At 42.5% G+C, this 207,984-nt stretch overlaps 4 protein-coding genes and 2 long non-coding RNA genes across 17 annotated transcripts; 3 read left to right on the top strand and 3 right to left on the bottom strand.

The window, feature by feature from the left end:
* Positions 1-7,925: 7,925 nt before the first annotated feature.
* On the top strand, positions 7,926-29,241 carry znrf2b (zinc and ring finger 2b). Its single transcript, XM_023964184.2, has 5 exons — positions 7,926-8,823; positions 19,676-19,771; positions 21,773-21,878; positions 25,876-25,949; positions 26,074-29,241. Exons 1-4 carry the CDS (start codon positions 8,421-8,423, stop codon positions 25,931-25,933), a joined length of 663 nt encoding a protein of 220 aa, XP_023819952.1. The 5' UTR covers positions 7,926-8,420; the 3' UTR covers positions 25,934-25,949; positions 26,074-29,241.
* A 4,274-nt stretch (positions 29,242-33,515) lies between these two features.
* nod1 (nucleotide-binding oligomerization domain containing 1) lies at positions 33,516-49,184 on the bottom strand. 4 transcript variants are annotated; one of them, XM_078932529.1, is made up of 12 exons: positions 48,879-49,118; positions 44,200-44,248; positions 43,708-43,904; positions 43,456-43,538; positions 39,683-41,495; positions 39,038-39,121; positions 36,362-36,445; positions 35,935-36,018; positions 35,685-35,852; positions 35,484-35,567; positions 35,323-35,406; positions 33,516-34,706 (listed from the first exon to the last, which is right to left on the bottom strand). In XM_078932529.1, the coding sequence occupies exons 3-12, from the start codon at positions 43,767-43,769 to the stop codon at positions 34,634-34,636; spliced, it is 2,619 nt and encodes an 872-aa protein (XP_078788655.1). In that variant the 5' UTR covers positions 43,770-43,904; positions 44,200-44,248; positions 48,879-49,118; the 3' UTR covers positions 33,516-34,633. The 4 variants fall into 4 exon arrangements, with proteins under 4 accessions (XP_078788655.1, XP_020565631.1, XP_011483244.1 ...); XM_020709972.3 differs by having other exon boundaries at positions 43,456-43,630; positions 48,879-49,006; XM_011484942.4 differs by lacking the exon at positions 44,200-44,248 and having other exon boundaries at positions 43,456-43,630; positions 48,879-49,184.
* Positions 49,185-51,442: 2,258 nt separating this feature from the next.
* enpp2 (ectonucleotide pyrophosphatase/phosphodiesterase 2) lies at positions 51,443-95,186 on the bottom strand. 7 transcript variants are annotated; one of them, XR_013648357.1, is made up of 25 exons: positions 94,728-95,186; positions 90,803-90,893; positions 85,367-85,522; positions 81,328-81,453; positions 72,635-72,695; positions 72,451-72,548; positions 72,217-72,296; positions 71,793-71,912; positions 69,547-69,602; positions 67,837-67,902; positions 65,304-65,376; positions 65,067-65,175; positions 64,238-64,360; positions 63,860-63,891; positions 63,600-63,727; positions 61,809-61,884; positions 61,524-61,611; positions 61,231-61,400; positions 59,218-59,249; positions 58,621-58,760; positions 56,099-56,234; positions 54,470-54,547; positions 54,254-54,386; positions 53,883-54,036; positions 51,443-52,032 (listed from the first exon to the last, which is right to left on the bottom strand). XR_013648357.1 is itself a non-coding variant. In XM_078933420.1 (25 exons), exons 1-25 carry the CDS (start codon positions 95,040-95,042, stop codon positions 51,862-51,864), a joined length of 2,826 nt encoding a protein of 941 aa, XP_078789546.1. In that variant the 5' UTR covers positions 95,043-95,184; the 3' UTR covers positions 51,443-51,861. The 7 variants fall into 7 exon arrangements, 4 of the variants coding, with proteins under 4 accessions (XP_078789546.1, XP_078789545.1, XP_004077697.1 ...); XR_013648356.1 differs by having other exon boundaries at positions 58,621-58,688; positions 59,218-59,339; XR_013648355.1 differs by having other exon boundaries at positions 59,218-59,339.
* On the top strand, positions 63,411-64,954 carry LOC144984563 (uncharacterized). Its single transcript, XR_013648358.1, has 3 exons — positions 63,411-63,550; positions 63,629-63,694; positions 64,818-64,954. It is a non-coding gene; the product is annotated as an uncharacterized LOC144984563 (long non-coding RNA).
* Positions 95,187-95,521: 335 nt separating the features above from the next.
* taf2 (TAF2 RNA polymerase II, TATA box binding protein (TBP)-associated factor) lies at positions 95,522-125,576 on the bottom strand. Of its 3 annotated transcripts, XR_002874877.2 has the most exons (28): positions 125,296-125,576; positions 125,026-125,080; positions 122,086-122,246; positions 118,543-118,661; positions 118,065-118,206; positions 117,704-117,935; positions 116,315-116,499; positions 116,133-116,246; positions 113,775-113,874; positions 112,079-112,164; positions 111,864-111,999; positions 111,646-111,800; positions 111,318-111,432; positions 110,514-110,623; positions 108,829-108,894; positions 108,582-108,708; positions 107,700-107,825; positions 102,797-102,937; positions 102,587-102,697; positions 102,154-102,347; positions 101,591-101,730; positions 101,326-101,395; positions 100,110-100,219; positions 98,339-98,568; positions 97,698-97,862; positions 97,006-97,108; positions 95,793-96,308; positions 95,522-95,704 (listed from the first exon to the last, which is right to left on the bottom strand). XR_002874877.2 is itself a non-coding variant. In XM_023963890.2 (27 exons), exons 1-27 carry the CDS (start codon positions 125,343-125,345, stop codon positions 96,010-96,012), a joined length of 3,642 nt encoding a protein of 1,213 aa, XP_023819658.1. In that variant the 5' UTR covers positions 125,346-125,576; the 3' UTR covers positions 95,522-96,009. The 3 variants fall into 3 exon arrangements, 1 of the variants encoding a protein (XP_023819658.1); XR_002874878.2 differs by having other exon boundaries at positions 95,522-96,308; positions 97,006-97,133; XM_023963890.2 differs by having other exon boundaries at positions 95,522-96,308.
* A 2,534-nt stretch (positions 125,577-128,110) lies between these two features.
* LOC110016760 (uncharacterized) lies at positions 128,111-130,883 on the top strand. The gene is made up of 3 exons (XR_002292103.2): positions 128,111-128,226; positions 128,984-129,048; positions 130,794-130,883. It is a non-coding gene; the product is annotated as an uncharacterized LOC110016760 (long non-coding RNA).
* Positions 130,884-207,984: the final 77,101 nt, after the last annotated feature.

A 207,984-nucleotide genomic window follows, 5' to 3' on the forward strand; every position in this document is an offset into this window, starting at 1 on the left:
TGAAAAACTAGCATTTACAGACGTGCAATAAGTTAAAGAGCTGTCCTGTAGATTGGATCAAAAGCAAAAGCCTCATAGCTTTGATAAAGGTGTTGTTCATTTGTGCTTTTTCTTTCTTAATGTAGAGCTTTACTGTGCATCTGCAGTCACAGACACACACACATGCTGATTGGTCTGCACTTCTAGAAAGCTTTTTGGTTTGCTCATTCTCCTTTTAAAGTCCTTTTACACTTTCTCATATCCACCTACTGACTCACCTACCAATGAAGAGGTTGCTTTATCCAACCCCCCAGAGGCAACTAAGGGTTCAGAGTCCTGCACTTTTATCTGGAAGACGACAACTGCTCTAGTTCTGAGCCACACACACACAAAAAACACCAAACTAACACCCAGACACAGCCATACACAACCCACAACCACAACCATCGACACAAAGACATGCATCCCTGTTTAATGTGCTGTCCTATGACCCCACCCTTACCTTAACGTGTTCTCCCTACCATGAAAAAGGTGGATAAAGATGGAAAGATTTCATGTAATCCATGGACACCAGTGAAGATCACAAATCATTGAAGAAAAAAGGTTCAGCACACTGTCTAGTGGGTCTAGACGACCCAACTCCCAATGTTAAAGTGCCTAGGACAGCACAAGGATAAAGATGCATTGACTTCCTTGAGACAGCACTGCCACCAGGTGGTTGTATGTGGTAGTGTACTCCTTCTCCCTTGTCTTCTGAGGCCTCAGCATCAGGATCTCCACAACAAACAGATGAATATTTTACTGACAATTTCTTCATCATTAGAAAGATCTAAATTACATACAGACTACAGTGAACACCGACATTTTTCTTTTGAACGTTGATTTTAGATGATAAAGTTGAGCTAACATGATCACTAGCATGATCACTTTGAGTTGTTGCTGCTGAAGATGGATCTGCTGGAAGCTGCAGTGTTAGCGTCTTTTCTGTTTCATGTCAGAAATTAACAATATCAATAATCCCACAATCCAAACTTTTTATGGTTCTGGACCATCATGCGAACAAGACTTTTATCCGACTTTAGGGAGAGGTTTACATAAAAAAATGCAGCAGGGCTGTGTGGTGTGAGATTGTGATGCAGAATGAGATCTTTTTCTAGTTCATTAATGAGAGGCTCAGACAAGACATTTTTTTCAGCAGCCCAGATGGGAAACAAATGTCTTTAAAGCTGAAATGACTTTTCTCCACTTCTTCTGCATTTGTTGCTGTCCTCAATTTTTCATCTGCTTTAATTCTAAATTTGAGTTGATTAGATTAAATTATTTCATTTGCTGTTTGTGCGAGTAAAGATGCCTAAATCCTCTGCAGTCATCAGTTGATAAAAAAGAACAGCCCAAAATTAATCCTAAAATGACCAGAATTTTGAAAACCATAATAGTTGAAAAAAAAGTGTCAAATAAAAATACAAGAATGAAAAATAGATTTAAGTGGAGTGCAATAAAGTGCAGCATAATAAATATTTTTGTGGAGGTAGATGAAAGTCAGTTATTGCACACAAAAGTTGTCAGTTAGGAGCAGAGTGGGGCGTTCTGCTGCATGATGTAGAATGTAGAGTAAGTAGTTAACAGTAGTGGAGTATGTGTGAAACAGTCAGAGTGGGGTGTAGTTAGTGGAGGTATGTGTGTTTGGTATGGTAATTGCCTGTGGAAAGAAGCTATTCCTGAGTCTGTTTGTCCTGGTTCTGATGGGCCTGTACCTCCTGCCAGAGGGCAGCAGGTCGAACAGAGGGAAAGCAGGATGGGTGGAGTCAGCGATGATACTAGTCACTCTGCTTAGGCAGCTTGACTGGTAAATGTCCTTCAGTGAGGCGAGACGGCAGCCAATGATCCTCTGCGCTGTCTTTACCACTCTCTGGAGGCTCTGCCGTTCTGCTTCAGTGCAGTGGAAAAACCATGCTGAGACAGGATGCTCTCAATGGTTGAGCGGTGAGGTTACCAGCAGCTCCTGGCCTACATTGTTCTTCCTGAGCCTTCTCAAGAAGTACAGGGGCTAAGGAGCCTTCCTGATGACAGCCTTGGTGTTGATGGACCATGTGAGGTCAACTGAGATGGTGGTGCCCAGGAGAGTAAAGCTGTGGGCCCTCTCCACACAGTTGCCATTGGTGTGGTCTGCTCTCTGCTTTCCGAAGTCCAGGATGATCTTCTTGGTCTTGGTGGTGTTCAGGATGAGGTTTTTAGCCTGACACCACCCAGAGAGATCCAGGACTTCATCTCTGTAGGCCGTCACATCATCCCCAGAGATCAGCCACACCACAATAGTGTTGTCTGCAAACTTCACTATGGTGTTACTGGTGGGCGCTGGTCTAAAATCTGCTGTATAGAGTGTGTAGTAGAGCAAAGGACTCAGCACACATCCCTGTGGGGAGCCTGTGCTCAGCATCCGGGTGGAGGAGTAGTAGGGTCCAAGTTTAACTGTCTGTGGTCTGTTTGTGAAAAAGTCCTTGATCCAGGAACTGATGAGTGGGTGGAGTGCTAGGTCAGACAATTTTCTGACCAGAATGTCGGGAATGATTGTATTGAAGGCTGAGGTGTACTCCACAAAGAGCACCCTGGCGTAGGTGTCTCTGTGTTCCAAGTGGCTCAGCACAGTGTGGAGGGTGATGAATATGGCATCCTCCATCAATCTGGTCACTTTGTAAGCAAACTAGTGGGGGTCAAAAGTTGGAGGAAAGCAGTCTTTTGGTCATTTGGTAATGACAGGGGTGAGTGCAACTGGACGGTAGTCCGTGAGGCAGACTATTGATAACTTTTTGGGTATGGGAGCAATGATGGATGACTTCAGGCAAGCAGGGATGGAAACCTGTGCTAAAGACAGGTTAAAGATTTTTGTGAAGACCAGTACCTTCCCAGGAACCCTATCAGGTCTAGCTGCTTTCCTGGGGTTTACTCGGCTGAGAAACCTTGCCACCTCCGTGCCTGCACAGTCAGTGGTTTGGAGCTGGGAACAGAGTGAGGATTAGGTGATGTTTTTTCAGACTGCAGTGGAGGAGTCTTGAAGAGTGAGAAGAACGCGTTCAGGTCTTCCGCTAGTGCAGCGCCAGAGTGTGCCTTGCTGCTGGTCTTTCCCCTGAAGTTGGTCAGCTGTTGTAGTCCCTGTCACACCTGCCAAGGGTTGTTGTTGAAGAGGTGGTCCTCTATTTTCCTTGTGTAGTCCAACTTGGCCTTCCTGATTCCTCTTCTTAGGTCGGCTCTAGCGGTCCTGTACAGTTCGTTGTTCCCTGTGTCACAGCCTTTTAGGAGTAACTTGACCTCTCTGGTCATCCAGGGTTTTTGGTTGGGAAAGACGCGGATGCGTTTCACTTCCGTGACAGTCCGCACAAAGAATGTGATGTATTCCATCACAGCCTCTGTTCAAAAATACTCCAGTCGTTGTGTGCAAAGCAGTACTGGAGCTGGTAGAGCGCATCCTCGGGCGAAATTGTGATGGTCTTAACAAGTGTGGTCGTGCTCCTCCTTAGAGGTGTGTAAGCAGGGGTTAGGAGCAGAGAGAAGTGATCTGACTCTCCTAGATGTGGAAGTTGAGTGGCTCTGTATGCATGTTACAGAGCCCCACCATCCCTGCCCACCTGCGCTCTCACTTTACTCCACTGTATATACTCCGCATCCACTTCTCTCCACTGTGTATAGTCTGCTGTTGTTAACTTAATTTTTAACTCATCCTTAATTGCACTATCTGTATGTTATACTGTTTGCACTTTCTTTTTCTCATCTGAGATGCACCACCTGCCAACAACAAGTCAAATTCCTCGTTCTGTAAAGTGCACTCTACTGAACCTGGCAATAAAGCTTTTTCTGATTCTGATACTGATTCTGATTCTGATGTTTTTGTAAACATGATCTAAACCTCTAAACAACAGCGTTGTAAACATTGCGATGTGGGGATTTTAAGATGAATGCAGTGGCAGACACTGAGATTTATCCCCTTCCAAGAATTGAAGAACTCTTGGCCACTTTAAGATGAGGAAAAGTGTTTTCTAAGATTGACCTTGTATCAGCCTATCTACAAATGCAATTGGATGATGTTCCAAAAAAAATACACAACAAACAACGCACACCATGGACTTTTTTGTGTTCAATCATCTTACTTTTGGAAAAAAGTTCAGCCCCTTTCTTTTTTCAGTGGTTAAGGAGATCATGACGAAAGACTTGGATGTGTTTGTATACTTGGACAACTTACTGGTGATCTGAAAAACAGAGCAGGAACATCTGTGCTACCTTGACAATGTGCTTCATTGGGTGAGCGTAAATGGACAAAAAGAGACAAATGTGATTACAACAAACCACAGTTTCAATACTTGTATTCAATCAAAGTGGAGTACAACAAGCATTGGACAAAGTCAAAGCCATCCAATGGGAAGGAGTTACAAGCTTCCATTGGGCTAGTGAACTACTACGAATGTTTCTATCAGGTCAGAGCACTCTTTTGGCACCTTTGTACAAATTGCTAAGGGATGATGTTAAATGGTTTTGGGGAAAAGAGCAACAAGATGATTTTAACAAGGGCAAAAGGTTGTTAGCAGGTGAAAAAAATTCTTGTATACTGTGACTTAACGTCACTGCATTGTCTTGTCAGCGTACAATTACAAAATAAAATGTTGTTGTTCTGAAGCTCATGGAAATGCTGATGGACTGTCATGCCTGCCCTTACGAAATACAAAAGACTCAGGAACTGTAGAAGCTTTCATGCCTGTCAATGCTCACATGTCAGAACATCTTGAGGAAGCTCCTCTCAACGTTAAACAGATAGCCAGAGCTAAAAGAACTGACTGAACTTTCAAATGTGCACCATTTTGTCATGGAGGGATGGCTGATCCAAGTGGAGGAAAACCTGAAAACATTCTACTTTCAACAGAGCAGAGCTGTGTTTTGTTGGTGACTAGTGTCATTGTGCTAACCAAACGGAGAAACCCGGTGTTAAGAGTTACACCAAGGACATCCAGGGATGGTCAGAATGTAGGCACTGGCATGCAAGCATGTTTGGTGGCCTAAGTTGGACAATGATGTTGAGAAGGTCTGCAGAAAGAGTGAGATCTGTCAGGTGAAACAAAGGATGTTGTCACAGTCACCACTATTTCAATGGCAGTTTCCAGGAGAGTGCTGGAAGCATCTTCACATGGACTTTGCTGGACCATTCATGAACAATTGTTTTCTAATTTTAGTTGATGTACATTCCAAATGGATGGAAATCTTCAGAATGACAGAAAAAAACTCTCAAGCCACCATCACAAGAAAGAGGAGACTGTTTGCAGCAAATGCTCTCCCTGAATACATTGTGTCTGATAATGCCACAACCGTCATGTCAAGAGTTCCAAACCTTCATCACAAAAAATGGAATACAACATTCCACCAGTGCTCCAAATCATCCATCCACAATTAGGTTGGCACAGAGAGAATTGCACACTGAAAGAAGGGTTGAAGAAGTTCTGGAACTTAGGCCTTGATTTGGAGGACGAGCTATCCATGTTTTCCCCTGCAATATTGCGTTCCACCAGCTGACCTCTTTCTGATCGACATGGTCAAACTCGATTGCATTTTATCAAGCCTAATATCACAGAGGCCGTGAGGGAAATACAATACCAGCAAAGGCTCTATCATGATCAACCTGTGTACTTTAGTGACTCCTCTGTACTAGCTCTCAAGTGGATTTTTAGGGTGATCACACAACAAAAAGATCATGTATCGTTTGGGTCAGAGAATGTGAGATGGACAAGGTTTTCAGATGACACAGTGATCAACTGCGACCCAAAAGTTCAGAAAGAGACTGTGACTTCTGAGTAACACACAGAGCTTCAAGGACTGGACATTTAAGTTGCTGATGAACAACAGGACTTTGGCATGTCAGCGGGTAAGTGTGTTGGGGAAGTCCCCCCAAGTGTGTCAGTTTGAATGGACATTAGCATGGCTTTTATCAGTCATTACAGCATTAGTCGTCTGTTTTTTGTGCAAAAGTCCTAACAAATAGATCCAAATCCAGGCTTCTTGTTATGGCCTTCTGATGAGCTAAAATACCTTAATCTGTTTTCTTTCATGTTGCATGGTGTAGCGGAAGGGGGTAAGAACTCGAGACAGAGTAGAGTAAGAGCTTTCACATGACATAATCCAGATGACACACCAATCATATTGGAGGTCACAAACATACAATGGACCTGAAGAAGGCATTCTTATACCCATGTAAATATCTGCCAATAGTGGCAAGGTCTACAAACTGTCATGGTGCCTCTGTCAGACACCTCCCCCTCCCAGCTCTGCTCCAGACTCACCAGCTGTGACTACTCATCTCATCAGCCACCTGCTCTACATAAGGAGACCCAGGTCCAGCATTCTTCGCCAGTTCGTTAACCCTGATGGTGCCTAGTCTCGCTAAGCTCTACATCTGGCTCCCCTTGCCTCGTACCTCGCTAACCTTGCCTTTTCTTCTGTGCCTCAGGTTTATCTCATGCCACGAGAGTCACCTGAGTCTGACACCACCTCGAGCAGCAGCTTCATTCCACTCACGCTGATGCCTCCCACCTTCAAGAGCCTCGGCTTCCATGCTCCTCAAGAGCTCCAGCAACGCCACTCACCAAGAGCTCCAGCCACGCCTACCCACAACACTGCTTGGACCAGCAAAGAAAATAAACTTTCTACTTACCAACCACTTACCTTCAGGGTTTCAGCATCTGGGTCCGTCTCGTGTTCTGATCATGACACAAACTCTACATTGCCGTCAGCATGAGTCCATTTGAAATCTTTTTCCAACATTATTTTTGTGACAAGAATCTTGTTCGAAATGTTGTCACTGTCACTTCCTACCTTTTTCTGCAGATGAATTAAAATGGAAACATCCAGAAAAGAGGGAGATTGAAGTTGAAAACAAATAACTGCTTTCATGAGGTCGAGATTCCTTTGGAAACTCTTGTCTTCATCTCTACAATGGCTATGTCCAAAATGGTTGAGAAGAACTCTCATTTTTTAAATTTGGACCGTTTGCATGGCGTCACATTTGGGAGGACAGTCCCGGCTTTTGGGGAAACATTGCCCCTCCTCCCCATGCCAAAGTAGTAGTAGTGCAGTTTGGTATGGACTGACAGCTGTGAGCAAATCCATAGAGTTGCAAAAATGTTAACTTCTTCATCTCTGCTAATATGACAAAGGATATTGTTCACTTTGGTGGCGCTGGAGCTTTTCTCTACATAAATCTTAGGTGGGTTAAGGTGCCAAAAGTTGCAGTTTAGTAAAACAATTTTAGAATAATGTTACTCAAGTAAAAAAGAATATTCTTGATGACTCAAGCAAGAATAAAGGGGTGGGCTAACTGGTAAAACAAAAAGAAGAAAAAACAACTTGAATATTAAGAAACAGTATTGAATGAAACATTTGAAACAGAAAAAAATATTTTCAATAATGAATTAAAATGATAGAAACGTCCAAATGTCTCTATACACTCAGTGTTATCATAGTAAACAAGGAAACTTGAGTACATGTTAAAAGCAGAAAGCTGTGGATCTATTGTGAGCCATAGCAGGACGTATGCTTTACAAAGTAAATAAGCAAAAGCTCGGTAAGCTATTTTAATAAATCATCTATATTCAATAAAGTTACTGGTGTGAATGTGAGTGTGTATGGGTGTGTGATTTGTGACCCTGCGACAGACTGACGACCTGATGTCCCCTGCCTTCGCCCACGAGTGACCGGGATAGGCTCCAGCAGCCCCGTGGCCATGATCCCGAAAGGGATAAAACTGGTTCAGAAGATGAATGAATGAATGAAATAGATGAAAATTAAATAAAAGTTATTTAGTAAGTTTAACTAAGGTGCTACAACCCACTGAGGTTAATGAAATCGAGTTTTCAGGCCACAAAGCTGTTAAGCGGTTTTTGTTCACAGGCGCGATTTTATTTTGAAGGCTCAAAGCGGAAGTCCCTATCAGTAGCACGCGCTCCTGGGTGTTCAGCCTCACGCGGTAAACAGTTTGGATCTAGACTCGCTGCCTTACTTCCCTCTTTTAAACCGACAGGGACAGAGACTGCGCCGGGCCTGGCCAGGCGGAGCCATGGCGGACCGGGGACAGAGACGCCAGCGGCCGAAGGGCAGCGGGTCCGCCGCGGCGGCTCATCCGAGGAGGACACGCAGGATACCCGCATCACGACCACGACAGCCGAGCTCAGAGCCCCACGCTGTCCGCGTCTGAACTTCCCACGTCTGCGGCTCTTGTCACGGCTGACCTTTTTAACTTTTCACCGAAAGGCTACGTGCTAATCTGGATGGGATCATAGCGAAGAGTTTGTTTAGCCTCACGGACGGACGCCTGCCCCGGCGAACATACCAGCTGCCTCGGGCGGAAGTCTGGCGCTCCGTGACCGTCCCGCAGTCATTTCATAAGCGAGTCAGCAGGGAGGCAAAGCATGGGGGCAAAGCAGAGCAGTCCCACTGCCAACCCAGCTGCTAACGGACGGACCAGAGCCTACTCTGGCTCGGACCTGCCCTCCTCCACGTCCGGGACCAGCAGCAGCAGCACCGCTGGGCGCAACCCCGCCGTGGGTGTGCGGTACCACGCGCCCAGGGCTTCCGGTGCTGGGTCCAGCACTAGCCAGCCTCACGGAGCCACTGTCCGGACTTTGGGGGGGTTTGTCGATTTGAGACCCCAGTCCGGCATCAATATCCCAAACAGCGGCGGAGCCCCCAGCTCACCGGAGTCCGGCGGCAGCAGCCCGGAGGAGGCGGCGGGCGGGGAGCGCTCGGATGGGGCCGGTCCTCCGCTGCTGATTGGATCCCTACCAGCACACCTCTCGCCCCGTCTGTTCGGAGGTAAGAGAGCCGAACCGATCCGGTGACCCCACAGTGACAGCACGAGGCGAACATCCGGCCATCCGAGCGAGGTCTTCTTAGGAGTCATTGGTTTATAAAATCAATAGATTTTTTTTTTAAAGACAAACAACTTTCTTCTCTCTTTTTTTGTGTCACATTGCCAAGTTTACCAATGCATCTTCCCTCTTGGAGATGAGGTCAGGACTCCAATCAACATTATTTGTCCAAACACAGTGAGTGGTGTGGATGTGAGCAGAGATTATTTAATCAAAGCTAAAGAGAAACAGGAAAATATAAACCCTAAACCAAACTGACAGTCCTGCACAGATGAAAACAAAGTTGGATCTGATTCCATCACTTTATTTCATATCCTATAACCTTTTTTGTAAAAAAAAATCTTGATGCATAAAAGTAGATTTCCATTTATGTTTTCATGAAGTGGGCGGCCGTGGTGCAGAGCTAGGGCGGTCGACCTCTGATTGGAATATTGCAGGTTCGATTCCCCGCCTTGCCAGCCCATGTGTCAAAGTGTCCTTGGGCAAGAACCCCACCTTGCCCCCGGTGGAAGGTTGGCGCCAGCGTTGGGTCTGTGACTGTAAAACGCTTTTTGGGTCTTCGAGGAAGCTTAAAAGCGCTATACAAGTGTACGCCATTTACCATTTCAACATGTCCAACTCCCATGATTACAAAAATCCAAAGGAATTCACTTCCAGTATATGCTGGGCTGTTCTGCAGTGTCCCACATCTGCTGATGTACCTGTGACAAAGCAAACAAGCACTTTCTCAAATAAAATATTTGAGAAAGTAGTTTTAAAACTGCCTCACATAAAAGGTCAACAGTAAAGGCTCGATGTTACGTTCACACCGGCCTCGGAAACGATTACTTAAACGATGTCACACCCAAAAGGTTTTTCTGTCGATGTCTGGTTAACTAAACAAAACAGAGACGTCACTGTTTCTTGTATCATTAAACAACAAATCCTGCAAATGCTCTCCACTGTTTTTCCACTTTTCCTCAAAGTTGAGCTGACTACAGTTCCAGTAGATCGAAAAAAAGATAGGAAATGAAGACATGGAAATACTAGAAAACACTCAGTCCTTTCATCCAAACTGACAACAGTTTTAGAAACTGACTTTTTTTCATCTTTAGTGGAATAGATGACAAATTTGGATACTCGTTACAGCTCTATTTAACATCATGTCCAAACACATATACAAATGAAATAAACTACATTTTGGTGATGTGGACAAATGTTGACATGACTTTTACTGATCGACGGCTTAAATGTCCCACAATTGCCCGTCTTAGTGATGTGGAATAGTTTAAAAGGTTTTTGAGTGGAGCCGGTGACGGCAATCAATAAACCCTCCATCGAATTATCGGCACAGTGCGAAAGGAATCGTGTGATGTGACTGTGAGTAGGCCGTCAAGAACAAAACTGTGGCATCGCTGCCGTACCAAACTCAAATGAAACCTGAGGGATGATGTAGAACAGGGGTGTCCAACTACGGTACACTTTTTATTCTCCAAGGTAAAATCTGAAAATAGAATAGAATTTTGCCCAAACATATAGCTTGAGCTCAACTGTCTACTCTTCCCAGTTTTAAGCCGAATTGGAGCCAATGGTGATTTCCCTGTAAACACAATTCACCTTAAAAAATTACAGTGATTCACCAGAAATGACAAAACCAAGTATGCGCAAGTAGGAGCAAATGATTCAAGACCTGTTGGGAAAATGAGTGATCAGCAGATAAAGTATGTGCGTGTCGGAGCATGTTCTGCTAGGACACTCTGATTTTTCCAGGTATTCAAAACAAACATGAGCTCCACTGCACGGCTCTGCTCAGGGAGCTGCTTTGCTCATTCTGTTTATTTTCAGTCCCGGCTGTATTTAGTAAGACTAACACATGGTCAATGACACGTTCCAGCTTGTTAATGATAATCTGAGGTGATAAATAGTCTAATTATTGACTTTTGCTGACTTTACTTTCAGTTTGCATTTGGCCCCTGAATGCCAAACCTCTGCTCACACGATCAACCAAAGGTCAAAGTAGGGCTGAACAATTTAGTCAAATCTAATGACATTTTTCCATTCATTTAAAAATATATGTTTCAAGTATAGAAAACCTTTCTGTTTGTTTTTGACATTCTGTCATGTGTGGTGCTCTCCTGCTCCATGAGTTTTTGCCTAAATTTCAAGTTCCCTTTGGTCTGTTTGAACCAATTTATCAGCCAATTTTTACCGGTACAAATGTAAAATGGAAGCATAATCGGATGTTTTCACAGGTCTTTTCCATCCTTTGAGGTTGTTGCTACAAACACTCTGAACTAGGCCTGCACAATAAATCACATATTTATCATTGTGATATAAAGCTGTGCAATGCACATATCGCAAAAGTCAGTGAAAACTGCGATAAATTGTTACCTTAAATGGGATAAAACAATCTTATTGCAGCTTGAAGTATTTAGGCGGCCAAGTGGGCAGCCTTAACGGTGCAGCGGAAGGGCAGGTTCAATCCCCCCTTGCCCAAGTGTCCTTGGGCAATACACTAAACCCCACCTTGCCTCTGATGAAGCCATTAGTGTGTGAATGTGTGTGTGAATGGGTGAATGGGACTGTGACTGTAAAGTGCTTTGGGCCTTCGAGGAAGGTAGAAAAGCGCTATACAAGTGTACGGCATACAAGTATACAGTAATGTATCAGTAATCAGATGGAGCCCTTCTAGACAGTGGAATGGAAATTATGTTTTTTGTTGTTTTGCTATTATGTTCATGTATTGTAAGTTATATTGTCATCGCAAAATTGATCACTAATATCGCAAATCGCGAGTTTTCCCTTATATCGTGCAGCCCTACTCTGAACCCAGGATGAATACAAACAAAAAAACTTCTTTGTTACAAAGACATTTGATGGAAAAATAGAACATTCAAAAACCCTAACTGCATAATCGTATCACGGTGAAAATAAAAATATCAAACCTCTGAGCGATGGCTTATGCAGTGCAGATTTATTTAAAAGCAAAAAACTTGAAACCAGAGATCCCTTCAATTGCAAAGTATGCTCATGCAGCAGAACGTGCTGGTCCTACTGGAGAAACGTCCCGGTGTCAAAGTGAGCCTCCCAGGTAAACGGTGAAGAGCTGCCGTGGCCTTGGTACCTGGGTCAGCTCAGCTTAGCTAAAATCTGCCTTGATGAGATAAACCAGTTAGCATTTAACCTGCTCTCTCCGGATCTGCTGCTCAGTGTCGGTTCAATCTGATAAATTCATCGCAACATGATTTTTATTAAAGCTCGCTTCACAACGGGCTTGTTTAACAATGTGCTGTGTAAAGTTTAATGTCAGGCTTTCATATGTAACACCTTGAACTAAATGTGTGTACAGCTGTCCTGTCACATGACTGTGACTGTTTGCTGCTGACTGGCTAAGCCCATTATTTCTCCCTCTGTGTGCATCATCAACATTAGATTATTGATTTACTTTGGCAGGCAAATTGGAAATGACATTTTAAATGACAAATTGTTCAAATTAAAAATTTAAAAGCAGCGAAAGATTAAACACATCTTCACATTTCCACAACGCTGCAGTGTGGAACACACTGCTCACAACAATCCAGCCAGGGAAACGCTGCATGCTCTTCCAAAAAACAATCCACAATTTATGTCCCCATTAGATCAAAGTTCAAAGATAAAACATTAAGAGAAAAATGCAAGACAATAATGAAACATTTATTTATTTTGTTAGCTGGTTAGAAAAGAGTCATAAAAGGATAAAAAAAAATTGACTTCCATAGTTTTTGAATAGTTTTAAGCTGAGAAGAAGGTTTTATTCTAAAGACAATTATTACACAGATGCATGTAAATAAAGTATTATAAATAAACAATTGTGATTGTCAGCGTGATGTCACACATAGAAAATGGCTGAAGTGACGTAAATTCCGCTGCCATTTTTGTTTTTGCATTACTTGCAAAAACTCGATGCTGGAGCCCGACAAAGTCAGTAAGCATTGATTGAGTCTAAGTCAATGTTTCTATGGCAACCACTCTCACCAAACAGGAGTAAGCTTTTTTGAAGTCCTCCTTAGTCAAAGGCAGCTTCAGCATGAACAGATAAGCTCAGCGTCCAATCTTGTCTTCTCTTTAACAGACTCCTGTTACTCTATCAAACACCAAACTGAGCTGGAGTGTCACCCCATTATCTGGTTTGGTTTCCGGTAAAAACACTGCTAGTCCTCTCATTTATGAAGAAACGTCTGCAGCTCCTTATCACACCGCGTTTCTTCAGCAGACATTTCCAGACCACTTCATGATTTCTCCTCTCTCAGATTCTGTGGCTGATTTTTCTCCTCCAAAACATACAGAGCTTACAGCATTTTCTCCGTTCGTTTCTCCACTTCTCTTTGATCTGTGGAAAGGCCGTTTGCATTCACACTTAGGTGAACTCCAACAGAGTTCACCTGCAAGTGAACCGGGACCCTTCTTCGAAAGAGGACCAATATTCTCTGGTTTAGTCTAACTAAACCAGAGTTCATGTATGTTTTCACACCTGCTATGGTGGTAAGAGAATCATCAGAGATCAGATTTGCAGATCCTTAGAGTTGAACTAGACCTGCAAATACACTGACATGAGGTTAATATGTCAGGATCAGTCCCGGATTGGATGACAGGATTGTACTGCCCAGGCTCAACAGAAAATCACTCATATACTTACTAAGCACATTGGCCAGCAGTGATGAGCAACAGCTACTTTATATCAGGCATTCGGAGGCTTTTGGCAGGACACATAAAGGTTCCCAGAATACCAGCAACTTAAATCAATAATGATTAAAAACTAGGGCTTGGTTGATAAAATTGATCGATCCAAGCTTAATAAATCAATAATCAATCCATTCAAGTAGAGCTTGATCTTTTATGCATTTCTTTTTCCAGTGCCTAATACATAACATAGCTTGATGCTAACGTATAATGGAATTTCCCATTGGAAGACTAATGCTAACGCTTGGTCGACAGCTTTATAAACTCACAGGTATGAATTTTCAAAACTCTTTTAAGGAAACATTTTTTTTAAAGTAACCAATTGTGGTCTAAAGCAGTGTTTTTCAACCAGTGTGCTGAAGATGGTCAAGTGTGCCGTGGAACATTGCCCTCATCAACTGATCTAAAAACATTTACCAGCTCCAGGATATCAGCTCTGTGTTCATCCAAACACTGAGTAGTTTGGAATATGAAAGATCACAAAATACTTTTTTCTTTCTGCTTATTTGATTCTATTAAAGACTTTTTGATAAGAATGATGGTGATTTAGCCGTAGGGTCAGCTGTTTTTGGAAAAGTCCCGCCCCTTTAACTGTCTCCACCAATCATTCCTAGGCATAAATCACATGTCATCAGTCTGACCAATCAGAAGTGGTTAAAGTCTTCACTTCCTTGTTCTGATTCTGCTCATAAAGTCTCTCAGTTCTAACAAAAATAACAGCTAAAGCTCGTCTTTAGCGGTGTAGCTTTCCGCGGGATCCGATATCAGACCGTGGAACAAGTGAACAAAACAAAGAAGCTCAGAGACGCAAGACTGTCTGGCGGCTGTTTGCGCTACATCTCCCATGAGGCATTGGGTTAAAGTGACAGCGTCTCAGCGTACAATGAGTCGTCCCTGGTATCCCTTGTGCTATCCTAGGCACTTTAACGTTGGGAGTTGGGTCATCTAGACCCACTAGCCAGAGCGCTGAACCTTTTTTCTTCAATGATTTGTGATCTTCACTGATGTCCACGGATTACATGAAATCTTTCCACCTTTATCCACCTTTGTCATGGTAGGGAGAACATGTCAATGTAAGGGTGGGGTCATCTAAGATAGCACCAGGGTTAAACGTCTTGAAACCACAACGAACACGCATCAAAGAGTTTTTAAATCTTCTAACTTAACTTTCATTACATCTCTTAGAAAAAAACAGCTGCAACTTCCGGCTTTTTCTGCCACAATTAACACAAAAATGTATGTCAGATTGCAGAGGGGCTGTAGATCAATACAGACTGAGTTTCTCTTTTTTTTTAATGTTTTGATGCTGGTGTGCTGCGGGATTTTTATCAAGGTTGAAGTGTGCCGTGGCTCAAAAAAGGTTGAAAAGCACAGGTCTAAAGCACCGTTTTTGTCACTCCAATCTTCTGAAACAAAGTGTAACGCAGTAGCGCGAGCTCCACCTAGTGGCCAAACTGAAACGGCCTCCAGGAGAGGCAGAACATAATGATCTTTACATTTTTGTTGGAGCTTCTCTGTTTGAGAAACCACGTAACACTGTACGGTGTAAACAGTCTCATTGTGTTACAAACACGCATGTTTATAACATTTGAGTGTCTGTGAACAGGCCCCGCCCCTTTTTGACTAACATTTACACCTCACAGTAAGGATGATAAACCTCCAGCAACTTGTTGCTTTGTGTCCCCACGCCCACTTGTTAACCCCCTTTTTTCCTCCCATCTTTTTCGTACCCTTGCCCTCCATCCCTAACATCACCTTCTCTCCCTTTGTCTTTTTTTTCTGTCCAGTCCGAAAAGAAATGTATCCAAACATAATTAATATAAAAAAGTTTAGCCTAAAATCCAAATGGGGTTTATACAAATATATCCCTGGTATGTCAGAAGATTCATATCCCCCTGTTATAAAAGTAAAGTCTGTCCAAAACAAGAGGCCTTCAGCTCTGATCTGCTCTGCTGTTGGACAGGACAAGTTAGAAAAAGTTCCCAGTACTGTTTCAAACCAGGACAAGCAGGCCGACTCACAGTTTTGCTGCAGATTCGTGTTCTTCACCTTTTTATGCCAAGTCAGCTTCAGCTCAATAAGACCCTTCCAGCTGTCAGCAGAGAGAAGCACTGCAGAGGCCACAGAGTTTTTGCTCTTCGTCCCAAAGACTTTTCTACTTGAGAATATGCCTACCTTTGAAGAAATGAAAGAGTGCAGCAGTGGCTGCGGCTGCTGCCGTTCACGGTTCAACAGCTCTCTGCTGAGCGGATTATCGGTGAACGGATCGATAAAATGATGTTTCATAAATCCCGTTTAATGACCAGGAATGCAGAATTTGCTGATTCAGGAGCTGCAGCAGAGCTGAGCTTAGCGATAGGAAAAATGAACTTGGAGCAGTGGGATGCTCTCCAGACACTGTTAAAGCTGTGATGTGGAAGTGGCTGGCACAAATGTGGTCAAAGGTGACGTTAAGTTGCGTCTTTGGGCATCGCCAGAAGATCACTCGTTCCTTGTTTTTCCCTCGGGCTGGAAGTAAATGCCCCCCCATGATCAGAATACCATGGGTTTTCTTGTTCACTCAGTCTGCCCATGTTTGAAGTTGTGCTTGTGCTGCTGCTCTGCATGATGCTTTGCTGTCATTGATATAAGAATGTGTGTGAACGGGTAAGAGTTTCATAAATTAAATAAATAAAATTTCATTCAGAATTTCGTATTGTTGAGGCTGTAAATTCAGTTCTTATTTGATCAGAGTCTGGGCCATTCAGACATGTGAAGACACGAAAATCAAAGCCTTTAAAAGCAAAGCGTTTGATAAATGATCAAAAATAAGGTCACAGTTCAGGCGCTTTGAGTTAGAATCGAGAATGAGTCCAAAACAGCAGGTATCTGGGGAAGTAAAGAAGTGAACACAGGTCCCTACTACAGACTCGTGCTCTCCTAAAGTCTGTGGGTTTAGATCCTAGCTTCCTTCCTGTCACTTTGTTTTTTTTATTCGTTCTTGGACAGTTAGCTCCAGCACTCCTTCTTTTTACATTCCATCATCCATTTTAGAAGAACATAAACACTCAATTGAGCACAAGTGTTAGCTCACCTTTGCACTAATAGTTTGTGTGATTGAATGAAATATCTCACACTAGTTGTTTTGAAGGCATAAGTATGCGTGTGAACACTATCTGTTTTGGGTACATGTTGACATGTGGACATTTTTTCAGCTAGCAGGTATGTTTGTAACATTTGAGTGTGTGTGAGGACAGGCCCCGCCCTTTGAGATTTGTATTACATCTGAACCTTACCGTAATGATAAACATCCAACAACTTGTTGCTTTATGCTGCTTCATGGTTTTATCCCCCCCCCCCCTTCTATAATGACTCTCCTATCCCCCTCTCTCTAACGTCCCTCTCTCTTCTTCCCTTCTTTCCTTCTTTTCTTTTCCGTCCGGTCCAACACAAAATATTTTCAAATATGATAGAAATGAATAAAGTTGGGCCTCAATTACAAAAGGGGTTTATTCAGACAAACCTCTGGTTTGTGTGAAGATTAATAACCCCTCTTGTTAAAGTAAAATATGTCCAACAAAGGAGGCCTTCAGCTCTCATCTGTCTGCCCAGCTGTTGGACAGGACAAGTAAAAAAAAAAAAAAAAAAAAAGTAGATGCTAAACAAAATTGAGATTGTAATTTTGACTATAGCTCATAAAATAGATATAACTTTGGTTTGTCGTAAATTAGGGACAGCAGGCATCAAAGGACAGAGAACACCTGTTTCCATCTCTAGAATGAAGAGGTTATTTTCAGTATTTTCACTCTGGATGAACTACTATGAACTAAAAAAAACACACATTAGAAACACAAAACTCATTTGGAATTGTCCTGTCAAGGCAGAAAGCGTGCACTTCTTCAGTCTAATTGTGAAATGCAGTTGCTGTTGTTGTGTTGCATTCTCCTAATTTGAGTCTGGCTCTTTATTGTGAAAATCTTCCCTTCTTTGATGCTTATTTATCGGCACCGATGTCCCTCAGTGTCCCTCAGCATCTGTGTGGACTCCCTGGGCAGGAATGACTTTGACTGGACCGCAAACTGCTGTTCAGCAGAAAGGGAGGAGCTGCTGGTGGGCTGTGATGTACGTGATGCGCCTCATCCCAGTCTTCATCAATGCAGCTCCTATCGCCTGGCCACTCACTGCTGTAGAAAAAGGAAATGAATTTAAAAAAGAGCAGCGTTTTGTCCCCGTGGCTGGTGATGCGGATGAACTGCTGCACCCCTACTATACAGTATCTGTTTGGGAACAAATGTCAAGGTTTTTCTAGATTTTACTCACAAACTAAGTTCAAAGTAGCTGATGGGAAAACTCTGATGACCCAGCATTCTAAAAACATTTAAATCCATCATGTACGCACAAATCTAGAGACATGAGGAGTCTCAAATCCCCTTGTGCACTTGGACAGAAACAGGCAGACACAAGTAACCAACCAATAGTTACACACACAAAAATGTTTTGAGACAAGTTTTCTCCCTTCCCCTTTAAATTCTTAATAGATTTTGAATGCATCCCTTTTCTAGAGAAACAACCGGCTATACTATTACAAAAGAACCAAGAAAAATACGCAGTGACATTTTAGTTTTGTTTTCTTTACAACAATTTGGTGATGAGACTCTTCCTGTTTTTTACTCTCACGTCTGCAGGCGGAAAGATGACTTCTGTTTTTTTTTCTGTTTTTTTTTTACACGACTTTTCCTTCTTCATCTCACAGAAGGAAAACCAAAGATGTTTACGTTTTGAGAAATACTGACAGATGGATGATTTATAAGTGGATATCCTTTCTCAGTTGCTTTTTCTGCAAGGAAAGAGGAACAATGTCTACATTAGCGTGCTAACGGCCTGTGAGAGTCACATGCAGGTGTGACCTGATGGGAAGCATGAAGACGCATGCTGTAGTTCCATTTTCTGAAGAAGAGAGCATATGAGTCACCATAGCCTCATAAAGTTGGCTGCTGTAATGGTCCAGAGCTGGAATTCACCCTCACATCTGTTTTACTGAAAGTAAAACAGTACTACCTGGAATAGTACTAACAGAATAGTACTAAATGGAGCTGTTTGTTTAACCAGCAGAAACCTGGTCACTGGTCAACAGTTAAATCCTAACTGCTGCTTGAGGCTGTGTCGTTTGCAACTCTGATGATCATCTTCAGTAGATAGTTGTTGCTGGTTGGAGTGGGGGGCCCATCTGGAGTTCAGACTGTCATGTCATGTCTGTCATGTCTGTGCGGAGTTGGCATGTTTTCCTCGTGCATGCGTGGGTTTTCTTTGGGCACCGTCCAAAAACATGTTGTAGATGACTTTAAGATGTCGTGTGGCCATGTGATGCACTCATGACCTGTCTAGGGTGTACCCTGACTTAGTAACAGTAGCTAGGATAGGCTCCAGCAACTCTGAAATGGATTAAGCGGGTTTAGAGAATGGAGTTCCCCATAGGTTTAATGATGGTGGTGGGGGGCGTCTCCTGTCAGCTTCATTGACTGTAAGTGTCTCTTATAAACAATCTTTTGATGCTGGTCCCCCTCATCCTGTTAGAGCCCCCACCACCACACCCTACGTGCTGCTGAAGGTTTCCTCCTAAATCTTCCATTTTGAGAGTTTTTCTATTCTTCGTCAATCAGAGATTACACCCAAAAACTCTTCCATGTAATCTGCTGGTCATTCATTTAGATGACTATTAGAATTCATTCTGGGCTTAATGGAAGTATCTGGAGAAAATGAGATTCTAAAATTCTGGAATTTTTCAAGCTTGGTCTGTTGACCAAAGCCGATGAAGGAAGAGACATGTATCAGATCAGCACTCCCATCTATACCTGCTAAGGTGTGGAAGCAGTCTTGGTCACCCCTCAATGATTCAGTCTTTTAGAGGATCCAGATGTTCTTGTCATATTTTAAAGTGGTCATGATGAACAGTAGTCTTTTCTTTTCTGGACTCAAGCGATTAGGTTTTTGCCTGAGTTATTTACAAGTTGGTGTTTAGAGCTAAAACGAAAACGAAAAACCAAAATAAATCTTACAAGAGTTTGGTCACATTAAACGAGTAACTTAACGAGTAACTTTTTCTTTTTTCATTTCTTCAGGGGTCAAGTGCCCGGTGTGCTCCAAGTATGTGTCGTCAGAAGAGATGGAGCTCCACCTGGTTCTGTGTTTGACCAAACCCAGAGTCACGTACAATGGTTGGTTGTCCTCTTCCTTTCTACACGTTTCCACTGCTTTTTTGGGGTTTGTACACATTTGCATCCAAATTTGCATAAACCTGCTTCATGAATCCACTGATGACTACTCCTCCTCCCAGCAACAGTGTCATTATGCTGTCAGTGTGGGTAAATAACCAATTTTCTCATGAGATGAGACTCTCAGCTCCTTCTTATGTGTTAGTTTACACTGTTAGTTTACAATCTGTGTACCGTAATCTTTCAGTGATATTTTAAAATTGTCGATTAATGCTCAAAGCCTGACGCACAATTATAATCTCAAATTTATTTTCACACGACTACTTGTCTGTCTGCAAACCTTATTACAAGCTTGTAAAGGTCACGGGAATCCCAACATTAAGGTCCTAAGTAACCGTGTTTATCACTAAAGTTTCTCAGTGGATTCATGCAGAACCTGTTCCTGAACCTGTTCAATTTCCATTTTAGCCTCAGCCTCTTCTCCTTCCTGGAACATCTGCAACATTCCCACGATAACAGAAAAGCATTTCATACACAGAAGCTTTGAATGTTGTTGCTCTGTCGAGCAGGATGGGGACGGGAGGAGCTTTTCAGGGCTCTTTACACAAAGTGCTGGATACCTGTCCTACCATTGGCTTGAAGATCTACGATCACCCTGTCCAGCTCTTCTTGAGTAACTGCTTATCCACAGGATTGGAGGAGAATCCCAGTTTAAGTCGTCCAGACAAAAGTCAAAGCTAGTGAAGAACAGTCATAAAAGACTAGGCCTGCACAATAAATAGCTTATTTATTGTTGAGGTTTCACAGTCAATTTACAGACTGTTAAATTCCATTACTTTGGAATCATGCAGATATTTTTTGTAATAGGGAATCCTGTGAGGATGTGTGGTGGGAACATGAGTCTGCTCGTGACTGAGCTGAAGCTCACATCATCCTTGACACAGAAACAATAAGGGTGCTTCCTTATTCAACATACCCATAGATAAAGCCAGCATGTCCCACTGACTGCTGCTACGTCATAGACGTTTGGCCTTCAGCACAGCTGAGTTCTCACTCGGCCCGGAGGAACACGCTTCTACAGACTGATGCGGGTTAATCCCCGCTTACGTAAGCCTCGTCCCAATGACTCTCTTTACAGCTGCAGGTACTGCTGTGGATAGAAAGTCAGAACTAGCACACAGACAGACATGTACACCCATGTGCTTGCAGACATACATGTACACTCATGTGCTTGCAGACAGACATGCATACTCATGTGCATGGAGGCAGACATGTGCACTCATGTGCAGGCAGACAGACATTTACACTCATGTGCATGCAGACAGACATGTACACAGGCAGAATTTCAAACAGATAGACCTGCATGCGGGCTGCACAGTGGTTAATGTCTCACCTCACAGCGAGAAGGTCCTGGTTCAAATCCCAACTGGATCTGTGTGGAGTTTGCATGTTCTCCTCGTGTATGAGTGGGTTTCTCATGGGCACTCTGGTTTCCTCCCACAGTCTAGAGACTGTCCTAGTCCTTGAGACATGCAGTATATGTCAAATCTCAAATGGTTTTGAATGTATGTAGGCTCACTGGCCACTTTATTAGGTACATTTTGCTCGTACCAGCAGGGTCCGAAATTAATACTCACTGTTAAGAGCACTTCATCCTCTTTGTTGAGTAAAAGTTAGAGGGTTTTCCGCCACACAAGTAAATATTTGCATCAAAAAGTACAGGCAACTCCTGAACGAGCTGCCCGTTTGAAACCAAAATCGGTGAAATGGATGAAGCTGAAGAACATTTAGAAAGTCTTAAAGAGAACGTCAGTTGTGTGGATTCCTTAAAGCTTTCAAACAATTATCAGGGTGTTTGATGGACTGCTTTACATTTTGAAAGCTTGTGCTCTGGAATAGTCCACATTTAGAGAGCAGCTGCTCCACATGTAAAGTGGCTTTTCCTCTGAAAGTATTTGTTTGAGCTGTTTTTCATTTGTGGTTTTGATTTGTCCTGATCTGCAGAAGATGTCCTGACGAAGGATGCAGGAGAGTGTGCCATCTGCCTGGAGGAGCTCCTGCAGGGAGACACTATTGCCCGCCTGCCCTGCCTTTGCATTTACCATAAGAGGTGGGAGCTTCTCTAGACTTTCTTCAGAATTTAGTTAGAACCCTCATGCTGTGATGATGTTATATGGGACAAAATCATAATCCAGTTTTTTTCACGACCAAACTTATCAGAACACTGGATTTTTATTAAACCTGGTGGCTAAACGTGTTTTATATATAAATCCATAACAATCCACTGTTGGGACGTTTTTGGGTTTTTTTTGCCAACCAGGAGGCTTTATCAGACCTGAGGCTGCAAGTCTGGTAGGATACATCAGAGAACACCTCTCTGTTGGCCCTGTCCAATGTGTGAGAGATAATCCAGTTCAAGTCAAGTCACTAAAATGCTGCACAAGAACTGAGAGGGCCCCGACTTTAAACTTCTCTCTTCAAATCAGTGGCGATTTCTTTAAGACTGCAAGGGAAGCTCGGCTTCCCCTATAATGTCACAAAATGAATGGTCAAACATGTACTATTGTATTAACATTTTATTGAGTAAAAATGCGTTCGAAAACGTTCATCTCAAAGACGAGTTCGTTCAGAATCAGTTACATATAGCAGGTCGGCTGACTCGATTTCCTTCTCATACATCCCCGCAGCGTCACGGTGCATTGAAGCCCAGCGTCCATTGACTTCAATGGGGCTGCTTTGAACGTTTTTTTTTTTCTTCGAAACTAGACGGTCATTGGATAATTGCTGCAATCATGTCCTGCCAACGGACGCTCAGCGTCTCTGGGGGTCAATGGGGAGTGGGCTGGCCCAGACTCCGAGCTTCTGCGTGATGATTGGAGGCTCCGTGTCAAAAGACTGCATCTCCTTTTGACTGACAGCGATTCTGTACTATAAGGAATCACTGAAGCTATTGGCGCTCAGTCCCATCGCGGACCAGAGCGTCGGCCTCACGCTGCTGGTCATCGTGGCCACGCTGGTCTGCGCGCTGCTCTTCATGCTGTTCGGTGAGTCTCCCGGGTACAAACGGTAACATGACTCAGACAGAGCAGCTCATCTGCGGCTCTGGCTGATACCGATTCAGAAGCTAACGGCAGCTACTAGCTACTTATTCCTTTTTTGTTATTGTATTTCACTTTTTTGTATTGGATCGTTATGATCAATAAAGTTCTAGAAAAAAAAACATAAATAAATAAAATACGGGGTAGTGTGCACAAGCCACCAGGGGGCGCTCCTCCTATGCAGTTTGGAGTTGCCGCCTGTCTTTCTGTTCTGTTACGTTGGATGGATTTACGCATATCAATAAGCAAAAAATAGTCCTTCAGTTTTTAAGTTTATAATTTGTGTTTTGCCTGGTTCTTATATCTATTGATCTTAGCATTGTTCTATGCTCTCTGTTAATGAATGTTGGTTCTGTTTGTTTGTATGGTCTTGTCATTTGGGCATTGAGTCCGTCATAAATTATTCATTCATTCATTCATTCTAAAAATATGTTTATATACTTATATACTTGTTTTTTGTGTAGCAATAAACATAATTGAACAAATATGAATAAATAAAACCAAGATTTAAAAGATTAAATAAAAATTGATTTTTATAAAGAAAGCCCACATAAAATCCGTCATGATCCTTTTTTAAATTGCTTAGTGCAAAATTTTTTAAATTATATCGCTGTGATTATATTGTGTTATATTGCTTTAAATTATATTATACGACAGGGTCACAGACCATTTTCTCGAAAAGGAACATAGGGCAGAATTTACTTTTAAATAAATAGACAATTTTATGATGTAGGCCGAAAATGAGCTTCCCCTCTCTGACAGACCAGTAGCCGCCACTCCTTCAAAGGGATGTAAAGGATTGTTGGTTTGGGGGTTGGATAAGGCAAGAAAGGCTAAGCAAGGACATTTATTATATGTTTTATGATCCAACAATGAAATCTTATCAGTTCTAGAGTGGACAGGATTCAAGTGTAAAGCTGCTCAATTGGAGGTGATGGGGTCGTGTCTGTGTGTTGAACAGCTAAACTTTGGACTCAAACACTAGCGCACAGTTTATTCCAGTACTCCAAACATGGAAAGGTCTAAATGCTTACAATCATTCAATTATTAAACTGTTTTCATATCAGTTGTTCATATCAGTTGGAAATTATTAAAGTCAGACATGAATGCAACGTCTCTTTGTTTATCAAACTAAAAATCCTCCTTTGTTATAGGCGCTGCTTACCTGACATGTCTTAATAACCAGCTGACAGCCACAGAGCTGTGAGTGGCAGCACTAGAAGTAAAATAAAAAAACGTTAGTTTTCAATCAAAATCGAAATTGCTGTATTTTTCCGGTAGGAACTTCCTTTACCGGTGGACCACAGAGCAGAGACGCACAATCATCAGTCAAATCAATATACATGGTAAAATACAGACAATGTAAACGCAGACCTCCTGAAGTAACCAAAGAAAAAAGTAGCAAACAAAATAACTAAAAAGCTTAAGATGCCACTGATTTAGCTGTTTAGCAGTCAAGCTAAGGTTGGTACAAAACTTGATGTACACAATTTATTGGAAAGCTTTAAATGATTTCAGCTAACAAAAAGTTAGCAGCCAACAAATCTTTAACAGTGATCTATACTGAAGAACAATACAAACACAGCACTTTGGTTTAAACTCCCATTTGTTATGAGACCAAATCAAAGAACAACTAATGATGAGATGAACTCATTTTCTTGATACACCAAAGAACTGTTTTGCTTTAATATTGTTGACAAATGTGTCTGAACCTGTGACAGTGAGCACCACACCTTTGCTGAGACAAACCATCCCACCTCACAGGTGTGCTATATCAATTTGATTAGACGGCATGATTATTGCACAGGTGTGCCTTGGACTGGCCACTCTGAAACGTGCCTTTTTGTTTTTTAGGGACTCAGAAAACCAGTCAGTGTGTGGGATGACCACCATCTTCCTCATGCAGTGTTACACATCTCTGCATAGAGTTGATCACGTTGTGGATTGGCCCATGGTGGCAGTGTGAGACGTGAAAACAGTCTCACGGTAGATGGTAAAAGTCTTTACATCTGCCTAAAGTCTTTTAAACTGTGAGATTTCTGGTTCATTAGATAAGTATAGCTGAGTATCTTCATAACAATGGAGTTGCTGTATGCTGTGCTGCCTAACAGTGTCGCCTAATTGGCTGTGGTCCTCACTTCTGGTCGTCTGTGTCCCTGTACCTGACCGCGTACCTCGTCTCTACTACTGCTCCTACACTAGGCTGTGGATCCTGCCTCTGACTGCAGCCCCCAACTCTATCTGGATGAAGCCCATCTGCTGGACTATTCAAACATGTAGTTGTAGAGTTGGATAAGCTAATTCTTCTCTAAGAGTTCTGGTACATCGCCTGTCCATCCTGGGGACTGGGGAGGATCCTCCTTCATGTGGAAACCCCTGAGGTTTCTTCTTTTTTTTCTGGAAATCTGTTTGTTTGTTTTTTAGGAGTTTTTCCTTACCCCAAAGGGGGTCTAAGGGCAGGGATGCCCAGTTTAGTTTAGTCGGTTTTGTTACCAGTAGTTCAGTTTAGAATTTACCAATTGAATTGTATGACTCCATAATCCTTGTGATTATATGTTTACTATATATATAATTGCCAGTATGAAGCCCATTGAGACGACTGTTGTTTTAATATTGGGCTAAATAAATGAAACTGAAATTGAATTAATGGAAGCTTGGACTAAATAAGATTGGACCAAACACACAGCCCTGTGGTTTACCATGGCTATATTTGCTGTGCGTGGAAGCCTCGTCATCTACTGCAGCAGTTCCCGTGAAACCAATGACACCTTCCAGTCTCTGCTTAAGAAGATTCTCATCAGTTGTGTCAAATGCAGCATAAAAGAACAAACGCAAGTCCCCTGTCTGCAGCCATGAGGTCATTTTTACCATTTTCACTTTTAGAATGTGCTCTGAATCCTGGATCAAAACTTTAAAAAAGAGGTTTGTTAGGTTTGAACATGAGAGCCCACAGGGAAACCAAAGCCTTTGTGATGTCTGTGCTGATGCTGCTGTCCTTCTGTCCTGCAGCTGCATCGACGAGTGGTTTGAAGTGAACAGATCTTGCCCGGAGCACCCGTCAGACTGAAGCTTTGTTTGCACAGGTAACCTTACCCCAAACATGTCAAGTGTCTCATTTGTGTCCAAACCATAAACCGGCAGGTCACACTCATGTTTGTTTCTTCTAATTTGGGTTTCTTTTTTGTTGTGTTTGTCATGTGGGGCCAGCAACTCGACCTGGAGACCAACCTCCAACGTAAAATGTGAATCCTGGGAGACGGATGGACACTGAGACCACTGTGACACCCCCTCCCCTCAGCAATGTAGACTACAGAGTGCCAAATCTCATTGAAGCACTCTTCAGGGATTCAAACTTTGCTTTTACATCTGAGTTGCACATCCTTTAAATGAACTCCACCCTGTATCCATCCCAACCCTGAAAGTTGCAGCTTCATGGGGGGGGGGTTCCTCCTCAGCCAGGTTGGAGGAGATGGTTGTGATCTCTTCCCCCCCCCCCCCCCCCCCCCATCTTCTGGTTTCTCCCAGTGCCTTGTTATAGTGATGGCCAAGAGTCAACAGTGGTGGCTGCCGTAGCACTCCACCGGAACTACTATCTAACCCAAAAGACCAGCCAGATTCTTTGCGTGTCTGTTGGTCAGTGCTGTGTAAATGTGGTGGTGCTGGTGGGTCAGTATGTCTATTGTGTCTGTGTTAGCTTGTATACTTGTATGTCAGTTTGCATTTGAATCAGTTAGTTCAAAAGGGGCCCAAGTCCAAGAGGTTTTTTTTCAGGAAATGGTTTAGCTTATAGGGAGGCTACACCAAATGATTAATACTTTACCCAGATTTAGCACCAGTTCATAGCTTACAAATGCTATAATATGAAGCACCTCACTTTTATAATTTCAGAGGACTAGCAAACTAAAGTCTTTGGACTTGGGCCCTTCTTGAATTAAACAGGGGCGCTGCCATATTGGATAACTAGTGCTGCCATCTATGGGATAAAGCTAAACCCATGCCAGAGACGCCCAAGTCCAGGAATTTTGCATGAATTCCTTTTAAATGTCAAGCATAGTCAATACATTACAACAGACTTGAGACTTTTTTTGCACATAATCAGACAGCTTTTCCCTTGAAGACCATAGAACATATAATATCTCTATTCTGAAAATGTGGACTTGGGCCCCTTTTGAACTAACTGATTCATTTGTATATGTGTGTGTCAGTGTGAATGCTCAAACTTGTATCCATCTGTGCTTCCCGGTCATAAATAAGGAGGGCGGGGCCTACGGTACATAAACCATGAAACATGAAGCAGAGGGTGCAGGGTTCTGGCTGGAGCCACGCAGGAACCAGGCCGGACCAGGTCAGGTGAACTCTGGAAACACTGAGGTGCGAAGGCCAGAACGCGCCACGCTTGACGCTCCAGATGGGCTGCAGGACCTCTCAACACGTTTGTGCGCTGTCTTCGCATTGAAACAGGACGCCCCAATCCACATATGTGTGTGAACGCAGCTTTAGAGGACCTGGCTTCTCTCCCGCTCATCAGCTGTGCACCTGGCCGGGTTTCAGAGTCAGAACAGGAGTTGGTGGCGGTCCACATCAGTTCCTCTGTCTGCCTTAACACAGAGAACATATGCTTACGGACGAGCTCCTCCCCCCGAGAGCGCTGGCTTCTGCACCCAAAGACTAAACTGTGATTGAACTTGGGGGCAGACCCATGAGTCCTCCTGGGTGGGGGGTGGGGGTGGATGCAGGCTTCAGCAAAGGCCTGAACTTACTGGAGTCAAACAGATCATTGTGACCCAAAATTCAGTTTTTATAGACTATCAGTAAATCTGTGTTTTCCCCCAATCGTTAGTTGAGTTTTTATACTGGAAAAAAAAATGCTTTTGATAAAACGGCCGCCAACAGACTCTTCTTCCACCTCTCTTCCTCTTCTTCAAAGCAGCCTCCAGACAAAAGCCTGATCCACACATAAGCGCACGCTCAGCTGTTCTTTTTGGAGGTGCCCAGATTTCTGTGGGGGCAGATCCTCCTCCTCTTCCTCCCCGATGAAACGGCTGAAGACATCCATGAAGCGATGCTTGTGAGACACGCATCGCCTCTGTCTGCCGGTTCTGGGACACATCACACCCCCACCCCCACACCCAGGCTCGACAGGTCTGAACCCGTTTCAGCTGTTGAGACAAAGTGGATTTGCAAAAGAACGCTTCTGTTTATGTTCCCTCCTCCTGTTCGGAGAGCCGGATGGTGTGGAGCATGCTCAGTCTGGGCCCAAATGTATGTAGACCTGTGGTTCGGCACCTGGATTACATGATCCAACCTCATTAGCTTCCATTTTTAGTTGAGCTAAACTGCATCTTTCTGATGACATGATTGTACTGAGGATGCAGTTTGTGCACCTTTAAGCCCTTTACTGCTGCAGAGCTGCTGCTGGTGAACCTGAAACATATCAAACCACTGTAATTCACTATTTAATTCAGAATGTATCAGTCTTTGGACTTCTTTTGTACAGTTTTTGTGAAAAATGTGGAAATGTTTGATGTACAGTGATGACATGCAGACTTTAGTCCAGAGTTGGAATGTATCACAGGATGATCAGCTGCTCTGTGGAGGGAGTTGGATCATGTTTGTGGAAGAGCCTCCTGCAGCAGGAGCTGCCGCTCCTCTCCTCTCCTTCTGACTGCATGAAGGAGGCCGTTTGTACGTGTGAGACTTGCTGCAGTGCAGGGTGTCGCTGCATTCTTAGAAAGACTGGAACCACGGTGCAGGCTGCCGAATCACAACCAAAAGCTCCTACACTTGCTCTCTGATGCTACTCTGGCCAGAAATGAGGCGGAGCCACAGACGGAACGTGATGTGCTGGTATGAAATCAATGATTGGACGGCCATTCAGCATGAAGTCTCACTCCTCCACCTCAACAGCAGCAGCAGAATGTTCATCAGAGACGGTCTCACTGCAAACCCTCCTGAAACAAGGTCCATATAATGTCCTTCACCTGATATGAGACACAAGGATTCAACAGATGCCCTTTACTGAGACAAAAGTCGTTAATTTCTAAATCTGTCGCATCTCCTACTACGCACATATTCAGTTTGATCAGTCTTTTATTGCACCTTTTTTCCCTCATCACAAGGAAAATTTGCTATAATTAAGATGGATTTCTGTTTTGACTAAAATATTTGTTGAGAAACTGTCTTATGTCAAGTGTTTTTTACAAACATGAATGGAAAGTCGACTTATGGACTTAAGACTTTATGTAGTGCAGCAGCTCTACATTCTTTTTTTTTTAAAGAATCATAACTTTATTGATCCCGCAACAGGGAAACTGATTTGTTACCATCAATCAATAAAAAACATAACAGAACAATAAATAACACAATGAAAAAGAAGTTGTCGGTGTCTGAGGTTTTATAGATTCAGACAGGAGGAAAGATCTATGAAAGAGACTCCAGATTCTAGGGGACATCCCAGAACCAAGCCAGATCTCTGCACCACTTTGTCGATCCTCTTCCTGTTCCTGTCAGTGCAGCCCTGCCTCCCCCCAGCAGCTCACTCCGTGGAGGACAACAGATGCAACAACAGCATCATAGAAAGATATTTAACCTCTCGTTGAGCAGAATGAACTACTGTGTTAATAGAACCCAAACGGTGATATCAACATGTCTTAAGAGGTTAACTGAGTCCTCCAACCTCTAAAAAACCTCAGCCTCTACCAGGAGGGGTCGAATCTTGCCCTTCTTGTTCAGGACGTCTGCGTTAACTGTCCCGTCTAGTTTGTCATAGAGGTGAACACCCAGATATTTAGAAGAGTCTACTGTCTCCAGGTCTTTTCTGTTCACTGGTCAAACAGGAAGTGACTTTCTTCTAAAGTTGATGATCATCTTCGTTGTTCTGCTGGCGTTAATCCAGACTGCGTTGTCTCACACCAGTAGACAAAATCCTCCATGACCCTCCTGTACTCCTCATCATCTTCATCTGTCACACTCCAACAGTGTCACCCAACAAACTCTGCAGGTGGCAGCGGTCTAGGTCATAGATGAAGTCAGGTGTTTACAGGCTAAAGAGAAAAAGGGGAAAGGACTGTGCCCTGAGGAGCTCCTGTGCTGCTCATGACCTCATCAGACACACAGGCCTCACACACTGGTCTGTCAGTGGGGCCAGTCGCTGGTCCACTCCGGATGCCTCCAGTTTTCCTCTCAGCAGTGCAGGCTGAATGGCATTGAATGGACCAGAGAACTCAAAGAACATGATCCCTCCTGTAGTATTTGGACTCTCTGGGGTGTGGTCCTGGAACCACACAGGAGGTCTTCCACGGTACAGGAACCCTGTCCAGGTTCAGGCTCAGCTTGTAGATGTGCAGAACCACCAACGCAGCTGGTCTGGAGCAGATTCCACCTGTTGCCTTCCTGGTCTTGGTCTGTTTGAGCTGACAAATCAGCTGTAAGGCAGAGGCCGAGTCCAGCGGGGCTGGAGGAAGAAGCTGGGGAAAACGCTGGCAGTGATGGGTTAGCAGTAGAGGAGGAGGGCTGACGATGGCGATCAGATGTTACTGACTCAGAGTCACATCTGTTAAAAACCCAGATTCAAGCCGTTAGTCCACATCTGGTCAGAAGACACCGTTACTCCTCGAAGTGGCCAGAGATCGTCTTAGTGAGTTTTCCGTAATAAATATGTTCCTAAATGTTTTTTTATGGAGATGGAGCTGCTTCACAAAGCACACTTTAAACTGTTAATAAAATGTTTTTCTTTTTTAAACTCTTACCGAAATCATTGGATATTTTTGCCGAAGTTCCACACCGTAATTTTGAAGGAACATCTTACGTCTGCTACACCAAGAAAATTAAAGATAAGATCAAAAGCTCAGGGGTGCCCTTTATTTTCTAAATTCCAAACATTTTTAATCCATTTCATGTGAGGCTCAAACATGACCTGAGCACGTCTGCCTCGCCACAGCTGTTCTTACTAAAAACGGCTGCAGTGTTAGCAGCTGTGTTCCTGCTGATGCAAGAGGAAACGCAGACGTTCTGCTGAAAACTGAAGCTTCTTCAATGCTTCTGCATCTCTGGAGAAGCGGAGCAGACACAGGAGTTTGAACTTAAGCGACCTGAATACGGGAAACATGAGAGCAAATGAGGAAACTGATTTATTCTAAAATTTTAAAAGATGGTGAGTTTCATGTTTGTCTTCCCCCGATCAGCCTCCAAAAATGTCCACTTTTTTACTGAATGAACTTTCTGTACATATGATAGTTAAGAAAACAAGTTACCTAACAGAAAGAAAGAAAGCAGGGCGTCATTTTGTGATGCTTCATGAAACCATCGATGTGGAGGGAGAAGCTCGTGGAGGTTTTGTAACAGCCCTCATGTTTTTGGCTCTCTGCTTGCATTATTGTGCAACCTTAACATCACTACCCGTTTTTCCACACGAAAACACCCACACAGGGTCATTCTGACAGGAAGAAAGAGCCAAAACATTCAGACTCTATGGTAGACCAGTAGACCCCTGGAAAAGTTTTGTGTTTGAGCCAGAACCCAAAGGCATCGGGATCGAGTTGGAAAGTCAGAAAGGTCACCCAAGACAGACAGAAAAAGGAAAATCCTCCCAGAGAAAGTTTGATGAAAGATTGTTGTCACAAATCTAATATTCATCAGGATGCATCGGGTCGAATAACAGCAGAATCTTAACCACACACACTACACAAAGACAGTGGTTCTATTCCAATCGGCTCAGAATATCCAGACTTGGGGTTCGTTTGTCCAACAGAACAGACCTAGCATTAAGGTCAACAAATCAAAAAAACATGTCGTTCTAGTCAGGAAGGAATGAAAGAGAGAAATGACCAAAGTGTCATTCTGCATGTAAACAGCACTCAGATCTGCTTCAGAACTTATCGAAAAGTCGAAGATTAAGTTTTCCTCCCACAACAGATCCTCCTCCAGGTCCAGAACTTCTGCAACTCATGGAGGAAATGATGCCCCCCCCCCTTCACAAACCTTTGTGCACCACTTTATGTTGGGCTAAGACAAAGCTGTGGTTGTGGGGAAAAAATATTGACATTTTCCCTGCTTTTTCTGCCGCTGTCAGCATTCCTTTTAGTGAGCTTGTCCTTCATAAAAATGTTAGTTCCCTTCAAATTTCTTCCTTGCTTTCTGTTTCCATTGAACAAACTCTGGTTTGTCGGACTCTATTCTCCTGGAAACAGCAGATCTCAGTCTTGTTAGAACCTCTTTCCCACCTCTTTCGAGCTCCTGCTTGTGGGATTCTTCACCGTTCTTGGCGGTCGCATGAGATTGGTGTTTGATTTTCAATCCGGTGCTAATCACATCGTTAATCCTGGAGTTGTGTTCCTCGTCATCCATTCATTTTTCAGTGATCTCCATCCTGTTGACAGTCTGATCGTTCAGAGCTCATTCACATAGATATTTCTATATGTTTTCCTTCTGTTGTCTGTCTGTGTTCTTATGAACTGTGCTGCTGACCTCTTAGCCACATTCCTTTTGAAAAGGAGACTGATTGTAATGGGTCTTTCTCTGGGTAAACAAAGGGGGAAAAAAAACCGCTGGTTCAAATCCCAGTTGAGTCCTACCCGGGTGGAGTTTGCATTCATCTCAACCGAATTTGAATTGTTGCTCAGGATCCATCATGCTTTCTGTGTTCAGACGCAGCTTCACTTCATGGGAGTTTGTTACAGATTTACATGGAGGGGCTGGATTGTTCAGCAGCAGCTGTTGAAGGTAAATGTTCAGATATAAATGCAGCAAAGCAGGAGAGAAACAGGGTTGTTGTGTTGATGTTTGTGAAGGAGAACAGAGCAGCACGCACGCACACAGCCTTTGAGAAAGGTTTGGGTCGGTTACAGACTGGCAATGGAGGTTAGACTTGGGAGGCCATCCCATAATTGTTTGCACAAACTCAAGGCCAGATGTGGTTTTGTGGTCCAAGTCTGAAACTATTTAACTGCCTTTTCATAATAAAAAATCCTGATAGTAAAAACATCCCAGAGTTGTTACCCTTGTGCTATCCTAGGCACTTTAACGTTGGGAGTTGGGTCATCTAGACCCACTAGACAGTGCTCTGAACCTTTTTTCTTCAATGATTTGTGATCTTCACTGGTGTCCATGGATTACATGAAATCTTTGCACCTTTATCCACCTTTGTCATGGTAGGGAGAACACGTCAATGTAAGGGTGGGGTCATCTAAGATAGCACAAGGGATAAACTAGCACAGGCTTACATAGCAGATATGCATCATAGCCAACATTAACCCCTAAAAACAATGACAGGATTTTAGGAAAATTAGAATCTCAGCAGATGAGGAATTGGATGTTCCTAATCACCTTTTTTTTGCCTGGGGATACCTCCAAAGTTATTTCTGAATCAGTCTCACAGCTCCATGAAGCTTCTTCTGAGGAAACATCATTCTGTAAACATGCTCCTCTGTTGGATTCTTCCTCATCAACGCTCTGAAGCCTCTATGATGACCACTTTCTTTCTACTAGTTATTTAGGGTTCAAAATGAAGCTCTAACTAGATTTTAGCTTCGGAGAGCTTAAAAAACAAAAGACAATGGAGCAAGAGAAAAAGATCAGGACAGTATGACAAATATTGAAGCATGAACTCCATGGAGTCAGTTTACTGCTATGGTCACAGAACTACTCTGGTCTCTTTTGTGTTTTGAAATTTAATGATAAAATAATATCAAAAATAAAAAAAACACATGGCTCAGGTGATTGAACAGGTTATGATGATACAAGGCTCAGTGGTTCAATCCCCGCTCCCACCAGTCAACTGTCGCTGAACCCTTAGACAAGACCTTCCCTGCCTCCAGTGTGTACACCTGTATAGGGGACACAGATGGCCCGGCCCGCACAAAATAGCAAGACTGCAGACGCCCCCTCCCCAGAATCCTGCAGACTGTGCAAAGGGCTTGTAAGTGCTGTTCTCATGATACGTGTGTGGGGATCGTGATCCTTGTGTTCGGCCTGATTATTGGAAACTACACAATCGGAGTGTACCGTAGTTTGTGTGGACGTCCTAAGGGCACTTGTGTATCCTGAGCACACCCCGTGTGCAGCTTTCAGTCATGAAGGAGTAAATACTCACACCTTCCTAATGACTAGTGTGGCGTAAGGACACCATGACATCATCATCCGTACGTCACAAGTGTGTGTAACGTTCATAATCATTACAAATACTTTACATTACATTTACCACATGCACAACAATGGTACATTCCATTTTCAGCAGCTCTCAGGGGAACTGTAAGATACGCCTGCACTCCCAATTGGATGAAGCCACTCCTTTCTATGACCCTCCGCAGAATTGGAAAACCCAAAAACCTGCAGCGCCCACACGGGTCAACACCCTTACCAAGCATGTAACTCAGGCCTTCAGCGTCTGCATGGCTTCTGATGAAAATGTAATTATGGTTGACAAATTCATTAGTACATTCAGCCTTTTTGTGTTCAGTAAAAAAGAAAAAAGAAACAAAAAAAACATTGACATTGAGGTGTTTGTGTGCTTTTTTTAGGCTTTTACAATAAATATAATACAGTTCAGTGAAAACACACAAATGCATGCAACAGTTCGCTGAGGAGAAGCAGCAAAGTTTGCTTCTTCTTTTTCTTTTCCAGCTAATGCTCAGGACTGACACTTGAGCAGAGCGTGTCTGTGGGCGCTGAGCTGCTACAGTCCAACCCCTTCCATGTTGTCACATCACTAACATCAGAAGCAGACCACTTCTGTTTGGGTGAAACCAGAGCTGCAGACGTCCCAGTGCAGTCAGTGAAAACGCAGCCGCCGCTCTAGAAGAAACTCTTTCTCCTCCTCCTTAGAGATCTGGTTTCCCTTTACGCTGTGGGAAAAGATCACACACTGTAAGAGCGTCAACAGAACCAAGGGACCCAAAAGCATGAGGCGATAGCTCTTTATGATGAAAATAAGGGCTAAAATCTCCAAAGCAAATGACTAGAATGGATATTAAGGGTCTAGACATTTTTTGTGAGACACTCCGTCTGCTGTCCTTTATTGTTCCTTATTCTTCTTTGGATTCAAATAACAAAGCTCTCATGCATAAAGTCAGCAAGATGAAGAACTCTCTTTCGAGGCTTGATGGTGAACAAAGCAAACCTTTTATTTCCTTGTTCCTCCTGACCTTGTTCTCCTATGAGTAACTGGACTGGCTGTACGGTGCAGCTTAAAATGCCTTAAAGCTCCTGTTGGTTTAGCCAAAGTTTTCTCTTCAGTCATCTTCCCACGCTGACTAAGCATGAGCGACAAAGCAGAATTTGTCTTGATTCTTTTTTTTTTTCTGCACAGAAAACCTGTAGGTTTGCGTTTGTGTTGATGATTGAAACCTTTGAAACTGTTTCTATCTGTTCCCTGCAGTGACTTCTTTGCTGTAATGTGCCGTGCCATTCATCGGAATTCCTTCCTGTTTTACTGGCAGGTAAAGTGGGAGTGGTGCTCACCAAATCTCCTTAAACTTGGTGTTAACAGCCAGAGCCTCGGCGAGCCGCCGGATCCCCACCACCGTCAGCATGTTGTTGATCAACCTGCAGAGAACTGTCACAGCTGAGTTTCTTTCTAATGGTCCGTACCCGTGAGATTTCTGGATGACTGTGCTCCTCACCAGAGGTGGCTCAGACCCGTGTTTGCTCGAACCAGCTCAGCCAAGGTTGGAGCGGCGTCATCCCCCAGCTTGTTCTCCACCAACCTGCAGCAGGACAGATGGTGAAGGGGAAACCCGGTGCTGGTCCTCATGGGGTATTAACCCCTGCTGTTTCATGCACAGAAAGAGTTACATTACGTTCTCATTGCATTAAGCGATTACCAGAATATTCTGAGGACGCTGTTCTCCCTCAGCCCCTCAGCCAGGATCCTCCCTCCTCTGGATGTGATGCCATTGGCTGCCAGACTGAGGTTGGTGAGTGTCGGGTGGTTCCTTAAGGCTTTAGCGAAAGCCTCTGCGCCCTCATCCCCGATGCTGTTCCCCCACATCCTAAAACAGGAAAAGCAATGTTGTTGCATGTTGAAAAGTGGACCAAGATCCCGGAGAGGTCATGCCACCCAGGTCCACCTACCCCACATCAAATATGGAGGTGCTCTTCTGAATTGCAAGGGCCAGATATCTTCCACCTACGCCTGTGATCTTGTTTTTACCAAGCCTGAGGAACAGTGACAGTCTTCAACATGAACTCCAAATAAAACATTTATATGATTCTCTCTGTTTTACCGAGGAAACCATCAATCTGGAGAATATTTACAACTTTTCTAATCAAAATAATTTTAAACACTTGATAAAAAATGCAACACTTCACTAACCATTTAGGGAAAATAGATGTTTACGCAACTTGTGCTGCTGTCAAAGGATTCAGATTGTTTTTTTTAAGTAACCAGTCAATGTGCCTTATATCAGGTGTAAAAAGTTATTCAAGCAGCTTTCAGGACAAAAACATTTGGTAACATTTGGTTTGTGAAGTGTTCTTCATTTCCAGGACTGGAACTTACTTGAGCACCGCCAGCTTGGGGCATTCCTCGATTATGTGGGCGACCAGCTTGGCTCCCACATCTGTGATGTTATTGTTGTAAAGCCTGAACACAGAAACACAGTCACTTCCTGTCCAGCAGGCAGGCAGGACGCCAAAATGAGCCAAAAGCTCGCATTCGTGCATCAACCGAGGGGTGGCGGTGGTGGCAGGTTACGCTCCCCCACAGACACACAGATCAGGTAAAGTCCCACTAGTTTTCACACAGCAGAGTCGGAAACTTTTTCTGTGTGTTTAACCCCTCCCTTTGGGGGATCAGTGAGATGCAGTCACAGCCGTTCCAGGGTTTTACCCCCCCCCCCCCCCCCCCACTCCAACCCGGGTTGTTAAAACAGGGAGGCACTTGCCTAAACAGGGGGTCCATGCAAACATCACCCACTGCATTTTAAATACACATTTTGTTACATTCAAACACTTTTCCCTCACACAATACACACAATAAGAAAGGGGTCAACAGTGGCCCTCTGTCAGATGGTGCAGACTAGTGGTTTTGCCCCAGGGGTGTTGGCTCCAGGGGTCCAGTGTCCCCAGTCCATGCAGTGAGGGGGACTCAGGATTTACAAAACTGGAATTAAATCAATCTGAGTTTTTTGCTCCCCAGGATCCGGTTTAAGGTTCCCAGTGTCCTGCGACAGATTTCTCTGAATGTTTACTGTCGCCTCTGTGGGGACAGTGGCCTGGCCAGTTTTAGTTTGCCACTCTTTCTGCCTGTCAAGGGCCTCCTGCCGGCACTTTCATCTTTGGGGTGAGGATGGCTTTGGGTAGGGGGGCCTGGCTTAGGCCCCCCCATGTGGTTTTGGGAGTTTTGCTTAAAGTTGCTGTGATCATTTTGTGATCATACGTTGAGCCCCACATGGAGGGAAATCATCAGTGGCTTTTGTCATAATTGCCCCAACAATTGATTTCTTATCTATTGCAGATTGAGTTTTTCAGTCTGGTGCAGGTCAAAAATCTTGGTTTTGGGGTACTTTGACAGCTCTTTGGTCAAGAATGTGAACACGTGTCTTTTATACACATTACAGTTCAAAAAGCTGTCATCAATACAGGTAATGAGTGCAGGACAGAGAAGCATGTTAAAAAAGCTAAAAGGAATGGAAATCTTGCTTGTTTGTTGATGACCAAATACTAAATTTGACCCATTATTTAATAAATAAAAAAATCCAACAATGTGATTTCCTGGATTCATAGGACAGGCCTTTCTCATCTTTTTAAACGACTTCTTCAGTCGTCATGTCAGGCTGATGTTGTAGTGTTGACATGGCTGACAGCAGCTCACTGATGTCCCCGCCCCATCGTGCTTACATCACCATGGTTCGATCAAACGGTTATACTACAAGTGGGACCAAGTCATTGTTTTGCACGTCCCAAGTAAGTCTCAAATCTTTGTCCTCAAGTCTGAGTCAAGTCCCGAGTCAAGACCAACAAGTCTCAAGTCGAGTCCAAGTCCTGCTGTTGAATGTTTCAAGCCCTTTCAACAAAAGAGTAATATTATTTACACAGATTATGGATGCTTCTAATAAGTGTATTTATTTATCACAATATTACAAGCATTTTAGGTCAATGACCTCTGAGCTCAGGCAACCCTGTCAAAAATACATCACTGGAAGATTTTTATTTTTGACAATAACAGAGAAGATTTCAGTGGGATTTAAAACAGAAATGTTAAACGTTAAACTAAATGTTGCATCAAAAAAGATACATTTTTTACTTTGAACAGGCGATACAGAAATTTTGAGCATATGATTAAATTGATTAGATTCATAAATTGCATTTATAGTGGACAGATATTTTTGTATCAAGTATACGTCTCATGACGGCAGGTGAGAATGATAATAAGTGAAACACTAAAATACAGACACCCACACATGCATTCGGAAAAAAAAATGTAAATGTAAAAAAAAAAGGAAGGACAGCAGCAAAAATCAAAGAAGGACTGAGACCCCCAAAGAGAGAAAGGAAGCTTTTGACAAAAACACAACACCACAGAGCACAAAGCTAAGCAAAAAACCCCAAAAAGCTCATATAGCAGCTCTGTGAATTCTGCATAACGTTTGCTGGATTTTTATCAGGGAAACAACCGAGAACACCCTAGCCCGAGGCACCAGCCGCCCCTCTGCGCCCACTCAGATCGCTCGCATCCCGCTGCAGGTAAAGATCTGAGCAGTAGAAATACTGTCTCCTTCATTTAACTGCTGTTAGCTGTGCTTTCATTCAGAACCCACCGAGCTATGAAGTTAGTCGTTGTTGACATTTATGCCATGACATAATGACACTGGCAAACAGAAACTCGTGCTGCAATTGACAGAGCAATGTTTTCCTGCAATTTGATTGGATGGCTTGTCGGATCAAACCGCTGTGGTCCTAATTTGATTGGCTGTCATGCCGACATCAAACAAAAATGTGAACAAACATAGAGACAGAGTGACCGCGGTGTGGGCTTTGTCAAAATGTTTCTAATCTTTGGATTTGGGGCAAATAGCAAGTCTTTCCGAGTCAAGTCACAAGTTACTGATGTGAAAGTTCAAGTCGGGTCTAAAGTCATCAAATTCATGACTTGAGTCTGACTCGAGTCCACACCTCAGGGTGATACTGACATTAGGAGCAAAGGAACAGCTCCAGAGGAACAATGTCTACTCACCCCAAAATCTGCACAATTTTGTGCTTGCACAGTTCTTCAGCCAAAATCTCTATGCTGCTGTCTGACAGGCTGTTAACAGACAACCTAAAGAGAAACCAACAGGTGAGCAAAGAAGCAGCTCTGCAGAAAAGAACATCCACCATTGCAGATCAGGTTGTGCAGCTTTCAAATGGGTTTCGTTTTTTTTTTTAATGTGACAGAGCCCCCACCCATTTCTGACCATCTGTGAATCTGGTTTGGTTTGTTACAAAGACTTTTGGGAAGAACAGAATTTCAAACTTTAATTCTAACCATATATGTCTATGAAGTCAAACTGGTTTGTTATACTTGACAATGATTTGCCAACATTAGTGAGAAAGAACGGCATTATACAGTACAGACCAAAAGTATGGACACACTTTTTCATTCAAATGAATGGGAAGGTGTGTCCAAACTTTTGGTCTGTACTGTATTTTAAAACAATTTATTTACTGGTAAAAATCCCTTTGATTTGCTAAAAGAACTGATAAAAATGGATCTATTTTCAAAATGCATTTACTTCATTCATCTCATCTCAATGAGGTGGAACCTGAGATGAGTGTAAAGAGTTTTACATTGGACTGAATATTTGCTAAGGTTTAGGGTTTAGCTGCAGCCTTTCCTTACCTCACCACAGTCATCCTGCTGAAGGACGGCCTGAGCTGCTTCACTCCATAGTCACTGATGTTGTTGTTGTCCATGTCAAGCCGCAGGAGCGTCCGATGGTGCTGCAGGACAAAGTTTAGGGCGGTGCAGTCGCCAGAGTACACGTTACAGTAGCCCAGCTTGATGAAGTACGGCGTGATGCCCTTGGCTGTCATCTGAGCAATCTGTTTGCTCCCCGTCTCAAAGATGCACCGCACCATCCAGAGGAAGTTGGGCAGAACGTGAACCTTAGTGCCGTCATCCCCTTTGTAAGTGGGTAAGCCCTTCATGTGGCTCCGGACCACTGTGGACAGGTAAGACTTCAGCGTAGCCCGTTTTTTCCTCAGTAAATTCGAGCATACCAGATGTCCCATCAAGCCGAGTTGAGACTTTGCCAGGAGCCCGCACAGGAACAGGTTGGTGAACAGAAAGTGCTCATTGGTGGAAAATGGTTTGCTGAGGCTCAAATTCACAGGGCGGCCGATGCAGAAGGTGAAGGGCAGACAAGATGGCTCCTGTCTCCAGCTGCACTCGCTGAAGAACTTGAGGATGGTGCCTGTAGGAGCCTGTTCCTCCAGCACTAGAGCAAACGCAGCCAGAAACGACTGCAGGGTGGTGTGAATGAATTCAAAGCTCCCAGGGCCTCTGCCGGGGTCGTAGTCACTGACCGGTTTCAGGAACCCCAAAGCCAAGTCCTCCTCTGTCAGACCACACTCACTGATCTCCTCCTGACTGCAGATTAAACTTCTGCGCTCCAAGCCCTGAAGAGCCAGCCTGGAAAACGCCGTGAGGGGCCTGAGTCCGGCCCTGAAGGTTTCTGAGGTGCAGCGAGTGCCTTTTCTCAGGGAGGAGGCCGCCGGTGAGGCCAAGCGGCTAAGGAAGACCTCACACAGCAGCAGGAAGATGTTTGTCAGGGTGATGCAGGTGTCAGGCAGGTGAAAGTCGTCATGCATGGTCTGCAGGTGCCTGAAGCTCTTGAAGACGATCCAGCAGAAGAGGGGGGTGGAGCACAGGCCGCAGAGGTGGGGGCTGGCATCCAGCTGAACTGACACAAGTTCCCGATGCTCCTGCTCCTTAAAGTGAAGATCGATGTAAGCCTTCAGGTGGTCTGGAGAGAATCCTCGGAGAGCTACCTTCTTCCGCAACACCCGACTTTGGATCTCGATCCCTGTTCGTGCTGTCATCACCTTTTTGGAGCCTTTCAGCAGCTTCCCACTTAGGAGGCTCATGAGCAGCTGGAGGGCATTGGCCTTGTCTTCTGGAGACACCACTTCAGGAAATTTCACAATGTCCACATCCTCCTGAATTTCATCATAGCCATCAAAGGTGAAAACAACCTTCTCAGGAAAGCGCAGGATGTAATCGAAGACTTCATTGTCCGGGTCATGGTCCGGGTAACAGTTATATTTGAACAACAGGTTCCTGAGGGAAATCTGCTCTGCATCCTTGAAGATGTTGAACATCCTGCAGCGAAACTTGAAGAAGAAGAGGGCATCCGTCTTCAGCTCCTTCTTGGACCAGAGGTTTGCCAGCTTTTGCAGGAGGATGGACTTTCCCACTCCAGCATCTCCCATCACATAAATGACTTCACCCTGGGGATTGAAGACTGCATCATCTCCGAGGAGCTGGTCCAAATTGTCCAAGAAGCCCAGGTTCTCATTGGTGTCGTTTAGTAACTCCATCACAGTGTCGGTGTAGAGGTCTTCCAGCTGGGTCTCCTCCTGCTGCCCGTACGACATGATGAAGCTGGTGTCCCGGCTGATCTCGTACCGCAGCTTCTGGCTGTACCTGCTGACTGAAGGTTTGAACAAACAGTCAGTCAGCATTCTCTGTCGGATTTGCTGACAGTCTACAAATGAAAGCTTTTCTCACATTTATCTGCTGACATCAGGCTAAAATTATTCAAAATAAATATGAATAAGTGATGGTAAAAATATTTGACTTCAAGTCTCTGCGCATTTATTAATTAGAGATTGGCTGCCTTCATGTCATGTGTAAACTTGTTCACACTGAAGGTGATTCACGCATCAGGGGTCTTCACTTTTAATGTTAAGTCAATGTTAAGGCACAGTCAGAGGTTCTGTTCAGCGTCGCAGCCTATTTTAGGAGTCACAGCGTGTCCAGAGTTCAAATATCCTTAACTTTGGTGAAGAACACACATAGCATTAACCTATCAGGTACTCAGCTTTGGCTTGTGATGTGTTAATTATGTGATGAGTGGGTTGAGTCTAAACAAACATGGAGAAGAATCGGATTATTCTCCTCTAGAACATTCCATCCATCCATCCATCCATCCATCCATCCATCTTCTTCTGCTCATCCGGGACCGGGTCTCGGGGGCAGACTTCCTTCTCCCCTGCCGCTTCCTCCAGCTCCTCTGGGGGGAAGCCGAAGGGTTCCCAGACCAGCCAGGAGACATAGTCTCTCCATAGTCTCTCCATCCGCCCAGTGGGACATGCCCAAAACACCTCCCCAAGGAGGCGTCCTGGAGGCATACGGACTAGATGCCAAGCCACTTCAACTGGCTCCTCTAAATGTGGAGGAGAAGCAGTTCAACCCCAAGCTCCCAACGGGTGACTGAGCTTCTCACCCTTTCTCTAAGGGAGTACCAAGACACCCTACGGACGAAGCCCATTTCAGCCGCTTGCATCTGGGACCTGGTTCTTTCGGTCATGACCCAGAACTCATGGCCATAGGTTAGTATTGGAACGAAGATCGACCAGTAAATTGAGAGCTTTGCTTTCTGGCTCAGCTCTCTCTTCAGAATCAGAATCAGAATCCGGCTTATTGTCAAGCTTACACTGACATACGAAATGTCATTCCAGTACAACCCAAACAAGATTAAACATACAACAGAAATACACAGATACAGGTCAAAGTTAATTTAGGCGCAGCCAACGTCCTCATCACAACAGACTAGTACAGCGACCGCATACCGGCGGATGCCGCACCAATCTGCCTGTCGATATCACGCTCTGATCTTCCCTCACTCATGAACAAGACCCTAAGATATTTAAACTCTTCCACCTGGAGCAGGGACACTTCACCCAACAAGAGAGGACAAACTACCATTCTCTGGTCATGAACAATGACCTCTGAACTTTATGATTTTGAATTAATTAAAATAATAATAAAAAATAATACAAAGATTCTCTAATTTTATTCTTATTTTTCATCCTCAGACTTGGGGGACAGTCAGTCAACAAACTGGGTCACAGAGAGACGGAAGCACTGCTGAAAACGTCTATCATTCAGACGCAGCTTCTGCAGTAGATGGTCAACCTCACCGTCCTGGGAGAGTCTCTGAATGATGTCATGAACCCACACATGGAGACACAGATGATTCTATAGAGCTCTTCAGAATTTAATAAACCTGATCTCTCAACATCATCCGTGTCTTCATGCATCGTATGTGAGATATAGTCAATGCTTCCATGTCAAAACTTTTAATGGTAGCTCCTCCCACATGCGTCCAGAATGTCAAGTTTATGACCACATTTTTGGACAGGTGTTGAGTAAATTTGACGCTTGTCCAAACAGAGGTGAATTTGATGCGTGAATTGTATTCTGTGTGAATGCAGCATTACAACTTCTGGTAAAACTTGTTTTTAAATATGTAGATATAACGGTCATTTTTTAACTGAAACTCCCATCAAAACAAAAGACAGAGCTAACTTCATCCTTTCATCTTCATGGAGTATTTTTGTAGACATGGCAGAGGCTGAATGAGGCTCTGCTGCCAGAAGAACACTCACTGGGGTCGCTGTTGACCACTTCCATCCCAATGACACTGCCTCTCGGGTGGAAGTTGATTTCCTCCAGCCATGGCTGCAGGTCTCTGTACGCATCACACACTTTGGAAATGATGTAGATGAAAAACTCGCAGGCCTCTTCCCCCTTACACTGCACCAGCTCCAAGACTTTACGCACCTGGAGGAGACTGAGAAGGTCTTTATCTGGGCAGACAAGTCACTTCCGCGACATTGACGGAGGTTGCAGGCTCCTACCTTATCTGGTTTGGTGGGGATTCGCTGAACAATCTCCACATCCTCCTGGCAGAAAAAGCCATTCAGCAGCAGGTTGTCCAGTAGGCACTGGATGCTGGTGAGCGTGGACACCAGCAGCTCTCTGTGGTAGGTCAGCAGGGGTAGGCACGGCCCGCTGGCTTCTTCCATCTGAGCCCCAGTCGCAGTGCAGCAATCACCTTAGCACAACCAAAAAACTATGACAATGTGAAATTATTTTACAAACTCTCCATGCCATTTTACGTGACACAAAAGAGTGTGTGCTGGAGAGTAGATTTTCAGGAAATCAGTGACAGAAGGTGAAACTCTGAATATTAAGTTTAGGACATCAAAGTTTCAATGAGAAGAGTTGGGAGAACATCGCAGGACTGCAAAGGATAAAGGGATGGACGGAGGACCTACATGGAGGCCCAGAGCAGAGCTATGGTTGAGATGGAAACAGAAGAAAGAGTGCTATCCCTGCTCTAGACCCACCTTCTCCTCAAAGCAGCGGAAGAGTAGCAGCCTCTTGACGGTAAAAATCCTGTGGTTTTCAAGGAAAACATGAACATACAAAACGTTTTGTTCACGAAGATGTTTTCTTTTAGATGCACTTTAAGTTCATGTATTTTATCCCTGGTCATTTATATTGAAAGCAGTTTATGTCTTAAATAACTTAAAGCAAAGTTCCTAGCTACTTGATTTTTTTTTTCTGGGAGAATTTTATTTACGTTTACAACACATTTGCACTAAATGGTGTAATTTCTGTTTAACAAAGATCCTATAATTTGTTCACAGAATTAATGTCTGATTTACAGCTATTTTTTTAAATAATGCGATGGCTATAGCTTTGTTTTTTAAATGTTAATACCAATAAGCCTGGCAGCTACTTGACTTATTCATTTTTATCCTGTTTACAGCCATTTTGTACTAAATAATGGCTGCTGTTCATGTTCACTATTGTTTAAACTGAATTTTACAGATATTTCCAAACGAAAATTGTCATTGTTTGTCAAAAACACAGTATTACAGATTTCAGCAATGATACACAAAAGTCTGTTATTCATTACACCAAATAAAACACAAGTTGCTCATTATCATTGTGTTTCTTCTTTCACTTTTGGCTTCTCCCATCAGGGGTCGCTACAGTGAGACAACCCTCCCTCGAGGATGAGTTGCATGGTTAACGTGGCAATGTTTTACCCTTCCTGATGCAACCCTCTCAATCCAACCGGGCTTGGGACTGGCACAGCAGCAGAGAAAGGAATAGGGAGCAGCCCGGAATTGAACCCTGGTTTCATGGACAGAAGGCGCTGCAAACCAACACAAGCTAAACCGGACCCGTTCATTATCATTGTGTTTAAAAACTAAAAAATAAATAAATGGGGAAATATTTTCCAAAAAACAGTTTCTCAAGTTCTTTGATATATTGTGAGTTGTTAGAGACGATATATATTGATTATCGCATTATCGACATCTCGTGATAGTATCGTTATCGTGAGCGATGTATTGCAAATCAAATCGTATCGTAAGGTACCCAGTGATTCCCAGCCCTACTATGTAGTGCCGTGAATTCTAAAAGAATTCAGACACCATGCTCATTACTTTTTTTATTTTTTTTAACGGCGGATATGATGTCATCGTTTTCACGAAGTTAAAATATAATTAAAATGAGCATTTTGCGACGATTATTTATGAGTCCACTGTCTTCTTCTTTTTTTTTTTTAACTTGTCCTGTCCAACAGCTGGGCAGGCAGATGAGAACTGAAGGCCTCTTGTGTTGGACATATTTTACTTTAACAACAGACAAACCAAAGGTATGTCTGAATAAACCCCTTTTGTAATTGAGGCCAAACTTTATTAATTTCAACCATGTTTGAAAATCTTTGGTGTTGGACCAGACGGAAAAGGAAAGGAGGGAAGAAGAGAGAGGGATGTTAGAGAAAGGGGGGGGGGGGGTAGGAGGGGGATAATGGGGGGGGGGGGTAAGACCATGAAGTAGCATAAAGCAACAAGTTTAATGGTTGTTTATCATTACGGTAAGGTTCAAATGTAGTACAAATCTCAAAGGGCGGGGCCTGTCCACACACACACTCAAATGTTATAAACACACCTGCTAGCTGCAAAAATGTCCACGTCAACATGTACACAAAACAGATAGTGTTCACACACGCATACTTATGCCTTCAAACCAACTAGTGAAATATTTCATTCATCCAATCATGCAAACTATTAGTGCAAAGGTGAGCTAACACCTGTGCTCAGGTGAGTGTTTATGTTCTTCTAAAATGGATGGTGGAATGTAAAAAGAAGGAGGGAGAGTGCCCAGCCATCCCCACACCAAGACCCCCGCCGAAGCAGCAGCGGCAGCAAGAACCCCCAAGCGCCACACAGCAGCAGGCAGGGAACAACCGCCCCCCGGGCGACAACATCTTCCACCCATGCCAGGGCCAGCAGGACCGCCGGGAGGCCCCCAGAGCCAGAGAGCAGGGAGGCAGCCCCCCCGCCGCGCCGGGAGAGCCCAACGCAGGGCGCCACCCGAGAAGGGTGCCCACAGCCCCACACGAGCACCCTATCATCACCCAGGAGTTCCGGGTATCCTCAAGCCCCAACCCCAGGTACGAGTCAGGACCCCCCAAGGGAGACCGCTCCGCACTCCAGGCAGCCACCCACCCGGCCCACGGTTGGTCCAGGGAGGAGCAAGGCAGGGGCCAGCCGCCCCCGCCCAGGAGGGGAGAATCCCAGGGAAAAGGGGGGCCCACGAGGGGTGTCGTAAACATGGCCCGACCAGGCTCAGCCACAGTTGGAAATTTGCTCAGGGGCAAGGACCAGAACCCACCCCACAGGGACACGGACACCCCGGCTCAGGTGTAATTTGATTTGTTGGCAGCGTGTCTTAAGAGTTCCTTAAGAAGTCTCCAGCTTGTTCAGAATGCAGCAGCTAGATTGTTAGCAGGAACTAGCAGAAGAGATCACATCACCCCTGTGTTAGTTTCGCTCCATTGGATCCCATTTGATTCTAGAATCAAGTTCAAGATCCTCCTGTTAACCTATAAGGCCTTACATGGAATGGCCCCGTCCTATATCAAAGACCTCATAGTCCCTTACCATCCAATAAGAACACTTCGCTCACAAAATGCAGGACTGCTTGTGGTTTCTAGAATTAGTAAAAGTACAGTTGGAGGTAGAGCGTTTAGCCACCAAGCCCCTGTCTTATGGAATAAGCTCCCAGCTCATGTAAGAGAGGCCGACTCAGTTTCTACATTCAAAGTTAGACTGAAAACATTCCTCTTTGGACAGGCTTATTGTCAGACTAGTTAGTATTTAGAGATTATTTAACTTAATGTTAATTTGTTTAAATTAAAATTAATAACAATAACAATTTGTTTTTAGTAGGCTGCTAGAAGTTGAAGCTGGGGTAGCTATGGAGCACTGGGGTTCTGTCCTCTTTTCTTTTCTACTTCTACCCTTCCTCTCTTCTCTATTCTTGATCATTATTCATCATTTAGTTCTCCATGCCTCTGTTTGGTGCAGTGCCATTCATGTACTGTCCCTCTTTCCCACCCCTCCTGGGGAGTGGTTGTGCTTCCAGATTCCAGTTGACTCATCTGTGCTCCTGTTCCTGACCGTGTACCTCGTCGTTGCTCCCGCTCCTACACCTGGCTGTGGATCCTGCCTCTGGCTCGTCTCTGCTCTGAACCTGGCCGTGTACTTTGTCTCTGCTCCTGCTTCTACACCTGGCTGTGGATCCTGTCTCCAGCTCGACTCACGTCCCGACTGTCCCCCCAACTCCGGCTGGATGAAGCTCGTCTGCTGGACTTTGTATATGTAGTTGTAGGGTTAGATAAGTTAATTCTTAATGAATTGAATTGAAGTGCAAAGAGGTCGCTGACTTACTGAACAGTGAATTGCTACAGACCTCTAAACGTCATGTGACCGTCAGATTAGCCTAAGTAATGGGTTTCATGGCCGAGCAGCAGCAGCCAAGCCACACATCACCAAGTGCAATGCAACGCATCGTGGACAGCCTTCCCAGAAGAGCTGAAGCAGTTATAGCTGCAAAAGGTTGACGGACATCATATTGAACTTTACGGGTTAATAATGGAGTGGTACTTTAGTTCATATGTCAGTCAAGCCAGGTGAGCCAATACTTAGGGTAATATAGTATACTAAAGCTGTAAATTTGAACCCAGACACTTCTGATGAAGAAATTTTACCAGTACTGTCAAAACTTGCCACGGGAGCCTTAAGGATACAAGAAGTGTTAACTAGTTAAGAAACACAACCACACTCAGTGTAGCAGATTTGTACATCCATGAATTCTTACACAATTTTTACGTAGGACCTAAGTGTTTCTGTTGTAACAACATGCTGGTTTGGTAATTTGATGAATACAAAAATAGATTTTTTGTATTGTCAGCAACAAAGAAAGCTTGCTTTGATATTTTAATAGTTTATCAAAAAACACATATTTGTAATAAACAAAAGAAGAAGAAGGGGGTCTAATGGTCACTTTAGTTTAGTCTTTTTAGTTTTGTTTAGCAATCAGCTATAGTATTTTATAACTGATTTTATGTTTGTAACAATTAGTGAAGTCCACTGAGACAACTGTGTTGTAATGTTGAGCTATTTAAATAAAACTCAATTGAATTGAAGACACAAAGAAACATTAACTCCTTGTATTCTAAAGGCTCCCATTAAAGAATTCTGTCAATGAGCGCAGTGAGGAGCGCCCATAGCCTCAGGTCTTTAGTACAAAATAATGAACCGCACTAAGTACGAATAAAGCCTGTATTTACAATAATTAATTCAATAACATTTAACTGCAGAAGCACCTGGATAATGTTCATCTAGATCTAGAAGACACACATCTCTAGATATTTGTCTGTGATTATAGGTTCTATTGTGCTTTTTTGTGTTCATAAGCTCCATCATTTGAAGTCACCAAATGTTGTCTGGCCCTAAGAAAAGTTTTGATCCTTGGATTGATTACTTTGGTTGATTGATTGATGTCTCTCACATCTCATTGGTACACAGAACGGAGCTGAAGACTTGATGGCTGCAGTTCAAAGCAGCCTCATGTAGTAATTCTGTAGTATTAGTCACGTTTACGATGATCGCCGCTCTTCCAGCTGACAGCGACGTCTCTCAGAACTCACAGCACCCCTTCTCACCTTCTTCCGGTCTTCACGGCTGCCCTCCTCGTCTCCCGATTCCGCGCCGCGACATCTCCGCGGCTGCTGTTCTTCTTCCAGGGCAAACACGCAGCTGGACGGAACAAACACCTGAAGTGAAAGCACCGCCCCGTCCACCTGCATTCACGTTCCCACCACCCAGCAGCCGCGCCAAGGAAAGCGAAAGTCAACCCACGGAGAGTCACGAGAAAAGTCCCGGGACCACACCGTCTATGCCCAGGACGGAGAGCAGGAGAGGAAGTGAAAGTTTACGTCAACCTCCTGCGAACGCCCCGCGGTGCGTTCAAGACATGCTCGTTCATGAATCAAATGATTCATTTGGAGACAAAAAAACAACTGTTAAGACTTGAGAGAAACTGAAAGTAGAGTTCCAAAAAATAAAATAAAAACTAGGAGCAGCGGAACTTGGCAAATGAAGGACTCATGACCCAAAAAGGTAGAAACCCAGAAGAACTGAAAGGACGCAGCCAAAACCTGGAGCAGCTGAAGAGAAGTGGTGTGGTTTGAAGACAAAGGGCCCAAAATGGACTCAGTAGTGAAGAAAAACAAAGACGGAACAGAACTAAAGGCTGTTCCAAGGACAAATCTGCACAATTACCTACAGAGATGATCATGTTTGCTGTATTTCCTCAGAGGATTGTCATTTTCTAAATGTCTGTAACCTCATGGTGGGCAGGTGTGTGAACCCCATACAGGTGAAGCCCCACCAAACACAGAGGCTTTCCTAACAATTCAAAAGATTCTTCAATGATGGTGAGGTCTGGTGGGCGTCTGAACCACAGCATCCTCTACAGAGCACTAGCACCGTCACAATCCCATGACTGCAATGAAAGTCCAGAAAAGTCTTTATCAGTGATGTGCGGTGTGGATGTGAACACAAAAGAGCTGCTGACTGTGTTTCTGATGACTTATGGTATCTTTTTAATAAAAACTAAATGCAGACAATCTCTAACGCATGAGGTAATAAACCATATATGAAACTGTTGAAGGAAAATATGCGGAAACGTTAGGTTTTATAAATTAAACTTCTAATGTATTTTTTTGCTTGTTTTATCCTAACTTCACTTGTTTTTATTCCCCCATCACATCCAAAATCTGGCTGGTTGGGGGGGGGTTACACCACACATTTACTGTTTGACATAAGGACCCTCCATCCTGTAAAACTTAGGTTTGAGATTTTTTCCTTATAAAATGAAAAAAATAACCATGTCATACGAATTAAGCGTTTATTTAAAACTTTCAACTTGATTTAAAACTGTTCTAAAAGTCCCTAACATGATTAGAGATCCTTCCTACTTTGTAAATGATTGTGGTGTTTGAATGAAGAAACATTGCTTTTTGTTTTTTTAAAGAAACCTCTTAAAGGTAATGATTTGTGATTTGGAGAATTGTATGTCTGACTTGATTATTCAGAAAAGCTAAAAAGTGATGATTTTGTTCTGAAAACATGCACACAAGCAGATCCAAAAGGGTTTGAGTGGCAGCTAAAGGTAACCATCCTTACCAGTGACTCATTTGTCTGTAATCAATGTGTGTGGACAAAAGGTCTTGAAGTTTCTGGACTCCCAACAGATTTTATCCTTTATCCTTTATCCAGTGCTGCACTGACATTTCTGGATCCTGAGTCATCGGAAAAGCCAAATAGCTGTCAAAAGATCTACAGGAAAAGGTAACTGAGCTGTACAACACAGGAAAGGGATAGAAGAAGATATCCAAGGAACCGAGAATGGCAGTCAGCAGCGTTCAGACTTTGATCAAAAAGTGGAAAGTGGTGCGTTCTATTAAAACCAAACCACGGTCACAAACATTTCTGCCACAACTGCCAGAAAATTGTTAGTGATGCAAAGAAAAACCAACAAATAACTTCAGCTGTGATCCAGGACTCTGAGAAGCTGAGGTGTGGGTGTTTCCAGATGAACAATAAGGAGGCACCTGAAGAAAAATGGGCCGCATGGTTGAGTGTCCAGGAGAAAACCTTTTTTTGGCAAATGCCGCAAAATAGCTCACTTTAAAACATGGCAAACAGAACAGAGACACACCTCCAAATATCTGGACAAAAATCATTAAGAGTGATGAGGCCAAGATTTAAAAACATGGGTGGAACAGGGAACCACCCTGGATCAATGTGCCCATCTGCAAGGTCCTTCCATCTGGGCTCAAAGTTCAGCCTCTGTGAGGACTTTTCTGCAGCAAAAGCTTGTTTGTCTGATAATGGATGCTTGATCATCATCAGTGTTCACATTTCTCTGAGTCTGATCCTCTTGTTCCAAGATGCTGGGATCTTTCTTTCTTATTTTTTCTTGTGACAAAAACGTTTCAGACACCTGGGTTTAGTAGGTCTCCAAAAGTAGATGACAGATCACCCGTTCCCCAACTTTTTTGTTTTTTTCTTTAGGTTTCTGTCTCAGCTCTCCTCCATAAACCAAATCCATCAAAGCAGTAGCGTCTACGAATCTTACGGAGGCTTTCATTGTTTATTGCTCCTCACAAAAGCACAAACACATCATGCGCATAAAAAGACATGAACTGCTCATCGACATCACTTTAATTAAGAACATTTTTATTGGGAAGGAATGTATGTGTTCCTTAAATAGGACAGTGGTATTTTTTAATGGAAAAATAGGATCAACATCATTAATGTGCACAAAATAAAATCCACCCAAGCATGACAGCAGAGAGAAAGCGTCTTAGACCAGAAGAAGGAAAGTGGTTTGCTTTGAATTGAGGGGATGGTTGGGGCCTCACTGCTGCAGGCCTGCTTCAGTGCTTCAGAGGGGAATGTGATGCTTTCAAATCCCTTCCACTTCATGGTGAACAACGTACTGAGGCCAGTTTCAACAGCAGCTGGTAGGACCAATGCCAAACACCAAAGTGAAAGAGTAACAGGTCGGTTCCACCTGCGCTGCAGCCTCATGGAGGCGACCGACGTGACAATCCCAGGATGCAGCAGTTTGTGTAAAAGTCAGATCTCGCTCTCGTATGTGTGCATGTAAGTCTTGAGGGACAGAATCTCAGCATAGCTCCGGGGGGTTCTGCGGTACAGGTCCAGGCCTGTCAGGAGCTCCACATCTTTGACCCGTGCCGTGTGCATCTTCATCAGGTCCTCCACCCAGCGAGACTCGTCCTCTGAGCTCTGCAGAGAAAACAGGCCGTCGTTCAACAACCTGGCTCCAGGAGACTGCAGCATACAGCAGGAGTCCCTTTGAAAGGGGAGGGTGATGCTGCTCAGTGCTTCACTTTCTCTCTGACGTCACAGCCTCTTCATCCGGTTACTGTCACCGTTGTGTTTCTAGTTCAGTGTTTTTCAACCTTTTTTAGCCAAGGTCAACTTTTTCCCTGACAAAAATAACGAGGCACACCAGCAACCAGAAATATAAAAACCCAGAAACTCAGTAGTCTGTAGTAATAATGTTCCTGCAGGATTTTGTGGGCCTTTTTGTTATATTTGTCATAGTATTAGTGAGTATTAGTACTTTGACTAAATTAAAAAATGTGAATTTAATGAAAATGTTTTATTCGTTTTGGGGAAGAAAACAACTTTTTTCAATTTAGTTTCAACCTTAATTCTCTTTCTTTTATTTTGTTATCACTTCTATTTATACTTTATGTCCTTTTTTCAAAAGTGCTTGAATTCTGGAATTTGTGCTCCAACACAAACCTTAAAGGACAACTAACTGTTTACTTCTGATTTAATCAGGATTTACAAACTGTTAGAACACACTGTTGGAAGTTTGTTGAGGTTCATGGCAAGTAAACAGCAGTGCTGAGATGCTGTTACATTAACCCAATGCATCATGGGAGATGTAGTGAATAAACTGTGGCGCTGATGTCGGACAGATTCATGTCGTCAAGCTTTATCTTTTTATTCACTACTTACATGATGTGAGCCCGGATCTTGCAGGATGCTCCACCGCTAACCACCACCTGTAGCTGTTATATTTATTGGAACTGAAAGACTTCAGGAGTCATGTCGGCACCAGGAAGAGAGGAGGTTTTCCAAACGTTTTCAAAAAATGAAAGCGATTGGCCAAAGGTGCAGCTAAATGGCGGAGCAATTGTTCTTATTTAGGTGTCTTGAATGGGAATCAAATAAACACAAAGAAAAAAGTATTTTGTGGTCTTTAACATTCCTGAATACTCAGCGTGAAACCTGGTCCTGTTTGAATGAACATAGAGCTGATATTCTGGGAATGGTAAATGGTTTTTAACATTTAACATAACAAAGTAATTGTTTTTTTTTTCTTTTCTAACTTGTCCTGTCCAACAGCTGAGCATACAGACGAGAGCTGAATGGACATATTTTACTTTTACAATAGCGGTTATTAATCTTTTGACTCACTAGGTGTACATTTGAATAAACCCCTTTTGTAATTTAAGCAAACCTTATTCATCTTACTTATATTTGTAACAAGTTTTTGTTGGACTGGATGGAAAAGAAAAGGAGGGAAGACATTTCTTTTCCGTTTGTCCCTTTTGGGGTCACGGGGATGCTGGAGCCTATCCCAGCCACTTATGGGCGAAGGCAGGGGACACCCTGGACAGGTCGCCAGTCTGTCGCAAGACCACACATATCACACACCCATACACACTCACATTCACACCTATGGACAATTTAGAGTAACCAAATAACCTATGAAGCATGTTTTTGGACGGTGGGAGGAAGCCGGAGATCCCAGAGAAAACCCACGCATGCACGGGGAGAACATGCAAACTCCACACAAAAGGACCCCCATTGATGTTCTGTTTCAGGACCCCCAGCCGGGACATGAACCAGGGGGTCTTCTTGCTGTGAGGCAAGAGCGCTAACCACTGCGCCACTGTGCAGGGAAGAAGAGAGATACTAAATCTGTCAGTAGGTGCAGTCAGGATGTCCTGTTGTGCAGTAGGATCCTCTTGCTCTGGATGGAACTGTCATCAGGTTTCCATGTTTTCCATTTGAATGAGGAGGTGTGATGGTTTTTGTGATGGGGTGTTGGGTCTTACGTTGCAGGTCTCGTCATTGTTGGGTCTGTGTGGTAGGATGAAGGCGGCGCTGCTGAGCGGGCCGGTGCAGGCGTCTGCAGTCTGGGTGTAGTCCAAGCAGCTGGTCAGAACCACAAAGAAGTGCGTGGGAATGGCAAAGGGTCCACTCACATACCTGCAACAAACAAAGCAAAGACTGCATCCAAACCTTCATCTGCCGGACGTGTTAGTGTGGAAGATGATCTTCATCATTCAGTGGCTTAAAGATCCTAAAAGGACTTTGAAGGGTCCTGCTGACTCCAGAGATCTGCCTTCTTAAATGAAGGGAATGTGAACACACAGACTGCAGCAGTGCTGCAAATGAACAGCCAATCACAAACACGTCTTCCTACTCCTTCATCGTCTCAGTCGAGTCTCTGACTCCATCATAGTTGTAGTCAAATATGGGTCCAACGAGAAGGTTCACTCCATTCCTTTCAGTTGCATATTTCTTCACCAGGACTTTCTGAAAGTAGACCCATATCCCTGTAGAGAAGAAGGGAAGAAGAGAGAAGGTGTATGAGGAAGAATAAGAGCAGAACAGCTTCGAAGTCCGGTCATGAACTTACTCTTGAATGCAGGGAACATGGGTACAGTGTTTGTGATGAGGACAGCTTCTGACTTTCTGTCCCAGGTTGATGACAGTTCTGTCAACAAACGAGAAAATTGAGGTTTTTTGTTAGGAGGAACGTAGACTTTGACACAGCAGATTTACCTCTTCTGAATCAACGTCCTGTGAGTCAGAAGCAGCTCAGTTTTGGTAAACATATATGACCATCGTAGAACTGGGAGAACAGCACTTTTTTCTAACCGCAAACCTCTTCTTACGTGCAACCTGCCTATCTCAGGGCTTTATACTCTTCTTTAATTCAGAGTAAAATTAAAAACTCCACTGAATGAAGAGAAGCAGCTGATCATACGGCCAGGGCAGTTACTGCTGCACCACGGCTTGGCAGGCATGTTCAGCCAGAACAATGACAGCTTCACAGCAATGTGGCTTATTCACAGAAAATCAAATCAAGAGTTCATCTGAAGTCCTTCACAAACAGAAAAAGGCGTCAGTCCGATTCAGAGTTCTTATCTTTCCTCCTCTTTACCACCAGCCACATGCCGGGGTCTGCCTGCCTGGTTTCCACTTTCAGCTGTTATAGTTAGGATGAACTCCCAGAATTCCCCTCCTTCACTATAACCTCACTCTACACGTCTGTCGTGTGAAGCCTCTGTTCCCCCCCCCCATGTCCTGCACACGGATGTTGTGTTTGTTGCTCTAGCTGTGTGCTTCGTCATCATTGCAGCAGCTGCGAGTGTAGCAGTGTTTGATTTATTAGATCTTTCATTTGCAATCTAAAATTACATTTAAAATCTGTTTTTTGATTGACTAAATCATCAATTCAAAGTTCTTCTTCTACATTCTCAGATCAAAGTCTAGAGCTTATAGAAATGACCCTCAGAGTCAAACGTGGGTTTTGTGGTTAGAGTTTTTACTCTTAATGTCTCAGTAGTTGATAATTAACAGCCCCGTGTGTTGAATATTATGCTGTCGATGAGGCTTTATGGAGTTTAGAAGAAAAATGGTTTCTTCCAGATGACAACAGATGGTTCAAACAGACGTTATTGTTCATAAATAACCAGGTTTGAAAGAAGGGTTCATAAGCAAATCCTTCTGAAATCATCAGCTCCCACACAGAAGAGTGTCGGGTGACAGCTGTGCAACACAAACCATGAAAGTGAACTGCAGGACGCTCCACACTCAACAGCAGATCAAACTTTAAGTGGATGAAAGCACTAATGCTGCAGGCAGTGAGAGCCCCGAGTGCTGCACCTTACAAAGAGCAGCTCAGCCAATCAGGAAGAGAGAGACAGAGGCCGGCTTATTAACCAATCAGACGAGACCAACAGCGACGCTACAGCAGATGAGGAAAGCCCACAGGATTTAGAGACACTTATAGGGTTTGCTTATTTTTTTTACCAGAAATCGAATGTTAATACAAAATCTTTGTGTTTTGTTAAGCTGTAACGACTTTACTTGAATTTAAACACTGTTGCAGCAGCTTCTTTCAGTAGATGTGCAGCTTCCCATCCTGCCGTTCTGTCCTGTAAATGTAGCCATATTGTTTCTGCTCTCAGCCACAAGAGAGGAGACACAGGCAGCGCACCTGTGCGGTGATGATCAGAGGAGATGCGATGCGTTCACTTACGCGGTGGGTACAGGAAAGCAGATGTGACGTGTCTGACTGCTCTGTAGTTGGTACAGGACTGACTGGAGGCTGGAGGCATTCTGGCGTCCGGCCTCACACAGGTGGACAGAGCTTCAGGCACAGGAGACATCTCCACCTGCAGGTCACACAGGGGTCATGAAAAGGGACCTAAAGATTACAGTAACCTCAACCACAAACACGCAGCTTCAAAAAACTTTTTCAAAATCCATTTCAAGTCATTCAACATCAAAAGAATGCAGTGAAATGAGTTCATGTGGTTCATTTCAGCCTTTTGCACATCTGACCCCAGCGCCGACCCAACATTACACACAGTACCAGTATAATGTTACTTTATTCTAGATGAAGGTGGTAAAGCTTGAAATGGTACAAAATTCCCATGTGAACTGTGAACTGCCAAATTTTTTTTTTTTTTGTTTTATGTTACCGTCTCTCCGCACCGTAGTGCAAGCTTTACGCAGGAGTTCTATGTCCAGCCCGCGTCAATGTCGACACAACAACCGGAGAAACAGGAAACAGGTCAGAGTTCAAAATGAAAACTTCCTTTGTACTATCGAAATAAAACTTTGTAAATTCTTTTATTTTGTAAGGTTGTGCCCACGTGATAATGCACGTCAACACCGCAGATAACACCGGGATCTATTTTTTACCATGGGCGACAAAAGTTTGACAAAATACAAAAGGACTCAGTGAGAAAGGAGAGGGCACAGGGGCCTGACTGCTTAAGTTTGGGATGAGCGAAGAGAGAGGGGCGATGGACAAACCACTCCACCGAAAGCCAGGGGGGTGGAGGGACGGACCAGAGACGCAATGGAGACAATGACTAAAACTAACTGATGCTTATGAGACGGACACCACACATCACAGGAAATAAACCCCAGACAGACCGATGTCAACTCGGCTGTAAATCATGGAGTGCTCAGCTCAGTCTCCAGAGCTGAACCCATTTGTTTTGGATGAACTGAACGTTTGATCTTTCATGGGAATGTCTGCAGGACACTTGGAAAGAACTTTCTGAGAACTTTTCATTAGTGTAGAAAGAATGCAACATCTGTGTTCAGCTGTTGTAGCTGTAAAAATGGTCTCTTTGATGACTTAATCTGGTCTTTTAACAGATTTCAGGTTTTTTTATTAATGTTTGACAGTTACTAAAATAGATGTTAGTCAAGATACAAATCTAAAGCTCTTCAGCCTCCATGATATGAGCTATGAGGCATTCTCTTAGTGTTTCTCTTCATCTCGGTAATGTTCTGATGTGTAGATATCTCTTTTTCCCTGGATAACCACCATTAAAAGTTAACTTGGTGCACTTTTTTTTACCTGAAATTTTTTGTAGAGGCAGCGTCCTACCTTTTTTAAGATTCAATGGGGGTTGATGCAAAAGAAACATTTTAAATGCTCTCCTTCAGGCTGCTCTGTCTTTACAGCTCTGTGGCATTAATTTTTCTTTTTTCTTTAGCTAAGAGTTCTTGCTTTTGGTCTTGATATTTTGTATCCTGACTAATGTTTATGATTTTTGTTAGTCATGGTCAATGATTTTTCTCTCCTTTTTATTTTTTTTAAATTTTGGATTTTACGTTTTGCACTTGTATAATACAAAAATAAAAAATTAAAAACCACAATCAAGTAAAGAAATGCACAAAAGAAATAGCAACCGAACAAACAAAGTACAACAAGTGGGGTACAACAAAAATTGAGTTTTGAGCTTTAGGTTCTTAGCAGGATGTGTATTGCTTCCATTTCCTCCATTGGAGTTGAAATTTTGCAGCTTTCAACAGCAAGTGAAATGTCCTTTTTTCCAAAGAACAGATTTCCTCCATAATGTCTGTCCATTGTTCCAGTCTCAGTGGTTCACTTCTAAGCATTTCCCTCCTTTTTATAAGGGTTCCTCATTCCAGGGTTGATTTTATGCTTGAATTCAGATTTTGTGTTTCCCTTTAATTTTTAAGTCCCACTCTGATCATCTTTTAACCTATTGTGATCTTTTGAGCTGTTTTTAGCCAAAAATCCAAAAACCTTTGACCTTTTCTATGACATAGTTTCTGCAGAGCGGCAGGAGTTCATTAGAAATTTCCCTCTGAGTTGTGGGTTGTTGTAAGCCGTCTTTCATTTCCCATCATCCCTTTATCTACACTCTCTGGTCAGCTTACAGCTCCTCATAAAACCCAACCTGACATTAGCGGTGCAACAAAAATGGTGAAAACAAAGATGTGCATGAATCTATCTGTATTATGGATCTATTCTATATTGAATGGAGTGGAGCAGGGAGGGACTTTGGTCTGCCGATTGAAGAATTTTATGTAACAACTACGATCTTTTTCATAAACCATTTTTTCGTCTGGCCCTGATTCACAACAGTTTGAATAAAGAAATACCCAGAAATGCTATTTTGAGCCTCATTTTCTTCATATATGTATTCCATCATCAGAAAAATGCTACAAAAACATGTAAAACACACCAAAATGTCATGAAAGGTCATTGATAAGGAGCAGACTGACGCGTACCTGTCTGCTAACGGTGAATGAAGTCCACAGAGGCATGGCGAGAGCCTCACTGTAACCGCTGATGTAGTCTACATGGTGGAGGACGAAGTATTTAGTGCGAAAGATGACAGCTGGTCGCCCAAAAGGCAGGTTCCTGCTGTCTAAGAAACACAAGAAATACAGCAGAGTCACACTTTCCCACACACATCCACCAGGATTATGGTCTGATCTCTGAATGTTGTGTTGATGAATGATTGAAGAACAACAGCAAACAGTTTAATTGTAAAAGAGACGTTTCTCTGCGCATTTTTTAACCCTTGTGCTATCCTATGACCCCACCCTTACATTGACGTGTTCTCCCTACCATGACAAAGGTGGATAAAGGTGGAAAGATCTATGTAATCCATGGACACCAGTGAAGATCACAAATCATTGAAGAAAAAAGGTTCAAAACACTGTCTAGTGGGTCTAGATGACCCAACTCCTAACGTTTCAGTGCCTAGGATAGCACAAGGGTTAACTAAACGACGCACATGTATCTCCTCTAAAGATAACATATGGATCTTTAAAACTGGAATTTAAATTCACAGCAGGCAAGACTGACCATCAATAGCTTGCCTCAATCGCTGGTTTAGCTCCTCCACTTGGTTCTGTAAGAGACAGAGCCAGAGTGACTCCAGGTTATAGCCTCGTACAAGGGTCACTTTCAAACCTCTCTGGCCCCTACTTTTTACACGCAACTGCAAAAAGATCAGAGATTGACACAGTCTCGCGCCAAAGATGCATACAGAAATCCAAATAGTACAGATTGCTCTCAGCCCAGCAGCTCCACCCACATACACCCTCTGTGTGTAGCCCACGACCGGCTTTGGCAGCTTTGCAGTGATGGTTGTGGGCTTCCAAGCAGCTGACTGTTTTGAGAAGACATGCATGACTGACTTTCCTGTTGAACTAACTGCTCCTCTCTGTCATTTCAATTTAAACATTTTGCAGAAGCTATAAGACAGAAAATTTGAAATGAGAGCGTGATCCAAAGTCCCAAAGTCGGCATCACAGGTAGATGCGGGCTGTCTGAGGGCGAAAAATGGGCAAACAAATTTTAAGATCGCAGACTGCTCCATGAGCCCATATAGCCAAAACATTCATGGCCATTTTATCTATGGGCACAGCGCAGGCGACAGATTGCAGTGAACACTTAAACAACACATTAGGGTGAGTAAGGGTGAAGTAAGTGAAACGCAGGCACATCAGATGGATTTTTCATTTTTTCAACCTCCCCAAATCCTGCAGATTGCACAGGGAGCCAGTTCGTTGTGTTCGTGTGATACGTGCACGCTCCTTCCTGCAGCCTGACTGTTAGAAATGAGGAAATTAGCCAATCAGAGTATTTAGGATCCTTTTGATTTTATGTTGAACTTTTTCAATTACCGTTAAGAAGCCCATCGAGACAACTGTTGTTGTGAATTTGGGGTATACAAATAAAATTGAATTGATTTGAATTGAATTGAGTGTAGTTTATGTGGACGTCCTATATGGGAACATACAGATCATGTGCACACCCCTATGTGCAGAATTTGCGCGATCCATTAAGAAGCCAGTACACGCCCCGTAATAATGACTAAAGTGCGGCAAAAGGGCCCCGTACCACAGCATCACCTGTGCGTCATAAGTGCATGTAACTTACAATATCCTTACAAATACCACAAGCACCACCATTTCCATAACATCCCTTGAAGTGACCGTGTGAGTCTCAAGGGAACTGCAAGACACACCTTCACTCCACTTGGGACTCGGCCTCTCCTCTCTACAACCCTCTAAGGCCCGAACAATCCACAGTACCTGCACCCCGTACATCAATCCCCGCACCAGTGCATGTGACTCGAGGTACAAACCGGGCTGGGATTGATCCGGAATGAAGTTCTGTTTGTCATTTACATGATTGAATTGACTTTGGTACACGCTCGCTGCTTCTCCTGACGCAACCCTCCGCGTTTACTCGAACTTGGGACCGGTACAAAAAGAGCACTTGTTTGCGTCATAAAAATGATAAATAAATACCAGATAATTTCAAACTTCAGAGTGGAAACATATCCCACTGACAAGAAATGACTCTGCCCATCACAAATCTCCACAGTCATGAAACTTGTTTCCAGATCCAGAGAAAATCGGTCCTCTGGGTAGAGATGGGAATTTGTGTCTTCTTGACTTCATGACTAACAGGACTCCGCTTAGCTTGGATCAATGACAGCGCAAATGGATGGAGGTCATTTACTAAACCACACTGCTGAGACAAGAAGTTAGACGCATGACGCATAAATATGTCCAGCACTAACATGCAAACAGTTTACCTCATTGTAACCCCCTGCTCTCCTTCTTTAAAGAGCGACCACCACTTGTTTACCATTACAATCATAGAACTTACTAGGTTCGGACCTAAATAAGGGTCCATGTTGTGGTGTTAAACCTCACTACATTTATTAGTACTGTACTACTCTATGATGATATATTAGTTCTGTGATGTTTCAAATGAACTTAGTTCCAATCAGCTGATCTGTTGACAGGAAGTACTGTTGGGTGTACATGAGCAGAGCTGCTGAAAACCAGCCTTCAGTGCAGCAGTCTATGGCTGACCTTTTCATCGCAGCTGCAGCCCAAATCATCTGTTACCATGGGAACAGTGCTGGTAGGCAACGGCCTGGACACCTCCTCTGGCATCACAGGTTTGAATGGGGGGCTTTTGAGCATGTGATTGAGACTGCCATGGGTTCCATTGTTTGGAGACGGTTTCAAACCCAGAAGATCTGAAAGGGAACACCCGACACAAGCCACTGCACAGTTAGGTTCGTGAAAGCTGGGATCCTCCAGTTCACATGCACACGTGATCTTTGCACTCAAACCAGAGCAGACAGGAAGAAGTGCCTTACCGCACATGACGTTGTAAAGCTCGATGTTTTCAAAGACTGGGACTTTCATCTTAAATTTAAACGCAGGTCCATAACCCAAGAATATTGTCTGAAATGAACAACTGATGTCACAAGTCAGGACAGTAATGAAGAGAAAGCAATAATGAAAAGTCTGGAATATAGTGTTGTGAAATCCCACGTGAAGACATTTGCAGGTTTACAAAGATGTTACACATCATGTCAACAGCCTGTGATATGCTCAAGATCATACAGACAGTATAGGAAAGATCCATGTCATCAGCATACTTGCATACTGTTGATCTTGTTGTCATATCCATGGTCCCCAGAGAAGCCACAGTGCCTCCTCCCCTCAGGAACTTTCCTTTAGAAAAGACCAGATCCGTATTTCAGAGGCTTCTTTGAAGGTTTGTATCTTTGGTATTAATCTTCTTCAGGTGTTTCTCTTAAATTTCTGAGTGAGCTGTGTTGATAGACTAGTAGGGGTAGGGGTGTTAGAAAAAAGAGTTTTGACGGTATTTTGCAATAATTCATTTGGCGATATTGGTATCGATTCAAAATGCTGTCAGGACGATATTTATTTATTTATGAGCGTCCTTCAGTGTCTCTTGTTTTCCACAGATTTGAGAAAAACGAAAGAAAGTATTCAAAATCTGCAGAAAGCGCTGACTCATGGAATTACAAATAAAGTTGGAGGACAAGTTGATAGATCTAGGAAGTCGCTCCAGTACACAGGGATTTAAGGAGGGCCAGAAGCAGTGGACCAAGACGGGCCCCGCTGATCGCTTTTGTGGAGGAAGTGCTGCATGGGAACTTGGAACTAGGAGACATAGGACGTCAAATTGATGTTCTCTGGCCCCCCTTCACCAGTATAAGCACTGTCACGTTCAAATGTGTAAGGCAAAAGACAGGATTCGTGTGGAATGGCACAAAAATTACCCTGGACACCCCCCCCCCCCCTTTCTGAAGAAGAGAAGAGAATACGCTGAAGAACACAGAGCCCTCCAAGAAAACCTGATACAGTTCTAGGCTTCCTTCCCTTACAGACCAAACTCTCCAACACAGTGGAGGAAGCCACTGAAAATGTCCAGAAGACGATTCTCAGGGACTGGAGTCAGAACACCAGAGTCCAGCCGGGAGTGACAGCGGACTTGGTTCTCTGATAGACCTGTCCAGGGTCTATCCCGTCTTCGTCTGACAGAGCCACAATAGGCTCCAGCAACCCTCTGACCCAGAATTGGATTCAGTGGTTCCAGAAGACGGATGGTGTTCCCGGTTTCTCCTACGCCAAAGTCCCAAACAAAACGATTAAATCTTCCCCACTGGAGGAATTCACTCAGCACATCTGTTCTACTGATGTACTTAGAAGATGCTTGTGTTGAAATAAAAAAAAACACTGCAAGATTATTCATTATTTTCACAAGGTAAAAGACTTTGGGAGAACAAACTATCTTTCAGTCAGACAACTCTTGCAGTAAGAAATATTTATTTCACATACTTAATTTTAACATTCTTTAAGTTGGCATTCACATCTTTCACATTTGGCATAAGGCTCCGTTCAATTCCATGATATAATTTTCCATAAAACTTTCGGGTAACAAAAACCCCCTTAATAGAGCCCACAGGTGGAAGCTGGGGAGGAGGGAGGGGCGACGAATGAGCGCTGAAGGTAAGAAAGAGAATGAATAACTGCGCACCTGGGCTTAAATAGGACGCTGAGCAAGTGAGTTAATTGACTGAACCGCCCTAGGGTATTTACCTGTAAAACACTGCCGAGTGTGCCTGCCTGAAATAGCGAAGGACGCTTATAAAGAGAAAAAAAAAAGGGCTCATCAAAGAAATGTAAAGGATTTTCTTTTCAGACCAGATTCAGAGCCGCTTGAAGGAGAAATCCTGCAAAGCCCAACAAGACAGAAGCTGTGTGTGAGCTGTAGTGACTGAGACAATGAAAGGAACTAAATATGCTCACAATAGGTGGACAGCAACTTTTGTATTGCATCAGTTGAGGAAGATGTGTTTTGGGTTTTTTGGTACGTATACACCTGCATATTTGGAATTTCAACGAGCTTGGGTTCGTACCTTGCAACATGCCACCTCCTGTCCACCAGCAGGTGAACGTCTTCGATGCGGCGGTTGTTGGCGTAGTGCAGCCTCTTCGGCAGGTGCTGTTTCAGGTAAGGCTTGAAGTGCTGCTCTGCTTTCTTACACTGGAAACAATGCGAGGCTGTTCACTCTAAGCCAATGCAGTTCCATCAATCGACCCGGACATTTGATCTCAGTCTGTGCTGCATCGTGACTTGTCTTTAACACTAATGTTGGGTAGAAAATCTTTTACTTACTGTTAGATTGGCAACTACAGTTTTTGGGTCATCTGAAAAAGAACAGAAGCATGAAATACCAACATTATCAAATCCATGTGGAAAAATTCAAATTCAAATGTCCTCCACTCACTGAAAACTGAGCAGCATAATGTTAAAAGGTTTTTAAAGCAACAATTTTTTGGATCACACTGTTTCTTCAAGCTGTGGTTTGAACTCAAGCTAAAGTAAGGAGAGATCAGGCAGCTAAAGAGTTAAGTCTGTCTGCAGTGAAGGTGGCAGCTGTGACGGGTTCTTCTCAACGTTGGAAAAAAGAGACAAAAATGCCTCCATATAAATCTGGCAGGTAAAACGTGAAAATGCTGAAAACAAAAACACACTTTTTTTCTGTTCCCTCACATTTTTGGTTGCTGTGGAATCTGGCTCGGATCCTGCCGAGGGTTCCAGGTATGAGGGCAATGTCATCCACACTCATGTAGTTACTGAGGAACTCAGTGTGGTCGCAGTGGGCCTCTTCCATACCTGAGAACATGGGGGGACAATGTCAAATCAGCAAAGTTAGGAGTTCTTTCAGAGGATTTTAAATGCTCTCCTCCAGATGTGCATTGACATTTGGGGGGGGGGTTTAAAGGCAGCTCTGTATCTTCTGTGTGTTTATTTGTCTATTTTCGTGTCGTAATGATCAGTGAGTCAAAGTTTCAGATCCTTAGCTGCTGGGGCGACAGCATTAGCTTTAGGTTTGTTTGACTCTGAGGCGGTCCGTGAAGCTCTGTTGGAAAGTGGAGGAATGCTAACAAATGTTGGTTTGGTTTTACACATGAGGCTCCCTGTCAAACCCTGAAGCGGACCAAACTGACTAACAGATGCTCATTGGTTGAAGGAGGAAGAAAACCAGTCAGTGCCGCCAGTCTTCAGACTATCAAACACCTGCAGCCCCTTTGCAGATATTTGTAATGTTTTAAGAGTTCTGTGTCTTCAGGTTCCCGCTGTGGGCTGCCTTTCTTCTCCTCCCAGCACATGGAGCTGACGTCCCATCCTTTCTTGGTTCCTTTCATCTCTTCGATCTGTGGAAAGTCCTTCTGCATTCACATTGAAGTGAACCGGACCAGAGTTCACTACCAAAAAAAGGCAACTATCCAGGAGACCACAACTGTGGCACCGACCAGACGAAGACCGAATGCACCTTTTCCATGAGTCAGTGGTGTCTGTGCTGCTCAGAATTTTGTACCGTGATCCCCCGCCAGGATGACGTTGACACATCGATGCAGTTTCATCTGCTTCAGCCCGTCCATCAGCTGACCAACTATTCTGTCGATCATCCTCAGAGGGTTGTTCAGCTGAGACACAAAACAATTCATGAATTAAAGAACAAAGCGCACAGGAATCTGAACGCCTCCGCTTTTCTGAGGTCACAGATGTCCAACCAACACAAACACATGCAGAAGCAGAGAAACAGAGAACTCACGTCTGCACTCATGGGCCCCATTTTGTGTCCGTATATGTCTGGCTGCTCAAAGTGCATTGCATAAACATACGGCCTGAAACAGTCAGTTTAGAGACATTGGTGTGTGCTACAGCAGGAAGACAGAGCAGTTTTTTTTAAACAGCATTTTTTTCTGCTACTCTTTACCTCTATCCCCCAGTTGGTAAAAGTTTTAGGATGTTTTTAAGTTCAACTTTTCTCAAAAACTGACAACACATCATTTGCAAACACTGTTTCAGCAAAAATACAGTTAAGCAACAAACTAGGAATTTCAAAGGTAATAAGAAGTCACATCAGGAGAATTTTAGCCCCATTTTTTTCCATTAATATTAGCATTTAAAAAATTGGCTGTAATCCTTGTGCTATCCCAGGCACTTTAACGTTGGGAGTTGGGTCATGTAGACCCACTACACAGTGCGCTGAACCTTTTTTCTTCAATGTTCAAAGGCGCAGGACTAAATTCAGCCAAACTGTGGTGTCAATCAGAGGCACACAGTTATGGAATACGCTGCCACAGCACATTAGGAACCGTGAAAACTACCCTACCTTCCAAACAGCTCTTAAAAAATGACTGAAAACAAACCAGTCCTCCAGTCATTAGTTATTGTTGTTTTTCTGTGACTTTCTTGGACTTTTTTAGACTTCCTTTCTATTGTAAAAACCTTATAAATATTTTTACCTCTAATATTGTGCTATTTTATTGTGTTGTAAATGTAATTGTTGAACTTTTTATCCTGCCCTAGGACAGCGGATGAAATTTAGCTCCTGTGCTAACTCTGGCATATTTATGTTAAAGCAGCTGCTGAAACATTGTTTAATATGCACTGTCCTAATTCAAATAAATAAATAAATTAAATTAATGATTTGTGATCTTTACTGCTGTCCATGGATTACAGGAAATCTTTCCACCTTTATCCACCTTTGTCATGGTAGGGAGAACACGTCAATGTAAGGGTGGGGTCATCTAAGATAGCATAAGGGTTAAACTAAGCATGTCTACGTTTAATTCTTTAATGCATTGATGCCTGATTTTATTTTCAGCTGTGAAAAAAAATATGTTTTTGTTTTCAAAAGTGTTTCCTTGTTTCCCTCGGGAGATATGTTCCATAATTATCCCACAATAGGTAAAATCTGCAAAGTCGGATTCCAGATGTAGGCAGATGAAGGTAGTAAAACCCCTCACTACACATCTCTCTTGTTTAAACTCTCAAAGTTCAAACCTTCGAAGATATGATATGAGTTCAGGATTATAGAATGAAAACAAAAGTCTGATCACGATGAAGATTTATGAAACTCTGGCAAACATACTGTATGGGAGACACAGCATGGAGATTGACTGACAAGATAAACAGCCAATCAGGATGCAGAACACAGTGCACTGTAGAAAGAGAGAAGAAAAGGCAAAACTGTTCTGAAAAAAATCCTCAAAACAGAGAGGCCGCAAAAGGTGAAGCATGATAAAGTGGGGAAACAGTGCAGATGCTAAATTAAGGTAAGTTTGGAGCAGAAGTAGTTTGATGCGTATGTTTAAGGGGTTAAACATAAGTGCTGAAGCCAGCAAAGAACAACTTAGTGAAAACAGACACAGGATCTATAAGATGGAAGAGAAACTGGGTTTAGACCATTGACTGCATAAGAGAACTGGACTGAGCGAGTGTGACATCACCCAAAGAGAAGGACTTGCTTCCGGTTCCAACTAAATGAAACCAATTCATTTGCTATTTTTCAGCAAAACGGACGTCACCATGTTGGAACCAGACAACCTCAGTAAGCCGTGAATGCTCCAAGCCGGTCTGAGTCCATATTTTTATGGCAAACACTGTCTCCAATCTGGAGTTGGAAGACCACTCCCCATCCACTGAATCTGTCAATCAAACATTCAACATGATACCACCTGCTTTTGTTGAGGCATCTGATCGGTCAGTTTATAACTTAAATAACTTAAGCTACAGCCAAAATGTCATAAAAATAAGGATTGTCAAGAAAATGTTAATAAAAGGTATCAGAGCCAGAATGGTTATTCTGACCAATAGAATGACTGAGTAACAGCTTTTTATTTCTCTATAATAGTCTATGGGGTTTGGCTTCTTGGAGCCACCAGGTACTTCCTGTTTGGAATTCCAGGGGGGAGGGGCCACTCAGTCCAGTTTTCTTTTACAGTCAATACAGCTGCTGTCGAGGCATCAGGAATGAGTCTGGTGAATAAAGGGGTTAAAGAAGCTTGTAAATAATGACAGCTCTGCTGTAGGATGTCCCTCCGAGCCTGTGGAAGTGCTGAGTAATCACAAGAGGTCAGCATATCATTCCTGATGAAAAACCTTTTCCTGTTCTTCTGACAGACAATCTGAATGGTCAATCAATCTGCCCAACACAACTCCTTTTCACGTCCTTTCTTCTAAATGACCTTGTGTCCTGCAGTCCAAGCTCGTGACCCTTCCAGAGTTAATTAGTATTTTTAAACAGAGTTGTCTGGAATTCCAACTTAGGAATTCTACACTGAAAAAACTGTATTCACCTTTCTCCATCAGGAAGGTGGAGCCACTGCAGCATGGTCAGTATCCTTCTCTCTATAGGAACGGAACTGAAACACATGGAGAAAAAAGGCTACTCCTGAAAGCCCTACAGGAAAGCACAAAACTGGGATGCAAAAGCAAAACATGTGAACAGTGCTGGTCTGAACATTTTCGAATGTCTGAAACATTTGACTTCTTTTAGTTTCTTGAGTCCTGTGTCTCTGGTTTTTGTTTTCTACTTTGATCAACAAAGCAATGAGAATTTGAGATTCTGGGAACACAAGTGTCTGACAATCTGTTTGGGTTTGAGGTAAACAGACACTTACTTGTGGGTTTTCTGGTCATTGTGTTACCCCAGGTTGTTGTGTCTCGACAACCGTGCTCAGACAGGTAATACTGCTCCGTTTGTTTCTTGGACAGCGACACACCAGCTAGAGAGTTGTTCGCTTCCTTCTAGAAGACTACTTCAAAACTTACTGCTCAAGAGCAACCACTAAATCGAAGTCTGAGTGTGTGTGCTCCCAAAGTAGAAGAGAAAGATGAATGGGTGGATGATAAATGTGATAACTTTAACGAGCATCTGTGCTGAATGTCATCATTTTATAGGTAGACCCAGACGAGCCAGAATTAGCATGCAGAGGGCTCAAGACTATTCCATCTACAATCAAAAGCAGCTCTTTTCTGGTCTTTTAGCTTATCAAGAACGTTACCACTGCAGCAGGTACCTGTCTTGACAAAATCAGACTTTAACTGAACCCTCTTTTAAACGAGTTCCTTTTCGGTCTGTGAATTTTACAATGCATTAGGTTGCCTTTATTTATGGAATAAGACTTTTTTCTGTAGCTAGCGGTTTTAAAGCCTTTACAATAAAAATACACATGTTGACAGTATAAAGGAATAGAAATCCTCAAGTCTGTAAGTAGTTATGTTTTCATTTTTATTTATGTATAGGTAAACTCCGACCAAAAACCACAAAGAGCTTCACAGTTATGGTTTGTATGAAGAATAAACTTCTAATCAGGTGTAATGCCTGTTGTTTGGTGCACAGCTGCCAAACCAACAGAGGCAGAGCTGAGTCCCTGAATGCATCGTGAAGTGGACTACTCCAGGAAGCTGACAGGATTCCTTTCTCTGCCAGTCTACTTTGATTCTCCTCTGTCTGTTCTTCTAATTCAGCCCCCACTCTGCCATTAAATGCTTGATGCCCCCTCCAATCATTTCTGCTGTTGGGTTGGATGGGGACCTCCCACAAAGCTTAATGCTGACCAGACCTTCAACCCGCCCTCCACTACTGTGTCATTACTCCACATAGAATCTGATGGGATGTTGGATTTAGAAACTATTCTGTGCCATGCTAATTATTGTGCCATGTATGCACAGATGTCCATGGATGCGGTCCTTTGTCCTCCAGGTGTCTCTGTCAGAGCAGAGTCCCTGCAAAGCATTGGAATGCAGAGGACGGTGTGTCACCTGTCTCCCTGATATAAAGAGTGGTTTTACCAACCCCATAGCAAAGACTATGGTAAAAACAACCCATTCTCATGCAGCAGCCGGGCTGCCCGGCCCATGGAAACATAAACACCATGCTCTGCGTGGGCAGGCTTTGTCTGAAATCAATCTGTAAGTGTGTGTGTGTGTGTGTGTGTGTGTGTGTGTGTGTGTGTGTGTGTGTGTGTGTGTGTGTGTGTGTGTGTGTGTGTGTGAGAACTCACACAGGCCAGAAGAAGGTGGCAGCTTTCACTCCCTGCTTAACTGCTGTGATCCAGATCTAAATAAGCACGATAGCGTTTTGTTAATTTGGGGTTTTTCTTCTGAAGGATTATGTCAGACACAAACAGACGTATTAATGTGATGATCCTTTAGTCGTAATCCCAAACATTTCTGAGGCTTCAGAGGACTCCAGATCCTCTGTTGCTCTGCAGTTTTTGACTGCTTCAGTGCTGGACTAAGATCACAGAAGGCATAAATAAAGACTTTAGAAGAAGAAGCAATGAGGGAAGAAGCTTCATTATTGAGTCACAACACACAACAGTATAAGGGCAGTAAAGTGAAAGACAGCTGCAGAAAGGTAAAGTTGACATAAATAGTAGTAGATGTAAAGACACAGAACAGACAAAAGCAAACAAAAACTATAATTTCAAACTTGTATAGGAAAAATGCAAGGTTACAAAACCATATCTGAATTTAAAGAGTTTTAACAACAGAGCCCCCACTTTGGGTTCCCGGTCTAGCTGCATGTCTTCACTTGATGTTGCACTCAATGACATTCAGTGCAAATCCTTTGATCATAGCAGCAGAAAACGATAGGGTAACATTTGCAAAAGACTTATTTTTGCTGCACAGACTTCAGAAGACCATGTCACACAGTCGCCACATACATTCTGCGCATTTTCCATGTATGAAATTTCAGTCATGGAGAAGGACTGTCAGATGACCTCGAAGAGATTCTGGCAAACAATCCAACCCCTCAGAGGGGAAAGCAGTTCTCTCCAGGCACCGTTTTCAGTGCAGGCGGGGAGCTGTTGACTTCAACTGGGGACATTTTCGGGTGGTGGAAGGAATACTTCGAAGATCTCCTCAATCTCATGCCTTCTTTTGAAAAAGCAGAGAATGAGGACTTTGGGGTGAGGCTGTCTATCACCCAAGCTGAAGTCACTGAGGTAGTCAACGAGCTCCTCAGTGGTAAGGCTCCGGAAGTGGATGAAGTCCGCCCTGAATACCTCAAGTCTCTGGATGCTGCGGGAGTGTCTTGGATGACACGTCTCTGCAGTATCGCGTGGCAGTCAGGAACTGTACCACTGGACTGGCAGACAGGGGTTGTGGTTCCCCTCTTTAAGAAGGGGCACTGGATGGTGTGTTCCAACTACAGTGGAATTACACTCCTCAGCCTCCCTGGAAAAGTCTATGCCAGGGTACTGGAGAGGAGAGTCCACCCCAAGTGTGGCCAAGTGTGAAGCGACTGGGATGAGGGTCAGCACCGCTAAATTTGAGGCCATGGTTCTCGACCGGAGAAAGGTAGTTTGCCATCTCTCGGTGGGTGGAGTGTCCCTGCCCCAGGTGGAGGAGTTTAAATATCTTGGGGTCTTGTTCACGAGTGAGGGAAGACCGGAGCGTGAGATTGACAGGCGGATCGGAGCGGTGACCGTAGTTATGCAGTCGCTGTATCGACTGCATAACGGACCACAACGGACCGATAGGAGATCCCTGCTTGATGAAGCCAACAGGACAACATCATCCGCAAAAAGCAGAGAGGAAATCCTGTGGTCCCCAAACAAGACCCCCTCCGGCCCCTGGGTGCGCCTAGAAAAAACTGTCCATAAAAACTATGAACAGAACCGGTGATAAAGGTCAGCCCTGCCTGAGTCCAACGTTGACAGGGAACAGGTCTGACTTACTGCCGGCAATGCGAACCAAGCTCCTACTCCGGTCATACAAAGACCGGGCAGCCCTCAGTAAGGCTCCCCGGACCCCATACTCCCAGAGCACTCTCCACAGGATACCAATTAGCAATTATTACGTAAATCTGGTAATAATTAGCGTGGTTTTTTGCAAGATGAATACACAAATCTGTGTCTTTCCACAAATTTTTCACGTGCGCCTAAAGAACTTTTAACGCATTTACCACCGATGTATAACTTTTATATTGCATACTAGGCTCACATATCACGTTAAGATTACGTAATTGACACGTCACTAATGCATTGAATACAAACAGCAGAATCATCACAGTTCATGTTCTACATTGATGTATGTACTCTTTGCGTGGTTTAATCATGATTCATTTGTCATTCATCTGCGAAAATTTCATGTAAAGTGAAACTTTTCTCACTTTTCCACATAAATTACCGCATGACCAATTTTCATCTGTGCAATATGCACAAAATTTAGGTAGTGGCTATGCCTTTCTTCTAGGCGTGTGACACGGCCTAGACTAAAGGTATTTGCTGATAGGACTCACTGGTTGTCCTCCCCACCAGCGGTGATTCAGTTTTTCTTGGCTCCTCAAGTTGAAGAAAGCATCAAACTGTGGGTCATACATGGAGTTTCCTATGATGCCGTGAGACTCCGGATAGAGACCCTTAAACACAAATTAACATCAATTTTTGAACAAAATGCATATTTCTACTATACATTAATATTTGGACAGAAGTGTAATTCAGTAATATTCACATAAACCTGGGCAGGGAAGATTCACACAACAATCAAACTCATCTGTGTGAACCCCGACCAGCAGTTTCAGCTCCTTTAAAAGTAGAAAACGCTTCAACCTGAGGAGGTGGGGTTGTCTGTGTTGCTCCCATTGACCCCGAAACATCTTTGCCCCTCCAGATGTGTTTTTTTCAGTCAAATGGTTCCTGTGTCCTTCTGAATGAGATACTTACTGTAGCTATCGAGTAGAGATTGGGGAAGGTTTTGGAGGGGTAAACTGGCCTCATGTAGGGGGCATGGGTTCCACATGTTCCTGAAGCAAACAAAGAGAAATTCATAAAAAAAGTTTGTAAATTGAAAAAATCTTACATTTCCTATCCCTCATGGCTCCTTTATGTTTCTAATAGTTCCATGTTCACTGCAATAACATCACTTCAGTCACACAAACAAAAAGCAGCTGGCCTTACTGAGCTTCTCAATGTTGGGTATGACAGTGCTCCCTCTTTTTACGTAGGACGCCCTGAATCCATCCACTGACAGGATGATGAGGGGGGGTCGCACAAACCTGCATCACAGAGAGAAAATCCGCTTTAGCAATCGAGCTGTAGCCACTCTGTGAGCCCATCTGCCACAGAACCGACTGAAACGTACCCCGCCGGACAGTCTGCGCTCTTCATCTCCTCACAATCCCCCTGCAGCCATGAAGGCTCCCCTGAACAGGTCACATGAGACAGTTAACAGCAGAACATCAGGGCTGATGTGTAATGACATGGCATTTAAAGCGCGCACTTTTCCCTTTGTGTTAGCCCGTGCAGACACACATCAAACATGCACACACACACAAATTAAATGGTGACACAAAAATCCTCTTCTGATCATATAAGAAGAAACAGGAGCGCCTGGAAGTAAATCAGAAGAAAAAGTGAGTAAGACCTCTGAACATTGCTGACCGCTCACCCTCTGACACGTCGAAACCAAAAATCCTCTTCTGGATCATCCAAATGTTCTCTAGCAAACTTTAGACAGGCCTGCACATGTACTGGCTTTAGCAGGGGGACACGTCTGACACTGCAGGGTTTGAGTCCCTGGTGGCATAGTGTGTTACTGATGATAGCCTTTGTTACTTTGGTCCAGCTCTCTGCAGGTCATTCAATAGGTTCTTCATGTGGTTCTGGGATTTTTGTGCACCATTGTGATCATTTTGACCCTATGATGTGAGATTTCAGGGAACCCATGATGGAGGGAGATTCTCAGTGGTCTTGTATGTCTTTCATTTCCTAATCATTGATTCTTTCTGGTGGCCCAGAAAGGTCACAACACAACACATTAACTGTACACACAACACATTAACTGAACACACAACACATTAACTTTAAACACAACACATTAACTTTACACACAACACATTAATTTTACACACAACACATTAACTTTACACACAACACATTAACTTTACACACAACACATTAACTTTACACACAGCACATTAACTTTACACACAAAACATTAATTTTACACACAACACATTAACTTTACACACAACACATTAACTCACAACACAATAACTCACAACACAACACAATAACTCACAACACAACACAATAACTCACAACACAACACAATAACTCACAACACAATAACTCACAACACAATAACTCACAACACAATAACTCACAACACAACACATTAAATCATGGCCCAGAAGGGTCACAACACAACACATTAACTTACCTCACAACACTTTAACTCGCAACGGAAGTAAAGCAGCAATTGAAGTGCCATGAGTTAATGTGTTGTGTTGTGAGTTAATGTGTTGTGTTGTGAGTTATTGTGTTGTGTTGTGAGTTAATGTGTTGTGTTGTGAGTTATTGTGTTGTGTTTTGAGTTATTGTGTTGTGTTGTGAGTTATTGTGTTGTATTGTGAGTTATTGTGTTGTATTGTGAGTTATTGTGTTGTGTTGTGAGTTAATGTGTTGTGTGTTAATGTGTTTTGTGTTAAGTTAATGTGTTGTGTGTTAAGTTAATGTGTTTTGTGTAAAGTTAATGTGTTGTGTGTTAAGTTAATGTGTTGTGTGTAAAGTTAATGTGTTGTGTGTTAAGTTAATGTGTTTTGTGTAAAGTTAATGTGTTGTGTGTTAAGTTAATGTGTTGTGTGTAAAGTTAATGTGTTGTGTGTTAAGTTAATGTGTTTTGTGTAAAGTTAATGTGTTGTGTGTTAAGTTAATGTGTTGTGTGTAAAGTTAATGTGTTGTGTGTAAAGTTAATGTGTTGTGACCCTTCTGGGCCACCGTAAGCTATCACTGAATCAACCCATATCAAAGGTCATACACTAGACATTATTTTAACATGTGGGATTTTATCATGTCTGACCATAAGTGCATTTTATTTTCTCCAGAACTAAATGGTATTCTTCCTGAGTCTAAGCCTAATTTCATTTACTCAGGTGTCTTCAACTCATCTACTGCAGCAAAATTTGGAAATGTTTTCTCGGCCCCTTAGGTTTTAAATTCTGATGCAAACAGTATTTTATCAAATTTTAACTCAGCAACTGCACGCATCCTGGACCAAATTGCCCCTTTTAGGTTGACAAAGGTCCAAAATAGAACTTTGCCTTGGATAACTGATAGTATTCGTAACTCGAAAAGAATCTATCGTAGAGCTGAGCGCAAGTGGAAAGCTTCTAAATCAACTGTGGACTTGGAAACCCTGAAAAATCACATGAATAATTTTAACCGTCAAATGAAAAAGGCAAGATCAGACTACTTCTCGCAATTAATTGATTCCAATAGAAATAATCCCAGGGTCCTTTCCAAGGTCATAAATCAGCTAAGTGAAGCCCCACATACTAGCAATCTACCGACTTCCCCAGTAATCTGTGAGCAATTTGCAAATAATTTTATTAACAAAATTTCTAACATTAAGTCCCAGATATCCATTACCAGATCTTCGTCACCTCCTATTCTGCCAAATCCACCTGTGAGGCCCAAAGTGGTCTTTGAAGCCTTTCAGTCAATCTCCCTCAACAGCCTTTCTGAGATTGTTCATAAAATGAAACCATCCCATTGCTCTCTGGACATTATGCCAGTTAGAGTTTTTAAAGAAATATATGGATCGGTTAGCTCACACATACTGTTCCTATTGAACACATCTCTTTCAACTGGCACAGTCCCAGATGATTTGAAGGCTGCTATGATTCAGCCAATATTGAATAAACCCTCCCTGGACCCAAGTTGCTTGGAGCATTACAGACCAATTTCAAAACTGGCTGAGCAGGTAATTTCCTTTTTAAATACAAATAAATTATTTGAGACCCTTCAATCTGGTTTTAAGGCCAACCACAGCACATAGACTGCCTTGCTGAGAGTAATGAATGACCTTTTAATGGCTGCAGATTCAGGAAAAATATCGATTTTAGTTCTTTTAGATCTCAGTGCAGCATTTGATACAGTTGACCACTCAATTTTATTACAACGTCTAAAATCTTGGGTTGGTTTTTCTGGCACAGTTCTTAACTGGTTTTATTCTTATTTATCTGACAGGTTTTTCAATGTTTTCATCTGCAATTCTTGCTCATCTAAGGTGAAAATGACATGTGGCGTTCCCCAGGGATCGGTACTGAGACCTCTGTTATTTTCAATTAAATGTTACCACTGGGGGAGATAATACGCTGACATAACCTTATTTTTCATTTTTATGCCGATGATACTCAACTTTACTTATCCTTTAAACCTGGTGACCATGGTCTTTTAAAGAATCTCAATAGCTGCATTGCTGACATTAAAACCTGGATGGCCCAAAATTTTCTGCAGTTGAATATGGACAAAACTGATGTAATTATTTTTGGTTCAGTTGAGGCCCGAAATGGTGTGCTTCAGAAATTGGAGTCTCTGTCTAACAATGTTTCTTCAAGCTGCAGAAATTTAGGGGTGATATTTGATACCGATTTGAATTTGGAGACACATGTTAAATCGGTGGTCAAATCTTGTTTCTGGCAACTACATAGGTTATACAGGATAACCCCTCTCCTATCACAAAAATGTCTTGATATGGTTATTTACGCTTTTATTTTTTCCCAGTTTGGACTATTGTAACGCACTCTACACACGCCTTTCACAGCAGAGTATGTATGAACTCCAGTTAGTCCAAAATGCTGCCGCCAGACTCATAAACGGAACCAGAATGAGGGACCACATCACTCCAGTTTTAGCGTCTTTGCACTGGCTCCCAGTCCGATTTAGAATAGATTTTAAGATTTTAATGATTGCTTTTGAAGCACTTTGTGGACTGGCCCTGAAATATATAGCCGATCTCCTCATTCCTTATGTACCTGGTCGCAATCTTAGATCTTCGGCAAAAGGCCTTTTAACAATCCCACAATCTACATTGAAGACGAGGGGCCTCATTTATAAACGTTGCGTACGCACAAAAGAAGGCGTACGCCACTCTCTACGCAATAGTTGAGATTTATAAAAAGCAAACTTGACGGGAAAATGTGCGGTCCTTCACGCAAGCTCTGACCCAGGCGTACGCACAAAAACAGGTGAAATGAGAAACGGCGACACCGTCGGCAGATGGAAGAAACACGTGAAAGTGAAAATGACAATACTGCCTCTCAGAAATAACATGAAGACTTCACAAAGCAAGTCTTACAATTAACAGCCTACATGAACACCCGTTTGATCAATCAGCAATGAAACAAACAAAAAAATCAAACGAAAATTACAACAGAAATTCAAATGAACACTTATTTGCAAAAGAAAAGTGAAATATGTTCTGCAATATTGGCATGTTGTGCAATTCATCCTCATAAATAATATAGTTAACAGAACGAAATAATGTACAAAACTGATATTCTTGTTAATGTGTCCGTCTGGCGGAGCAGATATAGGTGCAATTAGACAGACAGATGGATAGATAAAGAGAGATGCATTAATTGTCCACTAGGGAAAGTTATTTTCATAGTAAAACATTTCTTCATAAGCTACAGAATTATGGTATTCATGCATATGCCTTTATTTGGTTTTATTTTTGATAAAACAATGTATGGCGTATGTCTCAACCATTCAGAAAGCAACAAGGAATTACATTTGCGCTGATCAATTTCCCATTTCCACGTCGATTATTCCCGACATCTGTAGCTTGTCAGATGTAATTAAATGGAGGGAAATAAAATGCCCCATCACAATGCGTAATGACGCACAATGGCTGATCTTGCGCTCTTACAAGGTGTGGCAAATGGAAGAATTGGGGGTGAACGCATCTTTAGACAGCAAGAAGACTTGTTGGCAAACGAGGACGACTGGCTTGTGAGCCGGTTCTGACTTCCTCGAGCCGTTCTGTTGGACCTCTGCGGGCTTTTGGGGGTGTGTCACCCGGTGCATCTGGCGCGTCGGCGTCCCCCTGCGCCTCAGTCACCACTCCACTAAGGGATTCCCTAATTCTTGCCGCTTGTCTCTCATCAAGAGGGGTCAGCTTCGGTGTCCCCCCCCCCCGTGGCAGACACACTGCTGGCGATGCAGCGCCATACGTTTTTTTGCCTCGACTTTGATGTCCGACCATTTCTTTTTTATTTAACCACGGTCCGAGGTTGTGAGGCTACAGCATTAACGGCGTCTGCCACTCACGTGGCTTTTAGGCATTAGTAATGCCCACACTGTGCCCTCCAAACAACACTTTTCTCCTTTTTTCCACCTCGCCAACGATAAATTCTACTTCACATTGAGTGAAGATACGTTTTTTTTTGATTTCCTCTCGGTGTGTGCCATGGTTTTGCAATCAATGAATATTCATTTGTGGGCGTTTCACGGACTATTTATGGGCAAATATGGGCGTGTCATACAGCCGCAAAAGCTGCGCTGCATTTAGAATTGGTTGTGATTTATTAAGGGAAAGATGCGTAGGATGTGCGTGCGCACGGTTTTATAAATCCGAATATTTCTGTGCGTACGCACGTCCTATGTTTCATCCGTACGCCACTTCTGACGCAAATCCTACGCAAAGTTTTATAAATGAGGCCCCAGGCACGCTGAGTCCCTACCAGTATGTAAATCTCTTTCAAAAACCTACCTCTATAGGCGTGCTTTTAATGATTTTACTGGTTCTTAAATTTAAACATTTAATTTCATTGATTTTATTAATTTCGATGATTTTAATGATTTTACTGATTTATCGATTTTATTGATTCTAACTACTATTACCGTTTCGCGTGTGTGCTGGGTATTACTTCTACATACTGGAAACTGTTTTTAATACTGATTTTGTCTCATTGTAATTGTACAGCCCTTTTTAATCTGGATTTCGAAAAGTGCTATATAAATAATTTTTTTCATTATTATTATTATTATTAATAACAGAGTTGATTTCTTCACACCAAGCTGCTTACGTACTGCTTTGGTCTTGGACATAGTGGAATTTGGAGAGTGAGTGTTTGAGGTTGTGGACAGGTGTCTTTTATGAAGATAATGAGATCAAACAGGAGACATTAATCAGTGGAGGACAGAAGATCCACTTACAGAAGAAGTTTCAGGTCTGTGAGAACCAGAAATCTTGCTTGTTTGTTGATATCCAAATACTTTTTCCCCCGCGATAATTTACAAAAAAATTCTGTAGAAATCTGACAATTTTCTGGATTTTGTTTCTCGTAATTGATGATGAAAATGACAGGCCTCTCTCAACCTTTAAATTTGGAGAACTTGTACAATTGAATATTTGTTTGCCCCACTGTGTGTTTGTGCCGTTGTAGGTACCATAACCTTTCAGCCTGCATAACCGTTCGGGGTCCTTCGACTAGTGCTGACATCACATTATGTGATTGGCTGTCCGTTGGTCTGATGACGTGTCACATAGTGATTGGTCTGGACAAATTGCTATACTACCATAGAAGAAGATATTTTGCGGTCCATTACAAACAAGCAGAGCTCCGACACAGAGCGAGATTATCTTCTAAACGTACTTTTATTATTGTTATGTTATTATTAAGTGCATTTGCAGCCGAGCGGACTGCGGTTCGAACCTTATAACAAAGCCCCTTCCCTGCCTGCAAACACGAAGCAATTAGACTCCAGGGGCCTCATTTATAAAACTTTGCGTAGGATTTGCGTCAGAAGTGGCGTACGGATAAAACATAGGACGTGCGTACGCACAGAAATATTCGGAGTTATAAAACCGTGCGCACGCACATCCCACGCATCTTTCCCTTAATAAATCACAACCAATTCTAAATGCAGCGCAGCTTTTGCGGCCTCATGACACACCCATAGTTGCCCATAAATAGTCCGTGAAACGCCCACAAATGAACATTCATTGATTGCGAAACCATGGCGAACACAGAAAGGAAATCAAAAAAACGTAACTTCACTCAATGTGAAGTAGAAGTTATCGTTGGCGAGGTGGAAAAGAGGAGAAAAGTGTTGTTTGGAGGGCACAGTGTGGGCATTACTAATGCCAAAAAGGCACGTGAGCGGCAAACGGTGGCAGACGCCGTAAATGCTGTAGCCTCACAACCTCGGACCGTGGCCGAAGTAAAAAAGAAATGGTCGGACATCAAAGTCGAGGCAAAAAAAACTTCTGGCGCTGCATCGCCAGAGTGTGTCTGCCACGGGGGTGGGGGGACACCGGTACTGACCCCTCTTGATGACAGACTGGCGGCAATAATTGGGGAATCCCTTAGTGGAGTGGTGACTGAGGCGCAGGGGGACGCCGACGCGCCAGATGCACCGGGTGACACACCCCCAAAAGCGGCAACAGTACGGCTCGAGGAAGTCGGAACCGGCTCATAAGCCAGCAAGTCTTCTTGCTGTCTAAAGATGCGTTCACTCCGAATTCTTCCATTTGCCACATTTTTAAGAGCGCAAGATCAGCCATTGTGCGTCATTACGCATTGTGATGGGGCATTTTATTTCCATCCATTTAATTACATCTGACAAGCTACAGATGTCGGTAATAATCGACGTGGAAATGGGAAATTGTTCAGCGCAAATGTAATTTCTTGTTGCTTTCTGAATGGTTGAGACATACGCCATACATGGTTTTATCAGAAATAAAACCAAATAAAGGCATATGCATGAATACCATACTTCCGTAGCTTATGAAGAAATGTTTTACTATGAAAACAACTTTCCCCAGTGGACAATTAATGCATCTCTCTCTGTCTATCCATCTGTCTGTCTGATTGCACCTATATCTGCTCCGCCAGATGGACACACTGATGAGAATATCAGTTTTGTACATTATTTCGTTCTGTTAACTATATTATTTATGAGGATGAATTGCACAACATGCCAATATTGCAGAACATATTTCACTTTTCGTTTGCAAATAAGTGTTCATTTGAATTTCTGTTGTAATTTTTGTTCGATTTCTTTTGTTTGTTTCACTGCAGATCGATCAAACGGGTGTTCATGTAGGCTGTTAATTGTAAGACTTGCTTTGTGAAGTCTTCATGTTATTTCTGAGAGGCAGTATTGTCATTTTCACTTTCACGTGTTTCTTCCATCTGCCGACGGTGTCGCCGTTTCTCATTTCACCCGTTTTTGTGCGTACGCCTGGGTCAGAGCTTGCGTGAAGGACCGCACATTTTCCCGTCAAGTTTGCTTTTTATAAATCTCAACTATTGCGTAGAGAGTGGCGTACGCCTTCTTTTGTGCGTACGCAACGTTTATAAATGAGGCCCCAGCTGCTCTGCTCAGAGACACGGTCTCTCTTGTGTGAAGCAACCGGTTCACTCTAAAAGCCACAGATCTTTTTACAATGTGGGTTGTGGCAAAATCTCTCCATAAACACTACAAAGAATAATGTCAGACGAAACTTGTGAGGTAAAAGAACTTTAGGTTACAAAGGAAACGTGAAATGAAAATATGTATCGTTTGTTCAAGTGGGGTTACTGTAGTGTGACGTTATCCTGAGTCAAAAGGACCCCGAACAGTTATTGCAGGCCGAATGGTTATGGTACCTACACCGCACAAATGATCCGATCACTCTGAGGGATAAAAACAGTGACAACAGCTCATTTGTTGTGACTTCAGTCACACAAAGTGTAGCTTCACATGTGGGAACGCATCTCCAGCTCTGGTACTTTACATTTTGAATCTACAGAAACATTTAAGGACACAGCACTACACTTTATTTTAATTTTACTTAATTATCTGTGGATACAGTAGGAGAGTGACCACGTACAAAAGCAGAAAAATGAACAAATCCCAGATTTGATACGTTTTCTCCCAGAGAAACTGAACCGATATATGTAGCCATGTGTAAGCAGATAATGATACAGAAAAACTCTTTACAGATTAAGGTTTAGCCTGACCGGTAAAAATGCAATGAGAAGATACAGCAAAGCTGCAAACCTTTACAGAGTTTCCTGTAGTTTGTGCAGCAGTCTCCTCTGGACAGGCAGTCATCAGAGCAGTGGCATGCGTGCTGATCGTTGCGAGTCTCTCCACATCGATCCTTGCTGCACTCATAACCTCCATCTGTCCCAGAAGGAGGACAGGAGAACATGTCTTTCTTAAAAACGTTGTTGCTTATTTTTTATTTCAAGCAAATAAAAAACAGAAAAAAAGACAGAAAAGAAAGTATGAAGCCATTAGAATTAGTCTTGAGCATAAATAGACATATTTCTGACGCACTGAATTCCATCTATTTTCTATACATGCTATATCCCTTTCGGGGTCACAGGGTTGCTGGGGCCTGTCCTCACTGCTGTCACAGGGCAACACACTGACAGGTCATTAAATGAAATGATTGTTAAATGAAATTTAGGTAATTACTTAAAAGGGAGCAGGAACCTAAATAATCCTACGTCTATTATGTTTTACGGAACTTTTTTACACAGTTACCAAAACACAAATCTAATAAAGATGGAGTACTTATTGATCTATCATCAACGAATGTTGTTTTATTATTTCTGAAACACATGTATACATTACATGTCGGGGGGAAATATGCCATTAATTAGATAATCAAAAAACATTATTACACCCATATATCTGTAATTCAAACACTCAGGTCATCCAGTGACCTTTGCATCCCCTTATCTCTATATCGTGAACAAGTTTCTTTGTAAATAATGATGAACTCATGGATGCTTGTGCATGGTTTGAGCTCAGTGCTTAATCCGTTCCAGAGTCTGGAGCTGCACACTGACTCACAGAAACTGCAGCAGAATGCAAAAACCATCTTACAGCCACAGCAGATGACTGCTGAAGCTGCAGCATTGCTGCCACAGTGGTTTGGCTGCGTGATGGGCAGGCCGCAGCAACTAACCAACAACCTGGGAGTTTTTCAGCTTTCCCCTGCATGCATAGAAGTTCCGGGCATGAACTGGCCTCGTCCCTGCAAACAAGCCCACGGTGACTTAGTCAGAGGGAGTAATATTGTGGTGAGAAGTTGGAGAAAATCTGACCACCAGCCAGTAAACACACACAGCATATGCCTTAAAAGCCTGAAGCCTTTCAGTCCATGAGCCCCTTCCATCTCTGATCTCATCAGGCAGAACTTTAAGTCAACATCAAGTAAAAATAAGCTTTAGCTCATTTACATTTAAGTACTTTTCTAAAAAAAATAGAACTTCTTAGCCGATCCCTTTAGGGGTCGCTGCAGCTACTTGTCTTCATCTGGCTCAGAAGTGCAGACCTCCCGGTGTGTCTGCATATTTTCCAGATATCTTTTCTGTACTCACAGCTAACTACCTGGATCAGGTGTGTCCAGTTAATTGGAACATGCCATTGCAGGGTATACTGGAGAACAAGCAGGAATGTGGCCCTCAGCCCCCATTTCTGATCTAATCCCATCTTTAGTATCAGAGGCGGTCGTGGCTAGTCTGGTGCCCTGGGCGAAACAATGTACCGCCCGTTTCATGCCGTCAACCTAGAGCCGGCACCATGTCTGCGTTTTGCCGATCACCGCTAACTCCACTGAGAAAGTGTGTGTGTGTTAGCATTGGGGGCGGGGCTGGCAGCACAGGCTCTTCCTGGAAGGGACTGTACCTCCCTTTGTGACATCACAATGTGAGGACCCACCCATTTTTGTGGGTTGGGAAGGGCTGGTGCTTAGAGAGCAGGTTTTTAGAGGAATACTCAGAAATGCAGGAATGGATCAAAATACTGCTTTGGGATTGTTTTTGTGAGAAATGAAAATTGTAATACACTTAAAAGACTATAAGCAGAGCTGGAGGTAGCAGAGAGGAAGATGCTTTGGGAGAGACCAGGACGGATAGGATCAGAAATGAGGACATCAGAGGGACAGAACATTTTAGAGGTTTTGGGGATAAAGGCAGAGAGGCCAGACTGAGATGTTGGGACACGTCCAGAGGAGAGACAGAGAATCTATTGGTAGAAGGATGCTGAGTCCAGAGCTGTCAACAAGAGGTTTAGAGGAAGACCAAAGAGGAGGTTTTTATGGATGCAGTGAAGGAAGACATGAGGGTAGCTGGTGTTAGAGGAGAGGATACAGAAGACAGGGTTAGATAGAGGAAGCTGATTGGCTGAGGCGACCCCTGAAGAGAAAAGTCGAAAGGAAAAGAAGACATATTTAAGTTCCATTTAATAGATAATGTATTTCATGTTTGTTTGTTGTTTATTTAGTGTTTGAATCTGAAATAAGACTGCACTGAGAAGACAGAAGGTATGGCAGGCAGTAGCTCAACGTCAATAAAGATTGTACTAAAGAGCTCGCATTTGTTCTTTGGTGATTGTTAATAAAGTTCAGCAGGAGTCTGTTTTTGTAGGTTTTAACTGCTAAAGAAAGGTGACATTTTAAAATGTCTTAAAGTTGGACTTTTAAATGAAAACGCTATTCTCCACCTGTCTAAATTTTGTTCCCCCTGCCCCTGGCTCTCACTGCAGGAAACAACGGCTTAGCAAAGCAGTAACTTGAGTGTCTAAAGTTGGCTCACACTGCATGAGGGGCTTTCAAGGAATTGAACGCTGAGTTAAAGCTGTACCTATCCAGGGCTTTCAGGCTAATTTAAAACCAACAACACTGTCTATGGAGTGAAATAAAGAAGGGTGGTGGCTGAATTTAGTTCAGCCCTGCCCTGAAAAGTTCAAGGACTCACTTGCCGCCTCTACCAAAGTGGACAAACAGGAAGGTGAGTCTGATAACTCAAAATCCACTCCTTCTGACCTTTTCAGGTCTTATTCTGAAACACTTTTCAGATATTGATAATCTCAACCCAGCTTTATCTACTATCTCTGATCAGCTTTATTTTTCCTCTGGAGCTGCTACCACACTTCGCCTTTCCTTTCGCAACTTTGGCATGAAAGTTCACCTCTGAACTTTCATGCGCCATCCCATCACCATATAGGACTATTCATCTGCTTTCCTTTTTCCGGACAAATCAAGTGTCCTCCTGCATGATGCCATTAGCTGCAGCATCCAGTCTTCCTAACAGAGACTGTCTCATCCACAGAAAACATAGACTCAGCTGTCTGAACTGAAGGAAAATCAGGGCGAACTGACTGAAAAGAAAGAGGAGCATGTCGGAGGGATTGTCCAGCCCAGGATGCAGAATGTTAAAGGCATAGACATACACTGACATCACTTACTGGGTTCTTCCCAACCAAAAATGAAGCTTGAGGTGAAGTTTACTCAACTCATATCTGTTAGAAACTGGGCAAGACAAAAGCTATAGGTTTGTGGCGTCAACACCAGGGTTGACACCAACCCTTCTGTGCTCATTTGAAGAACTGCAACATTTGGTTTTTCTGGTTTAGCTTCAAATTCTGTTTTGTGTTCAGAATACCAAACCTATCCATCTATCCATCACCTGTTTGTAGCACCAACGTGTCAACCCACCACTATTTCTTCAGGAAGAATTCTCGACATCAACTCATCTTTTGAAAATCTATTTCTCACGTTTTCCTCATTTTCTTTGACCAACAGAGGGCCATTTTTCACCCTGTATGACAGCAGAACCGATGGCTCCTCCCCCCATTCTTTGACCAAACTCCTGAGCTGTTGTTCATGTAAAATTGAGTTCACCTCATTTGACGATGTGGTTCTAGAATCAGGTGGGTTTCAATCATGGAAATCAAGGACTTTTACATTTGGCTTTTCTTTTAAGCAGACCTTTTTCCTCCACTTGCAGGAACGGTTTTCATTTCTTACAAAATATAACAGAAGAAAAGTTTTCAAAGTGAAAAGAAAAAACAGATGACAATTCCATTGCATGTCGGAAAGAAAAATTCCAACATTAAATGGCAGATTTTCAGGATTTCCTTCCCTTATTTCTTTTGGCCTCAGCTATCCCCCCCCCCCCCCCCCCCCAACCTCAACCAATGACAGATGACACCCCTGCCAAAAATCTGTGAGTGATTTTCTTCCTTTATATCATAGCCTGTGTGAGAGACTGAGGGGGAAGGCGGGGAGGGTGCGGTTTGGTACCTGTCCGCAGGCAGAGCTGGTCAAAGTCCGAGCAGCAGCCGTGGTACGTCTTACACAAGTTGTCACAGCGACAGCTGGGGGGCTCCACTTCCACCAGCTCGAAACACCTGCTCCTACAGGAGCCGGACATTGGTGCGTAGGGGGGGCTGGAACGAGCTGAGGAGAAAACAGACCAAAGCACTCAGACAAAAACTGATGCTGAACGTGAGGCACTGAAGTCCTGCGGAGCTTCACATAAACAGGACAGCGGCTGTAATAGCAAACCATCGTTCTGTGAAGCACAGGTGCAGAAAAAACCAGGGGGGGCCCAGGAGAGCATGGGCTGCTCGTCTGGGGCTTCGGGGGGATCTCGGGTGGGATCCCCTGGCGCTGCAGGAGGTCTGCTGTCTGGCTGGGCTGGGGTTAGTACTCTCCATGGTCCTGTGCCCCTATGCTCCCCGGCCTAGGAGCCCCTGTTGTGCTCCTCACGGCCCTGTTCTGAGTGGCTGAGGTGGGTCGAACGGCAGGCGGATTCCCTCAATCTGCTATCCCATGCAAATGTCTGACTACTCCCTCCCACTTCTTTAATCATCCTCCAACTTCCTTAACCCCCTTTTTTTTCTCTTTTTTTGTGCCCTAATACCCCATCTCCAACATCCTCCTGTCTCCTTCTCTCTTCTCTTTTTCCATCCCTTCAAACAAATAAAAATTTAAACAAACATATATCCTCAAATCCCAAAAGGGTTTATACAAATATACACCTTGTGTGTCAAAATATTCATAACCCCCTGTTGTAACAGTTAAATTTGTCCAACACAAGATGAGAGCTGAGGGATGAAACATCCAAGATTCATGAGTACATCAAGCTCAAGGCCCCAACTGACAGTTTGCTCAGAGAATGTCTCAGGCAATGGAGAGCAGAGGATACAGTGCTGGAGGACAGATCCTCATGGAAGGAGAAGCCCCTGTATGGGATTTAAAACCAGACCATACCTGAAGTGGTTGATATCAAGAAGTCCTACCAATGGCTGGAGAGGGCTGGCCTTAGGACAGCACTGAAGCGCTCATCCTGGTGGAACAAGCCCTGAGCACCAGAGCAATAGAGGCTCAGATCTACCACACCAGACAAGACCCAAGGTGTAGGCTGTGCAAAGAGGCGCCTGAAACAATCCAGCACATAACTGCAGGGTTATGTGCTGGATTGCCCTGGAACTGCAGGGATGCTGGCAGGGAAAGCATACATGGAGCGCCACAATCAAGTGGCTAGAATAATATACAGGAACATGTGTGCAGAATATGAACTGGAAACCCCAAGGTCAAAATGGGAAACACCTCTGAAGGTGGTAGAGAATGAGAGGGCAAAGATCCTGTGGGACTTCAAGATCCAGACTGATAGGATGGTGAACCAACCAGACATTGTAGTGGTGGATAAAGTACAGGAAAGCCGTGTGGTGGATGTGGCAGTGCCAAGCGATGGGAACATCAGGAAGAAGGAACATGAAAAACTAGAGAAATACCAGGGACTCAGAGAAGAACTGGAAAAGGCATGTGGAAGGCAAGTGAAGGTGACAGTGGTGCCTGTGGTAATTGGAGCACTCGGGACAGTAACCCCCAAGCTGGAGGAGTGGCTACAACAGATACCTGGAAAGACCTCAGACCTCTCAGTCCAGAAAAGCGCAGTGCTAGGAACAGCTAAGATACTGTGCAGGACCCTCAATTTTAATAGAAAGGTCATGATTTACTGTACCTCTCATCTGATCTGTCTTGTTTTTCTTCTTCCACCTGCGTCTTCCTTCTCTCCCTTGCTTTCCCTCTGTCACTCCAATGTTTTCTAAATTATGCAATATAATAAATGATCCTCAAAGTTGAAACTTTATTAACTTCCTCCTTTATTTGAACTTAATGCCTACATACAAACACTTGTGTTAAAGATAAATATGAAATTCTAATTTATACCATGGTCTGGGCGGATACTCGATTCTGATTGGCTGCTGTGCATTTAAAAGTGATAGTGCACAGGATAATCCACACCTAAGATGGAAGTTATGGTCACGTAGCTAAAATGTTTTATATCACTGCCTTGCCTTATTTGAAACAAACTTTAGCTTCATCATCTGGACAAAAGCGGGAAGAGGTGAACTTTCTCTCTGAACTGATGCTTTATTCACAGATGGTTCAGGCTTCCATGACATGCTTCAATTTCTGATAATGCACACTTCGTCGGCCTTTAACCCTTACATAACTACGTTTTATTTTCCTGAGTAAATCTAAGGAAAAGAAAAGAGACATAAGTCCTGCAATTATCTGGTAATGAGCATTCAAGTAAGTCAAATGATCAAATCAAATATTGCAATATTCATATCAAGTAGCCTGATCCTAAACAATTATCATATGGACGGATTTCTATATGAAAAACTTCCAAACTGCAGTCTAGCATGAAAAATGAGGACATCTACAAAAGAAGCCACTGCGGAACATTCTAGGAAACGCTGATCAAATAAAAACATTTACTTTAAATGTTTTGTCTATCTGAATATCAAATGTTATAAAAACACACCAACCATTTCTTCACAGGTCAACAGAAATTCAGGCTCTTTTCCAGTGGAGCAACTACACTGAATTACCTGGTAAATGTCAAGGCTAACACTTTAGCTGACAGTACTGTCATCAGATCGGCTAGATGTTCACAGAACTTTTGAATTTCTAGCTCGTTTACCTGTTTCATGTGTTCAGACAAAGTCTTGCAGTCTGCTGCAGCACAAGGCAAGAATTGTCTCGCTTATTCTTCTCAACAAAAAAACAAACAAACAAAAAAAAATCGTCGGCTGTCGTTTTTTAAGGGAGTCAGGACCATTAGAAAGTTCAGACATTGGAGTAAACATAGAAGGAGGGGTTGGGGAGGGATAAAACATGGAGGATTTATCCTCTCCAATTGGTTAGACCGTTCTTGATGTACACTAAAGCCAGGAAAATACAAAACTGCCTTCATCTGTCATGTTACTGAGTAGTTCTCTCCACAGCCAATCAGCTTCCTCCATCTAACCCTGTCTTCTGCATCATCTCCTCTAGCACCAACTACCTTCATGTCTTCCTTCACTGCATCCATAAAAACTCTAGGCCCTCTAGGCCCAACAACATGGCTGCTCTCACCATGGTTTTCTCCACCGTTCCTTTCATTTCAGCTGGAAGTGTTCTGTCACACATCACTCCTGACACTTTTCTCCACCCATTCTAACCTCCCTGCACTCGCTTCTTCACTTCTTCTCCAAACTTTCCTTTCCATTCTCCATTCTTCATCCCTCCTTCCTGTAATTTAACTGTTCTACTTGGGTCCCTCTCATTCACATTAATGCACACTGTTTTGCTGTGGCTAACCTTGATTGCTATCCTTTTCACGTCAAACCTCCACCTCTCTAGCTTCTCCTCCACCCATTCCCTGCTCTCACTACAAATCACAATATCATCTGCAAACATCATAGTCCATGGTGATTCCTGTTTAACCTCATGTCAGCCTGTCTAGCACCATTGCAAACAGGAACGGGTTTAAAGGCGATCCCTGATGTAGTTCCACCTCCACCTTGAACTCCTCTGTCACCCCTACAGCACACCTCACCACTGTCTTACAGCCCTCAAAAATGTCCTGCATTCTCCGTCAGACTTCCTCCTCCAATACCACCGTTCCTCTCTGGACATCCTGTCACAAGCAGTTCTAGGGTTTAAAAAAGTTTTCTGGGCTCAATAAAAAAATTGTCAGGGCTAGAGCTGGGAATGCTTAGGCCAGGCAACGCCCCTGCTCACTAACAAAGCTTCATATCACACTTATGCAGATGACACTCAGCTTAACGGAGCTCTGACACCAAACCACCATCAGACTCTCTGCTGATGCTGCTGCTTAGAGCAGCTAAACTCCTGGAAACAGACAAACTTTCTTTAGCACAACAACAAAAAGACTAAAGTCTGAGAATTTAGAGACAAGAAGGAAAGAGTGAAGGTAACTGCAGAGCTGGTTTCTGGAGGAGGTACAGCCAAAAGTTAGAAATCCTGGAGATGCAATACAGAGAGGTAAGCTTCGGCCAGAAAACAAATCCTGCTGCAGCAAAGCATCCCCAAATCAAGACACTATGCTTCAACGTTGGTGGTTCTTTTCTGAAAATTCCAAACAATTCTGTTTTCCCCCATGAAGTAAACTTGTGTATTCTATCTGATGGTAGAGTCGTGCATGTTCACATCAACAGCTATGAGGGTCCACTGTAAGACATTTTAGGGTGTTTGGTGACTTCTTTTCTCATCTTGTGATCTGCTCTAAGGGTGAACTTGTTTGCACGTCCAGACCTGCATGTGATGGCAAATGCTTTCTCCTCCAGTTGTGAACAATGTTCCAGATGGTGGAATGGCTGATGTTAAATACGTTTGGAGATCTTCTTAAATCCTTTTCCAGACTCTTAAGTGACAACAACCTTGGTTCTGAGAGCCTCGGACAGCTCTTTGGAACTCATCATTCTCCTCACCCTCACTTCAACAGTCAGGGGCACTCCGATCTAAACATCTGAGGTTTAAACGGGGCAAAATGCCTGGCATTAATGTTCTGATCATGTGCACAGAATGTGATTCACCTGTGTGAGGCTTTAACCACTTTATGTAGGAGAATATGTGATTCATTCTAACAAGAAGTTGCATTCTTTTTAAATCAAACTTTGGACAACATTTTAAAAATACTTTTTTTAATTTTCAAATGTTAAGTGTTAAATCTCCTAATGTCCAAAAGTGTTTAAAAAATTCCAGGCTTTCATAAACTGTTCTAATTTTTTCACATGACTGTATTTTCCAGTTCTTGTATTTTTTTTTTTTTGTTTTCCTGCACAAACCGCGTTGATCATTTTTGAGTGAGAAAACCTTTTCTGTTGGGGAACAGGTTCCTCCCATCGTCATGGCGATGGTCAGCCCACACCAAAGACATGTCTTTTGTCTCCATGTGGGTTTGCAGACCATCTTGGCTCCAAATGTTTTTGCTTCAAGTTCACTAGTCGTGATCCCTCATCATACGGTGGACTTCGATAAAGGTGTGAGTGATGACCAGCACCCAGATTACTTGATGGTGTGGATGTGATGAAGACAGCTGACATCATCTTCTGCCTCTCTTGCCTCTCCTTTGTTGTTGTTTTTTGACAATAACACATTTTACATTTGCATAAACCGATCTTCTGCAGACCAGCTTTTCCTAACCTTCCTCATGTTTTCCAAACAGGGAAGGAGCTCGTGATTGGGAAAAAAAAAGAAAAGTGAATTATGGTGAGAAAGGTTTTTAATCTTTTCACCCCCAAACTGTTTCAAAGCAGCTGGTTTACATTGGTACCACCTGTGGAGAAGAGATGATACCACCCAGGGAGACGCCTGCGTCCACAAACACCAGACAGAGTGTGGGGATTCTCATCCCGCTGGGTCTGAGTCTGAACCCACCGTCTGTCGTTCCTGAAGGCCCGTCTTCTCCTGAGCGCGGAGGCCGGCCAAAGACAAAGCTCCCACACAGAGCGGACAGACTCCACAGCAGCTGAGGGGTAAGAACAGATCATCAACCAGCGCCTGACTGGATTCTGATGAAAAAACATGGCAAGATTGTGTTGTTTGTGGATCCAAAGTGTTGCCAGATCTCCTCTTCATCAGAGCACTGCTGTGTTCAGACCTAACCTTCATGTCAGAGCTGTTGGCATGATCAGGACATGTTTTGAATGTGATCATCAGAGAGGCTGCAGCTTCTCTACAACAGGAGCTCCAGAACCTTCCTTTCAGTTTCAGTCAGAAAGACTTTTACAGGTATGATGGGATTTATACGGAAATGCCTTAAAGTGGCGTTTTTTTTCATGCACGTGCGTGCACGCTACTTTTCCTGTATCATTGTGACTGCTGGAGACTCAATGAAACTTCAAATCTATAAAGTGATATTTATGCCACCATATTGCAAAAAAAACTTTGTCAGTAGCAAATGAAAATGTTAAATATTTGCTTTCAAAAACTTTTTTTTTCTTTCAAAAAGAATTTTTTCGTTTGCAACACAAATGTTTTTACATGCGTTGTGTCTAATCTCGCTTTCTTCCTATCTTTGAGCATCAGTTTAGCTGACATAGCTGCCATCAAACAGCCTGCTGATTGGTTTAGATCAGTGTTTTTCAACCAGTGTGTCAAGTGTGCCATGGGAAATTGCCCTCATTAACTGATCTAAAAACATTTACCATCTCCAGGATATCAGTGGGTAAAAATCTAAAAGACACATTTTTACTTTCATAATATGAAGATGCAATCGTTTTCACATTCTATATTACAAGTTCTCACATCAAATCTACAAGTGCGTTCTTTTAGACACATTTTTACTTTCATAAAACAGTTTTTGAATCTTTTAACTTAACTTTTACTACATCTTTTAGAAAAAAAAACAACTGCAGCTTCCAGCTTTTTCTGCAACAATTATCACAACAATTGATGTGAGATTGCAGAGGGACTGTAAATCAATACAGATTAATATGAGCTTTTCCTTTTTTTTTTTTTTTTGGATGCTGGTGTGCCGTGGCTCAAAAAAGGTTGAAAAACACTGCTCTAGATCAGGGGTGGGCGGTTATTTTAACTCGCGGGCCACATTGGGTTCTAAAATTCGATAGAAGGGCCAGACCAGGAGCAGAAGCGTGGAGTGAGAAAGAAATAACATGGAATGCAGATGAAAACATTTGGATTGAAAATTATATTCCAAAACAGAATATTCTAGAGTTTTTAGTTTAAAACTTTTGTTCCCATTTTAGATCTTTTTTATTGTGAAGCCCTTTGGTACCTTCAAGGAGTTGTAAAGGATCATGTATGAATAAAGTTTCATTCATACATGATCCTTTTAATAAAATAAATAACATTATTTATAAAATAAAGCAATGACCAAATAACACACTATGATTTTCATAAATATACTGATACATTAAAAAAACACAAAAAACAATAAATCATCGATCCTCTCCCGTCATAATCCTAATATAGACTTTGAGGGCTGCAGCTCATCACTCGTCTCACAGTTTGCGCAGCTGCGCTTTGTCCTGCGCGTCTGTTTCTCATCCAGCAATAATGAAAAAAGCAAATTTCTATGTTGCTGCAGTTACGTTGCTGCAGCTAAGCATATTTCTGCGTTACCTTTTCACCAGAACATAGTTCCTTGTTTATTGCAGGAATTACGTTCTAAAAATAACTGTGATTGGTGAAATTCACGGAGAATGATTACAGATGTTTTATGGCAGTAAAACTCCTCACTGATTTTGAGAGGGTTTCAGGTTGGAGCACAGACTGCAGAAGGAGGGAATAAAATGTCACGTCTTGATCGTGTGGCCAGATAAAAAAAACAAAAACAAAACATGGGTCTCTGATATTGTTCAGTGGGCCGGACCAAACAGGGAGATGGGCCGGATCCAGCCCGCGGGGCACAGTTTGCCCACCCCTGGTCTAGATTGTAACCAATCGAATCGCCATATTCATCTAACGTTGGCTATGTCCGAGTTCTTTCACTATACTACTCACTACATAGTACACTAGAGATGTCACCTACAATTCTAAAACTAAGGACAATTTCTTTCAAGAAATTTCCCAGAAGTCTCTGCAAAAAACCAGTGTGCATTGATGCTCATTGGATTGGCAAATACTGACCCTTTTTTGGCAAAAAAAATGTATTTAAATGTATTTTTTAAATAAACCAGTGTTTTATTCTTCAGAACTCAGTGGATTCATACTAACGAGATTTTCACTTTGGGAAATCAATTACTTTATATTTTCCATTAAAAAAAAAATTGTAGTGAGCATGGTGACCAAATTGCTTTTAAAATCTTTAGTCCCACACTATACAGCTTTTCAGTAGTCAGGAGTTAGGGTGGGAATTCGGACAGAGACATGGCGTCTGCTACCGAGGCTCAAAAAGCCAAACCGGCTCTTTTTACCCTCGATTCAACTCTTTGGCGGAGTAAAATTTCATTTTTAATCATTTTAAAAATAAATGTGTTTTTTAGCATTGATTAATTTTTGTTTAGTCCGAGTTGTGAATTTATAGCCAAGGATCTCATGAAACTGTCAAATAAACTGTAAAGTGTATCTGCTGACATTAAATCAACAGGCCTGTGTGTGATCTGTGAATCCTCCAGAGCAAAATATTGGTAAAAAGTTTGATTTTCCTTAAAATCTGTTTGCCATTAAAAAAAAATAATTAAGGCACAAATTATTTCGCTGCTCAACAGTGTTTTGAAATAGATGATCCTGTGTTAGGGTGTCTTATTTTTAAGAACTAATTTGCTTTTGTCCAAAGTAAAAAAGAAAAAAAAAATAAATTAAAAAGTGCAAGTTTTTCTTCATATTTTCACATTTATTCATGAAAATAAAACAATTGTTCAGATACAAATCTTTATCGTAATAAAATGTCACTTCTGGTTGGATGGAGTCACCAGGGGGTGGCCAGGAATCAAGGTTACAGTGTACATGTATGTGTACAATACTAAAGGCACGTTTGTTTACAACAGACTACATAATATTTTCTTCTATGGTTGTATATTAATTTGTCCAGAACAATCATGACACGGACCAATGTACAGCCAATCACATAATGTGACGTCAGCATTAATCCCAGGACCCCGAACGGAAGTTGCAGGTCGAACGGTTATGGTACCTACACCGGCCACCCCCATGCAAAATTTCTGGAGGCGCCACTGGACGGAGTCTGAGCTTTTTTTCTGCATTTTAAACACACTGGTCGGTAAAAGAAACGAATACAAAACTCTGTTTTATCTTTTGTGGCTTTGCTTCTCCTTCTGGAGTTTACTCTGAGAGAAAAAGGCCAGAATAACTGATACAAAGTCCAAAGGCTGTGTCCGTCTCCAAGAACCATCAATAAGAGACAGAGACACCTGATTGGTTAGAATCTAGACCAATCAGGAGGCTGTTTGGTGGCAGCTGTCACGATATAATTAAACTTAAAACGCAAAATCAAATATAGGAAAAAAAGCGAGATGACATACAACGCATGTGAAAACATTTATGTTGCAAACGCAGAAAAAAAGTTAAAAGCAAAAAAAAAAACAAAAGAAAAAAAACCTAAAGTTTTTAAGCAAATTTTTTATTTATTTTCATCTGCTACTTAGAAAGTTTGGTTTGCTATGTGGTGGCGTACATTTAACCTCATACAAATTTGGGCGACAGCAAGGGCAGGGGGGGGGATTCACGCGCATTCATCTGAGCTGCACGGACGCGTGCGAGGCGAGGACTCAAGCGCGCACACCCTGAAATGAAGCCGTGCACGAGCGAACACGGATCACGCACGCGTTGAAACGGCGGAAAGAAAGCAAAACTGCGTTCGTGTGGACGCGGCGCTTACCGTACCAGCTCGTGCAGCAGCATGGTCCCGCGCGGGTCCGGTCAGAAGCGGACTCAGAACCGGTACAGAGGCGCTGGACTGGGACCCAGACTCTGCTGGTCCACAGGAAGGCTTCTGTCTGAGACTGGACTCGGATCGGAGGAGGGGGGGGGGGGGTCTAGACGACACCCACTGACGCAGGGGGCAGGCCAAGACCCCCACAGACCCAAAGAACTCCGCCTCACTCCAGAACCAGCAGCTTCCAGGATGACCCTCAGGTCTCCAGCCCGGCAGGACTTTCATCAAGGTGGGTGCTAAACCATCACATATCATCATGCCTCCACCACCATGTTCATAGCAGGGGGGGCGTCATTACGGTTCTGTCTGACCCGGTTCCGTTTTTAGGAGTCAGAAATTAGCCTGTAGTCTTACGTTAATAACCGGTCACCTCAAAAACCAGTTTTATATCAAAGAGGTGAGTTTGTGGGACCTTCATGAAAAAGAGGAGAAACTAAGGAGGAAGACGAAAAAGTTCAGAGATGAAACACGACCCTGGAGACCTTCAGATGGGGGTGTGTGTGTGTGTGTGTGTGTGTTCTAAAACGGCTACAGAGCAGCTCTTTTTTATTCACGTTCTGTTGATGATGACGTCAGAGTTTAGCTCGGTTGTCCGGTTCCACCGGGGTCAGACACATACACAGGAGCATGTCACACGTCTTGGAGCGGTTCTGCTCCTCCAACTGTGGAGCTCACTGAACCTCTGCAATCACATTCACTCAGCTACAGTTCACACAACACAACACAACACAGGCAGCTCCACTCCAAGGAGTTTTATTTGAAAAGACGTGTTCCTGTGGTCCCTGCCGCTCCTCCGGTCAGTTGGGAAGAGCAGTCCGTCCCGGTAGAACCTGGTCTCAGGCAGAAAACAGCAGAATCAACGCCGAACTGGAAGAAACCTGCAGATGTTTCCACTCAACCAATCAAACTTTCCTCAGATCCTGCAGTTTCAACGACAAACACCAGATGGCAGTGAACCTCACAGTGGTCTGCATGCTCACATGCATACTTTGGTTTCTGGAGTCTGACCAGTTTAAATGGTGCCGGCCCAAAGTGCTCCCCCCAGCTCAAACCTGGTTAGGGGACAAATGGCCAGAGTGACCCGGATGGTGATCGGTCCAAACATCCATTTTTGGGGGTTGGTCTTGGACTTGGACGCTGGAGCGGGGTGGGTTATGGGGGTGCAGTTCTTTCTTTCATGCATGTTAGGAGCAGCAGAAATCTGCCGCTGATCCAGAACTGCAGTTCAGTCGGACAGAGACGGCGAGCGCAGCGACAGGCCGCTGGCTGGGCTGTTGCTGTAGGCGTGGGGGGTGTCGCGGTCCCGCTCTCGGTCCTTGTCCTTGCTCTCATGCTTGTGCTTGTGTTTGTGTTTGTGCTTGTGCTTCTTCTTCTTCTTCTTGTGCTCGTGGTGGTGATGGTGGTGGTGATGGCCGTGGTCGCCACCGTGCTTAGAAGACGAGGACGCCGTCTCCTTGGAGAAGGACGGCACCGGGGTGGCCGGCATGGAGAGCAGCGTCTGCTCCATGAGCGGGGGCTCTTTGCCTGAGGACAAAGACAAGACGGAGTTTAGAAAACACAAAAGCATCCTCACGCCGCCCTGAGGACGTCAGCGTCAGGCCGCCCTGAGGACGTCAGCGTCACGCCGCCGCCCTGAGGACGTCAGCGTCCTGCCCAACCCTTCACGTTTTTCCATGAGGTGAATTTATTATTGCAAATCCAATTTGTCACAAAGGGTTTCTTATTCTTAAGAATGGCGGAACTTATCAGAAGGCATCCATCTTCGAATCCGTTTTACCCTTTCGGGGTCACGGGGCTGCCTGAACCTATCCTGGCCACTTGTGGATGAAGGCAGGGGACACCCTGGACAGATCGCCAGTCTGTCGCAGGGAAGAGTGTCCACTATCACACACCCATGCACACTCACACTCACACTACGGACAATTTAGGTTGACCAATCAACCTATGAAGCATGTTTTTGGACGGTGGGAGTGGGAGTATCCCGGGAAAAGGGGACAAATGGAGAGAGTGACCCGGGTTGCGATTGGTCGAAAAGTGCAAACTCCACACAAAAAGGTCCCCCATTGATGTTTTTTTTGGGTCCAGGACCCCCAGCCGGGACTTGAACCGGGGCCTTCTTGCTGTGAGGCAAGAGCGCTAACCACTGCACCACCGTGCAGCCCTCTCATCAGGAAGCAGTGGTGAGGAAATTGGCGTGATTTTGCGAGAGCAGTGGGTTTACCTGGCGTAGAAGGCCTCTCTAGCAGGTTAAGATGATGGTGAATGAAGGCCTGGCTGTCATGAACGGTCTCCATGTCGATGTCTTCTTCCTCCATCGTGTTGAACTGCAGGAAGGTCACTGCAGGTCAACTTCACACACAGCAGAAGCATGTCTGACACACACTCAAACTTGAGAAGCTAAAACACACAATATTGCCAAAAGCACCGGCTGATCTGACTTTACACACGTCTGAGCACATCCCATAATAATCCAGCTCTACATCTTTCTCCTCTATGCAAACCCATGAGCTGCTCTGAATGTCTGCAGAAAGTTGGTGACCTGGGACTTGTTTTTGCTGAAAAGCACAAATTCTATTGTTTGTTTTGTTCTGCAGCATGTTTATATTTGTACAATGACAGGATTTTTTTTATGGAGAGCAAAGTATGTTATTTCAGTTTCCTGTCTATCTTTATTCATATTTATGTTCAAAAAAGTACTTTTCAGCGTGGTGAATAAATACTGATCTTGTTCAGCTGCGACTTCAGGTGTGTTGTGGATTTTGCCCCCCCTGTGCGATCGAGTTCGACACCCCTGTGATTGGAGAAGCGGTCTGATGATGTCATCCACCTGACATCATCTGAATATGCTTTCGGCGCTGAGGCCGGTGCTTCCATCTCACAGTTGCATTTAAAGCAACATTCCCGCAAACACACCCTGATCTTGTAGCGTCCTCTTCCATCCTCGTCCTGCTGCTGCTGCAGAACCTGCCCTGGCTCTGGGGGGGAGCCCAGGGGGGTTTCCGCCTTCCTCTTCAGGCCTTGTGGGGGCTGGCCCACCCCACACACTCCTAGAGAAATGGGATCTGGTTCCTCATCCTCCTGACAAACACAGAGGAAGACTCCTCTTTAGACAACACACCGTTTCCATGAAAAAAGAAACAACAGATGATTCCAACTGGATTATTTGAAGCATTGTTGATAATCTTTTCAAAATAAGCCTGTCATTTTCAGCGGCTTGTTTGTTAATATCAGCAGATCACAGCATTTCTGTCCTTTTAGAAAAATGTTAGTTAATCTGTGATGGAAGCTTTTATTAGCTTTTTTTAATTTCTCAAACAGCCCATCAGCTCAAAATCCAGCTTCTTCTTACTTCTATGTTGGACTGTAGGTCTCTAAAAACAAATTAGTCAAAGAATAAGAACTAAGAACTCTACAGCTGCTGACTTTAACTCTCTTTAGTGCCTGGAGGAGAAGTAATCTTCAGAGGTAAAAATAGGAATAGGAACCCAGCAGTCTGCTTCGGTGGTGTTGGTTTCTGCTGTCTGAGGTGGAACAGAGTGTGAAACAGAACTTACAGCTGTGTAGCTCATGCCCACGCCATGGATCCCTATGCTGGCTGGAGAGTCCATGACGGCAGCCACGCCAAGCTCAGGCTTAATAGTGGGATTGAGGACCGCCTTCTTCTCCTTCAGGTTAAGGACCAGGCCCAGCTCCGGCAGAGGCAGACATGACGGCCGGGTCAGACCAAACAGAGTGTAGTAGAAATTCACGGCACCACAGCGCAGCCGCCAGTCGTGACAGGCACCTGAGAAACAAACAGGTAAGAAGGCAACTGTGTAAACTACAAAACTTCCAAACTGTCTAAAAACTATGCAGCTCTGTCGCAGACTCTGCAGCTGCCTGAACAGACTGCAGCTCTGTCGCAGACTCTGCAGCTGCCTGAAAAAAACGCAGCTCTGTCGCAGACTCTGCAGCTGCCTGAACAAACTGCAGCTCTGTCGCAGACTCTGCAGCTGCCTGAACAAACTGCAGCTGTCACAAACTCTGCAGCTGCCTGAAGAAACTGCAGCTCTGTCGCAGACTCTAAAGCTGCCTGAACAGACTGCAGCTCTGTCGCAGACTCTGCAGCTGCAGCTCTGTCGCAGACTCTGCAGCTGCAGCTCTGTCGCAGACTCTGCAGCTGCAGCTCTGTCGCAGACTCTGCAGCTCTGTCGCAGACTCTGCAGCTGCAGCTCTGTCGCAGACTCTGCAGCTGCAGCTCTGTCGCAGACTCTGCAGCTACCTGAACAAACTGAAGCTCTATCGCAGACTCTGCTGTTGTGTGAACTTTCTGCAGCTCTGTCGCAGACTCTGCAGCTGCCTGACCAAACTGCAGCTCTGTCGCAGACTCTGCAGCTGCAGCTCTGTCGCAGACTCTGCAGTTAACTTAATATTCTGCAGTTTTCTTGTTCAGCAGTGACATTCAGTTTTTATGGAGACTTCTCAGCTTTTAAAGCTTAGAAACCACATTCTTTTCTTTAACAACCTCTGTAAGACAATACAACACAAATCTGCCAGCTCAGCAACTGAACGCATCAGCATGGCGTGCGTGAGGGCTTGGATGAAATAAAGCTGAAAACCTGGAGGGCAGGCGCCGAACAACAGGGCTCCACTGTGGCTATAGGAATGAGTGTTAGCTAAAGACAGAGCTCTGCAGTCCTGACCTTCATCTTTTGGTTAGCGCATATATTCAGTTTATGGGGGGCCTGGAGGATGAGGAGCAGAATAACAGCACATTTCCATAAAGCAGAGCAATTAACTGCGACCACACTGGTCTGCTTGTGTTTAAGCTGGCAACGCTGTCCCGAAGCTGCATACGCTAACCGGACCGGCTAACACCAGATCAGTGGAAAAACACACATCCATTCAGCTCAGCTGTAAATCAGTGAGAGGACAGACAAACTGCAGCTGGAGCGTAGGTCAGGAATCTAACACTGAAGCAGTGTTTGTCTTGGGCTGCCGGGTGTTTGCTTTGGCAGAACAACGGTGTTCTGAGAGCTCCACAGTACCCCCCCTGGAAGAAAAATAAATAATAAAAGAAACAATGAAACACAAGGAGACGATGAAGCACAACAGCGTGGATGTGCAGGGCGCTGTGTGGACTCAGCCTGTCAGCCAAGCCCCAAAAACCAAAGGAGACAAGAAGTTTCCTGGGTTTGAGGCACCCGAGGAGCAGAAGACAATGACTCGCATTTCCCCGCGTCCAATAAATGTGTTCTTAGGGAAGAGGAGAGACACAGACAGGAGGGATGAACCCTGCAGCCATCATGAGCCTAAAGGGACACTACTAAAACAAGTGCGTCTCACCTGAGTTCATGAGCTTCCACAGCTGATCCACCAGAGCTTCATTACACAGAGCCGAGTCCGTCATCTTGGTGAAAGGAGGGTTCTTACAGAGCATGCTCAGGATCTTATGCCTGGAGGGAGAAGAGGAGGACACCTGTTGAGTGGTAGTCTGTGAGTTATGCAGAACTGGAACCGAACTGAATGAACAGAAGAAGACTCGACAGACAGACCTGCAGCTTCAGAACACTGAAATGACTAAAAACAGCTTCTTTCATCATGAAGGAACAGGAAGAGTCCTGATTCTGTTGAGGATTCTGGACAAATCATAAACAGCCCACACAAGCAAGACCTAAGATGTTTTATGTTTGCAAGGCCCGGGGATCCTCTGCTCCCACTAAAAACCTCTAAACGTCCATCAGACGCAACATCTTTTTATCTGCAGCGCTCCATCACCGCAGCATCAGAGGTTTAGTACTCCAGGGACCCGATGGGCGTCAACAACCCCGGGTACAAGCTAAAAAATAAATAACTGAAGAGGTCTGTCCAATTTTAATAACTCTAGAGCCCTATGTATAATGTGTAACCCTTCTTCTGCTCTTGTTAGTAGTCTTTGAAGTGGGTCTGTCACAGATTTACTTGGCACAGCCTCAGGAGCATAGTTGTGGATCTACTCAGACGCGTGGCTGGATACATACAAGATCATGGCTGTGATGGGGCACCACGGTAAAAGCAGCCAGAAGATTTATCAGACTGTCAATCCTCCCGCAATGTTGTCCCGCAATGTTGCAACCAACAGTGGTCAGGGTGGACAAACATTAAATCTCTGTGCCTCAAACAGCACTATCGCTGTCATCCTACAAAGATTCCTTCCTCCTCTCCTTGTTCGACCAACAGCAGTCCACCAGGACCCTGTTGGTGAACAGCACCAATGGCGGTCGTTGTTAACCCGGGCTTCAACCAATTTGGTATGGATATCATAGGTCCGATTCGCAAATTTGGCTCGGCAAAGATTTTGCGTTGGATGCCTTTCCTGACACAACCCTCAGTATTTACCCGGGTTTGGGACAGGCACAATCAGCCCCCGGCTTGGGCCCCCTTGTGGCTACAGTGTACCTGAATCAGTTGAGTGTGCGTCCCCCCCCCCATAGCACTGAGAGGAATGAGCGGAGCGATCAGAGGAAGGGAATTTTGAAATGAGGAGTTAAAGATGAAGAAGTAAAGGTCAGAAGCAGAGTACCTGACATAGTGAACTGGATCATTGTGGACCAGAGTAAGCAGCCACTGCAGCTCTGCTGAGCTTCTTTCCACTGCAGTAAGTAAAACACAAAGACATGAAAACATGAGAAAACAAACACTGGCGCCTTATGACACACCACAAATCACACTGACGATGTGCAGCAGAGCAGGCTCAGCCAGGAATTGGAGCAGCAACCACCTGACTGAAACCTCAGCAGAGAGCCATCAGGAGCGGAGGCAGCGAGCTGCAGCCAGGAACAACATACCTCGAGTGTAGTCCACCAGAGCCTCCAGCGCAGCGATGCGAACGTCCACAAAGTGTCCGTACTCTGCATAGGATGTGAAGAGAGACGGGTCGCTGGGGATGTGTCCGTTCCTCTGCAGCTGCCGGATGGCTCTGAGGCAGCTGCAGACATGTAAGGGGTGTTACTGTGGCTCCCAGACATAAAGTCAAAGCTTTCTACAAACTCTCTCAAAACAACCACTTTCTCTGGCCTACAAAAGCTTTTTTCTGCTTAAAGGCTGTGGCGCTGGAACCATGCTCAATTGGTACCAGGGGGTTCAAAGTGGGTTGAGAAAATATCCCCCACACCATGACACCACCACCAGCCTGAACCATTGATACAATGCAGAATGGATCTATGCTTTCGTGTTGTTTACGCCAACTTTTGACACTACCATCTGAATGTGGCAGCAGAAATGGTGACTCATCAGACCAGACAATGTTTTTCCAATCTTCTATTATCCAGTTTTGGACAAGTGGGCGGGGACATGGACGAATCTAAAGACGCTCAAAAGGTTGTTGGCAAGGTCCCCCATTACCCTGTACCTGACAGTGATGGTGTTCCTGAAGCTCGGCAGCAGTTTCTCCATGTTCAGGAAGCGTGTGATCTCCTCTAGGATGAGGCGCACGTCAGGGTTCAGGTTGTCCACCGTTCGCACTTCATTGTTGATGCTGATGGCGGGGGTCAGGGAGTTGGTGAGGGCTTCAATCAGCTCGGCTCGGTAGTAGTTATCTGAGAACTGGAACCAAAACCAGAGGCAAAGAAAAAATAAAGAAAAAGAAAATTTAAACTAAAAAAATAGTGATCAGCTGAAACATTTGAGAGGCTCTGCAGACGTTGTATGGCTTTACGTTGCAATAGAAAAGTATAATCCGCTTAAGAAACTTTAAACTTATGTAAAAAACAACATAGAAACTCAGTTAAAACTTATTGATGAGTAATGGACCATAACTCATCAAAGAGGCACTACATCCTTACTTTGTTCTTCCTGTTGTCGTTGTACTTGATGAGATCAAGTATAAAGTTGAGGACATCTTTGGGACACAGGTTCTGTACATCTCTCAGCAGAGCCATGGCAACTGGCATTGTCTGACGGGACAAACCGAAGAGAAGAGGGTTCAAATCCACAGTCATGTGATATGTAACAGCATGAATGGAGGTAGGGGAGTCTACCCTGTATGCCGGTACCTTCTGCAGGAAGTAGCTCTGGAAGCTGATGAAATTGTTGGTCTTGACAATGTTGGGGCAGCTCTTACAGCAGAACATTCTGGTGAAGAGAGACTTCATGGCTGGCGGGCCCTGCCAAGTGCTCACCATGGAGTTGGCTATCTACAAGGTCAAAGGACATAATGATGGAGATGACCCAATCTTTCTATACCAGTAGAATATTCAAGCTGCACTGCCATTTCAAACCACAGTAGCATCAGCTGTGACACACTGGGCGTGCAATTTGTTCTCAACGTTTGACCCCGCCCACTGCAGTCACAGCCACACCCGGAATGCAGCTGAAGGATTAAACCCCAAAACCAGTCCTCAACACGGGTGTCAAGCAGGGGGCGTTTTTAATATTTGGTGTGACCCAACCACAGATTTACACCAACAGTTTCACACCCAAGACTTCCTCAAAAACACTGAGCTGTCTGTTTAAGCTGCTGTTCCCTTTATCTCCTCCATCCATCCATCCATCCATCCTCTGCTCAACCAGGAACTAGTTGCAGGGGCAGCAGTCAACGGTTTCCTTTCAATGTGGCGGAGCAGTGGCTCTACAACAAATTCTCTCCGAGTGGCCCATCTTCTCCCCCCATCTGTAAGGGAGCGCCCAGCCACCTTGCAGAGGAAGCTCATTTCAGCCGCTTGTATTTGGGACCTGGTTTTTTCGGTCATGACCCAGACATCATGACCATAAGAGTATACTGGGATTTTCAAAATGCCTGCCTGAATTGTCAATTGGGAATTGCATATTATTATGGGTGAAAAAGATTGCATAGGCTGTGGCTTAAGCTACGTTCGCACCGAACGTGATTTCAATATTAAGTCAACGGTACAGACGTGATCAGAGGTCATGCGGTGTGTCTGGCGCGGTGCGTGGGCCTGGCAGGAGCGCGGCACGTCCACAGTTTCTTTACCAATGTTGCCTCATTGCGCACACCAATCAGAGACTCTGCTTTGGGCATGTGATGTGCTCAGTGACTTAATCAGCAGGTGAAGTACAATCCAACATGGATGATGGATCCTGCCGTTCTCATCCTGAACTTCCATCCATCTATTTTCTTAACCCGCTGTATCCAGTACCCAAAATCCCTTACTTCCAGTGTCCACCACCGTGTTCGGGGATTACTACTGCGATAGGCACCAGAGACCTTACGACCAGAGCTCCGTACAGTAGCAGACAATGGAGATAGAAAACATAGTCCAGTTGGACTTGTCACCAGCCGAGTACTCTGAACCGTAAGCCGAAACCAGTCAGAGACCTTTACCCCACCGGAAGGCAAAGGGACATGAGCCTCTTGTCCATCCGAGTGAACTCCAACACTTGGCTGTTGAGCTGGGGACTCAAGAATAGGCCCACACTGGGCCGCCGTCTGACACCATGATCAACTCCAGGTTGGTCGAGTGTCTACCCTATCTAGAGGGATTGAGTTTCGGGGAACAGACTGTGCGTGGAGATGAGCCCAACTATATCTAACCAGTCCCACACAACCTCCCACACAAGCTCATTAGCCGAGCTGCTCAGCCACCTGCAACCGCTGCCTGCCTTTTGAGCTCTCCTGCTGGTGGTGGGCCCAGGGGAGAGTGATCCTACATCATTTCTTTGAGCTGGTGATGCCAATCTCTGAGACGTAACGAAATCTTTCAGTGTATTTTTTCATAAAGGGGGTTCTGAACCGCTCTTTGTCCTCACCCAGGACCTGTCTGCCATGAAAGACCCTACCAGGGGCAAAAGCCCCAGACAGCTTAGCTCCTGGGATCACTCAAAGTCCTCCATCCTCTCATTTTTTTGTGCATTTAAAGAGGCTGCAGCCACAGGCTTCTCTTCATCAGACTATAACACGGGGGAGGGAGAGAGGCAGCTCGTGTTACCGGATACGAGGGTAAAGCGTGAAGGAGGATCACGGAGCGTTCCTGGGGCAGGAATGCTGTCGACACACGTAAGGAGTCTGAAGAAGGAATGTGGCTAACAAAGACTTTTCTGTTTGTTGACTTTCTGTGGTGAAAGCAAAACACTTGGGTTTCTGTAGAACAGACTGGCAGTTGTAGACATTTTAAAGTTGACAGATCATAGTTGAGAATGATGAGGGTTTAAAGGTCGCCCATGGGATGCTGTCCCTTGCTTGGATAAGTAACCATCCCATCCCATCCGGCCAGCCATGTGTGCGCTGCAGCTCACTGGCGGGCGGCTGTGAAGACGTATATTTGGATTCTGTAGCAGTACGCTGGTTCTTCAGCTACAATTCTTGTGAAAATATTGATTCAGGTGCAAACCCTGAGGTGCAGGGCAGCCCAAAGCCAGAGAATTTCCTGCAGCCACAGAAGGAGATGCTTTAGCGAGCGGCACGGCAAGGGTTAACCCTCTCCAGGCTAATGCATACGTGCATTAGCCTGGCTCATTAACCTACAGGGCAGCCCATTTGAAACTCTGCCCTGAGAGGCTGGGTGGCCCTGCTGCTAGTGTGTATGTCTTGTGCTAGAGTCTCTTCCACAAGAATGCCCCTGCTAAACATTTGGAGGAGTGTTTACCAAGAGGATGGGGTAAATGTTCCGTACACCACACATACATCAGGAAAAATGCATTTCTTTTTCAGTGTTCTTCACAGATAACTCCTCATGACCTCAATGTTCCTTCACTTTAACTCTGAAGTTGCTTAATTACCATTAAAGTCAAGGTTGCAGGTCTGAGGTTTGTAAGGAACTGAATCTGCCTGGAGACAAAAACCAAGTAACCCGGTCACTAGTTTTTTGTCCCAGAACTGAATCTGGGCCAAACTTTGCCCCATGAGAACCTGATCTTTCAGTTGGAAATCTGCCACCAATGCTGGTGAGAAGCAGAGTGTGAGGAGCTAACCCGTCTAAAACTGTCACACAGCCACTTCGTGCCTTTCATGATTCATGCGTGATATACACAGTTCATGAGCGTATCTTGTGTTTTTCATTTGTCTGTGTGCGCAGATGCTCGTCTAGGGTTTTTAGCCGATGGGTCTTTCCGAGAATTCGGTTTTGAGCTGTTCAGAATTTTTGCTATGTTGAGAATTAGGCAGTTTATGCACATTCAGCATAGTTTATACGCTATGTTCGTTTATATAAATCTTATGCAATTGTATGAGATTTTAGCGGGATGCATACGCAAATTTGTGGCTTTCCATGACTGTTCGACGTAGGTTTAACATAGAGCAGGGCAATTATTGATTAATCTGTTGTTTTAGACCATTTGTTTACTCTTGTGCTTCCGTTTTTCAGAGTAAAGTCAGTCTGCCGGTCTCTCACAAAGCAAAGATGTGAAAACAGTAGCAAACAATCAGGAGCTACTTCCATGAGACTGAAAAAACAAACAAAAAAACCACTAGCACTATGAGAAGCGCCCTCCAGCCCCCTAATTTCTGCTATTTGCTTCCATGTAGCTTCAGTTTAAGCTGCTGAAGCAGTGAAACGTGAGGATTTTGACCAGGATCCAGAAGGAACTGGAGGATAAACCTGCTGGACTTACAGCGGAAACAGAAAGTTTATTAAAAAGTGTGGATTTGGAGACGGCGGGGTTGCTGGACACTGCTGCTATGATGCTAACGGGCTGTTCATGTGTCGCCCATAGAAACACTTTAAAGTTAGACTATATTTCCACGGAGCTGACTTCAAAGACGTGGCAGATAAATGCAACAAAATTAATTCATTAAACATTTATAAAAACTGTATTTTATAAACGTAATAAGAGGCACGTTGTATGGAAGTGTGTTAGTAGTGCCTTTGTAACATTACAGAGCACAGAGCTGAAAAAAGCCCCCCCCCCCCCCCTCTTTCGAGCAATTCATCTTTACCGTCAATGGCACGAATCCAGAACAGGATCATGTTTTTATTTTGATTTCATGTAAAAAATGAATCAACTGGAGGCAGAATAAAGAAAACGGTGCCTTTCTGTCAATCTGCTCCCTTTTCCAGTTGGTTCAGGCTGCAGGTGACTGACTGAAACCCCTCTTCTCATGGGGGCGTATTTTGGTAAAAATAAACAGAAAAAGACTCATTTGGGGATTGAAAATTAAACAATTCAGACAGCGTGAAAATGGCAAAGGCAGAGAGCAAAGATTGATTAGAAATCAATATAGGAGTTCTTTAGAAAAAAAACAGTTGTTTTTATCTGATGTTTTCATGATGTTGTGACTTCCTTTCTCATTGCATTTAACCTAATATCATATTTTAAAATAACATCTATAGTTTTTCTTTGTAAAACGATGGAATAATTTGGTCTTTAGACTTTTTTATCCAACAGTCAACTTGGCTGGTGCGTCAAAAATGAGATTTTGGTCTCTGGGGTTTTGACTTTAAACTTGGAGTATCAAACCAAACACAGCAAAACCCATTTCCAGGATGTTGCTACCAAAAATGCTCTGCTGAGTGCGTTGTAGTGTTTCTCTTTTGGAGATGTTAGGGGTAGCTCCCAAAACATCTGCTGGATTGTTCTGGAAACATTTTTACAGCTTGTTATTAGTGGAACTTTGTGTTAGAGCCAATTTCCAAAGGAGATGTAAATAAAATAGTTTGTGTTACATATTTTCCATCATTTGTAATTTTGGTTAAATAAAATAAAAGCTGGGAGATACAAATTGAAATTAAAATTGAAAATCAAATTTGGAATGAAAAAAATTGAGCTTTTTTTTTGGCCGTATCACCCAACTCTAGTCTACAGTCTTTTCATGAATGTACCACTGATGTTAAACTTTTATTTCCCGTATGCGGTGCACATTTCAAATTCTATGAACATTTAACACAAAGGCCACAACTTTTCTCACTTTCTCCACCTATATTCACGTTTGACCTGTTTTCATCCGTGCAATATGCACAAAATGTACGCAGTGGCTGTGTGACACAAACTTAGAGAACAGACCTTGGCCAAACAGAAGCAGGCCAGCATGCGAACTTTGTAGAAGCACTGTTCCTGCTCCAGGATGTCCGTCAGAGCCAGCCTGGAGGCGGGGGTCGGAAACTTCTCCAGAGCACTGATGGCCTCCTCCTGAAAGGAAAAGGAGCTGCTGTCAGCAGGTTACGGCTTTCAAAAACAACTCTGATCAAAATGGTGTTTTTAACACCTTCTTGTAGTAATTATCTTCTCATGGTGGACATGCATTAAGAAAATTCAAATCTTGATGTAGTATTTAGTTATTCAATCGTTGTGAACATGAAAAAATGCGGTTTGAAAAAGCTTGTAGGTGTGACGTAGAAGTTACTACGGCAAGCCACAAGCTTTCTGCTCCGCTCCATTCTGATTCATCCACCTGCAGACAGATTCATGAACGTTTTCCTCATCTGAGCTGGAATCTGGATCCAAACTGTACGACTGGACATCTCTGATTTTGCTCGACATTTTTGTTGCACCGCTAATGTTAGCTTGGGGGTGTGAAGGGCTGTAAGCTAGTGGGAGAAAGTGTAAACAGATGGATAATGGAAAAAGGGGCGGGATTAGAAATTCACCTCTGAATTTCTAATGAACTCCTGCTGCTCTGCAGAAAATGTCCCAGAAAATCAGGTTTTTGGATCTTGGCTAAAAACGGCATCATCTGAATTAAAAGACCACTGCAAACATTATTACAACTGATCAAAAGATGATTGGAGTGGGACTTTAATCATTCAGTGTCATCCAAGTCATTATCTGCCTCTCTAAAAAACAAATTTTACTACTTTCCTTGCAGACACTTTCCCGCCTGCATACATGTGAAACCCAACAGAATGTGACGGTAAAACCAGCAGACCGCCGCTGTCATCAGCCCACCTGTGCAACCACGTCCCTCTCATAGCGGAGCTGATACTGCCACATGAAGTCTGCCTGCTCAAACTCCACCTTCCTCAGGATGGACATGTCGGGGTCGATCCGGATCCAAAGGAGAGGGGAGTCAGCACTGCAGCGTAAGCAGAGTCCATTCAGACATGGATCACAGTCCTGCTTTCAAAGAGCTCTGTCCTTCACTAACAAGTCAAAATAGACAGATTTCACTCCTAAAAAAAGGCAGAGGCCTTACTCCATGGCTGATAAATCCATGTCCACTTCTTCCCCATTCATCAGAGGAATCTTCTTTTTCTTGTTCCTAAAAAAGAACAGAGTAGAACAAAGAAATTAGTCCAAAAGGTTCAACAAAGGCTGACCATCTCTTTCATGATTTTATGCCCAACAGAGAGAAAAACACTGCAGCAGCTCAAAAATTCATAGGATGACACTGAATGAAGGGGCTAATCTGGAGGAGCCCCGTGGCTCTGGAGGAGCCCCGTGGCTCTGGAGGAGCCCCGTGGCTCTGGAGGAGCCCCGTCGCTCTGGAGGAGCCCCGTGGCTCTGGAGGAGCCCCGTGGCTCTGGAGGAGCCCCGTCGCTCTGGAGGAGCCCCGTCGCTCTGGAGGAGCCCCGTGGCTCTGGAGGAGCCCCGTGGCTCTGGTGGAGCCCCGTCGCTCTGGGGGAGCCCCGTGGCTCTGGAGGAGCCCCGTGGCTCTGGTGGAGCCCCGTCGCTCTGGAGGAGCCCCGTGGCTCTGGTGGAGCCCCGTCGCTCTGGAGGAGCCCTGTGGCTCTGGAGGAGCCCCGTGGCTCTGGAGGAGCCCCGTGGCTCTGGTGGAGCCCCGTCGCTCTGGAGGAGCCCTGTGGCTCTGGAGGAGCCCCGTCACGGAGCAGGAAGCTTGTGGCTTGCTGTTGTAAATTTTACGTCACACCTACAATCTTTTTAAAACCGTATGCTTTTCATCTGCTCCTGAGTCACAACAATTTAAATAAACAATCAATCAGAAACGCAATTATGAGCTTAATTATGTTACAAGAACATGTTAACAACACCAAAAACACCATTTTCATTGTAGTGGATCTTTTAATGTTGCTTTTGTCTGCAGAGCTGGACTGAAAACCTCAAAGCCGCCCATCAAGAAGCAAAAACAGAGTTCACAGAAAACCCCTAGCATCAGTTTACCTGAACAAAACTTTGTCGTCCAGACAAACATCAGGAGCTCAGAACAGAGAGCCTCAGCTACAGCTAACGCTGACTAATGTTTCAACCCTCGGCTTGAATTTAGATTCATTCTGACTTGAGAGCAGGAACAAGATTAAAGTCACCACGTCTGCATGACAGTGATGGAGCCGTTTCCTGTGGCAGCAAACAGCTGATCGAAGAAAGGAGGCGGACTTTAGAGATGACAGGAACTTATCAGCGTCCACCTAACCCTCTCCCACACCACCCTCATGTCCTCCCCCCACTGCATCCATGAACCTCCTCCTTGTTGGTCCTTCAGGCCTTTCGCCTTGCAGCTCCGACCCCAGCCACCTAATCCTCAGATGGTAAAACCGACGTTTCTGGTTGATCCAGAAGGAGCTGAGTGACATCACCACAAACATCAGATGTGACCGTTTAATGTGACCCTCAGAGATCCGAGGAGTCCATAAACACATTTCTGTAAGAATTCATGCACAAACTAAAGAACCAAAAAAGTTTGGAAATGCATGCGGCCATCTCTTTGGAGCAACATTTCCTGCAGTTTGCACTAAAATACACGCAGTGGGAACGCTTGTTGGAGCATGATTTTAAATCAGATCATTCTCCGACTAGAGTTTAGATAGAGTTTACTTGAATGACTTTAATGACTTTAACTTGACTTTAATGGTAATGAAGCAACTTCAAAGTTAAAGTGAAGGAACTAGTCAGCCAAAGGTCAGGTCTGTGGAGTGCATGTACCTTCTACTCTTTGAATGACAAGGAATGTCATGTTTGAGGCTGTTTTCTTCTATCTGCAGCGTGTGGTTGAAAGAACCGTCCAGTTCTTGTACCGTCACCTTGATTGGACCCTGCAAGGAAAAGATTGTAATTGAGAAGAGAAGGTAGTGGTGGAGGGAAAGGCTGGGGCTGGATTTATGGCAGCCTGGTACAGCAGTGAGAAGAGCCTGAAGAAGCGAATGTGGCCTCACTGTAGGCCACAGTGGAAGCTCACACAGACACGAACGAGCAGCCGATGTGGCCGCGAATATGCCGTTATTTCACAACGTTATTCTGTAATAAGATGTTCTGTAGGATGCAAAATAGATCCATTGATCAGTCTTTGTTGTCTCCCCATGAAGCTTTTTGCAGGAGTTTTTGCTGTTCTTCTCATTAGCAAACACACAACAGCTCACTAGCATAACATCAGCCTCATGCTGCAGCTGATGGTTTACCTCGTGGTTTCTCTGTGAAGGCTGGCTGCTCCTGGGAAAGGTTTAGCCTGTTCTAAATGCTGTATGGACATGAACCAACAGAAGTGACGTAGGGAGGCCTTCGTGTGCGTTTGTGGCCCTCGCTTAAATTCAAAGAGCAGAGGACTCGACGCTCAGAGCAGATTTCCACATTAAATATCCTATACAAATTCTAAAGCTCATTCCATAAAACAAGGGTTGTTATGGGTGGACTTCCTCTGAAATCTAGGGAAAGCAACAAAAGCCCCTGACAAACGGGCTCACCGGCTGTGCAGGATGAAGAGACGCAAACCACACACTGTGCTGTTCTTACCACATATTTCTGAGTCCCGGACGATGTGTAGTCTTGCCGGATCTCCAGTTCCAGAACATTTCTCTTCCTGTTGAAGGCAAAGCTCCCAAAGAACTTCACCACACCGCTCTGGTCTCTGGGTGTGAAGGGTCAAGATTCAAACCTGTTGGCATCTCCCAAAACCAAACCAAACCAACCACCTCAGCTGTTACACGCACATTCCACTGGCGGTATGAGGCACCAGGTTTCACATCACAGTACTAGGCCTTTTCCAGTCTCACAGAAGATCCCAAAACAGTGGCGTTTTCACTTCTGCAGCTGGAGCTGCTCAGATTTTCAAAGAGGATACACCCATTGCTTGATGAGGGGGCCGATGTCTTTGCCTGAAACGTTGGAGATGGACTTGAGGAAGCCGTAAGTGGACAGCAGCATCTGGCTCCACATGTGGCTCTGGTACTTCTGTGAGGACGCCGTGCTGGCCAGGCTCAGCAGCTTGTTGAAAACCTTACATGTAGAAAGTGGACATGAGACCCCAGCTTATAGTGTGACAGACATGCAGCAGCTTACCTGCAGCATGAACTCCATGCTGATTCGGTTTTCTATGAGCCTCATCACCAGGTGAGCTTTGCACTGGAACATCTTGTAGTACTCCCAGGACATGGTGTGGGGGTGCTTGATGGAAAAGTGGAGGTGGGGCGTTGGACTGAAGGTAGAAAAGTGCAATCAGAGGATTATTCCAAAGAGCCACTAGAAAAGCAGAGAGTGGGTCTTTTGGTCACCACCTGTCCTTGTCTTTGCATCCAGTGAAGGTGGGGTGCAGCAGCACGCCTCCCATTTTCAGCTCGTACTCAACAATCTTGTCCAGCTCCTAGATGGTAAAAACACCAACAGAAACAGTCGGGAACTTCTTCTTAGCTTTTGTTTTTAAAGATGAACACAAACGCAAAAGCCAACACGTCAGCACAAAAACTCCTGAGAGGTTTAGCTTCATTCGCATCTGACAGTTTATATCAGAGTGAGTTTATCGTGGCTGCAGATAAAGCCGGAGATGAAGGGCTATTCAAATAGAGATCCGTCATTCCAGAGGAGCTCTGACATGAGGCTCCACAGCAGAACCAAATCACAGCAGGGAGGTCTCTGCTGGGTTTCTCCTGCTGCAGGAGCTGAGGAGGACCACGCCTGACAATGTGGTCCGGCACCATTGGCAGATGTTCACAGGATTTAAACTTTGTGAATTTGTGCTCTGACGAGCCTCCACGGCACAGTGACGGACGTGACAGCTATTTATTCAAGAGACAAAAGCCAATATCACACCAGAGGCCAACACAGCTTTCAGCTGCTACTGGAAAAATGTGACTAGAGGACATCTCCGGCCTCAACTCGCTTCTGTTTATGGCATCAACAACAGACAATTCATGTTTTTACTAAAGTACCGTATTTTCACGACTATAAGGCGCACTTAATAGACTTAATTTTTTTTCAAACACAAGGGGGCGCCCTATGAGGCGGTGCGCCTAATGTGGAGCGTAGATGAAGGTCGTGTGAGAAAAGAGGACAACAGTATGGGGTGAATTGCAGCATCATTTTTAATGCAGCGATGGGACTGAAACTGCTATTTAACTGTCTGCTATGGTAAGTTGCCAGTGCTCCATATTTGTCCCTAATCTCAACAAGTTCATTAAGTGGGTGAGCAGAGTCATAGCTTATCCATACTGAACAGACAAACAACCTATCTGCTTTGACAGTCCTCTATAACATAACAACATGTGCGTCACTTCTCTTCACAGCTCCCTAACTCATGGTGTAGGAATCAACACTTGCTATGAGTCTTAGTTGCCATGGGCGGGGCTAAGTCCCAGGTCCCCGAAATATTGTTTACAAAATGGCTGAAGCACAGTTTAAACTGCAGCTATCAGCTACGTGGATTGATGGATTTTTAGATGATGTTTTATGACTGAAAAAAAAAAAATCAAAACTAACTCAGATTTGCTCCTGGTGCATTTTTTAAACACACCGAGTCTCTGTGTGTGTGCTTATGCCGTCTCTTCGCCAGTGCGTGTGTAGAAAAGAGGAAAGCAGACACACCCGCGTGAACAACAAGGAGGGGGGTCAGGCGCTGAGCGCAAGTGAGTCTGTGAGCGTGCATTCAGTTTGTGTTACCCAGTTAGGGAGAACATTTAAAAAAAAAAAGGTTTCCTCTAAAAGAACAGTGACTGGTTCTTTTATTAACCCACTCTGGAGGCTCTGACGGTCTGAAAGGGCGTTAACGTGCCCGCGCCTCAACAGCCGGTGCGCCTTTTGTATGTGTCAAAGACACACGTAACTGAGACCGGGTTCTTTAACCCGCCCTATAACCCGCCCTTGAAAATACGGTAGATGTGTTTAGCCAGAGTGGGTCAGCAGCTGGTCAGAAAAGAAACAACTGTTTCAAACTTTTGATCAATCGGACATTTTTAAAGCAGCAGCAGCAGCATCTACCTCTTTGAACCAGTGTCGATACTCGTTCACTCCAAACGTCTTCTTCAGGTACAGGCCGTAGATGTAACCAGAGATGCCCTTCAGCACCCACTCATCCGCCCTGCAGAAAACAGTACGTCAGCCAAATGCCACCTCACCTCAGCCCCCCTCAACCGAGTAAAGCACTCTTTATACTCAACAAGTGCAAGTGTTTTTAAAAGGTTTTAGTTTTTGAAAAAATTGACGTTTGACAGAGAAAACAAAAAAACTGATCTTGATTTTGAAGCGATATCTAATTTAACATGTTTAAACACATTTGCTGATTCCAAGGACCGATATTCAAACTATTTTCCTTTATTGATCATAAAAAGTCTGTAATTTTGGAAACAACAGTGAAATAAATACTGCCCCCCAGAACAGTGAATATTAGTCCTCATGTGAACAGTTATCCAGGTGAGCTGATGTCTTCACCTTCATCAGGGCCACATGTTCAAAGCAGAACTGGACCGGATAAACTCCCTGGCAGGATATTCAAGGCCACCTGTTGCCACCAGCCAACTCTCTACCGGGATGAGCTGATTTAATTTCTTTTTGCCTTTGCCGGTAAACAAATACTTTCCACCATAATTTACATATAAATTCTTTAAAAATCAGACAATGTGATTTTCTGGATTTTTTCTCTCTCATATTTTCTCTCTATGAAGGAAATGACAGGCCTCTCTTATGTTTTCAAGAGGGGAAAATTGTACAATTGGTGGCTGACTGAATACTTTTTGCCCCAATGTATATCAATATATATGACAACTTTTTTATGAAATATAAGTTCTTTTTCCAACCCGGGAGTGAGACGACTCAATCTCTGAGGCCAAGCCTTTCGCTTCTTGTGGGAACCGCCCATTTCATGACGTCAACCTGGAGCCGGCCTCTGCAGCATGTCTGCGTTTTACCCACGAAAACAAACTACATCCAAACTTTTGCAAAGATGGATGTGCATATAAAAAGAAAGTTTAGCCGATCACCGCAAGCTCCACAGAGAAAGTGGGTGTGTGAGTTAGTCTGGAGGCGGAGCTAGCAGCGCAGACTCTTCCTGGAAGGGGCGGGTCCTAGCTTTGTGAGGTCACAATGTGAGAACCCATTTGTTTTCATGGCTTGGGAGGAGCAGGTTTTTAGAGGAATACTCAGAAATGCGTGAACTTATCAAAACGCCGCTTTGGGGTTGTTTTTTATGGAAGCATTTGTGTAGCATTATTAAAAATAAAAGTCAATAGCAGAAATGCTTTTTCATTTTCAAAATAAAGCTGCATTTGTTGAGTTAAAATTAAAATGGAAAACAAGGGATTGCATTTTCATTTTCACATCCACTATAGTGTCGCATATATCAATTCGATTTAGCATTTCCAGAGGGGAGGCGGGTCGATGACATCAGTTCTTTCTCCGTATATCCGGCTGCTAAAACACACAGACATGCTAGGAGCAGTGTAGCCAGGTCTGTAACCTTGTGTTAACGGCAGACCAGAGGGCTTTGTGACTTTTTTGCTCTCCTGTACACAGCTTCTCAGGGCTACGTAGCAGCATTTCCACCTTCCACCCTCTGGTCAGAAGTTTCGAACCACAGCCTCCTTCGGAAGCCCCGCGGTCCACAGCCGGATGCACCTGCTAGGCCTTGGATGGAGCCTGGGCCCACGGTTCGAAGTTTCTCCCTCGGAATAGCTTTGTCTTTGGACGGAGCTAACGGAGCTAAACCCAGCTCGCTAGCCTGGAGACAAAGCTAGTCCAGGGAAGCTTCGAAGTAGGAAGTGCTTCTCCCCAGACCTGGGAAACTCTAAACCATCATATGAATTTGGGTTTCCAGTGGTGTCCAGACCAAAATAAAGGCTGTTGTTATTGCCACATATTTACATCCAAGATGCTCATTGCCCGCACAGAGTTTTAAGTACCTCTACGGCTAATGTTTTTAGCACATATTAGCCTAATGCTAAACCATCTTTCGGGTCCTTGCAGCGAAGAAAAAAGCACTGACCGCACAGATTTAAAAAAATATGAGCAAGAAGGCCCTTAATAAAAATCATAGCAATAATAAAACCACATTTAGGAGATGCGTATTGGTCCAACCAGCAAACGTTTAGCATGACGAAATCTGCTAGAGCTGTTGATGGGACTCCAGCTGTCATCGAACAGCAATATCAGTGCGAAGCTGCAGGAGACGATCTTCTAAATGTGCTTTATTACTGATTTTCTGGACAGCAGGACACGTGGCCTCTGAGCTAACATAAGAATGGAGCCGACAGACAGAGGTCTTCACCACCTCCCCTAAGAGGACACGGAGAGCACACGGAGAGCACACGGCTTTCCCTGAGCCACACGTCAGCGGTGTCTCACCATGACATTCTGGAGATGAAGCAGCCAAAGAACTGCTGAGCCAGGGCCTGGGCCAGACAGCGGCGAGTCAGCGGGGTCTGGTCAATGATCATGGGGCTGTGCAGCAGGTTGGTGCTGAAACGGTAGTGTCACAGTAAATACCCTTAAGAACAGGGTCCTTCTAGTCATCTGCTCATCCATACCTGAAGATGCTCATGGAGGCATAGGAGGACACCTGGACGTAGGCTTCATCCACAAACACGGTTTTGAAACAGGAGTACGGATAGCGGCACGTCAAGATCTCCTCATAGAACTCAAAGATTTCGTGCAGGAAGGACATGGAGTGTTTGAGCAGAGGAAGCAGCTGCGGCAGGCAGAAATGGGTCACCTGAGGGGAAGGAGGACAGCCGGGTCACGGTGGGTGTGAAACACCAAAGAGTGTCCCCCACAAATGATCATTAAACAGACACATAAGCTGACAAACAGAACGCTAGCTACAGCCTGCCAGATATGGCTCCAGGGACATCTGCTGGTCAACAGGCGTAACAGGCTTAATCTTCCCGTCTTAAACCACAACAAACACACAAACAGTTTTTAAATCTTCTTGATGAAATCACAGGCCAACAGTTTAGTTCTCCTTAAAGGTTTGTGTTTCTTAACAGCCAAACATCCCAGAGTTTGGTCCAAGTCCTCTTTCTAGCTGAAACACTTTTCTAATAACGTCTGGATTATTTTATATGTTAAACTTACGAAGAAATAATAGCAACATTTAAGAAACAGGATTAAGGTGAAGTGGCCAACAAACACAATTAAACTAAATTGAAACAATTTAATCATCTAAAAAGAAATAAAACATTTTTTGTTTAAGTTTTCAAAGACTTCATTTTTGATTAAGACAAGAGAAAAACTAATAAAACTTTATCATGTTCACTTTTTGTTTAGCTACAGAAAACATAAATGTAATGTTTGTCTTTTGCTTAAATGTTATCAAACATATTGTGATCATATTGTTCAAAAAATACAGCAGCCTTTGCACTAACGTTGAAATAAATATAAAAAAATAAATGAATCACCGTTTAGAAAGAATATATTTGGTTTTTGTGAGGTTACATAAAATTACATGTTAATAAACCTGAGAGGAAAAAAACAACTACCAGGGTAAAATTTCAAATAATTTAGTTTAAAAATTATTAATCAAGAATAAATTAACTTCTATTGCAATTTTCTTAGAAAAAACAGCTGCAACTTCCAGCTTTTTCTGCCACAATTATCACAGAAATGCATGTGAGACTGTGGAGGGACTGTACATCAAGCCAGACTATAGTTTCTCCTACTTTCTTTTTGGATGCTGGTGTGCCGCGGGATTTCTGTCAAGGATAAAGTGTGCCTTGGCTCAAAAAAGGTTGAAAAACACTTATGGGATGTTGGCTTTTTGGAGCCAGCAGGTACTTCCTGTTTGAAACGCCAGGGGGGGATGGGCCACTCCAGTTCTCATATACTGTTGATGGTCTAATCTTTGTTTCCTCAGTTGAAACAGAACTTGGCCTTTTTGAACTCCCTTACAGCTGAGTGAGTGTGTCCTCTAAACCCACCTCGTGCATGTAGGGGTCCACCAGGATTTCAAAGGGGCCCACAGCCAGAGAGATGTTGGGAGCCGCCGTGGGAATGGGAAGGACATAGTGGAAGGTTTTCTTCCTCATGTCATTTGTGTAGATGGTTTCAACCAGGTCTCCACAGGATACAGCCACCATGGATGCATCCACCGTGAACTCCAGCTTCCACGTGCACAGCTCAGAGTAGGAGTCCACACAGGGGAACCAGAACCTGGAGAAGGGGAAAAATTGGTAATTCTGTGGTTCTTAAGACCAAAAACACACAAAAGGCAAGACAGGAGGTGTAGCTCTGCTGCCCCGTTGTTTACTCAGTTTCTGCACACGCAGATAAAGAAGTCACCTGGTGGAGTTCTGATAACCAAAGGAGAAAACGTGAGCAGCCCTCTCTGCCATACTGCCCTCCACATCTGGAACAACAAAGTGCAGACCTCCTTTTGGCTGGTCCAGGGAGAAGTCTATGTACACCTTCAACACATTCAGCTCTGCAGACAGAAAGAAGACAATTCACAAACTTTTGCTTTTGTCAGCAAACCGGAAAAAAAGAAAGAAACTCTGCTCCTCGGAGCTCCAGAGGAGCCGGTTCGTCTGAGGGAAGGGTTCCTTCCAACAGAGCATTTAAGGAGGACCAATGAAACAGAATGAATCCAAGTCACCAATCTTTTACATTTCAGGTAGGGTTAGATAGTATGACATCATGACCTGCTGCTATTTTTAAGTTTCTGCCAGTTACTGTAAACATGGAAACGGCTGTCAAGTTCTCCTGGCTCCTTACAGACCAAGAGCTTCAACAGCCCACTGTACTTTGACCCCCATCTCACCATCTCCCTGTTTCCAGAGTTCAGAGGGAACTTTGATGACCAGCTCTCCATTTCCAGCATCGGGGTCCACGGCACTCACTGCAGCCGTGTAGGCACTGGAGAAATAGTTGAGGTTCCTCCTGATCAGACAGACAGACAAACACAAAGACAGTCAAACACAAAGACAGTTTAGCCATCAGAAGGACAAAAGTGGAACAAAGATGTTCAGAAATGTGCAGGATCACTGTGTATGCAGGGTTTACCATCCATGCCTCTAGTTTCCTGTTACAAAACAGTCCACATTGTTGCAGAAGAACCTGCAGCAGGATTCATTAAAGTGAGCCTCCATGTGTGAGAATTTAAAAGGGGCGACAAAAGTGATGTTGACCTTTCGGCCCAAACCCTCAACATCTGAGCACATTGACGAATGACGAATGCACACTTATGAATTACATAGATCACACAAGCATCACGAAAGACATACATGGAAAATGTATGTAGTGGCCGTGTGACACGGCCTTAAGAAAAGATGCCCAGACTTCCCTCTCCACGGCAACCATCTCCTCTGGGGGGAACCCAGATGCTTTTCCAGACCAGCCGAGAGACGTAGGCTATGTCCGAATTCCTTCACAACTTACTACATAGCGTGTTCACCATTTTGTAGTGCTGTCCGCATCTACGATGCCAACATTAGGTGCCCTAGAAATTTCCCAGAAATCCCTCTTTGCATCGATATTCACTTGATTGGCGAATCCAGAACCCAATACATCAACGTTTTCATCTTAAGAACACAGTCGTCGCGAAACGCTCATATCAATGAGATTTTCACTTTGTCATATAGATGACGTCATATTCCAGTGGGACATACCCAGAACACCTCCCCAGGGAGGCATCCGGGGGGTATCTGGACCATACGGCCGAGCCACCTCTTAAGGGTGGAAGGTGTTTTTAGAGCATTCCATCACCGACATGCTCTGATGAACGGGGAGGACTTAAATATATGGATGCATTGAAGCCTGCTTTATCAGGGCTCCAGACTAACTTCTTTCACTAGGAGCACAGTGGCCCCTAACTGAAAATTTTAGGGGCGCAACCAGAAAATTTAGGGGCGCATACCGTAAATCAACATTCTAATCAAATCTACTCATTTCCACTGTATTACTAATAAATACTTTAATAATAGATGCAGAAATTACAATGTGCTGTTTCTAATTCAGTGTCACATTTTATTCTGCACTTTTGAAGATGCAACAACAGGTAAACTGACAGCACCATCGCTGTCATGACAGTACAGATAAGTAAAGAAAACGGATGGAAATTTATCTTTGTGACACTAAATAGGTGCAGCCAAGATGCACAATAAGCGTGTTTGAGATCACCCAGGTGAACTCAACGCTGCGCAGATCACCTGGTGTGTGACATGTATTTTTGTTTTTGCTCCAACATCAACTGTCAAACATCACAAAAATATCGCGAGAAAGGGGCGGGAGCAAGGGGCAAACCTACCCGGACACAGCTGGAAACTGAACTGACTGAAAGCTGCCCTACAGACTACAAAACAATGCAATATGGGACATGTTACCTGATGGTTTTTATAGTGGAGTGATTAATTAAAATAATTTAAAATACCAATTCATTAAAAAAGGCTACATACATTACAAAACATTAAAATAATCATAAAATATGTAATAACACAGATCATACTAAGGGGGAGAAGAATATTGAAACTAAATTGAATGTTAAGGACAACTCCAACATCCTGTTCTCCTTCAGTCTTGCTGCAGATTCGTCTTCATCTCACAGCCCCCCCCCCGGTCTCCCCAACGATCCAGGCGAGGTGCCGGTTCATCTCAAACATGTCTATCGTTGCATTTTCCCCACGTATTTTCAGTGTGTCTAAAACTAATGTTGTTTTTGCTCGAGCGTGTTTAAAGTTCAAGCCCCGTTAGCTGTCACGCATGTAGGTGTGGGACATTTATTCTCCTCAGCTGACCCGACACCCGCGGGACGGGAGCGGTGTGCTGCCGTAACGGCATAAACGCTTTGATGCGCCGCCGTAACCGTAACCAAACCCTAAACCAGAGGTGGGCACTGAGGGCCGCAGTCCTGCATGTTTTCCAGCATACCCTGCTCTGGCATGTTCTGATTGGCTGGACACACCTGAACCAGGTAATCAGCCATGAGTAGGGCAAGAGTATCTGGAAATCATGCAGACACACCGGCCCTCGAGGCCTGGAATTGCCCACCCCTGCCCTAAACCTTCCTCCGGTTCTGTGTGACCCAGAGAAAAGTTCAGCACGGACTGCATGTATTTAGAAAATTACGAGCGAATAGATACGTTCTAAAGGAAAGTAAGGAACTCCTTAATGAGGGAGGGGCTGTCAGGTGTCCTGCTTTCAAGCCCTGTCATTGTCACGCCCCCAATAGTCATTTACTCCACTGTGATTGGTTGGTCAGCTCCGCGCACGACAATGAAAAAGTGTCATTCATACAAACTGGCGGTCTGCAGTAACATTAAACCTTCATATTAAACATTAAACCTTCAAAATATCATCTTGGGGGCCGCAAATAGCCTGCGGGCCGCGAGTTTGAGACCCCTGCTGTACACTCTGGCACTGGTACACTAGCCGCAGGTCGGAAGAACGAATCAATAGTTCGCTTACCCATAGTTCAGACGCACATATCAGGTTGTGATATTTGTCTCAGTTTCCTTCCCACAGATGTTTACGCGCACTCGATTATCTCTAGGCCCCTCCCCCTACACGCATTTTAGCCACTCACAGTGGCTTTCCCTATTCTTCTCACGCAGTGGCCGCTTCAAAGACAGGTATCACGCGAGAGTGTACGTGCTCGCGTTTCATGAGTATGTACGCGAGTGTGTGTGTCTGCCTGCGTCCGTGTGGGCTTGCGTCTCATTGATTATTTCATTGATCATTGACGTGCCCCTTCCACGTTTAATGTATAAAAAATACGAAGGGTGGGGGAGGCAAATTTACTGGTCGCGCATGTGCGACTGGATGTAAAATTCAGTCGCACACTCTCAAATTTTGGTCGCAAAATGCGACCAATTGCTCGCAGTCTGGAGCCCTGTTTATGGTTTCAAATCCTTTCAAAAAGCTAAAGAACTGATTTCACGCTATTAGAAAATGGTTTCAAATTCCCACGGCTTGCAGCAAAATCATTTCCCCTGTGGAGAAGTCAAGTAAGCTGGGTGACGGCGGGAATGAGAGGCCCAGGCCTTCTTATCTTTGCGCCATAAAACTCGCTTTACTTAAAGTCACATGGAAGTTCAGAGAAGTCCTGCTGCCTTTTTTTCTTTAATCGCTGAAATAAATCATGTTTGATGTTTGACTGGAACCCTTTACTGAGAATATTCATCTCATTCCCCAGACGTGTTTGCAGCTGAAATCTCTGACATTGAAGTGTTTTACTGTCTATGTGTTGATTAAAATCCAAAGTTTTCAAATTTTGCTTTTAACACACAATGACTCCAATAATGACAAGAGTGAAAGGCAACAGTTGAGTCCCTGCAGTAAATGTGTGGTTTGCAGCAGAGCCACTCACTGCTTGGACTCGCTGTGGCACACCTCCAGCGTGGGGTCGTTGTAGATGAACGGAGCTTCCAGGTCATTGACTCGGACTCTGTAGATGCGACACTGCTTGCTGTTAAGCTTGATCCTGTTGAGGTTGACCACCGTGGGGAAAATGGTCAGCTCCACAAAGCCCTAGACAAGGCAGAACAAAGGATGTTGGAGGAGGAGCATGCTGCAGGGAGAAGAACAGGTTGTCCTTCTCACATTCACTCTTCTCTTGATGCCTGCAGTAACTGAACAATGCAGGTCACGTGGGAAATATGTCTTTGATGCTTTTCTGTAAGAAAACGTGTCAGCCTGCTGTAAGGCAGCTCCTTCCACTGGAGAGAAGTACGGTAAGCTGTGCATTTTCAACGCCAAGAAGTTCTTTGATTTAAAGACCCACTCTAATTAAAAATGGTGTTTAACATTTTCTCTTTTGCATTTGTCTAATGATGGAGGACATACAGGATCAAAATAGGGTTAACACTGCATTTCTGACTATTTTTTATTCAAATTGTTGTGAATCAGAGGCAGATGAAAACATGTTTTAAAAAGCTTGTAGTTGTTTAGTTCAATTTAAAATGGTTGGGCCAAAGTCTCCCAGCTCCGCTCCATTCTGATGCATCCACTTGCAGACCAATAGATCCATGAACGTCTTTGTTTTCCTCGTCTGAGCTGGAATCTGGATCCAAACTGTACGACTGGACAGTGATGAAAGTCAGGCAAGGAAAAAATCCCTGAACTTTTCTTTGAGCGATATGGCGGGCGCGGAGCGAAACTTTAGAAAAATACACGGTCTTAAATGAATTCTAGTACATTCTGGCAGCTAGTTATTCACTTCTTAATCAAGAAACTAAGACTAATTGGAGCATCATGATTTGTCATTCAAACCCCTCGTTTGACTTGCCATTAAGGACTTGCTGCTGGTCCTAAAATATTTTTTTGATAATTTCTAAAAGTAACACAATCCTACAATCTAAGCTTTTCCTAAAAGCTGCAGAACGTACAATTGCTAAAATATAGTAACATCAAAGCAAAAAGAACACCAGTAGCTATGATATTCTATGAAAGTACCACATTTATTTGAACGATTTCTGCTTTAGAAATACTGTTTTCTCAAACTATAATTACATCAAAATATGGGATCTGCTTTAAACTATCTTTCTATAACATAATACATCAATTCTTTAACACCAATACTTAGTAATCTGGGAAATTTTAAAAAACAACAACATACAAACAAAATTAAACATTGTAGACATTCCTTTTTAAGGGAGTGTGGGTCCAAACCACCAAATACTTATAATTATAATTAATGTCAATAATGTTTTTGAACAAAACTGAACAAAATCATGGTAATTAGGGAAAAAAATAAATTGGATAAAGAAATGTATTCAAATGTTTCAGTTTTGATCAATGTTGTCGGTTATTCTGCAGTCAGATCAAGAAAATCTAGAAAGGGGGGGGGGGGGGGGATTCTCCTGGTAAATGGGGCACTGATCAAAGAAATGAAGAAGATCCCAGACCAGATTTAACAAACTACTACAAACGGTACAACCATTCACAGACATGACATAAATGGCAATTTCAAACTATGTATAAGCATGTTTTATACCATGGTCAGTTACCAAGGCAATACACATTAACCAGGCGCATCGCGTCGCATGATCATCACGTAATATAGTCCGCGTCGCGCAGCACCACCGCTGCAGTCAAGATTCGGCGATATATATATGCTGATCGTCCCGATGGGTTGAATAAAGCATCAGTTCAGAGAGAAAGTTCATTTCTCATCCGAAAGCAACTAAAACGTCCCGTCATTGGTCAATTAGGGCGGGAAGATGAAGACAAGAAGCCGCGCCCATAGAGAAAGCGATCCCCGGAGAAATATAGAAAATAAAGGGAAAATTCGCAGATTTCAGACATTTTTTTCATCCGGAAAGCAGAGATCAGCCCCCCCCCCCCCTATAACTGACCGTTTATTTAAATGGCACAACAGGAGTGAAAGTGTAGCAGGCATCTTTCACATCCTCACATATATTCATGACAAGATATAGGTTGGACTTTGAAGGAAATCAGTAGGTTGGAGGTAGAGGATGTACTTGGAAGTCATCAATGCTCCATCTTCTTTGTGCTGGCTGGTTTTCTTTCAGTTCATACTCTTGTTATACGACAAGCTTAATTCAGTCGTCGTCGTCATCATCTTCAGGTACAAAGATGTCGTGCTCTTCCAAGAGAGCGACAAAGTTCTTGCTGATCAGAGTTCCCACATAAAGAAAAGGCACCTCCACGGCCGTCATGCGGATTAAACCAAAGGGTGTTTTGTCTGGTTTGGGGAGAATTCCTCCAGACTATGTAGACACAACAGTTCTACTTTGACCCGCCCTGGATATGGCTGACGCTTTCGAGACGGGTTGACGAGCTGTTATTCCCCTAATGCTCGTAGAAGCGAGTCGGAGCGGCAGTCGGAGAAGGTTCACCATTTTTCCAGCTGCAGGGAGACGTTTTGTGCGGAAGGACGCTGTCAAGAGATCAGGTCTTTATTTCCCGGAAGATACGATCGGTTTGCTCAAAAACCCGGATTTCCGGGAATTCCCAGCAATAACGTTGGGTTGGGTGTGTTAGGGGCTGTGACCTTGCGGAAGTGCGCATTAAACAGATGGATGATGGGAAGTACGTGTGGGCTTACTCTGCATCAAACGACAGATTTTTCTGCAGGTCGTTCCTTCCTCTGTTAGCATGTCCCACTGTACTAATTCACCGGCCTTCGGCTCCCACTCAGTGCCCTTCTGACAGTGATGCGCCTGAAGGATCGGGTTCAGTGTCACCAGCACGTTCAGCTGCTTACGGGACAGCAGGCAGAAGCTGCAGGGTCACCAAGAGCAACGCAGTCCCCCCCCCCCCCCCCCCCCCCCCTAGGTGTACTCACAATGACGGACTTCCTCTGGAAGTTGATGTTGTTGATGCACACCACCTGGTGAGTCGTAAAGGTTAACAAAAAAAAGAGTCAGTCAGCAATTCTCCATAAATCTACAGAAATGACAGAATCATTGGACCCCCTTCCCCCCACACACGGTGTCAAGACAGACGGGGTCCCACATACAACCAGGGCTTCCGGTGAGACCGTCACCCCCCTCGGCTGTTTGAAGCCGCCCTCAGCTGTTCCGGTTAAAAGCTAAAACCAGAGAGAAATACTTATAATTTAAAAGGCCGAGGGCTCTCGAAGCCTTTGTCCTTCTTCCTGTTCATCGCCGCTGCAGTTGTGGCCGAAGCTGCAGGTTCTGCTGGGATCTGACTGTGGGGCTCTTGAGTGGGGAAAAACCGGTTCCGAAAGCACAGAGGAACGGCCGTCAGCCGCGGCGGGGTCCGGACGGAGCAGGAGAACACGCGGCGGCCTCCACAGACCGAACCGAGACGGCCTTTCGAGACTTTACCAACGATTGTTTTGCTGCCTTGGCGCCATCATCGTCTTCCTCTTCTTCCGGTGCATTTTGCGCTCTCAGCGTGAGCCTCGCAGTGCTGCCCCCTAGAGTCCAGGCGGATGAAGCACGCGGAGCTTTATTTTTCTCTAAAACTTTCTTACAAAGACGCACGAACCACAGATTAACAGTCACAGAGCAAACGCGATGAAGGAAATAGAAAACTGGGGATACATAAGGATTTTAGGCTTATGTTTTGAAGGTGGTTTACTGTTAAAATTGATGCTTTGGAAAATGTTTAGAATGTTGGGAACTTGTCCCAAAGTTTAGAGAGAAATTGTGGCGTTGGGAGCTAGTTGACTAATTACTGTTTCATCATCAAATATTCCTAATTTTAGTATGTTTGAGTTTTTTTATTATAGTGAATAAACAGGGGGGATGTTGCATCCTTGTTTAATGGTGAAAAGTGGAAAAGTCCTTTAAGGGAGTGTGACTGAGCGTAATGTGTCGTAAAAACATTCAATCATTTTACAGAAGTTTGGCCCAAATTCAAAAAAAGCGTCAAACTTAGATACACACATCTAAGGAGACTTTTATTTAAAGAAGCTTAAAATTTTTGATGGTTGTAGAGAAAAGATCTTTGTTTTTGGATGCATTACAGCAGAGGTTTGGACTCGAGTCATTATTTTTGATAAATTTAGACCAGGGGTCGGCAACCTGCGGCTCTTTAACCTCTGTGCTGCGGCTCTCTGTGTTTTTTTTAAATAAGTCTTGTGTTCTAAGATTGTTGTGGTGTCAGCCCAGTAAGAAAGCTGTGGGGAACCTGAACTTGTCATAAGCATCATATTATTCATCATATTATTATTATCATATATTATTATCATGTGCATATATTATTCCTATAATAAATAGACCAGCTTTTCTAACCAAAAAATCTAAGCATACCTTAAAAGTAATGGAAGACATGTCCAAGGTGTAGCCACCGTCGTCATTCAATAGCTGGGTAGTCCATGGTCAAGCCTATGACCCCATCAGGAGAGGAGCAGCTTTAAAAAATGGATAGAAATTGGATAAGTTCTGGTAAAGCTCAGTACAGATTTACACCAGCAGGTGGCGTAATTGCACCATTTAGATGCCAACACAGTTAACACCCGTAAAAGTTTTTTTTCCGGGTTTTAATTAAGCAGAAAAGCAGAGGCGGCCTGGACCTCCATCATCAGGGTTTAACGGCTGCTCTCAATAACACTTTCTCCGCTTTGATTAGAGGTTTAATGAAACGACAGAGCTCCTTTCACCAAGTGCAATCAATTCACAAGCTCATATTTGTGGGTTAGTGACTGTTACAACGCCACAATTACAAAAACACTTAAAGGCCCATCAGGATTCAGTTTACATTTTGCTTCAGAGGATGTCATTAAGCAAAACTGCAATCAACAGCAAAAGTTAAAAGCCTTTGAGGTCTCTAAGGGTTTAAAAACTGGAGATTGGTGCTATTGTTTAATTATCCAGACTTGTTTTTCTAATACAACACAAAGTTCCCCAACAAAAACCTGAAGTTAGAGAAACAGAAGCAAACAAAAGACAAAATGTATTAAGACAAGAAACTCAAATATGGAGATGCTTGATGATAACTCTGCGGAAGGGAGAGGGCCGACCAGCAGCTGCATAGTGATCAGTTCACAAGAACATCATCCCAGAATGAAGAGTCTAGGATTCCTCTGTCCTTGGAAGCAGGGAAGTTTGACGTCTTAATTTTTTTTAGGCTGATTGTTTCACTAAACAAACCATAACTTATTTCAGCTTGTAAAGAGGGACCGGGGACCTCTAGTGGTGGGGATTACAGTATGTGCGTGTTCCTGACCACACATTTGTTTTATTTATTTCTGTTCTAGAAGTAAATTCTAGGATTAGCATCATCTACCATGTATTCTATTAATGGTTCTACATTTCCCAATGTAATCATACCATGGTTGTTCAGTGCAAAAAGTGTGGCAGTGATTGTGAACCCCAGATGGGTTAAGGTTCCCAACTAAAAAGACATCTTGGAACTTTTTTGGTCTCTATGTCTTACTTTTGTTTCATTCCTATCCAGATAGTTGCCCCAATATTTATCGTTTCATCAAATCAATAGGGATTTCTATGGATGAAATTTGCAGTTGTGATAGTGGATAGCTTTTCCAGCCTCCATAATTACTAACAAAGCTCCTGTGAAATGCCTTTGTTCTTTCTGAAGGGAAGCAGTGTGCAACATTTTCACCCATAATTCAAACTGAAATTCAATTCTCAAATGACGGTTTACTTTACAATTTGGTCATGGATTTTGAAAGAGCATTTTACAGTAAACAACTTAATGTCAAAACTGACATTTTAGTTCTTGTGTGTTTTAACTGCAATTAGAAGCAACATTAAGAGGTTAGAGATTAGAACAGAACCAGTGATAAAGGGCAGCCCTGCCGGAGTCCAACATGCACCTGGAACAGATCTGACTTGCTGCCAGCTGTGCAAACCAATGTTCTGCTCCAATCATACAGGCTCCCCGGACCCCATAGAGCGCCCACAGGACACCACGGGGGACAGGGTCCAATGCCTTCTCCAAATCCACTAAACCCACATGGACTGGATGAGCGAACTTCCACATGCCCTCCAGCACCTTAAAGAGGGAGTAGAGCTGCTCCACTGTTCCACGACCAGGACAAAAACCGGAATCTGAGGTTTGACTATTGGATGAAATTAAAAAAGTTATGTGAAAACGAGACACTGAATTGAAATCTGTTCACACTGAATTATTAATTATTAAATGCACATTTGAATTTGCGTCACCTCGACAGCAAATGTATCGCCCTGATGTGTCAAATCAAAGGAGAACACGAGTAATGCTAACAGTTCCTACATTATTATGACCCATGGTGCAATTCCTTTTTATTTTTCTCTTACTTTAAGCTTTTGTAAATATGTGATGCATTTACTCTTTTTTATTTGTACATACGTATCCTGCTCTGCACTGGAATTTCCCCATTGAGGGACAAATAAAGCATCTCATCTCATCTTATCTCATTTTATACTACACATCTTACTTAACTGTCTGTCACTTCTCATGAATATTTGGTTTTGAACTCACTTCTAGCCTCGTTCACCTCCTCCATTGTCACTGGTAATCTGTCAGTTTGTATGGTTTCTATCAGAGGTCAGTGCAGGACAGCTCCTATCTCTTCTTCATCTGTAGACTGTTGATGAAGGTGTGAAGGTGCACAGCTCTTGATAATACTTCTGGAACCTTTTTCCTGTTCACTTTAGGAGCCGATACACAACATTTTATTTTGCTTAATGTTTGGTGGTCTATTTGCTTGCTTTGTGGTAATGGTACTTCCAAAATGTTGGTTATTTTTGGGGTTATTTGTTGTTTTGTGTTCCTTAATTTTGATTTGTGTATTCTATCTGCTTAGGATTTCTTTTTCTTTACATGTGCAGTCACTGCTATCTGCTTATCTCTGATGGAAGCTGTCAAAGTATCCCATTATGCTGTCTACTTATGGGTCAGTGACATTATGTGTCATTATGGGTCTACTTCTCATGTGTGTTTCCTTTTGGTCTTGTACTTGTATTTTCTCTGCTGTGTTGTCCTCAAATTTGCTGCTTTCACTTCAGAAATAATGTTTAGTGTTTTTTGCACACACATGTGCACACACAAACACACAAAGTGACATTGAGTTGCATGCTCTAACTGACAGAGTTCCTATGACCTGGCCAGGCTTCAGGGAAGTCCTCATCAGTGGGCTTTATCTCTCTTTAGCCATCTAAATGGGGGTCAAGGCCCGGCCGTCCTCTGCATCACAAACACGCAGCCTGTTATTGCCAGCAGCTGTCTGCCGCACAATCTGCGACTATTTCCAGACCTTTTGTGAATCTCCAGGCAAAACCAGTGGGTAAATGTTAAACAGAAAGAACAGTCAGTACCTGACTTCTCCTGACTGACTGAAGCTTAGGCATGGAGAAAGTAAAAGGTGCTATTTATTAAAACAAACTTTATTCTCTTCAGAACAACCCAGAGAAATCGTTTAAGAATGAAAAAAACCTTTTCAATAAAACATGTAGGGTTTTGGTGCTGCTGTCAGCTACAGAGTTTTTCAAAATAAACAACAGAAAATGGAGCTCCAGTGTTGACGTTCTTTGAAATACTGTGCCTCTTTAAGCGTTTATGCAATTAATGTAACTCCAATGAATTGTGAAGTGTAGAAAAGCAGCTTTGTGCTGATTTTACACAAAACAGCTGATACTGATGCAGAAAAAACAGATTTGCAGAAACCGTGCATGGACAAACAGTAGTTGTGTAACACAATAATAATGGAAAATGTTATATTTGGTTGCATGCTGCGGTGCAAAAACGTTTTTCCCTGCATCAGAATCTGTTGAAAGTATGTTAGTTTCATAAAAAGTTGAAGACCTATGGTAGTTCAAAGAGCGTGTTATTTTGCTGTCATTGGCAACCCTTGTCAGTACTAGGCAACATCAAGAACCCCAGAAGTTGAGTACTGCTGTCATGCCCCTGAACTGGAGAAAAGAGAGAAATGGGTAACAAAGAAAGTTTTGAAAACCAAGTACAGTGGAGCAAAAAAGTTTTTAGTCAGCTACCAATTGTGCAAGTTCTTCCACTTCGAATGATTAGAGGACCCTGCAATTTTCATCATAGGTATACCTCAGCTGTGAGAGACAAATTGAGAAATAAAATCCAGAAAATCACATGGTTGGATTTTTAAAGAATATACTTCAAATGATGGTGGAAAATAAGTATTTAGTCACCTACAAACGAGCAAGATTTCTGCCTCTCACAGACTTGTAACTTCTTCTGTAACAGGATCCTCTGCCCTCCAGTTGTTTCCTGTATTAATGACACCTGTTTTGACTTGTAATCTATATAAAAGACACCTGTCCACAACCTCAAATAGTCACACTCCAAACTCCACTTTGGTCAAGACCAAAGAGCTGTCTAAGGACACCAGAAACATAATTGTTGACCTGCACCTGTCATGATTCTGTTCTGCACCTTTTTTACTGTCAACCTCCTTTTTCCCCTCCATACCGTTTTTTCACTCACCTGTTCTGGGTGATTATCTAATTGCTCCAGCTCTGTCCCACAACTCAGGGTCACTTCTTCCCTGCCAGTTCATTGACTCTGTTCATGTTCTGCACTTGCTAGTTGAAGTCTTCAACCCTTTCACGATTATTACCCTGTTTCTGGTTCGAGTTAAGTGTCTTGTCTTGTCTTTCACCTCTGCTCCAGACTGGGAGATTGATGTGTGTTTGGGTTCCTCGACTTGCTATTCTGCTGAGAAGTACTGTCCTTCACCGGTCAGGAGTATTCCAGCCCCTCCTCTTCAGCCTGGAGGAATCCCCTGCTGACTCTGTGACGTCTTCAGTCCTGTGCTGCACCGGGCCAGAATATTCTCCAGCCTCTATGTCAAGAAACACCCGACGAGATCATCTTGCGTCTTGGATCTGAAATCCAGATTAATATTGATTCTTTGCTTCTCTGTACACCTGGCGGCAACCAACTTCCTCCCAAACTCACAATAAACACTAACCTCAACCTGCACGAGCCTCTACTTGGATTGTACTCTTTAAACTCCTAACAACGCCAGGCTTGGAAGACTAAAAAGAAAAAGACCACCATTCCTACTGTAAAGCAGGGGGGGCAGCAGCCCAATCCTTCTTCAGGTGTTCTTGTTATAATATTTATTAAAATGTGGGAACGTCAGGACAGCAGTGGGACGCTACTTTTCCTTTAAATTTGAAAGATTGCACCTCTTTAATTCTGATTCAGTAAACAGTTTCTAAACTCTGCTCTGCCTGAAATCATTTCCTCCAAATGGATGGTCTTTAGACATATAAAACCCTGGTTACTAATAGCAACCAAGGTTTTCTGCATGAAGAAACCATTTCTCCACTTTTCAGGTCTCTCAGTGATTGGTTCATATCCAAACAGGCTGTTACATTTATATCTTTTTCACGGCTGAACAGCTGTTTAATGGTCTGTCAGTACAGTAAGTTGACAAATCCTATAGGAAATGTCCTCCTACATCCTAAACCTGTGACAGACAGCACCATCAATACTGTCACTGACCAGCAGCACAGTTTTCTCATGCAGATCCGAGTCTGGAGTCCCTTACTTCACCATCACATGCGCACTCTGCTGAGGGTTTTTTCGTTTTGATACTCAGTTCAGTCTTTGACAAAACTTCTTTTTGCTTCTGCAATGATTTGGTTCATTTAGACAAAATGACAACATTACCTCCTCCACCTGCTCCACCCTCACTTATAATTATGGAATTGCTATGAAAGTGGGATTTCACAGAAGCCATTAAAACATTGAAATATGTTGCCGCAGTGGTAGTTGTTTTTAATTCGAGTATAATGATCTGGAACACTGAGCCATGATCTGGTCCCTAAAAATAATCAGTTAAAGATCTTATTAATAAAGTAACACTAATCAACTGATTGTGTTTAGTTTAAACACAAAGATTAAAGACTACGTTTTCGCTGTTTGTAACAAAAGAAAGGTCTGAGTTTGTGTTCCTCAGAAGCCTGGACCGTTCAACCAGATGAACACCAAAATGTCTCTTGGCTATAACGTGACCTGGAGGACTGAATCTGCACAGACACACCAGCATCCTGATCCAACCAAATGGAAACTAAACAAGTTGGAAGAGCTTTTTTTCTTGTGCTGCTGCTTTTTGGCTGAATGCTACGCAATGCTTTTTTGTCATTCATAGTTGCATTTAAACAACAGCAGCACAAGGAAAAGCAGTCCTGGCATGTCATCTGAGGACACAGGGATGGAACAATTGGAGCTAACTTGCAGCCCGTTAGACATGGTTACATTTAGATCCACACTGCTGCCAAGCAACATGCCAACTGGGGATGCTGGGTAATTGAAATGCTGGACTGTGGCTCTGCTTTGAGGTGTCAGAGCATGTTACAGTCGTGCCTCCAGCCTCTAATCTAAGGTGAGGTAGTGCTGATGTCTTTGGGGCCATGGCTGTATTTGAGATGGCAGCATCCTAAGCTCCTGTTCAGGTCCTATTAAGCAGTGCCGCTTGCTGAGCTCAGTCTAGAGACAGCTAGCTGCCAGCTTCGATCACATCTATCAATACTGTGACTTTCTAAAGAACGCTGGTTAGCAGCAAGGCTGAGGCCAATCAGATCACCAAAGATGTTAACTGGTTTCACATTTTGCTCCCTTCAACCCCACTATTTCTATTCCTAATGTAAAATCATATATGTGTAGTCATGCTAGTAGGCAGGGCTGCATGGTGGAGCAGTGGTTAGCACTCTCACTCACAGCATGAAGGTCCTGGTTCAAATCACAGTGTGGAATTTGCTTGTTTTCCCTGTGCATGTATGTGCACTTCCACAGTGCAGAAATATGCTTCAGAGACTAATTGGTGACTCCTACATTTCTTTAGGTGTGAATGTGAGTGTGTGGTTGTTTGTCTCTGTGTGGCCACATGATGTGCTGGCAAATCATCCACAGTCCACTCTGCCTTTGCCAAACAGAGGCTCCAGAAACCCCCTGAGCCTGAAATGGATAAAGCGGGTCTGGAAAACGGAATGTTGGATGTATAAGTTATGTAAAAATATTTTTCAGTCCTTGAAGAGGATTTGATTTTTTTTTAAATGATATGAGCGCTGTTTTGAAGTTTTAAAGCTGTGGCACGAGCTTAAAGATGTTTAGGCCATTGCTGCTGGTCGTCTGTTTCTGTGCTAAAGTTGGGTTTGAATACTTGTTAACAAAATATTGTGGAACTGCAGACATGTTCATAAGGTGGAACAGATATGGAACTGCAGCCCAATGTTCTCAACCCTGAAGGTAAAGTCCTGTTGGTCGCAACACAGCTGAGTGTGTGAACTGAGTGTGTGCTGTCCACATCTGACTGTTGGACTCCTGAGGATGCGGTGAGCTGCCGTCATGGCCACACTTGTCAACAATTTGATGGTTTAGCCTCCCAATCCCACCCTTCACAATTACTGTCAAACAAGGCGAGCACCAGGTCCCATTGGTGTGACCCAGCTGGATTTGAACCTCCAAGGCTGTTAAAGTCCCTCTTTCAATCTCAAACTGTTCCCAGCTGTCTTTTAATTATGATTATGCTGTTTTTAGCCAAAATGTAAAAAGAAAAGTTTTGTTTTCTTGGACATAGTTCTGTAAAGCGGCAAGAATTAATTGGAAATTCACCTCTGAGTTGCGGGCAGGACAGTTGGTTCAGAGCAACCCGTCTCCTTCCCATCATCCATCTGTTTGCATGCTCTCCCACTAGTTTACAGCCCCTCATACCCCCAACCTAGCACTAGTGGAGCAACAAAAATGAGGAGCAATATTGGAGCTATCTATCCCTACAGTTTAGATCCAGTTTCCAGCTCAGACGAGGAAAACCAAGACGTTCATGGATTGATTTGTCTACAGGTGGGTGCATCAGAATGGAGCAGATAAGCTTGAGTCCCGCTGTTATGTAACACCTACAAGCTTTTTCTAACAGCATTCAATTTTCTTTATGTATGTCCTCAATCATGAGCAAAATGCCGCAAGAATGAGTTAAAACCACCAAAAAAAACAATTTTCATTGTTTTCAAGTGGGTCTTTTTTGAGAAATTTACATTTTGTTCTTTGGAATTCACCTTATGTGAAGAAACTTATCAGGATACATAACAGACAAAATAGTGCAAGGAGAATAGTTGGAGACTTTTCCATTACAACCCCATCATGGCGTTCAGTGCAGGTCTGCATCATGACTCTCTAAGTTACTTTCTCATTTGTGAGACTAAACTATAAAAAACAAAAGGCTCATTGACATTTATGAACATATTTTTACAGACATGAAACTGAATTTTTAGAGCTTTGGCAGACATTTTTGATCCCTTGCATGATGACATTTATTCATCACATGAAGCTATGATGCAAGAAAACTTCAGGGCGTATAGGCAGTACAGACATTTTAGTGTCTGCTGGTGGATCCACATCGGCACTGATGTCCACGTAGAAATGGCATAAAGTAACTAAATCAATCAATTCTACATTGAGTTTAACATAAACTCTACTTTATATTTAGTTTGTTTGAAAATAAACAACAAATTTTAAAATTTCTGTCATGTTAGAAATAACTGAAAGCCTCCCAGACATGTAAATGGCACTAACAAGATGCTGTGAAACCAAGATGAAAGTTTCCTCATACTGCATGAGAGTTGCATTAGTAATTATTTTACAAGAGTTTACACGCAAAATGGTAACACAGAGGAGGATTCTGGAAGAGCTCTGATTGGTCAGAAGAGTTCAGGGTTCTACAGATGTTCTTGGATCAGTTTTCCAAGTGGATCTCTAGTTCAGGCAGCAGTCCTGCGGCTGTCAATCATGTTCCCACAGTCTTTGAGGCGTGGCTTCCTGCAGCTGATTACCGCGCTTTGGTCAGATGACAGGCTGTCATGGATCTGAAGTGAGGAGTGGACAGGCGCTGGACAAAATGTGTAAAAATAGCAGCAAATGAAGAAAGGAAAGGCTTTAATGAGCGTTGATGGGGCTGCTGTGGACTCCCTGGAGGCTTCACATTCAGATGCATCAGAGAGCGCAGTGGTACGAGTCATCAGACACGCTGTCTTAAAAGCTGCTCATTGACAGGCTGGGCCCATTTCACAGACAGCCCTTTGCTCAGAAAAGAAGCACATGTCTCCCAAAATACTTTATTAGTGGAACAGAGCAGTCTGCTGTATATCATTAGCTGTGGTTACACGGACAAAAGTATTTGGAATAAACGCTTTATCAGAATAAAAATGCGTCATGTAAACACATTGTTCGGAATACTCTGCCTTAATCAGATTCATCCAGATCAAAATTTCTTTCCGATCGAAATAGGCGGGTCATGCTGATTGTTGAACCGATCGTGGTGCATATAAACAATTTATTCTAATTGTGGGTGACTACTGCTCTGGCTTTTACGTCAGACATAGATGGTGTGGCGCTCCAAAGCAAACAGGACTCGTGCTCAGCACGAGCGAAGTCTCTGAGCAGTGCAGCCGACTCGTAGCTTTGTGTTTGTGGGCAGGGGAGGGTGCTTTGTTACGGTGTGGCACTCTGGAGGAGGCTGCGAACTGCAGTCCATCCGGATACTCTGCATAAATGAGCTGCTGAACTCAGGAGAACCGTGTCTCCTGGAAGAACCATGTGAGCTGGTGGAAGCGGCTTTTGAATGCACAAATGCCGCCTGCACACATTCCTGAGAAACCATGAAAACAATCATGTGAATTTGTGTTACCAATCTTGTCCAGACAAAATAAAGACTGATGTTATTCCCATATACATACGTTCAGCCAAGATGCACATTTCGGCGTTGCCTGCACGGATTTTAAATGCATCCAAAGCTAAATGTTGTTAACACGTATTAGCCTAAACCTAACCCTTCTTCTGGCTCAGTTTGGCCAAGAATAAAGCACTGGCCGCACATATTTAGAAAATTATGAGCGAACAGGCACTTACTAATAATCATAACAATAATAAAAGCATGTTTAGATGATCCTCTCGCTCTATGCCGCAGCTTTTTTTGTTTACAATGGAACTCGCCTCTACTTCTACGGCCATTTTAGATAGTTCTGCGCATGTCAAAAGGATTTATTCTGATCGAAAGTGTGGCGTTTATAAACATTTGTTATAATCGGATGAAGTTTTTCTGGGACCATGTACACAGTTCAATTCTAATCCGATCTTTGATCCGATCAAAGACATTTTGCACATGTAACCGCAGATTGTGTTTGTGCAGCTGCTGTTAAAACACTGGGAGATTTCACACAGAGGTGCTGCTGCACAGCCCTCTGTGTGAAATTGTTACAGTGCAACCACAAGGTGTCTCTTTTCCTCCATGATAGTTCTCTTCTGTTCTATTCTCCACAGAATAAATGTTGCCTTGAATACAGAGAAAAGCAGGCAGCTGAGGGGATGGGGCTGAGACAAGGCAGAGGTGAGGAGGAGGAGGAGGAGGCTTGATCATCAGAGCAGGACCAAATGAAAGTCAAGTAGGCTGATAAACACTCAGGCGAGAGCGCCATGCACAGCTTTACTGAACACCATTCACAGTCAGACTCTTATTTTGAAAGAAATCTCAAATATCCTTCTCTCCAATAAAGGCTGGTCACGTGAAACAAAAACCCTTATGCAGCTTTGTTCGCAATAAAGAATCTCTTTGTCTGCATCTTGTCTCCAGCGGACGTGTTCTTGAGTGACCATCGGCAGCATGCAGACGTCTCTGAAAGCAGAGCTTCAGTCGGTTTGCTGCCCTGAAACATTCTTATGTGCGAAAACAGAGTGAGAGAGAGGCAGCCTTAGCTGCACATCAATCTGGAGCAGCTGTAGCAGCCCTTCCAAACCATTCTGGTGATCAATCAAATTTATTCACACAACCCTTTTTATGTTAACATTGATAGCACAAAGTAATTCACAAGTGCAACAAAAAAAGTAACACAAGTGAACAGAGAACAGAAAAACAATAACAATGAAAGACAAAGAACAGTCATCTATTTGTCATTCAAACATTTTACTACAAGAAGGAATTAATTGTTGAGCTTTATCCTTTATGGTTTAAAGACCAACTCCAATGAAAATCATGTTTTTGGTGTTTTCAATATATTCCTGCTTTTTGATGATGGAGGACAAATGTAAAGAAAATGAAGCTGAAAATGGAGTTTGTGAGTATTTCTTGTTTCAGATGGTTGCGGATCAGGAACAGACGAAAAAATCCAGTTTGAAAAAGATTTCAGTTGTTACGTAAAATCTACAATTGACGGTCCCTGCTCTGCTCCAAACCCACAAAACACATATGGGCTGAATGAGCAAACCCCAACAAATCCTCCAGCCCCCTAAAGAGGGTGTAGAGCTGGCCACTGTTCTGAGACCAGGAAACAGCACCGTTGTTCCTGGATCTGAGGTTCAACAATCGGACAGACTCTTCTTTCCAGTACCTTATAGGCTTTCCCATGGAGGTTGAACGTGATTCCCCAGTAATCCCCTCCGGTCCCCCTTCTCAAAAAGGGGAACCACATCCCTGTCTGCCAGTACAGTGGTGCAGTTCCCAACTGCCACGCAATACTGCTGAGATGTGTCAGCTGCTAAGACACTCCCACAGCATCCAGAGACTTTTGTCAGAGCGGACTTTATCCACTCCCTGAGCCTTATCACGGAGCTCAAACATTTTTCTCACTGACCTCTGCGGCTCCAGACTTCTGGAGATATTTGCAACAAACGGTTGGGTTGCAGGCATGAAAATACAACCATTAATGACTTCAAATAGTTAACTCTACAACCTGTTTGCTGTGAAAAGAAAATTAATTATGGGCCCCTCCATTTGGCTGTTATTGTTCCTATCCACATATGTGTCCCGTTCAGGAATCACGTTCTATAATCATTAGACATGTCAGAAAATGTCCTTTTGTCTGTTACAACAGCGCGTGGATGAGAAACGTGACACGATTAATCCGTTGCTTGATGGAGTTTGGAGGGAAACTTATGAGGTACTACCGGGTAAATTATTACATTGTGATTTTTTTGATAATTGTTTGTTCGGTAATGATCATAAGTTTTTATATCTAAAAAGGATAGAGTGAACATTTCCTCTATTAATTAATTTTGACATTTATTATGTCCCTTAAATCTGATTAAAACTTTTTTTACTGGAGCTTATGATATCAGTCAAGTGAATAGAAATTTCCTTTATGTCTGTTTAATTACTAGTCAATATCAGAATGGCTTTAGTCTGTTTCTCTTTTAAATACTTTATTTAAACATTAACAGTGTCTGACTGAAATGTAAAAAGATCTCCTGGATATGTAGTCTCACCAGCCATTGGCCAACAGATCAGGCCTCCACTCGGGTCAAAAGGTTATGGATACTTTGATTTCAGTCTTTGCAGTGAAGCTGGTTCTTAAAATTATTGTACATTTTGTGGTACAAGCAACAAATTTGGCCTGGATGTACCATAGGATCCCCTCTTTTAGAAAAGCACGTTAGCAACAAGAAAATCCAAGATTTTAAAATATATTTAAGCAGTGAAAAAGTTTTTGCCCCCTTACCGATTTCTGTTTTTCTTTTTTGCATATGAATCACTAACGTCTCAAATTATCAAACCAATTTTAATATCACGAAGAGAACCCAAGGAAATACAATATGCAGTTTCAAAATAATAGTTTCATTTACCAAGAGGGGAAAAATTAAAATCCTATCCGGCTCTGTGTGAAGAAGTAATTAGCCCCCCCCCTCCCCCATAAATCACAAAGTTACTGCTAACTACAAAGTTGAGACAGACAAGGTCAACTTCACAAGCCAAACCCAAACCTTTTACCACCAGACTTGTTCAATTAAGAAATCCCTCCAAAAGTACCTTTTAGAGAAATTAAAGTAGGCTACTAAATCTCAAGAACCAGCACATCATGCCAGGTTCCAAAGAAATTTCAGAAGAAATTAGAAAAGCGATCAGTCTGGAAAAGATTACAAACACATCTCCAAGGGTTTGGGGCTCCAGCGAACCACTGCCAGAACAAATATCCACAAATGGAGAAAACTGGGAACTGTGGCAAATCTTGAGTAGTGTCTGGGTGATATTAAAATTGGTTTGATTATTTGAGACCTTTGTGTGTGGTTCAGATGCATAAAAAACAGAAATCAAAAAGGGGCGAATACCTTTTCACAGCATATTGATGAATAAGCTGATTCACTTTGATCTTTTTGAAGGATGAAAAGTTACGGTTGTCATTGGAATGTAAACACTGGATCTAAACCTCCAATGTAAGAGGGTTAACAAACCTGAACACCTTTGTTATCAATTTTGAAAGGAATAAAGCGATTACCTTTTTTTTGCCCCATTTTTAGCTCATCTTGAACAGTAAAACATCATTTTGCATTGACACCGGCTAAAGTTGTAGAATTTCCGCTACCCGCCAACTATGTCTGGGTGCCATCTTGTCTGCAGCCACGTCCCCCTTCAATTGAGAGCCCATAGAGAGGGAGGCTCAGAAAACACTAATACCCACTGTGTGTTTGGCTGATATGCTGGACTTAGTGAGAGGTTTGGTTGTCAGCTGTTATCTCTGTGTAGAGATGCTCATGCACTGATCTGTTATCACCTTGTGTCTGTATAACTGAGAGGAATGACAGAACCCCCAGCTTGGCTTCTGCATGTTCTCCCTGCATGCGTAAGTTTTCTCTGACCAAAAACATGTAGCTTTGGTTTGTTGGCTACTCTAAATTTTCCCATGAGTGGGGATGTTTGTGGTCATGTGGGCTGTTGACAGACTGGTGACAGGATATACCTGTCTGCATCTTTGGCCAATAGCAACTGGGATATACACTCAAAAAAAGGAAATTACCAGCCAATAAACTTTACGAAAATTTAACTTGTCATTTCAACCAGAACATTTTATGTTTGTAAATCATGATGAATCATGTCGCTTGTACATAAAAATAATCTATTTAATAGTTATTTAATGGAATCATGTTGATCCAACAAGATTCCATTAAATTGGATAATGGCTGTAGATAACCTCACGATATCACGAGATTATCCGAGATCTCTCAACTACACCTGGCTGCGGCCTGGGGAACGCTCAACATCGCGGAATGCCTGAACGCTGCAAAATGTTAACCCCGCCCACGTTGAGCCTGTCTTCTTCGCATTTTACAAGTTTCCATGTGCAAAATTGCCACCTAGGGAAGTTAAGGAGGGCATAGTCTCATTTTGTTGAACCAACATCTTTCAAATTAGTTACAGCCCTCTAAAAAGTGTATTTGGGCTGTAGTTGGAAAGATACACTTTTTTACATTAATCGAACTTAATTATTTAGTTTGGTGAAAATAAATCATTTTTTTGAGTTCATTCAACTTAAGAATAATACTTAGTTGTCTGACAGTTATTTTACTTTGAATCAACTTAATTCAATTAAGTTGGTGTAACTTTGATGTGAAGCTGTCAATGCGTCATGACGTCATAACGTAAGGCAGCGCAAGGAATTGTGAGATACCATTTTCTTTGCCCATCTGGGCAGATTGGGGTTTAAGTGTGTTTTTGTCCATGGGTTATGTTCATTTCTTTCTGCACCATGAGTTAGAGTGTGGAGGATGATGAACAACCACCAGCCCCCTTGTGCAGAAAACCCCTGTATATCAAAATAAAGACAGAGTTGAATGAGCTCCCGCCTTGTAATGTGAGACATTGCTAGGTCATTCATGTCTTTGATGTGGAGATTACAAAGCCCATAGGTTGAATCTTTAGAAAAATTAACAAAATGAAGGAAAATAGGGGGGGAAAATTTGAAGTTATATCAAAATATTAAATTGAGTGTGATACACATAAAAAATTAAGTTGAACAAACTTAATTCAATAACGTGCTACAAATTGAGGTGTTTTAGGTTGAACCTAAATACATTAAGTTGACCCAACCCAGGTACATTAAGTGGGACCAATGTGATCCATTTTTGTTGAAGTAAAGCTAATGTAATCAGGTGGAAATCCTTTCCATAATTTTTGTTCATTCAGTGTGATAGTTTTTTGAGTGTAGCCTCAAGCAGCCCCCCAACCCAGGCAAAAACCAGGTTTGGAAGAAGGATGGATGAATATCCTGTTTGTGTTTATAGTCATTTGTGGTCTGCTGCTGTATATTTTTAGGGTTTCTGTTTAATTTGTACTGATTTTATCTGTGATCCCCATTAATCCCCTCGTTCTCTTCTGCCTTCAGCACCAAAAACTGCTGCTCTGTTCTCAATCGGTTCATTCTTGCTTGGAATGTTCAGGCCGCTAACATGATCACGTGTTTGCTGTAATTAATAGTAAAGATGTGATGAATGTCTGCAACAGTACAAAGGTATTCCTAACACTGCAACTCTTTATTACATTTAACAAGTAACAGCAAGGAAAAAAGCAAATGTAAACAGAGCAGAAAACTAAACAGATGAACAACAGCCTGAGAACAACTTTTTGTGTCAGAAATGACACAAAGTCTAAACATGAAGCTTCATTTGCCAAACAGCACATTTTCCTGCACCACACTCGCCTGAACCACAACAAAAAGTTTGAGGGTCAAGCAAAGTCTCAGGCTTCCTCCACAGTTTTAAAAAAAGGTCAAAAAGGCCAAAAAACAAAGAACTGTTGCCGTCAAGCCCAATATACACATAAACTCGTCAGAGAGCAGGGAGAAGACATCACTTTCCATACACTGCAGAGAAGCAGCCGAGAAACAACAGCAAACATGCCTTGAAAGATCAATCAGGGTGACCTGACAGCACAGTTTCTCTTATAACATTCAAATGAGCCCAGATGATTATGGATTCAGAGAGCTGTGTTTCTACAGTACTTGAGGAGAAGGGTTCTTCAAAACAAAGTTAACAGAAGAACACTGAGCTGCTGAAAGATCAATGAGCTGCTTCTGAAAAAGCTTCAGCTCAATAGAACGAATAACTGAGTGGAAACGAAGCACGGAGGGGGCCGGAGCGAGCCACAGCAGCACAACACGAGAGCGCTGACAGAAGGCACGTTTTCCTATCGTAGTGGTGCAGGTGGACTTCATGCAGGTTGTTACTGCAGTGGAGTAAATAACAGCAGAGACGCTGACAACGATCTGCCAGAGTCCAGAGTCTGAGGCTGACACACGGCAGCAGCTTCTGTGCGGCATCGCACTGATCTTTACTGAAGTCTGGCGGGCTTTTCATAAAATGAACCTCAGTGAGACATTTTAGGACAAACAACACTGTTTTTTGTGAATTTAACTACAGCTGACAGAGACAAAACTGCTAAAATGTGGTCTCAGCTTTTTTTTTTTTTTACACCCACTCATGCTTTTTCATAGAGCATAATTTATATTCTCCGTGTACAAATGTGATAAAAGCTCAGTGCTACCCATTTGGGATCTGTTTCAAAATTGTTTCATTTTGCTTTCAACTCAAGTGTACTTCCCAGCTATCAGCTCCAAAAAAAGTGTATTTAAAAATAAACTCCAACAGCTGAATTCACGTGTCTAAGCTTGATTGACAGTTTCTCCAAATCCTGAGATAAAGCCAATTAAAGAACACGGACAAGAGTGTGAAAAATAAATATGGCAAAGCTGGATAAATAAATGAATTACCTCAAAGGGGCATTATTTCAATGCACATGCATATTGAAGATTAAAAACACCTATAAATATTAATGTGGGGCAATTTCCAGAGTTCAAAAAGGCAGTGAATTATCTGTGTGGGCTTGGAGTGGGCCTGATGCCCTCCCTCTGGCAGAGCTGAGCTTGCTGACAAACACTCAGAGATGCAGTGGATGATGAGATGAGACCCGTGTGTGGAAGCATTCGTATGAGGCTTTGGTGAACACCACTGTACATGTCCAAAACTGTCACAATTAAAGCAGCCTTTAAAAGTCTAACCAGGTCACCAGCACCATTTTTAGGTGCTCACGTGTCTTGTCTCATTCTCCAGTTTTGCAAAGCATGAAAAATGAAATGATTTGTATACACATCCCATTTAATTAGAAAGCAGATTACGGGCACATCAATCCTGGCTCAGCTCCAGGGAGTGGAGGAAAAGGTTGCTAAATTTATCATTCTGCCTTCCGTTACGGGACATTTAAATATGAGTCTGACCGTCCTCTGAGAAGAAGGAAAGCTTCACCTCAGGGTTCTCCCGTTTCACAAACACCTCAAGGGGTTCTCCTCACAATACAAGTGTGCTCCATACCAGCCCAAAACAGAACATTCTGGCTCACACACAGACTCATGCAGGGATTATGAGCAGTGATGAAGAAACGGCGTTCAGAGAGGATCAGCTTCATCACCGTTGAATAAAAGCAGCAAAGAAAAATTAAAAATAGGACAGGATTGAAACTTAAAGACCAGGATTTTATTTCATGATCAGATTCTTCTGTCAAAAAATGTGACTCTCCTTCCAACCAAACTGTTTTTTTTTTGTGCATTTCTATTTTATTTTAATGAACAACTTTACTGTCAACTTTTGGTGAATATTTGTATTTTTGCTTTAAAATGTTATTAAAAAAAAAAAAAAAAAAAAGAAAATTTCCATCCTTCCTAAATGGTTTCTCACTGAACCTTGGGTCCTCTACCAGAGGCCTGGGAGCTTGAGGGTCCTGCAAAATCTTAGCTGTTCCTAGCACTGCACTTTTATGGACTGAGAGGTCTGAGGTCTTTCCAGGTATCTGTTGTAGCCACTCCTCCAGCTTGGGGGTTACTGCCCCGAGTGCTCCAATTACCACGGGCACCACTGTCACCTTCACTTTCATGCTTTCTCCAGTTCTTCTCTGAGTCCCTGGTATTTCTCCAGTTTCTCATGTTCCTTCTTCTTGATGTTTGTATAGCGCAGTGCCACATCCACCACAACGGCTTTCTTCTGTTTTCTCCACCACTACATTGTCTGGTTGGTTCGCCATTATTGTCCTATCAATCTGTATCTGGAAGTCCCACAGGATGTTACTTTTGATTTATTCTCTTTCAGTGTATTGACAAACTTGAATCTCAAGTTGTTTAAAAAAGGTCTTTAAATTATTACCATGAATCATGTCTATACCATGTGATCTTAATGCTCAAGAGCAGCAGGCACCAAAATCTACACTTGATAATGTGCTGAATAAATGGATGTGATTAACATCATCTAGTTGTAGCTTAAAAGTATTGACATAAAAAAGTCTCAGAATTGGACTTTTCACTTTTTTTGTTGTTGCATTTTTCTGTTTCTTGAATTCCATATCTGACCTGGAAAAGATCAAAGTACTTTGGCATGCATCTTGTTAAAAATCTTTGGCACCAATTAACCTTTTTCCCAAGTAACTTAACATTCAGAACAAAGCTGACTGACAAGTTCTCAATGTCTTCAGAAAGACATCAGATTCTCACCCAATGAGGTCAAAATTATCACATGAATGGTCAACGAAAATTCCAGAACCACAGGGGGTGAAAACATGGTTTGGAGCATTTTTTTCAAAGGAACAGTGACAACTGATCTGTGTAAATGAAAAAATTAATGGGGCTATGCATTGTGAGGTTATACGTATAATCGTCCCTCAATTAGCAAAGGCGTGGAAGATGGAATGTGACTGTGCCTTTGAGCATGACAATAAGCCCAAACACACAAACTAGACCACTCCAGAACCTTGAAATGTTTTTTTAATGAAGCCACTTCTTTAAAAAACATTTCAAGGGTCTGGAGTGGTCTAGTTAGTCTCCAGATGTCAACCCCACAGAAAATCATTGGCGGGAGTTTAAAGTTCATGTTTCCAACCGACATCCCCAAAACAGCACTGCTGTAAAGAAGATCTGCATGGAGGAATGGACCAAAATACCAGCAACAATGTGTGAAAGCATTTTGAAGACTTAAGATGTTTGGCCTCTGTCGTTGCCAAAAGGGGAATATAATAAAGTCTTGAGATGAACTTGTCATGTGCGGGGGTGGCTTGAGAGCCGGTAGGACCCAGAATGCAGAGGCGGAGGCACACGGTTCAAGGGCAAGGGGTTTAATAGAAACAAAAAGCGCTGCAGAGCAGGATGACAGAACAAAACTAAAACTTACTGTGGCATGGCGAGGGACAAGGAACAAGGCATGAACACCATAACAGGGTTAATGGACCAACACAGGAGGAAGGCAGAGACGAGACTTAAATACAGACAGGGCAGACAAGACACAGGTGGACACGATCAGGGCTGATGGGGACCAAAGGAAGTAAAACTCAAGAAAACAGACAAGACAGGAGACTTTCAAAATAAAACAGGAAACAGAAACAAGACAGAACAAGGACCAAAAACAAGACAACAAATTCAAATCATGACAGAACTGTTGTTATTGACCGAATATTAAAACCAACCTAGAGTCACAAATCAAGATCAGAGACAGAAAAGTGGTCAGTATCAGTGGAGCTTTAGCTTGACACAAACTGAAGGCTGGAATGTGCAGAGAGCCACCAAAAACTAGAACCTCAAAAGACCAAAAGGATAATACAGATCAGGAAGCAGGACAGGATTCTGAAATTATAAGCCACTCTTAAGACACATAGTCTCTGTCTGAATTCTTATCTTAACTACATGTGCGACTTTTAAAGTTACTAAGCAGTCTCTCTTTGTCTTGCAAAAAAGTGAAATTTTCCAGTCTCTTTTCTTTTATTACCTTTCCCCAAGCCCGTCACAGCAGATGGTCACCCTTACAGAGAATGGTCTAGCTGGATGTTTCTTCCCAATTTTCAATTGACCCAGCTCTTTATTTCAGTTAGGGAGGCAGATACAATCATCTTCATAGCTATACTTCAAACCTTCTTTTATGGTTAAGATTATGGTTAGAGATGGTACCAACTGATTCTGACACAGAGAAAAGCATTTTAAAGTGATCCCAAACACTCAGCTTCAGAATCCATTGGAATTACGTTAACTGCGTTCAAGTTTCCTTGAAGCCAAATCAACAAACTTCCTCATGGTGTGTGTTCCTGGTCTATGAGGGGGATGGCCAATCAGCCAGTCTGCTGCTGGATGTGTCGGGAAAGATTGGTCAGGTCTTTAACGTGATGCAGTGCCTGTCCAAGCATCCTATCAAGATAAGAGATGAGCTGTCCCTGCAGGTGAACTGCAGCTCACAGGGCGCCATTCATGCTGCAGTCTGAACGTGTACACACAGAGCTCTGAGAGATAGTAAAATAAAAATAACATCCAGCTACATTTGTGAATTATCAGCTTTAAACATGAAAACAAAGGACTAGAGCTAAAGTTGGAGTTCTCAGTGGATAATGGAATCAAGAAAACAAATTTTCACTTATGCACACAGAAAAGAAACAGCAAACTTCTTTTGTATCTTTTTTGTGGATGTATCACCTCTTTTATTGATGCTAATTAAACCTCTTGTATCGCTGTTTTGGAACATTGCGGTTTGTGGAGGCATCAATCTTCACAGATTTAACACATTTGTCCAATACCGATGTAAAAAGCATTATGCTTCCTGCGTGATGGTTACCAAACATTAGCTTCCAGACATAAGGGGGTCATTGTCAACCAGTATATTGAATTACAGGCCTACAAATATCAGATTACTGGGAGTAACCTGATATTTTCAAGTAGACTTCAAAAGTATGATCATTACAAAATTCCAGTCTAACTGAAGTAAATGGCATCTCTTCTCATTCCAAAAAAACAGAATGGTCTTCAGTGTTTTGTGTTGGTTGTAACAGGCTGCTGTGCTTCTGACTGGGTGCAGTTTCTTTTATTTTAGTTAATTATGTCGTAGGTATTTACGAAGCTCTCTCAATGTCACTGGTGTTGGAATGTTCTTGTGGTTTCCTGTGTGTCATGCCTCAAGTTTTGGTGATTGAAGTATTTGGTAGAAACCGACTCTCACAAAATGTCCTTTGAAAAACTGTAAGTCTTATCATTTTGGTCAAGAATCTGCAAACTTTAATATTAAAAACAACTAGTAGGGCCATTTTCTGTTTACAAAACATTCATTTGTATTATATTTAGTAACAAATGTCATGTGGCTGAATTTATGAATGACTTATGATATGAATAATTATTTCGTTCGCACATCTTAATTATTGCGAACGAAAAAAGATATTATTTCATGGGAACGAGACATTAATTTTCGGGAACAAGATATTAATTAGTGGGAATGAGATATTTATTATTTGACCCATGTCAGGTCATGGGCTCCACAGACAATAAATACATCGCCTTAATATGAGTGTGAAAATAATTGTCAATAAACGGTAAAATAGAATGCAATCTTTGCAATGCCATAACACTCTAACCGCAACTGAAATGGTTTAACATTACTGTGGTATTGCTAGTGAATAACACAAACTCATGTTTTGCAGCTTTGATTTGCATTTTTCTAATAATTTTTCTTTCATTTACTCAGCCAGATGGAACAGTCTTCTGCAGGCAGCTGCAGAAGACTTTGGAGCATCTGAACACAAGGAGGAAGTGGAGGAATCTGAGAAATGATTCAGGACTGATAACACACAGAGGAGACCCTCGTCATGATTGATTTTTAAGTATGGATTATTCGATTTTTCTCATATGTCTTTTCAGTTCAGTCCTTGTTTTTATTAATTCAGTTTATTGTTAAGTTATACTAACACAAGAAAGGCCAACTGTGTAATCTCATCTATTTACAGTATTTTTGTATTTCTGCTGTTAACACATTTAAGACATTTCAATTAAAGTGGGGATTGAATCAGGATGAATTGGAAAACATCTAGGTTTTCTTCCCACTGCGCCAAAATGTAGTAGCAATTTCTTCTCTAAGTCATTTTGGGATGTCCAGCTTTGGTCTTCCCAAGGAGCAGACTGTGACCCCACATAACATCATTAGGAGTAATATCAGTAGAACACTTAATGTTGTTGCCACTTTGAAATCTAAGCTTGTTAGACAAAACTGAGTAGCATCGTGGTTTAATGCTGAAATACAGCTCTGGTTCAGAGCAGTCTCGGAATACCTGGAATTCAAAATCAATTCAAATTCTAAAAAGCTCTACATAGAGTAAGAAGCCAGTATTTTTCAACCTTAACAGCAGAGAATGGAAATAATCCAAGATTTTTTTAACCCTTATGCTATTTTGTGGGGTCAAAATGACCTCAACCTTACAGTGACGTGTTCTCCCTACCTTGACAAAGGTGGATAAAGGTGAAGAGGATTTCATGTAATTCATGGACACCAGTGAAGATCACAAATCATTGAAGTAAAAAGGTTCAGCGCACTGTCTTGTGGGGTCCAGGTGACCCCACTCCCACTATTAAAGTGCCTTCAATAGCACAAGGGTTAAGTACAACAGCCAGACTAACCAGCAGTCAGAGCTCAGTAGAACCACATACTCCTGCTAATCTCAGCTTTGAAGATTTCCTTTAATTTTTTGATGGTAAAATCTAAAATATTAGACATTAGTTGAATCAAGTTATTCCTACTATCAGCCCAGAGCAGACTGAAGCAGTAAAGGTGGAGGCATCCATAGAAACCCCTGTAACATTAGACTGCTTCACTGCTGAGGATCAAGCGGAAATAGGAATAATTATTGCGTCATCCAGAACCTTAACTTGTCTCTTAGACCCAATCCCCGCTAAGCTTTTTAAAGAATCCTTCCCCTTAATTAATGAATCCATATTAACTATAGCAAATCCCTCTCTAAAAAAGGTTATATGCCACAGTCTTTTAAATATGCAGTTTGTAAACCTCTTCTAAAAAAGCCCAGTTTGGATCCTGGCAATCTGGCCAACTATAGACCAATATCAAAGCTCCCCTTTATTTTAAAAATCCTAGAAAGAGTTGTAGTTAAGCAGCTTTAGATTTTCAGTCTGGGTTCAGACCACACCACAGCACTGGTTGGAGTCATTAGTTAATGACTTATTATTGGCCTCAGAAAAGGGACAGTGCAGCCTTTGACACTTTCGACCACAGTATTTTACTCTAAAAGTTAGAGCAAATAATAGGAATCAGAGGATCTGCCCTCTGGTGGATTAAATCATATTTATCCTATAGGTACCAGTTTGTTTATGTAAATGGACAGTCCTCTCATTGCACTCGAGTTAGCTCTGGAGTCTCACAGGGCTTTGTTCTAGGACCCATCCTAAAGAGGCCGACACAGTTCCACCTTCAAAGTTAGGCTTAAAACATTCCTCTTTGGACTGCTTGTTGTCAGTTTTTCCTTACTGAGTAGGAGGGTCTAAGGGCAGGGATGGCCAGTTTAGTCTGTTTAATTTAGCTTAGCAATACCACAGTAGTTTCTTGTAAAAAAGGCAGAGCTGTACACAAACACACCACTTCAAAAGCAACTTCCCCGAATAAGACAAATCACAGCATTATAGAGGGGGCAATACTGCACATAGAACCACACACTTAAGAACAGCTCAAGATTTTACTCAGTGAACTACTGTTCACAACAGTTGGATCTAAAAGGGACTATGATTTAAATGAATTAAAAGCCTATTAGTTAAATTAGAGGCATCACTAAAATACAATAACAGGTACAGATAAATGTAGTGGAATAAACTAGCAGGAGATTAAAGAGCACAACCAACTCAACCTGTAACCTGAAAAAACGACGTCCAAACATGGGAAAAGAGGGTAAAAGTGTAGAGACTCATGATCTTTAACATGACCTCCCATAAACGGTCCAGACAGTTGGGGCTTGTCATCACACATGAGGCTTCTAAAAACACAATTCCCATTAAAACACAGCTGATAGCTAAAAACACCATAAATGTTTTGAATATTGTTCAAATAATAACTTCATTTAAACAGCTTTTGTTTGGTTGGGGTTAGGCAGGTGTTGTACTTCTCAGGCCTCCTCTGGGATTTCCAGACCAGAAGAGACTGAGGATATGCTTGGAAAATTCAAGATTCAAAGGGTTTATTGTCATCTGCACAGTAAGGAAGCCAGTTCCCTGTACAATGAACTTCTTACTTTGCTGTTTAATCATAATGCCATGAAATGTCTAAGATTAAATAAGAAAGAGAAAGAAAAATAAAAGACAGAGAAGGCTACTTACAGAATATCTGAAACGGACAGTAATAGCTAAACACGAAATACAAATTATGCATCAGGTAGCAAGTAAAGCTATGTACCAATCAGCTGCTATGTAAATTCAGCTGAGAGTGAATAACTGCCAAATGAGACTATCGTTATGTAAACAGTATTGTATATGTCCAGTTATTTATTATTAAGATGCAAGAACAATCTGCGCTTGATGCGACATTGCGCCAGCACTTCAATTATTGGGCCTGGACGGTACTTTATTTCAAAGTTAAACAATGCCAGATTGGGTTCCAAAAACTGCTCTGTTTTCGAGGATTAGAACTTTCTACTGCACATAAGTAGCAATCCAGGACTTAATAACATACAACTTGGACTAAACATGATTGACATTGACTTCCTTGTTGGAGACCGGATTCAGTTAAGGCAGTGTTTTGCACCCAGTGTGCCTGTGCTGTGGCACACTAGGGAAATAACTCATTTTTCACTGATCTAAAAACATTTAAAATCAACAGAATATTAGCTCCATGTTAATCAAAAAGGTGCAGGTTTCACACTGAGTAGCTTACCGACAGCTTTGTGGAGCTCTTCAAAATAAATACACCTGATCTCTCAGCAGCTTCAGTGTCTTTCATAAGGAGGACGAGAAAAACATTTGACGGTAGTTCCTCCCAAATGTTGCGGGAGCTCCAGGTTTCTAAAACCACTTTTGGACAGTGACTTTGATGCATGTTAAAACAAAAGTGGTGGACATGAATTTGATGCGCAAATTGTGTTCCATGCAACCAAACAATTTATTTAAATTTGTTTAAGTGCGCAGAGGGAGGGGGAGGGGGGGGGGCAATCTGCGTTACATGTCTGTGCAGAACCGAGGCTAGTGATCTGTACGGATCACCCGTGCACCCCAGCAGTTTATCTGGTCTGAAGGTATCTGAGACCAGATCTGGGACAGCGTTAAAAGTATGTAAAATATTGAAGCTCAGAGATGCAATTCTCTCTCCAGCATCAGCATTTTCACTATATCTCTTATGATGCCTTGGGTTGATGTGACGGTGTCTCTCACTGCACTGCTGTTAACTTTAATTAAGCCCGATAAATGCAAACATCTGTTCTAACAGTCTGCAAATATTCTTGATGAAATCAGGAAAACAATTTCGTTTTCCTTCAAGGTTTGTGTTGGATAAAAAGGAATCACAGTCAGAGATTCCAGTGTTTGTTCCAAATTATTAATTATAAAAGAAAAAACGTCTTTTTAATAATGTCTGGATTGAAGGAAAAATTCTATTTCAGATTTCATTCATGATTATTTATGAAAAACTTAAAGTTAAGTAACAAAATCAAATAAACAGGATCCAGGTTAAGAGGTAAACCGACACATTTAACTCAAATGAAACAAACTCCCAAAAATAAATGAAAACTTGTCAAAGTTTCTTTTTTGATTTAAACAAAGGAAAAACTAAAAAAAACTTTAGCGTGTTCACGTTTTGTGTGGTTACAATTGAACTTATAAATATGAAGATAATGTTGGTCTTTTCTGTCTGAAATTGATCAAACACAATGTGACTATATATTTGTTCAAAAATTGCTATTGCACAAACATTGAAAAAGTATTCTAAAATAAATTACCGTTTAGAAAGAAGATTATTTTTTGTAGAATTGTGAGGTGTAATGAAAATGCATTTTAATCAACTGGAGGGACAAACAACTTCCTGGGCAAATTTGCAACAAATTTAGTTGGAAATGATTATGTAAAACAATTGCAACGTTTTGGGAAAACAACTGCAACGTCAAAATTTTGTGCCATTTTTTATTACATGTAATGTACATATGATTGTGGAGAACATCAATACAGACTGTAGATTTTCTCTTTTTTTTGTTTGTCTGTGCCGCGGGATTTTTGTCAATGAAAAAGTGTACCTTGACTCAAAAAAGGTTGAAAATCACAGAGTTAAGGACCTTTGTTCCCGAGGATTGGGGCTTGTTGCAGCCCATAAAAGCCGTTTTAGATCCGGCGCGTCACCTGCCGCTGTTTTCTGAGGCTTATCACGGCGCCTAAACCCTGTTTTGGGTCCAGAGCTCCACACGCCGCACAGCGCTGCCATTTGTTTAGAAGTGTATCAGCGCATTCTGTCATTAAATACAGTCCTCCATCATTCGCCAAAACCTCACCTCCTGGTAACAAAAAGAAGTTGTTTGTCAATTTTAATTTAAAAAAAAGGAAAAAAAAACATAGTATATAGAATCACATTTAAATATATTGAACTAAACTGTAATAGGCTATTTAACCATGCACTATGCATGCACTATATGTAGGTCGCCAGAATGTTTGATAAGGTTAAACTGACCATTACTCTTAAAAAAAAGGAAACCCCCCATCACACGATGACTGGCACGAGTTCAGACTATGGGTTGAGACCAGAATCAGTTTATAAATGAAGACGCGGTGAGGACAGCCAAAGTTTTTTTATATTTTGTTGGACTAAGCTGCCTTTAGTCTGTAAAAATGAACTGATGAAGCAGAAGACATTCAGAGAAGATGATATATATAGAAATGATCAGCCCCAATTGCATCAACCACGTATGACATGCTTCAAATTAAAATTTCAACATATTATTTTCACAATTCCTGCTTTGCGCACGTCCTTGGCACCAGATGATCTGAGCATCTGGCTGGTGATAACATTACTGAAATGATGGTGCTAAAGAAAGATTAACTTACAGGAACCCCTCTCTTTGGGATCAATTTATTGCTGAACCATTTTTCCTCAAACAGAATGTCAAAACACACAGAAAGCTAAATTTTACCTCATGTAAATGACTCTGAGAACAAAGGAAGAGAAGCTATCGTTTGGCACAAGAGTGTACTATTCCATTTATTTATAGCAGTTCTCTCAGATTAGATTTCTCTCACCTGACCTGTAGACCTTCAGAAGCAGCAGCCCCATGTAACAAAAAAAAGAAGAAACATTAAAGAGTTTCAGTGTGATCACACCAACTCTAGGAGGTGAGAAATACTAAAAAACCTGTGGACAGCAGCTGCATGCTGAAGACTGCAGTCAGACGAGATGAGTTGCTCTGCTGTGCAGACACCTCCTTGAACTCTCCTCAGAGGTTAACCGCATCGTAATTGAAAAGTGGTCTGTACATGTGACCGCTGTTTACTCGGTTCACAACCCATTTATCTGAAGGTTTACCGGATATTACCGGAGAAGCGCTGACTGGACTTTTCGCACACCTTAGCCCCCCGCAGAGGACAAGCTGCAGTGCACATACACCTGGAGGTCTTTCAGAGCACACTCTTAGTTCAGAAGAACCGGACCGGACTACAGGGTTGCTGCTGACTCCCCAGGTCAGCTGACAGATCTGAAACCAAAAAAAAAAAAGATGTATCACAATCAATAACAACTGAGTTCCAGCATCTTCTGCACTTTTTTGTACAGCAGCCTTTTCTTTGCAGTGTCCAAATATGCACACTTAGAAAAGCCAACAAGCATTTGGGAGTTTTCATACAAAAACACACACACCTACTGTCATAAAAACAAAAACAAAACATCATCATCCGACAGTGAGTCATAATTCTGTCTGATTACAGCTCGTAGAATGAAGACATGAATTTTATGAGCAGCTGCAGAGCATGAAAGCACGAGCTGAGAAGACACCCTCAGTCTTAAATACAAAATCTATTTTTCTGCTGTTAACTGAACTGGAAACTTCATGGTCACATTTTTCTTCTACAGAACAGCCTGCAGTTTAAAACTTTAAGCAGAGAACACAGATGATGGAGTCATCACTTCAAAGGCATCATGGGAAAAAAAAAACAACCTGAAAAAGTTGGATGTTTATTCAGTCTCTGATAAACATCAACAATCATTCCTCCTTCAGTCTTTAAAAGCATTTATTCAGGTCAAACTTTAAGAGTCCACCTCGTTTCAAGTAGGGTTTGTGCCGATATCGTTCACCTAGAGCTGCGGAACAAATCCCAGTCCGAAGTCTCCCACACATAGCGCACACGTAACAAAGCATCCTCCCTTCCCCACAAACACAAAGCTATAAGTCCTGCTGCTCTGCTAAGAGACACGATCGCTTCATCCACCGGTCTACTTGACTAATCAAGTGCAGGCGCAGACTACTTCTTTTCTATTTTGTTTGTTTTTATTTTTTTTGTTAAAGTTACTTCCCTCAGTTTATACTGGACATTGTATTTTCATTGCTGATGAGTCATTAGTTGGGAAATAAAATAAATAAAGAAATAAAGTAAAATCTATCTATCTATATACCCAGGCTGTGTTCCACCAAAGTGGGGTAGACAGGGCACACATTCTTAACTCCCTCTTTCTCTTCCCCAAACCCTCCTCCTTCAGTGTGTGCGTATATGTGTGTGCGCGCGTGTGTGTGTATGTGACTGGTCTAAGGCCTGGTCTAAGCCACACCACACTGCATCAGGGTCAGCTGCACACTCCAGTGTGGGCACCTCCACAGCAGGGCCTCAGCCAAGGCTGGGTTCCCCTTGCCGCTTCATCCCAAGACCAGACCTCTACCATACCCATCCATTCATTCATACACAAACTCTCGCCACCCATCCCTGTCCTGAGCAGCCTCTCTCCCCTGCACCACAGTCATCCCTCTTGCATTTAGCGCTCTTTTTACACCCTCTGTCCACCCCATTCATGGTCTTCCTCTCATTCTCACATCAGATTTGCATACCTTTATCCCCAATCGCTCCCTTTCCATTCTTTCAACATGTCCAAACCATCCCAGTGCCTTTTGCTCTGCTCTATAAGCCAACTCTCACATCACACCAGTTCTCTCTGGGATTACTTCATTTCTCACACGACCCATACGCATCACACCACACATACTCCTCAAACATCTCATCTCAACTACATTCATAAAGTAAAATAACGAATAATAACTATATAATAAGGAAAAATTTAAAATACCCCCGCCCCGATGATATCATTGTCCATCCCGATGTTTTACTATAAAGATCGTCAACTACCAATTTAAGGGACATCGCACAACCCTAGTTTCAAGCCACTCACACAGTTGAGCATTAAAATAAAAGCAAAAACACATCAGATATATTTTTAAATATGATCTTGGAGAAGACAGTGTTACAGGTTTTATAGACCAGATTAAATTCTAACAAATGGTTCTCTGTCTGTATTAACAATCGCTTCCATTTTTATCTAATTACGACACTACATTTTTGTTACATGAAGTGGCATAAGGTTTTTTGGAATAATGCAATATCTTTGATGGTAACCAATAAGAACCCAATCTTTGCTACTTCATGAAAATCTGCACTTTGACTGAAAAAGTATTCATAACTTTAAATAGATTATAGGCAAATTACTCAAACTCTATTTGACTATCTATGGATTTGCTGTCTTATCTCAATAAATTGAATTTTGGTTTTATTCTGGTCCTCGTTTCATGTCAACACCTGAATTTGATTTGATTTGCAATCCAATTGTCTCTGTGGTATTTGACCATTCACCTCTAAATATCATTTTAATTCTTTTCATTAAAAAAAATAAACTTGTGTGGAGAGGCACAATGTTGTGAAACTGTGTGGCACTAATTTCTTTGAATAGGTTTTAACCCCTTTTGGGGTTTAGAGCTCACTTCTGCTGTCCCTGTCCCTGTTCTGAGGTTTTGTGATGTGAATTTGAATAAAGGCAGAAATAAAGATGGACAGAACATAACTTTTTTTATTGTGCTGTAAGTCCACAGAACCTTGAGGTAACATTCTGACATAGAAGTTATTTTGAAGATATCGCAAATAAAATGTGACTGTCATGGAGGAAGTGCTGTTTGGTTTCTGTCAGTGCTTGTTTCTCAGCTGACAGTCATAACTTGGTGCCATCTTGCTCCTGGAGTCGTGTACAACTGTTCTCATTTGTGTTTATTATTTTCTCTGTTTATGTGGGCCCTCCTTTGTGTTGGGTCATTTTGGTTTGTTGTTGTTCTTTCAATCATTCCTGATAACTGTTGTGATGACTGAATTCTACCTTTTGGATCAAGGAGCCTTCTTTTGAACTTACCTCTCACTGAAAGATATTTTGTACTCCATCTGGGATCTTGTGCTGCAATTGTTTTTTTGTGGTGAAAATGTTAAGCAGCAGAATTTACATTTTTTGAACATGTGGACCACCTTGGATCAACATCAGCCACCTGCAGAAGGTGCTTTGAGACGTGTACGAAATGATGATCATTTAGAAAGAAAAGAACCCAAACAATGAATGAAAAAAGTATTCTTTGTTGTCAGCTGCAGCTTTTGGGGTCACCACAGCAAATGATCTGCCTCTATCTCCTTTATCATGTCCTCCTTCTCGACATCCATGAACCTCTTCTTTGGTCTTCCTCTCGTTCCTGGTAGCACCAACCTCAGCATCCAACATCAGCACTGTTCGTCCTGTCATTGTGTCCAAACATCGCTATCTGGTTTTTCTCCATTGATCTCCAGAACATATACCATGATCCGGTCCTCTGATGGATTCATTCCTGATCCATCCTGGTCCCTCCCAAAGAGAACCGCAACACCTGCTGCTTCTCTGTCTCCTGTCTCTGCATCAGAGTCTCGAAACAGCAACATGGCTGCTCTCACCACAGTCTCACTCACCAATCAGGGTGAGTCTGCCAGCTTTCCCTGACTTACCCTCTTTCCTCTTACAACCACTTATTCGTGCGATGGCGGGGGTGGTCAGCCTGTGATGCGCTTCGGGTGGGAGCTACTTGGCAGATCCAGAACCCCTGTTGGAACAGTAAAATATGTCCAACACAAGAGGCCTTCAGCTCACATCTGTGTGCTCAGCTGTTGAACAGGACAAGTTAAAAAAAAAAAGAAAACTCTTCCACCTCTCCTAAACACTTGAACACCTCCACAGGTATGTGGCAAGACCAACTGTCTTTCCACTCTTCAGTCCCCTCAAAATCCTTCTCCACAACAGCCACCTCTTCTAATGTGCTCTCTAACATATTCATAATTCTTCATCTCTTTAAAGTTCTTGTATTTTTCCATCACACCAGTCTGGAGGTAAAAGAATAGTTCAGATTCATATGGAGGATATTTGTTTTACAAGCTCAGAGCTTCTTGTTCAAGGTTTAGTTTCAATAGTATTACAGACAAAAATGTATATATCGCTAATTTCAACAGCCAGCTATTACATAATCTTTAAAAACTGGGCAGCAAAGATGAGCTTGAAAGCGAGTATGAAGACTGTCTACAAGTGGAGTTGTGGAGAATGTTGTTATTCTCTTCAGAGACACCATTATCCGCGGCGACCTTGAGTGTCCAGAAAGGCGCCTTATAAATAAAATGTATTATTATTATTATCTTGATCAGTTATAGCAAAACTAGTCCTTTCCTGATCTGGAATCATTTGTTAAATTCTCTCTGATGAACGTCTGTCTGAAAGATTCTTGTAAAACGAGATGGTGTTGCATAACAAGACACAGAAAAGCATGAAAGAAGCATTTCAGCTGTGTTAAAGTAAACAAATAATCAGTTGGACCCCCCCTTATTTTATTTTTATTTTTTAATAACACAACAATCGTTGCTTTGTATTTGCCCGCAGCCCATCTGATGTTTCACTCCCACTCTGTTTAAGTCGGCTAATGTGGCTGTTCTGGTTCAGCTGCTCCGCACTGGGAACAGATTGAATTCAGACTGAGGAATCTCAGAGCACACCGAAACTCAGTTCGGGTCTGACAGCGCTTTCTGGTACCGGACCAGGGTGCCCTTGGGGGAAGCCAGATTGAAGATTTCTTCCGGATTATCAGGGAAAACGAACTCTGGTTCACTTTAAGCGAACCATATGTGTCCAGTCTGAATACACGCTTAAACACTTTTCAGACATCACTCCTGCTGACGTTGAGTCGGGTCACATTCTGCTCCTTGGAAATGCCAAAGGTGAACGTCCCAAAACGGATTAGAAAAGACATTGCTTGTACATGTTGGTCCAGTGGGAAGAAAACCCAGATGTTTTCCAATTCATCCCGATTTAATCACCACTTTCTACTTACTTTAGTTGAAATGTCTTGCATGTGTTAACAGCATCATTTTGCTGACAAAAGACAAAAATAAATAGATGAGATTACACAGTTGGCCTTTCTTGTATCAGTATAACTTAACAATAAACACTGACTTAAAAAAACAAAACAAGAAACATATGAGAAAAATCTAATAATCCATACTTGAAAATCAATCATGACGAGGGTCTCCTCGGTGTGTTATCAGTCCTAAATCATTTCTCAGATTCCTCCACTTCTTTCTTGTGTTCAGATGCTCCAAAGTCTTCTGCAGCTGCCTCACCCCATTTCATATTTCCATACTCTGGCTGAGTAAATGAAAGAAAAATGATTAGAAAATCCAAAGCAAAGCTGCAAAACATGAGTTTGTGTCATTCACTAGCAATACCACAGTAATGTTAAACCATTTCAGCTGCAGTTAGAGTGTAATGGCATTGCAGAGATTGTATTCCATGTTACCGTTTATTGACAATTATTTTCACACGATTATTAAGGCGATGTCTTTATTTTCCAAACTCATTTTGGCAGTTTGCTTTGCTGAGACACATCTGAGCTTTTTCATATTTTAAAGGATTAGGTTTTTTACATTAAACACATCAACTGATCTAACAATAGGAGAATTTGTTACCAGTAATGGAAGGTGGTAGCTTTGCAGTTATCATCTGTAAGTAGCCTGTTAGGGGCTTAAATAGATTTTAACATTTTTATACTTTTCTTTCTTGTTTTGGTCCTTTAACACCAAAGTTTAAACCTTCATATAAAATAATTTCACTATTATGGAAGGAAACCATAGAACTGCTGACGATTGCAGATTTAATTTAATTTGACCACCTAAACTCATTCTGTACAGGAGACAAAGCAAATTTAGAAAATTTGATTGAAATATTATACAGCAGGATGCAGAATACAGTGCGCTGTAAAAAAAATATCAAGAAAAGTTGCACAAAAATGAATCTGTGTTACAGCAAAACCAAATAAGGTAAGCTGCGTTAAAGGGAGGGAACACTACTTAAAATCCCTTTTTCAAAAGGCAATAATAAAAAAACTTCCAACACTTTGAGAAATATTTGTTTGACTTAACTTAAGAAATTAAAGGTCAACAACAGAATTTCTTTACAAAACTGATTAGAATTAACAATAGTTTTTTTTTTTTTTTGTGGAAAATATAAAGTTGTTTACACATTAAATTTTAAGTTATTTTTTTTCTAAATTTTGGATTAAAAACAATTCTAATACTCTAAGACAAATAGTTATTTAAAAAACGATTTACATGAAAGAATGGCCAAACATTTTTTTGGCCATGTTTGTCAGGTACAACTCTTTTCACCTTGGTATGGTGGAGGCATGCTGCAAGGCGGCTACTGAGGACATGACAGCTAAGAAGGTACACTGATAAGTGTTTATGAAACATAGATTGTCAGGAAAACAGTGAGAAGAAATATCCATCCATTATTCCACCCATCCGTCCATCTGTCCGTCCGTCCGTCCGTCCATCCATCTTAAACCTGTTTTGTCCCATTCAGGTTCATGGGGCATCCAGAACCTATTCCGGTTGACACCCATTAATCCTTTTACACCAGACCTTTAACTCCAGTGTTTATATTCTTTCGACTACTGTAACTATTCAGCCTTGTACGCAATTAATGTAATTCCAGCAGATTGTAAAGCAGAGAGAAGGAGCCTGATATACATGTTACAGTAGTGAAATGTTTACGCAATCCACGTAAATCAACTTATTCTGTTGCAGAGAAAGGCACCTGTGCGTCATTATGCAACACTAGGTCAGTAATGTGTTGCATATAAGCTCAAAGCTGACATAAAAGGCTGCTTTTCTCCACCTCACAATCAGCTGATTCACATCGATCATGTGAACGATAGGAGATTTATTAAATGTCAAAGAGCGTGTGTTTTATAGGTGTCGCTAACCCTTGGGATATCTGCTACTAATGACATATCCGGTGTTAAAGGGTTAACGAAACCATAATATGGGCCATGGGGAGTTCTTTAGAGCCTTACAGATAAGACATTATTTCAAGCACAACCTCAAATTGCAAAACATTTATATCATTACCCCTTGTGCTATCTTAGATGACCCCACCCTTACATTGACGTGTTCTCCCTACCATGACAAAGGTGGATAAAGGTGGAAAGATTTCATGTAATCATGGACACCAGTGAAGATCACAAATCATTGAAGAAAAAAGGTTCAGTGCACTGTCTAGTGGGTCTAGATGGCCCAACTCCCAAAGTTAAAGTGCCTAGGATAGCACAAGGGTTAAATGAATTAAAGATACGAATCAAAATTATTTGAGAGTTACATGATAGCATAATGCAAAGCAGAAGGCAGAACACACTTTACTTAAAGAAAAGAAGGGAAAAGTTGGAAGTCCAACAACTACAGAAGACCAGGAAGTACATGTCAGGTGCAATAGGTTCCAACTGGGTTGAATTCTCAGGGTGAATTCTACTAGATAAAACATCATAAGAATCTTTATTAAATCAGTTCAAAACCACTAATAAATGCTGGAACTCTGAAGCTGTTCACCAATACTAGGATGCAATTCACAAATACAGTATTTACACAGGCTGTTTAGAATTGATTTCCCATGTAAAACTGAAGACAGGAATCAAACTTTGGATGGATTTACAACTATGGATAAAAAAACTACCATAGGTTCTGCTAGCAGCAAGTGAAAAAGACTGTTATAAAAATATGGAGCCGCCTTCAATAGAAGAGTGAATCAGTATTACTCACAATATTTACTTGATGGAAAAACTCTTATTCTCAATTCAAATTTGGACACAAAGGTTTCATCAAATCAACTTTTGGCTTGTATGGCTGTTGACAGTAAGCATGTTACATCCCATGTGTTCCCCTCGTTCCCTCCCTTTTGTTTGTTTTTTCACTTCTAAAGTTACGTTGTAGATTTGGTTTAATGAAAAGTGATAACTAATGTATAATTTTAAATTGTCAAGCTGAATGTGATTTCCCTAAGGGAGCGCCCAGCCACCCTTCAGAGAAAGTTTATACCTTGAAAAAAAATGTAATTATTGGGGCAGAAAATAGAAAAAATGTCACATTTTTACTAGATACTATTCACGATATAAGTTCAAAGCAGTTGATAGGAAAACTCTGACGAGCCAGCATTCTAGCAGCATTTAAACTAGGGGTGTAACAATTAATCGACGAATCAATTTCTATTCCAAGGATCAAACCAAATCATTCTGTCTGAGGCAGAATCAAATCGAATCAACCTATACCATTAGAAAATCACTTCAAAATGAGTTAAATCGATAATTGAACCGAAATTGGAAGATCCCATTTGAATTGAGGTATGGTAGGTTTGTTAAAACGACCAGGTACCATCACAGTGAATAAACCAATATCATTAAAAATAAACCAATATCAGCTATGAATCGGATCAGACACCACAAGTTATGATATGAATCGAATCATTATTAAAATGAATGGTTACACCTGTACATTAAACGCATCACCTACACACAAAGCTTGGCGATGTGAAAAGACTCTCACAATTCCTTGTGCACTTGTAACTCTGATCTGTGCATTTTGTGTGCATCAGGCAGTTGGTGCATACTAAAGACCTGTATGCATAGGAGCGCTTTTGAATTCATAGACAGTTTTAAGCTGCCGTAATTTTAAGCTGTTTTTGCATAAATTGTATTGTTTTTTTATTTTGTAAGTTTACATGTGAATTTACTATTGTAAACTATTACCATTACTTACTATTGTAAACACAAATGTATTGTACAAGTTACAAATGAATTACAACATAGACTCTTTTTTTGTCCATGTAATTTTTTATAAACGCTTTTCCTATTTAGTCTGAATTGTGATAAAATATGTAAAAGTTCCCCTTGATATACAGTTGTTTCCAAATCAATATGTAAATTGTATTTAAGGGTCAAAAAGTTAAAATTATTTATTTTCAATGAAACTCAGGGATGATAGTGCGTCTCCGGGCTCTGTGGTTCACTGACAACAATCTCTGTTGCCTGTGATAATTAGTTTGACAGGTAAGTCCAATTTATGGAAAGACTACTAAAGAGGGACGTTCCGCCTTATTAAGCAGACCAACATTTTTTAGCAATATGGCAAAGAAACAGGATATTTGCTACTGAAAAGTCTAAAACAGTTCAATGCCTTGGACAGGGTATGAAAACCTTGGATATTTCAGCAAAAACTTAAGCATGATCATTGTACTATGAAGAGATTTGTAGCTGATTCAGAGCACACACGGGTTGGTGCAGATAAAGGCAAAAAATTAATCACACGACAGCATTACTATAACCACAGAATGTGTTCAAAACTAATTATCATAATTATCTTCCTCTTGTTTTAGCACGGAAATATCAGATCCTGTGTTCAGCGGTTAAGAAAACAGTTAGAAATTTCAAACAGACTTAACTGAGAAAGGAAGTAAGAGTCTTCTGTTGTGTGCCTCTGCCACACTGCTGGACTTGACTTTCCTGAATATCCTATTGGTGAAATGCCCCCAACATCAGTGGGGGGATTGGAGTTTTTCTTAGTGTTCCAGTAACAGCCTCTCTGACTGGAGCTGATCATCCACTCAGCAAACTCACTTCACTATTTCAAAGATGATTATAGCCACCAGCCTTTGGAGGATGATTTATTAAGATGCCCTAAAAACATGGTCATTTTACCCTGATAGACGAGTGGCTGATGGTCATTTTGGAGGTGGTTTGGATGCACATCTCTGTGGTGATCTCATTTTTATTGTGTATGTTTGAAACATTTAGAGTGCATGTTTGAAACACAACGTGTGTGTTTGTGAAACACAGGGTGTGCATTTGTGAAACAAAACAAATGCATTTCCAAATTAATATTGCATGTTTGTGTAAAATACAGTTGTGGATCAGAGCGTGTGTATTTGTGAAACAGGTTGTGTGCATTTCTGATTATTGAGACTGAATTAACTCCATAGATTTCTGCTGATTGGCTGATGCAGGTGTCTCTTCATTCTGATTGAACACGCCTGATTCAGGGAGAGCTGGAAAACACAGACAGGGTGGTAGAACTTAAAGACCAGAATTAGGCAGCCCTGGTTTACCTTGTACACAAATGTGTTTTACAAGTCCTTGATAGCACTGTTATTGCGACACTTTCGTTTCTCTGTTGGTAATGACTAAATGACCTCAAAGACAGCTAAAAGCGGCTCCCAATCACCCCCCCCCCCCCACACACGCACACACACACACACATATATTCACACATTTACAGTGGCAGAGCATTGGAGCGAGATGCCACCAGTGTCCAAGGACACTTTAGCACTGGGGTGGGCAAGTCCAGAAACAAACCTCACACTCAGAGGTTCACCAGTTTACCTCTGCACCCCAGCTGCCTACACTGGAGGTCTGTGGCTCTCTGAGACTTTGGGCAGACAGGCTTCTGGAGCTCACACTTTTCAGTTTTGTTTCTAATGCTTCTTTTTTTTCTTTGTTTTTTAATTTAATTGAATAATTTTAAGTGTCATAACACATCAGTTTTGTAGTTCATTTTGATTTTTAGTCTTCAGTTACTGTGTGAAACTGTAGGGATGTCAAGAAAACCATGTAAACCAGGTCATCTTAGTAATAAAAAAAAAACAGCTAATTAGCACATATGTGATCTGGTTCTGCAGGATCTAAGCCACTTCGTTTTCTACCATCTTTGAATGGTTCAGACTTTTTCAGACTGCTTCTAACTTGTTCTTGGTTCATGTATTCCTCCAGAACAGAACTCTTCTGGTTGTTCCTGCCATGTGCAGGACTGCTCATCTCACAGTGACTTGACAGAGCTGACGTTTTAAATGGGACTGTGGTAGGAAGTCAAGAAAAGAGAAGGTCCTTTGTAACCAGATTCGTCCTGGTGTTCTGGGAACATCTCTATAAATAGAGGCCAGTGCTGTAACTGTATTCATTGTAACTGAAGATGAGGTTTGTTCTTGGCAGCATCCTTTAGGTTTGGAAAAATCAGCAGTTTTTGAAGGAGCAGTGCAGTTCAGTAGAGAAATGCTCACTGGCATTTTACAAGAACATGAGCGAGTTGAACTTGTTCTTCTCCTAGAATTTTAGGTTTTATGAAAACAGCTTTGTGCAGATTTTGAGCCACACTTTGATCTTCCTATTGTTTATCCAGTATTAGCATGAATGTAGTATTGAATGTACTATTTGATGTAAAACATGACTCCATGCTCTGTACTATGATGTCAAATTCATGGCTCGTCACTATCAAACTGTCCACAGCTCTGCTCATTACAAACAGGAGCAGCTTCAACCACAGACCATCACAGAACCCTCAGAACATCAGTCATGCTTTGCATGCGCTGACGTTACAGCTGGGATTTGAAGATGTTTGCAGCGTTGAGTCATTCAGACCCTATCAAATCTGTCTGCGTTTGAGCAGTCTGGAAGTCTGCTCTTGTTTTGGCATTCCTCTCACACTAATTACATCCGACAGTATCAACACTTTATCTGCAGCAAATGTCAGCAGACAGCCTCTCAGCGCTCTGCTTAGTGAGGATAATTCCACCACACTTTTATTCACTCGTTTCAAGGAAAGTACTACAATGCATAATTAATCGTGCGTGAACTGTTTGGCAACCTGTCCAGGGGTCAGCAAATTCCTATTAAACTCCTCCTATAAAAACAGTTCATTAAATCCTCTCCAGTTTGAATTTAAATCAATGTATGCAGCCATTAGAGACTGGCATGCTCAGAGAAGGAAGCATGGCTCCTAATTGGACTTCCTGCCTAATCTGAATGGAGGTTCTGGCAAATGGAGCAAGGACCAACGTGCATTTTAATTGGTTCACAAATACAAACAAGTAAGAGCGCAGAATGTCCGGCATTGTTTGGCAGACTGTTGTATTTTAGCAGATTTAATAAATGAAGGCAGTGAGATTGAACTCAATTCTCTGAATCCCTTGATGTTTGAAGTTTCATGAAGGATCATTTCAGTCTGTTTAACAAAGGAAACATAAGTCTTTCACCAAAGATCTGGCTTATAATCCAAAAAAAAAGAAAGTTTTGTCCGCCTAACTTCGTTAAATGACTCCATTATATAATTACCTGTGCAGGATGTGTTACCTGTGTTCAAGGTGAACCTTGCAAAAAGGGGTCAGAGCCCTTGAAAAAGTTTTGGATTGACCCCAGTGACCCCAATCTGTGCCTATCTAATACAGCTACTGTGGAAAAAAAAACTTATTTGATAAAACTACTTCAGTAGTTTTTACATAAAGTAGCTCTTTGAGAATGAAGAAGCAGTCGTGCAAAAAGGCAAATAGATTTTCCTTCCAGAACATTTATCCTTTATCAGATTTATGATGTTGAGAAAAGATATGTTCCAAAAAGCCAAGTTCCATAGGTCGCTGAGGCACTCGCCTTCAACTGCCACTGAAACAATATTGCACCTGCTCCTTCTGAGCTCTCCTACAGGTGATGGGCCCACGGGAGAGTGACCCCACGTCATTTCTTCAAGCTAAACCCCACCGGGGGCCGTAGGAGGAGCCCCGGTCACCAGGTGCTCGCCTGCACGCCCCAGGCCTGACTCCAGAGTGGGGCCCCGGTGATGCCAATCCAGGCGATGTAACATTATATTTGCTTTTTCTTCTCAGTGAGAGATTCTGAACTGCTCTTTGTCCAGTTCGTCACCCAGGAACCGGCTGCCATAGGAGACTCTATCAGGGGCAAAAGCCCCAGACAGCTTAGCTCCTGGAATCACTCAAGCTTTTAAACCCTTCAACCATACTGAAAGGTGGTGGAACCTAAGGTCCAGGAAAAACAGGGAGGTTTCTGTCCTGGTCGTGGAACATCGGTCCAGCTTTACACCCTTTTTAGGGTGCTGGACAGTTCATGGGAGCTTGCTCATCCAGTCCAGATGTGTTTTGTGGATTTGAAGAAGGCATTCGATTGTGGTGTCCTGTGGAAGGTGCTCTGGGAATATGGGGTCTGGGGAGCCTTGCTGAGGGCTGTCCGGTCTCTGTATGACTGGAGCAAGAGCTTGGTTCGCATACCCGGCAGTAACTAAGACCTTTTCCCGGAGAATCTCCACGCTTCAGTTTTGGCCCTATAGGCCTTCCCTTCATCACTGGTTCTGTTCATAGTTTTTGTGGACAGAGTTTCTAGTTGCAGCCAGTGGCCGGAGGGGTTCTGGTTTGGGAACCACATGATCTCCTCTCTGCTCTTTGCAGATGATGTTGTCTTGTTGACTTTATTGAGTCAGGACCTCCAGTAAACACTGGGGCACTTTGCAGCAGAGTGTAAGGTGGCTGGGATGAAGGTCAGCACCACCAAGTCTGATGCCATGGTTCTCGACTGGAGAAAGGTAGTTTGCCCTCTCTGTATGGGTGGAGGGCTCTTGGTCAAAGTGGAGGAGCTTAAGTATCTTGGGATCTTGTTAATGAGTAAGGGAAAATCAGAGCGTGAGATCAACAGGCAGATTGGTGCGGCATCCGCCAGTATGGCGGAGTCGCTGTACTGGTCCATTGTGATGAGAGAGAGCTGAGCCAGAAAGCAAAGCTTTCCGGTATCCAATAATCACCTATGGTCATAAAGAACAAGGTCGTGAATACAAGCGGCTGAAAAACATTTCCTCAGCAGGGTGTCTGGTCGCTTCTGTAGAGATAGGGTAAAAAACTCAATCACCCGCAGAGAGCTGGTAGTAGAGCTGCTACTCCCCCACAACCAGAGGAGCCAGTAGAGGTGGCTCGGGCAACTGGTCCGGATGCCTCCTGGACGCCTCTCTGGGGAGGTGTTGGGCATGTCCCACTGGGCGGAGGCCCTGGCGAAGACCCAGGACACTCTGGAGAGACTACGCCTCTTGGCTGGCCTGGGAACGTCTCGGGGTCCTCCTAGAGGAACTGGAGGAAGGAGCTGGGTAGAGGGAAATCGAAATATCTTTGCTTAGACTGCTGCCCACGGTCATGGATGACCTGAGGAAGATGGATTGAAAAAAAAAGCACTTGTTTTCCAGAATGAATAACTCCCTCGTGCCAGCACCCTGAGCTCTGGTTCTTAGTCACGGCGATAGCAGGCAATGCTGGGTCCTTCTCCACCCAGAGAGCGGGGGGTCCATCAGCCTAACGCCGCTTTGCAACTCCAAATGCAGTCACTTCAAAATCTGCACCGTCTTTCACACAAACACCCACAAAATAACTTTATCACAAAGACAAACTAAAGCCATTGTCGGGTTGCTCACTGAAGGAGGCTGCAAATAGCTAGAATATATCACCTTTAATTTGTGGAAAACATGTTTGCAGGAATGAGGAAAAATGACAGATTATGCCATGAGAATGAATGTGCTGTTTTTCTGTTCTTATTTATCTTACGATAAATAGGGGGGGGGGGGGGGGGGGGTTCTGACAGCCATAAATATTAAAGCTTGGGATAATGTTTTCGGACTTTTGTGCAGCGCCGTAAGATGAACTAGGTGATGGGCTAACATGATTTTCCATCACTTTTTGTGCTGTAAATACTTGTGGACAACATCAGCCTTTTTTAAAAGTATTGTCAGGATGGATAAACCAAAACCGGGTCATACCGTTATTTTAATATGAATTTCACTCCTATATGTGATTTACCACATTCAGTTGTTAAAACCAGATTTGTTTGATATTTAGGAAAAAGTATAAACTGAAGATAAAATGTTTAAAGAAACTAATTCAGAGAACTTGTAGATCATCAATAAATGCATTTTTGACGTTTGAAACAGCTATATTTGTTATTTAATATATACAATATAAAACATTTTCATCTGTTTATCACAGTGATTTAATTTGAGTTTAAAAAAAACAAAACATTTTTGCTTGAACAAAAACAGCAGAAAAATAAGTTTCTACATAAATATTTGCATTTATTTATGATTATTCCTCTTTTCCACAACACCAACAGCCTCCAGAAGTGGTCACATTCCAAAGACACATTTATAAATTCATGTGACCTTCACCACTTTTGACAAGTCACCAACAAAAAGAAGCTAAAAAGCTTCTAGCAACAGCAAGTCCGACTGTCCAAACAAAAATGACTCAAAAACAAATATCCAATTCAAACAAGGACAATTACTATACGATACAATACTCCAGGAGCTGCATAGAGAATGGATGTGTCGGCATGGCAGCTGATTTTGTAAGAGATTTTGCATGCGATGATGGATGTCAGACTTCTCAAGTGTTGCAGACACAGCAGCGGCTTCAGGCAGGGTCTCTGTGCACAAGATTTATAGTCATCCTGTGGTTTCTTCTGATGCCGATCACACCAAAACATTTCTTTAGTCATGTCTGCCTTTTTTCTCATTTCTGGCAGGACTACAAATGAATGTCTGTATTGCCATTAATTTTGTTGTTGACACATCTTGAGCGTGTTCGGGTACGTCTCCTGCAGGAGACCCTCATGCTTACTTTGATGTTTGTAGACATTTAGTTTTGGTGCATTGCTTTAAAATATGCTCATTACATACAAATGTGAACGCATCAAATGACTACAAGCTGTTCATGACCCATTAAGAATGTGTGTGATAGTAATAGTAACATTCCTTGTGGACCCCCACTTCTCTTGTGCGTCCTCCTCCTTGGCGGGGGTGGCCGCCCCTGCCTTGCTCTCTCCTTGACCAACCGTGGGCTGGGTGGGTGGCTCCCTGGAGCGTGGGGTGGGTCTCCCTTGGTGGGCCCTGGCTCGTGCCCTGGTATGGGGCTGGGGGATGCCCAGAGTGGTGCTCTTCTGGGGGATGGGGCCCACGTTGGGCCTGGAGCTTCCACTTTCTGTCCCCTATAACTCCCTGCTCTTGGGCTTTGGGGGCCCCTGTGGCGGTCCTTCTGGCCCTGGCCTGGGTGGTGGATGTGATTGCCTGGAGGGCGGTTGTTCTCTATTTGCTGCCGTGCGAGTGTTGGGGGGTCCTAGCTGCCGCTGTTGCTGTGGCGGGGGTCTTGGTGTGGGGATGGCTGGCCACTCTCCCTCCTTCTTTTTACATTCCATCATCCACTTTAGCAGAACTTAAACACTCACCTTCGCACAAATACTTTGATACATTGAGTGATTGAATGAAATATTTCACACTAGTTGGTTTGATAGCATAGGTATGCGTGTGTGAATATTATTTGTATTGCGAACATGTTGGGTGTGTGTGTGGAAAGGCCCCGCCCTTATAGATTTGTATTACATTTGAACCTAACTGTAATGATTATAACCATCCAGCAACTTGTTGCTCTATGCTATTTTATGATTTTACACCCCCCCCCCCCCCTTCTATAATCACCCCCCCAACCTCTGGGGCAGTCTGAAATCAGCCAATCTTTTAGATGATTTTGGGGTCCTTGGAGAGCCTCCTATCAGTCAGCCATCGCACTGCTGACTTCTTGCCACTGAATGGTTGCCTCACGATCTCCAATTGTGCCCGGGCGGCCACTGACTGGTGTCAAAAAATCCTCCGATCGCCGTTTGTCTGGTTACTCACTGAAGGAGGCTGCCCTCGCCTTAACTTTTTCTTTAAACTTCTGCAGCCCCCACACAGCGTATTAAACACGATTGCCACTGCCCAATTACAAATAATCTTGCAATTAGGTCACTGCCTGAAGGTCCTGAACAAAATTTTCCTTGTCGTCATAAAGTTTATGCTAGAAAAAATGGTAAAGGAAAAAAAGGATTCTCCATGACTGGATTTAGATTAACCGAAAAACGATAGAATGGATGTTCAGATGCTGCTGGAGATTTTTCTGGTGAGGCCTCATTCCCAGAGTGGTTTGGAGTTTCCTACAATGTAGTTTAGCCTCTGGGTGGAAATGCAGGATTGGTTCATGTGTGATGAGTTCCTTCACAGCAGGAAGGTCAGCACACACACACCTGCTTCCAGCATTGGACTTCTAAGTACTCGCAACACCTCAAGACAAAACCTTGAAGTTCACACTGCAGGTGACATTTGAGTGGGGATGTTCTTAACTTCCAGGTTGCCATCTGTGGTTTCTGCCTTTTGTTTCTTTCTTTTCTTTTCCAATGCTGTGTGAGGCAGCTCTGCTCTGATATTATTAACTTATATTTTCTCTGTGGACAGAAAAGGAAGGAGAGCAGGAGGTCCCAGCATAACAACCAACCTCCAATTGGCTTTTGCGTGGTAGCATCCTCCAACCCTTTTTGTTTCCATGGTAACTGCAAGAGCCATCAAAACTGGATGATGTGGAATGATAACATGGGTGTGGGGGGAAGGAGCAGGGAGGTTTTGTGAATATGTTAACGACTGACAGTCTGTTTGCAGGGAGAAGCTTTAAATGTGCATAAGTCCTTCTGCTCGGTTCCCATGAGAGCACATTTTCAGCTGGATAAATAGGAGAGAGAGATGGAAACAGAGAGAATTGCTCTCTCTGTTTCCAACAATGCAGAGTACTGAGGACTGGAAGAAAACTAAGTAGCATTTTAAAATAAAAGAGAAAGGTTTCTCACCAGAAAAAAATTTCTTTTCTATTATATACTGTATGGTGAAACGATATAAAGGCAACTAAAACCAATTGTCGGCTACACATAAACTTGTCAGAAAGATAAACAAACTTGTAGCTTGTTACTCGAAGGCTAAAAAGAAGGGACAGGATAACATCTCTGAACGTGAAGAACTCTCCAATGTTTCTAAGCTAACATTTTTGGCTAGAAGTGGAAGTCCCACGTGCAACAGTATCAAATGTCTTCTAAACAAGAGCTTTATGGGGTCAGGACCGAAGGGTCACCAAAGTCTGCACACTTATAACATTTTAAAAGTGCACTGAGTTCCAATCCATTCATCTTATAAACCCATTTCCCAATCGGCGTCACAGTCTATTGGAGGGGAACATTGCGACAAACAACCACACACATGAAGGGACAATTTAGAGACACCAACTTTCTCTGAAGAATATTTTTGGACTGTGGGAGGAAGTTGAAGAATCTGGAGAAAACCAAGCATGAACAAGGAGAGCATACTAACTCTACACAGAAAAGACGGAGTTGAGATTCAAACAAGGGCCCACTCACTGTTGGGCGAGAGTGTTAACCACTTCTACACAGCTACGCAACCCAAGAGAGATCCCATTTCTCTCAATGAGTTGATTAAAGGAGGGACAAGGAGATGAGAAAAGAAACAACAAAAGAAACAGGAGAATGCAATGGCTTCAGAAATGTTTGTTTATTTGCTAGAATGTTTCTTGTACTCTTTAAATGCTGAAAAAGTTGCAAGTGCTTCAAAATTTTAGGCTGAATCCCATTTCACCCCCTACCCCTATATTTATCCCTCCAAGTGGAGAGTTATGGAAAATAGTGTTTTCAAATTCGGACGACACTACCCCTTGATGACGTCATCAACAGTCACCCCTTCATCTACGTCAGAGCATAGCTGTCAGTGCTCTGAAAATACATGACGACATTTAAGAAGTCATTAAAAAGTTTAAAAGTCATGCGAAAACAAAAAGTTAATGCTTTTAATATTTAAATGTAAATGTCAGTGCTTCAGAGCACATTTTAATCAGCGTAACTATGAAAGTTAATGTCATGTCTCCTGATGACATCACCAGGCAATAACATATAAAAGTTTAAAAAGCATAGTACCAAGGACTGAACCTTGTGGTACACCACATGTTAATTTTGTGCCTCCAAGATGACGAATAATTTACACTGTCTATGAAATCTCTTCCTATGAGGTTGGATTCAAGCCCGCTGAGTATACCGTTCCAGTGATTCACAGTGTTGCCAGATTGGACGGTTTTCCGCCCAATTGGGCGGTTTTGGTTCTAAATTTGTGGGTAAAAATGGCTTTGGGTGGGTATGCATAATTCACGCGGTTTTAGGGTCGGTTTGGTTATTTTTTTCTTATAAATATATACTTGTGGGCTACGTTAGGCTGTTTGGCTGTTGGAGATGGTGAACGCACCAGGTAGAGATGTTATTGGACCGGGCTTTGTCATTTAACCTGTTGTTGGGGGTTTGCCACCCCGCCCCGCCTCTTAGAAATTGTGTTCTTTAAAGCTTGACTCTACGGCCGCGAGGAGCTAAAAGCTAATATAATCGTCTGATTGCTACAGGAAACGGTGTCTGTGTACATCAATGCATGGTAGACATGGAGAATGTTGAAAGATCGGGTTTATTATTTTAAAGAGTTTAGCTCGTGCTGGTTTGCGGCGCCTTCCGTCCGTGAAACCCGGGTTCGACTCCGGGTTGCTCCCTGTTCCCTTCTCTACCTCTGCCGGTTCCAAGCCCGGTTTGGGAAGGTTGTGTCAGGAAGGGCATCCGGCGTAAAACATTGCCAAATTTACCATGCGACTCGTTCGCTGTGGCGACCCCTGATGGGAGAAGACGAAAGTGGAAGAAGGCTGGATCTGGCGGTTTTCAGATAACCTTTGGACGGGAAAACTGACTCCATCTGGCAACACTGGATTCCAACCATGTCAGGAAGTCTGTTTAAATGAATGGAGTGGTCAACCGTGTCGAAGGCTGCAGTCAGGTCCAGCAATACTAACTGATGTTTTCTATTCATAAACCTGAGTCGAATAACTCTCCAGTTTCTGTTTACAACATTCAGACAAACCCAGAATCATCAAAATATGTGTGTGAGACCCTGAGTACTTTACTTCTTGTGTGTTTTTTCCTGAACCGACTACAGTGCTGCACGATGACCCTGTTTAGAAAAGTCTAAAAACAAATGTGTTGGTTGTGTATCCTGTCATCATTCACTCCAATGGGGTCACCACTGGAGCTGAACTTTAAGAAGAGAAGGAGAATGACCGATGTTGTAACCAGGGTTTGTTCTGAAAATGGACTGAGATCCTAAATCAACCCTTTTAGTGTGAATATGCTGAAAGAAAAGGTCCACAAGTCGAATGAAGGACAGATTTTGAAACTGCTAACCATCTGACTGATCATTCTCTTTGAGAAATCTTTTAAATGATGTGACAGAGAGTCAACCTGAAGATTAGCTTCTGCTACACTCATTTAACACTGTGTCACCTTTCTTTTGAATGTTTAAGTCCCACAGGGTATTATCCATTGCATTTAAAATACATGCATCTTCTCTCCACCTTCTCAGCAATATTTCGGGTCGGATCCACCAAGCTGAAAGAGGAGAGCTCTTTGGCTGAATGTGCTCAGCGTGCAGTTCTTATCCTCTTTTATGAGCCTTCATGGTGATAAGTCCCCGCATTTATGCACAGAGAATTTCCTGCATGGAACATGTTCACAAATTCATTTATTTATTCAGAAAAACACACAAACAACTATATTTGCACCTCAGATCACTTCTAAACCAATGAGCAAGGCATTTCTTGTGTATTCAATCCCCACAGAAATTTGTTCCAGCTTCTTTAAAAAATAAGTAAAATGTTTAGTTTGATCGGTTAAGGTGAAAACGAGAAGGAAACCAATGTTTGCTTGAATAAACACTAAGGAGTGTTATGTCTGTCTTCCCAGTTCCAATAAAAACATAGGATGAGCTGTTGACAGCAGTTTGTTTATTCTTTTACTCAAACCTGAGTGACTTCCTGTCGTATCTCAACAGCTCACTTGAGATGGGCAGAGAATGGTTAAAAAAAAACAAAAAATTCCATCGTCAGGTTTTTCTGTTTTTCTTCTTCCTGGATAATTTTCTCAATTTCAAAAAATGCTCAATTCTCCAAAATGAATTATCAGAGCAGAAAAAAAAGCAGAAAGATGGAAAATGTCTGGTTTTGGTTCTCTTATTCTCTTTAGTCTGTATGACTTCACACAGAAGTAACCCTGACCAGACTTCATCAATTGTTAGTTTCATCAATAGTTAGAATGTTTTTCTTGTTTTGACCCGCTAAGACTCAAAAATCTATCGGAAGTCTGGCCAGCTTGAGAAGGCGAAAGGAAGTGGACTGTACCATTGGCTCTGAACATATAGGGATAAAGGGGCTAAGGAAATTTAGGTTTCTTTTTTGAAGCTTCAGTTGTTCTGCTTAGTTTGTCAAGTTTTGCTCGGTCCCTGGTTATCTGTACCTCACTGACTTAACAAAAACACAAACAAACATCAGGAGACGCTTCTTACATTATTTTCCCCTTTTCTGTTGTGAGGTTTCACTGCAGATGTGCCATGTGGGAAAGACACACTGCTCATGAAAACATCTCTGCAGCTGTCAGATCCTGATCCTCAGAGAGAGCTGAGACCCCCTCCCCTTTGAACAGCATCAGGCAAGTGTGAAAATGGGCTGAATGGAGTCAGATTCAGAGATCCTCAGAGTGTGTTTGTGTGAAAGCAGCGTGTGCACCTGCGCCTTAAAGACCTCTCCACTGGTTAGCTGCAAACCTCCAGTCAGCTCTTTAACGTAATGCTCAGCACCTCCAGATGCTTTCTAAAGTAATTAGTCATCTCTGCTGCCAAGGCCTTCAATGGAGTTTTGCATACTACCTGCAGAGAAGGAGGAGGAGGAGGAGGAGGGGGGGTACACAAAAGTAGGATTGAGAACTGAGCGCAGTCAAGTGAGCCGGGTAGAACATGGACCGAGGGGTTGGGGGGAACCAGAAGGACACAGTGGTGATAAATGAGCAAACGCAGGCAGGATCGTTTGTTCCCTGGCAACCAGCACCATTCTCAACTTACTGTGAATTATTATGCCAGCCACTGGCATAGTCCGCCTTAATGATGATCTATGAAGGGTGGAGTTTGTCACCAACTGGCAACCTGGTGGAGGAAACGTGTGTGTTTGACCAAGTGGCTGCTACATGAAAACCAAGCTTTTGATTCACAGATAGGGGGAAGATTACCTTGAACTGCTTCTTAAAAGTCACAAAACATTACATGGTATTTTTTTTCCCTGCAGTGAAAGTCATAAAGAAGCAAATAAACACATTTGGATGTTAAACTTGGTAACAACCCCACAGTTTTTGTCAGCGTGTGGAGTCTGCATCAGATGAAATGGTTCAACAGTTTTAAAGAAATCCTCTAAATATGTCCTTTAAGTTGTCAAAACAAATGTTGAAGCCACCTGCTGTTAAAAGAAACTGAAAGCCTGTGGAGATGATACAGAGCAGTTCAGAAACACAAATTTTACATGTTCATAATTAATAAAAACCTTAAAAAAAATGAAGAAGAGTAATCTCACGACTTCCAAAGCAGGAATGCGTGAGGTAATATTTGTGCCATTAATATGAGAACAAAAATGTACAAGCCAAACTTTTTGGCTTGTACATTTTGGCTTTTCTGCACCTACTTTCCAGCCCTCCTCACGCCAACCTCTTTGTCTGTCATCATAACCACCCGGCCAGCCTGGATCCTCATCACGTTTTTGGAATGTTCCTCGTTCAGCACTTTGGACTTTGTCTCCCCCTCTCCATGAATTCTCTGCCTGCCCATTTCCCGCTCTCAGTTCCTCTTCTTCAACTCTGATTGCCTCTTTCCACCCTCACACTCGCCCAGACGCACCACACTGGGCTCGTGGCCTTACAGCCAAATGCTCCGGAGGAGCTCTCCCGCTGACACCTCACGCTGTGGACTAGCTTTGTGTTCCTCCCAATTTGCCAAGCTGCTTTTTAGTGTTGCAGTCCATCCCATCCATCCTCAAGGCACTAAGCAATAAATCAGTTAACCCATTCCTTTCCTGTGTAATTGCAATCGCCATTGCAAGAAGCTGTACTCGATATCTGTGAGAACCATGAACTAGACCTTTTTCATCACGACCCACCAATCTCCCAGGAAAACTGTCACAGAGGAGTTCTGCCTTTCTAATGCATGGAGCCTCTTTTTATTGAAAACAGAAGGTTGCAGACATGAATGTGGGTCATTTAATCAGAAACAACAGGAACATCATATTCTCGTATAATCAGAACTTTTCAGGTCATTGTTTTCTTACTGAAAAATAGATATGACACAATCATATTATGGAGATTATAGCGGGTAAGCAAATGATAATTACATAACTCTAACACTCAGCTTTCAGTTTGACCATCCAGTTTAAAACTGAAAAACTGTAACCGTCCAGCTGTAAAGCTGCTGAACTAGCAGCTCAGATATGTGAGGGTCAAAATGGGACTCTTCTGTACGAGCTGAGATGCTTCAGTAACATCTCAGACAGTGACTACATCCAGACCAAGTATAAAACGGCTGATGGTTGACAAGGGTGTTGATTTGGAGCAGCTCAAAACTGTGTCAAAGAGAGGAAGAGGTGAACCCCTCTGAATTTATACCACGGGTGAAAGTTGTTTTATTTTAAAAAGTTTGTTTTTAGCATTTTGGAAAGAGAAAAAATGAAACATAACTTTTATTTTCTCCATCACAGTTTGTAAAAGTGGCACTGTAAGAAGCATCCAACAAGAGTCCTTTAGCCATTATACAGTGCATTCCAAAATATTATGCACATTGTATTAAATTGTCAAAAATTTACAATTCTTTGTTTTTCGATGAAACCCAAGTATAGTTTCTCTCCGGGCTCTTTGGATCACTCACATTAATCTCAGAAACCTTTGATAATTAGCTTGACAGGTGAGTTCAATTTAAGGAAAAACTACTGACAAAGGATGTTCCAGACCAACATTTTCAAATAATATGGGTATAAAAAGGAACTCTTCTGCTGAAAAGCTTGAAATAGTTCAATACCTTCGACAAGGTATAAAAAACCTTGGATATTTCAGGAAAAGCCAATCATCGAACTATTAGGAGATTTGTGGCTGATTCAGAGCACACACAGGTTGGTGCAGATAGAGGCAGAATAAGGAAGGTTTCTGCCAGACATTGGATAAAGAGAGCAGCTGCTAAAATACCATTACCTCCCCCAGAGGCTCGCAGTTCTACATAAACCTTCTATTCAGCCCCCCTAAACAACACTCACAAGTAGAAACGGCTGCACTGGGCCCAAAAATACAGACTCATGTTAATACAGTCTTGTCCACTGATGAGTGCCATACAGCCCTGGATGGTACAGATGGTTGGAGTAGGGGGTGGTTGGTGGATGGCCACCATGTCCCAACAAGGCCGGTTTGGGCCGGAATCAGGAAGAGAGAGCTGGTGGGCCCCTTTAGGGTCCCTGAAGGTGTGAAAATGACCTCTCAAAAGTAGGTGGAGCTTCTGACTGACCACTTTCTTCGGCATCATTGGCTGCTATGGGCATAAAAGGAGATTAACTGACGGTGTGGCCCCCGTCCTCCCCTGACCTCAACCCAGAGAGGTCAGAGGACCTCTATAGAGAATTTTTTTAACACCCAAAAGAGTTTTTGTGGAGCAAAGGGTTTGTCAGAGCAGGTGCAGGCAGCGTTGGGCATCTTACTTTTAAAAAGTTAGTTAGTTATAGTTACATCGATTTGAATGGCTGGAGATGGATGTTTATGAATGCCTTTGTACCGGGACAAAACTCACATTTGACGTTAACATTTCCTTTCTTTAGTTTCCTTTGAAGTAAAATAGTGTTGCATGAGCAGCATCATGATCAACTAGAGCGCCTTTCACTTTCCAGAAAAGGCCACCTTTGACAGCAGGTTAGCCATCGCCGCTACTTCTTGTTGTTTTGATCCAGACGGCTGCTGCAGCGTGGAAAGCGTCAGTATACCCCCGCCCACTTGGCTCTCAACCAATCATGATCTCGAATGTGACTATCTCACATTCCCACCCACATCACATAGATGGTTGATTTAAGGAACTTGGAAAAAATACTCTCTCAAGGCTGATTAAACCACATCAGTAACTAACTGTGAACCGTTTATACTCAGTAACTTTAACAACGTTGTTGTGAAGATAAAAATAATTAGTTAGATTACTTTGTTACTTAAGTCACTCCCAACACTGGCTGCAGGTCACGGTGAGAGGGGTCATGGGGCCAGGGAGGAAGCTGTGGGAGGTGCCGTTCATTGCTGCTTGCAGCTTTATTTATATCTGCACGTACATCTTGTATTAACATCAAGCTATTATTTTTCAGCTCGTGATGGTCTTCAGAAAATGCTGTTGGCTCTTCACCCCTTTATGTCATGTTTTATGAGCCACATAGTTTGTTGTGTTACAATTCAAATGATCTACAGTATGTTAAATAGTATGGAAGCATTTGTGAAGCATAATTAAAAATAAAAGTCGATACCAGAAATGCTTTTACATTTTCAGAATGAAGCTGCATTTGTTGACTCAAAATTAAAAAGAAAAAGCAATCCGCTTTTTCTTTTTCTTCTTTAACACCGCTCATTTTGTCACTCAAAGAAAATAGTATTTGACATTTCATTTTCCAAATGTTTTTATCATTTTAATGAAGTGACAGTATAAGCGGTGGGGAAGAACAAAAAGCGGTTTGGGGTATTGCTTTTTCTTTTTAATTTTGAGTCAACAAATGCAGCTTCATTCTGAAAATGAAAAAGCACTTTTGATATTGACTTTTATTTTTAATTATGCTACACAAGTGCTTCCATAAAGTGGTGTAACACTTAACACTGTTACAATACATATTATTAATACTAGTTCCTATCCTTTCACTCCCAAAATGTCATGTTAACCTCCAACTTACTGTATCTGCAAATCAACATTTCACAATAATGACAAGCGATTGGATATCCACAATGTGTTTTACACTTTTAGCAGCCATTTTTTCCTGGTTGTCTTAACACTCTAATGTCTGTATTTATAATCATCCATGACTTCCAATCTTTTTTTTAACTCATGGCTGCTCCCTTCAGTTGTCGCCACACTTAATCAAAACAGTCCATTTTGGCATTTGTTGTAAATGTTTTATTTTTTCCAATCTTTTTAAAGACAAATGAGTGAATTTATTCATTTGAAACCCAATTATATGATACTCAAACATCCTGAGTGCAATCATCTACCTGTCCATCCACAATCATTGGAAGTTTTACAATCACATTTTAATCAGTAGTAATTATTTTTACATTTTTTACAGGTTTTCTTTTTTTTTTTTAGCTTGTGCTGTCCAACAGCTGGGCAGACAGATGAGAGCTGACGGCCTCTTGTGTTGGACATATTTTACTTCAACAACAGGGTTTATGGATCTTCTGACAAACCAGAGGTACAGGTATGTCAGAACAAACCCCTTTTGTAATCGAGGCCAAACTTTATACATTTTAGTCATATCTGAAAATCTTTGTGTTGGACCGGACGGAAAAGGAAAGGAGGGAAGAAGAGAGAGGGATGTCAGAGAGGGGGGGTTGGAAGGTAATTGTAGGGGGGGGGGGGGGGGGGGGGGGGGGGTTAAAACCATGAAGCAGCATAAAGCAACAAGTTGCTGGATGGTTATTATCACTACAGTGAGGTTCAGATGTAACACAGGTCTATGAGGTTGGGGCCTGTCCACACACACACTCAAATGTCACAAACATAACTGTTGGCTCCAAAAATGTTCACATGTCAACATGTACACAATACAAATAATGTTCACACATGCATACCTATGCATTCAAACCAACTAGTGTGAAATATTTCATTCAATCACGCAAAGCATTTGTGCAAAGGTGAGCTAACACCTGTGCTCAAGTGAGTGTTTATGTTCTTCTACAATGGATGATAGAATGTAAAAAGAAGGAGGGAGAGTGCCGTGCCAAGCCATCCCCACACCAAGACCCTCATCGCAGCAGCAGTAGCAGCCAGAACCCCCCAACACCCGGACAGTAGCAGATAGAGAACAAACGCCCCCCGGGTGATCACATCTGCCTCCCAGGCCAGAGCCAGCAGGACCGCCACGGTCCCCCTACCACACAGCAACCATGGGAGGGGGACCACTGCCAAGTAGCTCCTCCCCCAAAGGTGCATCGCAGGCTAATCCCCCCCCCCCATCACCCTAATAAAAGATTATATGAGGATAAGGGTAAGTCGGGGACAGCTTTAACAGGTTTTCTTTTAAGTCTGGACAATTCGAAAGCCTTGTGTTTTAACAAAGGAGGAAGACGTTTCACAAGGGAACATCAGTCTTCCAAAGTCCTGGATCTGTGCCACCGGTGATTGGCAGTGTCACTCACACACCTGAGAGTCTGCTGCCCGGTTTCCCTTGGCAACAAGATCGGGGCCCACAGGCAAGCAGTCACCCCCCCCAAGAGACAACATTTTTGAAACAAAAACACAACCCAGCAAAACCCAAGATTTTGTGATGACTTGTCAACGAGAGGTGATCTTCAGAGCATCTAAGCACTAAGCCTGGCTGTGTGAAGCAGCTGCACAGCATCAAAACATGAAGGAGGGGACGTGTGTGTGGTGGGAGATCGCCTGTCATTCAAGCTGCCCTCTGTCTGCCTTCACCATGGCAACAGAGAGCTAGTGATGGCACTCAATCTTACACCGTTCTGATAGGAACAGAAAGGACATAGCACCCCCACCCACCCCCTCCAAACCCACACATAGACACAGCTTAAACCCACAAACAAGTGGAAACATGACACAGCTGCAACAAAGTTTTACATTTAGTCGTGGCCAAAGGTTTTGAGAATTACTTAAGTATTAGGAATTGGAAAAGATGTTGCTTAAGTTTTTAAAATAGCAATTGGCATATACTTTAGAATGTTATAAAGAGTGATCAGATGAATTGCATAGTCCTTCTTTGCTATGAAAATTAACTTAATCCCCCCAAAAAAACTTTCCACTGCATTTCATTGCTGCTGAGAACATTTCAGTAATAGTCTTGTTAACTCAGGTGAGAATGTTGACAAACATAAGGCGGGTGATCATTATATCAGTCTGATTGGGTTAGAATAGCTGACCTGACATGTTAAAAGGAGGGTGATGCTTGAAATCTATGTTCATATAAATCAATTCATTTGATATATCAAAAACTTCAAGGAAAAAGGTTCAATTCTTGTTAGGAAGGCTTCAGGGTGTTCAAGAAAGTCCAGCAATCGCCAGAATCATCTCCTGAAGAGGATTCAGCTGCATGATCTGAGTGCCACCAGTGCAGAGCTGCTCAGGAATGGCAGCAGGCAGGTGTGAGCGCATCTGCACGCACAGTGAGGTGAAGACTTTTGGAAGATGGCCTGGTGTCAAGAAGGGCAGCAAAGGAGCCACATTTCTCCCCCCAAAAAACCATCAGGGACAGATTGATCTTCAGCAAAAAGTATGGCGAATGGATTGCTGAGGACTGGGGCAAAGTCATATTCAAAGCCTCTTTCTGATTGTTTGGGGCGTTTGGAAAAAGGCTTGTCCGGAGAGGAAAAGGTGAGCACTACCATCAGTCCTGTGTCATGCCAACAGTAAGCATCCTAAGACCATTCATGTTTGTGGTTGCTTCTCATCCAAGGGAGTGGCCTCACTCACAATTTTGCCCAAAAACACAACCATGAATATAGAATGGTACCAAAACACCCTCCAACAGAAACTTCTTCCGACAATCACACAAGAGTTTGGTGACAAACAATGCATTTTCCAGCACGATGGAGCACCGTGCCATAAGGCAAAAATGATAACTAAATGGCTCGGGGACCAAAACGCTGAAATCTTGGGTCCATGGTCTGGAAACTCCCCAGATCTTAATCCCATTGAGAACTTGTGGTCAATCTTCAAGAGGCGGGTGGACAAACGAAAACCCACTAATTCTGATAAACTTCTAGTTTAGCTGTCTGGTTCCTCCTAAAACCAGACAGATATTTTTCAAAGATGTTAGTTTTATTTAAAAAGTCATTGAATTGTATTCAAACACTTTTTTCAATCATTTTACTCAAAATGGTAAATTATATACTGGACGACAATTGTTGTAGTTGTTTGGATCTAAATTACTCTTCCTTAGAAGAGGCCTCACCACTGCCGTTTTAAAGGCAGCAGGGAAGACACCTGTCTGAAGAGAGTAATTTACTACGTTTAAAAGCTCAAATTCAAAGAAGTCATAAAATGTTTTTAACAGTGATGTGGGGATTGGGTCTAAAAGGCAGGTGGTTGACTTCAACTGGGAGAAAACTTGACATAGTGCCACAGCATCAACCAGGATAAAACTTTCCAGTGTTTCCTCTTTAGTTTCATTCAAAACAACACGTTTTTGAGTTAAAAGACTAGATCTGATAGCATTGATTTTGTCATGGTGCTCTGTTTGTTTATTGCTTCACTCTTATCAGGTTTAGTCAAGGATTAATCAGAAACATGTCTTCACTTTCCTCTTTCGTTGTTTTGCTCCAAAATTCAGGCAAAATCCAGGGTGCTGTCCTTAGCTAAGGTGCAGAAAGGAAAAAGCTATTATTGCATCTAAAAGCAATTTTTTTAGTGTGGCATGTGTGTGTCACATTCACACACACACACTGCTCCCAACCTATAACCACTAAGAGCGAAGCAGGGTTTAGTTTCTTACTGTCTTGCCCAAGGAATCTTTGGCACATGGGCCCATGGGACGGGATCTGATCCTGCGATATTTCAATCAGAGGTTAACTGCTCTACCTCTACACCACAGCCACCCCACACATTTAAACTGAGCTATGTTTGAAACAACCACATAAAAAAACTGTTTTGTAAAAACCAAAATAAATGTTACACATTCGGACAAAGTGATACAATATATTTTTTTTATTACCATTGACGGTATATGAGAACTAGACTGAGTCACCCCCTCACGATCCAAACAGGAAGTACACCGCCGGCTCCAAGAAACCAAAGAAGCCAAAAATCACAAGGTGCCCCCTACTCAAATGTTCGAAACATTTGACTGGCAGATTCTCCTCAGCCCGGTTTCAATGGGGAGTGGACTTCCAACTAGCTCACTCCTGATTACTAAGAGTGGTTGCCATAGAGACGTTGACTCAGGCAAACCCAGACCAAGTTACTGACGTCTGTACGCACACACGTACAAAGTGTGTATCCAAACAGCATGTATCATTCCAGCGTACAGACTACTTTTCTGGTACATGCAATGACATCAGGCCTCTTTCTGTAGTGCAAAGCAGTTCATTTGTATTATACTTGAATTAATTCAGTCATTTATTTTGACGTTTCTATTTTTATGTGTAGCCCTCGTTTGCTAATTGTTGCTGTAAGAAAATAAACGTGGAATAGTTTCTTTCTGAGAAGGATCGTCTGTGGTTTATTTTACCATCTTTCATTGTGATTAAAGTTGGATCATATAATTGTGTTTTGTGTTGAACATAAAGGTTTTTTCAGAGTATTTTTTCAAGTATGATTTAAATGCAAGCAAATCTTTAAATTTACATTTTACAAAGATGTTTGTTTCCTCTTCAGCACAAAATACTGTATAGGCGGCACTTGCTCTGAAGTGTTTAAAGAATTTAGAAAAAAAAGCATATTCAGTGATATGGCTTAAATGTCAACAAAATAATATTTAGTAAAATTCTTCTCAAAACAACTGAAAACATGTAAAATTAATAAAAGCTTTATTTGTGTTAGCAATTTTATTTGTCTCAGCCCCACTGCAGGGCTTCCATGACCATGACGCTGTTGTTGTCACACAGAGGATAGAAACAATTATGGTTCATGACCCCAGAGTCTTCTTCATGAAAAAGGGTCATCACAGTCTCTTTTAGCATGTCTCGCTACATCCCCAAGCAGTGGTTCACAGAGGGCCTCACTTAAGTATTCAGTCTTTAGTAAAGGGCCTTCTCTGATATGGAAGAATTTTCTTTGAGCTTATTCTATTGGTTCTGTAGCGATCTGAGAACCCACAGAGTTATTTGATCGACTGGTCCTCATTTTGATTTATGGACTTTACCTTTGTGTAAGAAAAAGTCAGTGTCCCCGCAGCTTTTAAGTATGCTAATTAATGCAAATGCATGCCAGTCCCAGTGTTCACCTTGAGGTATGTGTTACATGTTGTAAATAGGAAGTTGAAACATTTAATGAAGTTTGGAAATCTTCTCTTCGGCTTCATTGTCATGGTAATTCATGCGAACATCTTCCAGAAGAAGATCCAGCTGTGCCTGCCAGCAGGTGTGACTTCACACTGGTGACTTCAATACTACAATGAGCCCAATGCAGCTGTTTGTACAGACAAGGGTCTGCGAGAATCCTTCTGTTTAATACTTTCAGTCAGTGTGACAAATCTGCACAAAACGGGTTATTATAGCTCTGCAAGCTAAGATTCTGTTGTGTTTGACAGATTTGACTGCTATAACACAAATTATCAAGATCTTGACCCTTGTGCTACCTTAGATGACCCCACCCTTACATTGACGTGTTCTCCCTACCATGACAAAGGTGGATAAAGGTGGAAAGATTTCATGTAATCCATTGACACCAGTGAGGTTCCCAAATCATTGAAGAAAAAAGGTTCAGCGCACTGTCTAATGGGTCTAGATGACTTAACTCCTAATGTTCAAGTGCCTAGGATAGCACAAGGGTTAAATTTGACATTGAGACTTATTGTCTCCTTGTCTTATCCAAGCAGCTTCATCAGTCTACCTGAATGAGTGTCGATGGGGCACCCAGAAACCACAGACTAGCAGGTTGGTGATCTGGGCTAAAGCTGGGGAACATTCATCCATATGATGGGGGTAAGAAGATGGAGGACTGGGTAGGAAGGGGAAGAGAGGGTGAGGACAGGAGGAAAAATCCAAAGAAACACGTGTTTGAGCCCCGCTGGATACTAACGACACTCTAATTGTTTCTCCGATTGTTTTTGAATTGTCAAGAACGACAGACAATATTTAAGCTAATTGTGACATTTGCCAAGGATTCAACATTATTTTCTTGTTTGTCTTGACAACCCAATTTTTTCTGCTTTCATTGTCTGCTTATCAAAACACATTTTTATGATTGAAGTAAGTAAATGTCTATTTCTATAACACCTTTCTCTGACAAAAATCACAGTGCTTTCAAAATAGTAAAAGCATAAAATTACAACCATTCATCATAGACATATCAAAGACAAAAAAAGTAAAAAAATTAGCTGAATTAAAAGGTCTTCTGAATAAAAATGTCTGGACTTTTAAAGCAATCAACAGAGCTGATCTGTTGTAATGACAAAGGGAGGTAATCCCCCAAGATGAGGAGAAACACCTTGAAAGGTGAGGTCTCCTCCTGCAGTACAGCGTCAGCTCTTCCTTTGTGATGTCACAGTCCAGCTTCCTCTCTGCCAAGACAGTCCGGGACTGTTCTTTGAGTTGTTCTTGCTTGACCAGTCTGAGTTCTGCAAAATCAGCTGCATCCCATTAAAAAATGCAAACAGTCATGAATATGGGAGACAGCTGACGAGCATCTGTGGCACCTACAGGCCACGTGAGTCTCGTTTTCACTGAGCTACAACCAAAGGGGGCTCAAAAATTGTATGGATTAGTCTGGGTTACTTTTAAAATGGAAATGCTCGAAATACCGGACCGGACTTGACCATACCGTGCTGCTCAGTGGAAATGAGGCTGTAAAAGGGGGGCTCCACACCAGTTGATGGGCATCTATGGAAGACCAAAACAGTTTCCATCTCTGTTCATCTTTTTTTTTTTCAGTGATAGATGTAACCATATTTTCTATCAATATGTACTGGGTAAAAGTATGTCCCAAAAGATCTAAATAACATCAAACGTCTTTATTACCTGTTGACTAGACTTGATGTTAAATGATCCAAAGCTGTACCCTCACTGGCGGTCAGGAACTGATAAGAACTTGTCCCATGTCATTGCTCTCTGAAGTGAGCCACCGTGTAGGGACTTTGGCAGATCCACTCAAGTTCTTTGTGATATAAAGAACATTTATTCATCTTTTTAACCATTATGTCCCTGTCAGTGTCCTGGGGCTGCTGGAGCCTATTCGGGACACTTGTGGGCGAAGGCGGTGGACACCCTGGACAGGTCACCAGTTTGTCACAGGGCCACAATCACACACCCATGCACACTCCCATTCACACTTATACACACAATTTAAAGTAACTAATTAACCTATGAAGCATGTTTTTGGATGGTGGGGGAAGCCGGAGTCCCAGGAGAAAACCCACGCATGCACAGGGAGAACATGCAAACTCCATACAGAAAGGTCCCCCATTGAAAGTATTATTCCTACCTTTCTGGTGAAATAAGTTTAAAATGGATCCAAACGTAGCAGTTATGTTAGCCTTGATCTTCCAGCCTGTTCAGAATATCAAGGCTGTAAATAACCCGAAGCCAACTGTAGTTTAACAGTGCTGGATGTTCTTGAAAGGGATTTGGCAGCTGGCCGGGGGAGTTCATGAAAGCAGCACACTCAGATGTGTAGCATGCTACCCTTTTAAGCAACTCTTCACTGTGGTTCTCTGTCAGGTTTCCAGTGATCCTGGTTGGGCTGTTCCCAAGACCTCGGTCTCTAGGTAACAAAAGTCACAGGCATACTTTGAGAAAGAAAAGGTGAATTACCTCTAACTGTGGTAGCTTTTTTCATTTGACTAAAAACATGTATCCGTGTTTAATAAATTGTAACATACAGTACTTTCGTGTCAGGATTACTCTAAATTCTGAGTGATGTGGGAGATCCAGCTGGCTGAGAATCGGAGGACCCCATGACACGTAGCTACTTCCACATTTGTAGCAAGTTACAGCGTTTGCAGTCAGGTTGTAATACCTGTCTTAGTCGAGGGCTTGCCAAACTCTCCTGTGAACCCCGCTACTGGTCAGTGGATTCTGAGAACAAGCACTGTTGGTCCTAGCAACCGCACTCGACACAGCCTTTACGGCATCCACGACAAGGGTGACCGTCTGGGTCCTGGGGCCTGGTCCAAGTGGCCAGAATAGGCTCCGGCAGCTGGAGCCAGTTGGATATTTTCAAGAATGAGGACCAGTGTTTAGTTCAAAATCACCAGCCAAGTATTAGCAAGAGATTAAGAACACAGGTGTGGTCTCCTTGGAACAGCCTGGTGTTGTTTACCTGGGAGAGGCATGGCATGCTGACTACATTAGCCTGAATACAGGGTTACTCTGTCTCTTCTTCTTAGGCTTCTTGAACTCAGCATAAAGCCTTGTTCACATGCACCTCTTACAGGGGTGGATTTTTCCAGCTTTGGCTGTAAAAAGAATACTTTCAGATTAATACCCCCTAGATTTCACCTGCTCATACTTTTATGATCATTCAGCAGATCTTTTAAAATGACTGACAATCTCTAAAAGGCACTTAAACAAAGGTATCAATGTTTAAAATAGATTCTGTCAATGAAGACAGAAAAAAGTGGTGAAATAAGCTTGACCAAAAACAGGAGGCAAGTAAACTTGAGTCTTTTTTTTCTAGTCTAAAATGTATTACTTTTAAAGTGGTTATAGAAAATAAAATGATGCTTGACAACGGATATTGGCACAAACACAGGTGCCTCTGAGTGTTCAGAAATAATACGTCTTTGTCTTCTATAATCATAAAATTAGGGCAGAGGAGGGCACTATCATCGCAGTTTACCTCTGATAAGGGTATCAAACACATCAGACATTTGTGGTTTGAGAGGTTTGTCCAGATTTATCACACTGAACTTGCAGCAAATAGAGTTCTGGAGCAAACTCCATACAATTTTTGTTTCACAACAATCCAGGGTCCTGCTGCTCTTTTCCTGAGCCAAATAGGATCTCAGCTCGAGAAAAGCCCATTACTCTTCAGAAATCTGGAGCGAGTTGGCAGAATGCAGCAGATCTGTCAGTAATGACACGTCATGACTAATTCATTCTGCCCTGGGCCAGACTCTTACGCTGACAGGAAAGCAGGCAACTTCATTAAGGTGATAAAAGTTGAATAGACTTTAGCAGAAATTCTCATGAAACAAATCCAAAGAGCTTATTTGCTTTTTTTTCCATGGATAAGCTTGACTGGGTGTTTATGTGTCTGACAGCTAAAAATCTGTGGACCCCAGAAAACTCGCCTTTTAAATGTAAATGACCCTGAAAGGAAGGAGAAAATTCAAGGAAAACCCCTGTAGCAGCTGCAAAGCTCAACTGGCTGGAATGAAGCCATTTTCTGCTGAGCAGATGTTTTATCTGCATAAGGTAAAATCAATCTTTTAAACCATGGTGCTCCAGCAGGACGGAGTGTTTCCTACAACATAAAGATCCCTGGATGATGTGATCTCCAGACTTCACAGAGAACTAAAGTTCATGAACAATTTTCTGCGAAACTGCAGCTTTAGTCCCAGGCCTCACCTGTGCATCAGTGGAGGTGTGGCAAATGGATAGGATAGACTATGCCACTCCAGGTACCGGATCCAGGGAAGTCAAGGCACCTCAACAATTAAAAGACACGCAGATTGTTTTCTAAAGAAGTGGTACCAGTTTGAATTTTTTATTACGGCTAGAAAGTATTAAAAAGAAGCACAATCACACTGGGGGTAAAGAGAGGAGGTCAACTCCAAAGCACTCCACTCTGCAGCATGTGAACAAGTGGAAGAAAGAAGTCAACACACACCCAAATTAAGCCTCCAACGGTGTCACCCGACACGCTTTGTCTAAGCACCCGGCCCTAAAAAAGAAGGGGGTAAAGAAATAAAAGAAAGGAGTAGGTAATAATTTGTTAGGGCAGCTAAAACCAGCAATCAGTGCTGGCTCTTACTCTCACACACACACAAAAAAGTATCAAAACCAAAATAAAACCGTGCACTTCCATGCGGGTCCCTTGGGAGGGTCTGGCACCTCTTGGCAGGGCCTAGATCCAACGAACCCCAAGTAGACAGAACAAAACCCAAAACAGGCTCACAGGGAGACAGCATCCCCATACTTCTCAGGAAGCTCAGAGGGTTAGCCACCAAAATGGTGAAAAAGTGTGGGCCAAACCATTTTTATACCACATTTTATTACACGATATAAAGATTTGAGGATCAACAGGTGTTTGAATAATTCCAAAAACAAGAACTTGATTGTGGTGAAAGAATCAAAGATCTTTTAATTACAACCAATTATTATTACATTGTGTAATGTGCAATAATGATTACTGAAAAGTTTTGATTACAATTAATAAACTATTGATTTTTTTAACTTGATCTGCAATGTGTGGCAATAATTACTGGTGAGGATATGTTCTAATGATAATCAATGATTAATACATATTGGTTACTGTTACTGTTTACTGAAATCATGAACGATTGGTTTTTGAAGATAATCATCAAAAGGCACTGGATTTTGTTACATGAAAAGAATCTATCTGATCAGAACCAGATTACAAAAACTACATTAAACTATACAATGAATTAACGAATATGAGCTTGCGTCCTCCCACTCTTTTTCAAGCAATAAATCAAGCTCTACTTGACTTTAGTTAATGATCACAGTTTTTAACTAAGCATATGTGATTTAAGTGTGTCTTTTTTTTCTTTTCTGCTTTTTTTTAATCTGTGCATTTTATCATTTCTGTAATGAGTTTGACAAAACTCATTACAGAAATTCTTTATTGCTTTGATTACAATGTTTGAAATAAATCAATAAATCAAATCAAATAAATCAAATACCCGTCCCGGGTAGTCAGGGGATTGCCTGTAGCTGTGTAGCATCATCCTGCTGCAGAGGTATGAATATGAAACACCTTCTTAAGCAGCTGTTGCACCAGAGAGCTTGCTCTGTGATTTTTGTGTGCATGACTATGAGAAGAAATCTCTGAAAAAATAAAACAACAAATAGATTTTTATGATGACCCTATATACTGGATTTCTTCATCTGACAATTTGAATGTGCAAAGTACAAAAACTCACTTTAAAACTATCAAAATGATTCACAAGGCCAAATATTTTTGACAACAAGGAGGGGAACATATGTATGTGCCTTTATGATTTGTAGCTGAATGATCCAAAACAAATACAACTTTTTTTACATTTAAATAACGTCCTGGTCATCACACAAACTAAACGAATGCAGCAGGTGTTTAGATGTACAGAGGGTAGAACCACACACAAAGCCTGCCACATTTCATTCATACATGTTTATCATCTGTTTTTTTTTCACACAGTAGCTGCTTCTTCTCTGAATTTATTCTACATTTTCCTCATATTAATGAATGTCCATGCCTCGAAAATGCAAAATGTAAATGATGTTTACAGTCCAAGCGTCCACATGCTCACAAGACCTAACAGAGTGTCCTTTCTCAGTTTTCTCATCTTAGCTCCTGCCCCCCAGGACCTTTTCCTGTGGCTGAAACATGTGCATCAACTGTTTGATGCAGTTACTGATTCATTCACTTTGAGATAAGATAAGATTAGATAAGATAAGATAAGATAAGATAAGATAAGATAAGATAAGATAAGATAAGATAAGACAAGATAAGATAAGATAAGATAAGATTAGATAAGATAAGATAAGATAAGATAAGATAAGATAAGATAAGACAAGATAAGATAAGATAAGATAAGATAAGATAAGATAAGATAAGATAAGATAAGATAAGATAAGATAAGATAAGATAAGATGTGCCTTTCTTGTCAGACTTTTATCAGATATCGTCAGATTATTATTAGACAATGCTCTGATTCTGCTGTGGGACAGCCGTATTCACACTCTTATTCACAGTGATGGTGTCTGCCAAGCTGAACAGATGTGAAGTTTTGGATGGAACAGAACTTAACTAGAATAGCTAGCACGGTGTAAATGTGTAAATTGTTTTACAAAAGGCCTCTGATGGGATCATTGTTTACTCACAGTCAAGATGTCCATTCTTTATAAACGTAGCCAAATGTATGGAAAGGACTTTGCCATGAGGAGTCGCTTAAAGATTTAAATGACATTTTTTCATGGCTCTTTTAACTGCCAGTTGTTTGCTCAGAAAACAAACTGAACAAGGTGCCGATCATCGTGTGTTTGGCCGGCACTGACTGGGATGCAAATGGACAAACAGCTCATTAGCACAGCACACAGACAGCCTGCGGCCATATGGGCAGACTGGGGGAACTGGGAATATTCTTCCAATCTGGCAGCCACTTGAAACGCACTAATTGGACCCACATTGACTCAGCTAATGATTCAACAGCAATAATTACATGTTGCTTTGGTCAGCAGCTCTGTGGGTGTGACAGTGATGGACAGAATATGCAGACAAACCAAAAACAGAACATTTTCCTGCAAACATTTTGTATTCTTCTGATTACAGTATGAGTCACTATGCTCCTGAACTCCAATTAAATTTCTTCTGAGCATAGGTATTGGGAAGCTAAGAGATATAATTGTTGTCATTTTCGTGCCATCCTTTTAATTACTTTCTGGTTCCATTTCATTCCATTTGAATTGACAGCCTGATCAACTTTTAATTGCCAGTTTTTGCAAACCGCTTATCAGCGTGCTCCAAGTTTGTGTGCAGAGTGCAAAATGACCTGCCAAAGCATGCTTGGAGTCGCAGAGCACACATGAGCACAGCAGCTCTGGAGCGCAGTTTGACACAGGGAGATGTGGATGCAGCAGCCAAGAGGCTCATTCATTTCCCGACAGAGCAACAGCAGGAAGAGTAGCACGAGGAAAGGGAGGAGGCGGAGAGCTGGGAGGAGGACGGAGATAGTAAGAAGAAGGGTAATTCATCACTTTATCAAATAGCATGATGCTCAGAGGCAGAGACTCCTGAGAGGAAAACCTTGGATTTCAGTCAGAGGTGGATCCACTATTAAGCAAAGGTTTGCAATTTCCTAGGGCCCCATTGGTTTAAGAACCTATGATGAATATCTAATAAAGTTATCTTATGTAACTTTTCTTACCCCTGCCATCCAAAAAAAAAAAAAAAAATTACAAATTTAAAGAAACAGTCCGATCGTGTTTTGTCCAAATGCATTTTTGCGTTTGCTCCTGATTCACAACAATTTGAGTAAAGACATACTCAGAAACACAATTTTTAAGCTTAATTCTCTTCTGTCCTCCACCATGAGAAAAATGGCACAAGAACGTGTTAAAAAAACAAAAACATGATTTAAATTGAAGTGTCTCTTCAAACAAAACCATTCCAGTAATTTTGGAATAAAAAAAGTAGTAGGGAAACATAATATGATTGACCACCTCCACCACCATATCAAGAACTGGTGGTGGGGGACCCAGAATGCGGGAGACCAGACATGGTGGCAGAAACTAAAACATTGAATAAATAAACTGAAACATGTTAAAAACTATGGAGAACCAAAAAGGTGGCAAAGCAGAGAAGATGACCTGAAAACCAGACACTTCTATAGGTAGAGGGCAATGGACTGAAATGAAGACAGCTTTGGATCAGGAGGAACCTGAAACTGGTGACTGACAAAGGCCAACTTGGAACATGACCAAAAACAACCTAAAAACCAACGTAAATCACATAACCCTTATATTGTTTCATTTTCACAGCACTGGAGGACACTGAGAGATGCACTAAGAGTGCAGTCAAGGGCAGAGATGAGTTTGAAGATTTTTGTCAAAAGCCATATCTTTACATAAAATTACTGCTTTTCATGTTTTTGCTGGTCCTTGCTCTATGCTTCTTAAACTAATTATCAACTATCATTTTATTTATTTATTTATTTAGCTTGTCAAAATCTAGATGTTTTGATATTAGTTAACCTATGTTTTTGTTTTATTCTGAAAATGTGTTTGGGTTCTCTGTTTCATTTTCCTTTTTTTTGTTTCATTCCCTTTTAATGACTTTCATGTCCATTCATCTATTTTCTCTACTTGCTTGTTTCTTTTCCAGGTCACGGGATGCTGGAGCCTCCCCAGCTACAAAGGGCAAAGGTGGGATACACCCTGGACGATGATGTCACCCTGGGGAGTTCTCCAGTCCCTCAACAGGCCACCTAGAGATAGACAACCACACACTTTTACATTCACATGCATGGACCACCCGGACAAAACCCCAAAAAGGCGTGAGGGGAACATGAAAACTCCAGAGAAAGGTCCCAGCTGGGATTCAAGCCAGGGCCATTTCACAGTAAGGCAATAGTGCTCAACACTCTACCACCATGTAGTACAACTATAATGTTGTCATACCAATATGTAAGGGTTAATGGCCGACGAAGTGTGCATTCTTACTTTTGAATAAAGCATCAGTTCAGAGAGTCTAAATGATGAAGCAAAAGGTTGTTTTTAAAGAAGCCAGCGCAGTCATACAAAACATTTAAGCTAGGTGACTGGAACTTCTTTTTTCAGCATACGGTTATCCTGTGGTATATCCCTTTTTAATGCACACCCAGCAGCCTCAGAATCAAGTATTAACTCGGACCATGGCATAAGGTATGATCATTACCATATTAGTCTGGTAAATAGCAGACCTATATTTGGATTTATTGTTTGTTGGTTTTTTTTGCTGATTAGTTCTTATTATATTGGTTTAAGTCTGTGGTCTGCATTTTCACTTTGACCAAAAACAGTAGAGATGACAACATTCATCATATTGGAATGTTTTGTAAATTTCACGATAATTTGAGACTGTAGAAATGCACATTAGCAATTAGAAGGAGCCTCAGACAATTTCACACATATGACCTGATCTCTTGGACAGTCATTTACCTTCAACAGATTTAGATCAAAATCACATTCCATACAAGTCTGCTGGTGTCTGAATAACTTAAGAGGACATTTGCTAAACACTACATTGAAGTATCTAAGAAGCCATGACAGAATAAGATGTACCAAAATAGGAGAAAAGAACACCTCAGGCACAGTTAGTCTTGTTAACCTTGCTGCCCTTTCATTAGTCCCAAAAAAGATCAAAATTCCAGCAAGACCACATCCCACTATCCTGGGATACAGCCAGTGGACACCAAATGCCATGACTTAATTTCAGGACATCACCTGAAAAAAGTAAAAATTTAACCGATAAACTCCTTATACTATTTTTGCATTAAATCCTGATTACAATAAAATAAGACAAAAAAGTGATGTAACTGTTAGATAATTATATAAAAATAATTACATGGATTATATTTTATTCAGGATAATTTATCAGAATATTTTTTTAATGAAACTTTAGAAAATGCTTAAAAGTTATTTATGTTTTTAACTTCTTTTGTTTAAACTTTCCAACCACAACATTTTCAATTAAACTGAACTTTTCTGCTCAGCAGGAACAATGCAGCAGGTTTTTGGGAAAGATGTAGGACTGAATTCCTCTATAGGGATTAAGATAAAAATTGCAAAGCTGGAAATCTTTTACACAAATAATCCTCAATTTTATGTTTAATAATACACTAAAGAGGTTTAGGAGGATTCTTAAAATGCTGCCATCCCTGCAGCACAGATCATTGTTTAGCGGCACAAGCATTTGATTTGACACGTTTGATCATTTTCACATGGAGCATTTTATGTAAAGCAGAACAGGCTGCAGTCAAACTGCAGGAAGACATTAAACAAGATCTGAAGCAAAGGGCACAAAATTTAGTTCTAAAAACTGCAAAGCAAAAAGATGGAAGGGGATATCAAGTTAATACTCCGGCGCAGAACTGAGATGGAGTAAGAACAGGTGTGGGTTCAAAACCCTTTAGGAGAACAGAATAGTCCAAAAAGGCCCTTGGGGGCTGCAGATTTAAATTGAGTAAAGTGGCACAAACTCCGAGTCATATGTGACTGTAAATGGAATTATGTCAAGCATGAATTAGGAAATGCAATCAAGACTGATTAATCATGCATGAAGAGCTGCTAAATTCTGCATCTTTGCTAGCCTGTTCTGATGTGCTGCCTCCTGCATATTTACAGAGAGACAAGCTGTCATCAGTCACGACAGACAGCAGCATCTCTCACCCACAGCTGAGGGCTGGCTTTTGCAACCCCAGTCTATAGCTTACTGACTTCAGACAAGGTGCTGGGATAAGGTGAGAGTATTTGTGCACAGGTTCAGTCCTTTACTATTTCTTTGACAATGTTGTGCAACAACTCTACTGAATGCACTTCTCTCAGGTTTCTCCAGGAACACTAAACATGGCCGACACTCCTGGTGATACTGGCAGTGACCAGGACAGACGGAAAGAGGGAATTGACAGGGACGTGATCAGGGGAGGAAAGTGAGGCAATGCTTCACCTGTCGTCATCTTCTTCTGCCATTTTGTGACATATATCCAACCATCCATCTACTTCTGCTCACAGGGGCAGCAGGTTAACCAAAGATGCCCAGACTGCCCTCTCTCCAGCCACTTTCTCTAGTTCCTTTGGGGGTTAGGGTCAGCCAAGAGATGTTTACATACCCTGGAGGAAATGATAAATTCTAGGCTATTTTTTATGAATGATAACAAAAAAACTTTTTTTCCACTCATAGTTAATGGTTGGGTAAAGCCATTTACTGTCAAAAAATTCTGTTTGCCCTTTTTAAATCCTAATGACAACAGAAACTTCCCAAATGACCATGTTTAAAGGTTTACATCTCCCAGTTCCTAACACCTTGTTTTGCCTCCTTTTGCATCAATAACAGCTTATAGTCTCTTGTGGACGTTGTGGATAAGGTTATTTCTTTTCCTTTGTCTAATCGTAAAGCAGCCCATTCTTTTTGGCAGAAAACCTTAATTTCCTATAAATTCTTAGGCTGTCTCTCTTGAACTGTACATTCAAGATCTCCCCAGAGCGGCTCAATAATACTGAGGTCTGAGAGACTCAGACACTCGCTCCAGAACCTTCAGCTTACTCTGTAGGAACCAATGACAGGTGGACTTAGCCTTGAGTTTGGGATGCTTGTCATGTTGAAATGTCCAAGTGTGTCCCGTCTGCAGCCTCCAAGCTGAAGAGAGCAAGTTTTCCTTCAGTATCTTCTAATGTGACGCATTCATCTTGTCATCAATTCAGACCCAGTTTCCTGTGCCCTTGTAGCTCACACATCCCCAAACCATCAGCCATCCGCCTCCGTGTTTCACATTAGGAATAGTGTTCTTTTCATCATTGACCTTGTTGACTCCTCTCTAAATGTAGTATTTACGGTTGTGGCCAAAAGTTCAACCTTGTTCCCATCACTCCAAATGACTTTGGTCCAGATGTTTTGAGGCGTGTCTCTGTTCTGTTAGCCATATTGTAAGTGAGCTATTTTGTGGCATTTGCCAAAAAAAAGGTTTTCTTCTGGCGACTCAACCATGCGGCCCATTTTTCCTCAGGTGCCTCCTTATTGTCCATCTGGAAACACCCACACCTCACTTTCTCAGAGTCCTGGATCACAGCTGAAGTTATTTGTTGGTTTTTCTTTGCATTCACAAGAATTTTTCTGGCAGTTGTGGCAGAAATGTTTGTGACCGTGGTTTGGTTTCAACAGAACGCCTCACCTTCCACTTCTTGATCAAAGTCTGAACGCTGCTGACAGCCATTCTCAGTTCCTTGGATATCTTCTTCTATCCTTTTCCTGTGTTGTACAGTTCAGTTACCTTTTCCCATAGATCTTTTGACAGCTCTTTACCTTTCCCCATGACTCAGCATCCAGAAATATCAGTGCAGCACTGGATAAAGGATGCAAGCATCTGTTGGGAGTCCAGAAACTCCAAGACCTTTTGGGCACACAAATTGATGACAAACAACACTCATGACATTGGCCCAGTCCCCATTATTACACAATATTTGGATTATCTTTTTTTTCTATCTCTATTTTTTTTAAATATTTGCAAAAACTCAATCAGTAAAATACACTGCAATACAATATACAATGCAACAAAAAAACAGATGAATTGTCATGAACTCTAAAGCCATTGCTTTGAGGTTCTGATCCAGTCTCTTGCTTCTTGTGTATAATTTTGCATTCATTTGTTGCCACTCATGCAAATAAAGTGCGAAGGGTTCAAGCTGTCAACATGCAACCTACGTTTTAAAAACATTTTTTATGAAGGGAGAACAATAGGAAGAAGTTTCATGTTGAATGATGAGCTGTAGTGGTATCTTTCACATTGACTGTGTATTAACGTTAAGGGCAGAAATACCTGATCTCACGCGGGAGGTAACTGTCATTCATTTCTCTTGCATTCTAGCTGCACACGCACAATGCAATAAAGAGCATCTGTAACGTCTCGCACAATGGAAGCAGATTATAGTTATCTTATTTCTAAGAATGTGTTGATTTCTTTTAGGGTGTAGTCCAGTTTATGTGTGTGGGTGTGCAGTTATTTTCATTCCTGCCCATCAGCAAGTTGAAGCTGTAGCTTTTGCAGATGAGGCACCATCCGTCTTGCTGCAGAGCGGCACCCAGGAAGACATCTGTTTGGAAAAATTAGGAGGGCTTTTACCACAGTGGCAGGCCGGGATGCTTAAACCCTGATTCATTAGTTAAAAAGCACGCTAATAAATTTGACACTTTCAATGTTTCTCAGTCCTATTAAAGGCACACTAAAGCTCACACAGCCCTGTTTTCCATTACAGCTTTCAATAAATGACAATCAGCACTCAGTATAAATGCAAAAGGGAGTGGGGGGGCCTCAGGCTTTTCAGTCAGCCTTTCAAACCTTCCTAATAGCACATAAAGACGTATCAGACATTGTGTGGCAGCACTTTATATGAGTGAGGTACTTTGTTCTAGAGTTGCCAGGCTTAAGTTAATGAATGAAGACGCTGCTTGACTGCAGATAATTCCCATGGCTCAGCGGAAGAGGTTTCAAATCAGCCAGTGAGGCAGTTTTAAACCTGATCTTTAGTGAGATTCAGAAGGTGTGAGAACGCCACTGTTCAACTGTCCAGCATCACAGGAGGAGATGGAATCTAGTTTAAATCCAAAATATTTACAGTACATGAGTCAGTGCTGCTCTAACAATGCATTCTGCCCTTTTTCTCAAAGGGAGATCCTGGGATCAGAGACAGGGATCTAATCTTTACACCCTCTTTTATATACCTTTTCTTTATTTTATATGACATATTATAGTTTAGTCATCTTTAGAAACTATTCCTTTGTTCAAACTTACTGAATGATGTTCTGCCTCCATTGAAACTGGGTCTGTTCTGATTAGTTAGATTCCAGAGTACAAACTAGAGGATATAGTGGTGGCTTTTGAATTGGCTTGCTGTTTTCTAATTATTATTAAACCTTCATTTATACAGAATCATCACTTGGGATGCATTTACAAGAGAGACCTGTTTACCAAAGTAAAAACAGCATTAATAAAGACTTTTTAAATTCACACAAAACACATGCATTATCATGATCATTGTCTAAACAGGAACTGCAAGTGTTTATATTTTTCAGTCAAACTTTAAACTCCCTGGTAGAAAGCAGACTGACCAGTTTCAGATTCTGCTGAAGCATCTTCCAGGTGGATGGACCACAGAAGGATAAGCTTTTTACGAAGTTCTGTGAATACTGATGGAATACCAGAGGTTATAAAGAGAGCAAAGGCTATGATGTTGTTTTTGTGCAAGAAGTAACAAATATGACAGTACCAGCTGGAGAATGGATTTGTAAATGAAAATGTACCAATTCAGGAGTCTGCGAGTGTGTAGAGAAAACAGTTACCAGAAAGGTACAGGGTCCATGGTGAGGGAGGGCTTTGCTGCCTTTGCTGTCATAAATCTGAGTTCCATGATAGACAGCATCCAACATACAGTATGTAAAGAGCTGCTGTGGCATTCATACTCAATGGTCTAACTGGCTCATTCATGACTGTGGCAGAAACCAGTTTTTCCTGGTTATGAAAAACAACATCTACATCAGAAAAAGAAGCCAAGACTTTAAGTAAAATTTTTAGGCGGGTTTTCCATGTGAGGCTTAAAAGTGAAATTTTCATCAATGGTGATGCCAAGATATTTATGTGATAAAATATTTTTAGAGATATTATCTGTTTTTTGTCATGGTGCCTCTGGCAGCTCTCCTCCCCCTCCCCTCTCTGCTCTGCTCCTGAGGACTCCCAGCTGTTTCCACTCAACTCATCTACCTGCAGCCTTCATAAGGAGATCCTGATCCAGCATTCATCACCAGTTCGTTGCTCCTCCATGGTGTATAGTCAGGCACTCATGTTCTCGCTCTTGAAGAATGACCTCTCGTTAATATTTTCCGGTTTTGACTTTTATTTCAAATTATGCTACTTTCATAGTAGAGAAGCGCTATATGTATACAAAAATTTATCTATTACTCAAATGGAATATCTGTTCAGGATCATCCGCACTTTCATTGAGCCAAATGTGTCCCGTCTGAATACACCCCAACATTACTGCTGCAACAAAAATGGTGAGTAATGTCAGAGCCATCCAGCCATACAGTTTTAATCCAGATAACAGCCCAGGCGAGGAAAACAAAGTCGCACATGGATCTATTTGTCTACAAGTGGATGAATCACAATGGGATGGAGCAGAGAGACTTTGGCCCACCCAGCGTATTTTCTACATTACAAATGTGATCTTTCTCCAACAGCATTTTTTCGTCTGCTCCTGATTCACAACTATTAGAATAAATACTCAGAATGCAGTTTTTTTTATCCTAATTTTCTTTATATATCTCCTTCATAATCAGAGAAATGCCATGTGTTTTTGGTGTTTTTCATCAAAGTGGGTCTTTAAATGATCAACAAATAAAAGTATTAAAAAATGTACAAAAATACTCCAGGAGGAAATAAACTCCATCAAATTACATTTAAGTTATTCTTAAACTTGTCTTCACTAAGACTGTTTCATCATCATCATCATCATCATCATTTACAGCAACATGGTTCCTGGTTCAAATCCTGCAGGGTTGCTTCTCTTTACTGTCTGAACATCTTTATGCAATTTCTTGAGGCATTCCTGCTTTTTCCACAGTTTTATGAAGACTAGCCTATGTGTGTACATGTTTTTAAACAACAACAACAACAATCCATACACGAACCCATTCTTGTAAAAAAATATTAGGTTTTATTTTTGTGTTAATTTCAATATTGTTAACGATTAAATACAAAGAGAGTTCTTCTACTACTGACAGAAATGTTCCTGTTTCCAAGGAGCAGTTTTGTTAGTGGCTCTTTCACATCGTCAGCAAAAGAAGGAACTGTGGGCACAACGTCCAAACCTCTAAACAGAGCTCTGCAACTGGTGGAAAATGTAATGTCCTCAAAGAGGGCCATGATGAGGATCCACAGTGACAGGCTCTCAGCACAAGTGAGCGGACTGCACCTCTGTTGACGCACACAGACGTACACACCTGAGCTGCAATCATTTGCTGTGAAAACAACAGGAGCAACAGTGCAGATGTGATTAAGCCATTCCTTTATTGATTTGACGTGGAAAACCACACATGCACAGTTTCACCCACACACACACATCAGCACTGAAGGCAGTTTATTATGGAGCCATAAAAATGAGAAATGGGGGGGTTAACAGAGGTGAGCAGGTCTCCTGGAGCGTGACTAAATGCTTTACAGGTGCTGCTCCACTGTGTCTTTAAAAACAGAAGGTTGAAGTCAGAGAGAAACAGCTGACCTTTGGAGCTGCTGTATCTTCACTGGAGATAATCAAGGATGATGAAGCAGCTTTAAATGACAGCCCATGTGGACATACTGGAGTCCCACAGGACTAGAACAGACTGAACTGCTGCTTTCCAGCCTCCTGTTCCCGTAGGTAATCACTGCTCAGTGGTTCAGTGAAGCCCTGCAGGCTCGAGGGGGAAGCGTGTGACTGCACGAGTGTGGATTTGTCCGTCAACATGTCAGGAAGACTGACAGATCATTGTGTTGCTGACGGTGGCTGAGAGCTGCAGCACTTCCATTACGGAGAGACACGCCTTTGAAGACTCCACTGTCCCATTTCTGTTTACTGACATGCCGAGTGACATGACTGCACACTCAGTGGTCAGCCACAACATGAAAACCAGTGTCAGTGGAAGACAGGGGCACGGATTCAAGAAAAAAGGCTAAAGAACGCAAAATAAAAATACTGAAACCAGGCTGTAAACATTGAAACCTAATTCTAACATGGAAATAGAGAAGTGAAGCTTAGAGGAGAAACTCCAGATATCCTTTTACTATTTGAACTCTAATAATCTAAAAAAGTGCCCCTACTTCCTTTCTATTGCTTTTTTTAAAGGTTTGTAGCACAAATGCTACACCTCCATCACTGCTGGCACATTCTTGCTCCCATTTCTGCTAGAGAACCCTCAGGAAGACAGAACTGTTTAGTTTAGGGGTGTCCAAGCTTTATGCCAGATTGGCAAAATAAATACATTTGAGAGCTGGCTATTAGCCAGTCACTTTTTAACCCTTTAACATCAGAGATGTCGCTGGCACCATCTAAATAACACATACAGTAACTCTGACTGCTTAGGCAATCACTGGGAAGAAAAGTGACTTTTCATATGGCTCTGTGCACTTTACATTAGTACAGTGTTGCCGACCGGTGCAAAGCCTCTTTTCTCTGCATCAGAATGTCCTGGAGTTGATTGCGTGTAAACCATTCCAAAGTTACAGTAGTTGAAAGAATGTCAACACTCGAGCTAAAGCTACAGTGGAAAAGAATAATCTGAATTTACATCTTAAAACATAAAACATACATTTATTTTGCCAAAATTACTTTACATTTGACATCAATGGTCCCATTACATTACAAAGAGGCATCACAGTTGGTGTAGCTTCGGTATGACGCTGTCAATGTGTCATGACGTCATCAGGTAAGGACGTACTTGGAAAGGGCGCCCTGCGCATAACAACAGCAGACTCTAAAGACTCCCACTGGAATATTGATCAAGGACATTCGCATCAACTGTGAGTTATAGTCATATTAGTTTTTATGAAAAAGTGTTTTGTAAAACATTAATTCCTCGAGGTTGTTTATTTTGCCTGAATTTTGCACATAAAAATGTATTGAGATATATGATTGGGTCTGCTATTAGATCTGGCAGCGCAAGGAATTGTGGGATACCAATCCCTTTGCCTGTCTGGACAGATTGGGTTTTCAGTGTGGTTTTGTCCATGTGTTTTGTTGTCTAGCTGTATTACTGTGTTTTAACTAGTAATTTAACCTGTTTATTTCTTTCTGCACCATGAGTTAGAGGAATGGAGAGGATGATGGAAAACATTGTTCTAATATTAAAGTCTGAGTTCACGATATCTGAACTCCTACCCTGTAGCGTGGGTCATTGCTGGGTCAATCATGTTATAAAAATGGTATTGACAGGGACCACAGACCTAAACTTTAACATATGTGATTGTAGAGTGAAATAAGAAATATATGAATCAAAGTCAGAAACACATTTAATTGAGTAGGATAAATATATGGTATTAAGTTACCGTAATTTCCGGACTACAAGCCGCTACTTTTTTCCTGCGCTTACAGCCCTGCGGCTTATTCAGTGACGCGGCTAATTTATGGATTTAATTAGCGGCCGCCATGTACGTATTTTCGAACTCAGTGAATAGTTTGTATTCTTTATCTAACACCAAGCACAAGACATTTATATTCAACACACCTCTAAGCAGCCAAACGGCATGGACTTGACTTCAGGTCTTAGACACTTCAGTCATGGTTCAACAAAATTAAACACGCATGCCCAGCCGCATCCCAGAATCCTTTGGGGCCATTAGACCCAACGTGCACGTGATCGCCGCTACAATATGATGAAGCTTTCAAGTTAAAAGCAATCGTTAAAAGCAGCGTAAAAAAGTCCACCGTCACCAACGGGTTTGGAAAAGTCAGTTTGCTGCGTGACGGAGAGAACAGCGCATGGAGTGAATTTACACTCCATTTACGGTTTCTAAGGAAACCGTAAAAGCGGAATTTTGCTTTGAAAAACTCACAGCCTCCGTGTGAGCTGGAGACATCTTCTCCTGCTGATTGAGCTGCGGGGCCGATGGCAGTCTGAAGGCTCCCACACGTAACAACGCATCCGCCCCTCATACACAAAACGTACAGTATTAAGTCCGATTGCTTTGCACAGAAACGATTTGCTCCGTCCACCGGCGCAACGGGGACGAAGCGCTCCTCCTTGAAGCCGCCCTGGCCAGAGGTGTCGGAGTAGATAGGAAGGGGAGACAAGGAGCGCGCGGGGCGGGAGCGGAGCTCAGAGGCTTCTGAATTCTGACGCACGCGCCGCACTGAGGCGCGCGTATCACGCTGAGGCGCGCGCTTTTCAGTCGCCGCTGCTGTATTTTACCGGTGTGTTTTTTTAACCAGCCCTGTTACTCCCATAACGCTGCCGCGACACAAGCGGAAGGAGAGCTTTACCCGTTCACCCCTCCATGCACTGCTGATACTCATTCTTAAACACATACAACAGTATGGCGAGCCGGGCATTGGCCCCGCCTTTAGCCCCCAAGACTCATGGGAAATGTGGAATCGCGGATGTAAATTTCCTCATCATAACTGAGGGATGTAATGTTGATTATATGGTTACTGTTTGTAATTTTATGTATAATACCTAGATTGTCAATAAGTAAAAAAAAATGAAATAAAAACACCATAACTGAGGAACTTGTGAACAGAATAGAGTTCCATGCTGTTTGACTGATGTCGATACACTCAAATACATGAGCCAGAGGCAAAGCTGGCACCACCCACAATGTGCTAATGAACTGCACTCACTCTGGGATGCTGGCCGTGATCTGTCAGGACGACAATATCGCCTAACACATGCGCGGCTTGTACTCTGCCGCGGCTTGTGTATGTATAAAACTAATTTTACACGTGAAAATGGGTGGGTGCGGCTTGTAATCGGGTGCGCTTTGTAGTCCGGAATTTACGGTAGATTAATTTGAGTTATAAAAACATAAAAATTTGAGTTGAATAAACTTATTTAGAGTGAATGAGCAAACGTTTGGATGTGATATATATTTGCCGTATAGAAGCCTGCTTCTGCTCACACCACTTATACCACTTACATAGGAAATAAATATTCAAACAGTTTTTAGAACTTTTTTTTAGTTTTTTGGTTTAGATCGCTTTTTTCACAAAAAGCAGACTATTTGTTATGTCGTCTTGTCACAGCAACATGAAAATGCCTGTACCGACCTTGAATGCAGCGACAAAGGAAAGCCAAATATATATGATGATCGTCACTATGGATGAAGTAAAGCATTTCCACCATTACTTATGACTAAGGATGCTCCTCTCTACCACCCTCAACTGGCCCAGGTACCCAAAACCCTGCAGCACCCGTATGGGTCAGCTGCTGTATGGAAAACTAAGGCTTAATCTCCCCACTACAAAACCTGCTGCAAGATTGGCAACACAAAATTTACATCACAGTGGACGACAAGAAGAATGAATCCTGCTTGAAAAAGGAAACTTCAGAGAGCAGGTGAGAGTAAAAGCCGTCAGACAGGGGTAATGGGTGGAAGAACGAAGGCACACACCAGAAGGAGAGCTGACCAAAGCTTTCCTTCTGGTACGTAAAGCTGTGAAGTTAATGTGAAAGGACTGTGCCTGGTTTGACTTCATCTGAAAGCTTTATTAAATATTAAAGAGTACTGCCTGACAGTTTGCAATGTTTGAATTTGTTTGAATAAAACATATAAAAGTTTCAATTTAGAGACTTTCACACAATATATTCAGGTTTAAATGAATCTGGAAAAGTGACTCATTCCAATCCAATATTGTTGCAATAAATATTGTATTCTACATGTACAGACTGTAATCTACGGAGCCCGTGTCCTGACATTAAAAAATTAAAATATAACTCGTTCCCACAAATTATTATATCTTGTTCGCACGAAATAATATTCCGTATCCACAAGATAATATTCTGTTCCCTCGAAATACTATTTTGTTTCCTCGAAATGATTATTTTATGCAAACGAAATGATTAATTCGTGCGAACGCAATAATTATTCACGTCATAAGTCATTCATAAACACGGATATGGTCTCCGTCCGGCCGCAAAAGCCGCCTTTAGCGGGAACTTCCGTGTCTCTGTGACCCACATTCGTTCAAGAAAGGAAAAAGAAAAACAAGAATGATCAATTTATTACTGTCTCAATGAATATAAGAAAAATATCATAAGATTTACGATACCTAGGCTTGCTGCTTTGCCATACGATTCACCGGACCCAGCTCCTAGCTCCGCCTCGGAGCTCTTTTGCTTGTTGTCATGCCGGCATTCGGGCAGCTGGCTGGCCAGTAGACAGACAGCCAGCTGATATTGTAGTTTAGGGTCGAATAGAAATAATAATATTCAGGTTTTTTATTAACATATTCTTTAGCAGTCGCTTTACATTCGAAGGCTAGTAGGCTACATGCTAACTAGCCTATCATTTATCCTGTTATTCATGTCATAGGCATTCATAATAATAGTTAGATTTTCAGCAGGTACCCCCACATTTCTGTCTGTGTGTGTCTCATTATATTGCATTGAAGACACGGAGGATGTTTAGAGATAAGATTTATTTATTTTTAAAAGCACAAAAGCATCGGTAGTCACGTTCATTCACATGATCCTGGTACGCTCTCCGTCCATTCTGCTGCAAAAGCCGCTTTCTGGCGCTACTTCCGTGTCCCTGTGAGCATGTGGGAAAGGAATATTATCTTGCGGGAACGGAATATTTTTTGTGCGAACAAGGTTTTAATCTGTGGGAACAAGATATTAATCTGTGGGAACGAGATATATTTTAATTTTTAATGTCAAGACACGGGCTCTGTAGTAATCATCTCAGTGGTGGAACTGTCTTTGAAGACTACATAAACCACTGTTGGCAGGTTAGTTAGCTCACAACGGTGTTGTACAGTATTGCCTGGACTACTGTGTCAAAATTTACCACAATCAATTTCTCAAAAATTAAATTAATCACACTCGAATTTTCTATTTAGATACACCCACATCCATAAACTCATCACACCTGGAACAGGCAAATAGGAAGTCACACAAACCCATTTCAAAATAAGATACACACTAGGAAACAAATGCAAAATGAAACACATTAGGTGTTGAAGGCTGTAAAACTGACTGCAGAGTTTGTTACCGTCTGTGTAATGTGGATCAGATTCCTCTGAATCACCATATGGAATGACACTTCATGGCTGAATTGGTGTTGTTTCCCATCTCTGTCTCTGTTGTACCACCACACACCTGAAGGTGGAGAGTTGATTAGAAAGATTTTATGGCTGCATTTTTGGGAAATTGGATGTTTACATTTGATGATATACTTAATACATCATTTTTATATAAGTGCTAAAAAAACGAACATTTGACCTGTAATGCTGTTTTCTTATAAAACACAAGCCATCTGCACTCTCAAAACAGAGAAAGGGGTAAGAAAATCTGACGCTTCTCAGTGGGTTCAAGCAACACAACTCACCTTATCTTTTTCAACAATAAGCTTCGTTTGCCACACTGAATCTTTTCAAAGGCTGTTTCTGTTGTCCTAAAAGATTCAGGATGAAGAATCGTCAGAAATGAGTCAAATGTGACAGAGCGGAGCGAAAGCTAACACGATTATCTCTGCATCATCTTGTGGCTAAATGCAAACATTCTTCCACCTTCGTTTGTGGCTCAAACTGTAAACTGCTGTTGACGGAAGAAGCTAACCTCTCCACTAATCTTTTCCTACACACTGCACTGCCTTTGGACATGTTCGTTTTTAATTAAACAGATCGCTGCTATTTTTTTAAACAGAAATGAAGATATCAGAAAAATCTTCCACAGAAAACATTTTGGAGGCGGTGTTCTTTTTGGTTTGCAATTTCTACCAACTACCAGTCACATCATAAAAAATGCAGGAGTTTTCTGGGTTTGCAGCAGAGACCTTTGATTGCAGGCAGAAAGGGAAAAACTCAAAAAAGTCAGGGAAGAGAGAGGGTATGAGGCGCTGCAGGATTCACCTCTGAAAGGTCAGGGGTCACCATCACCACTTCCTTTGATTCTCTTCCTACTGGCTTCTCGTTGCTACATCTTCATCATCAGTTCTTTGAAGTGTAGGGTCAGTTTCAGCCGAATGCCGCCTCTTTCCCTGCAGTACTTTTCTGTTTGCGTCTGCTGACACATCATGTTGGATCAAAAGGCTGTTTGATGGAGTTAAGACTTTTAGAGTTTACAGAGGGTTTACTAAAAAGAGAAACTGGTGAAGAAAATGAACATTATTGATGGTTTTCTGGCTTTTGTATGGGGTTAAATTATACGACGTTAGTTTTAGGGCCAGCTTACAAAAAATTTTTTTTTATTTAAAGTACGACTTTTATCTTGGAAATTTACGAGTTCTATCTCATAAATTTACGAGTTAAAATCTCCCAAATTTACGAGAAAAAAGTTATAGATTAAAGAAAAAACACCAAAGTTTTCCGTTCATTGGAGCCTAGCTTGAAGATGAAGATGTGGAGCCTTTTGTGAAGCTTTATTCCCGGATCTGTTTAAAAAACAAAGAGATTCTGAACCTTTTGGCGACTCAAAATCAGATTATTTTCAGTGGAGCCGGCTTTCCTGGGTTCGGTGTCGGTAAAGCAGAGTTTCATATGTAAAATAATGAGCTCAGAGACACGTTTGGGTGTAGAGGACCGCTGTAGCCTTTATTTCCCTTTTCGTTCACAAACCCTGAAGTTCACCTGTCACCTTACGTCATGAACCTGTCATCAGAACACCAATGGGGAAGTAAACAGTGTAACATACGCCCCCTCCTGCAGATGAAACGTCCCGGTTCAACATAAAACAATAAAGATGAATGAAAATAGACCGTTATATTAGTATTAGAAAGTTGAAAATGCCAAAAATTGCTCCTCCTCCTCAGACGGAAGCGTCACAAAGACGTAGAGATCTGGTCTTTGGAGGAAGAAATGATTTAGGTGGACAGCTGCAGGGATACTGATGGCTTCATTGGGCTGCATAGATCCTGGAAATCACCCATCAATAAATAAAACATTATTAAATTGTGGCTGCACGGTGGCGCAGTGGTTAGCGCACTTGCCTTACAGCAAGAAGGCCTCCGGTTCAAGTCCCGGCTGGGGGAAATGAAAAACCTACATCAATTGGAGACCTTTCTGTGTGGAGTTTGCATGTTCTCCCCGTGTATGCGTGGGTTCTCTCCGGGATCTCCAGCTTCCTCCCACCGTCCAAAAACATGCTTCATAGGTTGATTGGCAACTCTAAATTTTCCATAGGTGTGAGTGTGAGAGTGAATGGATGTGTGATTGAGGATATTCTACCCTGCGACAGACTGGCGACCAGTCCAAGGTAACCCTTGCCTACGCCCAAGTGGCCGGGATAGGCTCCGGCAACCCCGTGACCCCGAAAGGGAATAAACGGTTAAGAAGATGAATGAATGAATTATTAAATTGTAAATCAAGCTAAGGAGCTTCCAAACATTTGGAACTTTATCAATAAACATTCAGCTCACCTGA

Source organism: Oryzias latipes, chromosome 16 (assembly GCF_053564925.1).
Source record: "Oryzias latipes strain Hd-rR chromosome 16, Olatipes_Hd-rR_3.1".
Classification (NCBI taxonomy): domain Eukaryota; kingdom Metazoa; phylum Chordata; class Actinopteri; order Beloniformes; family Adrianichthyidae; genus Oryzias; species Oryzias latipes.

What these genes read in the sequence shown, in the direction of transcription:
- znrf2b (XM_023964184.2), top strand. Translation starts at nt 8,421, where the DNA reads ATGGGGGCAAAGCAGAGCAGTCCCACTGCCAACCCAGCTGCTAACGGA. An exon ending in CTCGCCCCGTCTGTTCGGAG is followed by an intron (nt 8,824 to 19,675) that starts GTAAGAGAGCCG and finishes TCATTTCTTCAG; the next exon opens with GGGTCAAGTGCCCGGTGTGC. An exon ending in CTTTGCATTTACCATAAGAG is followed by an intron (nt 21,879 to 25,875) that starts GTGGGAGCTTCT and finishes TCTGTCCTGCAG; the next exon opens with CTGCATCGACGAGTGGTTTG.
- nod1 (XM_011484942.4), bottom strand. Translation starts at nt 43,875, where the DNA reads ATGGAAGAAGCCAGCGGGCCGTGCCTACCCCTGCTGACCTACCACAGA. An exon ending in AAAATTGTGCAGATTTTGGG is followed by an intron (nt 36,446 to 39,037) that starts GTGAGTAGACAT and finishes TTCTGTGTTCAG; the next exon opens with GCTTTACAACAATAACATCA. An exon ending in ACGGGTCTGAGCCACCTCTG is followed by an intron (nt 35,407 to 35,483) that starts GTGAGGAGCACA and finishes AGTTCTCTGCAG; the next exon opens with GTTGATCAACAACATGCTGA.
- enpp2 (XM_078933419.1), bottom strand. Translation starts at nt 95,042, where the DNA reads ATGATGATATGTGATGGTTTAGCACCCACCTTGATGAAAGTCCTGCCG. An exon ending in GCCTTCAGGAACGACAGACG is followed by an intron (nt 85,523 to 90,802) that starts GTGGGTTCAGAC and finishes TTTTCTCCTCAG; the next exon opens with CTCGTTCCAGCCCCCCCTAC. An exon ending in AGCGCAGACTGTCCGGCGGG is followed by an intron (nt 72,549 to 72,634) that starts GTACGTTTCAGT and finishes TCTGTGATGCAG; the next exon opens with GTTTGTGCGACCCCCCCTCA.
- taf2 (XM_023963890.2), bottom strand. Translation starts at nt 125,345, where the DNA reads ATGAACAGGAAGAAGGACAAAGGCTTCGAGAGCCCTCGGCCTTTTAAA. An exon ending in GGTTATCAGAACTCCACCAG is followed by an intron (nt 117,936 to 118,064) that starts GTGACTTCTTTA and finishes CCCCTTCTCCAG; the next exon opens with GTTCTGGTTCCCCTGTGTGG. An exon ending in CCTGCTTCTGTTTGGCCAAG is followed by an intron (nt 102,938 to 107,699) that starts GTCTGTTCTCTA and finishes TTGACCTTGTAG; the next exon opens with ATAGCCAACTCCATGGTGAG.